At 47.4% G+C, this 285,756-nt stretch overlaps 4 protein-coding genes, 2 long non-coding RNA genes and 2 pseudogenes across 17 annotated transcripts in view; 5 read left to right on the top strand and 3 right to left on the bottom strand.

Moving 5' to 3' along the window:
• Positions 1-4,925: 4,925 nt before the first annotated feature.
• LOC103110556 (phosphomannomutase 1-like) lies at positions 4,926-6,277 on the bottom strand (annotated as a pseudogene).
• Positions 6,278-63,385: 57,108 nt separating this feature from the next.
• On the bottom strand, positions 63,386-92,838 carry SETD4 (SET domain containing 4). Of its 9 annotated transcripts, none has more exons than XM_060198670.1 (11): positions 92,713-92,838; positions 90,264-90,352; positions 84,528-84,623; positions 80,860-80,897; positions 77,548-77,636; positions 74,079-74,508; positions 71,597-71,771; positions 68,073-68,154; positions 66,849-66,929; positions 65,568-65,691; positions 63,386-64,146 (listed from the first exon to the last, which is right to left on the bottom strand). In XM_060198670.1, the coding sequence occupies exons 2-11, from the start codon at positions 90,334-90,336 to the stop codon at positions 64,012-64,014; spliced, it is 1,323 nt and encodes a 440-aa protein (XP_060054653.1). In that variant the 5' UTR covers positions 90,337-90,352; positions 92,713-92,838; the 3' UTR covers positions 63,386-64,011. The 9 variants fall into 9 exon arrangements, 7 of the variants coding, with proteins under 7 accessions (XP_060054653.1, XP_007519812.2, XP_060054654.1 ...); XM_007519750.3 differs by having other exon boundaries at positions 90,264-90,443; positions 92,713-92,805; XM_060198671.1 differs by having other exon boundaries at positions 68,073-68,124; positions 90,264-90,443; positions 92,713-92,805.
• A 3,804-nt stretch (positions 92,839-96,642) lies between these two features.
• LOC103110555 (carbonyl reductase [NADPH] 1) lies at positions 96,643-103,068 on the top strand. The gene is made up of 3 exons (XM_007519721.3): positions 96,643-96,967; positions 98,257-98,364; positions 102,501-103,068. The coding sequence occupies exons 1-3, from the start codon at positions 96,679-96,681 to the stop codon at positions 102,935-102,937; spliced, it is 834 nt and encodes a 277-aa protein (XP_007519783.2). The 5' UTR covers positions 96,643-96,678; the 3' UTR covers positions 102,938-103,068.
• Positions 103,069-104,422: 1,354 nt separating this feature from the next.
• On the top strand, positions 104,423-110,422 carry LOC103110583 (carbonyl reductase [NADPH] 1-like; annotated as a pseudogene).
• Positions 110,423-121,570: 11,148 nt separating this feature from the next.
• Positions 121,571-128,713, top strand: LOC132540267 (uncharacterized). Its single transcript, XR_009551473.1, has 2 exons — positions 121,571-122,941; positions 128,540-128,713. It is a non-coding gene; the product is annotated as an uncharacterized LOC132540267 (long non-coding RNA).
• Positions 128,714-136,716: 8,003 nt separating this feature from the next.
• On the top strand, positions 136,717-258,333 carry RCAN1 (regulator of calcineurin 1). Of its 4 annotated transcripts, none has more exons than XM_060198676.1 (4): positions 136,717-136,740; positions 248,414-248,587; positions 251,734-251,893; positions 256,316-258,333. In XM_060198676.1, exons 2-4 carry the CDS (start codon positions 248,567-248,569, stop codon positions 256,486-256,488), a joined length of 354 nt encoding a protein of 117 aa, XP_060054659.1. In that variant the 5' UTR covers positions 136,717-136,740; positions 248,414-248,566; the 3' UTR covers positions 256,489-258,333. The 4 variants fall into 4 exon arrangements, with proteins under 4 accessions (XP_060054659.1, XP_007519781.1, XP_016042171.1 ...); XM_007519719.3 differs by lacking the exon at positions 136,717-136,740 and adding an exon at positions 136,754-137,071; XM_016186685.2 differs by lacking the exon at positions 136,717-136,740 and adding an exon at positions 245,414-245,506.
• On the bottom strand, positions 229,766-231,079 carry LOC132540266 (uncharacterized). The gene is made up of 3 exons (XR_009551472.1): positions 230,775-231,079; positions 230,225-230,604; positions 229,766-229,879 (listed from the first exon to the last, which is right to left on the bottom strand). It is a non-coding gene; the product is annotated as an uncharacterized LOC132540266 (long non-coding RNA).
• Positions 258,334-280,590: 22,257 nt separating the features above from the next.
• KCNE1 (potassium voltage-gated channel subfamily E regulatory subunit 1) overlaps positions 280,591-285,756 on the top strand; it is a 6,236-nt gene continuing 1,070 nt past the window's right edge. Inside the window, exon 1 of the mRNA XM_007519747.3 lies at positions 280,591-280,805. The gene's annotated coding sequence lies outside the window, so the exon portion shown is untranslated. The remainder of the gene's footprint in view (positions 280,806-285,756) is intronic.

Here is a 285,756-nt window from a genome sequence, read left to right as displayed (position 1 = left end):
AGGGTTCCTTTGACCCCACAACCTCTCTAGCATTTGTTGCTGTTACTTTTCCTGATGTATGATATTCTCACAGGAGTGAAGTGGTATCTCATTGTTGTCTTTATTTGCATTTCTCTGACAATCAGTAAGTGAATATCTTAAATTCTATAAAATATATATATAATATATATGTAGATAGATAGATAAACAGATAGATAGATAGATATTTTCATGCCTGAGGCTCTGAGCTCCCAGTTTCAACACCCAGAACCACCATAAGCCAGAGCTGAGTACTGCTCTGGTCCCTAGCTATCTATCATCTACCTACTGATCGATCAATCGATCATCTATCTATCTACCTATCTATCTGTATCTCTGTCTCACTAAATATTTTTTTAAAAGATGAAATGTGTGCTGATTCACTGGGATCCTTGACTCCTCTGCTCCCCATGACGCTTAGCCTTTTGTCACTGGGCTCTGGTGTGCACAGCCACATTCTCAGGCCCCAAACCAGATGGAAAGGGGAAATTCTGGTCCCAGTCCACGACCTCCTGACGTCTGGTTCCTCTCTTATGCGTTACAGTGAATGTGGTGTGGTGAATGGTGTGAGGGAGAGAATGACTGCAGTTGCTAATGTTGTGGATGGAATTATACCCTTATTACCTTATAATTTTTTAAATCAATATTAAATCACTAACAAGAAGAAGAAGAGAAGAAGAAGAAGAAGAAGAAGAAGAAGAAGAAGAAGAAGAAGAAGAAGAAGAAGAAGAAGAAGAAGAAGAAGAAGAAGAAGAAGAAGAAGGAGAAGGCTGTCAGTAGGCCAGACACAGCTGCATCTATGTTACCGTCTTGAAGAAATACCGAGTGACATGAAAACATAAACAAGCCTAGTCAGTAGAGCTTGGCCTTCCTGCCGTGTCTTTCAAGGGGCATCAAGATGGTGGAACACTGGCTTCTAGAATAGAGTTGAAGCCCACTTTGGCCTCTGCATCCACCAAGTTCTCTGTCACTCCAGCAAAGCAGAAGAGTTGCCTGCATGAAATCAAAGAATCTCCTCGCCACACTCCCTCCCCCGCCCCCCCCCGCCCCAACCCATCCTACCCTTCCCAGTGGCCTCTCCAGAGCAAGTCAGAGACATGAAATCCATCTACAGAATGCACCTAGAAACCAGCAATATTATATCCACCCGGGGGAAAGTCTTTCTGGGGATTAGCATGGGCTCTGAAACTTGAAGCGTCTCAAGCTTTCGTAATCATGATCCCGATTCATGTAACTACAAATGCCCTTCACCGCCCCCACCCCCAGGCACAACCTGCTTGTCCCGGAGAAGCTTGCGAAGCCACCTGCTTCAACCCTTGCTGCCACCGCCGCCGTCACCAAGTCTCAAGGTGAATGATCTTCCAGATAGAACTACCACCTGCCCTTTTTCTTTCTTTGCATTTCACTCATGCCCTGACCTTGGAGAGTTCAATGTGAAGAGGGATTGCCTAATTAACCGTCCAGTTATAAACCAATTATTTTGCTATCCACACCTCCATTCTGCGACCACTGACATAAAATCTTTGGTGCAACAAAACGTGATAAATGAGCAATCGATGGGATTTCTTAAAAGTTGGCTTTGAAGTTGTCATTTATGAAAAGTATCCTTTTGAGAAGCAAGGTCTGTCTGTCTTTAGAAGTCAGTCTGCAACAGGTCCCAGCTGGGCTTCCTCAACAGCAGAAATGACATCTGCCCTAAGTGGAGAGACTCTTTCCTGGTTTGTTTGTTTTTTAAACTTTTCTGTTTGTTTTTCTTTTTAATTTTTATATTATTTTTATTTATTGGATAGAGACTGTCAGAAATCAAGAGTGAAGGGGTGATAGAGAGGGAGAGAGACACCTGTGGCATTGCTTCACCATTTGCAAAGCTTGCCCCCTGGAGGTGGTGACCAGGGGCTCGAACTTGGGTCCTTGTGTATTATAACATGTGTGTTCAAGCAGGTAGGCCATCAACCCGGCCCCTTTCCTGGTTTTCCTATTGCTCCATTTTCTATTTATTTGTATATTCCATATGTCATTGTGTTCCTCTAGTCAATTATCACATTCTTTTATATTAAATATTTACTTTTAATTATTTTGTTGCTTACCATATATTTAGCTATTCCTTTTCTTTATTGGGGGAATTAATGGTTTACAGTTGACAGTAAAACACAGTAGTTGGTTCAAGTGTCAAATTTCTCAGTTTTCCAAATAACACTCTAACCGCCACTAGGTCCTCCTCTACCATCATGTTCCAGGACCCCAAAGTCCCAGGTTCAATCTTCAGCACCACCATAAGTCCGAGCTGAGCACGGTTCTGGTTAAAAAGAAAATGAAATTGAAATGTAATAAAAAGGGATAAAGATGGAAAAGAAGAAGAAGAAGAAAGAAGATGAGAGGTTCTGATTGCACTTACATAAGCCAAACTGAATTTGAGGAACTTCAAATATAGTGACATGCACTATCTCGAGGTGTACTGGAGTCTGTTATTAAAATGGCATTAAAATAATTGGCTGCATCATAGACCTGCTTCATAAACCTACAAAGATTAAATCGTTACATACTTACAGAAGTAAAATTGTTCTTCAAAGATACTGCTTTGAAGATTTTTATTGCTAAGACATCACCTTGTCGTGTGGACAATTACTACCTGTTTCATCTGGGTGTGTGCATGTGTGTGCGTGTGTGCGGTTTGTTTATTGTTTTGTTTTGGTTGTGGTTCCATTGAGGAAATGCTGTTTGGAAAGTCCTTATGTCATGAGGTTGCACTTTTATATTTTGGCAGCATAGGTGGTATTTTAGAGGAAGCTTAAGGCCAGAGGGCCCTGAGCCCCAGTTACCAAGACCCTTTGTTTTGGACTCCATCATTGAACAAATGGAGAACACCATTTGTCAGGCCATTTGTTCCCCTTAACCTACAGAGAAGAAAAACGGCAGAGTCAAAAAGGAAGCATTGTGGCTTAAGAAAGAAAGAATGAGGGAGGGGCCTTAGAAAGTCTATGAAAGAACCCAGCTTAACCTAAAATAGACCTACTAGCCTTGGGTAGCCTGCTACCCAAATCTCATCTGCTATACTCTAAACTTTAGATTCCTGGTTACTAAACAATTTGTTCTGCTTTATATCTTAATGCTTTTCAGCCAAGTTGCAGATACTACCATGATGCCAACCTGACTTCCCTGGACAGACGACCTCACCAATGTGTCCTAGAAAACTTTCCTCCCAAGAGCCCTGCCCCACTAGGGAAAGATAGAGAGAGGTTGGGAGTACGGACCCACCTGCCAATGGCCATGTCCAGTGGAGAAGCAGTTACAGAAGCCAGACCTCCCACTTTTTGCACCCCATAATAATCCTGGGTCCATGCTCCCAGAGGGAAAAGAATAGGAAAGCTATCAAGGGAGGGGATGGGATACGGAACTCTGGTGGTGGGAATTATATGAAATTGTACCCCTCTTATCCCACAATCTTGTTAAATCATTATTAAATCAATTTAAAAAAGAAAAAATTTAAAAACAGCAATAATAAAATAAAAATAAATTTAGAAAAAGAACCCAGCTTAGTCAACTGCTAGTCATTTTGTCCAAATGTGTTTTCATTTTCCTAAATAAAATATCGAATGCCTATCCATGGCATCCCGATTCTCTGTGCAACTAAAGCATGTCAAACCAGACACGATGGGGAAGAGGCTTCAATTCCATCTCTCCACAGTGGTGTCAGCTACTATCTGGCCTGTTTTTTAAACATGTATATATTGATTGATGAGAGGGCGAGAAAGAGAACCAGGAGTCACATGTGAACGCATGCTTGAGAGTTCAAGATTTTAACCACTGCATCACCTCCCAGATCACTACTTGACATGTTTTATATGGTCAAATCATCCAAAAAAAAAAAAAAAAATCAGAAGGCAATCCATGTGCGTTGTCTATGTTGGACTCCGTATCTAAATCATGATTTACTTTCATGTTAAATAAATAACACAATGGAAGGGCCAGGTGGTGGCACACTCATGCAGTGTGCAAGGACCCAGGTTCAAGCCCCTGGTTCCCAACTACAGGAGGTAAGCTTCATGAGTGGTGAAGTAGACCTGCAGGTGTCTCTCTGTCCCTCTCCCTCTCTATGTCCCCTCTCAATTTCTCTGTCTCTATCCAATGATAAACTAATTAAATAAACTTTTTTAAATTTTATTTCTATTTATTTTTCATTACCTTTATTTATTTGATGGAGACTGTCAGAAATTGAGAGGAAGGGGATACAGAGAAGGAAACAGTGAACCACCTGCAGCCAGCTCTGTTTCACCGCTCACAAAGCTTTCCCCCCGCAAGTGGGGGACCAGGGGTTGAATCTGCATTGCGCTCAACCAGTTGCACCACTGCCTGACCCCATAAACTTTTAAAAGAATTGATAGATTAAAAAATGCAATGTAATACAGCTTCACATCAACAAAATCAAGAGTAACTACCCTCCCCCACAAAAAAAAAAAAAAAGCTTTTAAGGGCTCCTGTTACAACACACCCAAGAAGACGTGCAGTCACCATTGCATCCCAGTTTTTGCTTTCTGTAAGGCAGCATTCAGGCAGCATCTGACTGTTAAGACAGGGCACAGTTCAGACTGTGATCTTTCATTGTCATCTTTCATTCCAATGAACCTGTCATGGACTCAGTTCAGGCTCTTTGGAAAGCATGACCTGAGCCTGCTCACTTAACTCTATACTTAGCCAAAGGTGCACAGAGAACCAGGAGAGAGAGAGAGAGAGAGAGAGAGCTCTGAAGCAGGGACAGTCAACAGATTAACTCATAGTATTAACAGGGAGAGATTTGGGTTGAAATATATATAAATATATATTCTCTTTTTTTTTCCTGAAATGTTTATTGTTTGTCAGATGAAGTCCTCATAAGTATGTACCTCACCTGCTGCTCTGTACCCACACCTGTGGCAGGCAGCACAGATCCTGGGCCAGAGGAGGAAGGCTCTGACAGCCACCCAACACCAGGGCCTGTCTTCAGACCTGGATGTGGCTCTGAAAGTCCCAGAGGGTAAAGACAGGTTCCAGTCACGCCTCATGGGCTGTCTCTGGGAAGAAGATCTCCCGGCGTGGCTGTACTGTGTCCTGAGGAGAGAGCACACTGTGGCCCACAGTGCAGGGGGTCGGCGTAGATCTCAAAGTTGTTCCCACCAGGGCTGGTCTCATTCCTGAAGAAGTGGATGGTGTCAAAGGTGTCCTGGTCCAGGCTGTCAAGACAGTAGTGCTTGTCCCAGCCCTCTGGGAACACATCAAAGCTGATGATGCTTCCTCTAGAGAACCTCAGTCCTTTACCAGCAAACTCTGTTTTCAGGGCTTCCACAAACTTCTCATGGATTTCTTCCTTCTTGTCCAGTTCGGAGAACTTGATTCGTTCCTCTAGTGTGCATCTCCGGCCAATAGGTGAAATGTTCAGCATGCCATTCCGAAACTCAATGAAGGTCCCTCGCTTCTTGGGCAGCCTGAGCAGAGCCATGTAGCGGAGGCAGAAGTTGATGAGGTCCTGCAGCAGTTCCTCCCCAAGGTGGTTCTGTGTTGGGTAGTATGCCAGCTCCCCCTGGCTTCTGCTTAACCAAGCACCGGTATGCCTATATAGGGATTGGTTTGATCCCATTCAAAGCGGTCTATTTAAATCCCTTTTACATTTACATAAAGCACCACACTCCCTCCAGGGCATTGGTGGTTTACTGATAGAATTCTCGCCTGCTCCGACCCTCTCCTTGTCATACCCTAATTTTCACCTGTCACTTTTCTCTCCACCCTCTCTGCGTCGCATCCTGTTCCCACCCTACTGGGCTATTATATTTATAAGGACAAGATTGTTTGTAGATTTTAGTTTAGCTTAGCTTGGCTTAGATTGTGCTGCATCCTGCATGAATAAAGAGATACTGCGTACAACCCAGCCATGAGTCCCTGGTCGTCTGTTACCCACCCGTGAAGCCAGCCCGTCGAAAACAACAGTTCTGGATGGTCTGCTTGGAGAGCAGTCGTCCATGCTCGTACTGCACTGTCCCATTCTCTGCAAACACATAAGCAAACTTCTCAATGACTTCATCCCCTTCTCCCAGCTGCTCAGCAATCTTAGAGTAATGGGAGCCGCCCACACACCAATCTGCACCCGACTTCTCAGCTTCTGTAGGAAGGTGGCCACCTCGGGGTCAATTTTCTGGCGAGTGGGCGTGAGGGTCCCATCCACATCAGACAGGCAGAGAACGTCCTCCCTCCTACGGACGCCCTCGGTGGTGACCACCATCTCTGCAGCTGCGCCCAGGGCCGGGCCTCTCCATATATTCTCTTTTCAAAGTCCTCTCCTCCAACATGAATCTTTTAGACTACACCAGAAAGGAAATATAAAACAACTGACCAACATTGTGTGACAGCCACAAAGCCCACTGCCCAGTATATACCCAGTAGATAGACGGTCTGGACAAATGGACTAAGCTTTAGAATTACAACTACTTTCCAGCATCTCCATTCCTAAAGTAAAATGGGAGGGTGGGAGGAGAGTCACACAGGGCAGCTATTGAGGGGGAAAGACCTCACACAACACGTGTGTCCACTAAATGTTTCATGTGCAAGTGAATGAAAATATGAAGGAAGGCAGGATGATAGATAGGACAACATAACTAGCATTTTTCCGGTACTAACTAACCAGAATTTTGGTAAGATAAGAGAAGCAGAGTCTTCTTCCATCTCTTTCTCCTTCTTCTTCTTCTTCTCCTTCTTCTTCTTCTTCTTCTCCTCCTCCTCCTCCTCCTTCTCCTCCTTCTCCTTCTTTTTCTTCTTTTAAATAATTTAAGTAAGCATCACACATTTATTTCAAAGAGAATCCTGGGGCTGGGTGGTGGCACACCTGGTTGGGTGCATATGTTAACACTGTGTGAGGTCCCAGGATGGAACACCCAGTCCCCACCTGCAGGGGGAAAGCTTTGCAAGTGGTGAAGCAGGGCTGCAGGTGTCTCTCTGTCTCTCTCCCTCTCTATCACTCTCTTCCCTCTCAATTTCTGGCTGTCTATATTCAATTGATTAATTTTTTAAAAAAAGATAATGAAAAAAAAATGTTAAATGAGAATCCTTAAGAGGGAAGAGAGCTTCTTGGAGGTGGGGGGTACCAGGTTAAGCACATGTAGTACTAAGGACAAGAGTCCTAGTTTGAGCCCCCAGTACCCCACCTACAACAGAGACACTTCACAAGTGGTGAAGCAAGTCTGAGGGTGTCTCTATCTCTCTTTACCTCACCCTAGTCTCTCAATATCTCTCTGTCCTATCCAACAAAATGGAAAAACTGGCCATCAGGAGCAGTGGATTTGTAATGCCCTCACCAAGCTTGAGTGATAACCCCGGAGGCAAAAGAAAGAGAGAGAGAGAGAGAGAGAACCCACGAGGTAAAGCATCCCAGGTTTGAGTCATAACTGAATTGCTTTTCCCATAGCCTTATCTCATCTCTTCAACTGGATTATTAACTGCTTTCTGGGTACACACAGCCTTCTTTTATGACCTTTGAAAATTAAATACAGTGAATGTTTGTTCCAATTTGATGCTTTTGTTTTCTTAATTTGGGTTATATTGCTTTTAGCTCCAAGGAAAAGTTTCTGTCTCAGTTTTATCAAACATATTATTCTAATGACCATGACTTCTAGGCCATACTTCATTGTTTTTTAAATAATTCATTATATGTATTTTCTGAGAGAGAGATACCAGAACACTGCTCAGCTCTGGCTTATAGTGATGCTGGGAATTCAGCCTGGAGCCTCAGAGTCACAAGCACGAAAGTCTTTTGCAGAACCCACTGTTGTGCTGTCTCCCCAGCCCCATACTTTTTTTTTTATGTCCATTCCAGAAGTAGGAGAGTTAATTCAGTGGTTGAGTACAGGACTTATAAGTTCCAGGTTCAATGCCATATGCCTGACTTAAACAGTGCTCCCTGGACTGACTCCCTCTCTCTCCTCTCTCTCTCTCTCTCTCTCTCTCTCTCTCTCTCTCTCTTCCTTTTATCAAAATACATAAATTTTAAAAATAGTCTTCCCCTGTACCCATGGACACTTAGTTTTCGGCAAGGGAATCTAAAGCATTAAGTGGAGAAATGAAGTGTCTTTTCATAAAATAGTGCTAGGTAAATTGAGTTGAAACATTCATGAAAGTGAAACAAAACCATCACACAACACCATGAAAGTCAACTCCAAATAGATCAAAGATTTGCATGTTAGGCCAGAAGCCATCAACTATATAGAAGTAAGCATTGTTAGAACACTCCAGGATGTCTGCTTCAGAAGCATCTTGGAAGAAAACAGTTCAATATGGTGTGCACCATTAGAGGGGATGCGGCACAGAACTCTGGTGGTGGCAGTAGTGTGGAATGATATACACCTAGTATCTTATAACCTCATAAATCACTAATAAAAACATACACTAGGGAGTCGGGTGGTAGCACAGTGATTTAAGTACATGTGATGAAAAGCACAAGGACCAGCATAAGAATCTCAGTCGGGGAGTCGGGTGGTAGCGTAGCAGGTTAAGCACACGTGGCACAAAGCACAAGGACCAGCGTAAGGATCCCGGTTTGTTGGTATGTTTCATATTGGTTTGCCCCCTTCCCCCCAACTTTGAGAGAATTGGTTTGGCCCTTGCTAGTTTCGTGCCCCTCTTTCTCCCCGCCCCATATGCTAAGGACGTGCAGAGTTCCAGCAGCAGCGGGGGAGGAAGAATGATGGAGAAGCACATGGTGTGGTCATTTGCCCATTCATGAATAAAGATTAAACTGTAGCTTCTCAACCCAGCCATGTGTCTCTGGTCATCTCTGTTCACCACTGCAAAGCTAGCCCGGCCTGCTGGCGCCTCCGAACCCTAACAACATGGTACCCACGTGGACCTGACCTGCGCATCTCTCAGATCAGTGAAGACAATTTGGCTACCTACATACTATGGCCTTCTCTTCTGCTTGTGAAGAGATCTCCAAAGGCCTCCGCCCTTTCTTCACGAAACTGTTTCGCTGTTTCTGGAACATTTATCTCTGGACCACTCTGTGGTTTCCGCCCAACACCAGCCCGCAGGAGCCCAACACCAGCCCGCATGAGCCGGCTTTCTGCCGCGTGGCGCGGGACATTGGGCGTGGGCTCCCTCCACACTGCTCGGCTGCTGGGAGCAGGGCAGCAGACATGGCAGGGCCATGGGGCAGGGTTGCCCCACCCGCCCTCGTGCTATGAAGTCTGGACAGATCCCGGACCACCCGGAGACCACGGGCTCCCTGCCGAAACTGGGCCCCCTGGCCGAGATCTCCAGCTCGGGTCTGAAGGCAGATGAGCTAGAATATGCAGAGATTTATGCAGAGATCGCAACCTACAATTCCTAAAGTTGAAGTTGCTCAAGAGGCCACCGCTGGACAACGCACTCCCCGAAAGGCTAAGACAGATCTGAATTCGTGTTTGAAATGACATGTCTTCGTAACAAAGGTTTCTCTCCTTGTGTATTAATGACCATGTGTATGTGTGTGTTTAAAGTTTGGTAACATTAACTTTAAGGTTAAAAATGTAACTTTAAGGCTAAATTCCTACTAGGCAAAGTTAAATGAAAAAGGTTTTCAACGTAATTCTCATAAAGATAAAATTAACTTACATTTAAAGTCTGAGGTAAAAAATAGTTAATCAATATATTTTAACTAAGTTGGTCTAAAAAAAAAAAACCTGCGCACACCTAGGGTGCGTCTCCATCTTGAATGGGTGTAACAAAAGGTTAAAAAGACTTGTTGATATATAAAACTCTCAAATTCCTTCTCAATTAGAAACGTTAGATTGCGCTATGGTTATGCTAATAATTCTCATGCCTGAGGCCTTTCGCTTTCTATGGTTCATGTTTGCCTTTCCACATTTTATTGTTTGAACTTTAAATAGCCTTGGAATCCTGCTGGAAGAGACTTCCAATTGTAATAGAGTTATCAATTGTGGTGAACTTCTAACCTGCTACAAGTTTTGTTTCATAAGTAAGTGAATTGCAGCTGTCAAGTTCTCTACAGAAAAGCAGAATTCCGATGGCTGACATTCCCCATCGAGACAGATGTACAACAATTCACCCCTTGGCAATTCTTCGGTGGACATCTGCTATGGACTTCTATCGGACTCACTGGTACACCTCGGACACTTTGCACAAAACTAGCAGCTTCCCTTTATGCTGCTGGGTTTCTCAAAGACTGACTGCAGCCATGCCTTAGGAATCTAGGCCTCACCCTTCCCCCATGCTAGAAAATGCCCGTCGAGGCATGTACGCCCCCCAGAGGCAGGAAATGTTTTTTTTAAGCTGATAAAGTTTTGCCCACAGAGGCAAAAAATGGCCCCCTCAGGCCTTCCCTTGGCAGCACACTGGTTCTTGTTACTTGCTTACATGTTTCTCCATGTTTATTCCAGTTTCTTTTTTGAAAATTCCTCTATGATATAGGTTTCTGTTCACCCCACACCTCTGATACTATGGTCATTTAGTTAAAAACAGAAGGGGGAATTGTTGGTATGTTTCGTGTTGGTTTGCTCCCCTTCCCCCCAACTCTGAGATAATTGGTTTGGCCCTTGCTAGTTTCGTGCCCTTCTTTCTCCCCACCCCCTATGCTAAGGACGTCCAGAGTCCCAGCAGCAGCCGGGGAGAAAGAATGATGGAGAAGCACATGGTGTGGTGATTTGCCCGTTTGTGAATAAAGATAAAACTGCAGCTTCTCAACCCAGCCGTGTGTCTCTGGTCATCTCTGTTCACCACCACGAAGCTAGCCCAGCCAGCTGGAGGCTCCGAACCTTAACAACACCGGTTCGAGCACCCGGCTCCACACCTGCAGGGGAGTCACTTCACAGGCAGTGAAGTAGGTCTGCAGATGTCTATCTTTCTCTCCCCCTCTCTGTCTTCCCCTCCTCTCTCCATTTCTCTCTGTCCTATCTAACAATGATGACATCAATAACAACAACAATAATAACTACAACAATAATAAAAAATAAGGGCAACAAAAGGGAAAATAAGTGTTAATATATATATATTAAAAATTTTAATTGTTTTTTTAAAATCAAGTTCAACAGCAAGAAAAACAAAAATAAACCAGTGGAACTGCATCAGACTGAAAAGGTTCTGTAAACCATCACCAAAACACAAAGGAACCATCAACAAAATAGAAAGACAGTCTTCTGAATGGGAGATTTTTACATGCTAAACATCAGACAAATGAGCTAATAGACAAAATATATAAATAGATCACAAAATTCCAAAACAAACAAGCAAAAAATATTTGTTTTGTTTTAATAAATAAAAATAAATCAATCAAAAGAGAGACCAAGATGGCCAAGAAACATAAGAGAAAATGCTCAAAGTCACTGATTGTCAAAAAAATGCAAATAAAGATAATAATGAGATATTACTTTACACTAGTGAGAATGTCATACATTCAAAGGTCAGAAACAAGTGCTGGAGAGGATGTGTGGGGAAGCTGAGGGGGAAGGAACCCTTATACACTGCTGATGAGAATGGAAATTGACCCAGTCCCTAAGGACAGCCCTCTAGAAATTCCTCAGAACACTAGAAACAAACCCAGCAATTCCTCTCCTAGGGATTTGCTCAAAGAAAGTAAGGCACCATCCAAAGAGATTTCTGCACAACTATGTTTATAAGCAGCAATAGTCCAACCTTAGGAACAACCTATGTGCCCAACAACAGAAGAGTGGATAAGAAAAATGTGGTATTACATTTTTTTTCATTTATCATTACATTTTCCAGCAGAGAAGCAACATGTCCAGGAGAAGCAATCACAGAAGCCAGAGCGCCCACCTTCTGCACCCCATAAAGAATCAAAATGTTAAGGGAAGACGACTAAAGGGATTGAACTCCAATTCCATCAGGACCCAGAGACGGAAGTGGGGCAAAAAAAGGAAGGACAATCAGAAGTAGCAATGGGTATAGGTGTGACTTAGAAAGAACGAGAAGATGGGACTATGAAAAAAAAATGAGCAGATGGAACCCAACACACCCATCCAAAAAGATCTGTATCCACATATGTTCACAGCAGCACAATCTGTAATAGCCTAAACCTGGAAGCAACCCAGGTGTCCAACAACAGATGAGTGGCTGAGCAAGTTGTAGTCTATATACACAACAGAATACTACTCATTTATTAAAAATGGTGAATTCAGGGAGTCAGGTGGTAGCGCAGTGGGTTAAGCACAAAGCACAAGGATTAGAGTAAGGATCCTGGTTCCCACCTGCAGGGGAGTCGCTTCACAGGCGGTGAAGCAGGTCTGCAGGTGTCTATCTTTCTCTCCCCGTCTCTGTCTCCCCTCCTCTCTCCATTTCTCTCTGCTCTATCCAACAACAACAACATCAATAACATCAATAATAATAACTACAACAATGACAAAGAAAACAACAAGGGCAACAAAAAAAAAAAGGGAGGAAGGAAATAGCCAGTATCAAAAAAAAAAAAAAAAAAGGAATACCATTTCCTGGCCACTTTCAACTTTTTTAAAAACAAACCTTAGCATCAATAAGTAAAGGTACCTGTCACATGTATTAACTTTCTTGAAGAGTCTGCAGTGGGGAATTCTAATGCAGAGTTAGGTGGGACTGACAGAAGCAGACTTATTTCTTCTTTTTTTTCCCCCCTCCAGGGTTATCACTGAGACACTACTTCTGATGGACATTTTTTTTCTCCATGATACTGGATAGGACAGAGAGAAATGGAGAGAAGAGGGGGAGATAGAGAGGGGGAGAGAAAGAGAGACACCTGCAGACCTGCTTCACCACAAAGGGCTTGAACCCAGATCCTTGCATGGATGATTTTATTTTATTTTATTTTATTTTATTTTATTTTATTTTATTTTATTTTTGGAGAGCATTTTTTATTTTTATTTATAAAATGGAAATATTGATAAGACCATAGGATAAGAGGGGCACAACTCCCCTCAATTCCCACCACCAGACCTCCGTATCCCATCCCCTCCCCTGACAGCTTTCCTAGTCTTTATCCCTCTGGGAGTATGGACCCAGGGTCATTGTGGGATGCAGAAGGTGGAAGGTCTGGCTTCTGTAATTGCCTCCCTGCTGAACATGGGTGTTGTCAGGTCGATCCACACTCCCAGCCTGTCAGGAGAGCAATTTTATTAACATCAGCAGACCAGGATCTCAGCATCTTAGAAAACCTATTCTCCACTGAGAGGGGAGGGGCAGAGAGGTGAAGAGGAGTCAGAGAGAGACAAACAGAAATCGAGAGGGAAGGGGGTGAGAGAGAGAGAGAGGGAGAGACAGAGAGAGGAGAGACAGAGAGGGAGAGACAGAGAGGGAGAGGGAGAGACAGAGAGAGAGGAAGAGGGAGAGAGAGAGGAAGAGGGAGAGAGAGAGGGAGAGGGAGAGAGAGAGGGAGAGGAAAAGGGAGAGGGAGAGAGAGAGGGAGAGGGAGAGAGAGAGGGAGAGGGAGAGAGAGAGGAAGAGGGAGAGAGAGAGGGAGAGGGAGAGAGGGAGAGGAAAAGGGAGAGGGAGAGAGAGAGGGAGAGGAAAAGGGAGAGGGAGAGACAGAGAGAGAGGAAGAGGGAGAGAGAGAGGGAGAGGGAGAGAGAGAGGGAGAGGAAAAGGGAGAGGGAGAGAGAGAGGGAGAGAAAGAGAGAGGGAGAGGGAGAGGGAGAGGGAGAGGGAGAGGGAGAGGGAGAGGGAGAGGGAGAGGGAGAGGGAGAGGGAGAGGGAGAGGGAGAGGGAGAGGGAGAGAGACCTGCAGCCCTGCTTCATCACTCACAAAGCTTTCCCCCTGCAGGTGGAGTCTGGGGGATCAAGCCCGGGTCCTGGCACTTTGTAACATGTGCACTCAACCAGGTGAGCCACCACCCAGCCCCTAGAAACCAAAGTGGACTTTTTTGTTTGTTTGTTTTTTAAATTTTATTTTTAGATTTTATTTATTGGAAGATAGGAGGAGAGAGACAGAACCAGACATCTCTCTGGTACATGTGCTGCTGGGGATCGAACTCAGGACCTCATGTTTGAGAGTCCAAAGCTTTATCACTGCACCACCTCCTGGACCATGAAACCAAAGTGTTTTAAGTCATCTCCACAGGGTCCATCTGCCAACCAAGAAGGGAAGGTGTCAGCAGAAGTGGAGTTGGTGAAACATGGCATTTGGCTCCCTGGCATCCTAGGGGTGTCAACTGTCAGCGACATGTATTCTCTGTATTTCAGGGATAGTCTCGCTTGTTTAGAAAAGATGTTAATATTCAAATCTTTACAAGCTCATCTGATGATAAATCCTAAGGTCAACTTACAGTTCTACCAAAAAAAAAAGGCAGTCAAGACCATAGATAAAACACATGAAGCGGGAGTCAGGCGGTAGCGCAGCAGGTTAAGCACATGTGGCGCAAAGCGCAAGGATAGGCATAAGGATCCCAGTTCGAGCCCCCATCTCCCCACCTGCAGGGGAGTCGCTTCACAGGCGGTGAAGTCTGCAGGTGTCTATCTTTCTCTCCCCCTCTCTGTCTTCCCCTCCTCTTTCCATTTCTCTCTGTCCTAACAACAACAATGACATCAATAATAATGATGACTACAAAAAATAAAACAAGGGCAACAAAAGGGAATAAATAAATAAATATTAATTGAAAAAAAAACAAAAAATGATGAAGCACTATTTAAGGCAGGCCAGTTGATGGTCTCAGCAGTGTTCTGGGGCTGGTCAGCACTTTCCATGCCTTCTTCAGCAGTTAGCTCCAGGCCAGAGAGAGGTGCAAGTTACCTAATGAACACAGATGACCTCCTGTCTGTACCTGCTGGTCTTTCTCTGGCTTTCCAGGTCTCCCTTTTGGCAGCATCTTCAACGGAGCCCTAGCTCGATCCTTCCGACTGAATTCTGGTTTGTGCTGGTCAGCATCTTCCCGCACAAGCAACCTCAGGGCCCAGACCCCTAGCTGCTTCAGCCCTTGGTGTCTCTGTCTTCCTTTCTTCCCGTCATTTATAGGTTTTCATTCTTACATCAAGATAGGTGTTTCCACACAGAGATGAGTTTTCACATTGCTGGTGTTTTAAGTTGTATTTGTATCTTTGGTAAACCTTACGTACGTACTTCCTGTCGTATTATGGACTCAGTGCATCTAGAATTACCTAGTTAAAAGGATCTCCACAACCCCTAGTCTCACCTGCTCTACTCCTTCCTCTAGGTTCCTGTTTATTAAACAATGTGTCCTGCTTTATATCTTGCTGCCTTTCAGCCACCAAGTTGCAGATGCTGCCATGACACCATTCTGACTTCCCTGAGCAGACAACCTCACCCATGTGTCCTGGAACTTCCCCTCCCCAGAGCCCTGCCCCACTAGGGAAAGACAGAGACAGGCTGGGAGTGTGGATCCACCCACCAACACCCATGTCCAGTAGAGAAGCAGTGACAGAAGCCAGACCTCCCACCCTCTGCTCCCCATAAAGAATTTGGGTCCGTGCTCCCAGAGGGATAAAGAACAGGGAAGCTTCCAATGGAGGGGATGGGACACAGAACTCTGGTGGTGGTAACTGTGTGGAATTGGACCCTTCTTATCCTACAGTCTTGTCAACCATTACTAAGTCATTAATAAAAAATTTTTAAAAGGTTCTCTTTAGGTTCTGTCAAGTAGAGACCCTGGAGCTGAGCAGATGACCCAGCAGGTTAGGGGACACCACGCTGTGCTTATTGGGATGGTGGCTCTTAAAATTATGCCACAGGGTTTTTTTCTGGTTCGCCAATTACCTGGTTCACCAGAACTTGGTATATAATCTTGGCAATACTCTTAGGATGATATTAATGTTACTTATGGTGTTAAATTACATTGAATATTTTGTGAATAATAACATTTGGCTGCTTCTGATCATTAGCAGTATTCACTTGGAATTATAAAATTCAGTTTTTCATTCCTAAGATCCAGTTCACTGACCTGTGTACAAAAAGACCATCACGTTTCCTGTCCCCACAGGGTAAAATGTAAGCCTGTGTGATGAATAAAACCATTTCTCTCAGTACAAAAAAATATATAATAATACATGAAAGGATATTACTGATTGAGCTTCAAACACAGCTTGACTCTGCAGAAGTGGTGAGCCCAGAGGGAGAGAGGCTGTCTTGTTCCAGACCTGAGTGCTCTGAGGGGTCAGCAGGACACTGGCAATTCCAAACTGACATAGTTATGGCTGAGTCCCAACAGTTTCCTTTGTTTGTCTGCCTCCAGGGTTATTGCTGGGCTCAGTGCCTGCACCAAGAATTCACTGCTCTTGGAGGCCATTTTTCCCCTTTTGCTGCCCTTGTTGTGGTTGTTGTTGTTGTTGATGTCGTTCGTTGTTGGATAGGACAGAAAGAAATGGAGAGAGGAGGAGAAGACAGAGAGGGGGAGAGAAAGAGAGACACCTACAGACCTGCTTCACCGCCTATGAAGCGACTCCCCTGCAGGTAGAGAGCTGGGGCTCGAACCGGGATCTTTATGCCGGTCCTTGAGCTTTGCGCCATGTGCGCTTAACCCGTTGTGCTACCGCCAGATTCCGAGTTTCGTTTTTTATAATGTTTTTTTATTATTATTATCTTTCTTTACTTATTGGATAGAGACAGCCAGAAATTGAGAGGAGGAGGGGTGATAGAAAGGGAGAGGTCCTCAAAGTTGGGAGTAGGGCACCAAAGTAAAAAATCTCTGGGTGGAAGGTGAGGGTACATGGTCAGCTTCACTGGCAGGGGGAGGATGGGATGGGACACAGTCTTTTGGTGGTGGGCATAGTGCTTATGTACACTCCTATTAACTTGTAGTCATATAAATCACTATTTCATTAATATGAGAGGGGAGACATTGATTGAATGTTTCAAACTTTTCAGTACACAGACCATAGGCTGAGTCTTTGAAATGTTGACTCTCCTAAAAACTTAGACCAAGAGAGCAGTAGCAACCGGTGGTGTTACTTTATAAAATACAGATATATATAAATAACATCAAAGGACAAATTATGGTGAGGTCAGGTATGATACAGCAATTCCTAACAATGGGATTTTCAAAGTCAACCCAATTGCCAAATAATTTGATTATAGCAATGACGTTGTTCATAAAAGCATTGAAGTCTAAAAAATTTTCTTTTGAAAAAAAGAAAGGGAGAGAGTCAGAGAGACACCTGCAGCCCGGCTTCACCACTCCTGAAGCTTTCTCCCTGCATTGGGGACCAGGGGCTCGAACTTGGGTCCTTCTGCACTGTAATGTGTGTGCTCAACCAGGTACGCCACCACCAGGTCCCTGTCCCGCCAGCTTCAACCCTACACAGGGTCCAGCTGCTAAAGGAGGAGAGGCTGGGCTTGAGTTGCTGCTGAGAGCTCCCTGGCACATTCAGGGGGAACTTGGAGACAGAGAAGCGTGGATTTCCAAATGGACATTCTGGTTTACGCATTGTCTGCAGTGACCAGCCACGGTCTTATAAATGGCCTGAGGAGGAGTGTTAACCGTGGGCCACAGGAACCTCTCTGGAGAGAAATCCCTAACTCAAGGGCACAGCATCTTCTGGTTGGCAGGCAGGCCCTCCTCTGGACTGACCACGGTCCTGACAGAGCCAGGCTTCCCCAAGCAGGCCACACCAGATCAGAGTTCAACCACATACACAAGACATCCAGGTTGGCCCATCAGTGTTACTGTGGTAACCTGTGCCAGACCTTTTACATAACAACTGTGCCTCCTTTCTCAAGGGATTTTCTGGGGGCAGGATAAGATAGTGGTTTTCTCATTAAGAAGACAGAAAAAAGGAGTTGGGCAGTAGCACAGCAGGTTAAGCACACGTGGCACAAAGCGCAAGGACCGGCATAAGGATCCCGGTTCAAGCCCCCGGCTCCCCATCTGCAGGGGAGTCGCTTCACAGGCGGTGAAGCAGGTCTGCAGGTGTCTGTCTTTCTCTCTACCTCTCTGTCTTCCCCTCCTCTCTCTATTTCTCTGTCCTATCCAACAATGATGACATCAATAACAACAACAATAATAACTACAACAATAAAACAAGGGCAACAAAACGGAATAAATAAATATATTTTAAAATTTTTTTTAAAAAAGGAAAAAGTAAAGGATGTTATCTTGAAGAGGATAATTTGAACCAACTCCTACACCAGGCAGTGCCAACAAAGGAGGATAGTGGCCTCCAGAAATACTGCCATGGTCTCTTTTCCTTTACAGAGGACACTGGGCCTGGGCCTGGAGAAGCGAAAAGTAAACTGTACTCAACAAAGAGGGAGATTCAAGGGCGGGGGGAAGGGGAAAAGCAACCTAGTTTTTTTTCCTTTCCTTTTTATTTTTCTTTTTAAGAATTTATTATATATTCATGAGAAAGATAGGAGGAAAGAGAAAGAACCAGACATCACACTGGTCCATGTGCTGCTGGGGATTGAACTCAGGACCTCATGCTTGAGAGTCTAGTACTTTATCCACTGCACCACCTCCCAGACCACTTTTCTCTCCTTTTGTCTTTTTTTTTTTTTTTTAAGAACTAAATGTAAATTGAAGATTTTGGATGATTTTTACTTATTTATTTATTTATCTTGCCTTTATTTATTTATCTTGCCTCCAGGGTTATCACTGGGACTCAGTGTCATTTGTCCTAAAGGCCATTATTTTCCTTTTTCCTTTATTTTTTTATTGGATAGGACAGAGAGAACTAGAGAGAGGAGAATAACACAGAGAGGGAGAGAGAAAGACAGACACCTGCAGACCTGCTTTAACGCTTGTCAAGAACCCCTCCCATAGGTGTGGAGCTGGGGGTTCAAAGCGGGATGCTGGCGCTTCCTTATGTTTTCAGTAGAAAACATAAGGAAGCTTATGTGTGCTTAACCTATGTGCTTAAGCTATGTGTGCTTAACCTGGTGCACCAATGCCCGGTCCGAATTTTGGATACATTTGAAGAGAAAAGAAACACCGGTTTAAAAAAAAAAGAAAAGAAATAAATGGAAGCAGTGATTTTAAAAAGGAAAGCAGCACTAAAAGAGTTTAAATGTTTAATCCTTTCTTTAGGTTACCTAGACCACGTCTGATTAAGAAAACTGTAGGAAATTAGTAACTGCCATAGCAAATGCCAAGTGGTGGCACCTGTCAGTTTCCCAGAGTCCTGTTTGCCAGAGAGTCTGAACGCAGTGCTTGGGGTCTCGGCTCAAACCCGCTGGAATCAATTCTAGCAAGTTTTAGTCCACAGGCCGCTTTTCCCCAAATTTCTTTATAAACTCTTCAGCATTCCTTTTTTTTCGTTTTTTAAATTTTTTTTATATTTATTTTCCCTTTTTGTTGCCCTTGTTGTTATTTATTGTTGCTGTAGTTATTGTTGTTATTGAGGTAGTTGTTGGATAGGACAGAGAGAAATGGAGAGAAGAGGGGTAGACAGAGAGGGGGAGAGAAAGTCAGACACCTGCAGACCTGCTTCACCACCTGTGAAGCGGCTTCCCTGCAGGTGGGGAGCCGGGGGATGGAACCAGGATCCTTATACTGGTCCTTGCACTTGGCACCACGTGCACCTAACCCGCTGCACTACCACCCGACTCCCATTTTTTTTTAATTTTTTTTAAAACTCTTCAGCATTCTTATAGAATTTTTGTACAGCCGGCCCAAACAGGATGCTCAGGCTGGGAATCATTCACCAGTGCTGTGAGGGACTGGATTACCTGGTCTGTTTTTGTTTACTTGTTTATTTTTGTTTGTTTTGCTGGATTCCAGTTTTCAGCACTAGTTTCTGACAGACAGACCTGCCCCTTTCCATCAATGTTCAGATGATAGATCTCTGTTTTAAATGTGATCTTCGGTGGTCTGAATGGGTATTCTGGGAAGTTGATTTTGATCCTGAAGGGCCCCTTTATCATATGAAGGGTTGTCGGGAACAAGGAGCCATTGTCAAGTCAATGAATTAGCTTCAGCAACCTGGATGTTAGGGAAGTTTTTCACTCCATATTTGCAGATGTCTTCAAGCTCCTTCATCGGCCTCCTGCTGGCTGCCATCTTGGATCTGCTCTTACTACTTTTCATGTGGAGGATTCAATACAGAAGAACAAGATTGTGGGATAACAGGGGGACAATTCCACACAGTTCCCACCACTAGAGTTCCGTGTCCCATCCCCTCCATTGGAAGCTTCCCTATTCTTTATCCCTCTAGGAGTATGGACCAAACTTCTTTTTGGGGTGCCGAAGGTAGGAGGTCTGGCTTCTGTAATTGCTTCTCCACTGGACATGGGTGTTGGCAGGTGGATCCAGACCCCCAGTCTGTTTCTGTCTTTCCCTAGTGGGGCAGGGCTCTGGGGAGGTGGGGCTCTAGGACACATGGGTGAGGACCGCTAGGCAGATTTTTTTTTTTTTTTTTACTATGGCCGATCTCAGATTCCCTGCTGCCCACAAGCTGTCACTTATATGCAATCTTTTTTGCCTCCAGGGTTATTGCTGGTGCTCAGTGCCTGCACCATGAATCCACTGCTCCTGGAGGCCATTTTTTTCCCCTTTTGTTGCCTTTGTTGTTGTAGCCTTGTTGTGGTTATTACTGTTGTTGTTGATGTCATTCGTTATTGGATAGGACAGAGAGAAATGGAGAGAGGAGGGGAAGACAGAGAGGAGGAGAGAAAGACAGACCCCTGCAGACCTGCTTCACCGCCTGTGAAGCGACTCCCCTGAAGATGGGGAGCCGGGCACGAACCGGGATCCTTATGCCGGTCCTTGCACTTTGCGCCACGTGTGCTCATCCCGCTGCACTACTGCCCTGACCCCGTATGCAGTCTTATTTGATGGCCAGGGAAGCAGATCATGTTACCAGCAAAAACAGGAAGAAGTCAGGAAAAGACTGGGTTCTAGCAAAGTTAGGGGCACAGGTTTTGGTAAGCAGATTCTTTGCCGGTTAAATGTGAGGGCAAGACTTCTAAGGAGAGAGCAGCTTAAACTCCACACTGAAGGCAGGTAAGAAGTACAGGTTGGGGCCACACCCAGTAGAACGCAGATGTTACTATGTGCAAGGAGCTGGGTTCAAGCCCCCAGCCCCCACCTGCAGGGAGCAAGTGTCATCTGCACTTTGTAAAGCATCATTTCAAGCTTCTTTTTAAAAGCATTATTTCACGTGTATTTTTCTCTCTCCCTCTCTATGTCCCCATTTTCCTCTCAATTTCTCTATATCTCTATGCAAAAGAGAAAGGAAAAAAAAAAAGGCCTCCTGGAATGGTAGGTGGAGGCACTTCTTCTTCTTCTAGCGTTTGCCCTTCTTCCATAGCCAGTCAACAGAGTCAGGTTGAGCCTGATGTAAAGTTTCGAGACCTCCTTTGAATCTGGAGAGGTGGCAGTCGTTCCAGCAATAATATTAGTGGCAGTAAATAGATAAATTAATTAATTAAATACAGGGGAAAGTAGCTATATATTTCTTACATTTGATACTTTGAACAACTAAGAACTACATAAGTCTTTTTTTCCCTCCCATCCATACCTGTAATAATAGATGACAGATAGATAGATAGATAGATAGATAGATAGATAGATAGATAGATAGAGAGAGACATATATTTTTTTTTGCCTCCAGTATTATTGCTGGGGGGCTCGGTGCCTGCACTGCTAGTCTGTTGTATGCTTTACATTGGGTTGTTCTAGCTCTCCCCCTGCCAAGAAAATTGGTTCAGTCCTGCTAGTTTCACGGGCCCACTTTTCCCTGCCCCAAGGAACCCCGAGAGAGTTCCAGAGTTCCAGAGTTCGAGAGGGAGCTTGGCGCCGCCACGGGGGAAAGAGGCAGCAGAGTTCTGTTTGGTGATCAGTTTGGTTTAGTTTATGAATCGTTGTTCCTAAATAAAGAAATACAGCTTCCCTGCCCAGCCGTGTGTCCTTGAGTCTCTGTTACCCACCCGTGAAGCTAGCCCGGCCAGCTGAAGCTCCGAATTTTAACAACACTAGTCCACTGCTCCTGGTGGCCATTGTTAATGTTTATTGGCTAAGACAGAGAGAAATTTAGAGGGGAGGGGAGGACAGAGAGGAAGAGAGATGGAGAGAAACCTGCAGCACTATTTCACCACTTGTGAAGCTTTCCCCCTGCATGTGGGGAGTGGGACTTGAACCAGGATCCTTATGCAGGTCCTCGCTCTTTGTACTATGTGCACTTAACCCTAGTGCCCAAGACAGTTTTTAAGTTCCATCTTTCCTACTTACTTACTTAGGTATCACACAGTATTCACCAGTAATAATCCCTCTTCCAGTCTGCGCAGTCAAATGGTTCCTCATAAACCACGTCTTGGTTTTTTATAAGCCTTCATAATTGCAGTCAACCCATTTGGTTGGCAACAGTGGCCAATGATGGTTGATGTTTGTTTATCTCAACAAGTCGGAACAAGCAAAATGGCAGAGTCAGGGTAGCAAAGCACAATTTCATCAGCCCCGTGAGCAGGGCTTTGCTAAATCAGGGTCATCTCACGTTCTGGAAGGCGGTTTCCCCAATTTCTGTGCTACACAAAATAGGACAGCCACAGGCATAGCAGACTGAAAAGTTTAATCTATTCCTCATTGTTAACATTTCTATTGTCTGTTACATCCAGACAAGTCAACAAACAGCCAAGTCCTGATTTGTCAGTTTCTTTCATGTAAATACACCCATCCTGGACTATTTCAAGCTACGTACGTAACAATAACTATCCTAACAGTAACTATCCTAGCAATAACTGCACACCAGTTTATCTGGTTCCTTTCCATGATGGTATCATGGACAGACGGACAGATGGACACAGGTAGAAATAAGCTCAAAGACAAAGTTAAGAGCTCCAAGGGTGGTGGAATCATGTACTTGATTTTCTCTCTCCCCTACCCCATTAAAAGAAAGAAAAGAAGAGGCTAGGAAGCATAGTGGTTCTACAAAAGACTTTTATGCCTGAGGCCCTGAGGTCTCAGGTTCAATCCCCAGCACCACCATCACGGCTGAGCAGATGTATGGTCTCTGTCTCTCTCTGTATCTTTGTCTAACTCTCTCATTAAAAAAATAAGTAAAATATTAAAACAAAGAAAAGAGAAATTTAAAACAACTATTAAAAAGTCTGGATACTAGTAAGACTCAGATAATTAGAAGGTAACACATTTATAGTATTTATGATTATTGTCTTTATTTTATTGTGAATCGGTGTGAAATAATTTTTTAATAATGGGTAAATCTATACCCTATTATCTTATAATCTTCTAACCCACTATTAATCACAAATAAAAATAGGGGGGAAGACCATCATGACTGAGATCCCAGACCCTAGGTTCAATCCCCAGCATCACCATAAGTCAGAGTTGAGCAATATCATTCCTTCTTACTCTCTACAGATCTCTCTCACTCTCACTGAAATAAAATTAATTAACTTTTTTTTTGCCTCCAGGGTTATTGCCAGACTCAGTGCCTCCACTACGAATTTTTTCCCATTTTGTTCCCCTTGTTGTTGTTATTATTATTGTTATCATTGCTGTTGTTATTGTTGGATAGGACAGAGAGAAATCAAGAGAGGAGGAGAAGACAGAGAGGGAGAGAGAGAAGATAGACACCTGCAGACCTGCTTCACCGCCTGTGAAGTGATGCCCCTCCCCCCCGCAGGTAGGGAGTCAGGAGCTCGAACCGGTATCCCAATTCCAGTCCCTGAACTTTGTGCCACGTGCGCTTAACCCGCTGCACTACTGCCCGGCCCCCTAATTAACTATTTAAAATTAAAAATAGCATCAAGTAAATGAAGCTGTAGAGATAGCATAACAATTATGTGGAAAGACTTCTATACCTGAGGTTCTGAGATGTTCAGTTCAGTCTCTGGTACCAGCATAAGCCACAACTGACCAGTGCTCTGGTAAAATTAATATAAGTAAATAAATGTAGTCGATGTGCTCACAGGAAGCCACTGTTACCACACACACTCAGGAGTCAGTCAGCGTTTATCAGGACTTCTCTGGACTGTCCTCCCTGTCCCCCTAACACACATGCACACACACATACACACACATACACACACATACACACACACACACACACACACACACACACACACACAGCCTGAGCTGAACGTGTTCAGGAGAGAAGTCAACACATCTCTAAGAAGAAGCAAAGAGTATCTTCCCATGCACCCCTTCCGTGGGCAGGTGCCCAGCTTTCCCCTCCAGCCCCTCAGGAGGCAGAAATGTCTGCTCCAACAGCCGCTAACCCCCATGTTGATAAACTCAGGGCCTCGCCTGAATCCCCCACTCACCCCCCAGGAGTGAGGCAGGGAAGGTCTCCCCACAATGCACTGCACCTACAGTGACAGCAGTGGACTCCCCAGGCTCGGGGCTCCTCCTCAGTGGTGATTCCTGCTCATCCGAAATGTACCTGGGTCCCTCTGTTAGGTTCAGTAATCCAAGAAACTCACCAAGAGACCAGGGTGATGTAAAAACAAAGAGCTTTATTTACTAGCCCGGGATAGGGGCTAGGGCCGACACCCCACAGCTGTATTGGGTGTTTGACCCCCTATCTAAGTCTTACTAGGGTTTATACACAATTCAGAATACATGGCTTATGTGACAAAGCACATGACAAGGTTACATATGAGGGTCCTTTTTATAGCCCTGTGGTTATCTTCTTTTCCTGGTGTCTTTCTTTGTTATGATCCCTCACAGTTGGAGACTTTAATAGTCATCACCAAGACTGGGGATATTCCTCCACTCCTGCTGACAGCTCTATCTTAGCCGACTGGGCTTCAGCGAATGACCTCTCCCTATTATACGATCCCAAACAGCCAGGCTCTTTTCACAGTGCTAGATGGAATAAAGACTCGTCACCTGACCTGTGCTGGATTAGCACAGTCAATGGCCAAGCCTTTCCCGCTACAAGACAAGTTCTCAAGATCTTCCCTCACAGTCATCACAGCCCAGCTATCATCCACATTGGTCTCCAGCTCCCACTGATTCTGTGCTCAGAGAAACTAAGATGGAACTTTCAGAAAGCAAACTGGCGTCTGTTCAGTGATCTTACCAACAAATCTATTCCTGCAATTCCAATTAACTCTACCCCCTCTGAAGATTCCTACAGGCGCTTCCGCCAAGCCATCTTCAAAGCAGCTTCCCACGCCATTCCTCGTGGGAGACGTGCTAACTATACGCCTTGTCTTGATGCTGAATGCGAGCAACTACTAAAGCAGTATGATGAGTCGGGCGACCCAGATGTGGCCGACCATCTCATTGCCTCCCTGGATGCAGCACGCCAAGCCCGCTGGCAACAACTCACAGAAAGTCTGAACTTCACCCACTCAAGTAGGAAGGCCTGGAAGCTTCTTCACAGACTGGATGCCGGTAGCCAACCCCCTCCCGTCTCCCATCTTCCCGTATCTCCAAACTCAGTGGCCAGTCACCTAACTCAAGTTGGACGTGCTAAGATCGACCCAGTCTGGAAAAGAGAAATTTCCCACGAGTGGTCATCCCACTTCCGGTTATCTTGTCCATCTCCAAAACTCTCTCTCTCTACACTGTCTGAACTGGAAGACGCTTTGAAGAGGGTTAAACTGGGAACAGCTGCTGGCTATGATAACATCACCCCAGAACTCATTCTTAACCTGGGTCCCGCGGCAAAGAAGTGGCTCACTTCATTCCTGTCCCACATCTTGGAATCTGAGTCTATGCCCAAAGTTTGGCGTCATGCAAAGGTAACAGCGGTTTTGAAACCAAAGAAAGACCCAACACTGGCCGCCAGCTATAGACCAATTTCTCTCTTCTCTGTGTGTTACAAACTCCCTGAGAGGCTGCTTCTGTCACGTATTTCTCATCTTACAGAAAAATTCCTATCACCCGCCCAAGCTGGTTTCCGCCCAGGAAGATCTACCTGTGAACAAGCGCTGGCCCTCTCAACTTACATTGAAAATGGATTCCAGAAGAATTTAAAGACGGGTGCTGTCTTTGTTGATCTCACAGCAGCCTATGACACGGTCTGGCACCGTGGTCTCCTAGTCAAGATCTCAAGATGCCTGCCTCCAGGGGTGGCCAACACTATATCGTTTCTTCTCCAAAACAGAAGATTCTGGGTGCATCTGGGTGACAAGTCTAGCAGATGGAGACTTGTCTCAAGTGGCCTCCCCCAGGGCTCTGTTCTGGCTCCTATGCTATTTAATATTTACATCAATGACCTCCCAGAAACTTCTTCCTTGACTTCTTCAAGGAAGATGTCATCTACGCCGATGACATCTGCTGTGCAACTCAGGCATCCAAGTTCGACATCCTTGAGGAAACACTCACAAAAGACATGTCTCTGATATCTGATTACTGCAAAAAATGGCGACTAATCCCTAGCACTGCAAAAACGGTATCATCTGTTTTCCATCTACACCATGCCTCGGCCTCGTGTGAGCTTAATGTGCAGCTTGGCGATACAAGAATCTGGCATGAAGCCTGGCCAGTCTATCTTGGTGTTACTCTCGATCGCACTCTGTCATTTCACGAACATCTCATAAAAACTGCAGCAAAGGTGGGCGCGAGGAGTCACATCATTGCAAGACTGGCCAGCTCCTCATGGGGCGCGAGCGCTTCCACACTACGATCATCCTCTCTGGCATTATGCTATTCCACTGCAGAATAATACTGTGCCCCAGGATGGTTCCGTAGCCCCCATGTCCACTTGGTCGATTCCAAATTATATTCCTCCATGAGGATAATTTCTGGAACCATCCGTTCCACCCCGGTTCCATGGCTGCCAGTTCTCAGCAACATCGCCCCGCCAGATATTCGTCGGGATGCGGCATCATCTAAGTTCATTTCCCACGTCTACGCTCGACCGGACCTGCCAATATACGCAGAGATCTTTGCCCACCCTGTCCAACGCTTGACGTCTCGTCACCCAATCTGGTCCCCTACGCCTACACTGAACTTCTCTGTTCCAGTCTCTTGGAAACAGAGTTGGCAGTCAGCTGAGGTAAAGAACAAACACCTCATCACAGACCCCTGCGAGCGTCAACCCGGCTTTGACCTAGCACGTTATGATCGGGCCCTCCTCAATCGCCATCGAACAGGTCATGGCCGGTGCGCCGCTATGTTCCATCGCTGGGGAGCCAAACTGACGACCCGAACTGCCCCTGCGGCTCCAGACAGACTATGACCCACATAGTCAATGACTGCCACCTCTCCAGATTCAAAGGAGGTCTCGAAACTTTACATCAGGCTCAACCTGACGCTGTTGACTGGCTACGGAAGAAGGGCAAACGCTAGAAGAAGAAGAACAGTACCTCTGGCCGGGGAGATGTCTTCTTTTGTATGACCTCTCACCTCGCCTCAGGGGTCTGCATCTGCAGTTTGCCTTCAGGTTGCTGTAGTCCAGGCCTACCTATCTTTTAATTACCAATTTACATTTATTAACTCTAGCTCAATTTCCACACCTCCACGTGGCACTTGGGGGTCAAGAGGTGCCAAAGCCATCATGGCACTCACTGGGCTTGGTGTGCCAGGAATAGCCAAGTCTCTCCTTACCCCTGTTCTGTTCTGTTTGTTCATTTGTTTGTTTCTGACCTGAGCCCTGCTTATGGTGGTGCAGGGGGATTGAACCTGGGACCACAGAGCCTCAGGTTGAGTCTCTTTGCATAACCATTATGCTAACTCTCCCCCTCCTTTACCTGTTATAGGGCACTAGGCTTAACAGCCTAGTTAACACCTTTGCTTCATGATGCAAAAGGTGTGCCTCCAGAACCCTTCCCCACCAGAGAAAGATAGAAACTGGCTGGGGGGTAGGGGGTGATGAATCCACCTGCCAACATCCATGTTCAGAGGAGAAACAATGACAGAAGCCACAACTCCCACTTTCTGCACCCCAGAAACAATCTGGTCCATACCCCACCCCCCAACCCCACCCCCAGAGTGGTAAGTGATGGGAGAAGAACGACGGAGGACTTTGAATCATCATTCCACCAGGACCTGAAGCATTTGTCACCAGGAATCTTGTTGTTGGTGTTGTTTTTACCATCACTGAATGGAAAACAAATCTGGGCAACACCTGAGGCACCGTTTTTCTTATCAGAGAGAAGAGGGAAAAAGGAAGGACAGCTGGAAGTAGTGATAGGTATAGGTATGAAAGGAAGGAAAGGCAGGACCATAGGAAAAACGGGTAAATATTATTACTTTCAGGCCACCTGCATGTTAGCTGTCAGACTCATGCAAAAAATAGCTAAGACATGGGTCCCTTGCAATATACCTAAAATAGACTTCTTGGCTTCTTCCAACATGAAGACCCCAAATTTCATCTGTTATATTGTTACCTTTGAAGTTCCTGATTATTCAACAATTTGTTCTGCTTTATATCTGAATGCTTTTCAGCCACCAAGCTGTAGATGCTACCATGATGCCAACCTGACTTCCCTGGGTAGAGGACCTCACAAATGTGCCCTGGAACCTCACCTTTCCAGAGCCCGGCCCCACTAGGGAAAGACAGAGACAGGCTGGGGGTGTGGATCCACCTGCCAACACCCATGTCCAGCAGAGAAGCAGTTACAGAAGCCTCACCTTCCACCTTCTGCTCCCCATAATGCTGGGTCCATACTCCCAGAGGGATAAAGAATAGGGAAGCTTCCAATGGAGGGGATAGGATGCAGAACTCTGGTGGTGGGAATTGTACCCCTCTCATCCCACAGTCTTGTTAATCATTATTAAATCACCAATAAAAAAGAAAAAGAAAAAAACAGGCAAATATCTATAAATATAGACAGTTATAGAGACAATAGCCAACCCATATCTGACCTTGGGAGAACCACTGCAGTTTCCAATGGAGGGAGTAGAGGACACAGAATTCTGGGGGTGGGAATCATATAAAAATCATACAATTACAAGATTGTAAATCAATATTACATTGCTTTAAAAAATAATAATAATAAGCTGTTTGACTTGATATAGAAAGACTCCTTTTCCCAGAATTCTTGGGACTCAGCAACAAAGAGAGGGAAAGTGCCCCAGAAGAAGACAAGGCAAGGACAGGGCAGGAGAGGCCTCTGACAAGGAGCAGAGGAGGGAGGTGGGGGGAGAGGTGCAGGTGGAGCTGGGCTGGGCTGAGCTGAGGACTGCTGAGGGCTGGGCCCTTGACAGCAAGGCCAGGGGAGCAGCCGCTCTGCACAGTTCTGAGTGTTTCCACCATCTTTAATCAAGACAGTAAAATCCCACTTTCACACAGTTAACTAGTGAATATGTCTGTTGGTTTTATAAAAGGTAATATCCTCAGGGGGGCCCCCCCAGCGGTGATGCACCTGACTGAGCACATATGTTATAATGCCCAAGGACCCGGGTTCAAGCCTCTGCTCCCCACCTGCAGGGAGAAATCTTTGCGAGTGGTGAAGCAGGGCTGCAGGTGTCTCTTTGTCTCTCTCTATCTCCCCCTTCCCTCTCAATTTCTGGCTGTCTCTATCCAATAAATAATAAATAAAAGTTAAGAAATATTTTTTAAAAGGGAATATCCTGAAATCAGTGGTTCCTGGACTAGCACAGGTACCTCCTGTCCCTCAACAAACCCAGGTGGGGGGAGTCATAGCATAGCCCTCCCTGTAACACACCAGGATAAAGGACTCAGCTCACACCCCAGCCCTCAGCAAGCAGCTGACTTCAGAGTTGTAACCCTGTTACCTTGTAATTTTGTGAATCAATATTAAATCACTCATAACATTTAAAAAATAAAGCCATGGGACCTATATTCAATGGAGTGCTACTCTGAAATGGCTTTTAAAAAAATGATAGGGAGTCGGGCTGTAGCGAAGCGGGTTAAGTGCAGGTGGCGCAAAGCACAAGGACCGGCATAAGGATCCCGGTTTGAACCCCGGCTCCCCACCTGCAGGGGAGTCGCTTCACAAGTGGTAAAGCAGGTCTGCAGGTGTCTTTCTCTCCCCCTCTCTGTCTTCCCCTCCTCTCTCCGTTTCTCTCTGTCCTATCCAACAACGACGACAACAACAATAATAACTACAACAATAAAACAACAAGGGCAACAAAAGGGAATAAATAAATAAAATAAAATATTTTTAAAAAATGATGAGGGGGCTGGGCAGTAGCACAGCAGGTTAAATGCACATGGCACAAAGCGCAAGGACCCCGACGTAAGGATCCCGGTTCGAGCCCCCTGCTCCCCACCTGCTAGGGAGTCACTTCACGGGCAGTGAAGCAGGTCTGCAGGTATCTCTCTTTCTCTCCTCCTCTGTGTCTTCCCCTCCTCTCTCCATTTCTCTCTATCCTATCCGACCACAACAGCTATAACGACAGCAACAATAGCAACCACAACAATTACAATAAAATGGGAAAAGCAGCCTCCAGGAGCAGTGGATTCATAGTGCTGGCACTGAGCCCCAGTGATAACCCTGGAGGCAAAAAAAAAAAAAAAAAAAAAAAGATCCCTCGTCCTTTGGGACAAAATGGATGAATATGGAGGTGTTTGTGCTTAGTGAAGGCAGAAAGGAGGCGGCAGGCAGCTCCCGGGTCGTTTGTGAACTTGAGGGAATTGAGAACTTGCAGAGTGACTTGGGCAACCCTCCCTTTCCTAAGGCCTAGTGAAAGGATGGTAGTGATAGGGGGTGGAGAGAGGTTCCAGAGCTGGGGAGTGGGTGTAAGGTAGAACCAACACCATGTGGTCACAGAACCTGTCCTTAAGTGACCAGTAAAGAAACAACTTGGAAAAAAAAAAAAAAAACGGTCAAGCATATCCTTCAGGAGCCATTCCTGGGCTCCCACAGGTGCCGGCTCCTTCATAGGGGATTCACAAGGCCCTGAGGCAGACTTCTCCTCTTTAGCATAGCAATACCCCTCCGCCCCAAACCGGGTGGGTGGTGCGAGGCCTTCAGCACTTTGCATTCAGCCCTGGGGTGCCTTTGTGTTGACCCAACTGTGACACCCACTCTGAAATTAAAATAAAGCTCTCAGTTTCCCCTCAGGCAATGGTGGTAAATTGTATTTAAATTAGCAGTCACAGGAACGTTGGTAAAAAAAATAAACAAACAAGAAAAAAAAAATGAGCAAGTAACAGCAAAGTCCTCCAAAGCTCTCAAAGCTAGATAAGTGACAGGTGCCCCAGGGGAATAGAATGAACTTGAACCCAGGCCCAGTGGACCCCCCAACTCTTCAGATTCTTGGCTTTTAACCTCCCAGGAACCTCCCAGGAAGAAGGTAAGGGTGGCGTGGAAGTCAAGAAATGGGAAATCAGCATAATGGTTCTGCAAAAAGACTTTCTCGTGCCTAAGGCTTCAAGCCCCAGGTTCAGTCTCCCACTCCACCCTAAGCCAGAGTTGGGCAGTGCTCTGATTAATAATAATTTCAGAAAAATCAACATTTTCAGGGTTAAAAAATACAAAACGCTGGAGATATTAGAACTGGACAAGTAAATGCCAGAATGTGTAATCACACGTAATTTAATCCCTACATAAAAATATTAAAAACGTAAGACACTTAGTGCTGTTTTGTATCCAGAGGTTAAAAAGCTAACTGCCCAAACCTGTTTGAACAAAACCCAGCAAATAAGCCTCGTACTGAACTTCAGTGGAACACTCTCTCCACCTAGTGGTCATGTTGAGAATTGCCCCCCCCCCCGGGGCACTGGAAGTCTGGCTTCTTTGCACAGAGGGCTTGGAATCAGGGCTCCCTCCAGAAACACAGCCAGGTGTGGACAATCTGGAATGCAGGGATATTCGAGAATTACCTGTGGTTGACCACGCTGACTAACTCCTAAGGAACAGTGCCCTGTGAATCGGACTTCAAACTCTTCTTAAATGCTCACATTCTCATCATTATTATTATTACTATTATTTTGATATAATTATTGGATAGAGACAGTCAGAAATCGAGAGGGAAAGGGAAGATAGAGAAGGAGAGAGAAAGAGAGACACCTGCAACCCTGCTTCACCACTCACAAAGCTTTCGTCCTGCAGGTGGGGACTGGGGGCTCAAACCTGGGTCCTTGTGCACTGTAACATGTACGCTCAACCTGGTGTGCCACCACCGGGCCCCAAAGCTAGCATTCTCTACACCCGAAACCCTCAGAAGTGGTTCTTAAAGATTTAATTATGGAGGAGGGGGCAGGGGTAGATAGCATAATGGTTATGCAAACAGACTTTCATGCCTGAGGCTCCAAAATCCCAGGTTCAATCCCTTGTACCACCATCAGCCAGAGCTGAGCAGTGCTTTGGTAAAAAATAAATAAATAAAATAAAAGTGAAAAAAAAATTCAATCTGCTTTTTAAAAAAGATTTACTTAATAGGCATGAGGCAGAGAGAGAGAGAGAGAAGAGAGAGAGAGAGAGCTTGACCATCATTCCGGCAAATGCAATGCCAGGGAATAAACCTGGAACCTCATACTTGAGCGCCGAGCGCTTAATCCACTGCACCCCCTCCCAGGCCACTCCATATGGCCTTACTGTCCCTGTGTTACAGGGGAGGAAAGGGAGACTCAGAGAGGTCCAGTGGCTGGCCCTTGGGCTCAGAATAAATAAAAGCCCAGCTCCTGAACCCATGTCCTCCAGCTTCCCAGTGTAAGGCAGCTGGCACAGATGAACAGTTTATCTGTGTGGCTTGAGGCCAGACCCTGGGGACACAGAGGACACTTGATGTAGCCCTGAGAACCAAAAAGCTTCTGCCTGCAAGGATTAGCACAGGAAGCTCCAAGAGCTCAGCCTCCCATTCACCAACTGCAATTAGAAAGAAGCTGCAGTTGTCCCAGAGGGAAATATATAGATCATCTTTCAACAGTACGGGACAGGACAGAGATCAGCCAGGAGAGCAGACGTCTTGCTGTGCCCGGGCATCTGGGTACGAGCTTCAGCACTACTAGGAGCTCGGTGGATGGCGGGGCACTGCTGGGGTGGTGTCTCCGTTCTCGATCACTCCAGGAAATCAAAGAATTTTAAACCTGATCTGGGGAGGCTCCTTGGCTGTGGTGTAGCACATGTGTGAGGCCCTGGGTTCACTCCCCAGTGCTGCATTTGAAAAACCCTAACAGGGGGCGGGTGGTGGTGCACCTGGTTGAGCGCACATGTCGCAATGCACAAAGACCCAGGTTCAAGCCCCCAGACCCCCCTTCAGGAGGAAAGTTTTGTGAGTCGTGAAGCACTCATAGTGCTGCAGGTCTCTCTCTCTCTCTCTCTCTCTCTCTCTCTCTCTCTTCCTTTCTATCTCCCCCCTTCCCTCTTGATTTCTGGCCATCTCTATCCAAAAGATAAAAATATTTTTAAAAAAAATTAAAAAGAAAAATCCTGACAAAGGCTGGGAATTCTTTTTCTCTACCTCCCTCTGTCTCTCTTTTAATATTTCATTTATTTTGGATAGAGACGGGAGAGGGACGGAGATAGAGAAAGACACCTTCAGCCCTGTTCCACCACTCGTGAAGATCCCCCCGCCCCGCTGCAGGTGGGGACTAGGGGCTTGAAACTGGGTCCTTGTACATGGTCACGCGTGCGCTCCACGAAGTGTACCACCTCCTGGCACCAAGCACTGAATTCTCAAGAACAAAATTCCAAGTTCCATCTTCTAGTATCACATGTGCCAGACTGAGTTTCTGGTTCTCTCACCCTCTCTCTCATTAATAAACCTTTTTTTTTCACTTTTTATTTGTGATAAGTAATAGGTTAAAAGATCATTAGATTATAGGATATAGCTCCACACCGCCCCCATCATCCCACCTCCCAAAGAGAACCACCACCAGAGTTCTCACAAGTCTGAAAAGCAAGTTTTCTGGCTTCATTCACATTCAGGTATATTATAATGTTCCCTAGGTCTGACATATGAATGAAACCATCCTGTAGGTGTCTTTCCTCTCTAATTTTACTAAGTACAATCACCTCCAGTTCCATCCATTTTGTCCCAAAGAACACAGTGTTGTCATTTTGATTGCAGAGTAATATTCCATAGAAAAATAGACATATCCCATAACATTTTTAGCCAATCATCTGTCAGTGGGGATTTAGTCATGTTAGTAAAACATGGACAAACTTCTGTCGGCTTTTGTGGTGGGGTTTATCATAACACGGCAGTTTTAGTTAGGTACATAAAAACCATGGTAGCAAAATAAGACAGAAATATGGGCTAGCCATGGGGCATGGGCCACAGTCCTTAAGCGCTATAATAAATAAATCTTTAATTTTTAAAAGTCGCAGCAACTGGGCAGACGATCTCACCAATGTGTCCTGGGACCTCCCCTCCCCAGAGCTCTGCGCCACTAGGGAGAGGCAGAAACAGGCTGGGCGTGTGGATCCACCTGCCAACGCCCATGTCCAGCGGAAAAGCAATGACAGAAGCCAGACCTTCCACCTTCTACACCCCATAAAGAATTGGGATCCAGGCTCCCAGAGGGGGAAATATGTTAGAGGGAGATGACCAGAGGGCTCTGAACTCCAACTCCACTAGGACCCAGAGAGAGAAGAGGAAAATAAAAATAAAAATAAAAATAAAAAGGAAGGACACTGGCAAGTAGTAACAGGTGTAGATGTGACTTACAAAAGAAGGTAGGTCCATAAGGAAAAAGGGGGAGCAAATATATATAAATATAGACAGATAGTTACAGAAATCATAGTCAACCTTGAGCAGGGGTTGATAGGATCATGGTTTTTCAAAGAGACTCTCCTGCCTGAGGCTCCAAAGTCCCAGGTTCAATCCACAGCACCACCATAAGCCAGAGCTGAGCAGTGCTCCGGTTGAGAGAGAGAGACAGAGAGAGGAAAGAAAGAGGAGAAAAAGAAAGGAAGGAAGGAAGAGAGAGAAAGAAAGAAAGAAAGAAAGAAAGAAAGAAAGAAAGAAAGAAAGAAAGAAAGAAAGAAAGAAAGAGGGAGTGGGGCTGTAGCGCAGCGGGTTAAGCGCAGGTGGCGCAAAGCGCAAGGACCGGCGTAAGGATCCCGGCTCGAACCCCGGCTCCCCACCTGCAGGGGAGTCGCTTCACGGGCGGTGAAGCAGGTCTGCAGGTGTCTGTCTTTCTCTCCCCCTCTCTGTCTTCCCCTCCTCTCTCCATTTCTCTCCGTCCTATCCAACAACGACGACATCAACAACAACAATAATAACTACAACAATAAAACAACAAGGGCAACAAAAGGGAATAAATAAAATAAATATTTAAAAAAAAAAGAAAGAAAGAAAAAACGAAAGAAAAGAAAGGATAGCCAAGTCATATCTGCAACCTTGGAAGAATATTACAGTTTCCAATGAAGGGAATGGGGATACAGAATTCTGATGGTGGGAATGGCATGGAATTATACCCGTTATCCTATAATTTCATAAATCAATATTAAGTCACTAATAAAATTAAATAAGTAAATAAAAAGAAAGTCAGGGGGCAGGTGGTGGCGCACCCAGTTGAATGTATGTATTACAATGCACAAGGACCAGGGTTCAAGCCTCCAGTCCCCACCTGTAGGGGGAAAGCTTTGCAAGTGGTGAAGCAGGGCTGCAGGTGTCTCTCTGTCTCTCTATCACCCTTTTGATTTCTGACTGTCTCTATCTAATAAATAAAGATAATTAAAAAATTAACAACAAATGAAAGTCATGGCAAATATATAGAGAGTGAGATTTAACAGAAAGAAGAGCCCGGAGAGGTTCAGAAAAGTCAGGTTGGGGTGACGGGGGTGGTGGACTCCCCAGCTCCCTGTCGTTGAGAAGAACAGAGGAGATCAGTTCCTGGAACTCTCTGGTGGCCAAACACAGCCTTTAAAATGAGTCATTTGCAGGGCCAGGTGGCGGCACAGCTGGTTAAGCGCACACATTACAGCACACAAGGACCCGGGTTCAAGCCCCTGGTCCCCACCTGCAGGGGGAATGCTTCATGAGTGGTGAAGCAGGACTATAAGTGTCTGTCTCTATCTCCCCCTTCCCTCTCACTTTCTTTTAAAAAAGAATTTTACTTATTTAAAAATATTTTAATTTAAACAAAATGAGTCACTGAGGGTCGCGCAGTAGCGCAATGGGTTAAGCGCATGTGGTGCCAAGCACAAGGACTGGAGTAAGGATCCCAGTTCGAGCCCCTGGCTCCCCACCTGCAGGGGAGTCGCTTCACAGGTGGTGAAGCAGGTCTGCAGGTATCTGTCTTTCTCTCCCCCTCTGTCTTCCCCTCCTCTCTCCATTTCTCTCTGTCCTATCCAACAATGACGACATCAGTAACAGTGATAATAATAACTACAACAATGATAAAACAACCAGGGCAACAAAAGGAAAAAAATGACCTCCAGGAGCAGTGGATCCATGGTCAGACACTGAGAGCCCCAGATCCCCAGCAATAAGCCTGGAGGCAAAAAAAAAAAAAAAAAAAAAAAAAACGAGTCACTTGCACAAGCCAGCAGTTTGAAAGATTCAGGACCCTGGAATCCAGAAGGAAGGGATTAAATAATAATAATAATAATAATCACAGAAGACAACAAGTCAGAACTTGCAAATCCTGTGCTTCTCCTCAACTCTCCTCATGATTCAAGATGGTGACAAGCCTGAACTGACAGAAGACGCCTAACCCCCATGTGTAGACCACTGCTCCTCCCAGCCACTTCTGGTAAACCTTGGGTTCCCGCCTCTTTTCTGAATAAAACACTGTTTGCTTGGCCAGAGCCGACAGACGTGAGAACCTCCCACAGCAAATGTTGACCCACCAGGAATAAAAGGGCCTAAGTGACTGACGGTATTTACCCCGGTATTATTTCCGCCACCTGCGCTGAGTTTACCAAGTAGGCGGGAAGGGGCCCTGGCTTGGGCGCGTGCAGCTGGCGTTACCTGGTTACCAGTGAATGGGGCACAGAGACCAAATGTGTCCTTCTCCACATCGGAACCAGAGAAAGTCAGATTAGATCAAATATCTGAGCCACTCAAATGAGCCAGGTGTACCGGTACTGGGAATGTAGCAAATAAAACTATGTACGCAGAATATTCACTCACAGATGACGCAGGGAGAAGGAAAAAAAAACTGAACTTGAGATTGGTAAGCATCATGGACGTGGGAAAGGTAGCTTTCCAGGAAATCAAGGCTTTCCGCCTTCGGGCTATAATTTCATAGCACTTTTTCACAATCGTGATGAGTGACAGACGTATCCATGTGATCTCCTGTTTGTGAGTCCTCCCTGGTTACTCTGAAGGAGGACACCCAGCTGGGTTTAGCTCTCATTCCCAAGACACAACTTTGTTTCTACTGCATCACAGTCACTCACTAAGAAGAAGAGAAGGGGGCTAGATGGTGGTGCACCGGGTTGAGCACGTGTATAACAATGCACAAGGACCCGGGTTCAAGTCCCCAGTCCCCACCTGCAGGGGGAAAGATTTGTGAGTGGTGAAGCAGGGCTGCAGGTGTCTCTCTGTCTCTCTCTCTCTCCCCCTCTCTCTCTCACTCCCTTCCCTCTTGGTTTCTGGCTGTCTCTATTCAATAAATAAAGTTTTTTTTAAATTAAAAATGAAAGAGAGAAGAGAGGGGAGAGGAGGAGAGGGGAGGGGAGGGGAGGGAAGGAGGGGAGGGAAGGGAAGGGAAGGGAAGGGAGGGAAGGAAGGGAAGGGAAGGAAGGGGAGGGGAGGGGAGGGGAGGGGAGGGAAGGGAAGGGAAGGGAAGGGAAGGGAAGGGAAGGGAAGGGAAGGGAAGGGAAGGGAAGGGAAGGGAAGGGATTGGTGTATGGAACTAAAGTAAAGGACTCTGGGGTTAAGGGTTCTCCCAAGGTTGCAGATATGAGTTGACTATTATTTCTATAACTATTTGTCTATATTTATATATATTTGCCCCCTTTTTTTCCTATGATCCTGCCTTCTCTTCCTTAGGTACACCTACAGCTATTACTACTTCCAAATGTCTTTCCTTTTTTTTTCCTCTTCTCTCTCAGGGTCCTGATGGAATTGGGGTTCTGGTCATCTTCCTCTAACATGTCTCTCCCCTGGGAGTATGGACCAGAATTCTTTTTTGGGGGGGAGGTACAGAGGATAAGACCTTCCTCTGTATTTTATCTTCAGCTTCCTCTGGACCTACCATAATTTCCAAATACAGGCTAGGAAAACACTGTTGGCTTTTGCTTCCTGACACCCCCACTCCCCCAATATTGCTGGGGTTCAGTGCTTCTACAATGACTCCACTCTTCCTGGAAGCCATATATTTTTTCATTATTTTCCCTTTTCCTTTGCAGATGGGGGGGGAGAGACCTGTAGCACTGCTCCACCACTCATGAAGCTTCTCCCCTGCAGGTTGGGACCAGGGGCTTGAACCCAGATCACTGTCAATAACATGTGCTGGATAGGTCACTGTTATGTCCACTTTACAGATGAGAAGGCTGAGTGAGGTTCATGCTCTTGGTGTCAGTCAGAGAACCAGTGGGAAACGTCAGCCTCTGTCTGAGAGGGGCCAGGCACTGGCACACTTGGTTAGGTGCTCATGTTACACCAGCTGTTGAGAGAAGTCAAAGAAGCAGATATGACATTTTATGACATTTGAGAGGCTCAAGGGTGGATAAAACCGAGTTCCCAGGCTAGGTGGGAGCGAGGAGATCCACCTTTATTTCCACCTACTAGGGCTATGGAAATAGGACTTTAGAGAGTTCTGTGTATCCATGTTCTGGCAATTCAAAGGGAATAAGCTGATAAATTAGTATTTCAAAGATGACTCATGGGGCATTGTCTGGGAGAAGAAATCCACCCAGAAATGTGAGTTGAGAGAGTTACAGATAAAGGGCCCAGTTGCTCTGTGAATCAGCTGCTGGTGCCTGAGAGCAGGCCAGCAGCTTCAGTCAAAATATCAAAGAGCTAACATACAGGTAGACTAAAAGCATTGCCTGGGGAGATGGTGTCAGAGTTGTGCCCCTGGGAATAGACCTAAAATAGACCTACTAGCTTTTCCCAAAATGGAGACCCCAAATCTCATCTGCTATAGTCTGACCTTTAGATTCCTGATTATTAAACAAATTTTTCTGCTTTATAGCTTAATGCTTTTTCAGCCACCAAGTTGCAGATGCTACCATGACGCCAACCTGACTTCCCTGGGTAGACAACCTCACCAATGTACCCTGGAACCCTATCTCTCTGGAGCCATGCCCCACTAGGGAAAGATAGAAACAGACTGGAGGTATGGATTGACCTGCCAACATTCATGTCCACTGGAGAAGCAATTTCAGAAGCCTGACCTTCCACCTTCTGCACTCCATAATGATCTTGGGTGCATGCTCCCAGAAGGATAAAGAATAGGAAAGCTATCAGGGGAGGGGATGGGATGTGGAACTCTCGTGGTGGGAAATGTGTGGAATTATAGCTCTCTTGTCCTATAGTCTTGACGATCATTTTTAAATCAGTAAAATATATATATATATATGTCAAAGGGCTAATTCAGCACAAATTCAGCAGCTCACCTGGAGCTGACCCTGGAATCTGGTCCCCAACCCCAGCTGGAGAGGCCGCATCACAAAGGCCTGGTCCCCTGTGGCTGTGTGAGGTCAAGTCGCAACCTCAACTCCTGGCCACCTTCTGAGTTGCTCATACAGCCACCTGCAGGGGTAGGGAAACAGGGCGTCTAGGACCAGTGGGGAGTAGTACTGCAGAGGTCTCTCCTCTCTGTTTCATCCTCTGTTAGAAATTAAAAGGGGGGAGTCGGGCAGTAGTGCAGCGGGCTAAGCGCACGTGGCGCAAATTTCAAGGACCGGCATCAGGATCCTGGTTCGAGCTCCCGGCTCCCCACCTGCAGGGGAGTCGTTTCACAGGTGGTGAAGCAGGTCTGCAGGTGTCTGTCTTTCTCTCTCTTCTCTGTTTTCCCCTCCTCTCTCCATTTCTCTCTGTCCTATCCAACAACAACAACATCAATTACTATAACAATAAAACAACAAGGGCAACAAAAGGGAAAACAAATAAATAAAATATATTAAAAAAATTTTAAAAAAAGAAATAAAAAGGGGTATCAGAGAAAAGAGGAAAAAGGGAAAGACTCCCTGAAATAGTAGGTATAGGAGTGACTTAGAAAGGAAGTGAAGGCAGAAACGTAGAAAAAAATGGGTCAAGAAAAAAATATATATATATATATGTCAACCCTATCTGTGACCTTGGGAGAACTACTACAGTTTCCAGTGGAGGGAATGAGGACACAGAACTCTGGGGACTTTATGACATTATCCCTCTATTAGCTTAAAATTTTGTACATCAATAGGAAAACTCTAATAAAAAAAAGAAATGAAAAGGAGGAAACGTAGCCTCTGGGAAAGATGGAGCCGTGCAGGCACAGAGCCCCAGACTAACCCTGGTGGCACAGAGAAAAAGATAAGTCTTCTCCCATCAGACGGTCCAGACTTTTAAGACAAACTACAGGGATCTAGACTTATACAATGTACACAGACATGACCTTGAGGGGTCCTGCAGGGATAAGCGTGGAAATACTTCTGTTAGGGACAGTGTTCTGAGGGTCAAGAAGCCTGGAGTCTCCTTTAGGCAAGACATGGTCACTTTATTTTATGTTATCACATTTCCCCACACTAGGGGGAAGAATTTAAAGGTAGCACCCAGAAGTTGTAGAGCAGGTTTTTGGGGAGAACAAGGGAAGCATCTTTCCACTGCAGGAGGAGTTTCCCACACGTGGGAAACAGTAACCCAACAGGGGAGACAGGTGATCTCAGTGGGTGAATGGGAATCCAGCCCCAGGTGTGACAGGAATCATGGACCTCCAGGACTCTGTTCCCATGAGCTTTCTTTGTACCTTAAAATTACCTCTGCACCACTCCTATCTCACATGTTAGTAATAATAATAACAACCATAAGTTTGTACTTTTGCACACTTGATCACACTTACTGGTGACTCTCTCCAAGATGGGAGTAAACAGGTGAATCTGGGACTTTGCACAGACCTGCCCAGTTTCCCCAATGCCTCCACCCCTGACACACACACACACACACACACACACACACACACACACACCTTCCAGCACCAACAGGAATGGCTATTACCAGGGCTCCCCCTCAGAGCACACCCAGTCTTTCTTTGCCAGCTCCTTTGGGGCATTGCTTGTAATGGCAAAACTTGGGCCCGTCACGCTGGGGAGATATATGTTGTCGGACTCCATCCACACCTGCCTTTGGGGTTCCTCATGGAGAAAACCTCATCTGTGCAAGTTTCTTCACGCTAGTGTCCAGGTAGGTCACTTGAAACAGCCACCCAATAGCTGTTGGTTTGTCATCAGGGTTACCACTGAGCCTTGATGTGTGCCTGACTCCACCACTCCCAGCAGCCCTTTGTTATTAGACAGATGCTGATAAACAGAGAGGGTGGGGGAGAAAATGAAAGGGGGGCAGGTGTTACCATGAGCAAGGACCCAGGTTCAAGCTCCCGCTCCCCACCCGCAAGGGGAAGCTTCACAAGCAGTGAAGCAGGTCTGCAGGTGTCTCTTCCTCTCTCCCTCTCTGTCTCCCCCACCCCTCAATTTCTAGTTGACTTATCTAATAAAAAATAGAAAGGAGGGAGTCGGGCAGTAGTGCAGCAGGTTAAGCGCAGGTGGCGCAAAGCGCAAGGACTGGAGTAAGGATCCTGGTTCGAGCCCCCAGCTCCCCACCTGTAGGGGAGTCGCTTCACAGGTGGTGAAGCAGGTCTGCAGGTGTCTGTCTTTCTCTCCTCCTCTGTGTCCTCCCGTCCTCTCTCCATTTCTCTCTGTCCTATCCAACAACAATGACATCAATAACTACAACAATAAAACAACAAGGACAACAAAAAGGAATAAATAAGTAAATAAGTAAAAATTTAAAATAAAACTAGAAAGGAAAAAATGGCCTCCAGGAGTGGTGGATTCATGATGTAGGCACCAAGCCCCAGCAATAACTCCATGGTGGCAATAAGAAGAGAGAGAGAGAGAGAGAGAGAGAGAGAGAGAGAGAGACTACAGCACTGCTCTACTGTTCAGAAAGTTTTCCCTACAGGGGGGAGCACAGGCCTGAACCTGAGTCCTTGCTCACAGCAACACGTGCACTCCAGCAGGTGAGCCAGCACCCAGTCTGCAGTCTGCTCATTTTAAGTATTCCTGGCCCACTTTTCATTCCTCTGAGTGGGGCCACCTGACACATAAGTTCAAGCATGATGAGAACCTCAGGACAGTCAGACTTCCTGTGTCCTCATGACAGAGGGCAGGAAGTCTCCGCAATCTCTGTGCCTACTTGTTTCCCTGTTTCTAAGCACCAGGCTTCCCTAGAAGGTGGGTTCCTGATTCCCAACATCAGGAGATAATCCACCCTTCATCCTCAGGCAGGACTAGCAAGCAACAGTGTAAGGCAAAAGGCAGGATACTTCCAGAAAAGTTGGCCCTCTGTGGAACAACACATCCTAGTTGGTTTAAGCCCAGAATGAGGTCTTGGGTATTATATACAAAACAAAGTGGTCCAGCCTCCAGAGATCTGGTCTACCTCCCAACACAGAACTAGAAAAAGAGATTGAGTCATCTAGCAGGTCTTTGATGATGAAAGCTGCTGAGAAACCACAGGAAAGGCACCAGGCCCATCTCTGCTGGATGGACTTCGTGTACCCATAACAGAGAAGCAGCTTATGCCACTGAACCTGTGTTCTCCTTTCTTTTTTTTTTTTTTTTTTTTTTGCCTCCAGGGTTATCGCTAGGGCTCAGTGCCTGCACCACAAATCCACTGCTCCTGGAGGCCATCTTTCCCATTTTGTTGCCCTTGTTGTTGTCATTATTGTTGTTGTCATTGCTCTTGTTGTTGTTGGATAGGACAGAGAGAAATGGAGAGAGGAGAGGAGACAGAGAGGGGGAGAGAAAGACAGACACCTGCAGATCTGCTTCACCGCTTGTGAAGCGCGACTCCCCTGCAGGTAGGGAGCCGGGGGCTCGAGCTAACTGGGATCCTTACACCAGTCCTTGTGCTTCACACTACATGCGCTTAACCTGCTGCACTACCTCCCGACCCCCTGTGTTCTCCTTTCTATCACACAGGATCCCCACCCTCGCCCCTCCACCTGGTACAGAGCCCAGCATGCTTGACAAGAAGTCTGGAAGCCTCCCTCCCAGCAGAAAACATAAGGTGAAACTCGGATTGGGTGTGGCAGATTGCAGCAAAGCAAAGGACTCTGGGGAAAGAGGGAAAGGGACAGAAGGAGGGACATTGGGGTCTTGGTGTGTCTCTTAGACACCAATTAAGGGGAGGTGAGAGGCTGTGCCTGTGTGTTAAACATGATACTATAAACAACCCCCTGATAAAATAAATAAGAAAAAGAAGAGAAGAAAAAGGAGGAGGAGGAGGGAGTCGGGCACTAGCGCAGCGGGTTGTCTGCAGGTGTCTGTCTTTCTCTTCCCCTCGCTGTCTTCTCCTCCTCTCTCCATTTCTCTCTGTCCTATCCAACAACGATGACATCAATAACAACAACAGCAATAATACCTACAACTATAAAAACAAGGGCAGCAAAAGGGAAAATAAATAAATGTTTTTTTTAAAAAAGGAGGAGGATAGGAGGAAGAGAGGAGAAGAAGAGGAGAAGGGGGAAAAGGAACAGAAGAGAAGGAGGAGAAGAGGAGGAGGAGGAAGAGGAGGAGGAGGAAGAGGAGGAGGAGGAAGAGGAGGAGGAACGCAGGCAGAGGAGGAAGAAAAGGAAGAAAACCAGGAAGGTCATCTATCAACAGAAGAAATTGCGGCTGTCAGCTCACCTCGTCCAGGGAATGTTCTCTGCAGTGAAGCACCATGGCCAGCAGGAAGGATTCTGTGCAGTAAAGAGAATCCATTCCCCTTTGAGCAACCTCTTCACAGCAGCCCAGCCCCAGGAAGGCTGTCATTTAGTCCCCTGAGAAGAGAAAGGCATATCAACACTGAGGTTTTGTGGTGAGCGCAGAATGAGATCTCCCTGGGGCTTGCTGGTTCGACCTCGTGGGGCTATGTTATCCCAACATGGTTGTGGTTTGATCTTCAAACAAGTAGAAAGATAAGCTAAGAGCCTTTCTCCCAGGCCCCATTCTGACTACCCTCGGCACCCAGTGTGCCTCCTGAGTAAGAGAAAGCCGCAAGCCACCCACACTCAACCACAGAACCCCCTGTTGAAAAAGCCAGAAGTAGGACAGAGGGGCTCCTCCAGAGAACAAAATCCAATCGGATGAAAAGGTGATACTGTCTCTGGCAGCCACCAAGCTTTCTGAAGTGGGAAGACGGTGAGAGTTAGAGTATCAGGTGAGGAATTCACATGGGGAGAAAACACACAGCCAGCCTCCTCAAAGGTTGTCTTAACCATGCCAGAAGCAACACTCTAATGGATGAATGAGCCTTAATCAGTACAGTCCAATTCAGTAGTCATTTTCATTCATTAGCATAAAAGAAAATTTTAACTTAAATGTACTGACTAGCCAGACACATATTATCTTTTTAATTAATGATCTAATATTGATTTACAAAATGATGAGATAACAAGGGTGTAACTCCACACCATTCCCACCACCAGAGTTCTGTGTCCCCATTCCCTCTAGTGGAAACTGCAGTGGTTTTCCCAAGGTCACAGATATGGGGTGACTCTTGTTTCTAAAACTACCTGTCTATATTTATATATATATATTGCCCATTATTTCTATGGTTCTGCCTTCTCTTCCTAAGTCACATCTATGCCTATTGTTATTTCTGTTATTTTCAGTCATTTTCCCTTTTTCTTCCACTCTCTCTCTCTCTGGGTCCTGATAAAATTTGAATTCAGAGGTTTCTGATCACCTTTCCCTAATATTTCTCCCTGACTGGTGGTATGGATAAAAATTCTTTTGGGGGGTGCAGAAGGTGGGAGTTCTGCCTTCAACAACATCTGACTGTCTCAAATTGACAGATGACCTAGGCAGAAAGTTACTAAAGAAACAAGAGAATGAAATAAAGAGATAGGCTCAAACTACTGGACATTTTCAGAGTCCTTCACCCCAAGAAACCTGAATACACATTCTTTTCAAGTCCACATGGGATATCTTCATGTGTCAACACCTGGCCTTCCCTTCCCTCCCTTCTTCCCAGTGTCCTCTGGCCTAGCTAAGCTTGCTTAAATAAATACAGCTTCTGGGGCCACATGAATGAGTGATGCTGAGTCTTTCTCCTCAATAAGGAGGCATACGTGTTATGAATAAAAATCTCCTTAGTTCTTCTCTTGTCAGTTTACCCCTGGCCTGTCTGAGTATTTTCCCCACTCCTAAGGAACACAGAGGGATAGAGGGTAGTTTCTTCTGGGCCTTACCGCTTATTAAAAATACATGGGGGGTTGTAGATGGTGGTGCACCCAGTTGAGCCCATACAGCACCAAGCTCAAGGACTCAGGATGGAGCCCCCACTCCCCACCTGCAGGGAGGACACTTTACGAGCGGTGAAGCAGGCCTGCAGGTGTCTTTCTCTCACTCTCTCTATCTCCCCCTCCCCTCTCAATTTCTCTCTGTCCTGTCAAATAAAAATAGCAAGGAAAAATGGTCGCCAGGAATGGTAAAGTCATAGTGCAGGCACTGAGCCCCAGTGACAGAGGACCCTGGTGGCAATAATAATTATAAAACAATAAAAATAAACACGAAAAAGTATAAATAAAAATACATGGGGGAAGGCAGAGGAGCCAGCATAATGGCTATGCAAACAGATTCAGATTCAATGCTTCATACCACCATAAGTCAGAGTCATGCGATGGTCTGGTAAAATAATAGAAAATAAAACCAAAAATAAATAAACATAAATGGGGGAGGAGGCAACCGAACTCTGGTGGTGGGTCCTATGTAACTTTACCCCTGTAATTCTATACTCTTATAAACTGTTACTAAATTACTCACAATGATTACATTAAATTCAATCAAATGCAAGGCACAGGAAGTGGCATAGTGGATAAGGCCTTGCATCCCATATGGCAGAGTGATGCTCTTCCCCTCTCTCATTAACAAATAAACACAACTTTAAAAATAAGTAAATGAATCCGTAGTAACCAGACTGTGTCTTAACCTTCATAAGAACTGTAATAATCATGGGGGGAGTAGGACTTTGCTGGTGGGCGTGGTGAATTGCATGCATGCGGCACACACAAGCAGTATGAAAATATACTCCTGACATCTTGCCATTTTGAAAACCACTGTTAAATCACTGATAATAGGGGCTGGGATGTAGTGTACCTGTTTGTGTGCACCTGTCACCAGGCACAAGGACGCAGGTTCAAGACTCCGGTACCCAACCGCAGGTGGTAAAGCAGAGCTGCAGGTGTCTCTATCTATCTATCTTTCTTTCTATCTATCTATCTATCTATCTATCTATCTACCTACCTACCTACCTACCTCCCCACTCTCGATTTCTCTGCCTCTATTCAAATAAACAAAATAAAACACACACACACACAAATAAAATCACTACTAATAAAATATATACATTGTGTTTAAAAGTTGCAGCTTCTAGAGAGGACGGAAACTGAGGCCCCAGAATAGCAGCATTAGCCATTCAGGGTTTCTGAGAAGGGCTAGGAGGAGCACACTTCCCCAAAACAATGAGAGAACAAACAGTAGCGGTGTGATTTAAAAAAAAAATTGTGGAGAGATGTACATATCGTGAAAAGAAACAGAGAGGAAGAATGAACAAAACAGATCCTACGTAACCACTGAATCTGCTCCTCTGCTTTCCAGAGAAAGAGAGAATATTCTGGAAAAGCAGGGCAGTGGGGGGAGGGGTAGAGAGTCCACCCTTTGCATCACTAAGTGGCAAAGTCCCAAACCTAAGCTATGGATTAAAATAATTATGAATACTTGATCTGAGGTTATAAAAGAGTAAAGGAACGAAAATGAGAGGAAGGAATGTGGAAGGTCAACGTTATTGATTTACACTCTGAAAGAAATGCCAGAACTATTATTTAGATGTCAAAATAACTCCAAGAAGAGTCCAAGACGGTTTGGATCATCTGAAACCGAACACCTCCCTTCTTTGAGATGGGGCTTTCAGACAAAGAGCCTCCTTAACCGCCACCGCTGTGCTCTGGACAGATCACATTTCACCTTCAAAGGTTAGACCGTGTTAAATCAGATGCAGTTTCCAAAGGAACAAGTCCTTGTCCTACTTTGAATTCCCTTCTCTTAAGCATGTTTTGACTAAGGTTAATTCAGAGCCTTGGAAAAGCTGGGGAAAGGGGGAGTGAAGATAAAAAAAAAAAAAAAAAAAAAAGCCTTGAAATTGCAAGTAAAAATAACTTTAAAAAAAAAAACATTCTGGTTGCTTCTTAAATATCAAGTAACATTGATTTGGAGTTGGGAAGCAGACCTACACAGAGCTACAGGGAAAAGACCTACTGTGAGCTGCGCAGAGTCCCGCATATACCTGAGGGTGGAAGATGCCCACAAGGGGGCCAGGCAGCAGCACAATCCATCAAACTCACACAGTGCCATGCTCAGGAACCCAGGTTTGAGCTCCCCTTTCTCACCTGCAGTGGGGAAGCTTCAGAAGCAGTAAGGCAGGTCTGCAAATGTGTGTGTGTGTGTATCCCCCTCCTTCTCAATTTCTATCTGTGTTATCAATTAAAAGAAAAAGAAAGAGAAAGAGGGAGTTGGGAGGTAGCACAGTGGGTTAAACGCATGTGGCACAAAGTGCAAGGACCTGCATTAGGATCCTGGTTTGAGCCCCCAGCTCCCCACCTGCAGGGGAGTCGCTTCACAGGTGGTGAAGCAGGTCTGCAGATGGCTGTCTTTCTCTCCCCCTCTCTGTCTTCCCCTCCTCTCTCCATTTCTCTCTGTCCTATCCAACAATGACAACATCAATAATAACTACAACAAGAAAACAACAAGGGCCACAAAAGGGAATAAAATATATTTAAAAGAAAGAAAGAAAGGAAGGAAGGAAGGAAGGAAGAGAGAAACAGTTGCCAGGAGTGGTGGATTTATTGTATAGACATGAAGCCCCAGAGATAACCCTGGTGACAATTTAAGAAAATAATAATAACTGAACACATAAATAATAATAACTGAACACATAAATAAATGAACCATAATTTCAGCCACCGAGTTACAGACACTACCATGATTCTACCTTGACCTCCCTGGGCAGATGACCTCACTAATATGTCCCAAAACTTCACCTCTCCAGAGCCCTATGCCACTAGGGAAAGATAGAAATAGACTGGAGGTATGGACCCACCTGCCAATGTCCATGTCCAGTGAAGAAACAATTACAGAAGCCAGAACTCCCACCTTCTGCACCCCATAAAGACTCTGGTCCAGACTCCCAAAGGGATAAAGAATAGGAAAGTTTCCAACAGAGGGGATGGGACAGGGAACTAACTCTGTCAGTGGGAACTGTATGGAATTGTCCTCCTGTTATCTTACAATCTTGTTAAATATTATTAAATCACTAATGAAAATTTTAAGGAGTAAAAAATTTAAAAAGAATACCCGCGAGGCACCTGTGCTCCTGGACTTGGCAGCAGCCACCAGCACTGCACCAAAGCCTGTGCTCAGCCTCCAGCAACGGCAATGAACTAGGTGAGCAGGACGGAACGACTGCTTTGCTCAGCGGCTCAGGCTCCTCAGCAGATGCTCACGGAGGGCTTGAGAACGGATCAGCATCAGGGCTCCAGGCCTTCGGCTTTAGATTTTCTCAAACCAGGTTTATTTCCGGCTCCCACGGATGGATAAGTAACTGCAGCAACCACAGCAGACAGACGACTCATCTATTTCTTTTTCTCTTTTCTTTTCGCCACCGGGGTGATCTCTGGAGGTGCAGGGTGAATGATAATCCACTGCACCTGGGAGCCATTTTTGCCCCACCCTCCTTTCTTTTATTTGATAGGACAGGGAGAAATGGGGGTGGGGGGACAAGGTGAGATAGAGAGGGAGAAAGAGAAACACCTGCAGCCCTGCTTCACCACTTGTGAAGCTTCCCACTGCAGGTGGGGGCCAGGGGCTTGAACCTTGGTCCTTGTGAGCTGTAATGTGTGTGTTCAATCGAGTGTGCCACCCCCCAGCTCATTTTCCTTCCGTTTGTTTCTTGTTTTTACATCGAGGGAGAGAGGCAGAGAGGGGAGACACACCACCACTGCTTCATGAACTCTCCCCACACACAGGTGGCCAGGGGCTAAAACTCCAGTCCTCGTGCTCAATAAAATGTGATCTTGACTAGGCCAGCTGCCTCCTGGCCACCCAGCTTCATCTATTTCTATATTAAGAGAAAAACTTCTTTGCTTAATAAGATTTCTCCATTGTGTCATTAAACAAATTTTTTAAAAATGGAATTACCTTATGGTCCAGCAATACTGCTCTTAGATATATATATCCAAAGGCCATTCAAACACTAATTACAAGGGACACATACAGCCCTGTGTTCACAGCTTCATTGTTCACAGGAGCCAAAGAGTGGAAGCAGCCTAGACGCCCATCCACAGAAGTTATGAGATTGGGCGCGGGAGTAGAGAGCGTAAATGGTCAGCAGAATGGTTATGCAAAGAAATTATGGTATATAGACTCCATGGAATATTATGTTGCAATCAAAAGACATGATAGTGTGTCCTTTGGGACAAAAATGGATGGAACTGGAGGTTGATGATACTTAGTGAAATAAGTAAAGAGATGAAAGACAGCTACCAGATGGCTTCACTCATGTGGAATCTAGAGATCTGATTCACATGAACTTGGCAAAAAAAAAAAAAATAGAAGCAAACAAACTGTAAGACTTGTGAGGACTCTGGTGGTGATCTCTGGGAGGGTGGGGAATACAGAACTTCGTTGGTGGGTGTGGTAAATATACACAGAGGGTTAAAAGTGGTGCAAAGCGCAAGGACCGGCGTAAGGATACCGGTTCGAGCCCCCGGCTCCACACCTGCAGGGGAGTCGCTTCACAGGCGGTGAAGCAGGTCTGCAGGTTGTCTGTCTTTCTCTCCTCCTCTCTGTCTTCCCCTCCTCTCTCCATTTCTCTCTGTCCTATCCAACAACGACGACATCAAGAACAACAACAATAATAACTACAACAATAAAACAACAAGGACAACAAAAGGGAATAAATAAATAAATATTTTTAAATAAATTGTATAAATTTAAATATATATATATATACGCCCTCTTCTCACAATCTTGTAACAAATTTTTAATAGGAAATAAAAATTATTTCTTAAAAACTATTTCTCCACAATCATCATGCGTTTCCCTTTTTGAAACCACGCAGGGAAATAGTCACCATGTGCCTTCTGAAACTGTCTTTACACGCGTCAGGAATCTTTCTTGCACGTCGTCCGCAGGGAAATAGTCACCATGTGCCTTCTGAAACTGTCTTTACATGCGTCAGGAATCTCTCTTGCACGTCGTCCACTGAACAGTTGTTTCATCCAATCAAGGCTACTCGCTCTGAACTCAAGGAGCCAGGAAATGGAAACACTACCACCAGAGCTGAGATGCCTCCCCCGTGAAGAGAAACAGCCCTGTCCTGCACAGCTGTTGCCCAGCCCCACCTCGGCTATAAGGGCTCCAGCTATTTTTTTTTCTTTTTTGACTACTCAGATGCTAACACCTGAATGGAGTAGGATTCCATAGGGCACGAGATGAAGAACTTTCCACCGGGCTTTGATCTACCTGCTGGGGCACTTTGCTGTGTGTGTCTGGATTTTAAAACCTGACCCCAAAAATGATATCCTTAGGAAGAACATCAATTATTCTGTGAGGGCCACCCGAGCTAAGATCACAAAGGAAATCAGCCCCGCGGGGTTCAGACCTCACTGTATCCGTCAGGCTGCTCCCAGGATGACAGTGGAGCCGAGACAGCAGGGAAAAGCCCACCACGAGGGATATTGTCTTACAGAAGCCATGGGAGACCGGTGGCTCTTCAGACGGGGCTGAGGCCTGTGGGGGAGTATCTGGTTGAGCACACACCTTACCAGGCGTAAGGATCCGGGTTCAAGTAGGGACTCACTCCCCAGCTTCAGGAGTGACAAATGACGTCTACCAGTCTTTCTCTCTCCCTCTCTGTCTCCCCTCCTCCTCTCAATGTTCTTTTTCCCTTTTTTACACCCCTTCTCTTTCTTTCTTCTTTTCTTTTGTTGCCTACAGGGTTATCATTGGGGCTCAATCCTGGCACTACAAATTCACCACTACTGGTGGTCATTTTTTCCTCCCCCCCCCCCTTTCTTTCTAATTTGAGTAGATAGGACACATAGCAATCTCTCTCTCCTCCTATCTTTCTCATTAATGAATAAATAAAGTCTAGAAAAATTAAAAATAAAAGATTTATTAAAAAATAAAATAAGGAGGGTGGGGCGGTAGCACAGTGGGTTAAGTACACATGGCGCAAAGCGCAAGGACCGGCGTAAGGATCTTGGTTCGAGCCCCCGGCTCCCCACCTGCAGGGGAGTCGCTTCACAAGCGGTGAAGCAGGTCTGCAGGTGTCTATCATTCTGTCCCCCTCTCTGTCTTCCCCTCCTCTCTCCATTTCTCTCTGTCCTATCCAACAATGACGACAACCGTAATAACTACGACAATAAAAACAAGGGCAACGAAAGGGAATAAATAAATAAATATTTTTTTAAATAAAATAAAAGCATGGAACTAGGCCAGGGAGATAGTATCATGGTTGAGGCTCTAAAGTCCTAGGTTCAATGCCCAGCATCACCATAAACCCAGAGCTGAGTGGTATTCTGGCTGAAATAAAATTTAAAAAATAATTTCAAGGACTCAAGTTCAATTCTCTGGTCCCCACTGACAGCGGTGAAGCGGTGCATGTGTGCGTGTCTCTCTCTCTCTTTTTGTTTTTAATTTTTATAATCTTTATTTGTTTATTGGATAAAGCCAGCCAGAAATTGAGAGGGGAGGTGGAGACGGGGGGAGGGGGGAGACCTACTGCCCTGCTTCACCATTTGTGAAACTTTCCACTTGCAGGTGGGGGCCAAAGGTTTGAACCCGGGTCCTTGTTCACTGTAACGTGTACTCAACCAGGTGCTTCACCACCTGGCCCCTCTCTCTCCTTCCCTATGTCTCCCACCCCTCTCAATTTCTCTGTCTCTAGTCAATAATAAATAAAAATATTTAAAATAAAAAAATAAAATGCATGGGACTTGAAGGGGCCAAGCAGCTGTCACTTAGACAGAGCGCTGCTTTGCCAGGGGCTTGAACTGGCTTCAAGCCTGGTCCCCACCACACTGAAGTTTCTTTCCCTCTTTTCTCTCTCTCCTTTCTGTCTCTATTTGGAAACATCAGCCTGGAGCGGTAAAGCCTCAGAGGTGACCAAACAAATGAAAAAGAAATAAGTATGATGGGAAGATAAACAAAAATGTACTAATAGCCTAACGGGTGGACTCGGGGAAAAACAGATACTATAGCCAAAATGAAGGCCTGCCTGGTGCGTTGCTGCCTGGTGTGTGGGATGAACTGACATCCCCGGCAAAGCATCCGGGCTGGTTACACACCCAGGGCCATCCAGCCTAACCACAGAGCAGGGACAAGAGTCCTCTCTGCTTGTCCTCACTCACAGGTGACAAGTGGGAGGCAGAGAGGGGCACAAACATTCCCTGGTCCAAAAACTAATGAGTTGGGGGCCGGGTGGTGGCGCACCTGGTTAAATGCACATGTTACAGTGCACAAGGATCCAGGTTCGAGCCCCTGGTCCCCATCTGCAGGGGGAAAGTTTCACGAGTGGTGAAACAGGGCTGCAGGTGTCTCTCTGTCTCTCTCTGTCCCCCCCTTCCCACTTAATTTCTGGCTGTCTCTATCCAATAAATGAAGGGAATAAAAAAAATTTAAAAAAAAAACAATGAGTTGTGGACTGGGCAGGCAGCATCATGGTTCTGAAAAAGACTTTCCTGCCTGAGGCTCTCAAGTCCCAGGTTCAATCCCCAGCATTACCCCAGAGCTGAACAGGGCTCTCTCCGATCTTTTTCTCTGTATTTCTTTCTCATTAAAATAAATGTATTTTTTAAGTGTTTGACCAGTGTTCTGAGCCAGGTGAAAAAATGGGACCCTAAAGGCTAGGGAGACAGCATAATGGTTCTGCACAAAACTTCCATGCCCGAGTCTCCAAGCTCCCAGGTTTTATCACCAGCACCACCATCAGCCAGAGCTGGGCAGTACTTTGGTCTATTTTTCTCTCTCATTGTGTGTCTCTCCCATTAAAATAAAATAAATAAGGAGTCGGGCGGTGGCGCAGTGGGTTAAGCGCACGTGGCACAAAGCCCAGGGACCGGCGTAAGGATCCCGGTTCGAGCCCCTGGCTCCCAGCTGCAGGGGAGTCGCTTCACGGGCGGTGAAGCAGGTCTGCAGGTGTCTATCTTTCTCTCCCCCTCTTTGTCTTCCCCTCCTCTCTCCATTTCTCTCTGTCCTATCCAACAACAAAGCAACGTCAACAATGGCAATGATAACCGCAACGAGGCTACAACAACTAGGGCAACAAAAAGGGGAAAAAAATGGCCTCCAGGAGCGGTGGATTCATGGTGCAGGCACCGAGCCCAGCCATAACCCTGGAGGAAAAAAATAAAATAAAATAAATAAAATATTCTTTTTTAATTTTTTATATTTATTTATTCCCTTTTGTTGCCCTTGTTTTACTGTTGTAGTTATTATTGTTGATATCCTTATTGTTGGATAGGACAGAGAGAAATAGGGAGAGGAGGGGAAGACAGAAAGGAGAAGAGAAAGACAGACACCTGCAGACCTGCTTCACCGCTTGTGGGAGCCAGGGGTTCGAACCGGGACCCTTATGCCGATCCTTGTGCTTCGCGCCACCTGCGCTTAAGCTGCTGCGCTACCACCAGTCTCCCAAAATAATTCTTTTAAAAAAATGGGACAGGGGCAAGTGGTGGCGCACCTGGTTAAGCGCTCACATTACAGTGTGCAAGGACCCAGGTTCAAGCCTCCCAGTCCCCACCTGCAGGGTGTGAAGCAGGGCTACAAGTATCTCTCTTTCTCTCCCTCTCTATTTTCCCCTTCCCTCTCTCTGTCTCTATGCAATAGATAAATAAGTAAATAAAAATGAAAAACTGAGGACATGAAAGCAACAGCAATGACTAGGAGAAAAGGGAAGCGGGCACAAGTTTCCTGTGAGGCATCTTCTTAGTGAGAGGAAAATGGGGGGAAATGATTTTTTTTTTTTCCTCCGAATCAAATTCTGAAGCCTGATGAAAGGAATGACCTTGAACCACAGCAGAGAATAATAAAAGACCATTTCCAGTAAGTCTGCTAGCTCAAATTAATGATTTACCTTTTATTTTTAAACTGAATTCAGTGGAGATTTACATGCATTAGGTTATGGTGATTAACATTTGAAATTTGACCTTGAAATAATCCTTACATTGTGAATTCTTAATGATCACAACAATGTTCTCGGTGATTAAGACTAATATTAGTAATTAATTATTAAAGGAGAATAATTGCAAATACATATTCCTAAAATCTCCAGGCTTTTAAAGCTTTTGTACAAAATGACTGGACATTTTTCAAACTTGTAGAAAAAAAAATAAAAATCCTCTATCTGATTTTCACTGCCAATCCAACAACTAAAAAAAGAGAGAGAGAGAGAGAGAGGCATTTCTCAGCCTTTCTTTTTGTTTTGTCTTTAAGTTTGGGAAGGCATGCAAAATAAAGAAGGGAACATTGTTTTGCATAAATAGGTAACAAAAAAATAACCCCAGCCCTGCTGTCTCCAACAAAAAAATAACCCCACTGGGGGTTGGCAGTGGTACACCCAGTTAAGCACATTGTACAAAGCACAAGGACCACAGCAGGATCTGGGTTCAAGCCCCGGCTCCCCACCTGCAGGGGAGTTGCTTCACAAGCGGTGAAGCAGGTCTGCAGGTGTCTCTCTTTCTCTTTATCTCCCCCATCCTTTTTCAATTACTCTCTGTCCTACCCAGTAAAATGGTGGGGGGGGGGCGGGGATGTCTGACAGGAGCAGTGGATTTGTAGTGCCTGCACCGAGTGTGCCCTGTGAGGCAAAAATAAAATATAATAAAATAAATAACCCCATCAACTTCCAAAGAAAGGCTGATAAAAGGTCATCAGTGTTTATCTTTTTTAAATCACTTTGCAATAGTTTAATAACATTTTAGCAGGCCCTGGTCTTCTTGTTCTAAATACACACACACACACACACACACACACACACACACACACACACACACATATATTTATATACATGGTTGATGAAAAATTAGTCATAGGACAAAGTGGAGTGACTTAGCGAGTTAGGTTCCTCTCAGTAAGTGTTGCTGAATATTGAGAATTCAAACAGTAATTGTATCTTGTGCCACAGAGAAGAAAATTAGTCCACCAGACACTGTCCTTGGGTGTTTTAAGTAATAGTCTTCCAAGGTGGTGATTCTCCTTAAGTTGGGTTTTTGTTGTAGTTCCTGTTTCGTTCGCCATTATTACCAGGACTTCACTTCTCTGCGTTGACTCTTCAGAGAGAGGGGAAAGAGGAAAGAGGAGCTAGGAGAAAGAGAAAGGGGGAAGAAAAGAGAAGAGAGGGGAGAGAGGAGAGACAGAGGAGAGAGAGGAAGAAGAGGAGGAAAGAGATGAGAGAGGAAAAAGGGGGAGAGAGAGAGAGGAGAGAGGAAGGAGAGGGAGAGAGACACAGACATATATGAAGAAAGATCCACAGTGGTTAGCTCCCCCCAAGGTGGCATGGGTGAGGTGTGAACCCCTTGAGAACACCTGGCCCTGCTCTGGGCAAGTTTGGGGTTTGTTGTTGTTTTCCAGAACCCTGCTCAGCTCTGGCGGATGGTGCTGCTGGGGATTGAACCTGGGACCTCAGAGCCTCAGAGTCTGTTTGCAGAACCATTCTGCTGTCTCCCACCACTCTCTGGGGGAGATACGTAAGCACCCTTATTAGAGCACATGTGCAACCATGCAAGGAGGGTGTAGGTTCAAGCCCCTGGTCCCCACCAGCCATGAAGCAGGACTGCAGGTGCCTGTCATCTCACCCTCTCCACTCCTCCTCTTCTCCCTGCCCTCCTCTCATCTCATCTCTTCTCTTCCTCTCTCTATCTCTATCTATCTATCTATCTATCTATCTATCTTTTTTTCTCTCTCTCTGGCTTTCACCTCTATTTAGAAGGAATGCATACTGTGATCTGGGAGATGGTGCAGTGGATAAAGTATTGGACTCTCAAGTGTGAGGTTCTGTGTTCAATACCCAGCAGCACATGTAGCAGAATGATGTCTTATTCTCTCTCTCTCTCTCTCTTCCTGAATAAATAAAATTTTGGGGGGGTAAGGAAATATATTATTTATTATAAAAGGGTATATATATATATATATATATATATATATATATATATATATAGCCATTGAGAAGGGTGGAGTTTTTTGTGCAGGTCACTTGCTGGCACACACACAAAAAAAAATTCAAGAGCCTGGCCCTTGCTGGGGCATGTGACCTATTAAAGTCCTGAGCTGTAAAAACATCACTTTTCACAGCTCGCTATATGTCGCTCACCAAGCTGCTTCTCCAGTATAAAGGACCAGCATCTGAAACGGCACCTACACTGGCTTCCCATTGCTACGTGACACGTTGCTATAAGCTGAGTGGCCGGGCACCACAGCCATGGCGCATCGCATGAAAAAGAAGAGAAGGACTGCTGCTTTCTCCCTTTCTCTGTCCTCTGAGGACACGGCAGGAGACAGCTGTGTGCAAACCCCATGGCACAGACTGGGAGCTCGCCGATGTGCATGCCTCGGCTGGCTACGGACACCCACGTCAGGCAAGCTGGCGGCCCACAGACAAACACAGATGAGGCCAGCAGGGAGGGTGTCCCGCCGGCAGAGTGTGCACGCACAAGGACGTGGGTTCAGATCTGCAGGGGGAAGGCTCACACAAACAGTGGAGCAAGGCTGCCTTTCTCTCTGTCCCTCTCTCCTTTTTTCCCCTCACTCTCTCTAAACAACAACAAAATGGCTGACAAGGAATCTTGTTTTGGGGCCAGGCGGTGACACACCCAGTTGAGTGCACATGTTATAGTGCGCAAGGACACGGGTTCCAATCCCCGGTCCCCAGCTGCAGAGGGAAAGCTTGGCAAGTGGTGAAGCAGGGCTGCAGGTGTCTCTCTGTCCCTCTCTGTCTCTGTCTCCCACTTCTTCTTGATTTCTGGCTGTCTCTATCCAATAAATGAATAAAGATAATAATAATAAAAAGAAAACCTTAAAAAAAAAAAAAACTTGTTTTTATACCATCAGTGAAAGGGAAGTGAATCTGAAAACCACCAGAGGAAGCCAGGCGCTGTTTGTCTCATATGAGAGAGAAAAGAGGAAAAAAAGGAAAGACACTAAGAAGCAGTAATGTGTGTACAGATGACTCAGAAAGGAAGCGAAGCGGAGCCAGGTGGTGTCGCAAATGTTTGGGCTCACATTACATAATGCTCAAGGATCAGGGTTTGAGCCCCCCCATCCCCACCTGCAAGGGGAAAGATTTGTGAGTGGTGAAGCAGGGCTGCAAGAGTCTCTCTGCCTCTCGCTCTCTCAATCTTTCGATTTCTGGCTGCCTCAATTCAATAAAGATAATAAAAAATTAAAGAAAATGGTGGGAATCGTGTGGAATTATCCCCGTTACCTTACGATTTTGTACATCAGTATTAAATCACTCATTGTTTGTTTTTTTACCAGCACCACACAGGGTTTACACCACACGAATAATTTTTGTAAATCTTTGCTGGGAACAGTAAAGTCATACAGCCACAGCACCTCGGTGATCATGCTGGTGGCATAAACCTGCCGGGAACAGAGACACACACCGTGAGGAGCAAAGCCTGACATCAGACTCCCATTAGGAGCCACCCACAAGCCGGGGCAGGTCTATTAACTGGGTCGGAGCATCAGTCAGGGTCTGCAGTCCTTCTAAGGCAGCCCTGTGAGGGGCTGCTTCCTGCAGGGAGGCTTCTCCCTTGAGTAGGAAAGGGCTGGAAGGCTAAAGAATGCAGACACTCTTCACATCTGTAGACAGCATCAGAAAGACAGAGAAAGACAGAGAGAGAGAGATCAAATGTATTCTTTCCTTGCTGACAGGGAGAACTGCTTTGAGGTTTTCCATTCAGGCGACCTTGAACACAGCCCCAGGCATCTGTCAAGTACCCCTGACAAGAGCCATGTGGGCTCGAGTGCTGTTGGAAGGAAAGTCCCAAAAGCAGAGAAGGGAAAGAAGAGAGTGTGATAAACATCACCCCCCCCCCCCCCACACACACACACACACACACACCCACTGTTTTTCCTTTTGGTCTGCTGAGAAAGCAGGTAAGTTATACATTCGGGAGGGGAGGCCTCCTTCCTGTGTCTGACGGAGCCAGAGCCCAACTGATCTGGACTTCTGATGTGACTTTTGACAGTGGCAGGACGGGGAGACAAAACTCAGTCTTCATGTCCCTTGAAAGGGAGTCGGCTTCCTTCACAGAGAAACACGCAGATAAACAAAGAGCTGTTCCCAGCACAAGCTGTCTGCTCAGCCCTGCTCAGCCCTGCCCATCTGCCTTAAGTTCTCTCTGCTTCTCTGGCATTTCTGGATGGAAAACCAGGATGACAAAATATATCCATCACCTCCACCGCCACCTGCACCATCTGCAACACCACCGCCATCCCAGTACAAACTCCAAAACACCATCTATACCTCCACCGTCATCTCCACCTCAGTCCCAAAGACTCCGAAGAAAGGCCAGGAGACAGCTCAGCCGGTAGAGCACACGCCTTGCTGTGTGTAATGTGTACGTTTAACCAGATGCGCCTTGCTGTGTGTGACGCCCTGAGTTCAAGTCATGGAGCCACGTGAGAGCATCACGAACAGCACTCACAGAGCATCGTGGAGAGGTGCTGTGGTGCTGTGTACCCCTCCCCCAATTCTCTATCAAAAAAAGTATGTGGAGGGGGCTGGGCGGTAGCACAGAGGGTTAAGCACAGGTGGCACAAAGCACAAGGACCGGTGTAAGGATCCTGGTTCGAGCCCTCAGCTCCTCACCTGTAAGGGAGTCGCTTCACAGGCGGTGAAGCAGGTCTGCAGGTGTCTGTCTTTCTCTCCCCCTCTCTGTCTTCCCCTCCTCTCTCCATTTCTCTCTGTCCTATCCAACAATAGCGACATCAATAATAACTACAACAATAAAACAACAAGGGCAACAAAAAGGAAAAAACTGGCCTCCAGGAGCAGCGGATTCGTGGTGCAGCCCCATCAATAACCCTGGAGGCAAAAAAAAAAGTATGTGGAGACCAGACCAAGGAAGCTGCTTGCTTGACTGTATCACAGGCCAAGGCTCTGGGTTCTTGTTTGTGCACTCACAAAAAATAAAGGTGGGGCGGAGGGTAGATAGCATAACGGTTATGCAAACAGACTCTCATGCCTGAGGCTCCAAAGTCCCAGGTTCAATCCCCCGCACCACCATAAACCGGAGCTGAATGGTGCTCTGGTTAAAAAATAAAAAATGAAAATAAAATAAATAAATAAATTTTTTAAAGTTTAAACAAAATAAAATAATAGAGGTGTAGTGGCCCGCAGCTAGTGTTTTATTTCGACTGGTGTCTGAGACTGTCCTCTGAATAAAGAGACGAAATATCTATCTCCTCTCTCACTCTGTGTGAGGGGGGAAGAGAGAAAGACAGAGAATGGGGCCTTACACAAGACCTACTTCCCCGCTCCCAAGCCAAGAGGAAAGAGGAAGAGAGGAAAGGAGAGACACCAAAGGAGCTTCCCCTGGTGCCGCAGCACCTCCCGTGTGGTGCCAAGGTTCCAACCTGGGCCGTGTGCAGAGCTGGGCGCACACCCTCCCTAGAGCTTCCAGCCCCAAACAGCTGCCGTGCCCGCCACGCCGTGCCCCGTTCCTGCCGAGGCTGCGTCCAGTGACAGGGCTCCCGGCCCGGGTTTGTGTTTTGGCTGTGCACCTCCAGATCAAACCGGCTCCAGCCGCCCTGGCTTCAGAAGGCAACTCCACTTTTGTTTTTTCCCCTTGTGTTGCCCTTGTTGGTTTTTTTTTATTGTTGTAGTTATTATTGTTGTTATTGATGTCTTCGTTGTTGGATAGAACAGAGAGAAATGGAGAGAGGAGGGGAAGACAGAGAGAGGGAGAGAAAGACAGACACCTGCAGACCTGCTTCACCGCCTGTAAAGTGACTCCCCTGCAGGTGGGGAGCCGGGGCTCGACCAGGGATCCTTACACCAGTTTTTGCACTTTGCACCTTCTGCGCTTAACCCGCTGCACCCCCGCCCGCCCGACTTCCTGCAACCCCACTGCACTGTTGTCTAAGGCCTCTCTGTAGGGTCTCCCAGGGGGAGGGGGCTGCACCAGTTGGCCCTGGGTGGGTGCTGAATTGAACCCCTCTCTCTTTGGCAGCAGGTCCAGCCCTCCCTGGGGGTGGGGAATGGAGGCCTGCTATTGCTCTCAGCCAAGTGCTCCTCCATGTGGTTGTGTCGGGGCGGCTGGCAGCAGGGAGGGTCGTGCCCCTCATCACTCAGCCCTCCCCGGCCAGCCTTCACACTGGCTCCGTGTAAGGTGCCTACCGGGTCTGGACACTGCAGCAGCTTCTGCCTGTCTGCAGGGTCCGCGTCCTCCGCCCACGGTCCTCTGCCGCCACCAGGTGTACAGGCACGGAAGCGCAGACATTCCGCAGGGTGCAGCTTTTTCAGAGAAAAAGAAGGGAAAGGAAGGCCCCTGGGGTAGGCTGGCTGCTCCTGGCAAAAAGGAGTGGGAGCAGGAGAAAAAGTAAGAGAAGTAGTAGTCACTATCATCATGGGATATATTCTCAATTGGGTAGTACTCAGCAGTTAAGAAAAATAGAGACAGGGAGTCGGGCTTCTCTGTTCCAGTCTCTTGGAAACAGAGCTGGCAGTCAGCTGAGGTCAAGAACAAACACCTCATCACAGTCCCCTGCAAGCGTCAACGCGGCTTTGACCTAGCACGTTATGATTGGGCCCTCCTCAATCGCTATCGAACAGGCCATGGCCGGTGCGCCGCTATGTTCCATCGCTGGGGAGCCAGAGACGACCCGAACTGCCCCTGCGGCTCCAGACAGACTATGACCCACATAGTCAACGACTGCCACCTCTCCAGATTCAAAGGAGGTCTCGAAACTTTACATCAGGCTCAACCTGACGCTGCTGACTGGCTACGGAAGAAGGGCAAACGCTAGAAGAAGCAGCAGATTAAGTGCACGAGGCACAAAGCACAAGGACCGGCATAAGAATCCTGGTTCAAGCCCCCGGCTCCCCACCTGCAGGGGAGTCACTTCACAGGCAGTGAAGCAAGTCTGCAGGTGTCTGTCTTTCTCTCCCCCCCTCTCTGTCTGCCTCTCCTCTCTCCATTTCTCTCTGTCCTATCCAACAACAACAGCAGCAGCATCAATAACAACAACAATGAAAAACAAGGGTAACAAAAGGGAAAAGTAAATAAATATAAAAAAAGAAAAAAGAAAGAAATTTTTTTTAAAAAATAATAGAGGCTATAATGTGTCCTTTTGGACCAAATAGATAGATTATGCTCAGTGAAATTGGTAAGAAAGTGAAGTACAACTATGGGATGATTTCACACATTTGTGAGAGAGAATTGAGGCATATAAACTTGAAAATATATGTGTGTGTGTGTATATATATATATGTATATGTATATATATTATATATACATATATATATATATGTATATATATTCCATATATATTCAACCCTTGTCTGTGACCTTCAGGGAAGTATGGCAGTTACTGTTGGAGGGAAATGAGGGCACAGAACGTTAATGGAGCGGTGTAGAATTATACCCCTATTATCTTACAGTCTTGTAGACCACTAATAAAAAGAAACTGCCCATGTGACAACTGCAGTATCAACTGTTAACCCCCTCCACACTAAAAATGGGGAAAAAAGGAAAAAGGAGGAGAGGAAGAGGAAGAAGCAGCAGCAGCAGAAGAAGAAATAATTTAAAAATACGGTGTAGGTTGCTTTGACTTGCATAGTAGCAAGAACACAAGAGAGCCAAGCGAGATAGCTCAGTGGGTAGTGTTGGTACTGCGTGTACACGTGACCCCGATCCGAGCCCCAACACCACATGGGAGATGACATGGCAACAGGGGGAGTGTTAGCACTGCAGGGACTCCCTCTCTTGTTGAGTCAGCAGAAAAATACCCCCCAGAAGAGCCAGAAAAAGTGAAATCACGGCCTATAACTGTGAAACAAGACCAGTGAGAAGGCCTGAGGACTGGGGGAGGGATATTGAGGGGCGGAGTGTCTCTTGTTCTCTGTCTCTGGCTGAATAAAAGCTATGTCACAGCATAGAGAAATTGTACATGAGAGACTTCAGAGACTCTCTCTTTCTCCCTCCCTCTCTCTCACTGATTGCTATTCTCACAGAACACTGATCACCGAAGACCTTGGAGAGCCAGGAAGTTCCTTCTCCAGCAAGAAGTGGTTGCAAGTGGTTTTGAAAACTTTGAGGCTCAGACACCAGGAGCCCTAAACTCTGAGGGCCTGCTGAGGTCAGGGCGTGAGTGCCCAGGGAGACCCTGGGGGTACAGGCACCTGCTTACACACTGACAGCACCCACCACCCACCCGACATGGGGACCAAATAGGGCGCCAGCATGTGGAGAGCATGTGGAGAGAACTTGGGGACCTGAGCGCGTTGTGGGCGGGGCCTGGGGAGTGTCACCACACCTGGTGTTTCCAGCGGGCCAATAGCTGGCTGGCCCAGGTGTGGCAGTCCTGCATAAGGTTTAAGAGGAGATCTGGGAGTTGGGCAATAGCACAGGGGGTTAAGCGCACATGGTGCCAAGAGCAAGGACCAGAGTAAGGATCCCAGTTCGAGCCCTCAGCTCCCCACCTGCAGGAGAGTCGCTTCCCAGGCGGTGAAGCAGGTCTGCAGGTGTCTCTCTTTCTCTCCCCCTCTCTGTCTTCCCCTCCTCTCTCCATTTCTCTCTGTCCTATCCAACAACAATGACATCAACAACAATAACTACAACAACAATAAAAAAAAACAAGGGTAACAAAAGGGAAAATAAATATTTAAAAATATTTAAAAAAAAAAAAAAGGAGATCTGACCCGGAGGGGCCTTGTTCTTTCGGGGAATCTTCCCAGGCCCTTGGGAAGTCCATCTCCTCTCTCCTAACTACCTCGTAACTTAGCAAAAGCAGCTTGGGGACTGCGTGGGGATCACAAGGGCTACCTTACAGGGGAGGGAGCTGGGGAAGAGTCCTGGCTTGCCTTTCCCCCCTCAGCAGGCCCACCCCAGATGCGCTCTGGGAGGTGGCAGCACTGGGGGGGGGGGTATGTGGAGCCTACTGGTGTCACCAAATTCCACAAAGGCGAAGAGTGAGTGTGACGGGTAGAGGTTTTACAGGCCAAGTTTATGAGGGGTGGAGCTGCCCCTCGGGTCCTGGCATCTGTCAGGACCCACAGCCTCTGAGGGGTGCCACCCAGGACGGGTGGGGACCTCAGGAGAGCCCCGGGCCCAGCCGACAGGAAATGAGAACAGTGGGGAGATGGTGGCGGGGGTCAGAACTGGAGGAACGGGGGAGGGGGGAGGCCTGAGGGCAGTGGCTTCTCCTGGGGGCTCTGCACTGCTCGCCTACCCCCACCTCCACCCCTGAACCATGGGTCTCTCATGGATACACCAAGCACAGTCTATCATTAAGGTGACTTTTCTTTTTAAAAATAATTTATTTATGAGAAAGATAGGAGGAGAGAAAGAACGAGCCATCACTCTGATACAAGTGCTGCCGGGGATCGAACTCGGGACCTCATGCTTCAGAGTCTAGTGCCTTAGCCAGTGCGCCACCTCCCGGACCACTAAGGTGACCATTCAAAAAGAACGGAGCACAAAAGCTTTCCTCTTCCTGCTGGCAGCCCGGTGAACGCGCCGGGAGAGCAGCGGGCGAAAGGCTGAGCTTCTGTTGAGGGGGCCGCCCCCAGCTCCCTCCCCTGGGGTCCTGGACCGACTCCTACAGGAGAGCCCGGCCCCCACTGCACTCAAGGGAGGGCGCTTCGGTGCTTGGTCAACGCGTGCCTCTCTCTTCTGTCTCTGTCTCAAAATAATAATAATAATAGCGGATTGATTGATTTCAAAGATGTGTAAGGGCCAAGGCGATGGCGCCGTGGGGCTAGAGTAGAGGACGCACGGCCCCAGGCCACAGGAGTCTCGGGTCCAATCCCTGGCACCATCATAAGCCAGAGCTGGGCAGTGCTCAGTTCTCCCGCTCGCAGTCATAAGTCAATAAATGATGTCAGAGGCGCTCGGGGGAGGCGACCGGGTGCAGCGGAGTCACGGGAAGGCTGCTCGCGATCGGGCCAGGACCTCGGCGGACACCTGCAGAATCTTCAGCTCCTCCGTCCACAGGGCTTCCACCAGCGTCAGCTGGCCACTCCAAGCTGCGTCTTCGTCTTTCATCCGGGAAACCTGGAGGTCATTGATAAGTCACTTCTGGCTGTTGGGGAGCATCCACTGGCCATGACATTATCAGGTTTTCACCATTTTATGTTTATGATATTTTGATTTATTTCTTATTGGACAGAGACAGAGAGAAACTGAGAGGGGAGGAGGAGACAGAGAAGGACAGAGACAGAGAATCACCTGCAGCCCCTTGTGAAGCTTCCCCGCTGCAGGTAGGAACCAGGGGTTGGAACCTGGGTCCCGGCACACTGTAATATGTGCGCGTAACCCACTGCACCACCGCCTGGCCCCAGATCTCCACCATTTTTACATACGCCAGAGTACAGAGGGAGGGCACCAGACGTACAGCCCTGAGGCCCCAGAGGTCCTGAGTCCAGGCTCAAGCACCACCGTATACCAATGCAGAGTGACACTTCAATCTCCAATTCTCTCATAAAAATGAATGAAATATATAAACCTTAAAAAATAAATAAATAGGGAGTCGGGCGGTAGGGCAGCGGGTTAAGCACACATGGCGCAAAGCACAAGGACCGGCCTAAGGATCCCGGTTTGAGCCCCCAGGTCCCCACCTGCAGGGGAGTCGCTTCCCAGGCGGTGAAGCAGGACTGCAGGTGTCTGTCTTTCTCTCCCCCTCTCTGTCTTCCCCTCCTCTCTCCATTTCTCTCTGTCCTATCCAACAATGACAATGACAACAATAATAACTACAACAATTAAAAAAAAAAAAAGGAAAAGAAATGTCTTCCAGGTTCATTAAACTTTGAATCAAGGCAATGTTTTCACTCAAATGTGTTGATTTCTCATTTAATTAAAATACTTACTAAATCAAAATATATAAAGTAAAAAGTATCTTAAAAAATTATTACTGAGGCCAGGTGGTGGTGCACTTGGTTGAGTGCAAATGTTACAGTGTGCAAGGACCCCGGCTCAAACCCCCAGTCCCCACCTGCAGGAGGAAAGCTTTGTGAGTGGTAAAGCAGGGCTACAAGTGTCTCTCTGTCTCTCTTCCTATCACCCCTTTCTCTCTTGATTTCTGGCTGTCTCCATCCAATAGATAATTAAAAAATAATTCTTTTTAATTAGTTATTTACTTATTACTTATTTTAATTAATTAATTTAATGGATTCATTTAGTTCATTATTACCAAGGATTCAGGCAGTAATTTTACCTACAAAAAAGGATAGCCCCGATGTTAATCATCATGAAACAGAGAATACGTCAAGGTTGATTCATGTCACTGGTCACTAAATTTATTTATGAGAGAGTAGGAGGGAGAGCCAGAGCATCAGTCTGGCACATGCAATGCCAGGGGTCAAACTCAGGATCTCACGCTTGAGAGTCCAAGGCTTTAGCCACTGTGCCACCTCCCGGGCAGCTTGAACAACCCTTCATCCAAAACACTTCAAGGACGCGGCGTCCTAGAAACAGACCTTCTGAAGCGTAGCATTCGTCTCCTCTGTGAAACACAGGCATATCTGCTGAGCTATGTCCAGACTGATCTTCTCATTCAGATCCGAAATGGTTTCCCCAAGAAGCACTTTTTTCCAGCACAGACTAGAACCAAAACATCCAATAAGACCGAGTCAGGAGGCTCTCCAAAATGAAGACAGCTTTTCTAACCCAACAAGCACTTCTGTCTGTCCACACCCGTGCTGACACTCACTCCACGGCTGACTCCCGGGAGCCTCCCCCAGTGTGTGAAGAACAGAGGAATGCGGGGAATAAGACGTGAAGGGTAGGGGCCCAGGTGGCGGCTCACCGGGTTAGGTACATATACGACAGTGCACAAGGACCCAAGTTCCAACCCCCATCCCCACCTGCAGGGGGAAAGCTTCACATTATGTGATTAATATTACTATTGTGTATTATTACATTAGGACCACATAAATGTGACTATAGCTAACATTTCATTATATATAATGTATATTAATAGTGTAATATAGTATAATGATGTGAAACACAGAACCCTCTAAAAACTGATCGTATATTAATAGTGTAACAATATAGTATAATAACATGAAACACAGAACCCTCTAAAAACAGATCAGTTATAAACAAAAATGAAAATACAATTACATATAAAGTCATACATATATAAATATAAATTATTAATTGCTTGTTGTAATTAACTATGCAATACATGCTACATGTATTACACACCTAATTGTAATGAATAAAATTGCTACAAGAGTTTAAACAACAGTGATATAGCTGTCAATATAAGGAGCCTAATGAGGGGCGGGGGAGATGAGGGAGAGAGAGAGACACCTGCAGCCCTGCTTCACCGCCTGTGAAGCTTCTTCCCTGCGGGTGGGGGCCGAGCCCCTCTCCCTGCCTGCCCCCCACCCCAACACCTGGAGAAACAGGAAGTCTGTCCGGCAGCTGTTCTGGCTCTGGGACAACCCTCTTGACTGGGCAGGGCCAGTGCTCACACTGAAGTGTCTGCCCTCAACAACCACAGGGGGCACATCTGAGTGGAGAATGAAAAGTTCTCACGGCCCTTAAAACCTCTAGTACAAAGACAGGAACATGGATGCCACACCAGAGCAAGTCGCATAAAGAGCAGGCAACCCCCCCCACACACACACACAGACACACAGACACACAGACAGACACACACACACACACACAACATTCCCCTCTCAGCTGGGAGAAAGAACTCCAGGTCACACGCACGCTGTGACTGTGCGCACGGCACACACGGGGCTTACAATTCCTGGGCTCCGAGACATAACAACTTGAGGGCGGTGAGTAACCTCCAGGATGGCCCGTCCCAGCCAAACGTCAGATTCCTAAAGGGGAAAGCCAAGCCGAGACAGAGCCGTCATCTCAGGGCTTCCTGAGACCACAGCAAATGGCTCCAGATCAGACTTGTCTTTTTAAAGCACAGCTAGGCATGGCATGATCTTCAGTCCTGGCCCAAGAGACAAAAGAAAAGTAAGCGGGAACCCTGTGAGAAGGGTCACAGCTGGAGGCCAGTAAGGAAAAGTCTGGGTTGCGCCAGGACCCAAACAGCACTTCCCAGTCACTGAACTAAAAACGTAAAATAGGGGGCCGGGCGGTAGCTCACCAGGTGAAGCGCACAAGGACCGGTGTAAGGATCCCGGTTCGAGCCCCCGCCCTGGGCCCCCCCCCTGCAGGGGGGTTGCTTCACAGGTGGTGAAGCAGGTCTGCAGGTGTCTTTCTCTCCCCCTCTCTGTCTTCCCCTCCTCTCTCCATTTCTCTCTGTCCTATCCAACAACAGCAATAACAACAACAATAACAACAATAAGGGCAACAAAAATGGAAAAAAAAATGGCCTCCACAAGCAGTGGATTCATAGTGCAGGCACCGAGCCCCAGCAGTAACCCTGGAGGCAAATAAATAAATAAATATAAAATACACTGGACCAGGCCATGGTGCACGATAAGTATATATTACTGTGCCCAAGGACCTGGGTTCCAGACCCTCAGTCCCTCTACCTGCAGAGGGAGAGCTCTGTGAGTGGTGAAGTAGGGCTGCCGGTGTGTCTCCAATCCTAACCCTTTCTGTCACCACGTCCTTCTTGATTTCTAGCTGTCTCTGTCCAATAAATAAATAAATAAATAAAATAATTTTAAAAAAAAAAGAAAAATTTCTTACACTCCTAAGGGTCTTGCACCATGAGCACCACTAACCATTAAGTGTTCAAATGTTGCAATGTGCCAGGACCCAGGTTCAAGTCCCCAGTCCCCACCTGCAGGAAGAAAGCTTCACGAGTGCTGAAGCAGGGCTGCAGGCGTCTCTCTGTCTCTCTCCCTGTCTACCTCCTGCTTCCCTCTCGATTTCTGGTTGTCTCTATCTGGTCTCTGGAACCAGTCAGGAGACAGCCCACACCCACAGAAGCCCCCACTACTTAGTTTTCATCAGTTTCCTGAAGGAATAATTGAGAGAGGGGTAGGGGGAGAACCACTTACTCTATAAGGTCGTGATCCTTTAAAATGGAAATCTTTTTGTTCATCTGTTTATCTGCTGGTGGGAGATATTTAATGAGTATATCTACATGAAAAAAAAAAAATCAGGTTGAGATTTTTGGTGCCTTCGGACAAAAGCAGACACCTTTCCCTCCTTGACTAACTTCCCTTCTCTTAGCAGTCAAGACCTATACACCCTTTCGCTGCATTCACACACCCTCACATACCCCCCCCCCAAAAATCTATTTTTCAAGTCTAAATCGATGCCTTTGAAAAGCTTCAGAAGTCCAGGGCAGTGGACAAAGTACCCACAGCGTCAGCCCGCATCCCACTGAGCAAGTCAGTCAACAAGCCTGGGTAGCTGAGTCAGCAATGAGCAGGACTACAGGGGAGGCAGACACCAAGACGCATCGGCTATTTACGTTGACAAGATTGTGTTTTTAGCGGTCAGAATTCCAAAGCGCCTGGATATTAGCGACTGTCGTCATAAAACCATGGGAACTGGCAGGTGGCTCGCCTGGCCAAGCACCTATGTTACTGCGTACAAGGACCTGGGTTCAAGCCCTGGGCCAGCACTCTGATTCAGCTATGAGTGATGGGATGGTGGCCTGGGGCCTCTCCTTCACTCTGTATCTCTCTCCTATATTGCTCTCTCTGTCTCTCATCCTCTGTCTAGAAGAAAGGAAGAAAAACAAGGACTACTGGAGCTGTATAGCTACTGAGCGATGATCCTGGTAGCAAGGAAAAAGAAGGAAAATGCAAAATTAGTGGGCCGGGAGGTGGTGCAGTGGATAAAGCATTGGACTCTCAAGCATGAGGTTCTGAATTCGATCCCTGACAGCACAGATACCAGAAAGATGTCTGGCTCTTTCTCTTTTTCCTCCTTTCTCATTAATAAATAAATAAAAATTTTTTTTAAAAAATGCAAGATTAGCAAAACTGTTTGGTATAGCAAAATAGCAAGTGGTCTTTTTCCCCTTAGAAGTTCTATTTTTGGGAGTCGGGCGATGGCGCAGTGGGTTAAGCGCACGTGACGCAGAGCGCAGGGACCGGCGTAAGGATCCCGGTTCGAGCCCCCGGCTCCCCACCTGCAGGGGAGTCACTTCACAGGCGGTGAAGCAGGTCTGCAGGTGTCTGTCTTTCTCTCCCCTTCTCTGTCTTCCCCTCCTCTCTCCATTTCACTCTGTCCTATCCAACAACAAAGCAACGTCAACAATGGCAATAATAACCGCAACGAGGCTGCAACAACTAGGGCAACAAAAAAAGGGGGAAAAATGGCCTCCAGGAGCGGTGGATTCATGGTGCAGGCACTGAGCCCAGCAATAACCCTGGAGGAAAAAAAAAAAAGAAGTTCTATTTTTTGGGAGTCGGGCAGTAGCACAGTGGGTTAAGCGCAGGTGGCGCTAAGCACAAGGACTGGCTTAAGGATCCCGGTTTGAGTCCCTGGCTCCCCACCTGCAGGGGAGTCACTTCACAGGTGGTGAAGTAGGTCTGCAGGTGTCTGTCTTTCTCTCCCCTTCTCTGTCTTCCCCTCCTCTCTCCATTTCTCTCTGTCCTATTCAACGATGATGACATCAGTAACAACAATAACTATAACAATAATAAAAAACAAAGGCAACCAAAAAGGAAAATAAATAAATAAATATTTAAAAAAATTAGAAGTTCTATATTTTAGGGCAGAAAAATAGCCCCTCCAGACAGGGTATTTGCTTTGCCATGCATGTGACCCAGTGTTTGAGCCCAGCGCTCACCACAGTGGAAGCTTCAATACTGCGCTCTTTCCCTGTCTCACTGCCTCTGTCCCTCTCTAGCTGAAAAAAAAAAAAAAAAGGCAAAAAAAAAAAAATTAGTCTGGAGTGATAAAGACCCAGCAAAGGCAAAAAAAAGTTCATTTTACATTTCAAACGTAGGCGTGACTAAAATGCAGAGTGTATTAGCACCGTCAGACAAGTCAACCTTCCACAGTCATCAACATTAAAGCTGTTCTGAAAATATGAAGCTAATCTCACAGCCTTTCTAAGGGACCCAGTAGGGCCCAGCACTGAGCTATTTTTTTTCCTTGTTTTTGTTTTGTTCTGAAAAATGATATTCTAATTCTGTCCACTGAGTGGAACAGGATCGCCGCTTGTTTCACTTAAGCTTACATCAGAGCTGCAGTGGCGCCCAGTTGCGTGAATATGTCACTCCATGCAAGGGTCTGAGTTCACGCTCCCGGTCCCCACCTACAAGGGTGAAGCCTCTCTCTCCCCATCTATCTCCTCCCTCCACTCTCCATTTCTCTCTGTCCTATCATGAAAAAAAGAACAAGAAAATCTTAAAATAATGGCTGCCGGCAGAGTCAGGCAGTAGTGCGGCGGGTTAAGCGCACGTGGTGTGAAGAGCAAGACTGGCGTTAAGGATCCCAGTTTGAGCCCCCAGATTCCCACCTGCAGGGGAGTCGCTTCACAGGTAGTGAAGCAAGTCTGCAGGTATCTCTCCCCCCCCCCCGTTTTCCCCTCCTCCATTTCTCTCTGTCCTATCCAGCAACAATGACATCAATAACAACAATAATAATAACCACAACAATGATAAAACAACAAGGGCAACAAAGGGGAAAAAAAATGGGAGTCGGGCGGTAGTGCAGTGGGTTAAGCACACGTGTGTGGCGCAAAGCGTAAGGACTGACTAAGGATCCCGGTTCGAGCCCCCGGCTCCCCACCTGCAGGAGGGTCACTTCACACAACAGGCAGTGAAGCAGGCCTGTAGGTGTCTATCTTTCTCCCTCCCTCTCTGTCTTCCTCTCCTCTATTTCTCTCTGCTCTATCCAACAATGACAACATCAATAACAACAACTACAATAATAAAAATAAATACATAATTTTTTTTAAAAAATGGCTGCTGGGAATGGTGGGTTTGTTATGTAGGCTATGAGCCCCAGTGATAACGCAAAAAAAAAAAAGAGGGGGTGGTGGAATCTGTCTCCCTTTCTAATACTCTATTTGGAGTTTTTACAAAGCTAAATAAATATTCTAAAAAAAAAAATGGTAACGCCAGTGGTGACGGTGAGTGAGTGGGCCGCCAGTGGAACATAAATGTAGCTGACAGTATGTCATCGTGGCATTGACCCTGGAGGCAAGCACTGCGCACGTCTAGCACTCGGCGTCACACACACACAGTGGGCACGTTCTGCCCTCCAGACCTACTCTGCTTGAGTGACAGAAAGGAAAAAGATGTCCCAGCAGAAATCTCCCATTTCCCTCCACCGAATAGTATATTTATTTCCGTAGCAGCTGCCTGTCTCACCCATCCTGCTGTCTGACCTAATGGAATCAAACTCTTCTCGGTTCTCATCGTCAGTATCAATCACGGTGTATTTGTCTTATTTCAATAATCCTGAAAGTACAGAGGTAACAGCAATCCAGTCCGGCCTACCTAAGATGAAATAAGTGATATTAATTTTGTGGCCTTGCCATTTAATCACCACCTAGACTGGCAAGGGAGAGGGCGGACCCCAGCCTCTTGAGGACCAGAACAAAGAGGACTCCCACCTTTGGAGACATAAACACAAGCATGGGGGTTCCGGGCGGACACAAACCCATACTCCAGAAGCAGTCGGTGGTTGTCGTGGGGCCCGTAGCAGATGAACACCTCTTCATACTTCCTGCAACTCGAAGCCGCCCGGATTTCGTAACAGCGGGTTTCTTCATTAAATGCGGCTTTTACCTAGAAAGGGGGATTGTTAATGGTTTTTTGGGATTTTGTACAATAAAAGCATAAAAACAGACTCCCCACAGAACATAACTAAAACAGACTTCCCAGCTTCTGGCCACCCTAAGATGCCTAGTCTCATCTGCTCTACCGCTTCTTTCTGGCTTCTATCAAACATTTTGTCCTGCTTTATATCTTACCACCTTTCAGCCACCGTGTTGTGGATGCTACTATGATTTCATCCTGACTCCCCTGGGCAGACGACCTCACCCATGTGTCCTGGAGCCCCACCTCCCCGGAGCCCTGCCCCAGTAGGGAGAGACAGAGACAGGCTGGGGGTGTGGATCCACCCGCCAACACCCATGTCCAGTGGAGAAGCAACGACAGAAGCCAGACCTCCCACCTTCTGTACCCTAAAAAGAAGTCTGGCCCATACTCCCAGAGGGGGAGAAATATTAGAGGAAAGATGACTAGAGGGCTCTGAACCCCAATTCCATCAGGACTCAGACAGAGAAGAGGAAAAAAGGAGGGACACTCACAAGTAGTAACACGTGGCGGTGTGACTTCTTAGAAAGAGAAGGCAGGGCCGTAGAAACAATGGGCAAATCTATATAAATACAGTTATGGAAACAATAGCCGACTCAGATGTGGGACCTTGGGAGAACCACTGCAGTTTCCAATGGGCGGAATGGGGACACAGAGCTCTGGGGGTGGGTACGCTGTGGAGTTGTACCTCGGTAATTTTGTAAACCAATATTGTCACTAATAAAATTAATTTAAAAAAAAAAAAAGCCTGTGCTCTGGTTATAATTTCAGCCAGGAGCTGGACAGTGGCACACCCTGCGGATCATACATATTACCGCACACAAGGGCCTCAGTTCAAGGCCTCAGGCCACAGACGGGAAACTCCACAAGCGGTGAAGCGCTGATGGAGGGTCACTGTTGCCTCTCTCCATCCCTGTCTTCTTCCCCTCTCAATTTTTCTCTGTGCAATCAAATTATATAAAGACAAAAAAAAAAAAATCTCATTAAAGAAAGGAGGAGGAGAAGGAGGAGGAGGAGGGAAAAACTCTTCTCCTGGCATGCCACAGGGCAGAAGGAAGGGCTGGAGACATGTCTGTGACTGTCTCTCCACGCAGGATTCTCCAGTGATGTCCCAGACTCCTTTTCCCCACAGTTAGTGTGTTTTCAACAGCTGCTCTGTGCCAGGCTGGACCGAGGACTGGAGTTACAGAGAGGCCACGGCCCAGCCCTCCCAGGCTGCCAGGGAGAAGGAGCAAGGCAGTCAGTGATCACAGCAATGCTAAATGTGCCAGTGATGCCACCGAGTGAGAAGAGCAAGCTAGACTCTGGTCCTCATTCTACAAGGAGAAAGGGCTCGGAGGCCGTGGTGGGGGCTGGGGGGAGGCAAGGTGCTAGTTCAGACCATGGGGGAGGAGGAGAAAGGCAGACTCGACCTGACGCAGGTGGGCCAGCCTGCAGCCGGCTACACCTTTCTCTTCCCGTCATATTTACTGATGTAGATGAGAAGGATGCAGAGAGAAAGACGTACAGGGCCAGGTGGTGGTGCCCATGTTACCAGGTGCAGGGGGCTGGGCTTCCATTCCCCACCTGCAGGGGAGACTTCAGGAATGGTGAAGCAGGTCTGCAGGTCTCTCTTGCTCTCTCTCTGCCTACATCCCCCTCCCCTCTCAATTTCTCTCCATCCTATCCAATTTAAGAAAGAAAGAGAGAGAGAAAGAAAGAAAGAGAGAAAAAAATGACAAAAGACGGGGGCCAGGCCGTGGCACACCTGGCTAAACGCACACTGCAGTGCACAAGGACCCAGGTTCAATCCCTGCAGGGGGAAGCTTCATGAAGTGGTGAAACAGGGTTGCATATGTCTGTCTGTCTCTTTCCCTTTCTATCTCCCCACCTCAATTTCTGTCTCTATCCAATAATAAACAAATATAAAATTTTAAAAACCCTGTTGTCTTGTTGGTAGAAAGTCCCAGTGAAAACCCTGGTGAGGGAAAGAAAAGGAAAGAAAAGGTAAGGAAAGGGAGAGGAGGGGAGGGGAGGGGAGGGGAGGGGAGGGGAGGGGAGGGGAGGGGAGGGGAGGGGAGGGGAGGGGAGGGGAGGGGAGGGGAGGGGAGACAGACCGTGAGAGAACCAGAGCCCTGCTCAGCTCTGGCTGTTGGTGGTGCTGGAGACGGAACCTGGGACCTCAGAGGCTCAGCAGGAGAGCCTTTTGCAGAAGCATATGCCTCTCCCTGTGCTTCAGCTCACGGGCCCCACAGGTGCCTCTTGAGGCAGAGCACGCGCCCCTTGGCCATGTCTCACCTGGACGTCCGGGCTGTGATTGAGCAGGTCCAGGTAAGGGGCCAGCGCACAGGTGTCGGGTTCTGCCGCAAAGCACGGGCTCGGCGGGCGCTCCCAGTACACGGCCCTGGTGTTGACCGTGCACCATGCCCACAGAAGGGCGCCGCGGCTGAAGACGCTGTCCACAGCCTCGGCAAACAGAGGCTGCAGGGAAGACAGGAAGCCTCGAGAGGAAGCCCAGAGCTCCTGCACGCGGGCTTTTTGCTCCTCGGTCTTGGCTTGCAAAGGTTTGGGAAGAAGACCCAGCACTGCTGGCTCCAAGCAAACGGGGCAGGTGTAGGCCTTCGGTAAGGTGTCCAGGTAAGGCTTCCAGGGAGATCGCGACCCCGCATGCCTCTCGGAGACGAGAAAGGTGCACAGAGCCAGCAGGGGAGATGGGCGAGGCCGCCACCTTTGAGGAAAAGCCAGAGTGCAGGGATTACCTGCTCTGCAAAAACACAGACAGGGCAACAGCGACACAGCAGATGTCCCAGGGGTCTGTCCTGCTCACTGAGGCACCGCGGCCAGACGGTCGGCACACATGGCCCAGGGGGCGGCACGGCAAGGGGGCAAGCTGCCGGACCACCGAGCGTGAGGCTCTGAGTTTGGCCCTAGGATGATGCAGGGGCCGATTAACGTGGTGCGAGCCAACGGTCCTCCTTTCTCAAACACCCCCCTCGGGAGTACACGGAGGAACCTGCCCGAGCCGCAAGAACTGACTCACTGACACAGGTTCTGACTTCGTGGCCTGCTGGCAGAAGAACTGGTTCTCCAGTCTAAAGGTTTCTGCCGAGGGGGGCCAGGTGGTGGCACACCTGGTGAAGCGCCTGTAGCACCATGCACAAGGACCAGGGTTCGAGCCCCCGGCTCCCCACCTTCCCAGGCGGTGAAGCAGGTCTGCAGGTATCACTCTTTCTCTCCCCCTCTCTAGTCTCCCTCCCCTGTCAATTCCTCTCTGTCCTGTCACATAATAGTCTTTGCTGGATTTCTCTCTGGAGGGTCTACCCAAAGGAGACAAAAATGCCTGTCAGATGCACCTACGTACCTATGTTCACAGCAGCACCATTTGTAATAGTCAAGATGCAGAAGCAACCCACATGTCCAAGGATAAATGAGTGGCTAAAAAAAAAAACCTGTGGTAGGGAGTCAGGCGGTAGCACAGCAGGTTAAGTGCACATGGCATAAAGCACAAGGACCCGCGTAAGGATCCTGGTTCGAGCCCCTGGCTCCCCACCTGCAGGGAGGTCACTTCAGAGGTAGTGAAGCAGGTCTGCAGGTGTCTGTCTTTCTCTCCCCCTCTGTCTTCCCCTCCTCTCTCCATGTCTCTCTGTCCTATCCAACAACAACAATAGCAACAATAGTAACAACAGCAACAAAATGGAAAAAGTGGGCTCCAGGAGCAGTAGATTCATAGTACAGGCACCGAGCCCCAGTGAGAACCCTGGAGGCATAAAAAAAAGGTTTTGCTAGACATCTCCTTGTCCCCCTTGGATAAGGACACATGGCTTAAAAAGGGGGGGTGGGGGGGAAGAGATGGATGAAAAGAACCTTGACCTGCTCTGTGCCATAAAGTAACCACCGGGTACGTTATTTCCACTGTGATGACTTAAATGATAACTGAAAATTCAATTCCTCCGTTACACAGGACACACTTCAAGGGTTCATTGGTCGTGTGTGGTTCATAGCAGTTACCACATTGGTGTCCAGAGAGGGGACGTTTCCATCAGTCCAGAAAGTTCTATTACCAGACACTAACTTAGAAGACTGTGTTCACTATATACTTGGTACAGTCCCCAAACTTTTATTCTTTCTTCTTTTCTTATTTATTTATTTACTTACTTACTTAGCTGAGCACTGCTCAGCTCTGGCTTATGGTGGTGTGGGGGACTGAACCTGGGTCCTTGGAGTCTCAGGCAGTAGAGTCTGTTTGCATAAAGATTATGCTATTCCCCCTCCCTCTCTTTTATTCCTAACAACTCCACACTGTTGCAAATTATACATTTGTTTTTAATGTGCTAGCACTGAGAGGATCTTACCCTGCATGAATGTATCCTTCAAAGTTCACATGGGGGGGGGGGGTAGATAGCATAATGGTTATGCAAAGAGACGCTCATGCCTGAGGCACCCAAGTCCCACGTTCAATCCCCCCTCCATCATCATAAACTAGAGCTGCACAGTGGTTCTACTTACATCTTCAGAAGACTACATAAGATATTCTCCACAAAAGCGTATTTGCTTCTACTCAGGCCAGTGAGCTTCCTCCCTGCAGGTGGGGAGGGGCTTGGGCCTGGCTGCTTCTCATTTTTACCCTTGTACTTGCTTGAATTATTCTCCAACTCCTGAGAACTGTTAACATTTTGAAAGAATTTGTTCTGTTTGGTACGGAGCCTTCCATGGAGTTGAGGTTAATTTCTGGCTGATATTACAGTGTGTCACCCCCTCCCCGTCACGGGTTTGTTGTTGTTGTTGTTGTTGTTGTTTGCAAGAGGGCTGATATACGCGAAGTGGGTCTGCAGGTGTTGCTGTTTCTCCCTCTCTGTCTCCAGTTTTCCCTCTCGATGTCTCTGTCTGTATCCATTAAAAAAAGGGAGGGCGGGTGTAAGGCGGTAGCGCGGCGGGTTAAGCGCACATGGTGGAAGGCACAAGGACCGGCGTAAGGATCCCAGTTCGAGCCTCTGGCTGCCTACTTGCAGGGGAGTCGCTTCACAGGTGGTGAAGCAGGTCTGCAGGTGTCCGTCTTTCTCTCCTCTCTCCATTTCTCTGTCCTATCCAACAACGATGACATCAACAACAACAATAACTACAACAATAAAACAAGGGCAACAAAAGAGAATAAGTAAATAAATAAATAAATATTAAAATATTTTTTTAAAAAAGGGAGGGCAAATGTAGATAATTATAGATAATAATCATAGTCAACCGTATCTGTGACCTTGGGAGAACCACTGCAGTTTCCAATGGAGGGAATGGGGACACAGAGCTCTGGGGGTGGGAATGGTGTGGAATTATACCCCTTATCTTGTAATTCTGTAAATCAACATTAAGTCACTAATTAAATTTTTTAAAAGGAGAAGAAGGAGGAGGAGGAGGAGGAGAAGAAGAAGAAGAGACACACGCAGGTGAAAGAGCGATGTGAACAGTGTATGAGTTTTGTCCAGCATTATCAGCTGGTGTGACATTTTAAAACATCACCAGCTGTGGAGCTGTGGACTTGGCTGCCATCTCGCCCTGCTGACGCCCAGGTTCAGTTCCCACAGGTCAGGACTTAGAGCAACATGCCCATCAACCTGTTCAAAGCGCTGAAAATCCCGTTCACAGCAAACCTGAGAGAGCAGAGCAGACCTTTCGGATCATTAGGGTTGAGACCTGAGGCAGGAAACCACACACCCGCCAGCAGTCAAACTCTGACGAACTGGGGAAGCTGGAGGTCAGCACGGGTGTGGTCACTTACTTGGCAATGTACGGCCCTAAGTAGCTTCGCATCACTGTCTCCGTGGTGAGCAGGCAGCTCTCGGGCAGCGAGATAATCGTCTGTCCCTCCTTACCAAAGAGAAAACATAGTTTAGAACACCCATGCTTTGGGAAGGACCCATGAGTGTGGGCTCGACGGAGGCTCCAGAACTAGACAGACAGTTTTCTAGAGAAGAGACACGCTGGCCCACAGACACATGAAGAAACGCTCCACTTCCCATCTCATTAGAGAGATGCAAATTGAAAGTGCACTGAGAGTCCATCTCACGGCCGAGAGAATGACAGGTGTTGGGGAGGCTGTGGAGAAGAGGGAACTCTGCGCCATTGCTGGGGGGATGCAGCCCCTCTGGAAATGGTGTGGAGAGTCCTTGACCAGATAAAAATGAAAGTATCTTGTGACCCAGCTCACCCGCTCTAGGGCGTCTATCCAGCACACACTCAAACACTAATTCGAAGGGACACAGGCAGCCCCGTGTTCACAGCTGCGTTCTCCACAATCGCCAAAGATTGTGGCAGGGAGGGATAGAAAGCACAATGGTTATGCAAAGAGACTCTCATGCCAGAAGTAGCCTCAATGCCCAGCCACAGATGACTGGCTAAAGAAGTCACGGGATACAGACTCCATGGAATACTACTCTGCAGTCAAAAAACATGACGTTGTGTCCTTTGGGACAGAGTGGATGGAACTAGAGGTGATGATATTTACGATGAAAGACAACTGCCGGGTGGTTTTCACTCATACGTGGAATCTGGAGAACTGATTCGAACTTACCAAAACAAAACTCCAAACAAAGCAGAGGCAAGCAAACTGTAAGCCCTGTGACAATTACAGTGGTCATCTCTGGGAAGGTGGGGACACGGAGCTCTGGTGGTGGGGAGGTGTGGAACTACAAAGTCTCATCTTACAAGCTTCTAATAACAAAAAAAAATTTATGAAAACCACAACAAGCAGACCACAGACCACCGAGGACTGCACCAATGGACTGTTCTCAAGGCCAAGACTGCTCCAGGGCCAAGCATTAACAAGAGCTCTAGGGTGGTGGTGGCGGGGAGGGACAGAAAGCATAATGGTTATGCAAAGAGACTCTCATGCCTGATGCTCCAAAGTCCCAAGTTCAATCCCCCACACCACCATAAGCCAGAGTTGAGCAGTAAGAATAATAATAATAATTAAACAATAAAAAAAGAATTCTAGGGGGTGGGGTGTAGCTCAGTGGTAGAGGGCAAGCAATTCATGAATGTGGCCTTGGGTTTGAGCCCCAGCACCAATTGGATCAAATGAAGGAAGGAAAGGATAGAGGAAGAAGGTGGGGGAGGGATGAAGGAAAAAAAGGAAGGAAGGAAGGAAGGAAGGAAGGAAGGAAGGAAGGAAGGAAGGAAAAAAAAGAAATGAGAATGATCTGGCTAGCACTCACACCAGTCAATCTTTGCAACACGCTGACAACTCAATACTTTGCTCCTTCACTTTGTTAAGTCAGGGTACAATCCTTCCCACAGAAAATGGGCAGGAAGTACACCCCTTCCCCGCCCCAATTCTATTCAGTGAGAAAGTAAAAACATGCCCAATGACATCCATTCCAGGCAAGGCCTAATCTCCACAGGAGCCGAGCCAAGCAGCTCTGCGCTCACTCAGCAAGGGCCGATTTACCACCAGCACAGTCCAGCCCTCCAGTAACAGACACCAGAGGCACGGAGAGCGCCAAGAAGCCCAACATGAGAGGTCGCTCTCTTCACACTGGACGTCCAAGTTGATTTGAGTTTCAGACTAGAAGGGGCCAGGGGGCACGGCATGCTCGAGTGAGCACAAGTAATAACCATGTGCGAGGACCCAGGTTCAAGCCTTCGCCCCGACCTTCTGAGTTAACTCCTTTTCTTTTTTAAACTGAGGTAAAACCACGTCACAGCGCTGCACAGACTTCAGGCGTGCAGCTTCTCACGTTGACAACTGTGTATGTGGCACCGTGTCCCTCACTTCACGTCCAGTCACCAGATACCATGCCTATCTGGTCCACCCCTTCCTTCTTTGCCTGTAGAACCGCCTTTCTGTTCTCAGAAGCTAAAGCTCTGTTTTTCTTTTGATGGTTGGGATTAAGTTCTGATTTCCTCAGCTGTAACATGAGATGAAGCTAGAAAAATCACTCCAGTCCTTTCCTACTCCACCAACTATGGTGTTCTGGTTTTTAAAAAAGACGTTTAATAAAGTATTCGGTGTCTTGATTTGGATAATTCTCCCCATCATGAAAGCTTGTCAAACTGGACAGTGATGGGCTGAGCATTTCACTATGTGTAAAATGGTTCAATGTCCAGAAAGTTCAGTGAGAAAGTCACACTTAAAAAAGGACATGTATGGGAGTCGGGCGGTAGTGCAGAAGGTTAAGCGCATATGGCGCAAAGCGCAAGTGCTGGCGTAAGGATCCTGGTTCGAGCCCCCGGCTCCCCACCTGCAGGGGAGTCGCTTCACAGGCGGTGAAGCAGGTCTGCAGGTGTCTGTCTTTCTCTCCCCCTCTCTGTCTTCCCCTCCTCTCTCCATTTCTCTCTGTCCTGTCCAACAACAACAAAATAATAACTACAACCATAAAACAAAAGGGAATGAATAAATATCAAAACAAAATTTAAAATAAATAAATAAAAATAATATACAATAAAGTAAGTGTACTTAATATAAGTGAATTCAAAAAGCTAGAATGGTACATTTTATTATGTATACTTTATGATTTTTCTTTTATTTATAAGTTTTTTAAATTTATTATTGGGTAGCGACAGAAACTGAGAGGACAGGGAAAGACAGAGAAGGTGAGGGGGACAGAGACACCACTCATGGAGCTCTCTTCCTCCAGGTGGGGATCAGGAGCCTGAACCCGGGTCCCTGTGCACTATAATGTGAACACTTACCCAGATGCATCACCACCTGCCCCCCGGCTCCACCGTATGGTGTCCCAGCTCCAGGAATGACCCCTCTGGAGCTACAGGGGTCGGGCCTGCTCCCTCCAGCATGTGGCGAGAGGGCTGGAAGGAGGCTGGGCTCTCACAGCCACGGCACATCCACACCAGTCCAGGTACCCCATCCTGGCTCACTGACATGAGAGCAAAATAAAACGTGGCCCCCTCTCTAAGCACTGGTCATGACGGATTGTCTCTTAAAGGCAGCAAGCGGAATCCTAGCAGGACTGGATTCAAACCCACTGTTTAGGTAAATGAAAAATGCCTGAAGAAAAAAATTTTTAATCACTGGCTTGGAACCACAAAGGAGCAAGATCTCGACCAAGTTTCAAGGATGGAGAGATAGGCTCACCTGCAGGGGTGCTCTGCTCATAAGCCCTCTTCCTGTGCCTGCAAACACAAAGGCAGAAAAGGGGTCAATCCTGCTGTTTCTCCAAGGCCCCAGTTAAGAGGCTGTTTTGAACCCAAAGTGTGAACAAACAGCTAAGGTACAGTAAGCTGAGTAGCTTGGGATGGATGGATGGGGGGACACAAGGTCTAGAATCTGGTCTAGAAAATGTCCCAACCTCCACGGAATTTACAGTCCCTGAAGCAGCGGCAAGCAAGGGTTGATTTTTAAAGAGAAAAGCAAGAGTTAAAGGAAACTGCACTGAGACTTCCCTGGGCAGACGACCTCACCAGTGTGTCCTGAACCTCCCCACTAGGGAAAGACTGAAACAGGCTATGGGGATAGGACCCACCTGCCAACACCCACGTCCAGCAGAGAAGCAATTACAGAAGCCAGACCTTCCCACTTTCTGCTCCCCATAAAGAATTTTGGTCCAGACTCCTAGAGAAGTATTAGAAGATGCACAGAGGGCTCTGAGCACCACTTCCATCAGGAACCAGAGAGAGAAGAGGAAAAAGCGGAAAGACATTTGGAAATAGTTAATAGGTGCGGCTTAGAAAGGAAGAGAAGAAGACAGGACCATAGATAAAATGGGCAACTATATATAAATACAGACAGAAAGTTACAGAAGCCAGTCAGCCCCTATCTGTGTGACCTTGAGAGAAATACTACAATAGTTTCCAGTGGTAAGAATGGGACACAGAACTCTGGTGGTGGGAACGCAGTGAAATCACACCTCTGTTATCTCATAAGTTTGTAAATTAAGTCACTGATAAAATTTTAAAAAGAGAGAAACTCTGGGGAAAAAATAAAAAGGAAGAAAAACACAGTTGGCAGCAATATCCCCCTCCACCCCACACAAACAGGGCTTTCAGCTGCTGTCACCCAAGTGGCCTTGGCCGCTGGCCTTAGAATCTGCTCCTTCTGCCCAGGAGTCTGCTGACCACCCAGACAAGGTGTACTCTCTGTATGCACAACAGAAACAGTCCCGTGACGCTTGTTGCTGGGAATGACTGTGGGAAAACTGATAGCTGTATAAGAGGGCAGCGCCATGGTGCTGGGGGCCCAGTCTCCTGTGGACGTGAGCCCAGCTGGGTCTGCCGGCAGAATAAACACGGTTTCCTGCATCCCAGCCTTGGCGTGTCCCGTCTCCTTGCCTGAGAACCCAGATAACAGCGCAGATTCAGCTTCAGAGTCCAGCCCCAAGCTCACTGGCTTTATACACACCTGCTACTCTCACTGTTTATTTTTAGAGGTTTGTTTATTTATTTGTTTATGTATTCTGCCTCCGGGGTGACTGCTGGGGCTCCATGCCTGCATTACCAATCCACTGCTCCTGAAGGTCATTTTTTCCCATTGTTGTTGCCCTTGTTGTTATTGCCATTGCTGTCTTGCTGTTGGCTAGGACAGAGAGAAACCAAGCGGAGGGGAAGACAGAGAGTACAGAGAAAGGCAGACACACCTGCAGACCTGCTTTACTGCTTGTGAAGTGACCCCCCACACACACACACACACACATATAGGTGGGGAGCCGGGGGCGCAAACCGGGATCCTTACACCGCTCCTTGCAGTTTGTACCATGTGCTTAACCCGCTGCGCTGCGCTACGCCCAGCCCTGTCCTTGTGTGTCTATCATATAATACAGTGTTCCCTATCGGAAAACAGCCCAGGGGGCCAGGCCGGGTCACACCTGGTGAAGCGCACACAGTACTAAGTGCAAGGACCGGCACAGGGACTGGGATTCGAGCCTGTACTTCCCACCTGCGGCACTGTTGGTATGCATGAGACCCCTTCTGTTTCATTTGGTTTAAATCCCCCCTGCTTAACACTATTCTATTTACATAATCACTTCATTCTATTTACATAACCGCTGTTAACAAGCACCACCCTCCCTCCAGGGCATTGGTTCAATCCCCACTGTTTTATGATATGTCTTTGCTCCACCCCCTCTCCTTGTCACACCCTGATCCTCTCCTTGTCACACTCTGATTGTCACCAGTCACTTTTCTCTCCACCCTCTCTATGTCACATCCTGTTTCCACCCTACTTGGCAAGTATATATAAAGACAGCATTGTGAGTTTTACGGTACTTGAGTTTAGCTCGGCTCGTCTTAGATTGGGCTGCGTCCTGCATGAATAAAGAGATACTGCCTACAGCCCAGCCATGAGTCCCCGGTCATCTGTCTCCCGCCCGTGAAGCCAGCCCGGCGCAAACGACACGGCAGGGACGCTTCTCCACTGGTGGAGCAGGGCTGCAGGTGCTTCTCTCTCTTTCTCTCTTCCCCTCTCTATCTCCTTCCTCCTCCCGTCTCAACTTCTCTCTGTCCTGTCCAGTAACAAAGAGAATGGCTGCAGGGAGCCGTGGATTGGTAGTGCCGGCACCAAGGCCTGACACAACCCTGGTAGCAATAAAGAGAAAGGAGCCCACACTACCCTGCACGTCCTTTCGTCTCATTCCAGACACAACGGCAAGGTAGGAAGTAGCCTACTGAGGTTTGGTGAAAACTTATTACAGACCTCTCACTGCCAGAAACAACGTCCTGCTACTGAAGATCCTCCCGGAAGGCCCAGATGGCCTCACGTTAACCTGGCCTCTGTGACGAGTTCAACTCCCGGAAGAGAATTCTAACCCACTCTGCTCAGGTGACGGGTGAAGGCTCCTCTCCTCCTCAGACACCTGAGGGGAACAGCTGCAGCCCGGCTGACAAAGCGTCATTTGCTGAGGGCTCCATGGAGTCCTCTCCTCATTGTCACCTGCGGGCCAACAGGCACCGCCCCCCCCCCCCCCCCGGCTACCCCTCCCTTAGACAGTGACTGTGGGGGGGGCAGGCAGTGGCACAACCAGTTAAGTACACATAGCAGCTCACACAAGGACCCAGGTGCAAATCCCCTCTCCCCACCTGCAGGGAGGAAGCTTCGTGAGTGGTGAAGCAGGGCCGCAAGCATCTGTCTCTCTCCCTATCCCCCCACCCCTCTGAAAGTCTCTCTGTTATGTCCAGTATAATAGATAGAAAAAAAAAGTTGGCTGCTGGGAGTAGTGGATTCATAGTGCCGGCACCAAGCCACAGCAGTAACCCTGGGGGCAATTAAAGAAGGAAGGAAGGAAGGAAGGAAGGAAGGAAAGGAAAGGAAAGGAGGGAGGGAGGAACAGAGCTACTTTGACTCACTTGAGCACTGGACTAATGCCACCTGTCTGCAGGGTTTGAAAGTCCCGACAAACCACCCTACGGCCGCTCATGAGTATTAGGCGTCCTGCTTCCTGGGAGCCCGTCTCTCCTACGATCTCCTCATTACGAGCCCGTCTCTCCTACGATCTCCTCACTCCGCTCCGAGCAGTAACAGCCCCCCCTGCTTTCACCTTAGTTTTTTTCTTTTCATGTCCCAGACTTCACTTCATTTCACCATTTTGGAATCTTTCTGCACAAGTCACTTTGGCTGACTTTTGGAACAAAGGCGAAGTCTAAATAAATGTTAAAGCTTCAGGGGAGAGAAGAAGTCAGACGCGTAAGAGAAGGGGGCGCCCCCGGAGAGACCATAGGCCGCCTGCGTGAGCCACGCCGCCCCAGCCCCCACCCCTTGAGCCCGCATGGCTCGTGGGAGAAGAGTCCGGGGCGCTGACTCTCAGGCTTTACCTGGGAAGCGAGCAGGAGTTAAGTTTGTATCTTCAAACTGCCTGTCTTTCAGCCACTTCTTGAGCTCTATAAATTCAGGCTTGTGGCTCTCCGTCACTAATCAAAGGAGACAAAAAAAAACACAATGATTAAAATCACCATGTAATCAAATCCCCATTTGAAAAAGACATTAATCGGGAGTCGGGTGATAGCGCGGCGGGTTAAGCGCACGTGGCGCAAAGCGCAAGGACCCGCTTAAGGATCCCGGTTCAGGATCCCGGTTCGAGCCCCCGGTTCCCCACCTGCAGGGGAGTCGCTTCCCAGGCGGTGAAGCAGGTCTGCAGGTGTCTGTCTGTCTTTCTCTCCCCCTCTCTGTCTCCCCCTCCTCTCTCCATTTCTCTCTGTCCTAGCCAACGATGATGATATCAACAGCAACAATGATAACAACTACAGTAACAGTAAAAAAAAATGGCAACAAAAGGGAAAATAAATAAATATTTAAAAAGAAGACACATAAGTCTCTGGCAGGCTGTCACAGGCAGGTCACAGAATGGGCTACACCTGAAACAACCCTGGGCAGGTGAGAGACAGTTCAGCCTGCTAGGGCACAGAACTGCCACGCTGAAAGCCACAGAAGTTGCACGTTCAGTCCTTGCTCCCACCTTATGGCAGAGCTAAGACAAGTAAGCAGCACTCTCTAGGGTCAGTCTCTCTTTCCCCTCTTCCTCTCTCTCTCTCTCTCTCTCTCTCTCTCTGTCTCCATTTTCTCTCACCTGGGAGGGTGTCTGCTTTACTGTGTAAATGACGATAGGTCCAAGCCCGGCCCCCACTGCGCTAGGGGGCGCTCTCGTGCTGCAGCAGCTCTCCCTCCTTCCCTCTGTCTGCCTCTGTCTACCTAAAGGACAATCTGAAGTGGCTGAGTCCTTGTGACAACAACAGCAGCAGCAACAATAACAAAACAACAAAATAAAAAATAAATAAACATTAAGAGCTTAAAAGGGGCTGGACAGAGGTGCACCCGGCAGAGTGGCATACCGTATTGTGCAAAGACCCAAGTTCAGGTAGTGAAACAGGGATGCAGGACTCTCTCTGTCTCCACTCCTTCTCCATCTCCCCTTCCCTCTCAGTTTCTGTCACTATCAAACAGAAAGAGAAAAAAAAAAAGGGGGGGGGGAAGAAAAAAGGAAGAGAAGGAAAGGAGGGAGAGAGAGGGGGGAAGGGAGGGAAAGGGAAAGGTCGGGTAGGGGAAAGAAAGGAAGGGGAGGCGAGGGGAGGGAAAGGAAGGCAGAAAGGGGGCGTGGGAAGAAAGAAAGGGCCTTGAGAAGTGAAGTGGATTTGTTGTGCAGGCACTCGGCCACAGTGATAACCCTGGTGACAAACATAATAAAAATGTTTAAAGGACTTAAAACACACACACAGGGAACTGAGCAATGACACACCTAGGTGAGCACACACAGTATGAAGCGCAAGGACCCCAGTCTGAGTCCCCGGCTCCCCACCTGCAGGGGGTCACTTCACAAAGCAGGTCTGCAGGTGTCGATTTTTTTTCCTCTCCGTATCTCCTCCTCCTCTCTCAATTTCTGTTTTTTCCAATAAAATGAAACAAAAAGGCCACCAGGAGCAGTGGATTTGTAGTGCCAGCACCTAGCCCCAGAAATAACCCTGGAGATGACCAAAAAAAAAAAAAAAAACATACAAAAGCAATGCCAATACAGAAAGAAAAACCACACCTGGTTAAACATACACATTACAGTGCACAAGGACCCAGGTTCAAGCCCCCCGTCCCCACTTGCAGGGGGAAAGCTTCACGAATCTGTCTCTCTCCCTCTCTATCTCCCCCACCCCTCTCAATTTCTCTGTCTCTATCCAATAATAAATTAATTAAAAAAAAAGAAAAACCATATGACCTTCTCAAAGATGCTCATAAACACTCATTTTTCATAAATACTCCCCAAAAAACTGATTAACACATGTATGCACGCTCTATACTATTTACTACATTCTTACAAAAATAAGTTAGAGAAAAGATAATGTTATTCAGAGACTTATCAGGAACAGAAATGTACTGACCATTCTGCATGGACTGACAGCATATTGAGGTTTGGTGACAATGAATTTTAAGTGATGAATTTATATTCACACACATACACACACACACACACACACACACACACACACTCTCTACTGGCAGCTAGAGGTCAGGACCAGCAACAGAAATGCAGGAGTCATATGAGAAAAAAGCTCTGTGTTCACACAAGGGTTGAAAGGAATAAAACGGGCGCAGCTGGCCAAGCACACACACCACAGTGCTCAAGGACCCAGGTTCAAGCCCCCGGTCCCCACCTGCAGGGGGGATATGTTTCATAAGTGGTGAAGCAGATGTCTGTCTCTTTCCCTCACTTCCTCTCCCTCCCCTCTCAATTTCTCTCTGTCCCTATTTAACAATAAATAAAAATTTTAAAAACGGATTTCCAAAAAAGAGAAAATAAATTGGCACTACTAAAAAGAGTACTCTTATAATTGGTGGGCATTAAATGGGAAAAAGAAATATGGGAACAATGTCTGTGAAAAAGAGAAAAAGAAACTCCCTGTTTTGTGCTGTTGATTCGTTCACACCCCTTCTGGCACCGGCTGTGACAGGGACCTTCACAGACCACGTCATTCTGTGCCGACAGCTTCGTGCTGCTTTGACACTATCTACCTGGAGGTAGCATCATCATCCTCAAGCCAGAGGATCCAGTCCCAAGAGACAAGCTCCCATCCGCCTGAGCAGTCAGCTGCACTATGTGCTCACAACCGCTCTCAGATCTGCAGGTGTCCAGGCCCCCCTCTCCCTGAGATAGGATTATTTGCTGGAACAACTCACAGAAGTCAAGAGAAACAACTACTTACACTTAGCATCTTGGCGAAGGAGATGGTAAAAGAATGAATGAATACAAACAGCCAGACGAGAAATACTTAGTGTCAGAATTTGGACTGGAGTTTGTGCATTGCATCAAAGTAAAAGACTCTGGGGTGGGGTTGGGGAGGAAGGGTTCAGGTCCTGGAACAGGATGGCAGAGGACCTAGTGGGGGTTGTACTGCTGTGTGAGAAACTGAGAAATGTTGTGCATGTACAAACTATTATATTTACTGTCGACTGTAAAACATTAATCCCCCAGTAGAGAAATTAAAAATAAATAAATAAATGCTTACTATGAGGCCCGCAAAATAGCTCACTCTGAGAGTACAGGGCTTTGGCGTGTGTGTGCCCAGGCTTGGTTGAGCCTGACCCTCACTGCACTGGAGGAAACTTTAACACTGCAGTATCTTCTCTATCCTTCTCTCTCCATCTCTCTCTCTCTCTCCCTCCCTCCCTCCCTCCCTCTATCTGGAGACAGGAAATCCACAGCATGAGATCTGACAGGGTCTCTAGAATATGAGTTTCGAGCTGGGGTGGGGCGCCATTCATCAAGCTGGTGTTTGTGTGTTTACCAGCCTGTTGCCTCTCTCCTTGTGGAGGGTTCTTCACAGAGACATGATCAATTATTAAAATCAATGTATAGTTCCATTTCCTCTCTCTACTGAATGGGGCAGGCAGAGGTGGGGCTGTAAATTTAGAACATATAATTTGAGAAGACAGCACCGCTATAGCGTATCAGACATTCATGCCTGTCTGGTGCAGAGGATCCAGGTTCAATACCCAGCTCCACCATTTGCCAGACCTGAGAAGCAGACTGGTCCTTCTCTTTCATTAAAATAAAATAACGAAAAGAAGATGAAATCCAGAAATAAATTCCTTTTACAGTAGCAACAAAAACAATAAAATATCTGAGAATATACCTAACAAAAGAAATGAAAGACATGTATACTGAAAAATTTGAGTCACTACTCAAGGAAATAAAAAAAGACACAAGGAAGTGGAAAGACATTCCATGTTCATAGGTTGGAAGAATTAACATCATCAAAATGAATAAACTACCCAGAGCCATATGCAAATTTAATGCTACCCCCATCAAGATCCCAAGCACATTCTTTAGGAGAATAGAACAAATGCTACAAATGTTTATCTGGAACCAGGAAAGACCTAGAATTGCCAAACAATCTTGAGAAGAAAGAACAGAACCAGAGGAATCAGACTCCCAGATCTCAAATTGTATTATAGGGCCATTGTCATCAAAACTGCTTGGTACTGGAACATGAATAGACACACTGACCAGTGGAATAGAACTGAGAGCCCAGAAATGAGGCCCCACACCTATGGACATCTAATCTTTGACAAAGGGGCCCAGACTATTCAGTGGGGAAAGCAGAGTCTCTTCAACAAATGGTATAGGAAAAAAATGGGTTGAAACATCAGAAGAATAAAACTGAACCACTATACTTCACCAAATACAAAAGTAAATTCCAAGTGGATCAAGGACTTGGATGTTAAACCAGAAACTATCAGATACTTAAAGGAAAACATTGGCGGAACTCTTTTCCACATAAATTTTAAAGACATCTTCAATGAAACGAATCCAATTACAAAGAAGACTAAGGCAAGTATAAACCTACGGGACTACATCAAATTCAAAAGCTTCTACACAGCAAAAGAAACCACTACCCAAACCAAGAGACCCCTCACAGAATGGGAGAAGATCTTTACATGCCATACATCAGACAAGAGTTTAATAACCAAAATATATAAAACGTTTGCCAAACTCAACAAGAAAACAAATGACCCCATCCAAAAATAGGGAGAAGACATGGACAGAATATTCACCACAGAAGAGATCCAAAAGGCTGAGAAACACATGAAAAAAATGCTCCAAGTCTTTGATTGTCAGAGAAATGCAAATAAAGACAACAATGAGATATCACTTCACTCCTGTGAGAATGTCACACATCAGAAAAGGTAACAGCAGCAAATGCTGGAGAGGGTGTGGGGTCAAAGGAACCCTCCTGCACTGCTGGTGGGAATGTCAATTGGTCCAACCTCTGTGGAGAACAGTCTGGAGAACTCTCAGAAGGCTAGAAATGGACCTACCCTATGATCCTGCAATTCCCCTCCTGGGGATAGATCCTAAGGAACCCAACACACCCATCCAAAAAGATTTGTGTATACCCATGTTCATAGCAGCACAATTTGTAATAGCCAAAACCTGGAAGCAACCCAGGTGTCCAACAGCAGATAAGTGGCGAAGCAAGTTGTAGTCTAGATACACAATGGAATACTACTCAGCTATTAAAAATAGTGATTTCACTGTTTTCAGCCCATCTTTGATGGAGCTTGAAGGAATCCTGTGAAGTGAAATAAGTCAGAAACAGAAGGATGAATATGGGATGATCTCACTCTCAGGCAGAAGTTGAAAAACAAGATCAGAAGAGAAAACACAAGTAGAACCTGAACTGGAGCTGGTGTATTGCACCAAAGTAAAAGACTCTGGGGGTGGGGCTGGGGCTGGTGGGGGGGAAGATTTCAGGTCCTGGAAAAGGATGACAGAGGACCTAGTGGGGGTTGTATTGTTATGTGGAGAACTGAGAAATATTATGCATGTACAAAGTACTGTATTTACTGTCGACTGTAAAACATTGATTTCCCAATAAAGAAATTAAAATAAATAGATAAAAATAAAATAAATCAATTTTAAAAGAAAAAAAAAAGAGTATTCTTGAAGAGTTGTTCATTTTGTATCCTGCCCATGTGCCCTTGAATACAGCTATGTGTACCTGTGATTACTAATCAGCACAGGGTTCCTGTTTCTATCACTGGCTCCCAAAGAATCACAACTGTACCTCCTCTTGCTTCAGAACTTCTGAAGAGCTTCTGCCTTCTGATCCGACTTGTCCTTCCTCTTCCCTTCTTCATACTAAGGTAGCAGTTTCTGTTAAGATGTCCAGCATAAAATCAGGGGCGTTTTCTCTGCCCTTCTTTCCAGCTATATGATAATCACTGTTGTTGTTGTTGTTTTGTACCTGTAAGGATTGAAATATAGAAATGTATACTATTTGGTAAACATCTCCTTAAAGTTCTTTCACATCTGAGACATGTATATGATAATCAATAAAAACTCTGTGCAAACCCTGCCTTCTTTCTTCTTGCCAAAACTCTGATGTACTCTTTAGAATTAGGGAAGCAAAACAAACAAACAAACAAAAAAACATAAATTAGCCAAGGTTTCTAGCTTGTACCATATGACAGGGATTAGCCCATATATTCTGTTGGCTTGAACTGAACCAACTCAGAATCTTACAAATGCAACTGGGTGAAATATAATAGCCCACTTGGATAGGATACTGCTATGTCATGCACAAAACACAGATTAGCAACCTGGGTGGACAGCCTAATGGTTCTGCAAAAGACTCTCATGCCTGAGGCTCTGAGGCCCCAGGCTCACCCTCCTGCAGTACCAAAAGCCAGAGCTGAGCAGTGGGGGGAGGCAGGAGGCTGGTAGCATAGTGGTTTTATAAATAAATCTCTAAGGACAAATATCTCATGTCTAAGGCTCTGAGGTCCCAAGTTCAATCCCCTGCATCACCATAAGCCAGAGATATAGGGTGGGTTAGATAGCATATGGTTATACAAAAAGACTCCCCAGCCTGAGGCTCTGAGGTCCCAGGTTCAACTCCCCGCACAACCATTAGCCAGAGCTGAGCAGTGCACTGATTTAAAAAAAAAAAAAAAAAAAGTGTCAATAGGTAGCTGTTTCCAAAACGGAGACCCCCCCCCCAACTCTTCATCTGTACTACTCCAGCCTTTAGGTTCATGATTAGACAACAATTTGTTCTGCTTTGTATGTTAACTCTCTTTTTAGCCACCAGGTTCCAGATGCTACCATGATGGCAACCAGACTTCCCTGGACAGACGACCCACCAACGTGTCCTGGAGCTCCGCTTCCCCAGAGCTCTTCCCCACTAGGGAAAGAGAGAGACAGGCTGGGAGTATGGATCCACCTGTCAATGCCCATGTTCAGCGGGGAAGCAGTTACAGAAGCCAGACCTTCCACCTTCTGCATCCCACAATGACCCTGGGTCCGTGCTCCCCAGAGGGATAAAGAATAGGAAAGCTATCAGGGGAGGGGATGGGATACGGAGATCTGGTGGTGGGAACTGTGTGGAGTTGTGCCCCTCCTATCCTATCGTTTTTGTCAGTGTTTCCATTTTATAAATAAACAAATTAAAATTAAAAAGAAGGTGAAGAGGGGAAGGGGAGGGGAAGAAGGAGAAGAAAGAGAAGGTGAAGAAGGAGGAGGAGGAGGATGGAAAGAAGAGAATGAGGAAGAGGAGGAAGAAGAGGAAGAGGAAGAAAAGGAAGAGGAAGAAGAAGAATGGGAAGAGGAGGAAGAAGAAGAAGACGAAGAACAAGAAGAAGGAGAAGGAGAAGGAGGAGGAGAAGAAGAGGAAGAAGAAGAGGAAGAGGAAGAGGAGGAGGAGGAGGAAGAGGAAGAAGAGGAGGAAGGAGAAGGAGGAGGAGAAGGAGGAGAAGGAGAAGGAGAGAAGAAGAGGAAGAGGAGGAAGAGGAAGAAGAAGAAAAAAGAAGGAAGAAGAAGAAAAGAAGAAGAAAAGAAGAAGGAAGGAGGAGGGAGAAGGAGGGAGGAGGAGAAGAAGGGGAAGAAGAGGAAGAAAAAGGGGAAGAAGAAGGAGAAGAAGGAGGAGGAGGAGGAGGAAGAAGAAGAAGGGGAAGAAGGGGAAGAAGGAGAAGGAGGAGGAGGAGAAGGAGGAGAAGAAGGAGAAGGAGAAGGACAAGGAGAAGGAGAAAAAGGAGGAGAGCGGACTGGCGCCGCCCCTGGCCCACAATCCAGGGGCTCAGACTCAACCTCAACCCCAGCCCTGTGTCCCCATCACACACGACACTCCGGCCCCCTCCACCACACCCATGGCGGCCTCTTGGGTCAGTGTGTGATGACGACCCGCGCGCCGAGAGTGGGTGTTGGGTGGGGAGAGGGAAGGTGCGTTCTCAAGCCACATTTCCCTTTTGACACCAAAAACGTTTTGATCCCAGGGAGACGCCATTGCCGCGGCCCCGTTACCCGGGCAACAGGAAGCCCCGCCCCGGAAGTGCTTGGCTCCCCCCCCCCCACACACACACACACACACATGCTTCCAAGATGGCGGCGGCCGTGGCGACCCGATGCCGGGGGTCACCCCCCCAAGTGAACGCGGGATGGGTTCTAGAAGCCGACCGAGGCGGCAGAGGGAGATGCAGAGCGTTCGTCAGGTTTCCCTCCTGTCGCCACGAACCTACCTAGTCCGTTGTCAGGCGACCCAATGGCGTCTTTCCGGAGCCGGCGCGGTGTGCGCATGCGCAGTAGCTCCCGGAAGTTCCCCTGGGGTCGTGACCTCTGGGAATAGTCCAGCGGGCGCCAGGTATCTCCCTGGGGAGGGGGGAGATGGGAAGACGGAGGGGGCGGAACCTTGTTGGAGGCCAACCCCATCTGGCCTCGCCCACCTCGCCTCTGTCAGATCTGTCCTCCGGAACTGTGGCTCTGTTAAGAGGGAGAGGGTGCAGCTCACTGGGGCTGCGAAAGATGAGCAAATATTGGGAGAAAGTTCAATGTTGGAGGGCAGTTTAGGGAGAGCAGCTCCCCTCCCCCTGCACCCTGCACCCCTCCCCCTGCACCCTGCACCCTGCACCCTGCACCCTTCCCCCCCACCATGCACCACTCCCCCGCAACCTGCACCCCTCCCCCTACACCCTGCACTACCGCCCAACTCCCATGAGTTTTATTTTCTTGATGCAAGAGGATACAACAAATGTGCACATGACCCAGGTTTGAACTTCAACCCCACCGCACTAGAAAAAAAAAAAAAAAAAGCGCTTCAGTACTGTAATGTTTTTCTATCTATGTGGAAAAAGCAGACTAGAAGAAAGGAAGAGTGTTGGGGACATAGCACAATGGTTATGTAAAAAACATATACCTGAGGCTCTGAGGTCCCAGGTTCAATCTCCAGCACCACCGTAAGTCCGAGCTGACTGTGTATGTCATTAAAATAAAATCTCATTAAAAATAAATAAGTAAGGCAGGGGTAGATAGCATAATGGTTATGCAAACTCACTCTCATACCTGAGACTCCAAAGTTCCAGGTTCAATCCCCTGCACCACCATAAGTCAGAGCTGAGCAGTGCTCTGGTCATTAAAAAATAAATAATAAATAAATAAATAAGTAAAGGGGCTGAGTGGTGGAACACCATTAAACACAAATAGTACTATGTGCAAGGCCCCGGGTTCAAGTCCCGGCCCCACACCTGCAGCCTGCAGCCCGGACACTTCACAAGAGGTAAGCAGGTCTGCAGGTACCTATCTCTCTCTGTCTCTAACTACTCTTCTCAATCCCCCTCTGTCTTATCGAATAAAATAGAAGAAGGAAAAAAAGGAAGGGGGAATGGCCGCCAGGAGCAGTGGATTCGTAGTACAGACACCAAGTCCCAGCAATAACCCTGGAGCCAAAATAAATATAATTAATTAACTAATTAATTAAATATCCTTTGGAAAGGGGGGGAGTGACAAAGGAAAAGAGGGGGAAAGTAAAAGGAGGAAAGAAACAAAAGACAATGCTCAAAATGTAACTAAAGACAAAATGCTGAGTCACCATGACACAGTCACAGTTGAACCCAGCTATCACTTGACACACCTCCCTCCCTTTCACAGTAGTGCAGGAAGAGAACTTGCCTTCCCCACATAATAGGCAGCTTATCTTGGGCAAAATTAAGCAAATTGCTTGGAGTGCTTATCTTACCAAGAAGCTCAGTCACACTTGGATTACAGACCTCAAAGTCCATATCTGACCCTCCTTAGAAGGACTTACTGAACCTACTGAGAGAGCACGGAAGTGTAAATAGAACAAAATAAAATAGCCCGGGTGAAATGAGAGCTGTGCAAGGACAGCCATAAATAAGCCTGCCCTGCCAGAGCTCAACCATTTGTGACTTAGCAACGGTGCTTTCCAGAACCTTTGGCTGTTGTAATAGCGAGTGAGGAAGAGCACTCCTCTCCCATCTCTGAACGAATGCCATTTTTATTTTATATTTACTTACTTACTCTCCCTTTCGTTGCCCTTGTTGTTTTTTTATTGTTTTTGTAGCTATTGATGTTGTCTTTGTTATGCTGGTTCCTGCTCTTCACGCCACACCACGTGAGCTTAACCTGCTGCATTGCAGCCCAGCTCCGTCATTTTTTACATGAGTGATTTGAAGTTGATTACAAAATTACAAGATAACAGATACAATTCTACACCATTCCCACCAATAGACTTTCCCTCCCTTGGTAAATGCAGTGTTTCTCCCTAGGTCACAGATATGGGTTATTATTTCTATATCTACCTATATCTCTCTATCTATCTTATCTATCTATCTGTATTTCTGCCCATTTCCCCCCCCTATGGCCCTGCCTTCTCTTCCTTTATAAGTCACACCTACACCAACTTCTACTTGTGAATGTCCTTTCTTTGTTCCTCGTCTCTCTCAGGGTCCTGATGAAATCGGGTTTCAGAACCCCCTAAACATCCTTTCCCCAACGGTCCTCCTCCTCTGGGAGGAGGAGTTTGGACCAGAATTCTGTTTGATGTGCAGAAGGTGGGAGTTCTGGCTTCTATAATTGCTTCTCCACTGAACATGGGCACTGGCAGGTGGATCCAGATCCATCTAATGAAATTTAATCATACATATATACTTATAATTTAACCTGCTATAATCTGTATCATCTAATATATAACTGAAGTTAAATCTAGTGTAGAATCAATATAATTTATATTGGTATAATATAAATTCTATAGTATAAATAAATAGCATAGTTAAATTGTATATATAATTTATGTTGAACATCATGCATAGCATGTGTGTATATACATAGGTTTGTTTGTTTGTTTTAATATGGAGAAGGAAGGGGGATGGACAGCTGTCCCAGATTTCCAAGCCCAGCTGTGCTGTTAAGTTGGGAGATACAAAGAAAGAGTCTTGCAGGTGGATTGACCTGACAATTCCCTTGTCCAGCAGAGAAGCAATTATAGAAGCCAGAACTCCCATCTCCTGCACCTCATAAAGAATTCTAGTCCAGACTCCCAGAGGGGGAGAAATGACAGAGGGAAGATAAACAGAGGGCTCTGAACCCCAATTCCATCAGGACCCAGAGAGAGAAGAGGAAAAAAACAGGGAGGGGTATTTGGAAGTGGTGACAGGCATAAGTGTAACTTAGAAAGGAAGAGAAGGGCTGGGTAGTGGTGAGCAGGTTCAAGGCCCCAGTCTCCGCCTGTGGTGAAGAAGTAAGTCCTGCAGGCGGCTTTCTCTCTCCCTGTCTACCTCTTCCACGTTGGTATTTCTATCTCTAGCCAATAAACCAACCTATGAATGATTTAAAAAAAAAAAAAAAAAAAAAAAGGAAGGAAGGAAGAGAAGGTAGGACCATAGGGGAGGAAATGGTCAAAAATCTGGATGGATAGATAGATTGATAGAAAGATAAGTCATAGGGGCCAGGCAGTGGCGCACCTGGTTAAGCTCACAGGCTGCAGTGCACAAGGTTGCAGGTTCAAGCCCCTGGCCCCCACATGCTTCACGAGCGGTGGAGCTGGGCTGCAGATGTCTCTCTGTCTCTCTCCCTCTCTGTCTCCCCCTCCTCTCTCAACTGCCGTCTCCAATAATAATTTTAAAAAATCACTATAAAAAAAGAACTATAGTAATATAATAGTCAACCCAAATCTGTAACCTTGGGAGACCTACTGCAGTTTCCAATGGAGGGAATGGGGGAATGCAACTCTGTGGTGGGAACGGTCTGGAATTATACTCCTGTTATCATGTTATTTTGTAAACCAATTATCAAATCACTAATAAAAAAAAATTTTTTTTTAAGTCTCTTGCAGGCCCAGAGATAAAGGTTGAGTTTCAGCGTTGGCCCAGGCCCAATCCGGAGGCCCAGGGGTGCGGACACCTGCACTTAGTTGCTAGCCAGCAAACTTGCTGAGCCTCCAGGACTCTCAGGGCCGCAGCACTGGGTGGTCCCTGAAATAGACCAGCCCTGGGGCGGGGCCCGCGCCTGCGCTCACCGGCCTCTTCCGGGCGCTCGGGTCCGGGTCCCCCGGGAGCTCTGTGCACGCACCCTGCCAGCACCCTGCACCCTGCACCCTGCACCTCCCCGCACCTGCAGTCGCTCCGCCACCCCCAGGACGCGCACCCGCCCTCGCTGCCCGCGCGTGCAAGTGTCCCGAGCGCCCCCCGGCCATGTCGTCCTGCACCCGCGTGGCGCTGGTGACCGGGGCCAACAAGGGCATCGGCCTGGCCATCGCGCGCGCCCTGTGCCGCCGCTTCCCCGGGGACGTGGTGCTCACGGCGCGGGACGAGGCGCGGGGCCGGGCGGCCGTGCAGCAGCTGCAGGCCGAGGGTCTGAGCCCGCGCTTCCACCTGCTGGACATCGACGACCCGCACAGCATCCGCGCCCTGCGGGACTTCCTGCGCCGGGAGTACGGGGGGCTGGACGTGCTGGTCAACAACGCGGGCATCGCCTTCAAGGGTGAGGGGCGGAGATCCACTCCCCGCCTGGCTGGGCTGGAAGTGTCAGGGCGGCCAGGCAGTGTGGGGTCACTTCCAGCCTCTGGGGGTCTGCAAAGCTCCCCTGGGGTAGGGGCTGGGGGGTGTGTGTGTGCACACAGTACTATGCGCAAGGTCCCAGGTGCAAGGTCTCAGGTGCAAGGCCCGGTGAAGGGGGTTGGGGGGGGTGTGCACACAGTACCATGCGCAAGAACCCAGGTACAAGGCCCCAGGTGCAAGGCCCTGGTCCTCACCTGCAGGGGGAAGCTTCACAGGAGGTGAAGCGGGGCTGCAGGGATCACTCTGTCTCCCTCTCCATATCTCCCTTCCCCTCTCAATGCCTTTATGTCTTTTCCAAGAAAATAGAAACAAATGAGAGGCCAGGCCGTGGCACCTCTGGTTAAGTGTCTGTATTCACCATACACAGGGACCCGGGTTCAAATCCCAGCTCCCTACCTGCAAGGGGGCAAACTTTACAATCATTGTAGCAGTTCTGCAGGTGTCTCTCTGTGTCTCTTCCTTTTATCCCCCCCCCCCATGTCTGTCTGTCCTATCCAATAAAATAGAAAGAAAAATAGAGGTGGTACACCTGCTTAAGTGCATATATTACCATGCACAGGGACCCAGGTTCAAGCCCCACCTCCCACCTGCAAGGGGGGAAGCTTCACAAGTGGTGCAGTAGCTCCACAGGTGTCTGTCTGGCTTATCCAATAAATAACTTCCGTGGACATGCGTCCCGCTGGGTCTGCCGACATAATAAAACAACATTAAACTAAAGTCTTGGTGAATCCCGTCCCTCTGCCTGAGAATACTATAACAGTTTATCTGCACAGGTTTTTGTGTATTTGTTTGTTTCTTAAAAACATAGTCTGGGGGCCAGGCTGTAGTGCAGCGGGTTAAATGCACATGGTGCAAAGTGCAAGGAATGGCGTAAGGATCCAGATTCGAACCCCAGCTCCCCACTTGCAGGGAGGTCACTTCACAAGCGGTGAAGCAGGTCTGCAGGTGTCTATCTTTCTCTCCCCCTCTCTGTCTTCCACTCCTTTCTCATTATCTTTCTATCCTATCCAACAACGACAGCAATAACAATAATAACGTCAACAAGGGTGACAAAAGTGGAGAAAATGGCCTCTAAGAGCAGTGGGTTCGTAGTGCAGGTGCTGTGCGCCAGCAGTAACCCTGGAGGCAAAGAAAACAAAGCAAAACAACATAGTTCTAGGGGATTTCTTCACCCGGCTATCTTTTACTGACCTGCCTTTCTGTCCCCAACAGTGAATGATCCCACACCCTTCTCTGTCCAGGCAGAAGTGACCATGAAAACAAACTTCCATGGTACAAGAAACGTCTGCACAGAGATTCTGCCTCTAATGAAACCCCAAGGTGAGTGTGGTGAGGAAGGCCCGCCCTGAACGAGGCCGGCTAACCTGAGCCCCTTGTCACTCGGGCTGGCTCTGTGGGTTCAGCCACCTGCTCCCAGTGTCTCCTCTGTTCCAGTTGGCCTGCTGGTCATGCTTCCACTGACTCTTGCTCTTCAGATGTTTTCTCATGGCCTCCTCTGCAGGCAGTTCTCATGCCTCCCACAAAGTAGAGTTCCCTAAGGATCCCCTGTCAACCACCCCTCTCCCTCCCACTCTGTATCTTGGGATCTAATTCATGCTGCTATAACTGTGACTGATGCCAGCCCAGTAGCCCTGATGAAATACCCATGGGACATCACTAGCCTGATAAAGAATTGGATTTGGCTAACCAGCAGTGGATTAAATAACCTGTTAGGTAATCGGAAGCAAAGTCTGGAGATCAGATAGCCAGCCCAGCAATAGAGGAACTGCCTTGCACATGAATCTGCTTCCCGGTACCATGTAAAACCAAAGCCAAGGGCTGGGAACAGAGCTCTCCCTGTAGAACATACCATCCCATGTGCAAGGCCCTCAGTGTGAGCTCCTGACACCAGGAGCATCATGGGCAGCTGGGATGGCGGTGGGGTGTGGGTATTCTCCATGGATAATGGAGTGGTGTTATGGTGTCTTCTCTCTCTCTCTCTCTCTCTCTCTCTCTAACATGAAGAATGAAAACATGGTGCGTGCAAAGTCCTCTACCCAATTCAAATTTCTTTTTGTAAAACTTTTTTATATATATTTATTTTTTCTTTTGTTCAAGCCCTTGTTGTTTTTAGAAGCATACCAACAGTTTTTATTGTTGTTGTTAATTATTATTGTTGTGGTTGATGATGTCATCGTTGAGAAAAATGAGAGAGAAATGGAGAGAGGGGGAGAGAAAGACAGACACCTGCAGACCTGCTTCACCGCTTGTGAGGTGACTCCCCTGCAGGTGGGAAGCTGGGGGCTCGAACTGGGATCCTTGTGCTTCAAGCCATGTGCACTTAACTCGCTGTGCTACCACACAGCCCCCCAATTCAAGTTTCTGTCTCAAACCATGCTTCAAGCTAAAGCCAATTAATGATTGTCTCCCCCCCCCAATATTTAGTTTATTTTATTTTAATGAGAGAGAGAAAGGCCAGAGTATTACTTAGCTCTGCCTTATGGTGGTGCTAGGGACTGAACCCGTGACCTCAGAGCCTCGGGCATGAAAGTCTTCGCAGGGGCCAGGTGGTTGTGTACCTGGTTGAGTGCACGTGTCACTACGCATCAAGCCCCTGATTCCTCACCTGCAGGGGGAAAGCCTCTCAAGCAGTGAGGCAGGGCTGCAGGTGTCTCTCTGTCTCTCTCCCTCTCTAGCTCCTCCTCCCCTCTCGATTTCTCTCTGTCTCTGTCCAATAAGTAAGTAAATAAATATTTTTTTTAAAAAAAGAAATTCTGGGAGTTGGGCGGTAGGTCAGCGGGTTAAGCGCACGGGACGCAAAGCACAAGGACTGGCTTAAGGATCTGGGTTGGAGATCAGGGCTCCCCACCTGCAGGGGAGTCGCTTCACAGGCGGTGAAGCAGGTCTGCAGGTGTCTGTCTTTCTCTCCCCCTCTCTGTCTTCCCCTCCTCTCTCCATTTCTCTCTGTCCTATCCAACAGCGACAATATCATCAACAAGGGCAACAAAAAGGGAAAATAAATAAAAATTAAATTAAATTAAATTCAAATTCTTTTGCAGAACCGTTATGCTAGCTCTCCAGTCCATGATATCCTTATGTTTTGCTTCTTGTTCTATGCATAGTAGTTCTGTCGGGAATAGTCCCTAACTAGGTTTGCTGCTTCGCAATTCACATAGTGCTCTCTCTCCCTCTCCTTCTCCCTCTCTCCCTCTCTCCCTCTCCCTCTCTCCCTCTCTCCTTCTCTCCCTCTCTCCCTCTCCCTCTCTCCCTCTCCCTCCCCCTCTCTCCCTCTCTTCCTCTCTCCCTCTCCCTCTTTCCCTCTTTCCCTCTCCCTCTCCCCCTCTCCCTCTCTCCCTCTCCCTCTCTCCCTCTCCCTCTCTCCTTCTCACCCTCTTTTCCTCTCTCCCTCTCTCCCTCTCCCTCTCTCTCCCTTTCCCTCTTTCCCTCTCCCTCTCTCCTTCTCTCCCTCTCTTCCTCTCTCCCTCTCCCTCTTTCTCTCTCTCTGCTTTCAAAATAGGGCAGTTTGTCCTTTCACAGTGCTAGGTGTGCTTCACAGATATTTCTCTGATAAATGATGTTCACATAACAGTTGACAAAAAGAACAATCCAGTTAGCACAAAAACACAGGGCACCTTGCATGGTTTTTTTTTAAAGATTTTTTTTTATTATTAATGAGTGAGATAGGAGGAGAGGGAAAGAACCAGATATCACCCTGGTACATGTGCTGCTGGGGCTTGAACTCAGGACCTCATGCTTGAGAGTTCAGTGCTTTATCCACTGAGCCATCTCTCAGACCACACGTGTTCTTTTTATTACTGCTGCTGTTTTGTCGCCTACTGGGACCTTGCACCTGTGTGATGCCACTGTGTCCCCCCCCCTCCCCGCCCCCGTTTTGAGATTATAAAGAGACAGAGAAGGAGACTCCACTGTCCATGCCTTCTGGACACAGTGCTCTGCTGTGGTGCCTGAGGCTCAAATCCAGGTGACATGCGTTCCCCTGGGATGTGATTGAGCATGGAGGGTGCCATGAGCCCTAAAGACGCAGGGATGCTTGTTGCAGCTGTGACGGCTTGTTAATTCTTGAGAAACCAGTCAAGGGGGCTGGGCAGTGGTGCACCCGGTTAAGCGCTCATAGTTTGTTTTTTTAATATTTATTTTTCCTTTTCTTGCCCCTTTTTTTGTTGTAGTTGTTGTTGTTGTTGTTGTTATTGATGTCATCGTTGTTGGATAGGACAGAGAGAAATGGAGAGAGGAGGGAAAGAAATGGAAGAGAGAGGGGAGAGAAAGACAGATACCTGCAAACCTGCTTCACCGCCTGTGAAGCCACTCCCCTGCGGGTGGGGAGCCAGAAGGCTCAAACCGGGAACCTTATGCCAGTCCTTGAGCTTTGCACTACGTGCACTTAACCCACTGCGCTACCGCCGGACTCCCAACGCTCATAGTTCTATGCGAAAGGATACACGCAAGGTCCCAGGTTCGAGCTCCTGTTCCCCAGTTGCAGGGGGAAAGCTTCACAGGTGGTGAAGCAGTGCTAAAGGCGTCCATCTTTAGCCCTCTCTATCTCCCCCTCCCCTCTCAATTTCTTTCTGCCCTATCAAGTGAAAAAGGAGAGAAAAGAAAAAGAAAAAAAAAGACGGTGAATTTGTGGTGCTGGCACCAGCCCCAGTGACTGGAGGCAGAAAGAGAGAGGGAGAGAGAAACCAGTCAATGCAGTGTGCTCCACCTTAAAACAAATAGAGAGGGCTTGTAAAACTCAAGGCAGCCAGGGAGCCAGATGGTGGCGCACCTGGTTAAACACTCCCATGATAGTCAGCAAGGACCTGAGTTCAAGCCCTTGGTCCCCACCTGCAGTTGGAAAGCTTCATGAGTGCTCAAGCAGGGCTGCAGGTGTCTCTCTGTCTCTCTTATCTCCCCCTCCTCTCTTAATTTCTCTCTATCTCTATACAGTAATTAAATGAATAAAAGCTGATGGCAGAATCACTTGGCATTGCCTCATCTAGTCTAAGCTAAGTGGCATTGGAGGTGACATTTCCAGGGGGGGCAAAGGACAGATCCTCCCCAAGCATGGGATTCTCCCACAAAACCTTTATTTCAAAGCTAGTTTATATTTTGCCTTTGGTGGTACTTTCGAAGAAGTCAGTCCTTTATCCAGTGAGATATTTGGGAGGTGACAGATATTTGCTCCCCAGTAGACACGGTGAATGCATGAAGGCCTCTTGTTCCCTTTCACTTGTTACTGAGTAAAGTCTTGTCGCTTCCTGTGAAACTTGCAAGGACTGGAGAGTTTTTCTCTGAAGTCCCCCAAGACATTTTGGGGTGTGACAGAATTCAAGATGCTTTCACATCCTTGGCTTCCAGAGCAATCTCGGCTGATGCCGCCCGGTCTTTGTGCCTTCTACCTTCTCCATCCTGGTGGATTAGGCGTTTGTCCTGCCGTGCGTATCTTCCCCGATAACCATGGGTGTGTTACATTTCAGGCCGGGTGGTGAACGTGTCCAGTGTCGTGAGCGTCCGAGCTCTCGGAAAATGTAGCGCAGAACTGCAGCAGAAGTTTCGAAGCGAGACCATCACAGAGGAAGAGCTGGTGGGGCTCATGAACAAGTTCGTGGAAGACACGAAGAACGGGGTGCACGAGAAGGAAGGGTGGCCCAGTACCGCCTACGGGGTGTCTAAGATCGGTGTCACGGTCCTCTCCAGGATCCATGCCAGGCAGCTCAATGAGCAGAGGAAAGGGGACAAGATCCTCTTGAATGCCTGCTGCCCGGGGTGGGTGAGAACCGACATGGCGGGTCCCAAGGCCACCAAAAGCCCTGAGGAAGGAGCTGAGACCCCTGTGCACTTAGCCCTTCTTCCCCCCGACGCAGAAAGCCCTCATGGCGAGTTTGTCATGGAGAAAAAAGTTGAGCGGTGGTGAGCCTGACTCACAAGCTCACGGGATACCTGTCCGCCTGGGTCCAACTGGACTCAGAAAAAAAAAAAATCCCAACCCACCCCTACAAGTTAAACGTTTGCCTAGTGACTGAATACACTCTGGATTCCACTCGAGTCTTTAGTGATTTTCTTTTTAATATTTACTTATTCCCTTTTGTTGCCCTTATTGTTTTATTGTTGTAGTTATATTGTTGTCTGTTGGATAGGACAGAGAGAAATGGAGAGAGGAGGGGAAGACAGAGTGGGGAGAGAAAGACAGACCCCTGCAGACCTGCTTCAGCATACTCAGTGGCATTAAATCATGTGGATGTATCATCAGGTCACGTCGGGACCCCTTAGAGACCTCACTAAGGTGCAGTAGCAGGCTCTGGGGTCTAGAGAGAAGCACCAGTCTAACTTACCTGGTGTTGTTAGAGGTGTTTGTTAGTTTGTTTGTCTGTTTTCAGCAAAAGATCCACAGAAGAAGTTACAGTCTCTCATAATCTCCCTAAGGATCTCGCCCTTCCAGATGGGAATTGGGGGTTTGGGGGCCAGGTGGTGGCACACATGTTACAATGCGTAAGGACTTGGGTTCAAACCCCCAGTTCCCACCTGCAGGGGGAGGGGGAAAGCTTCATGCAGGGGTGAAGTAGGGTTGCAGGTGTCTCTCTGTCTCTCCCCCCCCCATCTTCCCCTTCCTCTCAATTTCTGGCTAATTGCAAACCAATAAATAAGTAGAGATGATTAAAAAGTTAAATAAAACTAGATGTGAAGCAGGTGGTTCATTCTTCTAAAAACAAGGCTCACTTGACAAAGGCCATACTTCAACCAGGTGTTCATGTCTCCCAGTTACACTTTGTGAGCTGACCCAGAAAAGGAGCACCAGGTTAAGAAAAAGATGTTCATGCCTGAGGCTCTGAGGTCCCAAACTCACGATCGGTGGAGCTGGGCTGCAGGGGTCTCTCTGTCTCCCCCCTCCTCTCTCAGTTCCCGTTTCTATCCAATAATAATATTAAAAAATCATTTGAAAAAAGAAAGATTAGTAATAGAAATAATAGTCAACCCATATCTGTGGCTTTTGGAGACCTACAGCGGTTTCCAGTGGAGGGAATGGGGAAATGCAACTCTGTGGTGGGAACGGTCTGGAATTATACTGCTGTTGTCTTGTTATCTTGTAATCCAATTATCAAATCACTAATAAAAATATTTGTTTTTAAGTCTCTTGCATGCCCAGAGATAAAGGTTGAGTTTCAGCGTTGGCCCAGGCCCAATCCGGATGCTGGCGGGTGTGGACACCTGCACTTAGTTGCTAGCCAGTGGGTTTTGCAAACTTGCTGAGTCTCCAGGGCTCTCAGGGCCTCAGCACTGGGTGGTCCCTGAAATAGACCTGCCCTGGGGCGGGGCCCGCGCCTGCCAGTGTCTGTCCAGGGGGCACCCTGCACCCTCCCTGCACCCTGCACCCTGCACCTCCCCGCACCCGCAGTCGCTCCGCCACCCCCAGGACGCGCACCCGCCCTCGCTGCCCGCGCGTGCAAGTGTCCCGAGCGCCCCCCGGCCATGTCGTCCTGCACCCGCGTGGCGCTGGTGACCGGGGCCAACAAGGGCATCGGCCTGGCCATCGCGCGCGCCCTGTGCCGCCGCTTCCCCGGGGACGTGGTGCTCACGGCGCGGGACGAGGCGCGGGGCCGGGCGGCCGTGCAGCAGCTGCAGGCCGAGGGTCTGAGCCCGCGCTTCCACCTGCTGGACATCGACGACCCGCACAGCATCCGCGCCCTGCGGGACTTCCTGCCGGGAGTACGGGGGGGGGGGGGGGGGGCTCGACCTGCTGGTCAACAACGCGGGCATCCTCTTCAAGTGTGAGTGGGAAAGAACCCCTGTCTCTCTGCGGGCGCCCACGCAGGGGTGGGGAAGGAGCCCCTCATACCCTCCCATGGGGTGTCTGAAAACTCTGGGGTGCAGTGGTGCGTTGCACCAAAGTAAAGGACTCTCAAGAGTCGGAGGTAGGGGTGGCTTCCAGGTCCTGGCAAATGATGGTGAAGGAGGACCTGGCCATAGGGACTGGGTGGGGGAGTGTTTTGCAGAAAACTGAGAAGTTTTACACAAACAACATCAACTATATTGACTGTAAGCGCCCCATAAATAAATCAAAAAAGAGGGGAGACCATTAGTAAATGTTAGAGATAATTTGAGGCTGGGACTTCTGTCTTCAAATACTATGTAGGGAAAAAAAAAAAGCCAACTTCTTAAAAACAACACACACAGAGAGGTCTGTAGGGTACAGGAAAGACTGGCTATTGGGGCTGGGTGGTGGCACAGCTGGTTAAGAACACATGTTACGGGAGTCCGGGGGTACCGCAGCGGGTTAAGCGCACATGGCTCAAAGCGCAAGGACCGGCCTAAGGATCCCTGTTCGAGCCCCGCTCCCCACCTGCGGGGGGGTGGGGGGGGGCGGGGAGTCGCTTCACAAGCGGTGAAGCAGGTCTGCAGGTATCTTTCTTTCTCTCCCCTTCTATCTTCCCCTCCTCTCTCCATTTCTCTCTGTCCTATCCAAAACAATAACATCAATAACAACAACAATAAAAACAACAAGGGCAACAAAATGAAATAAATAAATAAATAAATAAATAATTGTGTGTGTGTGTTTTTTAAAAAAGAACACATATTACAATGTGCAGGGACCCAGGTTCAAGCCCCCATCCCCACCTGCAGGGGGTAAGCTTCGTGAATGGTGAAGCAGGGCTGCAGGTATGTGTCTCTCCCTCTCTATCATACCCTTTCCTCTTGATTTCTGGCTGTCTCTATCCAATAAATAAATGAAGATAATTAAAAAAAATTTCAAAGAAAGAAAAGATTGGCTAGGCCCCTCTAGGAAGGAGGAGGTCCTGGAGATGTCAGGAAGAGCAGAACCTTCCAGATTAGTCAACGTTTTCAACCCAGGGGCTTTGTGTTATTAACTGGTGGTAACTGGAGGTGACCTTCAATTGTCAGCGGTCATTTCTGTCTTTTTGTGTGTTTGTTTTAGAAGTGAATGTTTAACTTCCTTTGACATCATCAAGATTTTTGAAGGCTAGGACACGACTGCATATGTGTTTTCTTAACCCTCTTCTCATGATGCTGTCTCTCAACACTGTACAGATTAACAAGGATGAGAATTGCTATTGACACAAGATCATCTAGTAATCCCTGGCATTGCTTAGACTTCACCAGAGGTATCAGTCTCTCTCTCTCTCTTCCCCTCCTCTTAGTTTCTCTGTTTCTATCAAAAGAGTAGTGAAGAAAGAGAAAGAGAACAGAAGGAAGAGGAAGAAAGGGGAAGTAAAGAAAGAAATAAGGAGAAAAAGGGAGAGAGAGAAAAGAAAGAAGGAAGAAGAAAGAAAAGAGAAAGAAAGAAAAGAAAAAAGAAAGAGAGGGAGGAAGAAGGAAGGGAAAAATGAATGAATGAATGAATGAATGAATAATGGGGTGGGGGGAATGGCTACCTGAAGCAGTGGATTTGTCCTGTAGGACCAAGTCTCAGTGATAATCCTGGCAGCAATTAAAAAAAAAAAGTGTGTGGGAGTCGGGCGGTAGCACAGCAGGTTAAGTGCACGTGGCACAAAGCACAAGGACCGGCCTAAGGATCCCAGTTCGAGCCCCCCCGGCTTCCCACCTGCAGGGGAGTCGCTTCACAAGAGGTGAAGCAGGTCTGTAGGTGTCTGTCTTTCTCTCCCCCTCTCTGCCTTCCCCTCCTCTCTCCATTTGTCTCTGTCCTATCCAACAACGAGGACATCAATAACAACAACAATAATAACTACAACAATAAAAACAAGGGCAACAAAAGGGAAAGTGAATAAATAAATATCAAAAAAATGTATGATCACTTCCCACATTGCAAATATCGGGCAACTCTCCTTTCCATCCCTCTCCGTAGGGAATGATCCCACACCGTTCGCTGTCCAGGCGGAGGTGACGATGAAAACGAATTTCTATGGTACGAGGAATGTATGCCAGGAGCTGCTGCCGCTGATGAGGCCTGGCGGTGAGTGTGGTGAGGAAGGCCTGGCCTGACAGAGTCCCAGCTGCCTCTCAGCCCTGCTGGCTCTCTGGGCTTGGCGACCTCTCAGCCCTGCTGGCTCTCTGGGCTTGGCGACCTGCCCTTGATGTACCTGTCTCCTGACCCAGCTCTCTGTTCCATCAGGACTGTATGCGCTAGTCCTCTGGCACTGGCGCGGGAGACCCCTCTTCTGTCAGTCGCTGTACAGCTAAGTCCTGGCATTCAGCTTCTTCTCTGGAGAAGTCCCTTCTGTGTTTCATGCCCCTCATATATGAAGCCCCCTGAGGATTCCATGCTGTCCCTCTCTCCTCCTTCCTCTCTCAAAATGGTCCTTTCTCCTCCTCCACCTCCTCCTCCTTCTCCTCCTTCTCCTTCTTCTTCTCCTCCTCCTCCTCCTTCTCCTCCTCCTCCTCCTTCTTCTCCTTCTCCTTCTTCTTCTCCTCCTCCTCCTTCTCCTCCACCTCCTCCTCCTTCTTTTCCACCTCCTCCTCCTCATCATCCTTATCCTCCTTCTCCTTCTCCTCCTCCTTCTCCTTCTCCTCCTCCTTCTCCTTCTCCTCCTTCTCCTCCTCCTCCTTCTTCTCCTCCTTCTCCTTCTCCTCCTTCTCCTTCTCCTCCTTCTCCTCCTCCTCCTTCTCCTTCTCCTCCTCCTTCTTCTCCTCCTTCTCCTTCCTCCTCCTCCTCCTCCTCCTTCTCCTCCTTCTTCTCCTCCTTCTCCTTCCTCCTCCTCCTCTTCCTTCTTCTTCCTCCTCCTCCTTTTAGTTCTGTGTGTTTTACTTATTTATTATTTATCATTGTATAGAAACAACAAGAAATTGAGAGGGGAGGAGGAGATAGAAAGGAAGAGAGATACCTATAGCCCTGTTTCATCACTCATGAAACTTTCACCCTGCAGATGGGGACAGGGACTTGAACCTGGGTCCTTGCACATTGTAATGTGTGTGTTTAACCACCTTTTAATTTCTCTCTCCTATCAAAATAAAATAGGGAGAGAGAGAGAGAGAGAGAGAGAGAGAGAGAGAGAGAGAGAGAGAAAGGGAAAACATGGCCACTGGTGTGGTGGATTTGTAGAGCTAGCACTAAGCCCCAGAGATAACCCTGCTGGCAATTAAAGAAAAAAAGGGGTCAGGTGAAAGTGCACCTGGTTGAGTGCGCATGCGACAATGCGCAAGGACAAAGGTTCAAGTCCCCAGTCCCTGCCTGCAGGGGAATAGCTTCATGAGTGGTGAAGCAAGTCTGCAGGTGTCTCTCTTTCTCTTAATCTTCCCCTTTCCCTCTCTGTATCCAGTTGTTCCTATCAACTAAATAAAGATAAGAAAATTGAAAAAAAGAAAAAAAAAACACCAGAAACAGACTCAGAATAGCTCATCAAATGGTATTCAACAATTGCTCAGATAATGGGGTGCAGGACTCTCACCACACCTGTGACTTATTGATTGATTCTAAGTGAAATAGTTCATTTCTGTAATTTCCTATAACTATATGTTTAATCCCTATGGCATCCTGACCAATTAAACTCTGGTCTCTTTTAATCAATGATTAGATATCATATATTGTTAGTGGTCCTTATAGACCCCACCTGTAACCAGCCCTCCTAAATATTTTCTATTCGCACACACACACACACACACACACACACCCTGCACCCCACTTGATGACTCCTATTAGCGGTCAGTACTTTCCCAAAGTTCATGTTCATCTTTGTACAAGTCTAGGTCAGTAAATCCTGCTGCATTTCAGGCAGAGTGGTGAACATGTCCAGTGCTGCAAGTCTCACTGCCATCGTTCACTGCAGCCCCGAACTGCAGCAGAAGTTTCTGAGCAAGACCATCACAGAGGAGGAGCTGGCGGGGCTCGCGGACAACTTCATAGAAGACGCCAAGAACGGAGTGAACCAGAAGGAAGGGTGGCCTAATGATGCCTACGGAGTGTCGAAGCTCAGCATCACCATCCTTTCCAGAATCCTTGCCAGGAATTTGAATGGCACGAAGAGAGGGGACCAGATCCTCCTGAACTCATGCTGCCCTGGGTTTGCGAGAACGGAAATGACGAATTGGAAAGGCTTTCTCAGTCCTGAAGAAGGAACCCAGGCCCCCCTGTATTTGGCCCTTCTGCCCGCAGATGCAGAGGGTCCTTGTGGGCAGTTTATCATGGGGAAGGTGTCAGAGCAGTGGTACATACGTTCCTGCCGTAGGTCCATCAATAGGTCCCACTCTGCACCTCCTCTGAGATTTAACCAACGGGCCCAGAGCTGGCTAGGATTCCAGTCAAGGATCCATGCTGAGTTTACTAGCAGTTTTAAGAAGTCGGGAGTAAGAAGTCTCTTCTCATTTACCATGCTTTGTTTTGTTTCTAGTGAATCCCTTGGGATATTTATAGGGGGCTGGGGGGGGGTATAGGTGTGGAATGCTACCTATAATTAACTCTGTTGATAAAGAACTGGTTTTTGCCATATCCCATCCCTTTCATTGGGAGGTTCCCTATTCTTTATCCCTCTGGGAGTATGGACCAGAGGTCTTTATGGGGTGCAGAAGGTGGGAGGTCTGGCTTCTGTAATTTCCTCTCCACTGAACATGGGCGTTGGCAGGTAGATCCACACCCCCAGCCTGTTTCTAACTTTCCCTAGTGGAACCCACAGTTTTCTTTACCTAAGTCACTTATTTGAGTCTCTTTAATCCAATAATAGGGTGAAGACATATTTAAAAAGTATGAAGGCTGACTTCAAATTAGAAGTTTCCTGGATCTGATGAACACTGCAAGTCTCAGGGAAAAAAAGCAGACACTTTGAACTGGTGAGTTAGGTTAGGAATAAGCGAGCCACTCTTTGGCAGCCAAATCTATTCCCAGTACTTTGCAGACATTTTTGCAGTCTTCCTCCTCTTGTTTCTGTCTGTTCTTCACCAAGCAGAGTTACAAAACACTAAACAAAGGCAAATGAAGAGCTGAAAATTAACGACTCTTGGCGTACTGTGTTTAAGTGAAGAATGACGAAAACTCATCAGGCAGATATGAATGGAAACCTCAAGACCTCAAGACCCTCATCCTGTTTAGAGTTAGAAAACTCCAAGGGCATCTCTTTACCAAGAAGAATGGGTTGAATTCATGAGATACCACCAACCACAAGTCTGTCCCATCTGCTCTTAGAAATATTTCTCATGAAGTGGGCCAAGTGGTGACGCAGCTGGTTAAGTGCTCACATGACAGACAGGGTGCAAGAACCCAGATTCCAGCTCCTGGTCTCCACCAGCAGGGGAAAACTTCCTGAGGGGTGAAGCAGGACTGCAAGTGTCTTTCTCTGTCTCTTTTCCTTTCTATCTCTCCCTCCCTTCTCAGTTTATCTCTATCTCTACCTAATGAAGAAAGAAAGAAATAGTGATCTGGGAGGTGGTGCAGTGGATAAAACATTGGATTCTCAAGCACGAAGTCCTGAGTTCAATCCCCGGAGCAGATGTACCAGAGTGATGTCTGGTTCATTCTCTATCTCCTTCTATCTTCGTGAATAAATAAATAAAATCTTTAAAAAGAGAGAGAGAGAAAGAATCAAATAAAAAGTTAAAAAAATATATTTCCTACAAGAAAGGAATGAGGAAACAGGTTTGATTTCCACCTGTCTCCTTGCTTGCTTGCCTAATAAAGCTTTTCTCTTTGCAAACAGTGTAACAGCTTTGGGAGTTTCGTGCATCAGACTGTGAAATCCACATCCAGCAAATGTGATGGTCTTTGGTGGGAGCGTTTTTGTTTGGTTGGTTGGCTTTTCTCTTTCTGAGACAGATCAACAATAGCAAAGTCACAGATGGATAAAAAGTCATTTGTGAATAGAGATATCACAGAGAAAGGACTGGTTATATATCTTTGTTATCTCACGTAGTGTGATCAGAATCGCACAGGGGGATTTTGACCGTGTGTTCTGTCTGTCCATGTTTGCCCAGCATTTGGCAAGGGCAAAGTCAGTGACTTCCTCCAGGGGCTGCTCTGAGGCTGGCGATGTCGTGTGCAGCCTGGGTGGTACATCCTGCACCTCGAGTCTGAAAGGACTGTGTCTGCTAAGACTGACCCACACCCAGAGGCACATGTCAGCCTCCTAAGAAGCATCTGAGATTTCAACTCAATTCTGACATCACCTGCCTGCATGTAGCTTCAGATTCCACAGTGTAAAGACTTGGTCCCCAGGGCCACCATCTACGTAACCGACTGGCTGCATGTCCCAAGACAGACACCCATTGTGACCAGACGTCCCCATGGCCCCCACCTCAGATGAAGGACTTCACAAGCTCAGGCTATGACCTGTACTTCTGATAATTTTTTCTTATGTATAGAGTTATATATGTATTTTTATTTTAAAAAACATTTATTTATTTATTTAATCCTTTTGTTGCCCTTGTTGTTGTTATTGATGTCCTCGTTGTTGGATAGGACAGAGAGAAATGGAGAGAGGAGAGGAAGACAGAGGGAGGAGAGAAAGACAGACACCTACAGACCTGCTTCACTACTTGTGAAGCGACTCCCCTGCAGGTGGGGAGCCGGGGGGCTCGAACTGGGATCCTTACGCTGGTCCTTGCACTTTCCACCAAGTGCTCGCTTAACCTGCTGCACTACCGCCCGACTCCTTTTTTTTTTTTTTTTTTTAATGCACAAACATTGCAATGACAGAATACAAGAGAAGCCACCCACCATCCCATCATCCTGGTTGTTTTCTGTATTTTTCCGACCTGGGCCAGTTCACCCCTCCTTGGGCAACCTGGTGGCCCCCGCTGCCAGGAGGTCACCATTTTGATGCCGAACTTAGTGCCGACACCCAGTTGGTGCACATCATGGTGATGTGTGTGCTGAAGCAGGTGTGCCATCCTGGCCTGCTTTGCACTTCTGGACTGGTGAACACAGTCAGATATCCTCAGCTTTCCCTCTTCGGGTTCCATTCACTTGCCATGGTGATGCTCAGAAAAACCATCTAGCTCCCCCATGGATTGACAAGGGAACAGATGGGAAAGATACACACAACAAGGTCTGGGGACAGTGTTCCAAGTCTGCCTGCCCTCTCTGTGCGCACAGGAAATCCTCTGCATTTCAGAGCCATTTGTCTTGGATATGATATAAACTTTCTGACACACATAAAACCTCTGAACTCACTCAATTTCCAGACTCTTCTCTCTTCCTCTGTCTGACGGGAACAGAGAGCTAGAGGAGGGGCACTGTATGCTTCATCTTTTATTCTCATTGGGTTTCTTGGCAACCAGCCCACCTCCTCAGATAGTTTCCAAGTTAACCTCCTTAAAAACAAGTATAACCTAGGGGCCCGGTGGTGACGCACCTGGTTGAGTGCACATGTTACAGTGCGCAAGGACCCAGGTTTGAATCCCCAGTCCCTACCTACAAGGAGAAAACTTCACAAGTGGTGAAGCAGGCCTGCATGTGTCTCTATTTCTCTCTCCTTCTCTATCACCCCTTCCCTCTAGGTCTCTGGCTGTCTCTATCCAACAAATAAATAAAAGTAATAAAAAATTTAATAAAAACAAGTATAACCTTTATCTTCACAATATGTAGGAAATTACATGACCTTTTAAAAAATATCTCATTTATTTATGAGAAAGATAGGAGGAGAGAGAGAGAAATAACCAGACATCACTCTGGTACATGTACTGCCGGGGACTGGACTCAGAACCTCATGCTTGAGAGTCCAGTGCTTTATCCACTATGCCGCCTCCCAGACCACTGCATGACTTTTTTTTTTTAACTTTTTATTTTTATTTTTTGCAAGTTGTGAACTAGCCACTATGGATGGAGACTAAATATGTATCAAAAATCTGTTTTTATCTGCGAGTGACCATCCATCTTCCTTGTCCTCAGAAACATAGGTCTGATACTAAGTCGGTCAGAGAGGTTGAAAGACACAGCCCCATTGTAACAGTCGGCCGCATTCATCTTCAACGGCCTACTGTGTCCTAGGAGAACCTGGCCCAGGACAAGGTCACCGGGACTTGGAAGCTTCTATTTGAATCCCATGAGTTTCCAGCATCGGGAGTCATCTCAGCAATGCACTTTGACTCTTTGGGGAACTTGGCCTATTGAAACAATATGATCCACGGGTTTTATTTAAGGTGTTATTGTGATAATAGATTGCCCTGGTTACATACCCCATTCATTCTTTCTTTACTTTTTTTTATTATTTGTTGTTGGAAAACGTTTCCACCCATGGGCAGCAAATCAGGTTTGGCCACTGATGGTCTAGATTCCAGGCAGCTATTCTAATAGGCTGGCCAGGTTTCTTTTTTTTATTTTCAGTCCCCTTCTTTTCAGGCCGGGAATTAGCAGTAAGTACAACTCTAAAGAGGCAGAGTGAGGACTAAGCAGTACAAAGGTCGTCACAGTTAACTCTGCCTGCAAGCCACACCTTAGGAATGCTGCTATAAAAGCGACAAACATGGCAAGGGCTGGGTGGTGGTACACCTAGCTAAGCAGACACATTACAGTACCCGAGGACCCAGGTTCAAGCCCCTGGCTCCCTACCTGCAGGGGGGAAGCTTCACAAGTGGTGAAGTAGCTGTCCAGGTGTCTCTCTATCTCCCTCTCCCCTCTCAGTTTCTCTCTCTCTCTGCAACAATAAATAAATATATATTCTTTTAAAAACATATTTAAAAAACTAAAATAAAATTAACAAATATAGGTACACTGTTTGTTTTTTTCCTTATTTTTTTATTTCCCCTTTTGTTGCCCTTGCTGTTTTTTATTGTTGTTGTAGTTATTATTGTTGTTATTACAGATGTCGTTGTAGGATGGGACAGAGAGAAATGGAGAGAGGAGGGGGGGGACAGAGAGGAGGAGAGAAAGACAGACACCTGCAGACCTGCTTCACCTCCTGTGAAGCGACTTCCCTGCAGGTGGGGAGCCGGGGGCTCGAACCAGGATCCTTAAGGCAATCCTTATGCTTGGTGCCACATGTGCTTAACCTGTTGCGTTACCACCCGACTCCTACACTGTTGATTTTTGTGAACCATCCTTAACTTCCAGAACCCTCAGTTTTATCCCTGGTCCTGTGAGTAATGCCTCAACAAAGGGAAGTTTTTTTTCTTTTATTCTAAGTTGACATGGTGATGAAAGCATTCAGACACCATGTTCATGCCCTCTTCATCCAGATTCACAGAAAAATACAGAAATCTACTCAACGAGGACACTCTTTTCCACTATTGATACTGAGTGTGAACACACATGGGTGAAGAACCCAGTGTTGGAGGGCAGCTTAGAGAGACTAGCACCCCTGCCCCTGCCCCTTGCACCCTGCCCCCTGCCCCCTGCAGAAATCCAGTAGAAGGGTCCAGAGGCAGTAGGTCTGCAGCTGTCTCTCTGTCTGTGTCCCTCTATATTTTTCCCATCCCTCTCCATTTCTGGTTGTCTCTATACAATAAATAAACAAAGGTAATTTTAAAAAGAGAGAGAATTGGGGGCCAGAGAACTAGCTTATCAATGTGAATTGCATTAACAAATCTGTATTTGAATAGGAAATTACATTTATCTCATTTCCCCCTTTTTTTTTTATTTCCCTCCAGGATTATCACTGGGGTTTGGTCCCTGCACTCTGAATCCACTGCTCCTGGTAGCCATTTTTCCATTTTATTGGACAGGACAGAGAGCGATTGAGAGGAAGGAGAGAAAGAGAGGGAGAGAGAAAGATAGACAACTGTAGCCCTGCTTCACTGCTCCTGACCATCCTGTGTCAAGTCACAAGTTGTCCGGAGCTATGGATGGCACTGACGTCACAGTGTCCTTTCAGTGTTCAAACGTGGGTAATCAAGAAAAAATTCAGACAACTGCGTGAAGAGAGAGAAGTCTGGAGCAGTCCAGCAGGTGGCACAGTGCTTGAAGCATTAGAACCACAAGCAGGAGGTCCTGTGTTCAAGCCCTGGCATCACAGAGGGGTCCTCTCTCTCCCTCTCTCTCTCTCTGTCTCTCTCTCCCTCTCTCTCTCTCCCTCTCTCTCTCTCTGTCTCTCTCTCCCTCTCTCTCTCTCTCTCTCCCTCTCTCTCCTCTCTCCTTTTCTCTCCTTCTCTCCTTCTCTCTCCCTCTCTCTCTCCCTCTCTCTCTCTCCTTCTCTCCTTCTCTCTCTCTCTCTCTCCTTCTCAAATATGTAAATATGGAGAGCCAGGTGGTGGCACACCTGCTGAGTGCACATGTTACAGTGCCCAAGGACCCAGGTTCAAGTCCCTATTCCTGCCTGCAGGGGAAAGCTTCATGAGTAGTGAAGCAGTTCTCTGTGTGAGTGTCTTTCTTTTCTTCCTTTTCCTCTAGATCTCTCTCTGTTTCTATCCAATAAATAAATAAATTTTAAAAGGAAAAAAGTAAATACATAATCTTTAAGAAAAGAAAGAAATGGGAGTCGGGCGGCAGCGCAGCAGGTTAAGCACAGGTGGTGCAAAGTGCAAGGACCAGTGTAAGGATCCCAGTTCGAGCCCGCCTGCAGGGGAGTCACTTCACAGGCGGTGAAGCAGGTCTGCAGGTGTCTGTCTTTCTCTCCCCCCCTCTGTCTTCCCCTCCTCTCTCCATTTCTCTCTGTCCTATCCAACAACAACGACATCAACAACAACAACAATAATACCTACAACAACAATAAAAAAAAGGGCAACAAAAGGGAATAAATAAATATTAAAAAAAGAAAAGAAAGGAAGGAAGACTGTCCCTAGCCCACTACAGAAAAATAGAAACAGGCTGGGGGATGGATCTACCTGCCAACGCCCATGTCCAGCAGGGAAGCAACTACAGAAGCCAGACCTCCCACCTTCTGCTCCCCACAATGATCCTGGGTCCATGCTCCCAGAGGGATAAAGAACAGGGAAGTTGGGGGAACTGGCAGTGGGAACTGTATGGAACTGTGCCCTGTGTTATCTCACAATCTTATTAGGTTACTAATGAAAACTTTGTAAAAAGAAAGAGAAGCATGGCGGGCCAGGCAGTGGCACACCTGGTTAAGCGCACACATTACAGTGCCCAAGGACCCAGGTTGAAGCCCTTGGTCCCCACTTGCAGGGGGAAAGCTTCACAAGTGGTGAAGCAGGTTTGTAGGTGTCTCTCTCCTCTGTCTCCTTCTCCCCTCTCAATTTCTCTTTGTCTCTGTCCAATAATAAACAAATCTTTAAGAAAGAAAGAAAGAAAAAAAAAAAAGAAAAGGGAAGCTGGAAGAACAGAGAGAGCACATCAAGTCTGTAAACCAAGAGAGAGCCTCCTGGCAGCATGAAGATAGACACAGGCAACATGAAATCTAGAAACTGAAGAACAGGGGGCCAGGCGGTGGCTCAGCGGGTAAAGCGCAGGTGGCGCAAAGTGCGAGGACCGGCATAAGGATCCTGGTTAGAGCCCTCGGCTCCCCTCCTGCATGGGCGGGGTGGGGGTGGGGGAGGGTAGTTCCACAGGCAGTGAAGCAGGTCTGCAGGTGTCTATTTTTCTCTCCCCCTCTCTATCTCCCCTCCTCTCTCCATTTCTCTCTCTGCCCTATCCAACAATGACGACATCAATAACAACAACAATAAGAAAACAACTACGATACAAAAGGGAAAAAAATAGTCTCCAGGAGCACTGAGCCCCAGAAATAGCCCTGGAGGCAAAAAAAAAAAAAAAAAAAGAAAAGGAAAGAAAGAAAGAAAAAAAGAAAGAAAGAAAAAGAAAGAAACTGAAGAAGACTCTAAGTCAGCCTGACAGATGCAGGGAAATGTCCCTTTGTTTCAAGGCAACCTTATCGAAGAGGAAGCACTGTGCTTACAAAAGGGGAGGAAGTTTGTCACCTATGCAGGGGGCCAATGGGCAGCAACTGTCTGACTCACACCTAGGGGACAGAGCTCTCCATCCACCAGCAGATGGCAGCTGGGGCCACGGAGAAAATGCTGGAGGAGCTAAGAACAGGTGGAAAAGAAACACCACAAGTGTCTACCAGCCAGCCTAGAAACCAGGACTCAGGCTTTCCTCAGGGCGTCTTTTGCTTCTGCTGCCCTGACCTCAGACCACAGAGAACTGAGGGTGAGGGGGGGATATTAAGGGGTCCTCTGGTTCCTCCTTCCATCCCCTGGGATGGAGGAGGGTCGTATCTTGGTGGCCCAGGGATCTGGATCGACTGATATATATCACTCCACTTCCAAGTTGATCAGCCCGGAACTGGCTGGCACGGCGCCTGTCAGCAGGTGTTGTCAGCAGCCTCGCCGTCTCAGTTCCTCTCTTTGGAGCTGAGCTCCTCTTGCTAGACCGATGCTCCCCTGCTTCTGCGGCTTCCGCATTGTTTGGGAATAGGAAATGATTTAGGGGCCCGGGTGGTGGTGGTGCACTTGGCTAGGTACACGTAGACTAAGCACAAGGACCAACGACCAGCACAAAGCTCTGGGTTTGAGCCCCCACTCCCCACCTGCAGAAGTTTCTGAGGAACTGCCGAGAGGTCCCAGGCAGGTCTTCTGTCCTAGAAGCTTCAGGTGACTTGCTCTCTCAAGACGTGCTACCTCCGTGTGGCCACCTTGCCAGCCTCCCTTTCTCTTTCTTCTCCTGTCGTCTCTGCCTCTTCCTCACAAGCTCTTCACTGACTTGGCGTTTTGGAAACTGGAGGTGACTGGAGAAAGAAGTTAGGGGACATTCACTTGGTGGAGTATTATTCAGCAGTAAAAAAAAATGATGGTGCTGTGTCCTTTGGGGTGAACTGGACGGAGATGGATAATGTTCAGTGAAGCAAGTAAGAAGGTGAAGGATGATGACAGAACATACAAATGTGAAAAAAAAAGTCAGCCTATATTTAAGATTGTGGGAGAACTATAGGGGTTTTATAGGGGGTGGGGTTGGGGACACAGACCTTTGGAGATAAGAGTGGTGGGGAAAAAAAGACTACACTATAAGCCGTTACTCAATAAAGCTTTTTTTTTTTTTTTTTTTTACCTCCAGGATTATTGCTGGGGCTTGGTGCTGCACCATGAATTCACTGCTCCTGGAGACCATTTTTCCCCTTTCGTTGTCCTTGTTGTTTTATCATTGTTGTGGCTATTATTATTGTTGTTGTTGTCACTGGATAGAACAGAGAGAAATCGAGAGAGGAGGGGAAGACAGAGAGGGGGAGAGAAAGATAGACACCTGCAGACCTGCTTCACTGCCTGTGAAGCGACGCCCCTGCAGGTGGGGAGCTGGGGGCTCGAACCGGGATCCTTATGCCGGTCCTTGCACTGTGCGCCACCTGCGCTTAACTCACTGTGCTACCGCCGACTCCCTCTCTCTCTCTCTTTTCAGCTCCAGGACATTGTGTATATATGTCATTCCAGCTCACAGGCTGACTTTTTTAAAAAAAAAGATATTTTCTTTAATTTTATTTCTTTCTTTCACAGTCATAGAGAGAAATTGAGAGGGGTGGGGGAGGTAGAAAGGGAGAGAGAGACTCCTGACACCTACAGCCCTGTTTCACAGCTCAAGAAGCTTCCTCCCTGACTGTAATTATTTTGGTGTATAGCTGAAAAATCACATTAAGAGAATCATTTTTACTTTTTTGCATCTGCTATTGTGATTAGACATATATATTTGCACACTATATATACATTATACTCACAGTGTTGTATGAGTTGGGTGGGAGTCAGTCATCCTGTACCCCTCTCTTAGACTGGGCAAACAAGCATGCAGCAGATTATCAGGAGAAAAATCTATTAGTAACATGCAAAACACATGGGAAAATCGTGGAAGATCTGAACAGTTCCCTGCATGGTCTTAGACACTGTCCCCAAAAAGTTTCTTTCCTTCCTTCCTCCTTCCTTCCTTCCTTCCTTCCTTCCTTCCTTCCTTCCTTCTTTCCTTCTTTCTTTCTTTCTTTCTTTCTTTCTTTCTTTCTTTCTCTCTTTCTTCCTTTCAATTTAATAATGATCAACAAGACTATAGGATAAGAAGGGTACAATTCCACACAATTCCCACCACCAGAGTTCCATATCCCATTCCCTACATTGGTGGTGTCCCTGGTCTTTATCCCTCTGGGAGCATGGACCCAGGATCATTATGCAGTGCAGAAGGTGGAAGGTCTGGCTTCTGTAATTGCTTCTCCACATGGATATGGGCGTTGGAAGGTCAATCCATACTCCCAGCCTGTTTCTATTTTTCCCTAGTGGGGCAGGGCTCTGGGGAGATGGGGGTCCCAGGGCACATTGGTGAGGTCCTCTGCCCAGGGATGTCTGCCCAATTTGGCATCATGGTAGCATCTGCAATTTGGTGGGTGAAAAAGCTTTAAGATATAAAGCAGGAAAATCTGTTTAGTAATTAGGAACCTAGAGGCAAGAATATAGCAGATGAGATTTGGGGGGGTCTCCATTTCAGAAAAAAATGAGGAAGTCTATTTAGGTATATTCCAAGGGGCCCATGACTTCACTAAATTTTGCCTGAGTCTGACTGCTAACATACTGGTGGGCTAAAGGCATTGTCTGGGGGAGATGGTGTCATAGTTGGAAAAAGGACCAGAAAGCTGGATCAGGGAAAAGAATAGCTCCTAAATATGGGGAAAGTATATAAATATTGTTAACTGTAAACCCCATCGATCTCATCTGGGGCCCATATTCAGCACAGGAGCCTGTGTGACCTCTGCGTCCATATAGGGGATGCGTTCACCTTCTGTGGTCATAACTACAAACGTTTGAGGCCCAAAGCTTTCTAAGGCAGAGGCTGTTGGGAGGAAGAAGAGGGACGTGGTGAAATAGCTCACTTGGATAGTGAGCTGCCCTGTCATGTGGTGACCAAGTTCAAGTCCAGTCCTCGCCACATTGAAGGCACCTTTGTTGCTGTGGTCTCTTTCACTCTATCTTTGTCTTTCTGTTTCTTTGTCTCTGTAAACAGAAGAAGGAGCAGGAAAAGAGGAGGAGGAGGAAGAAGAAGGGGGGAGACAGAGGGAAGAGAAAGAGGAGGCTGCACATTTTAGCTCATTATTCATAATAGTCAAAGAATGGAAGCAGCCTAAATGGCCATTGTCAGATGATTGGCTACAGACATTATGGGATATATATTCCATGGAATATTACTCTGCAGTCAGAAAAGATGATCTATCAAGCCACTGCTCCCCACATGCAGGGGGAATCTTTGTAAGTGGTGAAGCAGGTCTGCAGGTGTCTGTATTTCTTTCTCCCTCTCCAACTTTCCCTCCTCTCTCAATTTCTCTCTGTCCTATCCAATAAATGGGAAAAATGGCCACCAGGAGCAGTTCATTCTCGGTGCTGGCACTGAGCCTCAGTGATAACCCTGAAAGCAAAAAGAAAAAAGACTACACAGTGTCCTTTGGGACAAAATGGATGGAACTGGAGGTGATGATGCTGAGAGAAATAAGTAAAGCGATGAAAGACAGCTACTGGATGGCTTCACTCAGATGTAGAATCTGGAGAAATGATACTCATAAACTTGCAAACACCCACACACACACACCCCACCACCACCACCACCACCACCACCACCAACAACAACAACAACAAAGGAAACAAATTAATTCTAAGACTGTGAGAACTCTGTTAGTTATGTTTCGGAGGTAGGAGGTGGCGAGACAGAACTTTGGTGGTGGGTGTGGTGTGGGACTAGACCCTCTCATCTCCCAATCTGTAACCCCATTATTCATCACCAATAAATAAATGAAAAGAAAAACTCATGGACACCCTCCTTTGTTGAGGAAGAAGAGAAGGATCGCTTCGTTTACTGGGTAGAGCAGAGACAGCCAAACCTTACTCTACTGCACAGACCAGAGTCTCTGTGGGAAGAGTCTCCATTCTCACAGCCAATCACCACTCTGCCTTCAGTGCTCCTCCCAAGAAGTTACTCCTTTCCCCAAAGACCTATCTGGACATGTGACAAAAATTTCCCCCCTCTTTTAGGTCACCTTTATGTGTCTGCATAACGCATCCACACTTCTCTGACCTATCACTCTCCTGTTTTCTTGGAAGATGACTCCAGGTTTCTCATAAAAGCCATAGATGCTGGGACCAGGTGACGGTACATCTGGTTAAGCACACACATTATAGTGCTCAAGGATCCAGGTTCAAGCCCCCAGTCCCCACCTCCAGAGGGAAATCTTCAGGAGTGGTGAAACTGGACTGCAGGTGCCTTTTCCCTTCTCTGTCTCCTTCTCCCTTGTCAATTTCTCTCTGTCTCTATCCAAATATGTGTATATATATTTAAAAAGCCTTAGATGCCTTAAAAGCTCAATGCCACCCCCCTCTTCCCTCCCACCAGCTGGCAGTGCTGCTGCCGGTTCCTCGCCTCAGTCAGGACTTGCCATGCCATCACCCCACCCACCTGCATGAGTGCAGAGCGCACCATCCCACATGGAGGGCTTCTGTTCTCCCACCTGAGACACGTCTCTCCACACGCACACTGGGTGCTCTCCTCCCATCTGCACTGAGATGGTTCCAGAAATCCCCGACTTGCACCCAAGCAGACAAGCAGGGCTGTTTTCTCTGTCTGTTGAGTCACCCGCCTCAGCACACAAACACAGTGTCTCATCTCCCATCTGCAGACACATAAACCCCTTCTCTCTCTCTCTCCCTCTCCCTCTCTCTCTCTCTCTCCTTCTGCCAATGTTGGTCCTGCTTTTCTGTGTTCATTTAACACACAAGGTTTTTTTTTGTTTGTTTTTTGTTTTTGCCTCTAGGGTTATTGCTGGGGCTCAGTGCCTGCACCATGAATCCACTGCTCCTGGAGGCCATTTATCCCCCCTTTGTTGCCCCTGTTGTAGCCTTGTTGTGGTTATTATCATTATTGTTGATGTCGTTCGTTGTTGGATAGGACAGAGAGAAATGGAGAGAGAAGGGGAAGACAGAGAGGGGGAGAGAAAGACAGACACCTGCAGACCTGCTTCACTGCCTGTGAAGCGACTCCCCTGCAGGTGGGGAGTCAGGGCTCGAACTGGGATCCTTATGCCGGTCCTTGCACTTTGCACCACGTGTGCCTAACCCTCTGTGCCACTGACCAAGCCCCAACACACAAGGTTTTGAATGAGTGGTTTACACTCCAGTCCTCTCTCTCCCCTTGGGGTAAGGGCCTCCTACATGGTTCTCCAGAATCTTTCATAATTTCTCAAGAATAACTCCTAGGCAAGGGGTAGATAGCATAATGGTTATGCAAAGAGACTCTCATACCTGAGGCTCCAAGGAACCAGGTTCAATCCCCTGTACTGCCATAAGCCAGAGCTGAGCAGTGCTCTGGTAAAAAAATAAATAAAAATAAAAAATAAAAACCTGCCAACACCCATGTACAGTGGAGAAGTAATTAATTATAGAATCCAGACCTTCTACTTTCTGTACCTCATAATGATCCTGGGTCCATACTCCCAGAGGGTTAAAGAATAGGGAAGCTATCAAGGGAAGGGATGGAATACAGAGTTCTGGGGGTGAGAACTTGTGGGGAGCCACATGTGCCCTCCAGGTTGCTATTGGCATGACCAGAGTCTTTGTTCACAGATGGCCTTGCTTAAAAGTTAAGTTCCTGCTTCTTTACACCTTAGAGTCTTTGTTCACAGATAAGATAAGTTCCTGTCTCCCAATTCCACCTCCCCATGAATCACCCAGGACCCTCCAAATAAAAGCTGATTACCATGACAACACACCACTTCAATCAACAGCCCCCAGCTGCTAACTCCCCCCTTGCCCTGGCCTTAAAAACAGCATCTTTGGTGCTAATAAACAGACTTGATCAGAATCTTGACTTGTCTCATTTCTCTAGCGTGTCTTGTCCCCTTCCCTCTCCCTTCTTTCCTTGTCCTCACTCCCTCTCCTAGGTTAACCCACATTGAAGGTCCCGTGGGACGGGACAGATGGCACCGCAAAGTGCCCCAAGGAACGAGGGACCCCCCTGAAGGACTTCATTACAGAACCACTGCGGAAATTGCTAGCTAGCGAACTCAAGGAGACGGGCACTGAAGCAAGGTGCTCCAGGAACTCAAGGAGACGGGCATGAATTCAAGGTGCTCCAGGAACTCAAGGAGACGGCTGATTTCAGTCCAGGACTCAGGCAGTGAGTATTAAGACTAACAGACACTTTCTTTCTCTCTCCACTTTGGCAATTCGCGAAAAAATTGACCTTGTCAGTGCAACTGACGGATTCTGGTCAGAGCTACTCTCCGGTGATTCCTGAAGGCCTGACTTGTGACATTTTAGTAGTGGCGGCCGGACAGGCAATCGCCCCCTCTTGACTGAATGAATGCCTCATTATGAATGCTTGTATGCGTGTTGTGTGCCTCAGGGTCACTAGACTACGGGGCGTGATTGGGCTCCCAACCTGTGTGTCCGTGGAGTTGTCTCAGCTCAGTGGAGATTCTCAACCCTGTTGAGACCGAGGTCGGGATTTATATGGCTACTCCTAAGCTAAGACTCCTTAAGGTCCTGCGAGGGGCCCGGCCAGGCGAGTGCAGTTGATTGTCTGTCACCCTTTGGGGTACCAGTTCTTTTTCAATATCCTTTCTCGTCTATCTTTTCTTCCTTCCCCACTAACTCTAATATGGGACAAGATCTGACTCAACATGAAAAATTTGTTGACGGGCTTAAAGATGCTTTAAAGACGCGAGGGACAAAAGTTAAAAAGAAAGATTTAATTAAGTTTTTTAAGTTTCTCTCTGAAGTCTGCCCCTGGTTTCCCCAAGAGGGATCTATTGATGAAAAAAGGTGGAAAAGAGTAGGAGATGCAATAAAAGAGTACTATGACCTTTTGGGACCAGAAAAAGTCCCTGTTACTACCTTTTCTTATTGGAATCTTATAAATGAAGTAATTAGAGTCAGACTCCGACCCCGAGAGATTACAGAAATTATTAATAAGGGAGAAGTCCTTCTTTCTAAAGATCTGCCAGCTAAAGATATGGGCTTACCTCCTACTCCTTCACAGGGAGCCATAGAAAGTGTCCATAAACTTCCCAATGACCCCCCCCCCCAGATTTAATTTCCTTAGATAGTAAAGACCATTTGTCTGTTAAACCTAACACAAAACATATTTAAAAATCCCCTATTACTGAGGAGGCCTGGATTATTTCCAACCTCGATTCTGACATAAAAGCTAATCCTAAATATAAAAAACCCACCAAAGCCATTCCCCCTGCAACACCCACAAAAACTACCCGGCCCAGGACACATAAAATCTACCATGTTAAATCAGATAGCGAACTCTCTGACGAGGACTGGGCAACACTAGATGATCAGGCAGTAGGCTACCATAATCCTGGCTGGCCATCTCTTCTAGAAACAAAAATCGGACCACACCCTTATGTGCCGCCCCCTCCTTCAGCTCCCTCCCCTATTTCTCAACCCACCGATAACAACAAAGGTTTATTGGCAAAGATAAATTTATTAAAAGAGCAGATAAAATTAGAGACTGAACACCAGGAGTTAGTCACTCAGCTTAATAATCTTAAAACTAGCCAGCCAAAAAGATCCAGCTTTTTTCCTCTGCTCAGTGGCAACCTGAGCTCTTGGAGAGCGTTGAACCAGTTCTGAGTGAGATCTTATCTGGCTAGCAAGCTATTCTTTAAAGAAAGATATCAAACAAGACATTCTCTCTGACTTAAAAGCTATTAATCAGAGAACCAGCACACACTTTTGATAGAAATTTAATGATTTGTTTCTTTAAAAATCTAAAATGTACTTTAGCCCAGAAAAGAACTTGCAAAGATTTTTCTCCATGTGGCAGTAAACTAAGCCCGCCTGTTCTGTCCGTGCAGCCAATCACGGCATAGAGCTCCTGCTCCACACATCAGCAAAGACTTCAATCATTCCCCATAGCCACACCCACCCCTCCTGGGTGCGGGGCTGGGAAGAGCTGCTGTGAGCCAAAAATCTAAAAACCGCTTTTCAAAGGGAAAATTTTCCTTTTCACCAAGAATGTCTGTTTTAAGTCTGTGTGCTAACCTTGTTTTCATTAATGTGTGTTAACCCCTAAGTAACTAAAGTTTGTTTTCTTGGACTGGCTTTCTAATAACCCAGTCTGGGTAGAGCAGTGGCCTTGCCAGGGAAAAAGGGTTAAACGTGCTATTCCTGGCCTGATAAAAATTTTTTATTTGGCAGATGTGATTCAACAAAATTATTTAGTGTAAAATGATCATCTAAAAGAAATGTAATAGTAAAAATTTATTTTGAACATTTCAGCTATAAGGTTTATCTTAGCCTTTTAAGTTACCTATCCAAATCAAAGTGAAAGATTAAGTTGTGTACCCACCCTTGTTCATAGCTTCCCTAAGGGTGTGATAGCTTTGTGATAAGCAAAGATCCTAACAAACAAAGTTTAACATTTTACTTAAAATTGTTGAAGTGATTTCAAAAAAAAAAGAGAGAGTTTCCAACACAGTTCTTATGTGGTAATATAAAGGTAAAAATTCATTTGCTAAGGCAGCTAAAGATTTAAAGTAAAAGTCTTAAGTATTCTTCATCTCCAAATTTATATGCAAATTATCTATGTATTTAGCTGAAAAAGTTCCGGGACATTATGGAGGGCCCCCATAATGCCCTGTGAAACTATTTCTGTGGAAATTAGTCCACAACAAAATGTGTTGTTTGTTTGGCACTGTAAATCTTTTGAGAAACATTGTCACAAATGTGTTAACTCTTTAAGTAACTTAAGTTTGTTTAAAGTTTAAAGAAAAATTTAGTTAAACTAAATTTGGTTTAGAGATCCTGGTTATGGGAATTGCTACAGGAGGTTAAAAAGATAACTTTTAAATCTATGCTCTTTGAAGTTCAAACAGAGCCTCTATAAATTAGGTGTCACACACTGAAGATATGTCTTCTGTGTGGCAAATGGCAGAAAGGCTATTAATATGTAAAAGTTTTCAAATACTTTCTCAACTAGGGAGGCAGAACTGGCCTGGGTGAGTGAAAGATAACCCAATGGCTATGTTTATGCCTGAATATGTTGCTCTGATAAATGAGATGTGTAACTTTTTTTAAAATAAAACTTATCAAATATATATGGAGCTGTCTAGCTGTAGAGCTATATAGCCAACCTTTTATTACATTTTATTCAAAAAGTGTGCCCCTGGTTTCCCTGAGAAAGAACTCTAGATATTAAAACATAGGAGAGACTAGGTAAGAAGTTAAGAGAGTTTTATGTCTGATATAGACAAAAATGTTCCGGTTAAAACTTTTTACTTTGAAACTTGGTAAGAGATTTTTTTTTTTTATCTTACTCATGAGTTAGTTACCTTTGCTTTTACAGTAACTTACTCCTTCTGATAAAGTTGTTACTGAGATAACTCCCCTATTTAGAAAAACTACAAAAATTATTATCAAATAATTGGCTTTTGAGTGTACAGATTCTACATGTCAAACTTTAATTAGTTCTGGTTTGTTTTAAGACACTGTCAGAGGTTTATTCTTGATAAATTAAGTTAATACATGGTGTTTCTGGTCTGATAGATTTGTTTTGGCAAATCCTGATTTAACAAAATTATTATTTTGAACATTTAAGCTATGAGGTTTTATTTTAGCCTTTTAAGTTGCCATATTAGAGTTCTAAAGAGCAAAAATCTATTAAGAGTTTCATATCTACGCTTACTCATGATAGCTTTGTGATGAATAAAGATCTTAATAAATAAGTTATAATAGTGTGCTTAAACTGTCTAGCAGTTTAAAATAATGCTAAAAAATGGTAAACATTTTATCATGTCAACACATTAGGTATTGACTTTCTATAACATACTGGTATATTTTAATAAAGAGCCTTCTAAAATCATATGAAGGAACTCAAGCCAATTCTAACCATTAGATCATCAATTATAAATGCACATGAAGAACTGACTGCTCATATGGTAAGATTTAAAACTAAACATTTTTCTTTTTTATTTATGGGTGTGTGATGACTCCTAAAGTCACTCATATCCTAAAATTTTTCTCATTTTTTTACAAGCCTCTTAAATTTTAATGCTTGACTTGCCATAGTGAGAGCACTTTACTGGCTCTTACATTGTTTAATTAAGATCCTGCTATTCAGACTTTTAAGATTAATCCCGATCGATAAAAGCCAATGGTCTCTGGCAGATTGATGTAACTCACCTGCCCATGTTTATTAAACAAAAACATTTTTTTTTTCTCAATTGGTACTTTTTCTAAATTTATGTGGGCTACAGCTCAAACAAGGAAAAGCTCAAAAACATGAGCCATATGCTCACCTGTTTTGCTTCAATATATATATCCATTCCATATATTTTTGTTCCCTTTAAAACATAGAGTAATATTACAATATTCCCTATACTATAACCCTTAAGCTCAATTAACAAAAAAAAGAAGGGGAATGCACCCCCAATATTCAGTTGGCTAAAGTTTCAATGAAGTAACTATACTAAACCTTCTTAATATTTACAAAAATTTGAATTTTCCATTTATTATATCTCATTGGCAAAGCCACCCACTCTTCCAGTCAGAGACATATTCTTTTTCTTTTTTTCAACACTGGATGTTCATGTTTGTTTTCCTATCTATTATGGTGGGTGACATTATTGCTCTTGCAGAATCCACAGAGTCCCTGTTGACAAGTCCTTACCACAAAAGATGCCATGGCAGCATATACTCCAGCTAACCTCACCAGCCTATCCAAGTCTTCTCTTTCTGCTGACCTACCACTGCTGACTTCAATTCCTCTTTATGCAAAAGCCATTGGCTCTGACTTCATCCTTACACGTTTATTGACCTCTTCTTTTCTCTCAATATTCCTCATGTTCAAGGAACCTCACCTTGACTTCTAATGTGTATGCACCTCCTCTGTGTTTTGGTGCAACACCACCCTATATTTTCATGTCAATTCTTCTCTACCTGGTCCTTGCCTCCTAGTTTCGCTTGTTCCACAGCTGACCCTCTATGAAGAAGAAAAATTTCTTTAGTTGGCGCTGACGACCACCAGAGGACCAGACGTACTGTGTTTCTTCCCCTAGACATCACATCCACTGACTGCTTCCCTTAGACTTGAGATATGATCCTGCCTCTTCATACCAATGGATAAATTCCCCCTCCCTTACCTGGATACTCTCAGTTGTGGGACCCTTGCTTGTTTTACTTCTTCTGCTCACAGTAGGTCCTATAATTCTTAACAAGCTCATGGCCTTTTTGCGACAACAGATTGATGCCATAAAGATGCAACCTATACAAGTTCACTATCATAGGCTGGACATAGCAGAAAATGGAGTTGCTGCAGAGGATTTGCCCCCCTCCATCAGGACATCCACCATGTAGAGGGCTGGCTAGCCAATGATGGGTAAGGGGAAACTAGCGCTATCCAGTCAACCTAAGACAGGGCACCTGGTACTACTGGGCAAAAAATGATCAGGTGTTCCAATGACGGGTAAGACAGAAGGCTGATCCCCAACCTAAGACAGGCACTGTCCACCCTCGCACAAAATAAAGTCTGCCAAACATCAGAACATGCACATATATATGTGTGTGTGTGTGTGTGTGTGTGTGTGTGTGTATATATATATATATATATGTATGTATTTATATAAGGAAGGGGGACATGTGGAGAGCCACATGTGCCCTCAAGGTTGCTATTGGCATGACCAGAGTCTTTGTTCCCAGACAGCCTTACTTAAAAGTTAAGTTCCTGCTTCTTTACACCTTAGAGTCTTTGTTCACAGATAAGATAAGTTCCTGTCTCCCAATTCCACCTCCCCATGAATCACCCAGGACCCTCCAAATAAAAGCTGATTACCATGACAACACACCACTTCAATCAACAGCCCCCAGCTGCTAACTCCCCCCTTGCCCTGGCCTTAAAAACAGCATCTTTGGTGCTAATAAACAGACTTGATCAGAATCTTGACTTGTCTCATTTCTCTAGCATGTCTTGTCCCCTTCCCTCTCCCTTCTTTCCTTGTCCTCACTCCCTCTCCTAGGTTAACCCACGTTGAAGGTCCCACGGGACGGGACAAGAACTGGGTAGAATTGTACCCCTACCCCTCTTATCCTATAGTCTTGTCAATATTTCCATTTTATAAATACAAATTAAAAAAAAAAAAAAGAATGACTTCCAAGCAGTGACGTCCCAAAGGGAGTTCCTGGTCCTTTTCAAAAACCACTGTTTGGAGCTCCAAGGCACTGAGAATCTTCCCTCCTCTGTGAGCCCTTCTGGCATTCACTTCCAGGAAGCCCTGTTTGACAGGGGATGCCTTAGTGTCTCTGAACTCCTTCCCCTGGTGGCTGACATTGACTGAAGTCTGGACTCATGGTCCCCACGTGTTGCGAAGGTCTCTCTACAGCTTCTCGCTTCTGGGGTTCAGGTCAAGCCACATCTCCCACAAGCATGACCCCAACTTTGCCTGCATGGCTGACCCCTTGATAAGTCCACTTTCAGACCTCAGGTACCCTGACTGATACTTAGTGATCCTTGATCCTAAAGGTGGAATTGTCAGGTGCCCTGACACTGTAATGACCTCACCTGATGAGAAAGTGGGGAACCGTAGGATGGAGCAGCAAGGCTCTCACTGGGACAAAGATGGGGGCACCAGAGAGAATGAATGATGTTATCAGTAGAAGCAGACGTGTTTCCAGAAGAGGGTGCTCATTGGATGGAACCCCCACATCTATTTCTGATGGTCTCAACATGACACAAAATGACATCAGGGCTCTCAGACAGCCTGACTGGTTCCTCCCTTCCTTCCTTCCTTCCTCCCTTCCTTCCTTCCTTCCTTCCTTCCTTCCTTCTCTCCTCCAGGATTATCACTGGGGCTTGGCACTATGAATCCACTGTTCCTGGAGTCCATTTTCTCCCTTTTTGTTGCCCTCATTGTTAATTGTTGTTATTATTATTGTTGTTGTTGCTGTCATTGTTGTTGGATAGGCCAGAGAGAAATGGAGAGAGGAGGGGGAAGACAGAAGGAGGAGAGAAAGACAGACATCTGCAGACCTGCTTCACCACCTGTGAAGCAACCCCTCCCCCCGCAGGTGGGGAGCTGGGAGCTCGAACCAGGATCCTTATACCAATCCATGTGCTTTGTGTCATGTGTGCTTAACCTGCTGCACTACCTCCCAGCCCTCCCTTTCTTTTTTCTTTCCATTTTATTCAACAGGGCAGAGAGAAATTGAGACAGGACGGGGAGATAGAGACACAGAGAGAAAGAAAGACACCAGCAGACCTGCTTTACCTCTAGTGAAACTTTCCCCCATCTGCAGGTGGGGAACCGGGGGCTAGAACCTGGATCCTTGCACAGGACCTTGTGCTTAGTACTATGTGCACTTAACCAAGTCTGCCACCCCCTCACTCCCATGCTGACTGGCTTCTAGAACTTTGCTTGACATCTGAATGCCCTCCTGTCTTGGCTACTGAGATGCCTACATCCTTCCTTTAAATTCTCTCCAGGGCAGTGGCTGGGAGAACAGGAGTCATATTTGTAGGACCAAGGTTAGAATCCGGGCATCACCCAGGAGAACCACAGCACAGGAAAGCCTATACTGTGGCATTTCTCTTTCTCTCAGCTTCCTGAGTGGGGGGGGGGTGGGTGGAGGGTGAAATGATCATATTGAAAACAGTTGAAGAGTCCAGGCATGAGATCCTGGTGCCACACAGGTAAACAAACAAGTAAGCCCACAGGTAGGTAGATCGTCTCTTGTTCTAGCTGACTCCAAAAGTTTTAGCTTTCACCAGAAGCACACAGGCACCAACAAGCTTGGACGAGAACACTGAGTTATACAAGTCAGCAAACTCTCTTCCCCAAAGTGGAAAGTCAAGGTAATCAAATTTCACTACTCCCACTCGCCAACCTAAATTATAACTAACTTTAGGATGTAAAAAAAAAAAAAAATAACCCATGGTGTGTGGGGGGAGGTACTAGGATTTTTTTATATTTATTTGTTTTCCCTTTTGTTGCTTTTTTTATTGTTGTTGTAGTTATTATTGTTGTTGTTATTGATGTTGTTGTTGGATAGGACAGAGAGAAATGGAGAGAGGAGGGAAAGACAGAGAGGAGGAGAGAAAGACAGACACCTGCAGACCTGCTTCATCGCCTGTGAAGTGACTCCCCTGTGGTTGGGGAGCCGGGGGCTCGAACTGGGATCCTTACAACGGCCCTTGTGCTTTGCGCCATGTGTGCTTAACCCGCTGCACTACCGCCCGACTCCCGAACTTTTTTTAATTTCTTTTTTGGGGAATAAATGCTTTACATTTGTCAGTAAATACAATAGTTTGTACATGTACAACATTTCCCAGTTTTCCGTATAACAGTACAACCCCACTAGGTCCTCTGTCATCCTTTTTGAACCTGTATTCTCACCCAGAGTCTTTTACTTTGGTGCAATACGCCAATTCCAGTTCAGGTTCTACTTGTGTTTTCTTTTTTGATCTTGTTTTTCAACTTCTGCCTGAGAGTGAGATCATCCCATACTCATCCTTCTGTTTCTGACTTATTTCACTTAACATGATTTCTTCAAGGTCCATCCAAGATCTGCTGAAAACGGTAAAGCCACCATTTTTAATAGCTGAGTAGTATTCCATTGTGTATATAGACCACAACTTGCTCAGCCACTCATCTATTGTTGGACACCTGGGTTGCTTCCAGGTTTCGGCTATTACAATTTGTGCTGCCAAGATCTTTTTGGATGGGTGTGTTGGGTTCCTTAGGATATATCCCCAGGAGTGGAATTACAGGGTCATAGGGTAGGTCCATTTCTAGTCTCCTGAGAGTTCTCCAGACTGCTTTCCAGGGTACTAGGATTTTAAAAATGCATATTAGAGCACATGATTTGTATGCCCGAAGCCCCTGAGATCTCAGCTAAGATCCCTGGCAAAGTCAAAAGTAGAATTGAATGAATAGAGCTCTGGTCTGTCTCATAAAGATAAATGAATAGGCCTTTAAATAATAATGTTTGAGAGTTTGGAAGATACAGCTGCTGGTTTATTTGCTTATTGATTGCTGCCAGGGTTACCACTGCAGCTCAGTGCCTGCGCAACCTTCCATCACTCCCAGTGGTCATTTATTTGTCCTTTTTGATAGAGGCAGAGAGAATGGTGGGGAAAGGGAGGGATAGGGGGGGAAAGCAAGACACCTGAGGCAAGGCTTCATGGACTGTGGTGGAATAGATTCGTTAAGAGTGTGCCTCTCCCCTTTTTCAGACACTGAAAGCACCTCTTTGCTTGTGTCGGAACTGCTGCCTTCCAGCTGCGTCTGTAAATGGAGATCAGATCTGTTCCCCGGAGCTTAGAGGGTGTGGAGATGGTCCAGAGAGACAGGTGCTGGAGCAGGAGCCTGGGGGTGGTCTTAGTGCCTGTTGTCACCGCTGAAAAAAGAGTTACTGCTCTTGCTATATAGTTGCCAGAGACATAGGAATAATTTTATGTCTGTTACATGGTGAAATTGCCCTTCAGAGCCCCACCCCGCCAAACTCTAACAGACTTCACCCTTAGCAATGTTGTCTATAGGGACTGGATGGTGACGGGTCTGGTAGAATGCACACATTACCATGCGTAAGGACCTGGGTTCGAGTCCCTGATCCCCATTTGTGGAAGCAAGCTTCATGAGTGGGGAAGCAGGTCTTTCTCTCCATCTCTCTCTCCCCCTCTCTTTCTTGTTTAAAGTAAAAAATTTTAAAGTATTTTTTTATTTAAGAAAGGATAAATGAACAAATCCATAGGGTAGGAGAGGTACAACTCCACACAATTCCCACCACCCAATCTCCATATCCCACCCTCTCTCCTGATAGCTTTCCCATTCTCTGTCCCTCTGGGAGCATGGACCCAGGGTCGCCGTGGGTTGCAGTTATTATCTTTATTTATTGGATAGAGATAGCCAGAAATCAAGAGGGTAGGGACAGATAGAGAGGAAGAAAGACACCGGCAGCCCCGCTTCACCACTTGCAAAGCTTTCGCTCTGCAGGTGGGGTCCAGGGGCTGGAAACTGGGTCTTTGAGAGTTGTAACATGTGCTCTCAATCAGGTGTGCCACCACCCAGTCCCCTCTCCCCTTCTCTTTCAATTTCTCTCTGTCCTATCAAATAAGAAGGAAGGAAAAAGAAAGAAAGAAAGAAAGAAAGAAAGGAAGGAAGGAAAGGAAGGAAGAAAGAAAGGAAGGAAGGAAGGAAGGAAGGAAGGAAGGAAGGAAGGAAGGAAGGAAGGAAGGAAAGGAAGGAAGAAAGAAAGAAAGACGGAAGGAAAAAAGGGAGGGAGAGAGAGGAATGTCACCCAAGGGAGACTTCACGACTACACGACTACACGTACTGCCCAGACCACGGTGAGAGCTGCAGCCAGCAGGATGCAGCCGGGGTGTTGCTAGGCCCTATTTATGGGATTAGCCCTTTTGCACTGATACTACTTTTATCTACTCAATCTTTTATCTTTTATCTACTCAATCATATGCTTAATTTCTTGGCTTTGTGTCTGGGAAAGAGTGCCGAGATGTAGGTGGGAATCCAAAGCAGTTTATATCTTGGTCCAATTGCAGTTCATTGACTTATTTATTTATTTATTTATTTATTTATTTATTTATTTATTTTCTTTTGCCCTTGCTTTTTTATTGTTGATGTCATTCGTTGTTGGATAGGACAGAGAGAAATGGAGAGAGGAGAGGAAGACAGAGGGGAAGAGAGAAAGATAGACCCCTGCAGACCTGCTTCACCGCCTGTGAAGTGACTCCCCTGCAGGTGGGGAGCTGGGGGGCTTGAACCGGGATCCTTAGGCCAGTCCTTGCACTTTGCATCATGTGTGCTTAACCCACTGCACTACCGCCTGACTCCCCCAATTGCAGTTCTCAGTAGTCCTGTCTCTACCACCTGCTGGCCAGAGGCTGAATCTGCTAGTGTTTCTCTGAGCTCAAGAGTTGACCAGTTGTCTTTCCTGCTCTGCACACATTTACATGTCAGCTTTCTGTTTTGCCTGCTCGGTTTTCACCTACGCAGCCACTCTGCACGCTGTGAGAGGCTACTGGCAAGCCAGGATCGCTGGAGCATACTGTCCTGAAGGTGATGACAACAGACCCACCCAGCAACTGGCTGTCTGGGTGTTGTTTTTCCAAAACGGGCACCTCATCCCTTTGTTACCCTTCCCAGAATCTTGGCAGAGTCCTCAGAGCGTTCTCGACTCTGCTGCAGTGCCCTCCATGTCACCACAAGTGGTTTGACTTCTTCTGGCCTGAGTTGCATGGAGTAACAGCTTGACAGAGATGAAAGTTCACACTCTAACAACATTCACCCGTTAAGATACACATGACTAAATTTCCAGTGTGTTCATAGAATTGTACAAATATCACCACTGCCCAGTTTTAGAATATTTTCTCCCCCTCCCCTCCTCTCTGATCTCTTCTCCCACCCCAGACTTTGAAAACACTACTTTCTTTTTTTTTTTTAAAAAAAAAATTATTATTATTATTTTACCAGAGAACTGCTCAGCTCTGGTGTATGACAGTGTGGGGGAGTGAGCCTGGAACTTTGGAGCCGTAGGCATAAGAGACATTTTGCTTAACCATTACACTTAACCTACCCCCTCCCAAAACACTACTTTCTGTGGACATATTGACATAATCTGAACACATCATGTAAGTGGAAGAATATTATATCTATGGCCATTTTGTAACTGGATTTTTTGTTAACTTGTATGTTTTAGAGGTTCACTCATGCTGTCACATGTATTTCATACTGCACTCCTTTTTTAAAAAAAATTTTTATTTAAGAAAGGATAAATTAACAAAACCATAGGGCAGGAGGGGTACAACTCCACAAAATTCCCACCACCCAATCTCCATATCCCATCCCCTCCCCTGATAGCTTTCCCATTCTCTATCCCTTTGGGAGCATGGACCCAGGGTCGTTGTGGGTTGCAGAAGGTGGAAGGTCTGGCTTCTGAAATTGTTTCCCCGCTGAACATGGGCGTTAACTGGTCGGTCCATACTCCCAGCCTGCCTCTCTGTTTCCCTAGTAGGGTGGGTCTCTGGGGAAGTGGAGCTCCAGGACACATTGGTGGGGTCGTCAGTCCAGGGAAGCCTGGCCAGCATCCTGATGGCATCTGGAACCTGGTGGCTGAAAAGAGAGTTAACATACAAAGCCAAACAAATTGTTGAGCATGCACTCCTTTTTTTGGTTGAATAATATTCTACATATGATGAGACATCTGGTTTACTCATTTACCAGGTGAAGAACTCTGGGTAATTTCCATTTTTATGACCATTCTGAATAATGATGCCATAGCATTCCTATACAGATTTCCATGTGAACAGATCTTTTTTCCTCACTCTTGGGTCTGTACCTAAGAGAACAATTTCTGGGTCTATGTGTTTGAGGAGATGCTAAACTGTTTTTCTGAGGCAATAGCACTATTTTACACATCCACCAGCAATGCTAGATGATTTCAATTTCTCCTGATTCGCGTACATCACATTCTATCTTGTGAGCTATCTATGCATGCATTTTACTACTCCCTTTGGGCAACACTGTCATCATAACAACCACAACCCGGGGCACGTTGTGAATAAAGTTCAGCAGTTAGTTGGAGATACTTTTTGTTGTAACCATTTCCTATAATAGATCACTATTAACGGCTTGTTAAGCCTAGATGAAGAGAAAATGCATATCTAACCTGGCATTTTTCAAAGTACTCTGTCCCCAGAGCTACTAGTTCTTGGTCCCTTACTCAATGCCTCCCCCCATATATGATTTAATTTCTCACATGAAGACACTGAGATTCCAGTTATTTGTCCATGTAATTTGCGACAAAACTGTCTCTCAGATTCAAATTTTTACTATACTAGGTTATCTTTCAAGGTGAAGGGATTCTATTTTTTCAGGAAACTTGAGAGGGCAAAACATGCTTGAGAACCTTGTCCCCCCCCCCACCTCATATATACAATGGAATACTACTCAGCTATTAAAAATGATAGATTCACCTTCTTCACCCCATCTTGGATGGAGCTTGAAGGAACCCTGTGAAGTGAGGTCAGCCAGAAAGAGAAAGATGAATATGGGATGACTTCACTCACAGACACAAGTTGAGAAATAAGAACAGAAGGGGAAACACAGAGCAGAACCTGGACTGGGTTTGGTGTATTTATTGCAGCAAAGTAAGGGACCCTGGTGGTGGTGGTGGAGAAAGACCTAGGCTGGGTTTTGAGAGTGCTTTACAGAAAATGGAGAAACTTGACACATATATCAACAGGCTGTATAGACTACAGACCATTCACCTCCCCCATAAAAATATATTTAAACATTCCCACCAAAGACAATAATAAACATTGTATTTCTGCTAGCTCGCGTGGCAAACGTGTGTGTGTGTGTGTGTGTGTGTGTGTGTGTGTGTGTGTTGCTAGTTACAAAAATTCTGAACCATGAAAGAATGACTACGAAACTGAAATACTGATGTAAGGCAATTTTGATCACGGGTTACTTCAATCATTGCGGCTACATTTCATAATATACGGTAGGCATCTAACCTCTGGCTAATGGCCATGGGGCCACAGCCAGGACCAGCCACAGCCAGGACCAGCTCTCGTTGAATTTCTCCCAAATTGGCCTCCGTGCCTCCGATCGTCACCTTATGGGAACCACAGCAGCGTGAGCTCCCCACCCACCTTCCTTGCGTCCAATGCCAGGCGCCATTCAGCTGGCACCCAGCTGTTGCAGAAGCGGAACAGACCAAAGAGGCCTTTGCCCCTAACCAACATGGCCGCCACAAGGCTTCAGACTGTGGGCGGCAGAATGCGCTCCACGTGACCGCAATCCCGTTTGTTTATTGGTTATCTTTCCGAGAGAGGCGGGACACCACCGCTTAGCGGGGGCCGGCCTTAAAGGGACCGCGGCCTGAGCTGGGTCCCCCGAGCCAGGAAGGCGGCGTTCCCCGGGAACCCTGGTGACCGCGGGCTGCAGCAAGGTGCGCCCGAGGGGGTTAACGGCGCTGCGGGCTGCCGGGGGAGGGAGAGCGCGAGGGTGGGAGCCGGGTGCAGCCGGCCGGCGAGGGTGCAGCGGGCGCGGGGATGGAGGACGGCGTGGCCGGGTCCGGGCTCGGGGCGGCGGCCCCGGCGGCGGGGATGCGAGCGCGGCCCTTCGCGCCCTTCTGCGCCGGGGTGGCCGAGGCCGACGAGGGCGGCGGCGACTGGAGCTTCATCGACTGCGAGATGGAGGAGGTGGACCTGCAGGACCTGCCGAGCGCCACCATCGCCTGCCACCTGGACCCGCGCGTGTTCGTGGACGGGCTGTGCCGGGTGAGGACACCTGTCGCCGAAGGGGCCCCCGCCCACCACCCCCGGGACGGCCCTGGCTGCCGCCGTGCCTGCGTGCCCCTGGCCCCCGCGGATGGCGACGCGCCCCCCTGGAGCTCCCGGGACACCTGCTGAGGCCCCCTGGCCCCCATGGGTGGGGACGTGGCCCCCCATGACCTCCTCCCACCTGCCAAGGTCCCCTCTGGTCCCTGTGAATGGGGAACCACCCTCCAGGAGCCCAGATACCTGCTGAGGTCCTGTGGCCCCATGGGTGGGGACGTGACCCCCCATGACCCCCCCCCCCCACCTAAGGTCCCCTCTGGCCTCCATGGATGGCGATGAGCCACCCTGGAGCTCCCTGGACACCTGCTGAGGCCCCCTGGCCCCCATGGGTGGGGACATGGCCCCCCATGACACCCCACCTGCCAAGGTTCCCTCTGGTCCCTGTGAATGGGGAACCACCCTCAGGAGCCCAGGACACCTGCCAAGGCCTCCTGGTCCCCATGGGTGGGGACGTGGCCCCCAGACCTCCCTCCCACCTGCCAAGGTCCCCTCTGGCCTCCATAGATGGCGATGAGCCCCCCTGGAGCTCCCGGGACACCTGCCGAGGCCCCCTGGCCCCCATGGGTGGGGACGTGGCCCCCCATGACCTCCCTCCCACCTGCCAAGGTCCCCTCTGGTCCCTGTGAATGGGGAACCACCCTCAGGAGCCCAGGACACCTGCCAAGGCCTCCTGGTCCCCATGGGTGGGGACGTGGCCCCCCAGACCTCCTCCCACCTGCCAAGGTCCCCTCTGGTCCCTGTGAATGGGGAACCACCCTCAGGAGCCCAGGACACCTGCCAAGGCCTCCTGGTCCCCATGGGTGGGGACGTGACCCCCCATGACCTCCCTCCCACCTGCCAAGGTCCCCTCTGGCTTCCATAGATGGCGATGAGCCCCCCTGGAGCTCCCTAGACACCTGCTGAGGTCCCCTGGCCCCCATGGGTGGGGACATGGCCCCCCATGACCTCCCTCCCACCTGCCAAGGTCCCCTCTTGCCTCCATAGATGGTGATGAGCCCCCCTGGAGCTCCCTGGACACCTGCTGAGGTCCCCTGGCCCCCATGGGTGGGGACGTGGCCCGCCATACTCCCCCCACCTGTCAAGGTCCCCTCTAGTCCATGTGAATGGGGAACCACCCTTCCGGAGCCCAGATACCTGCTGAGGTCCTGTGGCCCCCATGGGTGGGGACGTGGCTCTCACGCCTCCCCCCCACCTAAGGTCCCCTCTGACCCCCATGGATGAAGACTCTCTCAGAAGCCCAGGCACATACTGAGACCCCCAGGCCCCCGTGGGTGGGGACGTGGCCCCCCAGGAACAGCCTCCTCTCCCTGCACCTGGTTAAAGTCCCCTCTAGCCCTCAGGCCTGGGGACTCACCCTCCAGGAGCCCAGGACACCTGTGCAGGCCCCTTCTGGCCCCCATGCATGGGGACACGCCTCCTCCATGGTTCTCCAGTACTTGAGGTCCCTCCTGGTTCCCGTGGATGAGGACATGCCCTCCCCTCCCCAGGAGTTCTGGGGAACTTGCTGAGGTCCCTTCTGGCCCCCATGGATGGGGATACAGGCCCCCACCCCCTTTAGGATCACCCTCCCCCTGCACCTGCTGAGTCCCCTCTGACAGCCATGGGTGCAGCCCCCAAAGCTGGGAGGTGGCTGTTCACCCCCCACCCCAGTGGGTGGGGTTGATGGTAGCTGACAACCGGTTTTTCTGCCCTGACCCCCCCCCCCCCCCAGGGCTGTTTACTTGGGCAGAGACTGGAGAGGGGGCTGGTAAAGTGGAGATGAATTAGCCGCCCCCCTCCACACACACACACCCAAAGTGACAAGCAACACCTCTGGGCACTCACTCATCTGGGGAGGGGGTCTGTCCCCTCATTCACTGGGCGCCAATCCCCATGAGTGAGTCACGGTGCATGTCCCTGCATTACCAATCTGCACGACTGGAAGCAAAGCCAATATTTGGGTGAGAAGCTGTGCTTGCTCATTAGATGACAGTTGGCCAGTTCTGGGCGCATGGTGTTGGAGGGGGGTATAGGGGGCTGGTGTTCCAGGCCTCTGGGTTTTCAGGGGAGAGGAGGGTGCCCCCTTCAGGACCCTGGGTGCACTGATCCTCGACCCCTTCCAGTTGGTTTCCATACTCTGGAGGATGAGGGGGCAGGCATGACTAAGGCCGGGTGGGTGATGTCTCTGGCGATGGCGGAGGAGAAGTGTATTTTTCAATCGGCAATCAGTGTGCGGAATAAAATGTGGACGTTGCAGTCGTTGTAGGACAGCACTGGGCTTTGAGAGACAGATTCTATTGAGGAGAGCAGCTGTCAAAAAAAAAATTGCAAGACTCTCGGGGCTTGGCACCTGGGCTATACTTGTCAATGGACTTGGCGTCTGCCCAGAGAATGGCAGCGCCAAGGTTCCATTCATTTGTCATGCAGATGCCCATCAGCTCGAGAGAAAAGCATCTGTCTGCAGGGCCCTGAGTGCTCGGGGAGGGAAGCCGGCTTGCACGCCTGCGCACTAAGGCAACACTTGTCTCTAAGAGCCAGTCTGACTGCCTCTCTGGGTTCTGTGGCCAGCATGCCAGGTCTCTTTCCGTTCCGACGTCTTGAGACCGGGTCACGCCAGGCCGTGCCAGTGTGCTTGAAAGTCTGCTAGGCCGTCAGCATTTTAGACTCTGCCAAGCAGGCTGCACAGGAACTATTCTGAAAGAGCCTGCGATGAAGTTTGGCCTCCTTCCCTGGCTGTGCCTGGACTTCACGGATGGATGGGAAGTTTGGGAGCTTCTGCGCAGGGTGGGGCTCTGTTCGAGGTCCGGAGGGCGCCTGCTTTTCAGGACTCATAGTTGGAAGGAGTGAGATCGACAATAAACAAATCAAAGCAACCGTGTGAGAAGGTGATGCAGTGGGGTTGGAGGGTGTACAGAAGCTGGTGGGGTTAACTATTAATCCTTCCATTAAAGAAAAAAAAAGCTGGTGGGGAAGTTTGCATTCTAGCATTTATTTGTTGCTGCTGCTTCTTCTTTTCTTTTTGTTTATTTTAAAATTTTTTTATTGGAGGTCTTAATGGTTTACAGTTGACAGTAAATACAGTTGTTGGTACATGAGTGACATTTCTAAGTTTGCCTGCAAAACAGTCTTAGTCCCCCACCTAAGCCCTCCTCCACCATCAGGCACCGGGACCTGACAGTCCCCCCTCCCAAGGTCCTTTACTTTGATGCAGTAACACCAAACCCAGCCCAAGTTCTGCTTCGTGTCTCCCCTTCTGTTCTTATTTCTCAACTTCTGTCCACGAGTGGGACCATACTCATTCGTCTCTTTCTGGCTTCTTCTTCTTCTAGCGTTTGCCCTTCTTCCGTAGCCAGTCAACAGCGTCAGGTTGAGCCTGATGTCAAGTTTCGAGACCTCCTTTGAATCTGGAGAGGTGGCAGTCGTTGACTATGTGGGTCATAGTCTGTCTGGAGCCGCAGGGGCAGTTCGGGTCGTCTCTGGCTCCCCAGCGATGGAACATAGCGGTGCACCGGCCATGGCCTGTTCGATAGCGATGGAGGAGGGCCCGATCATAACGTGCCAGGTCAAAGCCAGGTTGACGCTTGCAGGGGTCTGTGATGAGGTGTTTGTTCTTTACCTCAGCTGACTGCCAGCTCTGTTTCCAAGAGACTGGAACAGAGAAGTTCAGTGTAGGCGTAGGGGACCAGATTGGGTGACGAGACGTCAAGCGTTGAACAGGGTGGGCGAAGATATCCGCGTATATTGGCAGGTCCGGTCGAGCGTAGACGTGGGAAATGAACTTTCTGGCTGATCTCACTTCACAGGATTCCTTCAAGCTCCATCCAAGATGAGGTAAAGAAGGTGACGTTACCATTTTTAATAGCTGAGTAGTATTCCATTGTGTATACAGACCTCAACTTGCTCAGCTACTCATCTGTTGTTGGACACCTGGGTTGCTTCCAGGTTTTGGCTATTACAAATTGTGCTGCTATGAACATAGGTATCCACAGATTTTTTTTTTTTTCTTTTTTGGTGATTGTGTTGGGTTCCTTAGGATCTATCCCCAGGAGAGGAATTGCAAGATCATAAGGTAGGTCCGCTTCTAGCCTTCTGAGAGTTCTCCAGACTGTTCTCCACAGAGGTTGAACCCACTGACATTCCCACCAGCAGTGCAGGAGGGTTCCTTTGTCCCCACACCCTCTCCAGCATTTGTTGTTACTCTTCTTTCTGATGTGTGACATTCTCATAGGAGCGAAGTGGTATCTCATTGTCTTTATTTGCATTTCTCTGACAAAGACTTGGAGCCTTTTTTCATGTCTGCTGGCTTTTCTGGATCTCTTCTTTGGTGACTATTTTGCTCATATTCTCTCCCCCTTTTTGGATGGGGTCATTTGTTTCTTCTGTTCACCAAATGTGCCAGAGACGGTTTTAGGTCCAGAAGGATGGAGTGATGGACATGAACTAATTTAGGCTCCAGCGGTTGGAGAGGAGAGAGGGAATAGGAATAAAAAAATAAAGTCAGTGGACAAGGTCATTGAGGGGAGAAAGGAAGACAGGATATGTCACCAAGGAGAGGCTGCATGCTGGAGGGGTCAGCTCTTCTCAGAACATAGGTGGGTCGAGTGTTTTTTTTTTCTTTCCTTCCATTTCCTTCCTTCCTTCCTTCCTTCCTTCCTTCCTTCCTTCCTTCCTCTCTTCCTCTCTTTCTCTTTCTTTCTTTCTATTTTACTAGGACAGAGAGAAATTGAGAGAGGACAGGGAGATAATGAGAGGGAGAGAAATAAAGACACCTGCTTCACCACTCATGACGTGGGCTGCCTTCAGGTGGGGTGCCGGGGGCTCGAACTGCGGTCCTCGCGCTTGGTAATATGTGCACTTAACCAGGTGCACCACCACTGTCTCCCCAAGTCAAGTGGTATTCATGCTTTGTTTGGGGGGGTCCTGGGGTCACTGGCATACCTGCCAGGCACAAACTCCCCCCTGGCCTGTACGTGCTTAGAATGAAGGACTTGGTTCCGGGGGGACGGGGCTGAGGAAGTTGGCCAGGAGGTTCTGCATGCAGGTGTGGGAGTAGTGACCCCTCACAGGTGACCAGAGCTGCTGTCCTTGGCCTCTGAGCTCAAGGGTGGGGCCCCACTGGCAGCCGGGAGGCCAGACAAGAGAAGAAAAACAAGGGCAGGGAGTGACTGGGGACAGTGTGGGTGAAGGGCACATGCAGGGAGCACCCAGCAGTGGGCACATGACCCCCCCACACCCCCCAGAGCCAGCAAGTCACCCCCTTGAGGGCATCTACCTCGCTCAGACTTGGCTTCTGGGACACACTTAAAGCAGACCTCAGGGAGGAAGGTTCTGGTGCGGGGAAAGTGACTGTATTCTGGGCACACGGTGCTGTCCACAAGGATGGGGCACTGACGGACAGCTGGGGACTGGTGGTGTCCAAGCCAGAGGACAGTCCCGCGAGGCCTGGTAAGACTGAAGCTACAGGAGCCTAACACATGAACAGTGTGTAAGGACCCGGTTCAAGCCCCCCTTCTCACCTGCAGGGGAAGCTTCATGAGCACTGAAGCAGTGCTGCAGGTGTCTCTCTCTCTCCTTTTCTGGTTTCCTCTTCCCTCTTGATTTCTGTGCCTATCAAATAAATCAATACATGCGACACTATTCTGATCTGCAAATCTTTGGAGCAGGAAGGGGCATGGGTAAGAGAGGGAGGCCACTGAGGAGGCCCTTAATTGTCCTCATGGAGGGGGTGTCTGAGATGGAGTTGGGGTGAATCTGGCTGCATCAAGAGCAAGACCTGTCACAGAGCCTCTGTTTGAACCCTAGCTGTTTTTTTTTTAATTCATTTATTTTAATTTTATAGGATAGAGAGAAATCAAGAGGGAAGGGGGAGACAAGAAGGGAGACATGCACACAGAGACACCTGCTTCACCACTTGTGAAGCTTCCCCCCCCTGCAGGCGGGGGACAGGGGCTCGAACCTAGGTCCTTGAGCATTGCAACATGTGCGCTCAACCAGGTGCGCCACCACCTGGCCAGGAGCTCTTCTTTACAGGTTCAGGAGCCTTAGGGGGAAGTCAAGAAGTTTCACGTCTTTGATTGTAATTGGCGGAGACTCAAACCTCAGCGTGATCAGGGGTCAGAGTTCTGGAGAAGTGACTCTGGCAGCCCTGGACGTGAGCAGAACTTCAGAACGCAAGGTGTCCGCACAGCTGTGCTCTCTGCCTTTCCCTGGTGTTGGCAGAAACCCTTGGAGTTTCTTAGTCTGTGGGCCTATCAGTCTGATCTCTGTCCCCGCAGTCTTCTGCATTTCCTGTGTTTGTGTCTGACTTTATCAGGACAACAGTCATAAGAGATTTGCCTCTTCCCTGATGAGAGTGATCCCTTCTGCTTCCTCTTCCTCCTCCTTCCATTCTTCTTCTCCTTCTCCTCCTTCTTCTCTTTTTGTGTGTTATAGTGCCCTTTTATTTATTATTTACTTTTAATTCTAACTGTATTAGTGATTTAATATTGATTTACAAAATTACAAGATAACAGGCCTACAACTCTGCACCGTTCCCACCACCAAAGTTCTGGATCCCCAGTCCCTTCACTGGAAGCTACAGCAGTTCTCCAAAGGTTGCAGATATGGGCTGACTATTATTTCTCCAACCCTCTGTCTAGATTTGTCTATATTTGCCCTCCCCCTCCCCCATGGTCCCGTCTTCTCTTCCATTCCAAGTCACACTGGCACCTGTTACTACATCCAAATGTCTCTCCCTTTTCCCTCTCCTCTCTCTGCGTCTTGATGGAGTTCAGAGCCCTCTGGTCATCTTTCCTCCTATCATTTCTCCCCCTCTGGAAATATGGACCAAAATTCTTTATGGGCAGGAGGTGGAAGTTCTGGCTTCTGTAATTGCTTCTCTGCTGGGCATGGATGTTGGCAGGTGGATCCATCCCCCCCCCCACCGCCTGTTTCGATCTTTCCCCAGTGGTAATGATCTCTTCTCAACTTGATAACACATGTCCAGATCCTTTGGTACCAGGAGCTCAGGCTTTAGTCCATTTCACAGCCCCCAAGTCAGTCCCCAAGTTCAGAGTTGATCCAGATACTCGACCCCTGGGTTGGGAAGGTCACTCAGCATGAGAACAGGGAACGCTCATGTCTGAGCACCCAGAGCTGCTCTCCAGCTTTGGGTCTCCCTTCTAGGAAAACGTTAATTAGGACCAGCTGGCTAGGTGGGAAGACATGACTTCTATGGTTTCAGCCTCACTGTCTTCTCGTCTGAAAGGGTAGGGATTAGGGCTGGGGTGCCACCCGCCAGCTGGGACTCCGCTTCAGGCCTCTGCTTCCGCAGAAGGTGATGGGACTGTTAACTGCTTTGTGGACAGAGGCCACAAAGGTTCGAGCCCCCGGCCCCCACTTGCAGGGGGGAAACTTCAAGAGCAGGACTGCAGGTGTCCCTACTCTCCCTTTCTCTATTAACTCCTCCCATCACCATTTCTCTCTGTCCTTTCAAATGTAAGAAAAATAAAGTAATGCAAAAAAAGATTAAAGACCAAACAAAAACAAAGGTCTCTGCACCCTGGGTCTGGCCATCTTCGGTCTGTCAGAGGGACCCCCAAGTGGGTGCTATATCCCAGCCCTCTTCAGTGCCACAGGGAGACCCCACCTCCTTACAGTGTGCATCTCTTGGAAGTAGAGAGCAGGGTACTTGCTGGGTCCTGATGGGATGGAGGGCATGAGGGAACTTGGGGAGGATCTCTGTTATTTCATTTATTTCAGAGACGTATTCATTTTAATGAGAGAGATTCTTGCAGGGAAGAAAGAAGAGGGGCAGACAGAGAGGAGAGAGGGAGAGAGAGAGACCAGAGCACTACTCAGCTCTGGCTTATGGTGGTGTCAGAGTTTGAACTGGGGGCTTAATGAGGCTCAGACATGAGGTTCTTTGTGGTCAGACAAGTCGAGCTATCTTCCTGACCTGGCATTTCTTGTATAAAGGACACTTCATAAGAAAGGTCCCCTCTCATGACCCCCCCCCCCCATCTCCCAGAGACCCCAGCCTGTTAACACATGGGGAAAGGGTTCCGGATTGCTGCATATGGTGGCTGGGAGGATATCAGCATTCCGATACCCTGGCAGACATCCAGGGAAGACTCTGTCAGGTGGCTTTGCATATGTTCATAGTCTCTAACCTTATTCTAAAAGGAAAGAAAGGAATTGGGGCCTGCAGGAAGGCGTACCTGGTTGATCACACGCATTTGCTATGTACAAGGACTCAGGCTCAAGTCCCCGAGTGTCCGCTCCACACATGGAGGGGTAAGCTTCACAAGTGGTGAAGCAATGCTACAGGCCTCTCTCTCTCTCTTTCTCTTTCTTTTCCTCTTCCTCTCCTAGCTCTCTCCCTCTCACCCCCTCCAGCTCCATTCCCCTTCCAATTTCTCTCTGTCCCATCAAGAGAAAAAGAGAAATGGCTCACAGGAGCAGTGGAGCACTAAGCAAGCCCCAGCAATAACTATGGTGGAAAAAAAAAAAAAAGAAAAGTCTAGAATTACTTATTATTTTGGGAATTTGTGTCTGAAGCCACTGCTTTCTAACTAGAAGTTGGACCACATATGCACATATGTTGTCTTTGGTAGCTGGGTCATTACTCCATATTGTGAGTGAGTCAGATTTGACCTGGCTAAGCACACATGTTATTATGTGTAAGAACTCGGGTTTGAGTTCAAGCCCCCTGCTCCTTCCCTGCGGCGGGAGTGGGGGGGGGTGCTTCACAAGTGGTGAAGCTGTGCTATAAGTGTCTCTCTCTCCCTGTCCTCTCCCTATCCCTTTCCCACCCCTCACCCTCTCCTATCTTCCCTCCCTTTTCACTTTCTCTTTAGCCCATCAAAAGAAAAAGTCGATATTTATCTAGAAAGGAGCACACTGTTCTGTCACTAAAGTGATATTAATCAGAGAAAGTGGCTTCCTCATGAATGGATGCAAACACGATTTTCTGCTGTAAAAACACCTTCTAACAAGTCTTTCTTTTCATTCACTCAGCTCTTTGAACTGGTAATTAATTCCACGAGCCTATGTTGGCAGTAGTTAGTCGGGTCTCCTGAACATAAGTCTAATTCAGTCCTCACCGGGCTTACTAGAAATTTTAAGAGTTCTCAAATAATGTGCTGGTATTTTTCCAGACAGTAAAGAGGGTTCCCCACAGTCATGGAAATGCAGACAATTTAATTTTTTCTGTTACCTGAAACCTGACTGTCCAGCTGTTTGAAGGAGTCTTGCCTTGAAGGCAACTTTGGAAAATGGTGTTCATCAAAAACATAAAAAAAAAAAAATAGATTCTTTCCCAACAGCCCACGGAAGGTGTGATCTACTTCCACGACTGTCTGAGTGAGTGAGTGGCACAAAATGTCCTGGCAGGCTTAGGAACATTTTGAGTGGGGTCCTTAACATCTCCTTTCCTTCCTTCCTTCCTTCCTTCCTTTCTTTCTTTCTTTCTTTCTTTCTTTCTCTCTTTCTCTTTTTAAAATTTCTTTATTGGGGTATTAATGTTTTACATTCGACAGTAAATACAATAATTTGTACATGCATAACATTTCCCAGTTTTCCATATAACAATACAACCCCTACTAGGTCCTCTGTCATCCTTCTTGGATCTGTATTCTCCCTCTGCCCCACCCCAGAGTCTTTCACTTTGGTGCGATACGCCGACTTCAGTTTCTTTGTTTTTTTTTTTTTCCTCCAGGGTTATTGCTAGGATTCGGTGCTTGCACTACAAATCCATTGCTCCTGGAGGCTATTTTTTCCCCTTTTGTTCCCCTTGTTGTTTATCATTGTTGTTGTTATTGCTGTCATTGTTGTTGGATAGGACAGAGAGAAATGGAGAGAGGAGGGGAAGACAGAGAGGAGGAGAGAAAGACACCTGTAGACCTGCTTCACTACTTGTTAAGTGACCCCCTTGCAAATGGGGAGCTGGGGGCTTGAACTGGGATCCTTATGCTGGTCCTTATGCTTTGTGCCCTGTGTGCTTAACCCGCTGTGCTACCACTCAGCCTCCTGGCTTTTTGTTGTTGTTGTTGTTTTTTTTTAACAGTAACAAAAGAAAAGCTTTTGTTTGAGTTCTTTATCAGTGTCAGGGACTGTGCAAAGCCAGGTGGTGATTCAGCCTGTAGAGCGCAAATGTTACAATGTGAAAGGGGAGGGAGAGGATGAGGAAGAGGAAGAAGGAGAGGGGAGAGGGAGAGGGAGAAGAAGAGGGAGTGGAAAGAAGGCATCCTGGTCTCCTAGCTCTCTGTTCCCTTCTGGGGAAGGCAGGACCCTCAGGGATGAGCTTCAGCCTCTGTCTCCAGGGTCCCCTCTGCCTCCATGTGCCTGTTGTGGCCTTTGCCGTCAGGGAGGGAGGGAGCTGGGGCAGGACATGCAGACACACTGGGCTTCTGGGCCTGACCTGGGCCTGCTCCTGGCTGCCTGCAGGGTGCAGGGCGCAAGGTGTATGGAGAGGGTATAGTGTGCAGGGGGCAGGCTGCAGGGTGCAGGGGGCAGGCTGCAGGGTGCAGGGGGCAGGGTGCAGAGTGCAGGGGGTGGGTGCTGCTCTCCTTAAGTCCCTCTCCAGCACTACAGTCTAAACTGTTGCCCTCTCCTCTAACCCCAGGAGTTTCTAACTGGGAATCTCACCACTGTCCAAGCTAGAAGGGGGGGTTGCCTGACCAGTCACCACCGATGTAGCTGGAAAAAAGATCTTTGAACAATTCATCACTGGCTTCCACTTTGGGCCAGGCTTGTGCCTACATGTCTTCCCTCCACACTCACACCCGGAGCCCCTGGCGCCTCCCTCCTCCCGAGTGGTTTGACCTTGTCACCACAGAGCCCGGAAGCTTGGCCGTCAGCCCCAGAGAGCTGAGCTTCTGTGGGCAGTGACACAGGAGATAAGAGCGCTGAGTAGACCAGGGGCCTGTCTGCTGGGCCCCCAGCTCAGAACATCACGCCCCAGACCGGTAGCTCCCTAGCTCCTTAATCTTGTTTAGCCGGCAGATAAACCGCCATTCACTCCTCCTCTGGTGGTGGCTAATGTCTTCAAGATCCCTGCCATGTGGAGCCGGTCAGGATGCGTGCCTTCTGCCCCTGGCATCTGTGTGTCCTTCTTCACGTCTCTCCCCACTTGTGTGCTTGCTCAGTGTGTGCGGCCCCTGGCTCTGTAAACCCTGGCGTCCATCACCGCTCTAAGTCTGATGCTCCGAGGCCTCTTTCACAGGTTTCTGAGGCTTCAGTCAGGCATAATAAGCTTCCCTTAAAGCCCCGTGAAGTACAGGGAGAGATTAAGCCATTCCGGGATGGCTGTTAATCTCTCCAGGAATGTTCAGAATGCCGCATGTTAAAAAATAAAGTAAAATAAAATAAAATCTCCTACCCAATACCACCTGTTAGAGACATGCAAATTTAAGTTTAGCAGTAATTTGGTATTGCCCTTGTTTTAGAAGCTCTGATTCTTAAATACAAGGGAATGTTATATTCATTTGTTCTGTTTTCCCCCTTATGTCTTGTTGATTTTTAAAAATTATTTATTGTTATTTTACTGGATAGGGACTGACAGAAATCGAGAAGGAAAGGGGATTAAGTAAGGAGAGAGAGGGGGAGACATTGGGGGTGGGTGGCGGTGCACCTGGTTGAGCGCCCATGCTACAATGCGCAAGGACCCAGGTTCAGGACCCTGGTCTCCACCTGCAGGGAGAAACCTTTATGAGTGGTGAAGCAGGCTACAGGTGCCTCTCTGGTCTCTCTCCTTCTCTGTTACCTCCTTCCTCTTGATTTCTGGCTGTCTATCAAATAATAAAGAATATATATATATATATATATATATATATATATATATATATATTTCTGGCTGTTTACCAAATTATATATATATATGAGAGAGACATCTGCAGACCTGCCTCACCACATGTGAAGCTTCCTGCAGGTGGGGCCTGGGGGTTTGAACCTGTGTCCTTGTGCTTAGCAATATGTGTGCTTAACTAGGTGCACCACTGCCTGGCCCCCTATTTTATTAATTACTTAACGTATGGATAGAGACAGAGAATTCAAGATTGGAGGGGGAGATAGAGAGGAAGAAAGAGACACCCACAGCCCTGTTTCACTACTTGTGAAACTTTCTCCCTGCAGGTGTAGAGCAGGGCTTGAACCTGGGTCATTACACATGGTAACGTGTGCCTTCAAGTGGGTGTACAACCACCTGCCCCCCTTTTCCTGAAAATTAGCTAGCATGTCATATAGTTGTTTAATATATATATTTATGTGTGTTTTATTTTAGTTAGAGTGAAAGAGAGGGAGAGTGATCAGAGCACTGCTCGGCCTTTGTTTATGGTGGTGGTGTGGGGGGGGATTGAACTTGGGATGTTAGTGCCTTAGGCATGAAAATCTTTTTACGTAATCATATGCTATCTCCCACCCCCTCCACCTTTTAAAATTTTTTATTGGTGATTTAATAATGATTAGCAAGATTATAAGATACAGGGGTATAATTCCATACAATTCCGACCACCAGAGTTCTGTGTCCCATCCCCTCCATTGGGAGCTTCCCTATTCTTTATCCTTCTGGGAGTCTGGACCAGAATTCTTTATGGGGAGCAGAAGGTGGGAGGTCTGGCTTCTGTAACTGCTTCTCCGCTGGACATGGGCGTTGGCAGGTGGATCCACCCCCACCCCCCACCCCAGCCTGTTTCTATCTTTGCCTAGTAAGCAGGGCTCTGGGGAGGTGGGGCTCCAGGACACACTCGTGTAAGGTCACCTGCCTGGGGAAGGCAGGCTGGCGTCATGGTAGCATCTGCAACTTGGTGGCTTAAAGGCGGTAAGATATAAAGCAGAAAAAAAAAACTGTTTAATAACCAGAAACCCAAATGTAAGAATAGAACAGATGAAATTAGGGGTCTTTGTGTGGGAAGAAGCTAGGAGGTCCATTTTAGATCTGTTCCAAGGACACCATGACTTCAGTAATTTTGGCCTGAGCCCGACAGCTAACATGCTGTGTGTCCTCCTCTCCCGCCACTGCCTGCTTCCATTTGCAGCTCAGCCCGCAGCCACCAGGCCCCACCGTGCCATCGTCCAGAGCGTCTTTAGTACTGTGGTGACGGTGGCTCTCAACATGACCACCTGCGAGGACAGACCTTTCCAGTCCGCAGCCAGTTACGTCAGGGGACATGAGAGAGTGCCGGTGCAGACCCCGGAGAGCAGAGGCTGTGCGTGAGCCCACTGCCTGCGTTTCAGGGTGGTCTTTGTTCCTCGCTTTAAAACAGCAACGACAACATCTGCAGGCAAGGCTCTTGTCCTTGCACGTCACTGAGGGGCCAGCTTGTCCTTTTGTGTCACTGCTAGCAACCTTCACAAGTGGAGTGGGCTGGGGGGCAGGGAGACACACCTCCCCCTCTGCCTGCATGTCCCAGGCGCCACTATTAGGATGCCTGGTCTTTGACAGACAATTCACTTGTGAGAGAGAGAATTGTTTTTCCTGTGTAGATAGGAATTGCCGTCAAAGCACAGTGAAAAGTCACAAGACAGCAAATGACTCTGTCCTCTGAGCTCTGCCTCTCCCCCGGGTGAGGGAGGGGGAGTGTGGCTCTCCCACCCTCCCAGGGGAAGATCCAAATCACTTATGACCTCAGGCTTCACCGCCAGGGAGAGGGTCCGCAGATCTCATTAGATCTCCTTCACCTGAGAGGCCCTTCACTGGGTAGGAATCGGCTGGTGTGGGGGCGTTCACATTTTACTTTATTTGTGGGGTGTTCTTTTTTTAAAAAATTATCTTTATTTATTTATTGGCTAAGGACAGCCAGAAATCAAGAGGGAAGGGAGTGGTAGAGAAGGAGAGAGACAGACAGAGAGACACCTGCAGCCCTGGCTCACTGCTTGTAAAGCTTTCCCCCTGCAGTTGGTGACCAGTGGCTTGAACCCAGGGCCTTGAGCACTGTAATGTGTGCACTTAATCAGGAGTGCCACCACCTGGCCCCTTGGGTGTTCCTTTTAAAAAAGAAAACATTTTATTTATTTATTTGTTGGATAGAGAGGAAGAGAAATCGATAGGGAAGGGGAGACAGAGAGGCAGAGAGACAGAAAGACACCTGCCACACTGCTTCACCTCTTATGAAGTGTCCCCCTGTCCCCATGCAGGTGGCGACTGGGGGCTTGAACCTGGGACCTTGAGCATTGTGACATCATGCTCAACCAGCTGAACCATCACCCAGCCCCCCACCTTTTTCTCTGATTGGAGGGGGGTTAATAGCTAACAGTTGTTGACACAGGGCTACGGTTCCTCATCTCTGTGATAGATGTCTGCCAAATACTCACTCCTAAACCAGGTCCTTGCCACCACCATACACCAGACCCCAAAGTCCTCCCCACCCTCCACTCCTCTTCCTGTTCTCCTTCCCAGAGCCTTTTGCTTTGGTGCAATACACCAAACCAGTGTACTTTGTCTTTCTTCGTCTGTTCTTGTTTTTTAACTTCTGCCTACGGGCGAGACCATCCCATATCCATCCTTCTCTTTCTGTCTGATCTCACTTCACATGATTCCTTCAGGCTCCTTCAAGATGAGGTGAAGAAAGTGATTTCATCATTTTTAATAGCTGTGTAGTATTTCTTTTTACGTAATTTTTATTAGTGATTTAATAATGATTAACAAGATTGTAAGATAATGGGTGTGACTCCATACAATTCCCATCACCAGAGTTCCGTATCCTACCTTCTCCACTGGAAACTTACTTATTCTTTATCTCTCTGGGAGTATGAACCAACATTCCTTATGGGGTGCAGAAGGTGGAGGGTCTGGCTTCTGTAATTGCTTCTCTGCTGGACATAGGCGTTGACAGGTGGATCCATACCCCCCCCCCCCAGCCTGTTTCCGTGTTTCCCTATTGGGGCAGGGTTCTGGAGAGGTGGGGTTCCAGGACACATTGGTGAGGTCGTCTGCCCAGAGAAGTCAGGACAGCGTCATGGTATAAGAAGTCAGGATACCTGAACGGTGGTAAGATATAAAGCAGGACAAACTATTTAATAAACAGAAACCTCAAGGTAAGACTAGAGCAGGGGAGATCGTAGATTGACCTTGAAAAATTCATGTTAAGTAAAATAAGTCAGAAATAGAAGGATGAGTATGGGATGATCTCACTCTCAGGCAGAAGTTGAAAAACAAGATCAGAAGAGAAAACACAAGTAGAACCTGAACTGGAATTGGCGTATCGCACCAAAGTCAAAGACTCTGGGGTGGGGTGGGTGGGGGAGAGTACAGGTCCAAGAAGGATGACAGTGGACCTAGTGGGGGTTGTATTGTTTTATGGAAAACTGGGAAATGTTATGCATGTACAAACTATTGTATTTACTGTCAAATGTAAAACATTAATTCCCCAATAAAGAAATTTAAAAAAGAAAGAATAGAGCAGGCAAAACCAAGAGTTCTCATGTGGGAAGAAGCTAGGAAGTCTATTTTAGGGCTGTTTATAGACATGAAGTCTTCGGTGTGTAATACCTCCTCCCTCCCTCCCTCCCTCCCTCCCTCCCTTCTTTCCTTCCTTCCTTCCTCTCTTTCTTTGTTTCTCTTGTTATCTTTTTCTTTCTTTCTTCAGAGGAGAGAGGAAGAGAGAGAACATCACGAGGCTTTTTTTTAATTAGTGATTTAAGAATGATCATCAAGCTTCTGAGATAAGAGTGATACAATTGCATACAGTTCCCACCGCTAGAATTCCATATTCCCTCCTCTCCATTGGAAGCTTCCTTATTCTTTATTCCTCTGGGAGTCTGGACCCAAATTCTTTATGGGGTGCAGAAGGTGGGAGTTCTGGCTTCTGTCATTGTTTCTCTGCTGAACATGGGTGTTGGCAGGTGGATCCATCCCCCCAGCCTGTGTCTGTCTTTCCCTAGTGGGGCAGGGCTCTGCGGAGGGGAGGCTCCAGGACACACTGGTGAGGTCGTCTCCCCAGGGACATCAGGCTGGCGTATCATGAAGCTTCTTTCACTCCATCGGGGGCCAGGCTTGAACTTAGATCCCACACGTGGCAGACAAAGAAGTGCTCTGTCCAAGTGAGCCTTCCATCAATTCTGTGTGCAATGCCATTTTTTAAACATACCTATTTATTTGCTATTAGATAGAGGCAGAGAGAAATCAAGATGGAACAGGGAGACAGAGAGGTGAGAGACAGAGAGACACACACGTGCAGCCCTGGATTCACCACTGGTAAGGGACTGGAGAGTTTGAACGCGGCTCCTTGAACGCTTATTTAATATGTGCGCCTCCGCCAGGCTTCCGGATCAACGTCTTCATTCAGATAGAGAGGGTCAGAGAGAAGGATAGACCACACAGCAGAGCCTCTTCTGATGCTGTGGGGCCCCTGTGTGGTGCCAGGACTCAAACCTGGGCCACCTGCCGGACAGAGAACATACCCTTACCCAGTGAGCTAGCTGGCCTGTCTGAAGCTACCAGCCTGTGATTGCTCTTGGAAACAGGCTCAGGACCTGCCTGTGGGGGCTTAGAGGAATCTATCTGCTCTCTTGCCTTCTGGGGCGCAAAGTGTGAGGACACCCAGAAGGCCTGTTCCCCCCGGTGTCACTCTGAGGGGGGGTCGGGTCTCCCAATGGAGAGGACGTCCACATCCAAGGTCCCAGCTGTACAGTCAGCACCTGCCCCTGGCCACCAGGGGGAGTACTACCCAGAAGTTCCGCCAGGTTGTCCTGTAGCTTGCTTTGCACCAAAGACCCAAAGAGCCTTTTTCTGGAGGGGAGAAGTCTCCCCTTGTGTTGCAGTAGAAGCTTTTAGGAAGGTGGCAGGAACCTATAAATGGGGAGACACCTGTCCCCCCCAGCAGAAAAGCAAGGTCCTAAGAGAGCCCCCTCACTCCCTGTTTCCCTGCCACTGGGTGGTGCCATCCTCCCCTTTGCATGGCCAGATGCACAATGTCCAGTCCACCTCCCCTACCCCCCCAAACAAACAAACCAACCAACCACCCAGGTTCTCCCTCCATCTGTGCTGTCCCAGGTTTGTGGCCCTCTGTGTCCTGTGCTTGGAGGGGTTGCAGTGCATCTGGGCAAGGCCTCAGGCGATAGGCGGAAAAAAAAAAATATATGCAGTGCAGAGGACAGAGAGAGCTAACGCCCTAGTAGGCGAAGCTGTCTGCATCTAGCAGATGACGCGGAGATCACTCTGAAAAGACAGGGCTTCTGTGGGGGAGTGGGTTATGTGGGAGAGTGTTCCCTCTCCCGTGGGAGCCTCTGGCTTGCCGTCGGATGATTCCAGAAGCTTTCAGGCTCTGCAGAGACAGTATTCTTTCAGGCTGGGAGCCAGGGGAATTTATCTTGACATCAGCTATGCTCAGACACACACACACACACACACACACACACACACACACACACACACACACACCTGTGTGTCTTATACTGTGGAACTCAGGGAGAGGCTGGGGACCCCCCAGACGTGGGTCAGCAGGCTATAAACTGAGGCCCCTAAAGAGACCGTTTATCAGAGCAGCCCACTGGCTGGGGCTGGGCGGTGCTGCACTAGGTAGAGTGTGTACACCAAGCACAAAGATCCAGGTTCAAGTCCCTGGTCCTCATCTACAGGTGGGAAGCTTCACATGTGGTGAAGCAGGGCTTTAGGCGTCTCTCTGTCTCTCTCCTTCCATTCCTTCTGAATGTCTCTGTTTCTAGATTAAAAAAAAAAGGAAGGAAGGAAGGAAAAAATGATAAAAGGAAATGGAAAACTTCCAGGAGCACAGGAATCATTGTGTAGACACTGAGCCCCAACAGTGGTAGTTAACAAAGAAGAAAAAGAAAAGATAAGAAGAAAGAGAGAGAGTCCACTACCCTGCTGTTTATGAACTGGCCTCGTGACACAAATGTCTGAAAAGTGATGTGGGCTGGGTAAGATTCTGTGGCTGTTACCGTTATCATTACCATTATCGTTATCTTTCAGTCATCTCCAGGTTTATACTGCTCCAGGTTGACAGAAAAGAGAAAGAGAAAGAAAGGGAGTCGGGCGGTAATGCAGCGGGTTAAGTGCAGGTGGCGCAAAGCGCAAGGACCGGCAGAAGGATCCCAGTTTGAGCTCCCGGCTCCCCACCTGCAGGGGAGTCGCTTCACAGGCGGTGAAGCAGGTCTGCAGGTGTCTGTCTTTCTCTCCCCCTCTCTGTCTTCCCCTCCTCTCTCCATTTCTCTCTGTCCTATCCAACAATGATGACATCAATAACAACAGCAATAATAACAACAATAAAAAACAACAAGGGCAACAAAAGGGAAAAATAAATAAATATAAAAAAATAAAGAAAGATGGTTAGAGAGAGAAACCAAAGCTTCCTACAGTGCGGGGTCGCACTCCTAGCAGAGCAAAGCAGCGCAATAAGTGAGCTATTCCGCTGGCCCTGCGGCTTTTTCCAGAAGAGATGAACCCAGATCTTTAGAACCATTCAAAAAAAAACTCAAATGTGTCAGTGCAGTCTGGCAACTCTCTCTTTCTCCCTTTCTCTGTTACTTGTACTTCCAACAACAACAACAAAAGCCTCAGTCCCATCATCACACGCTGGGACTTAAAAGGAAGCCGCTTTGATGGGAAGTGAGCTTGGTGGCCAAATTGAACAAGTCTTCAGGGGGAACTCAGCACTTCTGAGTTCCCCTCCACCCACACACACGCACAAATGCTGAAGCAGGCAATTATTACCAAAGCCGATAAGATGGTCTCTGCTGGGGAGTCGGGCGGTAGCGCAGTGGGTTAAGTGCAGGTGGCGCAAAGCACAAGGACCAGCAGTTAAGGATCCTGGTTTGAGCCCCTGGCTCCCCACCTGCAGGGGAGTCGCTTCACACATGGTGAAGCAGGTCTGCAGGTGTCTGTCTTTCTCTCCCCCTCTCTGTCTTCCCCTCCTCTCTCCATTTCTCTCTGTCCTATCCAATGACAAATGACATCAACAACAGCAATAATAACCACAACAAGGCTACAACAACAAGGGCGACAAAAGGGGAAAAAATGGCCTCCAGGAGCAGTAGATTCATGGTGCAGGCACTGAGCCCCAGCAATAACCCTGGAGGCAAAAAAAAAAAAAGATGGTCTCTGCTTCTCAGGATCCTTCAAAAAGGTCTTGTGGGGGGGGGGGGATGACAACCATGCTTGCAAATGAGATTTCTCCTTCCCTCCTTCCCTCCTCCTTTCTCATGTTCCCTCTCTCCCTCCCTCCCATCTCAGAATGTCTTTTGTTTGGAAGGGGGGGGGGTGGAGCCCACAACTCTGCTCAGAAATTGCTTGTCATCTGCTAAATCCCAACCTACTCAGCAGCCAGACTTTATAGGGTGTGACCGTCATCCTCTGCCGGGTTGCCTCCACAGAGGCAGAAATCAGCTCGAGGCCTTCTTATCTCCGAACGCACCTGCTTTCCATGAGACTGGTGCCAGGACGGAGGGCCTTCCTGACATGAGACGCCCCGCGGCCTGCTTAGAAGGCAGTGGCCTGCCTGCCTGCTGCACTTTTTAATGAAACACACTCATCTTTAAAGAGTTCTTTCTAACCCTTGTGCCAATGCATCTCTCAACCGTCTGTCCCCAGCTCTCCAAATTCAAGATGAGCACGTCACATGGTGGCTCTGGGATGGGATCCCATATCAGGGGGTGGGAGAGGAAGGAGGGGTGACTTCACCTGGTGTGGTTCTGTGCCAGGAGCTTGAGCCCGGGGTGGGGCGGGGGTGGGGGGTGTTCCCTGTGCTGTGGGGCCAGGATAGCTCAGCCCATCTCCAGCCTCTTAGCCAGCAGAGAGGGGGCACACTGCTGTGTTAGACCCACGCCAGGGACTGAGGGGCAGGAGGCACCGACATTTGTTGCCAGCCAGTAGGGAGAGCTGTTGGAAGGCTAGGGTTCAGGAGAAGCTCCATTTGCTGAGAACAGCCGCGGGCTATTACTTCTGTCCAGAAGGCTGTGAAACCTGACAGGAGTTTCATTCTTAAAAGGATGGACACCCTGGCCATCAAAATAAATAAAGCACTGACTAAAACTTCTGCATCCGCTTCTCTCCACCTGACTTAGAACTCCCACCGCTGACTGTCATGCAACATTCTCTGTCATGTGTGTTCTGGATACAGAGATAAACATACATACATAGCCTATTGAAGGGATAGAAAAAGAACAGCTTCATTTATACCATGTCTATTCTTTTTTAAAAAATATTTATTCCATTTTGTTGCCCTTGTTTTTATTGTGATAGTTACTATTGTTGGTGTCATCGTTGTTGGACAGAGAGAAATGGAGAGAGGTGGGGAAGACAGAGAGGGGGAGAGAAAGACAACTGCAGACCTGCTTCACCGCCTGTGAAGCAACTCCCCTGCAGGTGGGGAGCCGGGGGCTCGAACCGGGATCCTTAACGCCAGTCCTTGCGCTTTGCGCCACATGAGCTTAACCCGCTGCACTACCACCTGACTCCCACCATATATAGTCTTTCTAGGTGTTTCTTTTTATCTATTTTTTAAAAAAAAACATTTTTATTTATTTTTTATTGGATAGAGACAGAGAAAAGTTGAGAGAAGAGGGGAGAGAGAGAGGGAAAGAGACAGAGAGAGTCCTGCAGATCTGCTTCACCACTCCTAAAGCTTTCCCTCTTGCAGGTGGGGTCCAGGGACTTAAACCTAGGTCCTTGCTCACTGTAATGTGAGCGCTTAACCAGGTGCGCCACCGCCTGGCCCCAGGATTTCCCCCCTTTTATAATATATATGTATATTTGCCCCACGGTTATTGCTGGGGCTCCATGCCTGCACTACAAATCCACCACTCCTGAACGCTATTTTTCCCCTTTTTATTGCGCTTGTTATTGGACAGGACAGAGAGAAATCCAGAGAGGGGGAGAGAAAGACAGACACCTGCAGACCTGCTTCACCGCTTGTGAAGTGACCCCCCTGCAGGTGGGGAGCTGGGGGCTCGAACCGGGATCTGTACGCCGGTCCTTGTGGTTTGCACCAATTGGGTAGAGACAGAGAAAGTGAGAGGGTAAGGGAAGATAGAGAGGGAGAGAGAATAAGACACACCTGCAGCCCTGCTCCACCACTGCTGAAATTTCTCCCCTGCAGGTGGGGACCAAGGAATCGAACCCAGGTCCTTGTTTGTTGGTCTGCTTCTAATTCTGCTTCTAAGACCCCTTCTGTTTCATTGGTTTAATCCCCCCTGCTTAACACTGTATTCTATTTACATAACCACTGTTAACTAAGCACCGCCCTGCCTGCAGGGCATTGGTTTAATCCCCACTGGTTCACGATGACTTTTTGCTCCGCCCCCTCTCGTAGTCACACCCTGATTTCCACCAGTCTCTTTTCGCTCCACCCTCTCTATGTCACATCCTGTTTCCACCCTACTTGGCGAGTCTATATAAGGACAAGATTGTGATTAGAGATGGCTTAAATTGCGCCATGTTCCACATGAATAAAGAGATACTGCTTCCCAGCTCAGCCATGAGTCCCTGGTCGTCTGTCTCCTGCCTGCGAAGCTAGTCTGGCAGTTGTTCACTGTATCACGTGGGCCCAAGCAGTGGACCACCACATGACCTCTATACCATATCTACCACGTGTTCTCTCTCCTCTTACCCCCCATATGTGTTCTTATGTAGTATCACGCGATAAGTACTCTGTCACCCTTGGCCTTCTTTTTAAAGAAAAGCTATTTATTTATCAGCCCAGGTGGCGGCACACCCAGTAAGTGCACATGCTCCTACCACACACAGGACCCAGGCTGGAGCTCTCACTCCTCCCCTACAGGGGGTACATTGCACAAGCTGTGAGCGGGGCTGCAGGTGTCTCTCTTTATCTCTCTAGCTCCCCTCCCCTCTCAGTTTCTCTCTGTTCCATCAAATAAAATAGAAAGAATGAAAGAGAGAGAGAAGAGGAAGAGGAAGAAGGAGAAGAAGAAGAGGAAGAAGAAGGGAGGGAGGGAGGAAAAGAAATGTTTGCTGGGAGCAGTGGATTCATAGTACCAGCACTGAGCCCCAGAGATGTGCCTGGTGGAAATCAAAACAGGAGAGAGAGAGAGAGAGAGAGAGAGAGAGAAAGGGAGAGAGAGAGAGAGGAAGGGAGAGAGAGAAAGAGGAAGGGAGAGAGAGAACACTAGTACATGACCAGGAATCTCATACTTGTAGGTTCCACTCCACTCTTTAATGATTTTATTTTTAAAATTTACTAATTGGAGAGAGACAGAGAAATTGAGAGGAGAGGGGGAGATAGAGAGACACCTGCAGCCCTGCTTCACCACTCCTGAAGCTTCCCCCCTGCAGGTGGGGACCAGGGGCTTGAACCTGGGTCCCTGCACACTGTCAGGTATGCGCTCCACCATGTGTGTCACCACCTTGCCCCAGGTTCCACTCTTAACCCTATGCTGCCTCCCAGCCACTGCTAATTGCCTTTTAAAATATCGCGGATGTATTTCCAGTGGCCTCAGTCCATTCCTTTTGATGACTGACTGCTTGGTGTTTCCTTGTAAGAAGGTGATAGAAACTTAAGCAATCCTTCCAACCCCTAAGGATTTAAATGGTTCTCAGGTGGGTAGCGTTGTTCTGACAGTGTTGCAGGTGACATCCTTGGGCTTCTGTTTGCCCATGTAAATGTTGTGTGAGCTCAGCTTCTAGACGATGTGGAATTTCTGAGTCACACGGCAGGGGATGTTTGGCATTGTGGTGCATTGTGGTGAACATCACTAACTCAACCTCCAGAGTGTTTGTACTGGCTGCTGGCACCCACCGGCATTACACAAGACTTCCTGTCTCTCCATGTCCTTGCCAGTTCTGGGGATTAAACACCAGCTTGGATCGTGGTTTGTATCTTTGACAGATAATAGACTTTTTTGGGGTGGTGGTGGTGGTGGTGGTTAGAGGGGGTGGGGGTGGGGGTGTTTCATGTCTTTAATTAAGATCAAAGTTAGCTCTCTAGTGCGTTTGTGTCACTTGCTGGTTTTTCTCTGTAAATTGATTGATGCTTTATGATATCTGCCACTTTTGCGGTAAATTTTTGCTCTGCACTTGTGAAGAGACCTTTGTCTCTATGTTAATAAGGCTGGAACTTCATCTTGTATACAATACATGCCCCTCCCGTTAGCTTCTCTCCTTTTTTTTTTTTTTAATTATCTTTCTTTGTTGGATAGAGACAGCCAGAAATGGAGAGGGTAGGGAGAGATAGAGGAGACAGACAGAGACACCTGCAGCCCTGCTTCACCACTCATGAAGCTTTTCCCCTGCAGGTGGGGACCAGGGCCTTGAACCTGGATCCTTGTGCATTGTAACATAATGTGCTCAGTCATTATACCACCTGGCCCCTCCTTCCTACATTTTCCCCCTTCCTTCCTTCCTTCCTTCCTTCCTTCCTTCCTTCCTTCCTTCTTTCCTTCCTTCCTTCCTCCCTTCTTTCCTCCCTTCCTTCCTTCCTTCCTTCCTCCCTCCCTCTCTCTTCCCTTCCTTATCTCTTTTTTAATATTTATTTATCTACTGGATAAAGACAAAGTGAAATCATGAGAGAGGAGGGAGATAGAGTGAGGAAGAGAGACAGCTGCGGACCTGCTTCACTGCTCGCGAAGCTTCCTCCCTGCAGGTGGGGATGCGGGAGGAAGCGATCTCTGAGGTACATTCCCAGCCTTCCTGAACGCTCCGTCAATCTGTCTATATTCCTATCAATCGTGACTCTGTCTGCCTTGTGTATTTATTCACCCATCACCTGTCTCGCTCCTCTCTCTTATCTGTATCTTCTGCCACTTATCAGCCTGTCCTGTTTATCTAATAATCTGTCAGCCTGTGTCAGTCTGTGTATCTGTCACACAGTCATGAGTCATCTCTGCGCAAGAAAACATAGAAAATACCTCATGGGGATGGCTGGTGGCGTCGTAACATGTGCGCTCAGCCAGGTGTACCATACCGTAGGCTGCTTCCCAGGCCGGCTGGAGGGGAGCGGTTTATTCAGTATCACTCAGCTCAGCTGGGCAGGAAAGGCCAGGATTTGAACCCAGGTCATCTCATTCAACTTTTTTTTTTTTTGCTTTTGCTTTTGCTTCCAGGGTTCTCACTAGGGCTTGTTGCCTATAGGACTGCACCATCCCAGGCTGCCAGGTCTAGTGGAGAATAAGAGGCATAGGGGCTGGGTGGTGGTGCACCTGGTTGAGCACACATGTTACAGTGCACAAGGATCCAAGTTCGAGCCCCCAGTCCCCACCTGCAGGGGGGAAAGCTTTGTGAATGGTGAAGCAGGGCTGCAGGTGCCTCCCTGTTTCTATCCCTCTCTATCTCCCCTACCCTTTCAATTTCTGACTCTCTCTATTCCAATAAATAGATAAAGATAATAAAATTAGGGGAGTCGGGCGGTAGCGCAGCGGGTTAAGCACAGGTGGCGCAAAGCACAAGGACCGGCATAAGGATCCCGGTTCGAACCCCGGCTCCCCACCTGCAGGGGAGTCGCTTCACAGGCGGTGAAGCAGGTCTGCAGGTGTCTGTCTTTCTCTCCTCCTCTCTGTCTTCCCCTCCTCTCTCCATTTCTCTCTGTCCTATCCAACAATGACAACAACAATAATAACTACAACAATAAAACAACAAGGGCAACAAAAGGGAATAAATAAAATAAATATTTTAAAAAAAGATAATAAAATTAAAAAAGAGTAGGAGGCATGGAGAGAGAGAGAGAGAGAGGAAACACCTGCAGTCCTGTTCCACCACACACAAAGCTCCAGTAGGCAGGGACTGGGGACTTGAACCCGGGTCCTTCAGCTTTGTCACCTGGGCCTGTCTCCATCTTCCAGATGCTTCCTGCAGCCTGCTCTCCCCATCCCCCCCGTCTGCAGTGCTCACACACCCTCTGCACAGCACTCGGCTCTGTCCACCTACAGCTTATTGGCGACTGGTTCACTCCACCTCTCTCTCAGTGGCTTCTCATCTCCCCGGAAAACTCAGAAGCTCGTGATTCAAGGGGGAGCCTCAGCCCCTGTCAATAGCCCCCAATTTTTTTTTTGCATTTTCAATTAGTGATTTAATATTAATTTACAAAATTATAAGATAATAGGGGTATAATTCCATACCATTCCCATCACCAGAGTTCTGTGTCCCCGTCCCCGTCCCTGGAAACTGCAGTCATTCTCCCAAGGTCACAGATATAGGATAATTTTATAACCATATGTCTATATCTATATTTGGGGGGCATTTTGTGTCCTGCCTTCAGTTCCTTTCTATGTCATCCCTACACCTATTACTATTTCTGGGTGTCCTTTTTTCTTCTCTCTCAAATAAGAGAAACAGGGCCTGGCTTCCTCTGGTCTTTTCCAGATTCAATTCCCTTTCAGTGTTGGTATAAAAACAAGATTCCTGGTGACAAATGCTTTGGGTCCTGGTGGCACCATCTTCCCCTCATTTACCCATCTGGGAGTCTGGACCAAAGTTCTCTATGGGCAGCAGAAGGTGGGAGGTCTGGCTTCTGTCATTGCTTCTCCGCTGGACCTGGGTGCTGGCAGGTGGATTCCCCCCCCAGCCTGTTTCCATCTTCCCTTAGTGGGGCAGGGCTCTGGGGAGGGGAGGTTCCAGGACACATGGGTGAAGTCGTCTGCCCAGGGAAGTCAAGATGGGACCATAGTCACATCTGGAACGTATTCAGATCTTGTTCATGGTGATTTCATTACAGATTAATCATGAACTAAAACAAGATCAAGGGCATCCCATGGAGCCCCAGCTCATGTGGGCCGGGGGGGGGGGGGGGAAGGTCAAGTTTGATATGAACCTGGAGAGGAAGTACTGAGTTTGTAGAGAGCAAGGGCTCAGGTCACTGAGTCTCGTGTGGGCTGAAGCCTGCACCATACCCCTGCCACCCTTTCTTCCACTCTGAGATCTTTCCCACACTCTACTCTCCCCTCCCGTTCCCCCTGCACCCTTATACTCCAGGAAGCCAGGCCCTGGCCTCTTTCCTGTGATTGTAAACCAACAGCAAATCAGTCTCCGGAGGTGCCTGGGAGCTTCCTAGAGGAATAGGAAAATCAGTTGAGGGAACAGGAGGAAGCCCTTGGCGGCCGAGCACTGTGCTATGCAGATGCCCCCTCAGGCTAGTGCCAGTTCCTGTAAGAGTTAATACGATATTCTCGATATTCTTGAAGTGCCCTTTCCCAACCAATCCTGTCCCGGCTCGTCACTCCTGGTTTTTGCCCTAAAAAGGCTTTCTTCTTCCATCCCTCGTTCTCTTGCCCGCTTTTCGCTTTGGTGATTAGACGCAGGGAAAGGTGCAGCGCTCCACGTGGCCCGAACTGCTGCGCTCTCACCCAGCTCTGAGGTGCCCGCGCAAATAAAGAATTATGTTCCCTCTCCTCTCTCTCTCCTCTGCAGCACAGCATGACGTCTGGCGCCTGAACAGGGACCGACAGCGCTGCTTCTTCTTGGAATCAGGAAGCCCAGCTCTGTTACCCAAGCTGGGGTCCTCAGTCACTTGGGAAGCCCCTTTCCCTCCCCCCCACACAGGAGGTCACATGGGTCCTCACTGATGATTCTCATAAGGTGTCAGGTCCTAGTGTTGAGCCGTCAGACACACCTAAATGGTCCTCAGAAAGGTGACCCCCCCAGTGGCATGGAAGGTCCGGGGAGACACAAGTGGGTGTGTGAGGGGAGAAGGGGAGAAGCTTGACCCCCCCACACACATAGCCCTCACCCCCCACCCCAGCAGCGTTTTATTCAAAAGAGCCCAGGGACTGAGCCTGGGAGTTAGCAGATCTTTATTTAGCCCGTTAGGGGACAGTGCCCAGCGGATGTGGGTGTGTGTGTGTGGGTGTCCTCATCCTGAGATAGGGGTGGCCCAGGGCCAGCGGGAGGCCCGAGTGTCATGGGGGATGGGGGGTGGAAGATTGTGGAGCTCCACCACCTCCCTGAGCAAGAATTCTCTCCAGAACTGAAGTTCAGATTGGGGGTGAACTGGGGTGCTTGGGTCAGGCTTTCTGATTGCTCATTCCTTTTGTTTTCATCCATAAAAATATATATATATACTGGCAGGTCTCATCTCTGTAAACTCAGACAGATCGAATAAAGGTGGTGGGATCTGGGGCTGGGCAGAGGTGCACCTAGTTGAGCACACATATTACAGTGCCCAAAGACCCAGGTTCAAGTCCCAGGTGGGGAAGCTTTGCAAGCTTTGCATGAAGCAGGGCTGCAGGTATCTCTCCTCCCCTTCTTGTCTGTCCCTTTCTCTCTCCATTTCTCTCTGCCTTTATCGTAAATAAATAAAATGAAATAATTAAGAACTAAAAGGTGGTGGTGAGTGTCAGGGGGTGGGCAGTAGCGCAGTGGGTTAAGCGTACATAGTGTAAAGCACAAGGATCGACGTAGGGATCTCGGTTTGAGCCCCCGGCTCCCCATCTGCAGGGGCGGTCACTTCACAAGTGGTGAAGCAGGTCTGCAGGTGTCTATCTTTCTCCCCCTCTCTCTGTCTTCCCCTCTCCATTTCTTTCTGTCCTTCCAACAACAATAATGGAAAAAAGATGGCCTCCGGGAGCAGTGGATTCATAGTGTAGGCACCGAGCCCCAGCGATAACCCTGGAGGCAAAAAACCAAAACAAACAAAAAGATGGTGGGATCTGAAATGCTGACAGGGAACAAGGGAGTGGGTGCACTTTTTTTTTTTTGATAGAAGCAGAGAGACAGAGAGAGAGAGAGAGAGAGAGAAAGAGGCAGTGGGAGAGACCACACTGTTGAAGCTTCCTTCAGTGCAATGGAGGCTAGGCATGAACTTGGGTTGAGAACATGGGAGAGCAGCGCACTATCCAAGTGAGCTATTTTATTATGTATTTGACAGGACAGAGAGGAACTGAGAGAGACGGGGCACAGAGCGAGAGAGACATCCCCAACACCGTGTCACTGCTCACAAGTGCTTTCCACAACTCCCCGTGCATCTCACCTCTTGTGGGCCTGGCGGGGACAGGGCTGTGTCCCCTTCTGTTCCCTGCTAGACCCCCAGCTTCCAGACCCTTCTGCCTGCTCTCCTTGTCAGCGGGTGTCCAAGTGACTGTCTGCCACAGGAAGGGACTCCCGCTGGCCTCCTGGGCTGTGTCCTAGAAGAAATGGAGACACGACCGACTGGCTTATTCTGGATTCCATGCTCTGCATAAAAAAAGAACTTTGTACAGGTTGATGTTTTTTTTTTTTGTTGTTGTTGTTTTTTTGGCTATATCAACAAATACTTCTCACCAGCTCCCACAAGGTGGATATATTTTTTTTAACTTTTTTTTTTTTTCCTCTTCCAGGGTTATTGCTGGGCTCGGTGCCTGCACCATGAATCCACCGCTCCTGGAGGCCATTTTTCCCCCCTTTTGTTGCCTTTGTTGTAGCTTCGTTGTGGTTATTATTATTGCCCTTGTTGACGCAATTCGTTGTTGGATAGGACAGAGAGAAATGGAGAGAGGAGGGGAAGACAGAGAAGGGGAGAGAAAGATAGACACCTGCAGACCTGCTTCACCGCCTGTGAAGCGACTCCCCTGCAGGTGGGGAGCCGGGGGCTCGAACCAGGATCCTTACGCCGGTTCCTGCGCTTTGCGCCACATGCGCTTAACCGACTGCGCCACCGCCCGACCCCCTTAACTTTTTTTTTTAGATTTTTTTCATTGACTTATTTATTGGAGGCAGAGAGAAATTAAGAAGGGAGGGGAGCTAGAAAAAGAGACACCTACAGCCTTGCTTCATGGCTCATGAAGCTTTTCCCCCTTACAGGTGGGAACTGGGGCTTGAACCCAGGTGCTTGTGCACTGTAATAATATGTGCCCCACTGCCCAGTCCCTGGAGAATATTTGCAGGCCCAGAAAGTAAGGGTTAGACCATTCAGATGGAATCATGCCTACAGCTGGAAGTAGCTAGCATCCCTTAGCCTCTGGAAGATGGGGCGTGTGTGAGTCTCTGGTCCTCTGGCCTGGACCTTGGGGACCTCGCGGAAGTGACAATTGAGCTCTTGGCCACGGTCGCCCCTGCCCCGTCCGTGGGAGGAGGGGGTGAAGGGACGCAGTCTGTTCTGGAGTGTGTGTGTGTGTGTGTGTGTGTGTGGTGTGTGTGTGTGTTTGTGAGTGTGTGTTTGTGTGTATGTGGTGTGTATATGTGTGTGTGGTGTGAGTGTGATCCCTGGAGGGGTTGGGAGAGGCACAGTGAGGTGAAAATGATGTGTCAGGAGAATGTGAGACAGTCTCCAGCCGGAGAGCTGATTCTGCAGCAAAAAGGGCTTTCCCCTGATGTTTCTCTTCTCATTCCCTTTCTAGACCACAAAGGTGAAGAAGGCACACAGGTCACACCCTCCCTCATCCTCCCATCAGTTCCTTTAACAAATATTTGTCCTCCAGTCTTTGCAAAATACCTGCACACAAATTAGTAGAAATAGCACTGTGTGTGTGTGTGTGTGTGTGTGTCTGCTGCTTATGTAACCAGTGTGTTATTCTGGGTATGTGTAGAAACTTCTCTCCCATTTTAAAAATATACTTTAGTTACTGGATAGAGACAGAGATAAATATCAAGAGAGGAGTGGGAGATAGAGATGGAGAGAGGAAAAAGAGACCCATGTAGCTTTGTTTCACCTCTCACTTCCCCCTGAAGGTCAGGACTAGGACCTTGAACCCGAGTCCTTGCACACTATAACAGGTGTGCCACCTCCTCCCCCCACTCTTTAAAAAAAAATTTTTATTTATTTATTGGATAGAGACAGCCAGAAATCTAGAAATAAAGGAATAAACAAAAAGGGAGAGCAAGAGAGACCCCTGCAGCACGGCTTCATCCCTCACAAAGCTTTCCTTCTGCAGATGGGGGCTGGGGCTTGAACCTGGGTCCTTGCGCACTGTAACATGTGCTCTCGGCCAGATGCACCACCACCCAGCCCACCCTGCTTGCCTTGCCTCTTATTATCAAGAGGAGCCCTGAAGACCTTTCAGAATTAATATTGTAATCACCAGAATTCATTCAGAGGGAAACACTGAAGCCTTCCCTAACCTTTACAGAGTTCTGATCTTCTTGGAAAGTCTCTTCCTAGTAGTGTTCCTAGGAGGAGAAGGAAGAGGAGGAGGAAGATGAGGAGGGAAGAGAGAAAGAAAACACCAGAGCATCACTCTGGCACATGCAATATCTGGGATTGAACAATGTCAGGACGTCATGCTTCACAGTCCAATGCTTTACCCACTGTTCCATTTCCCTTCCCAGTCCACACCAAATTTTTGACAATAGGGTTCCAAACACTTTCAGAATCCTCTGGTCAAAATCAGACTTAAAGATGCAGAAGGGGGCTGGGCAGACAGCATAATGTTTCTGCAGAAGACTCTCCTGCCTGAGGCTCTGAGGTCCCAGGTTCAGTCCCCAACACCACTGTCAGCTACAGCTGAATAGTACTTCTCTCTCGCTCGCTCTCATTAAAAATAAATATTTAAAAAAAAATACTTAAAGGCTGTTTTTTCCAGAAGGCTCTGTCCCCAGGCAAGCACACACAAGCAGGCTTCTGCAGCGGTTTGAGGAAGCCTGACCTCCCACCCCCCAGCCCTTGGGAGCGTGTGAGCACGTGATTCTAAGAGGAAAACAAGGGATGGTCTTTGGAGCCGCCCTTCCTCTAGTCTCATGTCCCCCGAGTCCTTTGTAATCTGCCCTCCCACCACCCACCCATAATTACAGCGGCTCACCTGGCAATTTGATGAAACCTTAATGGGCTCTCACACCGACAAGGATCATATTTCGCAGGGGAAAGCCATTTTCCACTGCAGTCAGCGATGGTGGTGAAAGGACCCCTTAGAGCAGCGAGCTGCTGTGTGAGGAGTCATTCACAAGAACACAGCTATAATTAGAGTCTTATTTTGACAACGCAAGAGCTTTTGTGACCTGGGGCAAAGCTTTTTTTTTTTTTTTAAACTGAGATTGAGATTGGATTGAAACATCCAGAAAGAGGTGAAGCCCTGGTGTGGGGAGGGGAGGGTCATTCTTTTTCCGGCAAGGTTTTTTGGGTTCATTCTGAATAAGACCTCTCGGCTTTTCCCTTTCTGATTCTGAGTCTCTTCCCAAAGCTGGGATAGGTTGTTTGTGGTGACTTGATGATTTGAGATAAGGGTGTTTTTTGTTTGTTTGTTTGTTTGTTTTCCTGCCTCTGGAATAGGGACAAAAGGTTTGAGTTAGTAGATTATTCCATGGACGGTCTTGCAAACTGATTTTCAGGAGCTCTGTCTTCTGAGATCGAGGCAGGAGCAGGACACATGTGTCCATAAGCAAGAGGGCAGGAGGGAGGAGGCCCTCAGACAGCTGGGCGGAAACTGGTCACTTTTTTCTTTTCTTTTCTTTTTAAAAAAATATTTTCTTGGGAGTTGGGCGGTAGGTAGCGCAGTGGGTTAAGCGCATGTGGCGCAGAGCGCAAGGACCAGCATAAGGATCCCGGTTTGAGAGCCCGGCTCCCCACCTGCAGGGGAGTCGCTTCACAGGCAGTGAAGCAGGTCTGCAGGTGTCTATCTTTCTCTCCCCTTCTCTGTCTTCCCCTCATCTCTCCATTTCTCTCTGCCCTATCCAACAACGATGACATCAACAACAATGACATCAGTAACAACGACAATAATAACTACAACAAGGGAAACAAAAGGGAATAAATAAAATAAATATTATAAAAAATAGTTTCTTCATTCATTTATTGGATAGAGACAGAGAGAAACTGAGATGGAATGGGGAGATGAAGAAGAGAAAAACAGACAGACAGAAGAGAGAGAGAGAGAACTTCAGCCCTTTTCTGCCACTCATGAAGCTTCCCCCTGCAGGTGGGGAGTGGGGGGCTCGAACCCAGGTCCTTGTGTGTGGTAACATGTTCAACTCAGCCCTTGGTAGTTTTTCTTAGACTGCATAACTGATACGGTGCATATATGTGTGTGTAGTTTGTCTTCTTATTTTCTAAATGTTTGCTTATTTCAGGAGAGGCAAAGAGAGAGAGTAGACAGAACATCCCTCTGGAACATGTGGAGCTGGGGTTTGAACTCAGGACCTTGGATACTTGCAGGTCCTGCCAAGCTGCCCCTAAGCTCCCAGCCCTGCCGCTGTGTGTGTCTTGCCTCCTTCCCTGTTCACCTTCAGGCTTCTGCAGTGACTCCCCGCCATGGTTTTGTTTGTTTGTTTATTTACTTACTTCTTCCTTTCCCCCCTTCTTATTAGTGACTTAATATTGATTTACAAAATTACAAGGTAACGGGTATAATTCCACACTGTCCCCACCAGCAGAGTTCTGTGTCCCCATTCCCTCCATTGGAGACAAAAATAGTTCTCCCAAGATCACAGATATGGTTGACTTATTATTTATATAATAGTCTCTCTCTTTCTCTTCCTCTTTTTGCCCATTTTTTTCTATAATCTTCTTTTCCTTTCTAATATTTATTTTTAAAAGGGAAAGAGAGAAGAGAGAAGGAGAAAGAGAGCAGACCACCATTGGGCTCTGGCTACTGGTGACACTGAGAATCAGAGGGACGTCTTGCTTGAAAGTCTAGTGCACTGTCTCCTCTGCCACCAGGCCCTTAGGTTCTGTTTGTTTATTTATTTGCCACCAGGGTTATTGCTGGGGCTCAGTGCCTACACAATACCACTACTCTTGGTGGTTTTTTTTTTGATGAGGTTGAAAGAGACAGAAAAAGAGAGGGACAGAGAGTAGGGGGAGAGGGGCCAGGTGGTGGCATACCTGGTTGAGTGCTCATGTTACAATGCACAAAGACCTGGGTTCAATGCCCCGTGTCCTCTCCTGCAGGGTGGGAGCTTTGCAAGTGGTGAAGCAGGTCTGCAGGTGTCTCTCTGTCTGTCTTCCTCTCTATCTCCTCCTTCCCTCTCAATTTCTGGCTCTCTCTATCCCAATAAATAAATTAAAATAAAGATATTTTTAAAAAGTTATTGAGAGGGAGAGAGACAGGGGAGAGACGGAGAGAGAGAAAGGGGGAGAGAGACATGGAGAGAGAGAAAGGGAGAGAGGGGGAAGAGAAAGGGAGAGTGAGACAGGGAGAGAGAGAAAGGGAGAGAAGGAGAGAGACAGGGAGAGAGAGAGAAAGGGAGAGGGAGAGAGAAGGGGGGAAAAGCAGAGAAACACCTGCTCTACCACTCTCAAGGTTTCCCCCCTGCAGGTGGGGACCGGGGGCTTAAACCCGGGCCCTTGAGCATGGTGACAGGTAAGATCTATCAGTTGAGCCACTCCCTACCCTCAGGTTGTACTTATTTATTTATTTATTTTAAAAGTCATTATTAGGGCAGGGCACATGCATACCTTCCTGTGCTTACAGCCCAGGTTCAAGTCCAGCACTTCACGGGAACATCACGGCACCAGAGGAAGCTCTCAGAGCTGTGGTGTCTCTGGCTCTCCACCTTTTTTTTTTTTTTTTTTTGCCTCCAGGGTTATTGCTGATGCTCAGTGCCTGCACCACGAATCCACTGCTCCTGGAGGCCATTTTCCCCCTTTTTGTTGCCCTTGTTGTTTTATTGTTATTGTGGTTATTATTGTAGTTGTTATTGATGTCATTGTTGTTGGATAGGACAGAGAGAAATGTAGAGAGGAGGGGAAGACTGAGAGGGGGAGAGAAAGACAGACACCTGCAGACCTGCTTCACCACCTGTGAAGCGACTCCCCTGCAGGTGGGGAGCCGGGGGCTCGAACCAGGATCCTTACGCCAGTCCTTGTGCTTCATGCCAGGTGCGCTTAACCCTCTGCGCCACCGCCCGACCCCCTGGTGTCTTTGTCTCTATTGGAATAAAAACAATGTGATGATGAGGAGGAGGTGTGCGATTCCTGAGCTCTTCCCCTCTGAGCCACCTCCCAGGCCACCAGGCCTCAGGCTTTAGACACAAAACCTGGGCTGTGTCACTTGGAAGCCTGCATACAAGGAGGTGGGGTGACCCGCAGGGAGAAGCTTCCAGAACCCTGGGTGCCACTGCCACACTCAGCCAAGCTCCCGGGACGGGCCCATCTCCGCAGTTGCTTCAAAGCGCAGGGCTCGATCCCCGCCCAGAGGCCTGAGCTGGTGAGCTGCCAGGTGGTGAGTGACCCTGAGGCAGAACCAAGCCCCCTCTGGTCCCGCGCCAGTCATTCAGCTCCCGCCAGCGCCCGATTCACACTTTCCACCTCAGCCGGCCAGTTTCTGTATCAGCCAGGGGCTCAGGGAGGGTACAAGGACACTGTCATTCTTTCCAAGTTGACCCTGCTCACATCCCGGCAGCTGCGGACCAGCACCTCCGGCTCCAGGAAACGCAAGTGCTGAGCCCGTGGCCTCTTCCCAGCCCCCAGGACAGGTGAGCCCCAGCCTGGCCTCCGTTGCTGGAGCCTGGACGCACCTGCCCTCTCTCTCCCTTCCCCCTTCCCCCTCCCTCCCTGCCCCTCTCCCCCTTCCTCTCCCTCTCCCCCTCTCCTCTCTTTCTCCCCCGTCCCTCTCCCTGTCCCTCTCTCCCTGTCCCTCTCTCTCTCTCCCCCTCCCCATCCCTATCTCTCTCCCCCTGTCCTTCTCCCTCTCCCTCTCCCCCTGTTCCTCTCTCCCTCTCCCCCTCTCCTCTCTTTCTCCCCCGTCCCTCTCCCTGTCCCTCTCTCCCTGTCCCTCTCTCTCTCTCCCCCTCCCCATCCCTATCTCTCTCCCCCTGTCCTTCTCCCTCTCCCTCTCCCCCTGTTCCTCTCTCCCTCTCCCCCTCTCCTCTCTTTCTCCCCCGTCCCTCTCCCTGTCCCTCTCTCCCTGTCCCTCTCTCTCTCCCCCTCCCCATCCCTATCTCTCTCCCCCTGTCCTCCCTCTCCCTCTCCCCCTGTTCCTCTCTCCCTCTCCCCTGTCCCTCTGTCTCTCCCCCTGTGCCTCTCACTCTCTCCCTCTCCCCCTCTCTCCCTCTCCCTCTCCCCCTCTCCTTTCCCCTCCCTCCCTCTCCCTCTCCCCCTCCCCTGACCCTCTCTTTCCCTCCCCCTCTCGCCCCTCTCTCTCCCCCTCCCCGTCCATCTCTCTTTCTCCCCCTCCCCTCCTCCTCCCCTTCCTCTCCCTCTCTCTCTTAAATCAGTCTTTAACTAATAAATATTTTTGTGTTTTAAAAATTGTTCTGGGGAGTCCGGGCTGTAGCGCAGCGAGTTAAGCGCAGGTGGCACAAAGCACAAGGACCAGCACAAGGATCCCGGTTCGAACCCCGACTCCCCACCTGCAGGGGAGTCGCTTCACAGGCGGTGAAGCAGGTCTGCAGGTGTCTGTCTTTCTCTCCTCCTCTCTGTCTTCCCCTCCTCTGTCCATTTCTCTCTGTCCTATCCAACAACGACAACAACAATAATAACTACAACAATAAAACAACAAGGGCAACAAAAGGGGATAAATAAATAAAATAAATATATAAAAAAATTTTTTTTAATTGTTCTATTAGTATGTCAATTATTAGCACCAATTACAATTCATAAAAGCATCTTGTGCTTATCCTTATCGTAGACATTTATTTTCCCTAAAATGTTTAGAAATCTAAACTCTTCTTATTTTAAAAATTAAATTAAATTAGGTTTTTTTAAAAACAAAACTATTATTGGGAGTTGAGTGGTGGCGCAGTGGGTCAAGCGCATGTGGCCAGCATAAGGATCCTGGTTCGAGCCCCGGGCTCTCCACCTGCAGGGGAGTCGCTTCACAGGCAGTGAAGTAGGTCTGCAGGTGTCTGTCTTTCTCTCCCCCTCTCTGTCTTCCCCTCCTCTCTCCATTCCTCTCTGTCCTATCCAACAACAACGACATCAATAACAACAACAATAACTACAACAACAAGAAAAAAAACAAGGGCAACAAAAAAGGGAAAATAAATAAAATATAAAATTAAAAAAAATTATTATTTTTTTTTCCAGAGCACTGTTTAGCTCTGGCTTATGGTGGTGCTGGGAATTGAACTGGGTAACTCAGAGCCCTAGGCATGAAAATTTTTGCATAACCATTATACTGTCTTCCCAGCCCATTAAATATGTATATGCATATATATATATATATTTTATATTACAAATTACATGTCGACAGGGGTTTGAATCCACACGATTCCCACCACCAGAGTTCTGAATCTTCACTCTCCCCACTGCTATCCACCACAGTTCCCCTAAGGTTGTAGACATGGGCCAACCATCTTCTCCACAACTATCTGTCCACATTTATACACAGTTGCCACTTCTTTTTCTGATTCAACCTTCTCTTTCCCTCTAAACCACTCATGACATCACAACTCCCTCCATATGTCCCTCTCAGCCACTCATAGCATTGTGGCTGCCTCCATATGTCCCTCTCAGCCACTCATAGCATTGTGGCTGCCTCCATATGTCCCTCTCAGCCACTCATAGCATTGTGGCTGCCTCCGTATGTCCCTCTCCTTTTCCTTCTCTCTCTCTGGGTGCTGATGGGGCTGGAGAGCAGAGTCCTCTTATCTTCAGCCTATCACTTCTCCCCCAATGGGAGTCTGGATCAAGGTTGTTTATGGGGAGCAGAAGGTAGGAGTTCTGGCTTCTGTAGCTGCTTCTCCACTGAGCATGGACATTGACAGATCGATCCACACCCCCAGCCTGTTTCTGTCTTTCCCTAGTGGACCAGAGCTCTGGAGATATGAGGGTCCAGGACACATTAGTGAGGTCGTCTGCCCAGAGAAGTCGGGATGCAGTCACGGTAACATCTGTAACTTGGTGTCTGGAAGGTGACATGACCTAAGTTGAGACAAGATGGTTAATGCACAGGAACCAGAAAGTAGGGTCAGAGCAGATATAAAGTTTCACTTTTCATCCTCTCTGCTTTATTTCTTAATCTTATTTTTTAAATCTGTGATCAATAGAAGGTCGCAAGATGACTGTCTAGTCCCACAGCACACCCACCACCAGCATTCTGTGTCTCCACCCTCCCGCCTCCCACAGAGCACCACCTCCAGAGTCCTCACAGAGTCTTACAAACCGTTTGCTTGCGTCTGTTTTTGTTGGTTTTCTTTTGCAAGTTCACGTGAATCCGATCTAGGTTCCACACAGCAGTGACACCGACTGGTCGTTGTCTTTCATCTCTTTACTTAACTTCACTAAGCACCAGCACCATCAGTACTGCCCATGTCATCCCAGAGGACCCAACATCATCTTTTGTGACGGCAGAGTAATATTCCGTGGATTATATATATATAAAAAAACACATCACTAGAGCTGAGGTAGATAGCATAATATTCATGCAGAGAGGCTTTCATACCTAAGGCTTCGAGATGTCAGGTTCAGTCCCCCCACCACCATCATCAGCCAGAGGCTGAGCAGGGTTCTGGTGAAAAAAACCAAAAAAACATTTAAAAATAAACAAATCGGTGGGGCCAGGTGGTGGCACACCTTGTTGAGCGCACATGTTACAATGCACAAGGACCTGGGTTCGAGTCCCCAGCCCCCACCTGCAGGGGAAAGCTTTGCAAGTGGTGAAGCAGGGCTGCAGGTGTCTCTCTGTCTCTCTCTCTATCTCTCCCTCTCCCCTCAATTTCTGGCTGTCTAATAAATAAAGATAATTAAAAAAAGCTTTATAAAAAAATTTAAAAAATAAACAAATCAGGAGTGGGGCAGTAGCGCAGCGGGTTAAGCGCACGTGGTGCAAAGCTCAAGGACGGGCATAAGGATCCCGGTTCGAGCCCCCAGCTCCCCACCTGCAGGGGAGTCACTTCACAGGCAGTGAAGCAGGTCTGCAGGTGTCTGTCTTTCTCTCACCCTCTCTGTCTTCCCCTCCTCTCTCCATTTCTCTCTGTCTTATCTAACAATGATGACATCAAAAACAACAGCGATAATAACTACAACAACAATAAAAAAAAAAGAGCAACAAAAGGGGAAATAAATAAATAAATAAATAAAACAAATCATGATTTTTCCAATAACCCAAGACTTAAACTGAATTTGTGGGAGAGCAAACAGCACAGCACTACTTTGAGTAAAACCAGAAACAACAGAGCCCGCTCCACTAGGGAAAGAGAGAGACAGGCCGGGAGTATGGATCCACCTGTCAACACCCATGTTCAGCAGGGAAGCAATTCCAGAAGCCAGACCTTCCACCTTCTGCATCCCACAATGACCCTGGGTCCATACTCCCAGAGGGATAAAGAATAGGAAAGTTGTCAGGGGAGGGGATGGGATACAGAGTTCTGGTGGTGGGAATTGTGTGGAGTTGTACCCCTCTTATCCTATGGTTTAGTCAATGTTTCCTTTTATAAATAAAAATTAAAAAAAAAAAAACCAAAAACAAGTGCAAGTTGGAGCTGTCTGATGTTGCAAGAAGCCTGTCTTCTTAGTCAGGACCAGTTGATCTGGTTTGGTGACACAGAGCCTTTAGAAGCTGTGAGCAGGAGTGGAGTGAGGTTTGCCACAAAGATCCTGGAAACAGCACACGGACAGAGGGACAGAGGAGGGATTCACTCAAAGCAGAGCCCTTTCACTGCGGAAGGTGAAATCCACTCCTTCATCTTCACGCTATCCCTAGCTCATGACACTGTTCTCTTTGGGACCTCTCTGTCGCCAGGCCTCACGCCAAGAGTCCATCCCAGCAAGAACCGAGGCACAAAAGGCGAGGAAGACAGATAAGGGGAGAGAAGATGGACACCTGCAGACCTGCTTTGCCTGTGAAGCGACTCCCCTGCAGGAGGGGAGCTGGAGGCTCCAGCTGGGATCTTTACGCCCGTCCTTGCCCTTAGAGCCATGCGCTTAACCCGTTGCGCCTGACTCCCCCCCCCCCTCTCTCTGTCTCTCTCTCCTCCAGGGTTATCTCTAGGGCTCAATGCCTGCTATTTCCCCCCTTTTTGTTACCCTTGTTGTTGGCTAGGACAGAGAGAAATGGAAAGAGGAGGGGAAGACAGAGAGGGGGAGAGAAAGACAGACACCTGCAGACCTGCTTCACCTCCTGTGAAGTGACTCCCCTGCAGGTGGGGAGCCAGGGGCTCAAACCCGAGTCCTTGAGTGGATCCTTGTGCTTCGTACTAACCGTGCCTCCTTATTTCTCTTTCAAAAATATTTTAGGCTAGGAGTCAGGCGGTAACGCAGCGGGTTAAGCATAGGTGGCGCAAAGCGCAAGGACCAGCATGAGGATCCCGGTTCAAGCCTCCGGCTCCCCACCTGCAGGGGAGTCGCTTCACAGGCAGTGAAGCAGGTCTGCAGGTGTCAATCTTTCTCTCCCCCTCCTCTCTCCATTTCTCTCTGTCCTATCTAACAATGACATCAATTACAACAACAATAATAACTACAACAATAAAACAACAAGGGCAACAGAAGGAAATAAATAAATAAATATTTTTTAAAAATGAAAAAAAAATCTTAAAAAAACCTTGCCCAAAAACAAAAAAGCAAGCACACTGAGTCTTGTAAGAACTCTGGGGGTTACCTTTGGGAGGTGGGATGGTGGGGGACACAGAACTTTGGTGGTGGGCGCGGCTATAATCTTGTAACTTATGATTAAGCACAAATAGAAAAAGTTAAAAATATTTACTTATTTAGTCTAAGAGAGAGAGAGAGAGAGAGACAAGAGGGAGACTGAGAGACATATCCAGAGCACAGTTTCGCCCTAGCATAAGGTGGTGTCTAGGATTGAACCTGCAGCCTTTTGGACCTCAGGCATACAAGTTGATAATACTCTACCCGCTGGGTTCTCTCTCTCTTCAGCCCATTCCATCTCATTTATTTTTTTCTTTTAGATAGAGACAGGGAGGCAGAGATAGTGAGTGAAAGAAACCACAGCACACTTCTCCTATTTCACTATTCACTACTCCCTCTGCCTTATTTCTCAGAGAGGAACCTGAGGCAAAGTCCTAGATACCCCAGCCTGTGACTAGATCCAGACCTCTGACATTTCAGTTCTGGGAGGAATGGGAGAAGCTAGCTCAGAAGGGTTTGACCTGGGCCTGGCTTTTGTGTGTTTGTTTTTAATCTCTAGGCTCTCCCGCAGGGAGTTAAGGGCTCACATGTGGCCCCATGGATCTGCCTGTAGCCTTTTGATGGAGAGCAGGCTAATTCTGGTGATTTCCTGACTCTTGTCCTCAGAATCAGTGGCGATAAAAGACAGTGCTCCTGGTGACAGGGTGATTCTCTCTCAGCCTTTCCTTGGTCCTCTCGCTGGCTGGTGGTAATTAAATTAGGTCTCTGATAGGCACAGAAGGCAAAGTCTCCCTCCCTGTTCCTTGTCATTTGATTTTGCCAAATTAAATCAATCATCTTCATGATCAATTATAAAGTCATGGATTTTTTTTTTTTTTTTTGGTTTGCTTGTTTGTTTTTTAATCTGCGTTCTCTGCATGAGTGTTCATTTTAAACAAATCTGTTGGCACTATTAGGGAGAATTTGATTTCTGGCATCAAAAAGGGCTTCCATGTTCCAACACGTTTGGTTTCTAAGACGCCAGTAAATGTGGGCCGTACGGGACATACACTCAGTGAACGTGCATCCTGGGAGGCGTCTTCATTTGGTTTTTGCAGGCAGCCAGCGTACATGTGGCCTCATGTTAGCGTGTCCCATTCACTGGAAAGACGACTCGCTTCTGAGAAATCACCCTAAACCAGTTCAATCCTGTGGGTCTCTGTGAGAGTTTGCGGCTCCATTGAGTCTGTGATCAAGAAAGTGTGAAAACACATGCACACACACTGTGAAGTCATGCAAGGCTCTAAACAAAGGCGTATTCTAGCATAATACTAATGGTCGTTCCCAACTCTTCAAACTGGACCCTCGGCAGCAGGTTCCCCGAGGAAGAGAGAAAGCTAGAGAGAAGTAGCAGGCTGCTAGTCGCATCCTTAGTTGGACCGTGGGATTCGTGGGCTGCACTTTGGTGTAAGAGGTTCAAAGAGAGGTCGATCCATACTCCCAGCCTGCCTCTCTCTTTCCCTAGTGGGGAAGGGCTCTGGGGAAGCGGAGCTCCAAGGCACATTGTCAACGCCTATGTTCAGCGGGGAAGCAATTACAGAATCCAGACCTTCCACCTTCTCATCCCACAATGACCTTGGGTCCATACTCCTAGAGGGTTAAAGAATAGGAAAGCTATCAGGAGGGGATGGGATCCGGAGTTCTGGTGGTAGGAACTGTGCAAAGTTGTAGCCCTCTTATCCTATGGTTTTGTCAGTGTTTCCTTTTTATAAATAAATAAATTTTAAAAAGAGGTTCAAAGAGGAAAGGAAACCAAATCCAAATCCTCATTTGCAAACAGAGATGTAGATCAGAAGCGTTATATTGTAAGGGGCCAGGTGGTGGTGTGCATGTGTACCGCGTGCAAGGCCCTGGGTTCAAATCCCTGGTCCCCACCTGTAGGGGGAGAGCTTCACAGACAGCAAAGCATGGATGCGGGTGTCTCTCTCCTTCTCTCCCTCCCCCTTCCGTCTCAATCTTTCTCCGTCTCTAACCAAGACATAAATAAGTACATAAAATATCAAATTTAAAAAAATGCATGAGGACATAATGGAGACTTCCAAAAGATTCTTTTTTTAAGGATACATTTGTCTGTTTTTGTGAGGTAGAGAGGAACCAGAGCACTCTTCAGCTCAGGCATATGCAGGGCCGGGGGGTTGAACCTGGAGTTTCGGGCGTGCGAGCCCTGTGCTCTACCACTGAGCTATCTCCTTACGCCTCCACCAGGACCTTGTCCCATTTTTATTTTTATTTATTTACTTATTATTGGCTAGAGACAGAGAGAAATTGAGAGTGGGAGTAGGAGATAGAGAGGGAGAGAGACAGAGAGACACCTGCAGCCCTGCTTCCCCATTCATGAAACGTTCCCCCTGCAGGTGGGGACCAGGGGCTTGAACTTGGATCCTTGTGCACTGTCATGTGAACACTTAACCAGATGCTCCACGGCCTGGCCCCAGAAAATGGTTCTTTAAAAAGAAGAAATGCATTTTCTTTTTTTTTTTTTGGGGGGGTGGAGATGGGGGCATGCCTAGCTCATGGAAATTATCCAATCATTGAAAAATGAGTAAAGCAGTATATATTTATATATTTTTTTTTGGGGGGAGGATGATGACATGTTGAATCTGATGTTCCAGGAGGCACTGAAAGTCCCCAGCTGATGTCACTGAGGGAACAAAGTCTTTATTGATGCTTCACCATAATTGTGGCCTTTCAAGATGGCCCCTCAGGGGTGGGGCAGGGCGGGGGTGGTTTTCCAGGGGGGGTCCCCCTGGAATTACCCCCTCCAGCACTTCTCTGCATGGCCTCACAGAAAATCTAAGGTCGTGCAGGAGGGCCCCTCTCAGTGAGCACCCTCCCTACCTCTGCAGAACACGGAGCCCGGTGGTCAAAGGCCGGAATGTCCTGGAACCAACTGGAAAAGATAGCATCACCGGGCTCTTGGCTGCCAAATCCCCAAGTCCCCACAGTGGGAAATGCAGAGGTGCAGGGGCTTGGCTCTTCAGAACTGTGCCAGCCTCAGAGGGAGCCCCCACCCCACCCCGACCTCTGACGGGCATGGTTCTAAGTTAAAACTCAGATTTCTTTTTTTTTTTCAAGTTTTTTTTCTTTAAATTTATTTACTTATGACTAGATAGAGACAGGGCGAAATTGAGGTGGAGGGGAAGCAGTGGTGCACCCAGTTAAATGCACTTAGTAATATGCACGAGGACCTGGGTTCGAGCCCCCGCTTCCCACCTACAGCAAGGACACTTCAGGAGTGGTGAAGCAGGTCTACAGGTGTCTGTCTTTCTCTCTCCTTTGCTATTTCCTCATCCACTCTCAGTTTCTCTCTGTCCTAGCCAAGAAAATTGGAGGGGTGAAGGAAAAAATGGCCACAAGGAGCTCCGGTGATAACCCGAGAGAAAGAGAGAGAGAGAGAGAGAGAGATTGAGAGAGATGGAAATTGAGAGGGGAGTGGGAAGAGACAGACACCTGCAGCCCTGCTTCACCACTCCTGAAGCTTACTCCCTGCAGGTGAGGACCAGGGGCTTGAACCTGGGTCCTTGCACACTGTAATATGTGCGCTTAACCAGGTGCGCCACCGCCTGGCTCCTCAAAATTCAGAAACCAATAATTGCTCAGGCGACTTGAGCTTCAGGTCAGCTAATGCAGAAGGAAGGTGAGCCCTTCCCTAAGAGTGTGAGTTCCCTCTGCTCTGCTGCTGCTTGTCCCAGTCCACCAAGTGGAGCTCACTCACCACAAGATCTTTGACTCTGGGAGGAAGGAGGACTGACTGTTGCAGTGTCTGCTAGCTTACACAGGGAGCCCAGGATTGGCGTTTAAAGCAAGTCAGTCCAACCACAGCTAACAGTTATACTGGGAGAGGGGTTATTTTTCTTTCTACTAAAATACAAGTTTTAAAGTCACCACTTGTTCTCAAAGGGTTTCCTGGAGCTGGTAAGAGCGGCACAGACAGGGAACTTTCATCCCTGGCTGTATTTACAGCAAGGAAGGCTTCCAAATAGTCTTCATTTTGAAGTTGAGTCCTTCCTGGATCTCTCTCTCTCTCTCTTTCTCCCTCTCTCTATCTTTTTCTCTCTCTCCTCCTCCCTCTCCCTCTCTCTCCCTCTTCCTGTCACTCTGCCTCCTTTCCCTCTGTCTCCCTTCTCCCTCCCCTCCCCTTCCCTCTCGCCTGCCTTCCTCCCCCCTTCTTCCCCTCCCTCCCCCTCCCTTTTCCTCCCTTTTCCCCTCTCCCTCCCTCTCCCCTCCCTCTCTTCCTCCCCCTCTCTCTCTGCCTCCTCTCTCTCTCTCTCTCTCTCTCTCTCTCTCCCTCCTCTCCCTCTCCCCTTCTCTCTCCATCTTTATTTCATCACTCATTTTTCACTTAGCTTCCCCCAGGCCCTCACTGTGCTCCCTGGGTAGACACATCCTCCTTCTGATGTCTTTGTGAAATCAAGTCGCTATTTCTGATCCTTTGAACACATTGTGCTTTTTTTTTTGTTGTTGTTGTCACTGCAATCCAATTTTCTTCTGGTACATTTCAAATTATGCCATTAAGTACTGAAACACTATTTTTTTTAATGTTGCAAAAGAGCTTCCCTTCTAAACCCAGTTTTTGTCGTTTAAAGCATGACTGATGGTCCTTCACCTGTCAAGCTGTTTTCTGGTACGTGGAGGCTCCTTCCAGAATCTACAGCTGAGAGGACAGTGCCAGTCAATTTGTATACGGACACCTAAAAATGTGTGTGATCATCAGCAGGGTTCTTCTTGGATATCTGTGTTTTTTTATTATTATTAGTGATTTAATAATGAACAAGATTGTAAGATAACAGAGGCACAATTCCATACAGTTCCCACCACCAGAATTCCATATACCCTCCCTTCCACCGGAAGGGTCCCTGGTCTTTGTCCCTCTGGGAGTATAGAGTGAAGATTTTTATGGGGAGCAAAAGGTTGGAGTTCTGACTTCTGTAACTACTTCTCCACTAGACATGGGCATTGGCAGGTGGATCCACACCCCTAGCCTGTTTCTCTCTTTCCATAGTGGGGCAGGGCTCTGGGGTTCCAGGACACATTGGTGAGGTCGTCTGCCCAGGGAAGTCAGGTTGGCATCATGGTAGCAACTGCAACTTGGTGGCTGAAAAACAGTAAGATAAAAAAGCAGAACAACTTGTTTAATAAGCAGGAACCTAAAGGTAAAAATATAGCAGATGAGGTTTGGGGACTTCATGTTGGAAGAAACTAGGAAGTCTATTTTAGGTATATTCTAAGGGGTCCAAGAATTTACTCTTTTTTGTCTGAGCCCCACAGCTGACATGCAAGGTATTGTCTGGGAAGATGGTGTCAAGAGTTGGGAATAGGACTAGAAAGCTGAATCAGGGCAGAGAGTAGCTCCCAAATATGGGAAAAGTAGATAGATACTGTTAACTATAAACCCTGTTGACTTGACATAGGGCCAATGTCTATGCATATTCAGCACAGGAGCCTGTGTAATGTCTGCATCCCAGTCTGAGCTCACATTCTGTGATCACAGCCAGAAACATTCTAGGCTTCTCTCATTTCAGGACCCATCTTCCTCAAGTGGCAGAGTATGTTGACTCAGTCTCCCTTTGGAGAGTGGGGCAGTTTCTACCATTGTTGTTCTACCTTGAGAGCAAGGTCCTGTAGAGGCCCACAAGGGGGTTTATGATGTTTTTCCTGATGGAGATGACCAGTGATGGTGGAGAGAGGGATCTGTGAGAGGTCCAGGCCCATCATGTCTGTGTGGGAATCCCAGGATTCCCTGAGTTTGGCCCCGCATGATGGAGTGGCCTGGTAGTGACCAAAAGGGCCATCATTAAAGCATGCCAGTCTCTTGCCCTTATCCAGCTTTTGCAGTCCTTACTTTATCTGACAGGGTTAGAATTAGAGTAATTGAGGGAAATGAAATAGGAAGGGTATCTAGGTCCATTAGAAAATATCTGATTGTGTTCTGGAAGATGGCGCAGTGGATAAAGCATTGGATTCCCAAGCATGAGGTCCCGAGTTCAATCCCCGGCAGCACATGTAGCAGAGTGATGTCTGGTTCTTTCTCTCTCCTCCTATCTTTCTCATTAATAAATAAATTCTTTTTTTTAAAAAAAAAAAAAGAAGAAAATATCTGATTAAGTACTTTATGGTGTCTTTTTTAGGTCTTTCTGTACTTTGCTTGCTTGCTGTATTTTTTTGAGTCACTGTAGACCACTGCACACTTTTACTTTAAGGTGTTTATTTTTCCCTAACTTATGGATACATGGGCACATATGCCCTATCTCATGGGCCCTGGTCTATATTTGGGTTCTGTGATTTTGTTAGGAAGTGTACCACCTGAAATGGAACTAAGGAGTCCTGTGAGCTAACATGTCCTTTAGGTCTTTGTTCCTTAATTTTTTTTTTAAAGATTTGATTTAATTATTAATGAGAAAGGTAGGAGGAGAGAGAAAGAACCAGACATCACTCTGCACATGTGCTGTTGGGGATTGAACTCAGGACTTCATGCTTGAGAGTCCAGAGCTTAATCACTGCACCACCTCCTGGCCACTATTCCTTGATATTTATTTATTTATTTATTTATTTATAAAAAGGAAACGGACAAAACCATAGGATGAGAGGGGTACAACTCCACATAATTCCCACCCCCCAGAACTTCGTATCCCATCCCCTCCCCTGATAGCTTTCCTATTCTTTATCCCTCTGGGAGCATGGACCCAAGGTCATTGTGGGTTGCAGAAGGTAGAAGGTCTGGCTTCTGTAATTGCTTCCCTGCTGAACATGGGCGTTGACTGGTCAAACCATACTCCCAGCCTGTCTCTCTCTCTCTTTCCCTAGTGGGGAAGGACTCTGGGGAAGCAGAGCTCCAGGACACATTGGTGGGGTCGTCTGTCCAGGGAAGTCTGGTCGACATCCTGCCAGCATCTTGTGCCTTGATTTTTATTCTCTGCTCTGTGCATGAAAGAATGAGAAAAGATCAAGGAAGTCCCCACTCTAAATTCCTTTTTTTAAAACTTTACTTATTTATTTATTCATGAAGAAGCTAGGCAGAGAGAGAGAGACAAAGAGAGAAAGCAAGAAAGAACCAGACATCACTCTGGCACGTGTGCTGCTGGAGATCAAACTCAGGACCTCACACTTGAGAGTCCAACACTTTATCCACTGCACCACCTCCTGGACCACAATTTTTTTCTTTAAGATATATTTATTTATTTTGGGTAGAGACAGAGAGAAACCAAGAGTTACAAGGGGAGCTGTAGAGGCAGAGAGACACCTGCAGCCCTGCTTCACAACTTGGGAAGCTTCCCCCTACAGGTGGGGACCAGGGGCTTGAACCCAGGTCCTTGTGCATTGTAGCATGTGTACTTAACCAGGTGCACCACCAGCTGGTTCCCTGCTCTAAATTCTTATGAAAGAAAAGAAACTACTTCATGCCCCTTTTCATTTCTTTGAGGCTGTGCAAATAAAGACATAAGTGAAGAAGGTTTTTTTTTAATTAATTAATTTATTTATTCCCTTTTGTTGCCCTTGTTGTTTATTGTTGTTGTTATTGATGTCATCGTTGTTGGATAGGACAGAGAGAAATGGAGAGAGGAGGGGAAGACAGAGAGGGGGAGAGAAAGACACCTGCAGACCTGCTTCACCGCCTGTGAAGCGACTTCCCTGCAGGTGGGGAGCCGGGGTTCGAACCGGGATCCTTCCGCCGGTCCTTGTGCTTTGCGCCAACTGCGCTTAACCCGCTGCGCTACCACCCGACTCCCGAAGAAGGGGTTGTTATTGTTTGTTTGTTTTAAGAAAACCATTCTCCAAATCTGGACGTGTTTTTTTTTTTAAATAGGTAAATTCTTTATTTTATTTATTGATGACAGAAAGAGAAGAGAACCAGAGAGAGCATCTCTCTAACACATGTGGTGCTGGAGATTTGCTAAGACTGGACCACCTGTCCCCATGTCCCCACGCAATACAGGAAGCTTCAGTAATGTGGTACCCCTCCCTCCTGTTGTCTCTGTCTCTTTTTTTTTTATTGTTGTAGTTCTTGATGTCATAGTTGTTGGATAGGACAGAGAGAAATGGAGAGAGGAGGGGAAGACAGAGAAGGGGAGAGAAAGACAGACACCTGCAGACCTGCTTCACCGCTTGTGAAGCGACCCCCCTGCAGGTGGGGAGCCGGGGGCTCAAACCGGGATCCTTACGCTGGTCCTTGCGCCTCGCGTACTTAACCCGCTGCGCTACCGCCCAACTCCCCATCAGTCTCTGTTTTTATATTTATGTATTTACTTAGGATAGAGATAGAAATTGAGAGGAGAGGGGAGATGGAAGGGGAGAGGGAGAGGGAGAAGGGAAAAGATAACTATAATACTTCTTCACTGCTTGCAAAGCTTCCTCCCTGCCGGTAGGGGACAGGGGCTTGAACCCAGGTCCTTGCACATTGTAGCATGCAGGCTTTAGTATAAACAAGCAACCCTGAAGCAGATTTTGTCGTTAGCGTTAGAGAGGGAGAGGCAGAGGGAGAGGAGGAACAAGAGCAGGGGGGAGTGTTCAGGCCTTTTTTAAAAAAAATATTTATTTATTTAACCTTTTGTTGCCCTTGTCTTTCTATTGTTATTATTGTTATTGATGTTGTCATTGTTGGATAGGACAGAGAGAAATGGAGAGAGGAGGGGAAGACAGAGAGGGGAAGAGAAAGACAGATACCTGCAGACCTGCTTCACCGCCTGTGAAGCGACTCCCCTGCAGGTGGGGAGCCGGGTTCCTTATGCCAGTCCTTGCGCTTTGCGCGATGTGCGCTTAACCTGCTCCGCTACCGCCTGGCTCCCTGTTCAGGCCTTCTATGGTTTTCTGAGTCTGAACAGCTTTCCCTAGCGTCTGCAGAAGCAGCTTCCCTAAAAAGAACGCAAGACTATTCCTTGCCAAACCCAGCCCATCCATGGCAGACGACCGGGTCTTTTTGGACTGAGCTCACCCAGCTTCCTTTCTGCGCAGGTGAGGATGTAGTAACTGCCCTGTGTCCTTCAGAAGCTTGGGCAGAGTTCCAGGGAGCAAGGGCACCGGAAGAGACCTTGTAGCCCACAGAGCACGCGAGGCTGAGTGAGGGTAGTCTGCAGTCATTCTAAGCCAGAGACCGTCTTTTGCGCCTGAAGACAGGAAGGAGCTCAATTCCCAGGGGCGTGTCAGGGTTTTGCGTGGGGGAGGCGGTCCTGGCTCTATTGACTGACTTGATCCTCCGGAAGAAGGGGCTGTCTGAGAGCAAGGCATGGAAAACACACCAGGCTGCCCAGAGCACGACCAGCAGCAGCGTGGGTGCAGTCTGCCCGTGGGGCTCTCCGTCTTCTCCCTCGTCCGCGAGACTGTTTCCAAATGAGGGTCTGAAACACCCTTCTTCTCCCTCAGCATTGGTGAAAGCGTTTCTGCCTTTGGAACCTGAGCCAGAGGGCTGAGTGATGCCCAGATCATCCCCAATCCATTTTCCAGGGGCGGGTATGTGTGTGTGTGTGTGGGCATATATACAGGTAGAAGTAAGGGACAAGGACTGGAAAGCCAGTAATTGGATCTGAGAGGGCAGGGTCGGAGTGTTGTAGGCCTTCAGATCTTGCCCTTTCTCCTGGAGCTGATGGACACCTCCTGGAACAAGAACCCTGTCAGAAGGCTTCATATTATTAACCTTTATTCATCTGAAGAAGGCAAAAGGCCAGAAACCAATGGTTCCTCTGAGCTGAGCACTGAGGGCCAGAGCTTTTGTCAGTCCCAACTAATTCTGTTCAGGTCAGCTCTGCCAGGGCCGTGTCGGCCACCCCATCCTTTTTGGCTGTCTGGACTCTCAGAAAAGCTCTCATGGGTTCCCCCCACCCTCCACCAAGTTCTATATTGCTCTGCTCTTGTCCAGATTCGTGTCTCAGCAGGTCTGATGAGAGTTCTTCCTGTGTGTGAGCCAAAAGACAGATTGTATTAATCTTCCTGACACTAATGTGTCAAGCAAGTTCTTTTTTTTTTTGTTTTTGTTTTTGTTTCTCAGTGTATTTTCCGCCCTCATACTGGCCTGGTTCTGAAATTCCCAGCGGTTCCTGGAATAAGTAGGCTGCCTTTGGATGCACACAATTTCCAGTAACTCCAGTGGGAATTTCAGGCCGTTAGATGACAGCAATTTCTAACCTTTTTCTTTTCTTCTGCTTCTATTATTATGATTACTCAGAAGCCTATTTTTAGTCTTCAGGTGAACCGGTTGGTTTTTATAGCGCTCCATTAGCATAGATATTAATACGCTTGCATGTTAATATCTCGGCCTGCCTTCCTGAACTTGGCTCCATTAGGTAAGCTGAGTAACCGTGTACAAGGAGCTCTTTCCCAGCCCCACTGTCACTCAGATTCCCCGGTCTGTCAGGTCAGAACTAAAGGAACCTTTCCCAACAGATGATATGAAATCTGGCATGGTAGGATGTCCTAGTTCCCTTGTTGTAGCACCGTGTGTGTGTGTGTGTGTGTGTGTGTGTGTGTGTGTGTAAAAGATTTAATTGAGTTTAATGAGAGATAGAAAGAATGACTGACCAGAGCCCTGATCAGCTCTAGCTGATGGTGCTGGGGATTGAACCTGGGACCTCAAGAATCTCAGGTATGAACGTCTTTTGCAGAACCATGATGTTGTCTTCCCCAGCCCTGCACCATTTGTTTCTGCCAAAGCCAGGGTTAGAGACCCAGGCTAGCGACCAGGGCTCAGGCCGTGGCCCTTGGGGAAGCCAGAGTGAAGTCTGCGGCAGCTCACCGTCCTCATATAACAGGCTCTGTGTGGAGAGCTGGAGGCCTGCGGACTTCTCAGTGGCTTGCCAGCCCAGCCTCGCTCATTGTTTAACCACCTGGGGCCCAGCGTTTAAAACGGACCCTCCAAGGGGGCCGGATGGTGGAGCTCCCAGTTAACGGCACGCTTGTTTCCACATGCAAGGACCCAGATTGAGCCCCTGCCCCCGCTACTTGCAGAGGGGACACTTTATGAGCAGTGAAGCAGGTGTGCAGCTGTCTTATCTTTCTCCCCTCTCCTTGTCTATCTGTCCTATCCAATAAAATAGAAAGAAAAAAAAAAGAGGAAAAGATATCCTCCAGGAGCCGTGGATTCATAGTGCCAGCGCTGAGCTCCAGTGATAACCTTGCAGGCAATAAAAATATATATGACTGGGAGTCGGGTGGTAGTGCAGCGGGTTAAGCACACATGGTGCCAAGCGCAAGGACCCGTGTAAGGATCCCTGTTGGTCTGCTTCTAATTCTGCTTCTAAAACCCCTTCTGTTTCATTGGTTTAATCCCCCCTGCTTAACACTGTGTTCTATTTACATAAACCACTGTTAACTAAGCACCGCCCTGCCTCCAGGGCATTGGTTTGATCCCCATTGGTCCATGTTGTCTTTTTGCTCCGCCCCCTCTCCTTGTCACACCCTGATTTTCACCAGTCTCTTTTCACTCCACCCTCTCTATGTCACATCCTGTCTCCACCCTACTTGGTGAGTATATATAAAGACAGAATGGTGGTTAGAGATAGTTTAGATGGCTTAGATTGTGCTGCATTCCACATGAATAAAGACTAAATTGCATACCACTCAGCCATGAGTCCCTGGCCGTCTGTCTCCCGCCCCTGAAGCTCAGCCGGCAGATCCCGGTTCGAGCCCCCAGCTCCCCACCTGCAGGGGAGTCGCTTCACAGCTGGTGAAGCAGGTCTGCAGGTGTCTTTCTCTCCCCTTCTCTGTCTTCCTCTCCTCTCTCCATTTCTCTCTGTCCTATCCAACAACAACGACATCAATAACTAACAATAATAACTACAACAATAAAACCACAAGGGCAACAATAGGCAATAAATAAATAAATATTTTTTTTAAAGTTGTTAAAAAATTTAAAAAACTACAACAACAATAAAAAACAACAAGGGCAACAAAAGGGAAAATAAATATATATATGATTTCCCCCAGAAAACTCCCAAGTAAGTATAGATAATTACATCACCCCAACTCTACTCATGATAAAACCAGACCTCCCCTGACTCCTCCTGTCCTTCTCTCCCTGGAGTTTGTTCTACAACCCTTGTTGTCTAGACAAGCTTCCCAACGCACACCCCCCCCCCTTTTCACCAGAATGTCTTTTCTTTTCTGTCCTCTTCCTGAGGACCACAGGGATTAAACATTTCCTTTTTTCTCTCTCCATAATCACCCTTTGTGATGGTTTATTTATTTGTATGTTTGCCCACTAGGAAATTTCACTGCTCTTGATGGGTCTTTTTTTTTTTTTTTTAATTTTTCCAAACGGAGAGAAAGGAGGAGAGACATCACAGCACCAACCCACCAATCATGGAGCTTCCTTCCCTGCTGTGCCCAGCACTCACAGCGCAAGGATCCGGGTTCAAGGCCCTGGCTTCCCACCTGCAGTGGGGATGCTTCAAGAGCGGTGGAGCAGGGCTGCAGCTGTCTATCTTTCTCCTCTATCTCCCCTGCTTTCTCAATTTCTCTCTGTCCTGTGCAATAAAATGGGAAAAATGGCTACCAGGAGCAGTGGATTTATAGCGCCAGCAATAACCCTGGAGGCAGAGAGAGAGAGAGAAGGAGAGAGAGAGAGAGGGAAAAGGAGAGAGAGAGAGGGAGAAGGGGAGAGATGGAGAGAGAGGGAGAGGGGGAGAGATGGAGAAGGGGAGGGGGGAAGGAGGGAAAAGGAGAGGGAGAGAGATAGGGAGGCCCATAGCTCCTCTTCACCTTGTGAAGCTTCCTCCCTGCAGGTAGGGACTAGATCAAGCCTAGGTAGGCTTGATCCTTGGTCCGTGAGGTAACATGTGAGCTCAACCAGGCATGTTCCCACCTGACCCTCAGACAGAAGATGATGCCTTTTCTAGAATATTCCAGCTCCTCAGTCACTTGGGCTGAGTAGCTGGTTTTGGCAGAGGCTCAAGTGGTTTAGTGTAGAAGGTTCTTTTTTTTTTTAACAGATAGTCTGAGACAAAAGTCTGTTTCCTTAAAGCAGGTCCTAGGTCAGGCTTACATTATTTTTATTTTACTTTATTTTTAATTGTATAAAAAGAGAATTTTATTGCCTTAAATTAGAAACAGTGAAAAGCACTCAGAAAGGAAATGTCTATCATAATTGCTCCTCCTCCTCCACTTATTATTTGCTTTGCGTTCTTCCTTTGGGGCATTTTTTTTTAGTAGTGATAAATAATGATTAACAAGATTGTAAGATAACAGGAGGACAGTTCAATACAGTTCCCATCACCAGATTTCCATGTCCCCTCCCCTCCATTGGAAGCTTCCCTATTCTTTATCCCTCTGGGAGGATGGACCAAAATTCTTTATGGGGTACAGAAGGTGGGAGGTCTGGCTTATGTAATTGCTTCTCCACTGGATGTGGATGTTAGCAGGTGGATCCATACCCCCAACCTGTCTCTCTCTTTCCCTAGTGGGGCAGGGCTCTGGGGAGGGGAGGTTCCAGGACACATGGGTGAGGTCATCTGCCCAAGGAGGTCAGGATGGCATCATGGTAGCATCTGCAACTTGGTGGCTGAAAAGCAATAAAGTATAAAGCTGATTGTTCAGTAAACAGGAATCAAAGGTAGAAATGGAGCAAGTGAAACTAGTGTTCTTCATGTGGGAAGCAGCTAGGAAATCTATTTTAGATATGTTCCAAGGAGCCATGACTTTAGTAATTTTTGCCTGAGTCCGACAGCTAACATGCAGGTGAACTAAAAGTTTTGTCTGGGAAGATGTAGTCAGAGTTGAGAACAGGACTAGAAAGCTGGATCAGGGCAGAGAGTAGCTCCCAAACTTGAAGAAAGTATATAAATACCATTAACTATTAGCCCCATCGATCTGACCCAGGGCCCATATTTATTCAGTAGTGATCAGCACAGGAGCCTGTGTGATCTCTGAGTCCCTGTCAGTCTGAGCTCACAGTCCATGGTCACAGCTGGGAACATTCTAGGCTGCTCTCATTTCAGGACCTGTCTTCCTCGAGTGGTAAAGCAGGCTGACCCAGCCTCCCTTTAGAGAGTGTGACAGTCCCTACCATTGCTGCTCTGCAGTGTGGGCAAGGTCCTGGAGAGGCCCATGAGAGGGATTGATGTTGTTCCATGATGTTGTTCCAGATGGAAGTGACCAGTGATGGCGGAAAGAAGGTTCTGTTAGAGGTCTAGGCCCGTCATATCTTTGTGGGAATCCCAGGATTCCCTGACTAGAGCCCCTTGGGGGCATTTTTCCTCCCTTTCTTTGTTCTTACTACCAAGTTACTCACTTTCATGGTTTAAGACCACAAAGCAAAGGTAACAGCCTAGTAGTGATGTGTAAAACTGGTGCTAGCTCAACCCAGGAAATCAGTGTGTGTATGTGCGGGGGGGCGGAGGGCACACTGTCATTTGAAGGGGAGGGGACATGCCCTCCCTGACCAACCTGTTAAACGTGGGGAAAATACATCCTGAATGAGGGAGGGCTCTTAGGTTGACTTAGATGAGCTCCTGGTGGTGTTTTTTGTTGTTGTTGTTTTACCCCTGGGTTATTGCTGGAGCTCAGTGATGGCACTAAGAATCCACTGCTCCTGGCAGCCTTTTTTTTTTTTTTTTTTTCATTTTATTGGATAGGACAGAGAGAATTTGAGAGGGGAGGGTGAGTTAGAGCAGGGAAGAGAAAGACAGACACCGGAAGACCTGCTTCACTGCTTGTGAAGCTTCCCCCCACGCAGGTGGGGAACCAGGAGGCTTGAGCCTGGATCCTTGCACCGGTCCTTGCGCTTCGTACTATGCATTTAACCCAGTGCGACCGCCCATCCCCTCAGCTCCTGATGTTCTAGATGGCCAGAGTGAGATCATTCCTAGGGAAATCTTAGCCTTGGCACTGGGCACTGGAACACGAAAGGTCCAAGTCCTCTTTTCAAGGTGTCAGGCTTACGTCCGATCCTTGTCTTTCTGATGCACGTTGCTGTGTGTGATGACGTGGAAGGAAAGCCTCTCCTACAGAGAGGCCATCTGGCTTGTGAAATGTCAGCGGCATTGAGAGGAAGGTGCTTTCCTTTCTCTTCTTTCCCCCATCAGGGGTATGGGGGACCGTGGACTCTTCCTGGCCAGCTAGGGCTTGTCAACACGGTGCTACGGGACTTGATGGATCCTTCTGCACTATTTGAAGAATGTGTGTTGGGCAGGGTGTGGATTCCTTGCCACTTTACTTCAAATTCTGATTCTGAGGCAGACAGCCAAGAGAACTGGGCAGAGCATGTGGCTTTATTTCTCACCTGCAAAAAAGGGGGAAAATATATCACTTATCTCATTATGAGGGTGAAAAGAGTGACTAGATAGTGAGTTACTTCCTTGGTCCCTGGTAGATAGGACATTGTCAATTTATACTTTCTTTCTTTCTTTCTTTCTTTCTTTCTTTCTTTTTTCCTTTCTTCTTTCTTTCTTCCTTCTTTCATTTCTTTTTTTTCTTTCTTTCATTCCTTCTTTTTCTCTTTCTTACTTTTATTGCCACCAGAGTTATTGTTGGGGCTTGGTGCTGGCACTAAATCCACCACTCCTGGTGTCCATTTTTTCCATTTCTTCCTTCCTTCCTTCCTTCCTTCCTTCCTTCCTTCCTTCCTTTCTCTCTTTTTTTCTACTTTATTTGACAGGACAGAGAGAAATTGAGAGGGGAGGGGAGATAGAAAGGGAGAGAGAAAAAGAGACACCTGCAGACCTGCTTCATCACTTGTGAAGCATGCTCCCCCTCCCGTACAGATAGGGAGCAGGGTCTCGAACCCAGGTCCATGAGCTTGGTGATATGTGTTCTTCTCCGGTTGTGCCACTGCCCAGCCCCTATAATTGGTTTTCTGTGATCTCCTCCATCACTGTCACTTTTAGTTGCTAAACTTAATAAACATCAACTTCTGTGAACAAGGGACACTGCTTTTCTTATGCTTTAAGAACATGAAATCGGAAAGTGGGAATTTTTTTTTGCACTTACTATCTGTTATTTTGTCATTTAAAAAATTAATTATTTATTTGATAAGGCAAAGAGAAATTGAGAGCAGAGAGGGAGATTGTGGAGAGAGGAAGAGAAACACTTGCAGACCTGCAAGTGGAGAGCAGGGGGCTTGAACCCAGGTTCTTGTGCCTGGTAATGTGTTCACTCAAGGTGTGCCATCCATCACCCCCTCATGCTTACTATGTTTAAAGACTATCGGGAAATGTAAAACCCGGCAGCAGCTCTTACCTAAATACCTCTCACTATGTCATTCACTGGGCATCTACCCCAGGCTTGGAAAAAATGACATTTGTTGAGAGGGTCGGGCTTGTGCCAAGATTTCAGAGTGTTGGGTTGGGTTCTATTCTTGGCCTTGTCCTTGAGTCATTCCCCAACCTGAGCCATCACGTGGTCCTACCCATCTTTTCACAGACGCCGTGAAAGCGTACAGTCTGTCACCTCCATTGGGCTGGTGTGGGAGTTAGGACTTGGCGTTTCTGTGGTATGGTTTTCCTGAACCAGGCGAGTGTGACGGGTCTAAATGCCAGATCCGGTGGATGTCACCTTCACACCTGGCTCCCGTGTGGTCCTCACAGCTTCGGTGTCTCTGGTGTTACGTGGTAGAGCCTGAATCTTACCATGTCAGACTAGCTGAGCTCAAAAGTTTCTGTTTCTACAAGGACTCTCTTATATTCAAAAAGAAGGAAAGAGGGAAGGAAGGAAGGAAGGAAGGAAGGAAGGAAGGGAGAGGGGAAGAAAGCTGGGTGGTGGTACACTTGGTAGAGTGTACACATACTGCAGGTATCTCTCTCCCTTTATCTCTCTCACATGTAAATCATTTCCCTAGATTCCACATATGAGTGAAACCACCTGGCAGCTGCCTTTCATCTCTTATTTCACTAAGCATCATCACCTCCAGGTCGATCTACCTTGTCCTAAAGGACACAATATCATTTTTGATTGCAGAGTAGTATTCCATGGACTATACATCCCATAACTTCTTTAGCCAGTCATCTGCAGATGGGCATCTAGGCTGCTTCCACTCTGGCTAGTGTGAATAAGGTAGCTATGAACACAGGGCTGCCTGTGTCCCTTTGAATTAGTGTCTGAGTGTCCACTGGATTAATGCCTAAGATGGTACTGCTGGATCCTAAAACAGCTCCATTTTTGTTTAGTTAAGGACTCTTTATACAGTTTTCCCAAGGGGCTGCTCCAGTTTGCAGTGGGCAGAGTTCCCTTTTCTCCACAGCCTCGCCAACATGTGTCATTTCCAGGCTTGTGGATGGAAGCTATTCGCTCAGGTGGGAGATGGATTCTCAGTGTGGTTTTCATTTGCCTTTATCTAATGATGACTGACGAGCATTTCATGTGCCTGTGGGCCATAGGAATCTGTTCTTTAGAAAACTGTCTGTTTAGGTTTTTCGGCCCACTTTTTAAAAAAAATTATTATTGTTATTTATTTATTGGATAGAGACAGTCAGAAATCAAGAGGGAAGGGGGTGATAGAGGGAGAAAGAGAGAGAGAGACACCTGCAGCCCTGCTTCACCACCTGTAAAGCTTTCCTTCCTGTAGGTGGGGTCTGGGGGCTCGAACCTGGGTCCTTGTACGCTGTAACATGTGCGCTCAACCAGGTGCACCACCACCCGGCCCCAGGCCAACTTTTTTTTAAAAGTTATTTTAGTTTTTAAAATTACTTATTTTTCCCTTTTGTTGCCCTTGTTGTTTTTTTATTGTTGTTGTAGTTATTACTGTTGTTGTCACTGATGTCATCGTTGTTGGATAGGACAGAGAGAAATGGAGAGAGGAGGGGAAGACAGAGAAGGGGAGAGAAAGACAGACACCTGCAGATCTGCTTCACCGCCTGTGAAGCGACTCCCCTGCAGGTGGGGAGCCGGGGGCTCGAACTGGGATCCTTACATTGGTCCTTGCGCTTGGTGTCATGTGTACTTAACCCGCTGTGCTGCCGCCCGGCTCCCAGGCCCACTTTTTCACTGCGTTATTTTTGCTGCTTCCGTAGAGATGTAGCATTTCTGTACAGATGTTTGTCACCAGTCACTTGTCTGATGTGTGGTGTGCAAGCGTCCTTTCTCATTTACTGGGCTGTCTGGTTATCTTCAGTGTGTGCTGCTCTTCAGTTTCATGTAATGCCATTTATTTACTCTTGTTTTTGTTCCCCCTGCCCAAGGCGGGGGTGAGGAGGGGGTGAGGCTCAATCTTTTTTTTTTTTTTTTGAGTTGGTTCTTCTTTACGTGAGATGTCGTGTTTTGACTGCGGCCGTACTTTGAGGACTCAGCATGTCTGTCTGTCTCTCCTTCTGGGCCTCTGCTTCATCCATTGTGGTCCACCCTGGCCCTGTGGTTGGTCTGAGCCAGCTGACATGGCTCTCCACCTGCTTCTCCCTCGATGGGGCAGCAGAAGCCATTGCTAGCCCCAGATCACTAGCGTGACTGCGCTCGGAGACCCTGCTTGCAGCACCCAGTGCGTCACTGGATTTGGAAGGAGAAAAAGAAGAGAGAGTTTTCCCGAAATATGACTGAGTGGGTATTAGGCTTGCTGAGTGATTCTAACAAAATGATGGAGACAGTGATGGCCAGATGGCATGACGCAAAGCAGTTTCACTCTTTTATATAGAAACACAAACTTCTCAGGAAGCCAGCCAGGAAGACAAGATCACGAGGGATTATCCATCTCAGGGAAAGAGGAGCAGCATGAGAAGTGACCGCCCAAGGGTTGGCTCCTTTAACCTGCTTTCGTGAGCTCCAGCTAAAAATGGGAAAGATACATGTTTCTTTTCCTTTCTTTAAAATTAGTGACTTAATACTGACTTACAAAGTTATCAGATAATAGGAGTTTAATTCTGTAACATTCCCACCATCAGAGCTCTGTGTCTCTGAAACTAGTTCTCCTCAGGTTACAGATATGGGTCGACTATATATCTGTAACTCTCGCTTTCTCTCTCTCTCTTCCCCCCCATATATATATTTCTTTTGTCTGTTTTTTCCTTCCCTTCAAAATCATATCCCTATTATTTACTTCCGAGTGTCCTTCCTTTCTTCCCCCTTCTCTTTCTGACAAGAGAGGCAGTGCTGGCCTTCCTTGGGTGTTGAGAAATAACTTTTTTTTTCCTAAGGGATTTTTGAAGAAAATAAGTGCTTTGAAAACATTATTTAAAAAAAGAAAACCTACACACATGAGCAAACCCAGACAGTTTAAGGTGCTCTGTAAGCCTTTGTGTAAAGTAAAAGTAACCAGTGATGAAATGTTGACATTGGAATGGGGCAGGAGGAGGTGCAGTGGGTATGGGTGCTGAACTCTCGGGTATGGGGTCTTGAGTTCAATTTCCAGCAGCACCTGTACTAGAGTGATGATCTGCCTCTTTTTCTCTTCTCTCCCTCTTATTCATGATTAAATAAAATATTACAATAAATAAGTTTGGGGCCAGAAGATAGCTTACCTGGTAAAGCACAGCCTTGACCATGCATGAGAGTACCTCCATGGATGTGGAGCAGTGCTGTGGTATTTCTCTCTCTCCCTCTCCCTCTCCCCCTTCCCCCCTCCCCTCCCTCTCCTCTTCCTGTCCTCCTCTCCCCTCCCTCTCCCCTTCCCCTCCCCACCCCCCTCCCTCTCCCCCTCCCCTTCACTCTCCCTCTCCTTCTCCCCCTCCTCTGTTTCTCTAAATAACAAAATGAAAATCCTGGGTCCAGGAGGTCATTCAGTGCTATTATTCATGCATAAGCATCTTGAGTTCATTCCTGATGCCACATAAATAAATGAATAAGTACTGAAATGCCCTTTTTAAATAAAGAATAGCTCTGTACCATCTTCAAGAGCAGATGTCTGTGACTTCTAATTCCTTTAGATCCTAATCATATGTCTTTTATTTATTTATTTTCAGATTTGTTTATTTTTATGAGAGAGAGAGAGAGAGGAGAGAGAGAGAGAGCACTGCTCAGCACTGGCTCTCAGTGATGCCAGGAATTGAACCTGGGGCCTCTAGAACCGCAGGCATCCAAGGCCTGTGCTCTAACCCGATCAGCAGTCTTCCCAGTCTGCCAGTCATGCTTCTTGATTTCTAACTTCTCTTTGGTCAAACACGATTTTTGTCTGTCTGTCTGTCTGTTTGTTTGTTTGTTTTAAAATGCCTTATTTGTCTTGTGGCAGTAACCATGATTCGTGCTGGGTTCAGTTGGCTCTGAGTATGAACTGTGCTTTAAATGAACGCAGCCACATGGAATTTGGAGCTCGCCCATCTTCAGATGTGTGCCCCAGTGGAGAGCTCACAGTGGTGCCCAGCTCACTGTTTGTTGCTGTTTTACAGTGGTTGTTTGTTTTACACAGACATCATTCCACTTTTTATGCAATAACTCTCATCAGAATCATTTCAGGAAATGAGAAAAGTAGGATATGGTTATGAGTCAACCTAGGAAATCAGCAGCATGGAATAAATTACTCAGAAGAAGGGTTTCAGTGGCCAGTGTGAGCTGTGCGCTCTCAGGAAATGGCATGTCTTTCCATGGTTTCATGTGCTGTAACTCATGTGACTCTCCAGACAACCAGGATAGCTCTTGTTCTATCTCTCCCTCCCTCTCTCTCTCTCTCCCTCTCCCTCTCTCCCTCTCCCTCTCCCTCTCCCTCTCCCTCTCCCTCTCTCCCTCTCCCTCTCCCTCTCTCCCTCTCCCTCTCCCTCTCTCCCTCTCCCTCTCCCTCTCCCCCTCTCCCTCTCTCCCTCTCCCTCTCCCTCTCCCTCTCCCTCTCCCTCTCCCTCTCCCTCTCCCTCTCCCTCTCCCTCTCTCCCTCTCCCTCTCTCCCTCTCCCTCTCCCTCCCCCTCTCCCTCTCCTCACAATCACAGCTTTTAAGATAACATTTGAAAAGCACCTTGGGACAAAAGCCTCACTGCTTTCAAGGGTTTCCTTCAGCTCCTGCAGAATTCTACTCTCTTTAACTGTCTTTTAAAAAATATTTATTTATTTCCTTTTGTTGCCCTTGTTGTTTTATTGTTGTAGTTATTGCTGTTGTCATTGGTGCTGGATAGGACAGAGAGAAATGGAGAGAGGAGGGGAAGACGGGGGCGGGGAGAGAAAGACAGACACCTGCAGACCTGCTTCACCAATTGTGAAGTGACTCCCCTGCAGATGGGGAGCCGGGGGGCTCAAACCGGGATCCTTAAGCTGGTCCTTGCACTTTGCGCCATGTGCACTTAACCTGCTACGCAACCACCCAACTCCCTTTCAATAGAATTTTTTATTGTCTTTATTTATTGGGTAGAGGCAGTCAGAAATCAAGAGGGAAGGGTTAGACAGAGAGGAAGAGAGACAGAGAGACACCCGCCGCCCTGCGTCACCACTTGCTAACCTTCCCCCTGGAGGTGGGGACTGGGGGCGTCTCTCTCTACCTCCCGCCAGTCTTACTTCATTTCAGGAGGGTCACCCTTCTGAAAACCCATAGGGCAAACCCACAAAGGAGTGGCACCTGTCTCTCTTACTCCTACTTTTCCCCCTCATACCCTGGGTCTTACTGTGTATAAAGCCATGCCATTTATGGTCTGCAAGGAGCTGCCTCTGCCTGCACTCTTGCATTCTGTTTAGGAAGGGACTCTGAATTCAGATAAGACGATGTGTTCTGGTCTTCCATTATCTTGCTAAAAAGAGAAGAGTAAAATGTTATAGGCACAGAGTGGATTAAAAATGTGAGTCATGTCAGGACCATAAAAGTGTATCCCTGGAGGAAAATGTAAAAGAAAAAAAAATCTAAAGACGTCAACTCCTAAAACTGCACATGGAAGCAAATGTGTTTTTTATTTCATTTTATTTTTTTATAGGTACCATAGTTAAGTGGAGTTGAACCAGCTTTTCTCTGCTTGTTCTTCTGCATATGTAATACATTATCCAGCCAGGGCAGCTTGGGAGATCAGCGGGTGGGTGAATATGACAGGAAAATGGATGGGTGGATGCATAGATGGGTGAATGGGTGGATGGTTGGATGGATGGATACATGGGTTGATACGATTGGTGAGTGGAAGGATATAGTAGATGAGGGTGGATGGATGGGTGGGTGGGCATCATGGATGAGTGGATGGATGGATGGGTGGGTGGGTATCACAGATGAGTGGATGGATGGATAGATGGGTGGGTGGGTATCATGGATGAGTGGATGGATGGGTGTCATGGATGAATGGATGGATGGATGGGTATCATGGATGAGTGGATGGATGGATGGGCAGGTGGGTATCATGGATGAGTGGATGGATGGATGAGTGGGTGGGTATGTATCGTGTATGAGTGGATGGATGGGTGGGTATGATGGATGGAGAAATGTATGGATAGATAGATGAATAGCTAAGTGGATGGATATGATCAATGAGTGGAAGTAAACAATAGATGAAGGGTGAATGGATGAATATGGTGGATGAGTGGAGGGATATGATGGATGAATGGGTGGATGGATGGAGAGATGAATGGATAGATGGATGGATATTATGAATAAAAGGATAATATGGATGAATGGAGGTTTATGATGGAAGGATGGATGGATAAATGTGATGAATAAAGAAGTTGATATGATGGATGGAGAGTGCCGGTCCCAGTTCGGGCGCCAGATGCTGGGCCGGGCTAGCTTTGCGGGCGGGAGAGAGATGACCAGGGACTCATGGCTGAGCTGGTATGCAATGCAATGCAGTCAATGCAGTGCCATGCTGGCTTTATTCATCTGCATTTATACTCTCCAGGAAGGAAGTGGTAGGGTGTAAAACAGGATGTGACGAAGAGAAGGTGGAGCAAAAAGAGAGTGCAAACCAATGGGGATTAACCGGTGGGAAACAGGGTGTGACTAGGAGAGGGGGTGGAGTGGAAAAAGAGCAGGAACCAGTGGGGATTAAAACAATTAAAACAGTGATTATGTAAATAGACCACAGTGTTAAGCAATATAAGCGAACCCAACATGATGATCAGAACAGAAGGTCTTATAAGCAGAATTAGAAGCAGACCAACAGGAGAGATGAGTGGATGGCTGGGAGCATGGGGTAGGTAGGTAGAAAGACAACATTTTGGAAGAGTGTATGTCATCCAGTAAGACAATTAAGAGTGACCCTCTGGTGTGAGTGGCAGCTGGGATGCCATTTGACTCTGTTGCCCTAGCAACCTGCTAAATGTTTGCTCAGGACCAATCCCTCCCTGCAAGCCAGGTTTGCCCTGTCTGCCTTTGGTGGCAAGCACTAGGGTTCTCATGGAGAATCACTGGCCCACAGATTAACCCAGGACACTTCAGTGCCCTTGTCCCACGGTGTCACCTAGCAATCAGTGTGGGTGACAGAATCCTCCTCCTCCATGACCCTAGGCCAGGGTCTTTCTCTCTCTTTCTTTCTGTCCCCAGGGTTATCACTGGGGCTCGTGCCTGCACTGCAAATCCACTGTTCCTGGAGGTCATTTTTCCCATTTTATTCAATCGGACAGAGAGAAATGGAGAGAGCAGAGGGAGACAGAGAGGGAGAGAGAAAGAGAGACACCTGCAGACCTGCTTCCCTGCTGTGAAGCGTCCCCCCCTGCAGGTGAGGAAGCCAGGGGGGGGGGCTCGAACCTGGGTCCTCACACACACATCCTTGCACTTAGCACTATGTGCGCTTAACCAGATGTGCCACTGCTGGGTGTGTAGGCCAGCACTTCTCAAACTTGGGTGCCAGACCCGGAATATTTGCATCTTCCTCCCTCAAGAAGATGGTAGCGAGTGCATAGAAGGTTTCTGTTCAGGCCTGGGGTTAGCAGGACCCCCAAGCAGGGATGACCCATTGCTTCTGACTGACTCCAGGTAAACTGAGGCCATGCAGGCATCTTGGAACTCAGGTCCAAAACAGGGAACTCTGGCTTATTTCGGTTTAGGAGGGGTGCTTTCAAATGGGTCCTCAAATAGGATTATACACTGACTTCCTTCTTACAGTGAAGCCTTGAGTTGAGCTTCAAGGGAAGCCTAGTGATTAGAGACTTCTCAGTTTTGATCCTCAGGGTCTGGGCAGTTAGAAACAGAGGGAGGCGGCTGATACCTGCTGCTGTTCTGTCTTGCCCTAAGGTGCACACAGTTTGAGTCTCACCCTGGGAAGGCCTGACAAGGCTTGGGACCACACACCTTGTTCAGAGGATCCTTTGATCACACACTCTGCCAGGGCCTTGTGCGGCTCTGCTCATGGCTGTCCTCTGGGCAGTGACTAGACTCTGTCCCTGTGGGAAGAGGGTTTCTAGAACTCTCCATTGCCAGGTGACCCATGATACAACCTCTGGTCATCAGCCTCTGTAGCCCTGGGGCAGTTCAGAAGGGACTGCAGCCTCAGCAACCAGAGGGACAGTGCTGAAAGTTCTGTGAAGGAACATTGAAGAGGTTTCAGACTCCTTGAATGCTGGTTACAAGATAAGACTCCAGAATCACTTCTTCCTCCAGACATCAGGGAGATAGTTCAGCTGGCAAAGTGCTGGGCCTGCAAGCCTGGGGCTTCCAAGTTCATTTCTGGTTTTATGTGGCCCACAGTGATGCTCTGTCTTCTCCCTCTCCCTCTCCCTCTCCTTCTCCTTCTCTCTTCTTCTCTCTCCTCTCTCTCTCCCCCTTCTCCTCTTCCTCTGTCTCCTCTCCTCTCCTTTCCTCTCCTCTCCTCTCCTCTCCTCTCCTCTCCTCTCCTCTCCTCTCCTCTCCTTCCCTCTCTCTCCTCTCCTCTGCTCTGCTCTGCTCTCCTCTCCTCTCCTCTGCTCTCCTCTCCTCTCCTTCCCTCTCTCTCCTCTCTCTCCTCTCCTCTCCTCTCCTCTCCTTCCCTCTCTCTCCTCTCCTCTGCTCTGCTCTGCTCTCCTCTCCTCTCCTCTCTCTCCTCTCCTCTCTCTCCTCTCCTCTCCTCTCCTCTCCTTCCCTCTCTCTCCTCTCCTCTCTCTCCTCTCCTCTCCTCTCCTCTCCTTCTCTCTCCTCTCCTCTCCTCTCCTCCCTCTCCTCTCCTCTCCTCTCCTCTCCTCTCCTCCCTCTCCTCTCCTCTCCTCTCCTCCCTCTCCTCTCCTCTCCTCTCCTTCTCTCTCTTCTCCCTCTCTCTCCCTCTCACATTCTCTCTCCTCTTTTCTTTCTCTCCCTCTCCTTCTCTTCCCCTCCCTCTCCCTCTCCCTGTCTCTCTCTTTTCTCAGGAAAAGATGAATGTTCCCCACCCAGACACTGAAAATTCCAAACATAATCTCCAGACAAATGGGCAATCAGCATCATTGTTTTTTTTTTTACCCCAGGAAACATGATTCAGGGTCTGCCATCCATTCTGATTTTTCCAGAGAAGAGACTCGTATTTTCTGCATAGTCAATTGCAGTGTCTTGTTTCCCAGTCAGAATCCAGCCAGCCAAACATTCACATAGCAAGTTTGAGAAGGGGCTGTGTTCAAAACAGAGGAGAAATAATTCTTACTGTTCTTACCATGGCCAACCCTTGGTGGCTTGTCTTTGGTGAAATAGGAGTCCTGTCTGAGGGTATGGATCGACCTGTCAATGCCATGTCCATTGGAGAGGCAATTACAGAAGCCAGACCTCCCACCTTCTGCACCCCATAAAGAATTTTGGTTCATCCTCCCAGAGGGATAAAGAATAGGAAAGCTTCCAATGGAGGGGATGGGACATGGAACTCTGGTGGTGGGACTTGTGTGGAATTGTATCCCCTGTTATCTTCCAATCTTGTTAATGAGTACTAAATCACTAATAAAAAGGTTTAAAAGAAAGAAGGGAAGAAATGGGAGCCCTGGAAGCCCTGGAAGCCACCCTCCCCTTCTCCTCTGGTTTCTGTTTAGAAGAAGAAGCACACTGAATCTCCCAGCCGTGCTCAGCCCTAGTTCTGCCGTAGTTAGAATAACTGATGGGAGACTGTGTCTATTCCACTGGGGTGATGGAGAGAAAGGAAAGGAGGGAGCAGGAGGTGGCTTAGTGCTTCAGCATGTACCATCCATGCATTCTGAGAACCGATGAGTCTGAAGTACAGTCGCTCAAGGGTCTGGGCTGGGAACACTCATCTTTCCTGAGGAAAAGAGAGAGGGGAGAGAGAGAGGGAGAGAGAGAGAAGGAGAGAGAGAAGCCAGAGTGTCACTGTGGTCCACATAAAGCATTAAGATAACCCATGTTTAGTGGAGAAGCAGTTACAGAAGTCAGAACTCCCACCTTCTTCACCCCAAAATGAACTTGGAAATCCCAGGCATGCGAGCCCTGCACTCTACAAGCTGAACTATCTCCCTGATGTCTGGGGAACAAGGTTTTCTGGAGTCTTTCTCTCTCTTTTTTTTTTTTTTTTTGGTTGTTGTTACCTGTGTAAACTTTCTCAAGTTTTCTACAGAACACTCTCCCCCCCAGCCTAGGTCCTCCTCCTCTACCCTCAGGCACCAGGACCTGAAAGCCTCCCACCCCCACCCCCAGAGTCCTTTGCTTTGGTGCAGTTCACCAAACCCAGTCCAAGTTCTGCTTTGTGCTTCCCCTTTCCGTTCTTCGTCTTTCATGCGGGCAGCATTCGAGAAGTCTGAAACCTCTGAAACTTTCCTTCGCAGACCTTGCCAGCATTGTCCATGTTCTTGCTGAAGTTGCAGTCCTTTCTTGTCTGTCTGGATTCCAGGGCTAGGCAGGGGGGTGGGGTGGGGGGAGGAGAAGCTGAGGACACTGTGTAGGGCCACAGAGTCCGAGCTGAGGAGGAACTGGTCCCCTGTGACAACTGAAACAGAGCACCACAGCCTGGGGCTGAGAAGTGAGTTTCCTCACCTGGCAAGCAACAAGAGGCCTCAGCTCCAGGTGGCAGCTGTTTGATTCCTTCAGGAACCCCAAGAGGGTGGTGATGGATGGAGCTGCCAACACCCACGTTTAGTGGAGAAGCAGTTACAGAAGTCAGAACTCCCACTTTCCTCACCCTAAAAAGAATTCTGCTCCAAACTCCCAGCGAGGGAGAGAAATGTTAGGGGAAGATGACCAGTGGGCTCTGAACCCCAGTTCCATCAAGATCCTGAGAGGGAAGAGGGAAAAGGGAAGGACAGCTGGAAGTAGTGATAGGTATAGGTATGAAAGGAAGGGAAGGCAGGACCATGGGAAAAATGGGTAAATATTATTACTTTCAGGCCACCTGCATGTTAGCTGTCAGACTCAGGCAAAAAATAGCTAAGACATGGGTCCTTTGCAATATACCTAAAATAGACTTCTTAGCTTCTTCCAACATGGAGACCCCAAATTTCACCTGTTATATTGTTACCTTTTTTAAAAAATTTTTTTTAATATTTATTTTATTTATTTCCTTTTGTTGCCCTTGTTGTTTTATTGTTGTAGTTATTATTGTTGTTGTTGTTGGATAGGACAGAGAGAAATGGAGAGAGGGAGGGGAAGACAGAGAGGAGGAGAGAAAGACAGACACCTGCAGACCTGCTTCACCGCCTGTGAAGCGACTCCCCTGCAGGTGGGGAGCCGGGGTTCGAACCGGGATCCTTATGCCGGTCCTTGTGCTTTGCGCCACCTGCGCTTAGCCCGCTGCACTACAGCCCGACTCCCTATATTGTTACCTTTTAAGTTCCTGATTATTCAACAATTTTTTCCGCTTTATATTTTAATGCTTTTCAGCCACCAAGCTGCAGATGCTATCATGACACCAACCTGATTTTCCTGGGCAGAGGACCTCACCAACGTGTCCTGGAACCTTCCCTCCCCAGAGCCCTGCCCCACTAGGGAAAGACAGAGACAGGCTGGGGGTGTGGATCCACCTGCTAACACCCACGTCCAGTAGAGAAGCAATTACAGAAGCCTCACCTTCCACCTTCTGCTCCCCATAATGCTGGGTCCATACTCCCAGAGGGATAAAGAATAGGGAAGCTTCCAATGGAGGGGATGGGATGCAGAACTCTGGTGGTGGGAACTGTACCCCTCTTATCCCACAATCTTGTTAATCGTTATTAAATCACCAATAAAAAAGAAAGAAACAGGCAGATATCTATAAATATAGACAATTATAGAAACAATAGCCAACCCATATCTGACCTTGGGAGAACCACTGCAGTTTCCAATGGAAGGAATGGGGACACAGAACTCTGGGGGTGGGAACATGTGGGATTATACCCCTGTTATCTCATGATTTTGTAAATCAATATTAAATCACTAATAGAAAAAAAAAAAAGAAGCCCTCATCTGAGAGCTGGCCACCTTTTGCTGCCTCCTTTTTCTGCATGCATGGGCTCCTGGTCTGCCTTCCTGTCCAAACATCCTCGTCTTGTAAGGACGCTTATGGAATTAAGTAAAGAGAGGACAGACAGCTACCAGATGGTTTCACTCATATGTGGACTCTAGATAAACAATACACATGAAATTGAAAAACAAACAAACGCAAGCAAAGCAGAAACAGGCAAACTATAAGACTTGTGAGATGTCTGGTGGTCTCTGTGGGAGCGGGGAGGGTAGGGACACAGAACTTTGGTGGTGGGTGTGTGTGGTGTGTGGAACCGGACACTGTAATCTTTCATCTTGTAACCTACTATTCACAACAAATACAAAATTATTTTTTTTAATTAATTAATTAATTAATTTTAAAAAGGAGACATTAACAAAACCGTAGGATAGGAGGGGTACAAATCCACACAATTCCCACCACCAGATCTCCATATCCCATCCCCTCCCCTGATAGCTTTCCCATTCTCTATCCCTCTGGGAGTATGGACCCAGGGTCATTGTGGGATGCAGAAGGTGGAAGGTCTGGCTTCTGTAATTGCTTCCCCGCTGAACATGGGTGTTGACAGGTTGATCCATACTCCCAGCTTGCCTCTCTCTTTCCCTAGTGGGGCAGGGCTCTGGGGAAGCGGAGCTCCAGGACGCACTGGACGGGGTCGTCTGTCCAGGGAAGTCTGGTCAGCATCCTGCTGGCATCTGGAACCTGGTGGCTGAAAAGAGAGTTAACATACAAAGCCAAACAAATTGTTGAACAACAAAATTATTTTAAAAAGAAATACAGTGTCTGCCAGAAATTGTGGTGCTGAGTAGGTGCAGGGCAAAAACAAAAAGAATAGATCCTTGCGTGGGTCTTAAGTTGCCTGTATGGCCTAAAGGCACAAGGTCAGAAAGACCTAGGGTGGCACGTGAATCCTCTGGCCGTCTGTCACTCAGGAGCCAGGGCTTCAGCATTCTCACAGGACCTGACAGCCTCACTGAGTCCCAGGACCTTCCTCTGCAAACTGCCTCCAAGCAGAGCCGCCTGAGGTAGTGGGGTGGCGGGTGGCACCGCCTCTACTTTCTGTGTACCTGTGGCTTCAGGCTCTCCTCCACTGAGCCGCAGCAAGTCAGCCGGCAGAGGTAGCGTGAGGTCGAAAGCCGCTGCAGACGCCACCAACACGTCTGCCAGCTCAGGCACGCAGAGTGGAGATGGTGTGACGTGAGAGGCTAATCCCTCCAAAGTGTCTGTGGCAGACTGTGCTCCTTATTATTATTTTTCCCTGTGATGTCAGACAGGAGACCCAGTTCTGAGGCACCTCCCTGGCCTGATTGCTACTTTTTTTCCTGAGTCAGATTCTGGTTATCACACACACACACACACACACACACACACACACACACACACACACACACACACATTCCCTTCAGGCTTATCTCTGGGGCTTGGTGCCTATACCATGAATCCACTGCTCCTAGAGGCCATTTTTCCCCATTTTGTTGCCCTTGTTGTTGTTGTTATTGTTATTGTTGTTATTGCTGGCATTGTTGTTGGATAGGACAGAGAGGAATTGAGAGAGAGGAGGGGATGATGGAGAGGGAGAGAGAAAGACAAGACACCTGCAGACCTGCTTCACCACCTGTGTAGCGACCCCCTTGCAGGTGTGGAGCCGGTGGCTCGAACCAGGATCCTTACGGCAGTCCGTGCGCTTCACGCCACATGCACTTAACCTGCTGCGCCACCACCCGGCTCTCTGTTTTTTATGTTTTTATGAGAGTGGATGGGGAAGGGAGAGGCATGAAAGCACAGCTCCACCATTCATAAACTCCACCGTTTTGATTCTGGTCCGTGCTGCTCCCACGTGGTGCCTGGGGCTAAACCTGGGGCCTTTAGCACGGAAAGCAAGCACTTTACATACTGAACCACCTCTATGGCCATTTCATTTTTTTCTTTAGTAATTATTTATTAGATAGAGACAGGATCTGAGAAGGAACGGGAATAGTCGAGAGGGAGAGAGAAAGAGAGACCCCTGCAGCACTGCTTCACCGCTCCTGAAGCTTCCCCCCCTGGCAGGTGGGGTTTGAACCTGGATCCTAGTACATTACGGTTTGTGTGCTCAACCCAGGGCTCCACCACCTGGCTCCTTGCATCATCATCATCATCATCATTATTATTATTATCTTTATTTATTGGATAGAGACAGCCAGAAATTGAGAGGATAGGGGAAGCTAGAGAGGGAGGGAGACAGAGACAGACCTGCAGCTCTGCTTCACCACTCACAAAGCTTTCCCCCTGCAGATGGGGACCAGGGGCTTGAACATGGGTCCTTGCGCATGAACCTTCTTCCCTCTCCCTCCCCCTCTCCCTCTTCCCTCTCCCTCCCCCTCTCCCTCTTCCCTCTCCCTCTCCCTCTCCCTCTTCCCTCTCCCTCTCCCTCTCCCTTCTCAACTTCTCTCCCTATCAAAGAAATAAATATTTTAAAAGGATGATTTCTTTCACATACGATAGTTTCACGAGAGAGAGAGAGAGAGAGAGAGAGAGAGAGAGAGAAGCCAGAGCTTCACCCCAGCACATGCAGCACCAGAATTAAACGAGGAGCCTCAGACATGCAAGCCCCTCACTCTACCAGTGGAACTATTTCCCTGGTCACCCACTCTCATTTTTTTTGAAGATTTATTTATTTACTTTAGATACAGAAGGAAATTGAGAGAGAAGGGGAAGGAGGGAGACAGAGAGACAGAGAGACAGAGAATGAGAAATTTGCAACACTGCTTCACTACTTGTGAAACTTTCCACTGTAGGTAGGGACCTGGGTCCTTGTGCATGGTAACCTGAGCTCTCAACCAGGCGCTCCAGCTCCTGGCCCCATGGTCATCATCTTGAGTGAGTGGCTGCCAGCCCTGTGACTCTCTGCTTTCCCCGACTGCATCCGAGGGCCCTGACCAGTGTGGATCAGAGCACACCAGGCCCCAAACAGTAAGCAGGGGGCCAGCTCCTAACTGGCGGCCAAAGGTACACAGGCTCCTTTCCTCCTGTGGGATGGAGACAGGAGGGAGGGACAGCAGCAGGGGAGGACCAGCCAGGGCCTGACCTTAGCTCCGTTCCAGCTCTGGCACAGGAAGTCTCCCGGCCCCTCTTCGGGCTGTGGGCCCACAGTGAGCTAGTTTCTTAGCTGTTTAGCGAAACCATGAGACCTACGCACGATCTGAAGAAAAGAGCACAGAGAGGAGCATTCTGTGAATAGACAGCATGGAAGTGTGTGTGCACTTCATATATTTCAGACTCAGAGACCTTTGTCTGACTATTCGGTCAACGTAGAAGACACCAGGTATTAGGTAGATGGCACAAAGTGTTTAACAAGCTTCTGCCAGTACATTGTGCCCTTGTTGTTAGGAGATTTGCTGACAGATGCAGAAAGGTAGGCCTGGGGAGATAGCACAGTGGTTATACAAAAGACTTTCATGCCTGAGACTCTGAGGTCCAAGGTTCAATCCCCAGCACCACCATCAGCTAGCGCTGAGCAGGACTCTGATGAGTCTCTGTCTGTCTGCCTGTCTGTCTATCTATCTATCACCTACCTCTTTTTCTCTTTAAAATAAGTTATATATAGGGCATTTCTTTTAAAAAAATGATTACCGATGTAATAATGATGAACAAGATTGTGGGGTAACAGGGGTACAATTTCACACAGTCCCCACCACCAGAGTTCTGTGCCCTGTCCCCTCCATTGGAAGCTTCCCGATTCTTTATCCCACTGGAATATGGACCAATATTCTTTATGGGGCGCAGAAGGTGGGAGGTCTGGCTTCTGTAATTGCTTCTCTGCTGGACATGGGTGTTGACAGATGGATCCAGACCCCCAGCCTGTGTCTGTTTTTTCCTCAGTGGCTCTGGAGAGGTGGCGTTTCAGCACATATTGGTGAGGTTGTCTGCCCAAGGAAGTCAGATTGGTGTCACGGTAGCATCTGAAAATTGGTGGCTAAATGGCAGAATTTCTTTTTTTTTTCCAAGATTTTATTTATTTTTATTTTGTTTGATAGAGCAGAGAGAAATTGAGAAGGGAGGGGAAGAAAGAGAGGGAGAGAGACACCCGCAGCCCTGCTTTACCATTTGTAAAGCTTCTCTCCTGCAGGTGGGGGCCAAGGGTTTGAACCTGGGTCCTTGTGCATCCTAACATATGTACTTAACCAAGTATACCACTGCTTAGCTTTTTATTTTATTTTATTTTATTTTATTTATTTTATTATTTTACCATATCACTGCTCAACTCTGGCTTATGATGATTCAGGGGATTGATCATGGGACATGAGAGTCTCTTTGCATACCCATTACACTCTCTACCCTCTGCCCATAAAATATTTTATAAAAATAAAAAATATATAGTTTAGACTCCACAGACTTGGGTACAAAGTTCCAGAGCTGAGTGCTAGCAGTTGCCTAATACATATTGCAGACTGCCATCACAAAATAGCACAGTTAAAAGACATTCTTCTCCCTCTCTTCTGGAGGTAGTAGAGTCTAGGATCAGTATCCGAAACTGGGATTCTGGGGAGAGCTCTCGACACCTCTCCGGTGAGGTGTCCATCTTGAATTGTCCTGACATGGCAGAGAAAGAGTGAGCTCTGGTTCCCTCCCTTCCGCTCTCACCCCACTATAAGGGTTCCATTGTTTTAAAAGTCCCCCCTTCCCAGGACAGTTACGTTGAAGGTCTGGGTGTTCACCTATGAATGAGGAGGTTTGACTCAATCCATGGGTGAGATGTCACCCCTCCAGCCTCTTCATATCAGGGTTTCACTCTTTCTGTTGTCTACGTTTTCCAGCTCCTAACAGTCACCTTTCCACGAGGCACGGCAGGTGAGAAGGAAGTGAGGCAGGTGGTGTGTACAGAGAGGGCAGTGGGCTGAAGTGATAACTGGTCACCCATGAACGGCCTTCCCCTGGCTCTCCTCTCTGGGGTCTGATGGGAGTGTCCTTGTGGGGGGAATCAGCCTTCTCTGGTAGTGAGCACACTGGTCAGTTCCCTAATGCCACTGCTCTTGGTTCTGGAGACAGTGTGAGCACAGTCTTCCTGTGACTCTATGGGTCTCAACAAAACAAAACAAAATAAAACAAACAGCTCCTCCCAGAATCTACAAATCTTACTGAGCAGAGCATCTCAAACACAGACCATAATACATAGCTTATCTGTCATGAACACTGGAGAAGGAAAATGTCCATTTATATAGATAGGTGTTATCCAACCAAGCAAGATAGTTTTTTTTTTTATTTCTTTTCTTTTTGCCACCAGGGTTATCACTGGAACTCGGTGCCTGCATGATTCCACTGCTCCCAGAGGCCTTCCCTCCCCCCGCCTTGTGATAGAGGGCAAGAGACAGAGAGAGTTAGAGAGAGATTGAGAGACAGAGAGGAGAGACACTGAAACATAGACTCACCACTGGTGGTGCTTCCCACAGGTGCTCTCACGCGGCAGACCAGAGCTTGAACCTGGGTGCTTATGCATGGTGATTGGTGCAGTCTGCTGAGTGAGTCACCTGCTGGCTCCCCAGAAAGTCATCCTTGTACCCCACGGTCATGTTTACACTCATTGTCACTGACTTGTCCCTGAGCCCATCTTCAAGTTGTATTAGTGATTTAATACTGATTTACAAAATTATAAGATAACGGGGGTACAATTCCACACCGTTCTCACCACCAGAGTTCTGTGTCCCCATTCCCTCCACTGGAAACTGGGGTCGTTCTCCCAAGGTCACAGATATGGGTTGACTTTTATTTCTATAATATCTATATTTATAATATATTTGCCCCCCTTTTTTTTTTTACTGATTTAATAATGATCAACAAGACTGTCGGATAAGAGGGGTACAATTCCACAGTTTCCACCACCAGAGTTCTGTATCCCATTCCCTCCATTGGGAGCTTTCCTATTCTTTATCTCTCTGGGAGCATGGGCCCAGGATCATTATGGGGAGCAGAAGGTGGGAGGTCTGGTTTCTGTCGTTGCTTCTCCGATGGACATGGACATTGGCAGGTGGATCCATACCTCCAGGCTGTTTTTCTCTAGTGGGGTAATTACTTGGCTAGAGACAGAGAGAAATTAATTACTTGGCTAGAGACAGAGAGAAATTGAGAGAGAAGGGAGGAGGAGGGAGAGAGAGAGGGCGGGAGAGAGAGAGGGGAAGGGAGAGAGAGAGAGAGAGAGAGAGAGAGAGAGAGAGAGAGAGAGAGCTGCAGCACTGCTTCCCTGTTGTGAAGCTTTCCCACCCCAAGGTTGTGACCAGGAGTTTGAACCTGGGTTTTTGTGCATGTAACATGTGTTACCAGGTGCTCCACTGCCCAGCCCCCCCCCCCAAGAGCATTTTTGTTTTTGTTTTTTAAAGAAGGCACAACCTTGCAGCCCAGGTGGGGACTCAGTGACAGAACACGAGGACCTGCAAGTGCCACTGTGGGTGTGCTGGAAGGACTCAGGCTTGATCCCTGTCTTTCTCTCATTGATTAATAAGTAAACAAGTTTTTGAAGTCATGCACTTATGACTTTACATGTCATCCCCCCCCATCATTTTTTTTCCAGTTTCCAGATAGGCCAGTGCAATAGGTCAGGCTACTTATAACTTTCTAGCTTCCCCTTTCAATAGGAAAAAAAAAAAAGCACACACAATGTCTTTCCACAGCTGATTGGAACGTTTCTTGTAAGCCAAACATCCCAGGGAAAACCCCATTGCTATTTAAACCTGTTTCCTGTTCCAGTCTTCTGTTCCAGGGGCCCTGGATGGACCTGGCTTGTGCTCTCAGACTTCCACTTTAATTACTTGGCTAGAGACAGAGAGAAATTGAGAGATAAGGGGGGAGAGAGCGAGGGGGAGGGATAGAGGAAGAGAGGGAGGGAGAGGAGGGAGAGGGAGAGAAAGAGAGAGAGACTGTGTCCCCTCAACCCGTGTCTGAAACAGGTCGGTCGTCAGTAGGTAGACTCCTGTGCTCATGTGTGAGTATCTACTTTGCATCAGCCCCCCAAAGGAATATAATGGGTTCTTTGAATAATAGAATGATCAACTCTGGCTGTAAATAGTGTTGAGTTAGGGGCCAGATGGTGGTGCAGCTGGTGAAGTGCACACATAACAGTGCTCTGCTCGGGGAACCCAGCTTCAAGCCTCTGGTCCCCACCTGCAGGGGGAAAGCTTCACGAGCAGTGAATCAGGGCCGGAGGTGTCTCTCTGTCTCCCTCCCTCTCTATCCCCCTTCCCTCTCAATTTCTCTCTGTCTCTATTCAGTAATAAATAAACATAAAAAAAGAGAGCGTTGAGTTAGAGAGCCTGTTTGAAACATGGGATATTGTGTATCCATTAAGAATAAACAATTGAATTGTGAGGTCCCGTGTTCAATCCCCGACATCTCCACATGGCCACCTTCCCTTTGGGGCCAGGTGGTGGTGCACCTGGTTGAGCACATGTATTACAATGCATAAGGACCTGGGTTTGAGTCCCCAGTCCCCACCTGTGGGGGGAAAGCTTTACGAGTGGTGAAGCAAGGCTGCAGGTGTCTCTCTGTCTCTCTCCCTCTCTGTCACCCCCTCCCTCTTGATTTCTGGCTGTCTCTATCCAATAAATAAAGATAATAATTAAAAAAAAAACCAATTGAGGGCCGGGTGGTGACGCACCTGGCTGAGTACACATTACAGTGAGGGTTCCCACCTGCAGAGGGAAAGCTTTGCGAGTGGTGAAGCAGGGCTGCAGGTGTCCCTCAATCTTTCTCCCTCTCGGTCTGCCCCTCCCCTCCCAATTTCTGGTTGTCTCTACCCAATAAATAAGTAATTAAAGATAACAATTTTAAAACGAGAGGAAAAAAAAAGAGTAAATAATTGGACCTGGGAGGTGGGTACATCTCCCATGACCAAGTCAAGGGCACATTTTACCATGCTTGGGGAGCTGAGTTCGAGCCCCCAGCACAGTATGGGAGCACCATGCATGGCCCCACCAGGAGAAGCTCTAAGGCTGGTGACATGATGCTGTGGTGTCTCCTCTCTCTCCCTTTATCTGGATTTAAAGGGGGGGAGTTTTCAGGGAGCAGTGAAAGTTTGCCTGATGTGAGGCCCAAATGAGCAAAATAATCGATGATAGTATTAGTAACAATATTAATAATAGTAGCCCAGATGACAAGGGGCAAACCATGAATGGGTCCACAAAGTCAATGTTCCGTAAGTCCTTTTCTCTTAGGACCGGACTTGGCTGGATTCACCACCCTTTGACAAGTGTTGGGGGGTGGAGGGTGGTCTCAGGCAAGTTCTTTTCCTCCCTTTTATTATTTTTTTTTTTTAAGTGAGGGTCTGGGGAGATCCCTAATGGTTAGGCAAAAAGACCTTTATTTCTGAGGCTCCAAAGTCCCAGGCTCAACCCTTCATACCACCATGTCAGAGCTGAGCAAGGCTCTGGTCTCGCTACAACACACACTCTCTCATTAAAATAAAATACATATATTTTTATTGATTCAATAGTGATTGACAAGACTGTAGGATAAGAGGGGTACAATTCCAATGCAATTCCCACCACCAAGAATTCTGAATCCCATCCCCTCCATTGGAAAGTTCCTTATTCTTTTTTAAAAAAATTTTTGGGAGTCGGGTGGTAGCGAAGCAGTTTAAGTGCCCGTGGCACAAAGCACAAGGACCGGTGTAAAGATCCTGGTTCGAGCCCCCAGCTCCCCTCCTGCAAGGGAGTCGCTTCACAAGTGGTGAAGCAGGCCTGCAGGTGTCTATCTTTCTCTCTCCCTCTCTGTCTTCCCCTCCTCTCTCCATTTCTCTCTGTCCTATCCAACAATAACAACAACAATAATTACTACAACAATAAAAAACAACAAGGGCAACAAAAGGGAATAAATAAATATTTTTTTAAAAATTTAAATTATCTTTACTTACATATTGGATAGAGACAGACAGAAACTGAGCGGAAAGGAAGACAGAAAAGGGAAGAGACAGAGAGACACCTGCAGCCCTGCTTCACCAGTTGCAAAGCTTTCCCCCTGTAGATGGGGACCAGGGGCTCAAACCCTGGTCCTTGGGCACTGTAACATGTGCTTTCAACCAGGTGCACCACCACCCTGCCTCCAGGTTCCCTATTCTTTATCCCACTCGGAGCATGGACCCAGGATCATTGTGGGGAGCAGAAGGTGGAAGGTCTGGCTTCTGTAATTGCTTCCCCGCTGAACATGGGTGTAGGCAGATGGATCCACACTCCCAGCCAGCTTCTATCTTTCTCTAGTGGGGCAGGGCTCTGGGGAGGTGAGTTTCCAGGACATATTGGTGAGGTCGTCTGCCCGGGGAGGTCAGGTTGGCATCATGGTAGCAACTGCAACTTGGTGGCTGAAAAGCATTAAGATATAAAGCAGGACAAATTGTTTAATAATCAAGAACCTAAAGGTAAGAGAATAGCAGATGAGATTTGGGGGGTCTCCATTTTGGAAGAAGCTAGGAGGTCTATTTTAGGTATATTCCAGGGGGCTCATGACTTTACTCATTTTTGCCTGAGTCTGACAGCTAACATGCAGGTGGGCTAAAGGTCTGGTGAGATGGGGTCACAGTTGGAAATAGGACCAGAAAGTGAGCTTTTGTCTGGTATGATTCCTAGCCACTTTCATAGTCACTGAGACGTTTGCCCGTAGCCACCTCACGTCTGAAAATCACTTCGTTGGAGCTTCCTGCCAGTGACCAAAGAGCAGGTGGTGCCTCTGAGGGGCTAGAACCTTTCATCCACTTCTCCAGGCGGCCTTTTCACCTTCATGGCTGGGACCCAGACACACCCTCCTCCAGACCCATTTGAAATGACACGTTTCAGAAGAGCTCTCTGTTAAAGAAGGTCACTCTCTGCCGTTTGAACAAGGAACGAAACCAGTGTGTGCGGCGTGCCAGGACTATTCTTAGGACAACAGAACAAAACCAGCTTAATTTTAGCACCCAGAGTTATTATTATTCTCCCTGGGGTGTCTGAGAATCTGTGTGTGTGTGGGGGGGTGTTTAGGGGTTACAGCAGTGTCTGGTCAAGGAAGGAAGGGATGTTAAAGGATGTATAGGCTGCAGAGGACAAACCCCTCCTGTGGGGACCCGCCCCCATTCCTCCGAAGACCAGCTGAATGCACACATGGGCTTTTATTTTTTCCTATTAGCAATTTAATAATGATAGACAAGATTATAGGACAATAAGAGTACTCCACACAGCTCCCACCACCAGAGTTCTGTGTCCCATCCCCTTCACTGCAAACTTCCTTATTCTTTTTTAAATTTTTTTGGTTTTTTTAATTTTTTATTTATAAAAAGGAAACATTGACAAAACCATAGGATAAAAGAGGTACAACTTTGCACAGTTCCCACTACCAGAACTCCGTATCCCATCCCCTCCCCTGACAGCTTTCCTATTCTTTATCCCTCTGGAGTATGGACCCAAGGTCATTGTGGGATGCAGAAGGTGGAAGGTCTGGCTTCTATAATTTCTTCCCTGCTGAACATGGGCGTTGACAGGTCAATCCATACTTCCAACCTGTCTCTCTGTTTCCCTAGTGAGGCAGGGCTCTGGGGAAGCTGAGCTCCAGGACACATTGGTGGGGTCTTCAGTCCAGGGAAGTCTGGTCAGCATCCTGCTAGCATCTGGAACCTGGTGGCTGAAAAGAGAGTTAACATACAAAGCCAAACAAATTGTTGAACACAAACTTCCTTATTCTTTATCCCCCTCTGGGAGTCTGGACCAAAATTCTGCACCTTTCTCTCTCTCTCTCTCTCTCTTTCCCTGCCTCTAAGGATGGAAAGATGCTCAGAAGTTGAGGACCTACCTGCTTATGGGACAAATAAGGAAACACATGCCAGGCAGCCAGGATACCCAAGTTAGGTTCCCCATCTGCTTATCAGCAAGAACTTGATTATGTGCTTGTTTATTTTTTAATGATGATTCCTTTAATTAATTAATTTATTTCTGAATAGAGACAGAGAGAAATTGAGAAGGGAGGAGGAGAGATACAGAGAGACACTTGCAGCCCTGCTTCACTGCTAGTGAAGCTTCACCCCTGCAGGTGCGGACTGGGGGCTTGAACCCGAATCCTTAAGCATGGTAATGTGGGCTTTACCAGGTGTACTTAGCTCTACGATGTGCACTCTCACTCTTCCTGCCTTCTCTATCTATATCTGAGAAGAGAAAGAGAAGGAGGAGGAGGAGAAAAAGGATTGTTTTTTTTAAAAAAAATTCTTTATTGGGGATTAATAGTTTATAGTTGATAGTAAAATACAATAGTATGAATAACATTTATTAGTTTTTCCACACAACAATTCAACCCCCACTAGGTTCTCCTTCACCATCATATTCCAGGATCTGAACTCTCCTCACCCCCCGCCCCAGAGTCTTTTCCTTGGGTGCAATACACCAACTCCAGTCCAAGTTCTGCTTAGTGTTTTCTTTTCAGAACTTGTTTTTCAACTTCTGTCTATGAGTGAGATCATCCCATATTCATCCTTCTGTTTCTGACTTATTTCACTTCACAGGATTCCTTCACACTCCATCCAAGATGGGCTAAAATGTTTTTAAGAGCTGAGTAGTATTCCATTGTGTCTATAGACCACAACTTGCTCAGCCACTCATCTGTTGTTGGACACCTGGGTTGCTTCTAGGTTTTGGCTATTACAAATTGTGCTGCTGTGAACATAGGTATGCACAGATCTTTTTGGATGGGTGCGTTGGGTTCCTTAGGATCTATCCCCAGGAGAGGAATTGCAGGGTCATAGGGTAGGTCCATTTCTAGCCTTCTGAGAGTTCTCCAGACTGTTCTCCACAGAGGTTGGACCAATTTACATTCCCGCCAGCAGTGCAGGAGGGTTCCTTTGCCCCCACAAGCATTTTTTGCTGCTACCTTTCCTGATGTCTGACATTGTCACAGGAAAATGCTTTTTTAAAAAGATGTATTTATTTTATTATTTTTAAAAGCTCTTATATTTTACTTTATTTTTTATAATTTATTTGTTTAATTTTGGATAAAGAGAGAAAAATCAAGAGGGAAAGGGAAGATAGAGAGGTAAAGAGAGAGACTGAGAGACGTCTACAACACTTGTTTCACTACTCATAGAGCTTCCCCCGTATAGGTAGGGACCAGATGTTTGAACCTGGGTCCTTGCAAACTGTAATGTGTACACTCAACCAGGTGAACTCCAAAATGTACTTATAAATATTTTTTAGTGAGAACCAGAGAGAGAGAGAGAGAAATAACCTCAGCATCACTCTAGCATAGGTAATGCCAGGGATCCAACTCAGTGCCTCACTCTTGCAAGGCCTGTACTCTGGTGCTGAGCTCTCGCTGCAAATGTCTTTCAGTGGAGGAGCTTGAAGACACCCCCACACACACACACACAGAAGATGCAGTGCTGGCATTCCGTGTGGCTTGCTTGAGCTAGACTCTGGCCTCAGGGGTAGGGGGCCTGGGGGCTTGCATCCTGTACCGCAGCTCATCTGGACCCAGTGGAGGACTTGTTAGAACACAGAGCCACTCAGAAGGCTAGAAATGGACCTGCCCTATGGTCTTGCAATTCCTCTCCTGGGGATATATCCTAAAGAACCCAACACATCCATCCAAAAAGATCTGTGTACACATATGTTCTTGGCAGCACAATTTGTAATAGCCAAAACCTGGAAGCAACCCAGGTGTCCAACAACAGATGAGTGGCTGAGCAAGTTGTGGTATATATACACAATGGAATACTACTCAGCTGTAAAAAATGGCGACTTCACCGTTTTCAGCCGATCTTGGATGGACCTTGAAAAATTCATGTTAAGTGAAAGAAGTCAGAAACAGAAGGATGAATATGGGATGATCTCACTCTCAGGCAGAAGTTGAAAAACAAGATCAGAAAAGAAAACACAAGTAGAACCTGAAATGGAATTGGCATATTGCACCAAAGTGAAAGACTCTGGGGTGGGTGGGTGGGTGGGGAGAATACAGGTCCAAGAAGGATGACAGAGGACCTAGTAGGGGTTGTATTGTTATATGGGAAACTGGGGAATGTTATGCATGTACAAACTATTGTATTTACTGTTGAATGTAAAACATTAATTCCCCAATAAAGAAATTTAAAAATTAAAAAAAAAAAAGAACACTGTTGTAGAGCCAGATGTTGTAGTGCGCGGGCCGCAGAGAAGAGAGAGAGAGGGTCCGGAGCGAAGAGGAAACACAAATCTTTATTCGCACTGGCACCTCAGAGTTGGATGTTAGAGAAGCAGGTTGGGCCACGTGGAGGTAGAGAAAATGGCTGCCTCACGCAGTAACCTTCCCTGCGTCTGAACACCGGAGTGGAGCGCCGGCAAGAGAGCAAGGTGCGGAAAACAAAGGGTTTTTATAGGAGTAGCTTTTGCAAGAATGGGAAGGGGGAGGAGTAACCATAGCACTCCAGGATAGGATGATAACTCTCGTGAGAATGGGAGGGGGAGGAGTAACCATAGCACTCCAGGATAGGATGATAACTCTCGTGAGAATGGGAGGGGGGAGGAGTAACCAGAGCACTCCAGATATCGCGGGGATATAGACAATGTCCTGAGGGCACAACATGGCTGAACAGGCACTCCGAGAATGTCCCAACTCTCCAGGGAACTAGCAGTAGCCTGAGGGGACAACATGGCAGATGTGACCGCATTGGCACAATTTCCCAGCAGAACACAGAGCCACAAACTCTCTCTGCCATCTGTACCTGCGTAAGGAGTCTACCACTGATTGGGTGGCTTGACACCACACCTAGCCAGTCACTCGCAGGTCTGCAAATGGGGCCTCAGACCAGGTTGGCTCTCTGCTCAAGGTCACAGAAGGTCAAAATCAAGTCTTCTTAAGGCTGGCTCCTGCCTGCAGGTCAGGGGAGGAATCTGCCTCCTTGCTGACGCAGAGGCTCCATTTTCCTTCCATGGGTGACACAGGGAGATGGGGAGTGGGGTGGACTGCCTTGTGACATCAAGGCCACTTGCTTTCACAGGCCACACCTGTTCCCTCTCCTAACTGGCCGTTGGGAGGGGGGGATTCTCTGACTTCAGAGAGAGCTCAGTCCCTGCAAAGGGTTGGGGTCACCCTACAGCTACAAGCCCTGCTGTGTAGCTTGTGCCCATTGGGGACTCCATCCTGGCCTCTCCCCAGGTACTGGGCAGGGCATGGCCACCAGAGAGTGGCATCTTGGGCCCTTAAAAAGGGCCCTTTTTCTTAAAAATAGACAGTTAGTGCAGGGCCAGGCAGTGGCGCACCTGGGTAAGCGCACACATTGCCGTGCATAAAGACCCAGGTTCAAGCCCCTGGTCCCCACCTGCAGGGGGAAAACTTCATAAAGTGAAGCAGGGCTGCAGGTGTTTCTCTGTCTCTCTCCCTCTCTGTCTACCCCTCCCTTCTCAATTTTCCTGTCTCTGTTCAATATAAATAAGTAAATATATTTTTTAAATGTTATAAAAATAGAATAGGCCTATATGGCTGGGGGACAGCTTCAAAGACTCTCTTGCCTGAGGCTCTGAGGCCCCAGGTTTAGTCCTTAGCACCACCAACAGCCAAAACTATATAGTGCAGGGCACTGAATTTAGGACCTCATGTTTGAGAGTCCAAAGCTTTATCTACTGAGCCACCTTTCAAATGTATATTCTTTAACAAAATCTTTTAAAATGTTTTTTTGATATTTATTTATTCCCTTTTGTTGCCCTTGTTGTTTTATTGTTGTAGTTATGATTGATGTTGTTGCTGTTGGATAGGACAGAGAGAAATGGAGAGAGGAGGGGAAGACAGAGAGGGGGAGAGAAAGATAGACACCTGCAGACCTGCTTCACCACTTGTGAAGCGACTCCCCTGCAGGTGGAGAGCTTGGGGCTCGAAACAGATCCTTATGCCGGTCCTTGTGCTTGGTGCCAGGTGTGCTTAACCCGCTGTGCTACCTCCCAGCTCCCCTAAAAATTTTTTTTAAATTAATGTTTAATGAGAGACAGAAAGGGGGAGAGGAGGAGAGAGAGAGCCACAGCCTTACTTCCACCATGCAGATAGGGAACAGGAGGCTTGAACCCAGGTCCTTTGTGCACTGTAATGTATGTGCTTAATAAAGTGTGCCAACTGACCCTCTGCACCAAGAGGTTATATTCAGAGTGTTGGAGCATCCAGGACCTTGTGGGCACCGACCAATCAGAACGTGTGTCAAGGCAGACAGGACAGATTCTGGCCGAGAGTAACTGTCCCTATGGCCTGACTGGCCAGCACCCACGGACCCTGGGCCCCCAGTTAATGAGTGATGGCCACCCCCCTCCCAGTCCACCCTTCCAGGCTAAAGGGAAGACAGAGACAGCAGCTTCCTGCTTCCAATCCTCCAGCTGCTCTCCCTAGTTCTGGAAGGTGGCCTCTCTCAAGGTCAGACTCTCCATCCATTTCCTGTAGCTGCTGTAACAGAATCACCACACGGCTAGCGGCTGAAGGCGACGCAGGTGTATTATCTTACTGTTCCCGAGGTCAGGATTCCATGTGCAAAGCCAAGTGTTTGCAGGACTTGGCCCTTCACAGGGAGAAATGGACTTCCTTGTCCTTTGTCTGGCTTCTAGAGGCTGTGAAAGGCTCCTTCATGGCCTCTACATAACTTCTTTTTTAAATTACCTTTTACTCTTTCTCTATCCCTTCCCCTTTTCTTCCTTCCCCTCCCCTCCCTTCCCTTCTCCTTTCCTTTCCTTTTTACTAGAGCTCTGCTCAGCTCTGGCTGATGGCAGTGCTAGGGACTGAACCTGGGACCTTGGAGCCTCAGGCATGAAAGTCTTTTGTAGAGCCATTATGTGATCACCCCAGCTGGATAACTTCTGCTTCCAGCTTCTTTGTGTCTCCACTTCTTTAGCTCTGCCGCTCCCCGCAACGATGAGGGAGGGCCCTGTGGCCACAGAGGACCCCTCCAGACAACCCCGGGCTCAGCTCAGCTCCCCGCTAAAGGCCCCTAACAGTCACTTCTGCAAAGTGCCTTCTGCCACACGAGATTCCCCAGCTTCAAGGATCTGGACAGGGGTGTCCTCGAGAGACACCTGTCTTCAACCATCTTGGGATCTGAGGACCCATACTGACTGTCATGGGTGCCCAGAACAGACACTTGAACAGAAGTAGCTTTGGGCCAGTTAGTGTCCCGAGCACAAGAGAGGGAGGCCGTCTTCTCCATTCGCAGAGAAGAAGCACGCGGGAGCAACTGGGACTTAGAACGTGGCCAAGCCCACACAGCTAAGAAACAGTGATGCTGGGCTGGTGGAATAGCTCACCTGGGCAGTGCACTACTTTGTGGTGTACACAAAGGTCTGGGTTCGAGCCTGGTCCCCGCTGCGTTGAAGGATGTTCTAGGGTTATGATCTCCTTTCTCTTTTTATTTACTTAGTTATTTATTTAGTTTGTCATGATCACCAGAGTCATCACGGGGGTGGGGGTTGGGGGTGCAGAGTCGGTGCCAGCACTTTAAATCCACTGCTCTTTCCTTTGCTTCTTTCTACTTTATTGGCCAGGACAGAGAGACAGTCAGAGGGGAGGGGGCTATAGAGAAGGAGAGAGAAGGACAGGCACCTGCAGACCTGCTTCTGCTCACGAAGCGTCCCCCCTGCAGGTGAGGCGCAGGGGCAGGGGTTCGAACCCAGGTCCTGGAACATGCTAATAGATGTGCTCTACTGGGTGAGCCTCATCCTGGCCCACCTCCCTCTCTCTCTCTCTCTCTCTCCCTCTCTTCCTCTCTCTCCCTCCCTCTCTCTCTCCCTGTCTCCCTCTCTCTCCCTCCATCTCTCTCTCTCCCTCTCTTCCTCTCCCTCTCTCTCCTTTCCTCTCTCTCTCTCCCTCTCTCTCCCTTCCTCTCTTCCTCTCTCTCTCCCTTCCTCTCTCTCTCCTTTCCTCTCTCTCTCTCCCTCTCTCTCCCTTCCTCCCTCTCTCTCTCCCTTCCTCTCTCTCTCCCTTCCTCTCTCCCTCTCTCTCCCTTCCTCCCTCTCTCTCTCTCCCTTCCTATCTCTCTCCCTTCCTCTCTCTCCCTCTCTCTCCCTTCCTCCCTCTCTCTCTCTCCCTTCCTCTCTCTCTCCTTTCCTCTCTCTCCCTCTCTCTCCCTTCCTCTCTCTCTTCCTTTCTCTCTCCCTTCCTCTCTCTCTCTCTCTCTCCCTTCCTCTCTCCCCCCCCCAACTTAAAGATATTGTCAGGTTTCAAACCCAGGTGGCTTAGTTCCAGCGCTCTCTCCCTCCCTCTCTCACTTCCCTCCTCTCTCTAACATATACAGAATAAAGGCCAGACTCACCATCCCCACCTCAGCCCCACATGTGTCCCTCCTCTGACTCCCACCATCCTTCTTGGAGTTCTGTCCATCTCACCTCTGGGGGCGGGGAGGACGTCCCGTCTCCGTGGTCTCTTCTCCTGTGCCGCCCACACCTCATTAGTACCAAAACTTCGTCCCTCTCCTCTATCCATCTCTGAAATTCAGCTCCAGTTACTGTCGCCAAGAAGCAGAGTCACCCAAAGGTTGGCGGCTAAAAGCAGGAGTTACATGCCCAGTTCTTAATCAGTGGAGATGGCAGGAACGAGCGGGTCTCTTGTAGTCTTGGAAGCTCATGCTTTTTAAAAATTTGCAATTGAAGTATGACTGCACTGGGATATTATATATGGCTGGGGTATACTAGAGAGGCCATGAGTCATCAGAGAAATTGTCCTGAATCTTCCACCTTTCAGGGGGCCAGGCAGTGGCACACCTAGTTAAGCGCACATAGTTGTAAGCACAAGGGCCTGCTCAAGACCTGGCTCCCCAAATGCAGGGAGATGCTTCACACGTGATGAAGCAAGTCTGCAGGTGTCTGTCTCTCTCCCTCTCTGTCCCCCCTCCTCTCTCAATCTCTCTCTATCCTATCCAATAAAAAGGGGGAAAAAATGGCCTCCAGGAACAGTGGATTCATAGTGCCAGCACCGAGCTCCAGAAATAACCCTGGAGGGAAAAAAAAAAATCTATCTTTCTTGGACATCTGTGCAGCTTAAAGGTCAGAGCTAGACAGGTCTGTTTCAATGAAAAGGCTGCACTCTCCCCCCCCCCCAAAACAAACAAACAAACAAACAAAAAACCTTCTGACTCTGTGATGGAGCAGGAAGGAGCACAGCAACCCAAAATAGGACCTTCATCAACTGTCGGGGAGACCCAGAGAGCAGCTAATCCCCGATCCCTGACCACCCCCCAGGCCCTAGGAGGGCAGGTTCACCAGACAGACAGAAAAACAAGATAAAAGCAACCTGCTTGCCTCGAGATGTAGTTAACGTCAGCACAGGAGACAGACCGTCTGACTCACTCCGCTCTGCGGAACTCCTAAACACGTTTACTGTAACCTCCCCTCACGTCGACAACAGCGTGTGCAGTCTCCCCACCAGGGTCCCAAGCCTTGGACCAGTTTCCCCAGAGCAAGCTGTCCCTGGGTTCGAGTCTCTCCTGGGCTCAGCAAGTCTTCAGTTTGAATGTGTAGTCCACACCCGCCTCCAGCCTCACTGTGCTGTTTTGTCCAGAAGCTCCTTTTTGTTTCCTCCAGTTCATCTGCTTGTCTGGTTTCTCTGTACACGACACATGAGTGACACGTGCATTTATCTCTAGTCTCTTTTTTTTATTTTTTGCCTCTGGGATTATTGCTGGGGCATGGTGCTAGACTAAAAGTCCACTGCTCCTGGTGGCCATTTTTTTCCATTTTATTGGAGAGAAATTGAGAGAGGAGGGGGAGACAGAGAGGGAGAAAGAAAGATGGACACCTGCAGACCTGCTTCACTGCTTGGGAAGTGACTCCCCTGCAGGTAGAGAGCTGGGGGCTCGAACCCAGATCTTTGCATGGGTCCTTGTGCTTAGCACTATATGTACTTAACCGAGTGTGCCACTGCCCAGCCCCCTGCTTATCTTTTCTCCACCTGGTTTATGTCACTAAGGGCCACATACCCTCCAGGCCCATCTACGTCGTTGCAAATAGCAGAACCATTTCTTCATAGCTGCGTAATATTCCATCGCTGTCATCAGCCACGCATGCTGTGTTTGGCAGTCGCCAACAATGCAGCCGTACACATGGGAGTGTCTCTCTCTGTTTGAATGGGTGTTTGGAAAGTCTGTTCTTAACCCTGTAAACAGTCAGCACAAGAATTATATCGATGCAGGGGCTTGGAAAATATGTTTTGCCTGCAGGTAGCCAGCTCCCTAGCCTCCAGCCACTGAAGGGTCCTCTTGTCTGGAGTTTTTTTTTTTCCCCACTGGAACTGACCAACTGCCTGGAGGCTTTAACCTACAAATGCTCCAGGAGGTCTTCTCGCTGTGGCTCTGCTGTGGTCTTCAGTACCAGCAGGGAGGGAGAGGTTCAGTCGGTGACATTCCAGCCTGGGGAGTTGCAGAGGGCAGGGCTATGCCCCGGATCAATAGGTGTGTAAGAAAGGAGGCAAGAAAGACTAGATGCAGGACAGGGCCATGATGGGAATATGACCCTTTGGCTTCAAGGAGGCATTGTACTGAGGTCCCTTGCAATGCCAGAGTGGGCGACTTCTCCAAAGAGCAAACATTAGCCTCTCTCTCCCTCTCTCTCCCTCTCTCTCTCTCTCTCTCTCTCTCACCTTTATTTTATTTTTTTTTAGATAGAAATAGCCAGAAATCGAGAGGGAAGGGGATGATAGAGGACAGCCACAGACACCTGCAGCCCTGCCTCACCACTCACAAAGCTTTCCCTCTTGCAGGTGGGGATCGGGGCTCAAACCTGGGTCCTTGAGCATTGGAATATGTGCATTCAACTAGGGGCGCCACTACTCAGCCCTCCTCTCTCATTGTCTCTGCACCCACCCTCTCTCCCTCCCTTCCTCCCTTTTTCTCTCCCCTCTCTCCATTGGATAGAAACAGAGAAATCGAGAGGGGAGAGACATCTGTAGATCTGCTTCACTGCTTATGAAGCTTCCTCCCTGCAGGCGGGGAGCAGGTCTGTGAGCACAGGAACATGTATGCTGTGCCAGGCGCACCACCACCAGGCCCCAGTGGCTGTTCTGTAGTGAGACCTGATCACATGGGTGTGGAACTTGGCACCCATGCTGGAGTGAGGGTGCAGGACAGAATCAGGTGCGTGTCTGTCTCCAGGGGTGGTCCAGCCCCTACTCTGGTGAGAATAACTCGGTCAACACAGCTGATTGCTTCGGCATTTCAGCCAATAAAGATGGTTGTCAGAGACTATTATTAAAGAGAAGAAAGGAATTGGGTTCAAGCCCCTGGCCCCCACCTACAAAAGGGAAGCTTCACAAGCAGTACTGCAGATCTCTCTCTCTCTATCTCTCTCTCTCTCCCTCTCCTCAATTTCTCTCTGTCCTACCAATAAAAAGAATTTTAATATGAAGAACAAACGAGATAAATATGAGCAGTGAGATCCCTGTTTTGAAAGATGTTTAGGTAAGAAATTGAATTATTATTATTATTTGCCTCCAGGGTTATTGCTGGGGCTCGGTGCCTGCACCATGAATCCACTGCTCCTGGAGGCCTTCCCCCCCCTTTTGTTGCCCTTGTTGTTGTATCCTTGTTGTAGTTATTATTGTTGTTGTTGATGTCGTTCGTTGTTGGATAGGACAGAGAGAAATGGAGAGAGGAGGGGAAGACAGAGAGGGGGAGAGAAAGATAGACACCTGCAGACCTGCTTCACCGCCTGTGAAGTGACTCCCCTTGCAGGTGGGGAGCTGGGGGCTCAAACGGGGATCCTTGCGCTGGTCCTTGTGCTTTGCACCACCTGTGCTCAACCCCTTGCGCTACTGCCCAATTCCCAGAAATTGAATTCTTTCAATGATTGGCGCTCCAGAACATTAGTGGATTTAAAACACCAGGCTTGGGAATCAGGTGGAGTGAATTCTGTGAAAAGAGATTCAGGGTCATGAGCTCAGACCATTCCGGAAAAACAAAAACAAAACAAAAAAAAACATGGGAGGATGGGAGTAATAGGCTTCTCTCCAACTCACTTTTAACCTTATGCTATGAATTTGTCAGCCAGGATTTTGTGAACCTTGTCATCTATATAATGACACATAATGGGCGGGAGGGGAAAGAGAAAAAATATTTTTATTATGATATAAGTCATAACTATTCATTGTGGAAATCCTAGGAATTCCAGAGAAAGAAGAAGGAAAAAGAAGGAAACATTGCAATATTTAAAAAAAAAATTAATATGTTTTTAAAAACTTTTTATTATCTTTATTTGTTGGCTAGAAACAGCCAGGAATCGAGAGGTTATGGGGAGGCAGAGAAAGATAGTGGGGACAGAGTGCTTGAACCCTGGTCCTTGTGAATGGTAACCTGTACTCAACCAGGTGTGCCACCATCTGTCTCCACCAGCAGTATTCTTTAGTACTACTACACAGAGGTTTTTCCTTTTCACCAGAATAGAGCACATAGTTTTTCACAGCAATAATCATGACCCTGTAACCTGCTTTTGTCCCTCTTAAGAACATGCTGTGATCTTTTTTTTTTTTTTTTTTTTGAGAGAGAGAGAGAGAGTAAAAGAGACCACAGCATGAAAGTCTCACCCAATGCCATAGAAACTGGGCTCAAACCTGGTTCAGGCACATGGCAAAGCAGCACACTACCCAAGCAAGCAAGCAAGCTATTTCACTACCCTGTGGGTCTTTTTAGGTTCTTAGTTTTCCCCACTTCAGTGCCAGCAGCTCTGTAGACTAGTGAATGGACTCAACAAATGTGCTAACTGGTCGTTGATCAAATGTTTATGTTGCTTCTTTCTTTCTCTCTCTTTTTCCTTCCTTCCATCCATCCTTCCTTCCTTCTTCTTTCTTTTCCTCTATTTATTTCTTTTTTTTGTCTTTCTCTCAGTCTTTTTATTTCCCTCCTTCCCTTCCTTCCTCTCCCTTTCCTTCCTTCCTTCCTTCCTTCTTCCTTCCTTCCTTCCTTCCTCTGAAACCTATAACTTAGGTTGTTTCTTGTATGCTATTTTCATAAACACTATCATAGAGGTGTCTTTGCATCTAAATGTTTGCCCCCTGGCATGAGAATTTCCTTAGAATAATTTTTCAGTAGCAAAATTGTCAAATCACTAGCTAGATTTTTTTTTCCTTGACCAGGTTTATAGTGAAATGTTTAAATTGCTCAGTTTAGTAATTACATTACCTATTCCTTTTGAAGTCCCTTCCATGGATAGGTGAGTTAATGATTTGCAGTGGGATCAACATTATTTTCATGGTGTTGAGTTGAAAGTCTGTCATAACTGTGAGGGATTTCAGATGATTAACTCAGGGTAAATCTTGGATCTTGAGTCTGGTTGGTTCCTTGACCTTAGGGGTGGTTGGCTGCTTGACCTTGGATCTTATTGGTTCTTTAACCTTGGATCTTATTGGTTCTTTAACCTTGGATCTTATTGGTTCTTTAACCTTGGATCTTATTGGTTCTTTAACCTTGGATCTTGTTGGTTTTTGACCTTGAATCTTGTTGGTACTTTGACCTTGGGATCTTATTGGTTCTTTGACCTCGGATTTTGTTGGATTTTTGACTTTGTATCTTATTGATTTCTTTACTTTAGATTTGGGTGAGTCAGGATGGCTGAGTGGTCTAAGGCACCAGACTCACTACTTTAAACCTGGTTGGATCTTACTGGTTTCTTGAGCTTGGCTATGGTTGTCATTTTAAGAGTGGGAGAGAACATTCTGTCAGTGACCAGGAAGTCACCCTTGAAAATGTGATGGACCAGTGAATGAATCCTCACCACCCCCCACCCCCACCCCACACAAAAAGGGGAAGCTTTGTGGGGGAGAGAAAGCCATGCTCTCTAAATTCATTTGTAGAACATGCTGAGCCATAGTTTTGGCTGGGAAAGCTGCTCTGCTCTTTCTATCCCTCCTGCTCACTGTGCCTGGCTCAGAGCAGGTGACTAAAACTATTTCTGATGACTTAGTAACTAAGACACAAGCCCCAGACTCCAATGCCTTTGGGGTTGAAAGTGATGAGACTACAGGTGTCGAGAAAACAATGACTTGGTCATATCCACAGGCTGTGAATTGCCAACATCTTCTCCTTCTCCCTCCTCCTCTCCCTCCCCTCCCCCTCTCCCTCCCCCCTACCCTCTTCCCAAAGAAGCCAGAAAAGCTTTTCCTATGTGAAGCCATCTGATTCCCCCCTTTTATTGCCCTTGTTTTATTATTATTATTATTGATGTCATCGTTGTTGAATAGGACAGAGAGAAATGGAGAGAGGAGGGGAAGACAGAGTGGGAGAGAAAGACAGACACCTGCAGACCTGCTTCACCACCTGTGAAGTGACTCCTCTGCAGGTGGGGAGCTGGGGGCTTGAACTGGGATCCTCCCACCGGTCCTTGTGCTTCGTGCCACCTGTGCTTAACCCGCTGCACTACCGCCCGACCCCTAAGCCATCTGATTTTTAAACTGTGCACACTTAACTTTCTTCTGAGCAGCTGTGGGAGTGGGCAGGGGTGGTACAGCCAGTTGACAGCCAGTAAACACCCCTTATCTGGGGGTCAGGTGGTGGTGCACCAGGCTAAGCGCAAATAGCACTAAGTGCAAGGACCCGAACAAGGATGCCTCTGTCTCCCTTCCTCTCTGCATTTCTCTCCGTCCTATCCAATAAAACGGAAAAAAAAAAAAAAAAAGGCCGCCAGGAGCAGTGGATTCGTAATGCAGGCACTGAGTCCCGGTGATAACCCTGGAGACGAGAGGGGTGGGGGTGGGTGGCTCCCCTGATCCTTCCAGACCAGATGGGAAGAGGAGCTCTCACTCATGTCAGGTTTGGGTCACAAAGGATGCACGCCCCACCTCTCAGGTGCTGAAGAGTGGTGCCCACATTTTTTGACTGAGGAGGGCTGGCACAACTGTTCCCTTTCTGATAACTTGTCAGCATCCAGGCATGTTATGGTGGACTCTTGAAGGATGTCTGGAAGCATCGCTTTACTCCAGTGACAAGGACAGGGTGAAAGACATGCTCATGTGACTTATTAGTAGGCTTATACTAAACCTTAGAGAAGGCGGTGGCCTGGCTGGCAGCTTCTCCACTGCAGGAATGGAAGCTGGGTCTCAGGCTGGGATGGAAAGAATGGCTCCTGAGTTCTCGAGCCAGATGAACACACAGACTCCAGGTCAGCAAAACTATTGAAGGCTGTGTGCCTTTAAAGAGTCTCGGATTGGTGGCCTGCTGGTAGCACACCTGGTTGAGCACACATACTACCATGCACAAGGCCCTGGGTTTAAGCCCCTGACACCCTGCCTGCAAGGAGAAGCTCCACAAACAGTGAAGGAGGTGTCTTTCTCCCTCTTTATCCTCTCTCTCTCTCTCTCTCTTTATTCTCAATTTCTCTCTCTCTATTCAGAATCACTTGTTTTTAAAAGAAGTTTTTAAAAATTCGCAGATTTAAAAATAGTGATTTAAGACTGATTAACAGGATTGTAAGATAACAAGGGTGTAATTCCACATAGTTTCCACCACCAGAGTTCCATATCCCACACCCTCCTTTGGAAACTTCCTTATTCTTTGTCCCCCTCTGGGAGTCTGGACCAGAATTCTTTATGGGGTGCAGAAGGTGGAAAGCCTAGCTTCTGTCATTGCTTCTCCACTGGACATGGGTATTGACAGGTCTATCCTTTTTAATAGAGGTTCCATGTGATCTAGCTCTGCTATGTTTGGCCATTTACCCAGGAAAACAAATTACAGTAACACTAGCTCAAACAGAGATCTGTTCTGTTCATTATTTACAATAGCCCAAGAACAAGGAACTACCCAGGGGCCTGTGCATCGAATGATGATTGAAAAACATGCTACAGTAATTTACATGATGGAATACTATGCAGCTATAAAGAGAGATGGAACGCTGTCTTTAGGGGGCTACGGCTACTGAAATAAGCCAGGCACAGAAAGACAAACGCCATGCGATTTTACCTGTATGCAGTGGATAGCACAGAGAAACCTAAACTAAATAAAGCAGAAATGACTTTTGGGAATGTGTGTACAGCCAGGCAGTGGTGCACGCTATGAAACACACATAGTACTACACGGGAGAACCTGTCTGCTGCATAGTGATCGGGTTCGAGCCCCAGCTCCCCACCTGCATGGGAAAGGCACACTTCATAAGCGGTGAAGCAGGTCTGCAGGTATCTTTCTCTGTCTCTCTGTCTTCCTTTCCACTCTCAATTTCTCTTTGTCTTATTGGGGAAAAAAATGGGGGAAAAGGAAGGAAGGAAGGAAGGAAGGAAGGAAGGAAGGAAGGAAGGAAGGAAGGAAGGGAGGGAGGGAGGACAAAAAGAAAGAGCTGCCAGGAGCAGAGAAATAAAGATGGGGGGAGAAGAAAGGAAGGGAGGGGAGAAGACAGCAAGCCACTAGGAGCAGTGGGTCGGCAGTGCAGGCACCAAGTTCCAGTGACGGCCTTCCCCATGCTCTTTTTCCTTTTCTCTCACATTTTCACTTTTGTTGTTAAAATTCGGAGGCTCTAGCTGGCCGGGCTAGCTTCACGGGCGGGTAACAGAGACGACCAGAGATATACGGCTGGGCAGGGAAGCTGTATTTCTTTATTCAGGAACAACGATTCATAAACTAACCCAAACTAATCACCAAACAGAACTCTGCTGCCTCTTTCCCCCCCGCGGTGGCGCCATGCACTCTCGAACTCTGCAACTCTCCAACTCTGGAACTCTGGAACTCTCTCGGGGTTCCTAGGGGCGGGGCCAAGCGGCCTGCGAAACTAGCAGGACTGATCCAATTCTCTTGGCGGGGGAGAGCTAGGACAACCCAATGTAAAGCATACAACACATTTTCATCTTCTTTTTTTATTTTTATTTATGAAAAGGAAACACTGACAAAAACCATAGATAAGAGGGGTACAACTCCACACAATTCCCACTACCACAACTCTGTATTGCCATCCCCTCCCCTGATAGCTTTCCTATTCTTTATCCCTCTGGGAGTATGGACCCAAGGTCATTGTGGGATGCAGAAGGTGGAAGGTCTGGCTTCTGTAATTGCTTCCCCACTGAACATGTGCATTGACAGGTGGATCCATACTGCCAGCCTGCCTCTCTCTTTCCCTAGTGGGGTAGGGATATGGGGAAATGGGGCTCCAGGACACATTGGTGGGGTTGTCTGCCCATAGGAATCTGGTTGGCATCATGGTAGCATCTGGAACCTGGTGGCTGAAAAAAAAAGTTAACATAAAGCCAAACAAGTTGCTGACTAATCATGAACCTAAAGACTGGAATATTGCAGATGAAGATTTGGGGGTTCCCGTTTTGAAGATAGCTAGTCAGCCTATTGTAGTTATATTCCAAAGGGCCCATTTCCATCTTCGATTGAAGTCACTCACCAGGGATCAGCAGGGCATCTGCACTGTCTCCAGCAATGCACCAGGTTCCCTGGGAGAAGGTTCTAGAGTGAAATCCCCCATGGCAGGCATCAGTCACACAGCCACCCCAACCAGGGTTCAGCTGTGGAAGTTCTTATCCAACACGGCAGTCCCACGAGGCTTTTCTTGTTGGCACTGACACCAAAAAGCCGTTCTTCAACTTTGATTGTTAAGCAAATTTACTTGCTTCAAGAAGAATCAGTCTCAGGTTAGAAAGACAACCAAGTCCCCAGGCCTGAGGAAGGCACTCAGCACCGCCCTCCCCTCCCCTGCCCTCCCCTGCCCTGCCCTGCCAGAGAATGACATCACAGCAGATGTTAGAATCAGTCAGTAGAGCCAGGTGGGTCTGCTAAGGGATTCAAGAAGAGAGCAAGGAACAAATGATTCATCTGGGTGGTTTTAGCCCTGTCACTGCCACAGGAGTGTTCCTGCCCTTAATCCCGGCCTGCTGGTCTGCAAGTCACCAAAGCCTAGTCGTGACTTGCCTGTGGTTATTTCATATCTACTTGGAGTCTCACAAAAGGAGATTCATTCAGGTGGTGGCACGCATCTGGTTAAGCACACATGATACAATGTGCAAGGACCAGGGTTCGAGCCCCACCCCCCGCCCGTTCCCACTTGCAAGGGGAAAGCTTCATGAGTAGTGAAGCAGGGCTGCAGGTATCTCTCTGTCTCTCTCCCTCTCTATCACCTCCTTTCTTCTCGATTTCTGGCTGTCTGTATCCAATTAATAAGTAGAGATAGTAATGATTTAAAAAATACTTGGTAAACAGTCAAGTACAACATATAAGGATATTTACAAAAAAGGGAAGGAGAGTTTGAGGGAAGGAGAGTTTGAGGTCCCAAGGAAGCAAGAATGAGCGGCCTACACTTGGGAGTGTAGCAGATGCCATGGAATCTACCCTGGATTGTGACCTATCCCTGGGTATAAATTTGTTTATTTATTATTGATTAAATAATGATCCATAAGACTGTAAGATAAGAGGGGTATAACCCCACATGATTCCCACCACTAGAGTTCCGTGTCCCATCCCCTCCATTAGAAGCTTCCCTAGTCTTTATCCCTCTGGGAGCATGGACCCAGGATCATTATGGGGAGCAGAAGGTGAGAGTTCTGACTTCTGTCATTGCTTCTCTGCTGGACATGGGTGTGGCAGGTGGATCCATACTCCCAGCCTATTTCTTTCTTTTGCAAATTTAATTAAATTTAATTATAAAATAAAAAATAGAAAATATCAACAAAACCATAGAATAAGAGGGGTAAAATTCCACACATTTCCCACCACCAGAGTTCTATATCCCATTCCCATCCATGATAGCTTTCCTATTCTTTATCTCTCTGGGAGTATGGACCCAGGGTCATTATGGGGTGCAGAAGGTGGAAGGTCTGGCTTCTATAATTGCTTCTCTTCTGGACATGGGTGTTGGTAGGTGGATCCATACTCCCAACCTGTTTCTCTTTTTCCCTAGGGACAGGGCTCTGGAGAGGTGGGGTTCCAGGACACATTGGTGAGCGTGTCTGCCCAGGGAAGTCAGGTTGGCATCATGGTAGTGTCTGAACTTGGTGGCTGAAAAAGCATTAAGATATAAAGCAGAACAAATTGTTTAATAACCAGGAACCTAAAGGTAAAAATATAGCAAATGAGATTGGGGTCTTCATGTTGGAAGCGTCTAGGAAGTCTATTCTAGATATATTCCAAGGGGCCCACGACTTTAGTAATTTTTGCCTGAGCCCCACAGCTAACATGCAGGTGGGCTAAAGGTGTTGTCTGGGGAGATGGTGTCAGAATTGGGAATAGGACTAGAAAGCTGGGTCAGGGCAGAGAGTAGCTCCCAAATATGGGAAAAGTAGATAAATATTGTTAACTGTTCAGTATAAATTTCAACAGGCTCTTCTTCCCTGTTTCCCCATTTGCTGGTTTTTTGATTTGACTTCATGGCTTTCTTTTCATATATATAATTTATTTACTGGAGAGAGACAGAGCGAAATCATGAGGGAAGGCAAAGAGAGAGAGAGAGGAGGGGGTACCTGCAGCCTTGCTTCACTGCCCATGCAACTTTCCAGGTGGAGACTGGGGACTTGAACCTGGGTCCTTACACATTGTAGCATGTGTGCTCAACTGGGTGTGCCACTGTTTAGCCCTAGATTTTTTTTCTTCCTCCCTCCATCCTTTCTTTCCTCTCCTCCTCCTTCCCTCTCGCCTGTCTTATCACAGTTTTTCTTTCTTTATCCCAGGATCTCTAACACTCTGCAAATCCATCATGATGTCCGTCACTGCCTTCCACAGGTCACTACACCCCCCCTCACCTTTTTTATTTATTTTTTCAAATTCATCATTTGAAAGTTCTGTGTCATCCCAAATACAAATGACTCATATCACCTACTGTCTTGTGTTTATGTGTGCAAGGTATCCAAGGATATCTCAGCTTTTTTGTGTTGTTTTTTTTTCTCCAAGCATCGGCATTGTGTGAGGCTGAAACGTAGTGGCCTTGCGGCTGTGCTCTGCAGAGTCAGAAAGTGAACTCTACTGAGCTGTGAAGGTGATTTTCACTTGGTTGAGTTCCTCGCTGCAGACTGAGAGTTCTCAGTCCTCACGCTCGGTGGCAGGCTTACCGGCACCTGCAGGTCTGTCTGTAGTGTCGCAATCCTCAGAGCCCATCAGAAAAAGAAAAGAAAAAAAAAGTGTACAATTTAAAAAGATGGAGCTTGCAAAATAGTTCAGCTGGATAGCTCCCCTGCTTAGTCATGCACACAGCCCAGGTTTGAGTCCAACCCTCACTGCAGTGGTGAAGTTTCAGCACTGTGGTTTCTCTGTCTCTGTCTTTCTCTTTCCTACTGCTACCAGGGTTATAGGTGCCAGCACTATGAATCCATTGCTCCTGACAGCCACCCCCTTTTTTTCTTTCTATTTTTTTATTAGATGGGACAGAGAGAAATTGAGAGAGAATGGGGAGATAGAGAGAGGGAGAGGGGAACTCGAATCTGAGTCCTTGAACTTGGTAATATGTGCACTTAGCTGGGTGCACGACTGCTCCCTCCCTGACTTTCCACCTGGAAAAAGTGACTTCTGGAGATGCAGGAAGGGTATTGACACTTTGGTAGAGGGTGAAGCATGGCATCATGTCTGTGAAGAGTTGTGAAATTGTACTCCCAACACATACTGTCCTGGACCGGCAAGGTAGCTCATCTAAGAGGGCCCTGCCTTGCATGCAAGCAACCCAGGTGCAAGCCCCACCAAGTCCCACAGGCCCTGAGGGAAGCTGTGATACTGTGGTGTTGGTCTGTCTGTCTGTCTATCTGTAAAAGTCAACCTAGAGTGGTAAGCTCTGGCAATGGCAAGAGAGAGAGAGAGAGAGAGAGAGAGAGAGAGAGAGAGAGAGAGAGACAGGCAAGAGAAGAAATAGTCTTATAAAAACCATCACAGGGTTCAGTGGGGAAGCAATTACAGAAGCCAGACTTTCCACCTTCTGCACCCCACAATGACCCTGGGTCCATACTTCCAGAGGGATAAAGAATAGGAAAACTATTGGGGGGGGGGATGGGATACGGAGGTCTGGTGGTGGGAATTGTGCCAAGTTGTACCCCTCTTATCATATGGTTTTGTCAATGTTTCCTTTTTATAAATAAAAAGAAAATTTTAAAAACCATCATGGGAGGGGGGGGAGGTGGCGTACCTGATGGAGTGCACATATCACAATGTGCAAGGATTCAGGTTTGAGCCCCCGACCGCTCTTGCAAGGAGAAAGCTTTGGAGTGGTGAAGCAGGGCTGCAGGTGTCTCTCTGTCTTTCTCCCTCTCTATCTCCCCCTTTCCCTCTTGATTTAGGAAAGATAATTAAAAAAAAAAAACATCACAGGGAATTGTCATGAAGTAAAGAAATGGTCTACATGTATGTCACTGCTTATTTTTAGGATCTGTTTCAACAGACAGATGGATGTGTTAATGAGTGGGTGATGGGTTGATAGATAGTGGGTAGAGCATGGACAGAGAGATGGTTGGATGGATGGGTGATAGATGTCAAATAGAGGAGGAATGCATGGCTAGATACAGGGTCTGTCTTCAACGCAAGGAGCAGTGAGGTGTCACATTTTTGAAGTAAGAAATAAACTCAATGAAGCTTAGCTCTGGGAAGTGTCCTGTTGTGGGCACTGTGTGATTCTGGAGCAAGAAATCTCTGGTCACAGTGAGGCCAGTCAGGAGGTGCAGACTTGAGGTGGGCTTTAGGGCCACAGCAGCGGTGGGGAGCTGGAGCAGAGAACCCGCAGAATCCTCACAGACCCGCAGGGCAGGAGGAAAGGGAGCATCCAGGCCTCCGTGGACCATCCAGACAGGGACCGAGAGAACAGAGGCAGGGGTGTGAGTCGCCATCCCAGAGGGCACTGCCAACAGGCAGGCCTGAGTTCCGAAGATGAGGGTAAGTCCAGGCCCTCCTCAGACTCAGCACGCCCCTCTGACCCTCAGCATCGTTCTCAGCAAGATGGAAAAGAACCAGCTAACTGACACCCACAAAGGCAGGTTGGATGTTGGGCACTATGCCCGGCACTCTGTGTACTCACTCCCTGAATGGTTTGCTCAGACCTCACCACCATGCTGAATTTGATACGAGCACAGCCCCCACGCAGAGGCCAAAGGCATGCCCTTGAGTCAGTCATCGAGATGAGTACGGGGAAGGGGCTGGGGGGGAGCCACACGTGAGAGATGCCAAGGCCACAGAGACCACGTAACAGCCAGGCTGTGCCGTCCGCTCAGAGGCTCAAAGCTCAGCTGAAGTGAAGTTTCATCCCCTGCCAGATAGATGCCTTCACACCTTCTGGCTCAACCCAGAGCGTCTCTTTCCTTGCCAGGAGATCTCCCACATGCACACCTTTGTCTTTCTTCTCTACTCTTTGATAGGACAACGAGAAATTAAAAGAGGAGGAGGAGAGCCACTGGTAGCACCGCTTTACTGCCTGTGGAGCTTCCCTCCTGCAAATGGGGACTGAGGGCTTGAACCTGGATCCTTGCACATGAAAACTGCTCAACAGAGTGTGTCACCATACCCAGTCCCTCCTCCCCACCTCCCGCCATGAGATTTTTTTTTTTTAAACCAGAGTCCTGCTCAGCTCTGGCTTATGGTGGTGCGGGAGAATTGAACCTGGGACCTCAGAGCCTCAGGCGTGAAAGTCTTTTGCAGAACCACTGTGCTATCTTCCCCATTCCCTGTCCCCCTCCCTTCCATCCCCAAGAGATCTTTTATTTTATTTATTATTATTATTATTATTATTATTATTATTATCATCATTACTATTATTTTGTCTCCAGGGTTATCACTGAGGCTTAGTGCCTGCACTATGAATCCACTGCTCCTGGAGGTCATTTCCCCCCCCCCCTTTTTTTGCCTCCCCATTTTATTTGATAGGACAGAGAGAAATTGAATTGTGGCCATCTTGCAGAAAGTGGTCCCCTGGTTCCCCCTTACCACAGCCAGACAGCCAGACCATGACTGTGGGATGCAGTGAGGTCACCCCAGCAAAGCGCTAGGAACGCTGTCATGGGGAGGAAGGAATTCAACAGAAGCCTCAGTTTTTCCTCACCGAAAATAGAAAACTTCTTAATGGAAACACGTGTCGCACTCAGCCTGCAGCCTGCAGAGGCAGGTTAAACAGTCACCGGGGATGTTTATGGCATGTGTCTTGGTGAAATGCAAACTACCTCAATCCTCTGAGCAGACTAAGGCACTTCCACTTCTTCCATTTACTTATTTTATGTGTTCTGTTTTATTATTTTTAAAATAATTTTCTATTATCTTGATTTTTTGGTTAGAGACAGCCAGAAATCAAGAGGGAAGGGGATGACAGGGAGGGAGAGAGACACCTGTAACCCTGCATCACCACTCATGAAGCTTTCCCCCTGCAGGTGGAGACTGGGGGCTCGAACCTGGGTCCTTGCGCATTGTAATACGTGCGCTCAACCAGGTGCGCCACCACCCGGCCCCCACTTCTTTCTTTTAAACATCTGGTTTCGGCTTTGCTCTTCTGAGTGCACAGTGGAGGCTGCAGCAGTGCTGACAAGACACAGCTGTGGGCTCTGCTTCTTCACAGTCCTCACGCCCCACTAGCAGAGCAGATCCAGGCCTGTACTTGTCAGGGCGTGGTGGTGGCGCAGCTGGTACCTGGTGGCTTCTGTTTCCACACCCAAGGACTTGGGTTCAAGCCCCTGGTCCCCACCTGCATGGAGGAAGCTTCACAAGTGGTGAAGCAGTGCTGCAGGAGTCTCTCTTTCATCTCTAAACCCCATTCCCTCTTTGTTTCTCTCTAGAAAGAAAGGAAGGGTGAGAGGGAGGAAAAGAAAGAGAACAAATGAAAGAGAGAAAAGAGTAGTAAGAAAGAGAGAAAGGAAGGAAGGAAAAAGAAAAAAGAAAGAGAAGAAGTAGGAAAGAAAGATAGATAAATAGAAAGAAAGAAAGAAAGAAAGAAAGAAAGAAAGAATGAAAGAAAGAAGGTGGAGTGTAGATTGCATAATGGTTAGGCAAAGAGACACTCATGCCTGGGGCTCCAAAGTCTTAGGTTCAATCCCCCAACCACTATAAGCCAAAACTAAACAGTGCTCTGGTAAAAAAAAAAAAAAAAAAAAAAAATATATATATATATATATATATATATATATATATATATAATAAAGAAAGAAAAGGGGAAAAGAAAGGAAGGAAGGGAGGGAGGGAGGGAGGAAATGAAAATGCCACCAGAAGCTTTGGATTCTTTGTATAGGCATTAAGTCCCAGGGATAACCCTGGTGGCGATAACAATAAAATGAAATAAAACAAAACAAATTTAAGACAACACAATCGACTAAAACGAAATAAAATAAGAATGCACTCATCTCCCAAACCACAGGAGAGGCACGCATAGGTAGAAGCATCAACGCTTCTAAATAATCGCTTTGGATTAAGGAGACATCACTACAGACAGGATATTTAGCAGTCCAAGGTCATAGGTCCTAGCCAAGAGTGGACCTTCTTGACCAAGCAGTGAGACCCACAGGGGAGGGGAAGGTAAGAGCTGGAAACTGTCCCCTCTGACTTAAGGGACAGATGTGGTGCCCTGGCCATGTGAGGGCGTCCCATGGAACTGTGTGCCTTCTCAGTCTGCTGCCGTTTGGACGCTTGAATTGGCTCCATGCCTCTCACATAACAGCCAAGAAAGCTGCAGTGGGTGGTCCCTGGTGCCCTCTGCCCTGGCCCCCAGGGTCTGCAAGACTTTAATGTCTGAGGCTCCAGAGGTCCCAGGTTCAGACCCCACCACCACCACCACTACCACCATAAACCAGAGCTAAGCAGTGCCGAGAGAGGGGAGAGAGAGAGAGGGAGAGGGAGAGAGAGAAGCTAAAAAAATAAAAATGGGTTGCTGGGGAGACAGCAAAGTGGATATGCAAAGAGACTCATGTCTGAGGCTAAAAGGTCCCAGGTTCAATCCCCAGCACTACCACAAACCATAGCTGGGCTGTGCTCTGGTATCTTTCTCTCTCTCTTTTTCTCTTCCTCTCTCTCTTTCTCTGTATCTCTCGTTGAAATAAAGAAATAAGTAATAAAAATGGAAGCACTCATGGTCACTGAGGTCAACTCAGGGAGTTGAGGCAGGTGATAAATCATATTTTGTGAGGTTGGGGATGGGGAGGGGAGTCTGGGGAAAGGACCACCATCATCTCACTCTTTTTTAATTTTTTAAAGTTTTTTTATATTTATTTATTTATTTTCCCTTTTGTTGCCCTTGTTGTTTAACACTGTTGTGGTTACTGATGTCGTTGTTGTTGGATAGGACAGAGAGAAATGGAGAGAGGAGGGAAAGACAGAGAGGAGGAGAGAAAGACAGACACCTACAGATTAGCTTCACCGCTTGTGAAGAGACGTCCCTGCAGGTGGGGAGCCGGGGGTTCGAACCGAATCCTTCCGCCGGTCCTTGCGCTTTGTGCCACCTGCGCTTAGCCCTCTGTGCCACCGCCCAACTCCCATCTCTCTTTTTTATTATTTTTTTTAATTGGGAGGATTAATGTTTTACAGGCATAAGTAAAACAAACAAACAAACAAGCAAAAAACAGTTGTTGGTACCTTTGTAAAATTTCTCAGTTTTCTGCAAGACATTCTAACCCCCTGTCTATGTCTGCCTCCACCATCGTGCACCAGGACCTGAGCCCCCCCACCTTCCCCTCCACTCCCAGAGTCCTTTACTTCGGTGCAATACACCAAACCCAGCCCAAGCTCTGCTTTGGGTTTCCCCTTCATTTTATGTTTGCAACAGTAGTGACGTAGTCTTTAGAGACCTCGAGTGTCTTTGTGACTTTGTTTTTAAACCTTTTGTTTTTAATTAATTAATATATTTATTATTGGGTAAAGACAGAGAGAAATTGAGAGGGGAGGGGGAGACAGAGAGGAAGAGAGACACCTACAGCCCTGCTTCACCACTCGTGAAGCTTCCCTCCTGTAGGTGGGGGATCAGGGGCTCAGACCAGGGTCCTTGAGCCCTGTGATGTAAGCGCTTCACCAGGTGTGCCACCGCTCGGCCCCCGGACTCTTAGTACCTGTATGGTGTAGCCATCTGTGTGACTCCGGGTGAGCTCAGGACTGTCCTCAGAGGAGGAGTAGGAATGTTCCAGATTTTCCAGCACAACTGAACTGGAGCTTCGGGTCATGATTTTACAAAAAGCAGAGGGGGAGGGAGAAGGGTCAGGAGGAGAGGAGCAAAGATAAGGAGGACAGACAGAGGAAACACCAACAGGGAAAGCAGCCTAATGTATTGCCTCCCTCATCATCATTTGCTTTTGTTGAGGAAACACTGATGTAACAAGATGGTTGTTGTCATTGGTGTCTGTTTGTCCATCTCTCTGTGACAGGTGTCAGCACAGGACACCATCCAGCAATCCTCTTCTTCCTCCATAGGACTTGGGCCACCACCCCCACCCCTCTCCCCTCTTCCTACTTCAGAGCTCCTGTGTACTCCCCACCTGAGGCGGGTCACTTCACAGGCGGTGAAGCAGGTCTGCGGGTGTCTTTCTCTCCCCCTCTCTGTCTTCCCCTCTCTTGATTTCTCTCTGTCCTATCCATCAACGAGGACATTAACAACAACAACAATAATAAATACAGCAATAAAGAAAAAGATATAAAGCAGAACAAACTGTTTAATAATCAGGAACCTAAAGGTAAGACTAGAGCAGATGGAACTAAGGGTCTTTGTGTGGGAAGAAGCTAGGAGGTCTATTTCAGAGGGAAACTCTTAAGACTGTCTGCAGATTTCTGGGTTTTGTTTGTTTGTACCTGTGAGTGAAATCTCCCAGTATTCTCCCTTCTGGCTTACCTCACTTGACAAGATAGAGACTTTCAAGTTCCCTCCAACGTGTCACCAAAGAGAAGGTCTCGTCAGTGAGTGCTATTCCATCCTGTACACAAAGCAGGATGTCCTCAGTCACTCCTCTTGTTTGTTTCCAATGTTGGGCTGTTATGGAGAGCCCTGCCACACACACAGATGAGCACAGATCTCTTCTGATTAGTGCTTTTTATGTCCTTTTGTTAGATACCTCGGAGATGAGTTGTCAGATCGTGTGGTGTGTAAGCCCTTTTGTGTGTGTTGAGGAATCTTCCGGCCATTTTCCATAAGGGATGTGCCAATTTATAGTCCTATGGACAGTGTAGAAGAATTCCTTCTTAAAAATTTCTGCTTGACTTCCCTGGACAGACAATGTGTCCCACCAATGTGTCCTGGAGCCCTGCTTCCCCAGAGCCCTTCCCCAGTAGGGAAAGCGAGAGGCAGGCTGGGAGTATGGATCCACCTATCAACACCCATGTTCAGCGGGGAAGCAATGACAGAAGCCAGACCTTCCACCTTCTGCATCCCACAATGACCCTGGGTCCATGCTCCCAGAGGGATAAAGAATAGGAAAGCTATCAGGGGAGGGGATGGGATACAGAGTTCTGGTGGTGGGAATTATGCAAAGCAGTACCCCTCTTATCCTATGGTTTTGTCAATGTTTCCTTTTTATAAATAAAAAATTTTTAAAAAAATTCTGGTTGAGGGCAGGCTGGTGGTGCACGTGGTTAAGTGCACACATCACAGTGCACAAGGACCCAGGTTCAATCCCCCAGTTCTCGCCTTCAGGGGGAAAGCTTCACAAGTGGTGAAGCAGGGCTGCAGGTGTCTGTCTCTGTCTCTCTCCCTCTCTATCTCCCCCTCTCCTCAATTTCTAGCTGTCTCTATCCAATAAATAAAGATAATGAAAAGTATTTTTTAAAAATTCTGGTTGGGTCCAAGTGGTAGTGAACATGTTACAAAGGGCAAAGTCCCAAGTCTGAGCCCCTGGTCCTCCCCCCCCCCCCCCCCCGCCAAGGAGGAAAGCTTTGCAAGTGGTGAAGCAGGGCTAAAAATGTCTCTCTTACTCTCTCCCTTTCTCTCTCCCCCTACCCTCTCGATTTCTCTCTGCCTCTATCCAATAAATAAAGATAATTTTAAAAATCAAAAAAGATAAACAACCCCCACTCACTAGAAGGGGGACAAGACCAATTAAAAATTGCTTTTTCTGTTTAAGTATACATATTACCATGAGCCAGGACCTGAGTTCAAGCCCCTACTCCCCACCTGCTGGTGTCTATCTTTCTCTCTCTCCATTCGCAACTTCTTTGTCCTAGAAAATGAAACTAGAAAGAAAAAAGGGATAAAAAAAGAAAATGGTCCCTGGGAGTGGGGGATTTGTAGTGCAGACACCAAGCCCCAGTGACAACCCTGGGAGCAATAAAAAAATTTTTTTTTAATTCTTTATTAGTGACTTGACACAGTTTTGCAATATTTTAAGATCATGGGGTTATAGTCCCATACCCAGAAGGGTTCCTTCCTCCCTCCCACCCCCCTTGTCACCCACACTCTAACAGCAAGAAAGCAGAAGCAAAAAATAAATCAGAGGGACTTAACGTCAAGCTGAAAAGGTGTCTGCACAGCAAAAATGAACCATCACCACCCTACTGGATGGGAGAAGGCTGCTTTATTTTATTTTATTTTATTTTATTTTATTTTATTTTATTATTAATTTTATTGCCACCAGGGTTATCACCAGGGTTCAGTGCTGGCACTACCAAGCCACTGCTCCCACAGGCCTTTCCCCACCCTTATTTCCTTTCTATTTTATTTTTCTTTGATGGGACAGAGAGAAATTGAGAGGGGAGGAGGGGGAGATAGGGAGAGAGAGACACTTGCAGACCTGCTTCACTACTTGTGAAGTGTCCTCCCTGCAGGTGGAGAGCGGGGGGCTCGAACCTGGATCCTTGAGCTTGGTCATATGTGCGCTTAACCGGGTGTGCCAGCACTGCCCACCCACCCCCAAAGGTGTTTTGCATGTCATGTGTGAACTCTCTTTGGTAAGGTAGACTCCAGTTAAGGGGAATGGAGCTCAGGGAGGCAGTGGAGTTCAGAGGACTCCTCAGCCTCTCTGAGGAGTGGCGGTCAAGTTCTGTGTCCAATCCCTGCCTCTTGCCTTCCCCTGGGCTTCTCAGCAGCAGCTCTGTGTACCTCCCTCCCTCACTGAAAACGCACAGCACATCCAAACCCCCTTCAGTGTGAGCCTTGCTCCTTGGTCTTTGTGCCTCTGGAATCTTTAATTAACCACACAGGTAGCCCCTGGGGCTTGGGAGCTTGGGGTCTTTTGGCAAAGTCAAACCCAGAGTGGGGTTCCTTCCAGGACTCTCCAGCTGGCTGCAAGGCACTGCTGTATTGAAAACATCGTCTCTCTCACCCAAGAAAGACAAAGCTTCTCCTCTTTGGAGGTGTCACTGTGCTGGGCTGAGTTTGTTCCCCTGCCAAGGATTCTCTTCGCTGTCAGCTCATGTAGGGAAAAAATAGATAAGAACCACAGAGGGTGGCGCAAAGCACAAAGACCGGTATAAGGATCCCGGTTTGAACCCCGGCTCCCCACCTGCAGGGGAGTCGCTTCACAGGCGGTGAAGCAGGTCTGCAGGTGTCTATCTTTCTCTCCTCCTCTCTGTCTTCCCCTCCCTCTCTCCATTTCTCTCTGTCCTATCCAACAACAACAACAATAACTACAACAATAAAACAACAAGGGCAACAAAAGGGAAAAAATAAATAAAATAAATATATTAAAAAAAAAGAACCACAGAGGGCTTTAGTTGGAGTTTATAAAAGCGGCAGGTTTATTAGGTACTTAAAAACCAAGATGAAAAATAGTCTGGAGGGGTCCGAGAGGTGGCGCAATGGATAAAGCATTGGATTCTCAAGCATAAGGTCCCGAGTTCAATCCCTGGTAGGTTCTTCCTCCCTCTGTCTCCCTCTCTCTCTCTCTTTCTCTCTCTCTCTCTCTCTCTTCCTATCTTTCTCATTAATAAATAAAATACTAAAAAAAAAAAAAGAAAGAAAATAGGAGAGTTGGTCCCTGTGGTACAGTGGATAAAGCATTGAATCAACTCTCAAGCATGAAGTTCTGAATTCAATTCCTGGCGGCACATGTACCAGAATGATGTCTGGTTCTCTCTCCTCCTAACTTTGTCATTAATATATAAATCTTAAAAGAGAGAGAAGAAAGAAAATAGTCAGGAGAGAAAAGGTTAACTAGACACATGGCAGGAGATAGGAGTCCTTTCACTTAGTTCACCTAATGGGACAGGGGCAGCCATAGTCAAAGACGGTGCAGAAATGAGAACATGCTTGTGCCAGTTGCCTGCTTATGTGACCTCTTATCCCACAATCCTCAGCAGCTTATGTCCTATGTTCTTGTTTATGATGTCACTGGTATGCTAATTAAGTACATGGCCCACAATTCCTCCTGTTTACCACCAGGAAAAACAGCGTTCTAGCATGTTGCACCAAAGTAAAGGACTCTGGGGGTGGGGATGGCGGAGGGATCAGATCTTGGAACACGGTAGCGGAGGAGGACCTAGGTGGGGAGTTATAGTGTTATGTGGAAAACTGAGAAATGTTATACATGTACCAACCACTGTATTTTACTGTTGGCTGTAAACCATTAATCCTCCCCAATAAAGAAAACATTTATATGCATGCAGAAAGAAATAAAGAAAACAAAACACACAGAAAGCCACAGTATTCCCAACAAAAACTGTTGGGAGCTCAAGTCTAAATGAGAGTGGTAGGATTTCCTTTGACTACTAGGGGCTGTGTTCCCCTTAGACTGGAGAATGCATTTCTGAAGCACTGGGATGGTTCTAGGTGGTCATGGATTAGGGAAAGAGAGCCAAAGACCCAAACTTAAGTAGAAACCACAGGCCTTGAGTGGTGAAGTGCTTAGAAGTATGACAGCCTCTTCAGGGCTGACAGGTAGAGCCCCTAGTGGAACACACATGCTACTATGTGCAAGGACCCAGGTTCAATCCCCCAGTCCCCACCTATGGGCTCTACTGGTATCTCTCTGTCTCTGTCATACATATATTTTAAAGCAATGGACTTGTTTGAGGAGCAGTGTGACCTGGCCGGTGGCTGGCGCTTCTCTCTCCAGCTCAGACATCTTGCTTGGAGAAAGTGAACTCTACTCACTTCTCAAGTCCATCACTCTCTCCTTTCATTGCTTCTCCCTTAGCGGTTTTTCTTTTTAACACTTTATTTAATTTGTTATAGAGACCCAGAGAAGTTGAGAAAGGAGACAGAGAGGGAAAGAGATATCCTTGCAGCACTGCTTCACTGCCTGTGAAGCTTCCGGTCCCCTGCAGGTGGGGACCGGGGGCCTTGAACCTGGGTCTTCAGGCACTGTAATGTGTGTGCTAACAACATGTGCCACTACCTGCCGTCCCCCCCCTCATTTTTCAAAGAGATTCCTATCTCCTAGCCTCAGAGTGGGGTCACTCCATAGGCTAAGTTCTCCAAAGTGCTTGGTGTCCTGTTCGGAGTCCAGAGATGGGTCACATATGATCAAATTGTGGCGTGCCCCCCCTCCTCAGATTCCAGATCACAGCTATCAAGGTTTTTACCAATGGAAAACCCTAAAGACTCTCCTTGAAGTCTAGTCCTACAACCCCACCCTGCCCTCTACTTCTGGGTCCCAGTGGGGATTGGGACATTCATTCCATTGGGGGAAAAAAGAAAGAAAGAAATCCATGTTTCAAAGTAAATCTCTCTCTCTCTCTCTCTCTCTCTCTCTCTCTCTCTCCCTCCCTCCCTCCCTCCCTCCCTCCCTCTCTTTCCTTCTTTTAAAAAGGGAAGTCATTGACAAAGAAGGAAATTTTAGAAATGGTTTCTCGCCTAGCCCACTGAGAGACTTTGATGGAGATTTTCAGGAAATTCCAGGGACCAAGCCATTTACCACAAGCCGGGCTTCCAAGCTTTCTCCCAGAGCCTTGAAACTACCTCCCCCCAACCTTCCACCTCCACCACCCCCACTCCCCGGTTTTTGACCATTGCCGTCACATTTTCCATCTCCAGGAGGGTCGTCCCATTTGGGCTGGGAAGCTTGGTGTCAGGGTGGCTGAGTAGAATGACGGCCAGTGGAAACTATGCCACAAACCCTACCCATGAAACAGCTGCAGAGCCAGCCCGGGGCTGACTGTTTTTTCCACTCTCTTCCCCAAGTAGAGTTAATTAGCATAGGGAAAATGACTAAGGCACAGACGTCACCCACCTCTCTTCCTAGTAGAAACTCACGGCTGTCCCTCTCCCTCCTCTGGCAGAAGCATGCAGAGACTGACTCAGGAATTTGCTGTACAAACAGGATGCCAGTAAGCAGAGCCTGTCCCTCCTCCCCTACCCCCAATCCCACCTCTGCCCAGGGGAGGGGAGGAGGAGGGGCTGGACCCAGGCGCTTTATAAGCCTGACTCCCGGGTTGGAGGGGCTCAGCCTTTCTGGAAAGGGACTTCACGTCTCAGGCCTTGGCTGCTGGGGTCCTCCAACCCAGGTGCTTTCACTGTAGAGAAGGCAAGATGCATTTCAGAAACTTTGACTTCAGCTTTAGCTCCCTGATTGCCTGCGTGGCAAACAGTGAGATCTTCAGCGAAAGTGAAACCAGGGTAAGGCTTCTCACACAGAAGGGGTGTGTGTGTGTGTGTGTGTGTGTGTGTGTGTGTGTGTGTGTGTGTGTTCAAAGCATCGTGACAACAGGGACTACTCTACTAATGGACATTCTGAAGAGACCGTGGGTCTCTTAGGGGCTGGAGTAGGAGGCTAAAGAGCTTAGAAATAAATCCCCAAACACTACGAACCTTAGAAACCAGAAGCTGTCCCCTGAGGATTTCACTCTGAAAAGAATTTTTTAAATTAATTTCATGTACTTATTTATATTCCAATTTATGTATTTATTTCTTGGATAGAAACAGAGAACTCAAGAGGGAAGGGGAAGATAGGGATGGAAACAGAGAGAAAGAAGCAGCCCTGCTTTGCCACTCAGAAGGTAAAGATTAGGGGCTTGAACCTGGGTCCCTCCGCACTGTTCCATGTGTGCTCAGCTAGAGGCGTCACCACCCGGCCCCAGATGTATTTATTTTTATGTGAGAAATACAAAGAGAGAGAGAGAGAGAGACCAGAGCACTACTCATCTCTGGCTTATGATGGTGTCAGGGGCTATTAATTGATGTATTAATACTGGGACCTTGGAGTCTCAGGCAGGAAAGACTGTGTATAACCATTATGCTATCTCCCCAGCCCTCTGAATTTTTTTTTTTTTAATTTATACTTTTTGAGAGAGACAGAGAGAAAAAAGCACTGCTCAGCTCTGGCTTATGGTGGTGCTGGGGATTGAACCTGGGACCGGGGATTGAAAGTCTTTTGCCATAACCATTATGCTGTCTCTTCTAAACATATGAACGAACATATCTAGGTCCCTGTGCAGCTAGTAAGCGTGGGTTTTGGTCTCCTGGAATCTGGCTAACAGCTTTAACCACTCGGTCTTTCGTAATGTGGTTTTGGTTATCTTTGTGGTTTCTATGCTGTGTGAATGACGAACCCACTCTTTCGGAGGGAAGCCTTTTCCACCATCCAGAGAACAGAATGATTTGACGTGATTTGCTCGTAGTTGGCATCTTTGGACATAATTAGCAGGGCTGTCCCATATCTGGTTTCCAGATTTCTCAAGCCAGAGAAGAGGCAGCTGTGACAAGTAGCAAAACCGGGTAAATCACCAAAGTGTGGGATGTGGTTCTCATCCACAGTAATTAAGATCATCAGCAATTTTAGTGACTGTGTCTTTTTTTCTTTATTTGATTCACGTGTAAGCTTTTCATCACTCTCGGCGTACTTAGTCTTAGTAATACAGTAGAGGAATGAATTCTGTATGTTGCTTGGGGTGGTATTTGTGGTATTTGTTAACCTGGCATTGGATAGCAATAGATATCCTTACACCCAATGCTACATTACATGTGGGGATTGCTTCTTCTTTTTTTCCAATCAAATTTAATCCTGCTTGTGATCCAAGACTATAGTTTTGGAACTTGTTCATAGAGGACTTTTATAGACAAGGGTACTCATAACTCTGCATATTTAATGCTAGCATCCCAAGAGTGAACTTACGTAATTTATTTCATCCAAGGGGTGGCATCCAATTCTAAATAACTTGATGCCTGTCAGGACAAATTAGGTTAGTTTACATAAGAGAACGGTGGGAAAGGAACATGGGCCTGACAGATGATGTGTGTTCCTTTGCGTTCTGGTCGTAAGCCCGGATTTGTAAGGCTACAAATATTCCTCAAAGTTATTTCTCCTTAAATTCTGAATCACGACTCCCAAGACAGAATGGTTTGGCCACGAAAGCAAGTGGTCAGGTCACGTAGCATTCCAGATCTACCCATCCCTCCCCACCCCCGTTTCTGACCCTTGAAGATGTTTCACTCTTTGGTTTGCAGTCCGTACTCCCCTCTGCGGAAGCACAGTGCTCCCCCTAGAATCCGGGCCACTTGGGGCTCCATCCGCTCTGTCCTCACTCCCCCACTCTGCCCCACAGTCCCAGCTGGACAATGAACTACCCTCCCTTTGAAGCTTTTTCCTGGGGTTCCCACAAACTGTCCACAAGTACTTGTCCTCTGAGTTTCAGCTGCCCATTGCCACTCTCCACCCTGCTTCTGGAATCCCAGGGGGGTTCAGTGCTCCGCCACCCAGGCCACCTCCAGCCCAGGGGGACTGTCCCCCCACCTACAGCAAGGGCTCTAAGGAGCTCCACCCTGCACAGCAGTGGGAAACCCCAGGAGTTTGGGGGCATTTCAGTTCTAACCACTGGTGTCACCAGCTCTGACTGCAGGCTAGATGGGGACATCTGTCCCAGCCCTCATTTTGCAAAGGCAGTGTTATTCCAGAGTTCTAAAGTGACTGAGTTGGGAAAACAGTAGTGGGAGGTTCTCCTTTAACTGTTTCCTTTACTGTAAGAGGGTGGACAAAACTTCATCCCTTCCCAGTCCAGTCCAAAATCTTTAGTTTGTTTTTAGTTATTCTAATTGGCGCCAGTGCCTTTAAGCCTTAAAGAGATATTTATGGGTCTGGGAAGACAGCATAATGGTTATGCAAAGGGACTTTCAAGCCTGAGGCTTGCTTAAAAGGGCTCATTCTGTTCCCCAGTGAGGTAGCACCATGCTGTCTCTCCAGAGATCATCACGCAGGTGGATTTCTCACCCCGTTCCTTCTTTACTCTGACTATTTGCAGGCCAAGTTCGAATCCCTCTTCAGGACCTACGACAAGGATATCACCTTTCAGTATTTTAAGAGCTTCAAACGCGTCAGAATAAACTTTAGCAACCCCCTGTCCGCCGCGGACGCCCGAGTCCAGCTGCATAAGACTGAATTCCTTGGCAAAGAAATGAAGTTATATTTTGCTCAGGTGAGTCAAGTTCACTGGTTTCTTTTCTGCCTTTTACCCTTCTGACTTTTCTCTGGTGGCTGGGCTTCACTGCTCCAAGCTGAACTTATTTTTTTTAAATAGCAAGAGAGAGAGAGAGAGAGAGAGAGGAGGTGGGGGAAGAAACCATAGCACAGAGGCTTCCCCCAGTGTGGTCCGAGGCCCGGTTTGAACCTGGGTCATTCTCATGACAAAGCCAGTGCACTATCCAGGTGAACTATCTTGCTGGTCCTGTAAAACCCCCCCCACACACACACACACACATACACACCACTCTCTTTTGGAAAAGGTCATAGATTGGGGTTTTTAAGTTGAGTTTCTTTTAAAATCCCAAGCCTCGCTCTTCTGAAAGTTCAACTTAAAGCTCAGAACTCTTATTGTTTTACATTTCAGAGATTAGAAATGGTTGGAACTTTTCTGAGGAAACTGGTTCTATAAAGTTTTTTATTATTCTAGTCCAACATTGCTGACTCTACCTATCCAGGGTTATCGCTGGGGCTCTGTGCCTGCACGATGAATCCACTGCTCCTGGAGGCCATTTTTTGTTGTTGCTGTTGCAGCTGTTCAACAGGACAGAGAGAAACGGACAGAGGAGGGGAAGAGAGAGGGGGAGAGATAAATAGACACCAGCAGACCTGCTTCACCACTTGTGAAGTGACTCCCCTGCAGGTGGGGAGCCCGGGGCTCAAACCGGGATCTTTACGCTGGCCCTTGCACCTCGTGCCATGTGTGCTTAACCCGCCGTGCCACTGCCCAGCCCCCCTACCTATCAGTATTTTAAGGAGTCATCCAGGGGGAGTTGGACTGTAGCACAGCGGGTTAAGTGCAGTGGGCACAAAGCCGGCGTAAGGATCTTGGTTCGAGCCCCCGGCTCCCCACCTGCAGGGGAGTCGCTTCACAGGCGGTGAAGCAGGTCTTCAGGTGTCTGTCTTTCTCTCCCCCTCTCTGTCTTCCCCTCCTCTCTCCATTTCTCTCTGTTTTATCCAACAATAAAACAACAAGGGCAACAAAAAAGGGAATAAATAAATTAAATAAATAATTTTTTAAAAAGAAGTCATCCAGGAAGGCCATAAAAATAGCTCATTTGGATAGTGCGCTGCTTTGCCATGTGCACAACCAGGTTTGAACCTGGCCCCCACATTGTTGAAGCAAGTTTTGGCGCCATGGTTCCTCTCTCCCTCTCTCTCCCTCTCTCTCCCTCTCTCTCCCTCTCTTTCTCTCTTTCCCTCCTTCTCTCTTGTCTGTTGCTATCTAATAATAATAATAATTAATTACAAAGTCCTGGGAGTCAGGTGGTGGTGCACCTGGTTGAGTGCTCACATTACAGTGAACAATGACCCAGGTTCAAGTCCCTGGTCCCCACCTGCAGGGGGAAAGCTTTACGAGTGGTGAAGCAGGGCTGCAGGCGTCCCTCTCGCTCTCTGTCTCCCCTTCCCTCTCCATTTCTCTCCGTCTCTACCCTAAATCAATCAATCAATCAATCAATCCATGAATAATTTTTTTTCAAAGTTGGGATGATTGAGAGAGACCCCAAAAGTCTCCGGTTGAGCAGTGACGAGAACTCAGAAAGATGGTGGGTACCCCAGCTTTTGAACACCAAGCTTCCTGCAGGAGACCTTTGGCAACTCGCTCCTGGTGTAATGCCTCCCAAGATGCTCCGAGCTCCCCAATGCAGAGGTGGGAGCAGCACCCCAGCCTCAGTGCAAAATGCCTCCAAGCCATTGAACACCCCCCCACCCCGCCCCACAGTGTGCACGAGAGCTGGGATGCAGCGCCCCCTGGTGGCTGGAAGCCTCCTAGCTCAGCCTCAGGCCTGCGGTGACTTTGATGATCAGAATAAGTCGTGTTTGTAGCCACAATTTGGGGGGTGGGGAGGACTGGATGGTAAATTTCTTTGACGCTCGGCATCTGCAGATTTTAACACTCTGGAAGGGGAGGGGAGGAAGGGGCCAGGTCTCAAAAGCCCTTAGGGTTTTCAAGGGGTTTTATGCAGTGCAGTGGTGTGTGTATGTGTGTGTGTGTGTGTGTGTGTGTGTGTGTGTGTGTGTGTATGTGTGTAAGGGGCTTTATGCAATGCAGTGGCGTGTGTGTGTGTGTGTGTGTGTGTGTGTGTAAGGGGCTTTATGCAATGCAGTGGCGTGTGTGTGTGTGTGTGTGTGTGTGTGTGTGTGTGTGTAAGGGGCTTTATGCAATGCAGTGGCGTGTGTGTGTGTATGTGTCTGTAAGGGGCTTTATGCAATGCAGTGGCATGTGTCTGTGTGTGTGTGTGTGTGTGTGTGTGTGTCTGTGTGTGTCTGTAAGGGGCTTTATGCAATGCAGTGGTGTGTGTGTGTGTGTGTGTGTGTGTGTGTGTGTGTAAATGCTATTCTTGACATTTCAGCTGCGAGGGTGTCCCTAACCCTTCCTCTTTGTCCAGGATCAATTCTGCAAAGAAAACCCAATAAGGTCTTTATGGATTCACCTCCAGACACTAGTGTGACTTCCCCCCTCCCCAAGGGTGGGGGGTGGAGGGGGAGTGACAAGAGACCACGTTCACCGAAGCTTCCTCCAATGTTGTGGGCTCAGACTTGGGCCTCACACCTGGCAAAGCAGCGCACTGTCCAAGTGAGCTATTTGATCAGCCCTGGTGTGGCTTTTAAGCCTGAATTCGGATCAGAAGCCATTGCTGTGTACTAGGGCATTGTGCCTGCATAGCACCACGACTCCTCTGGAGTCTCTCTTATTTCCTTTTAATTTCAGATAGACAGAGAGGGAGAAACAAGAAAGGAGGGAGAGAGAGAGGAGAAGGAGAAGGAGGAGGAGGAGGAGGAAGGAGAGACACCTGCAGCACTGCCCCACCACTTAAAGTTTCCCTGCTGGAGGTGGGGACTAGGGGGCTTGAACCTGCATCCTTATGCATGGCTAACATGTGTGCTCAGCCTGGTGCACCCAGCCCCTCTCCCTCACTTTTGGCATCTGACCAGAGCCTGGAGCTGGGAGCATGTCGATACTCAGAAGGAGTCATCCCTGAGCCACTGGGAGCCTGATCTGTGCTTTCACACCTGGGCCTTTCCTCAGTCAGTCGCTCTAGAAACATCCCCCCCCCCCACACACACACACACACAAACTGTGTTCCTTTCTCTCTTCAGACTTTGCATATAGGGAGCTCCCATCTGGCTCCCCCCAACCCGGACAAACAGTTTCTCATCTCCCCCCCTGCGTCTCCGCCCGTGGGCTGGAAGCAAGTGGAAGATGCCACCCCTGTGATCAATTACGACCTTTTATATGCTATCTCCAAGCTGGGGCCAGGTAAGCCATGCTGGGTGCAGGGAGCGGGGCAGGGAGGGGCTCTGGGTGCAGGGAGGGGTCATTTTCCTTCCCCACATTATTTTACGGGGGGGATTAATGGTTTAAAGTGGACAATATATATATATATATATATATATATATGTATATAACAGTTGTTGATATTTGATAAATGTGTAAAATTTCCCAGTTTCTGCAAAACACTTTCCCCCACCTCCACCTAGATCCTCCTCCACCATCATCCACCAAGACCCCAAACCCCTTCATCCCAACCCCTCCGAATTTTTTACTTTGGTGCAATTCACCAAACACAGTCCAAGTTCTGCTTTGTATTTCCCCTTTCTGTTCTTATTTCTCAACTTTTGTCCATTAATGAGATCAACCCATATACTTCCTTCTCTTTCTGGATGATCTCACTTCACATGATTCCTTCAAGCTCCATCTAAAAGGAGGTGAAGAAGGTGAATTCACCATTTTTAATAGCTGAGTAGTATTCCATTGTGTATATAGACCACAACTTGCTCAGCCACTCATCTGTTGTTGGACACCTGGGTTGCTTCTGGGTTTTGGCTATTATAAATTGTGCTGCCAAGAACCTATGTGTACACAGATCTTTTTGGATGGGTGTGTTGGGTTCCTTAGGATATATCCCTAGGAGAGGAATTGCAGGGCCATAGGGTAGGTCCATTTCTAGCCTTCTGAGAGTTCTCCAGACTGTTCTCCACAGAGGTTGGACCAATTTATACTCCCCCCAGCAGTGCAGGAGGGATCCTTTGACCCCATAGCCTCTCTAGCATTTGTTGCTGCTACCTTTTCTGATATGTGACATTCTCACAGGAGTGAAGTGGTATCTCATTGTTGTCTTGATTTGCATTTCTCTGACAGTCAGTGACTTGGAGCATTTTTTCATGTCAGTTGGCCTTTTGGGTCTCTTCTTTGGTGAATATTCTGAAAATATCCTCTCTCCATTTTTGGATGGGGCCATTTTTTTGTTGTTGCTGAGTTTGGTGACCTTGTTAGATATTTTGCCTGACGTATGGCATGTAAAGATTTCCTATTCTGTTTGGGTGGTGGTTTCTTTTGCCGCGCAGAAGTTTTTGTTTAATTTGATGCAGCTCCATGGGTTTATTTTCGTTTCCACTGCCAGACAGTTGTTGGCATATGAGCGCTGTTTCTCATCTCCTCGTGACAGGTGTCTCCATGCCACACCCACCACCACCCCAAGACCCTGTTCTCCATCACGTCTTGGGTGCCTGAGGCTTCTCTCCACAACCTTCCCCCACCATTCCCTCCCTCCCTCTAGTCCAGACTCCTTTGCTTTTCTGCAATACACCTCACCCAGCCCTGTTTTACCCTGTGTCTCCCTTTTGGGGCCTTAAATTATTTTTTTTTAGTTTCATTAGTGATCTAATAGTGATCAACAAGACTGTGGGGTACCACCACCAGAGTTCCACATCCCATCCCCTCCATTGGAAACTTCCCTATTCTTTATCCCTGTGGGAGTATGGACCCAAGGTCATTGTGGGATGCAGAAGGTGGAAGGTCTGGCTTCTGTAATTGCTTCTCCACTGAACATGGGTGTTGACAGGTGGATCCATACTCCCAGCCTGTCTCTCTCTTTCCCTGGGGGGTCAGGGATCTGGGGAGGTGGGATTCCAGGACACATGGGTGAAGTTGTCTTGCCTTATTTCTTAAGTATCACCTGTAAGTGAGATCATATAGTCCTCCTCCTCCTTCTGTGGCTTATCTCACTTAACACGACTCTTTCAAGTTCCATGCAAGGTATGAAAAGGGAGAATGTTTCATCATTTCCCACAGCTGAGTAGTATTCCATTCTTTGTATATGCCATGGCTTGCTTTCTTTTTTGAAGTATTTTTAACTTGATTACTTATTTGGTCAGCCAGAGAAAAATTGAGATGAGGAAGGGGAGACAGGGAGAGAGACAGAGAGACACCTACTTCACCTCTGGCAAAGCTTTCCCCCTGCAGGTGGGGACTGTGGGCTCAAACTTGGGTCCTTGTAACATGTGCGTTCAACATGGGCACATTGTAACATGTGTAACATTATAGCATATGCACCACCACCTGGCCCCAAGATGGGAAGTTTTATAAAGAGGAGGCTCCAGGCCCAGCCCCTGAATAATTCTCTCACCTTTGCCAAAACAATTTCGATAACTTCCTGGATCTCTGCACAAGGCGGTGTGCAATCTACCAGGGGCGCCATCTCCTGACCCCACATAGAATTATCTTCATGTGGGAACCGTATGATAGATCTGAGTAGCCCCTGGATCCCACAGATGTGTAAGATGAACTTAAATATGTAACCAAGGTACGTAACTGTATGCCTACTTAACATTTTATATAGGATACTTTTTTTAAATTTAATATTTATTTATTTATTTTCCCTTTTGTTGCCCTTGTCTTTTTTTTTATTGTGTTATAGTTATTATTGATGTTGTCATTATATAGGACAGAGAGAAATGGAGAGAGGAGGGGAAGACAGAGAAGGGGAGAAATAGACACCTGCAGACCTGCTTCACTGCCTGTGAAGCGACTCCCATGCAGGTGGGGAGCCGGGGGCTCAAACCGGGATCCTTACACCCGTCCTTGCGCTTTGCGCCACGTGCGCTTAACCCACTGCACTACCTCCTGATTCCCTATAGGGCAGATTTTACATATAGTTTTTTTTAATTAGTGGTTTGAAAATTATTTGCAAGATTACAGGGGTGTAGTTCCACACTGTTCCCACCAACCAAAGTCCCGTGTCCCAACAATAATTACTATAAATCTCGAGAAGTCCTACACACAGTTTGGTTACTTCTGTTTGTTTTTGTTTTTCTCATGACAAAAATGACCTTTTAATTCTCTTTCCCTTTTTTTAAAAAATATTTATTTACTTATTCCCTTTTGTTGCCCTTGTTGTTTTATTGTTGTAGTTATTATTGATGTCGTCATTGTTGGATAGGACAGAGAGACATGGAGAGAGGAGGGGAAGACAGAGAGGGGGAGAGAAAGACAGACATCTGCAGACCTGCTTCACCACCTGTGAAACGACTCCCCTGCAGGTGGGGAGCCAGGAGCTCGAACTGGGATCATTAAGCCGGGTCCTTAAGTTTTGCGCCATGTACACCTAACCCGCTGCGCTATCGTCCGACTCCCTATTCTCTTTCCTTTTGTCACTGTTCTTAAGCAGGTTGAGTACCCATTCCCATTACGGGAAAACTTACTATAATGATTTTTCTCTTAAAGATTTCTTATTTTCAGGGGCTGGGCAGGGGCATACCACTTAAGTACTGGTATGTACTAAGCTCAAGAACCCTCACAAAGATCAGGGTACCAGCTCCCCCCCACCTCCTCCCTGCTGGCTCCCCACCTGCAGGGGGGTCACTTCACAAGTGGTGAAGCAGGTCTGCAGGTGTCTCTCTTTCTCCCTGTCTTCTCTCTCAATTTCTCTCTGGTCTATCCAATAAAATGGAAAACCTGGCCTCCAGGAGCTGTGGACTCATAGTGCTGGCACCGAGCCCCAGGGATAACCCTGGGGGGAAGGGGAAGATTTTGTGCTTTTTTTTTTTTGTATTTATTAGATAGGACAGAGACAAATTGAGAGCAGAGAAGGCGATAGAGATTGAGAGAGAAACCTGCAGACCTGCTTCATGACTAGTGAATCTTCCCCCTTGCCGGTGGGAAGTAGGGGGTGCTTGAACCAGGGTTTTGCACATGCTAACCATGGCTGGGTCCCCCAGGCTTCATCTTCTTTTTTAATTGCAGTGTCTTTTTTCTCACTTTACTGGGGGCAGGTGAAGGTTAGTGGTTTACAATATGGTTGCTGACACATTTTAGTTCTGTTGTTCTTGTAAGTTCATGAGTTTGGACTTTGTAAATTCCATATGAGTGGAGACCATGGGGTGGCTGTCTCTCACCTCTTAACTTCTTTTTTTATGTTTATTTATTTATTCCCTTTTGTTGCCCTTGTTATTGTTGTTGTCGTTGTTGTTGGATAGGACAGAGAGAAATGGAGAGAGGAGGGGAAGACAGAGGAGGAGAGAAAGACAGACACCTGCAGACCTGCTTCACTGCTTGTAAAGCGACTCCCCTGAAGGTGGGGGAGCCAGGGGCTCGAACCGGGATCTCTACGCCGGTCCTTGCGCTTTGCGTCACATGCGCTTAACCCGCTGCGCTACCACCCAACTCCCACCTCTTAACTTCTTTCACTAAGCTTCATCGCCTCCAGTTCCAGAGGACAGATTTTCTCTGATGCTTATCTGTGTATTTACATCGACTGTCCAGCCGAGTGTGTCTGGCTGGTCCCTTCTGCCCACCACCTGTGCACACGCCTCCCCTACACCTGTCCCCTGCGTTGGCACTCTTGCAGGACATCCTTGGTCACCCCACATTCTCGTCTCCCCCCCACCCCACCCTGCGCAGGCGAAAAGTATGAACTACACGCAGCCACGGACACCACCCCCAGCGTGGTGGTCCACGTGTGTGAGAGCGACCAGGAGAACGAGGAGGAAGACGAGGAGGAGAGAATGAAGAGGCCCAAGCCCAGAATCACCCAGACCCGGCGGCCCGAGTACACACCCATCCACCTAAGCTGAATGCAGCCGCAGGAAGGATCCCAAACCACACTCACTCACCAGAGGCGTCTGGAACTGGCCAAGTGGCTGCTCAGAGCTGGGGAGGCGGCTGCCTCCCACCCCCCAAGATCCATCGATCACTGTGGCAGGAATTCCCTCGTAGCTCAGAAGAGAAGCCAGGCTTCCATCACCTGCTTCCATGTCCCAGGCTCCCTGGGAGGGGCAAGTCCAGGACCCATCACTGAGTTTGGGGTGATCTCTCACGGACTTCTCGAGAAAGACTCGAGAATGATAGTGTCTTGTCCTGGTTCATTGTATCTTGTCTTATTTTTATGTTTTTTTTTTTTTTTTTTTCTGGTAGGTTCTGTGTTTTCTCAAGGCAGGTGGATCAGTGGGGCTGGAGGGAATAGCATTCTGTTCTAACCAGACCACAAGGGTGGGGGAAAAAATAAATAAATAAATAAATAAATAAACAAACAAATAAATAAAAGCACCCTTGTCTGGTGCAGAAAGATAGTGAGAACAGCAACCACACAATGTGGGCATCCTCGTGTTACACACATACACACACACCCTGTCCTAAACTCTGTGCACTTATGGGACCCTTCCCCCCTACACACACACACACACACACACACACACACACACACACACACCCCTGCAGAAACTCAACTTTGTTTGTTTACACTTCTGCCTCGTTGTTTGACATCCTTGGGGAAGATAGGAGAAGCAGTTGGGACAGCTAGGACATGAATCTCCTGTCCAGATTTCCTGCTCTCCTGGCTGGAGCGCCCTACATGTGAGATGGTTCCTGGAATGCTTTCACTCTCAGTTTTCCATGGGAGAAATCGACTTGAAATTCCTGGGGGAAGGGGGGTCCCCCTTGCAGAAGCCAGAGAATAGCAGTTTCACTGCCGACTTTTAGGGGGACGGAAATGGTCTCGTCTCTGTGTCTGGGGTTAGGCATCAGTTTCCTTTGATTCCTTTGATGTGCTGGTTTCTGTTCATGAAAGGTTGGCAAAAAGAAAAAGAAACCAAATAAACAACAGCAAAAAAAAAAAAAAAAAACAGCAACACACACACACTTTTATTAGGAACCATTGGTGGAGATAATCTCTCCCATCTCTCTTTTTTTTGCTAACCCCACTAAAACGTCAAAATAAACTTGTAAATACAACTGGTAGCATAGATCCGTATCTGTTGTGAACCTGGGTGGAAAACATGGCAGTGGAGGAACAGTGTAATATGTATTAGCCTACCTGTGAATTGTATGTCGTAAAAAAGGGTAATATATATATATATATATATATTTTAACAGCATATATATGCTGTTAAAATGTTTGACGGGACTTGAATTCCAAGCATGTGGAGTGGGCGTAGATGTGTTTATGAGGAAGATGTAGTGCCTTCCCCCCATGAACTCCTGATGGAATTGTTATTCTAGGTTCACGTTTGTAATTCTCTCTCCCTCTCTTTTTTTTTTTTTTTTCCTTCCTAGTTGTACTATGTGTGTGTCCAGTAAATAGAGATTCCATTTTGGCCTTACAATGGTGATACCATTACACAGTGTTTCATTTGGAAATACCTAATGCCAAGTAATAATGCATGCTTTGGGAGTTTGGGAAAAAAAAAAAGGTTTTCCTTAAGAAGCAGAAGCTTTTCCCCACCATGTCACAGTACTGACCGAATGTTCTCAAAACCCTGTTTACAGTACTTGGTGGGGAGGTCCCAGTGGGGGAGAGACCATCACATTAGCTGTTCAAGTGTTTCCTAGTTAAGTGCTTTTCAACTGGAGAGGCTACCCTCAGAATATTTTTTTTAAACTGCATTCTGTAATAAATCTACATGAGATGCTATTTACGGAAACGCTCTTCTCTTGTCGTTTTTTGTGTTTGTTGTTTTCTGGCAAGCTGTCTCCGAATGCTTTGAGTCCCACCGTTTTAGAGAAACCTCTCCCTTCTTTTGAGTCTGGAGACTTTAATCTGTCATGGGGGAGGGTTCAGGGCTGGTCACCCACACCAAGACACATCACTATTTTTTTAAAATTTATTTCTTTATTGGGGAATTAGTGTTTTACATTCAACAGTAAATACAATAGTTTGTACATGCATAACATTCCCCAGTTTCCCATTTAACAATACAACCCCCACTATGTCATTTATCATCCTTCATGGACCTGTATTCTCCCCACCCACCCACCCACCCCAGAGTCTTTTACTTGGGTGCAATATGCCAATTCTTCTCTGATCTTGTTTTTCAACTTCTGCCTGAGAGTGAGATCATCCCATATTCATCCTTCTGTTTCTGACTTATTTCACTCAACATGATTTTTTCAAGCTCCATCCAAGATCGGCTGAAAACGGTGAAGTGTCTTTTAAGATACATCAGTTAGTAAAAGGGAAATGGGGGCCAGGTGGTGGTGCACCTGGTTGAGTGCATATTACAGTGCACAAGGACCGGGTTCAAGCCCCTGGTCCTCACCCACAGGGAGAAAGCTGCACAAATGGTGAAGCAGGACTGCAGGTGTCTCTCTGTCTCTCTCTCTCTCTCCCCCCCTTCCTCTCAATTTCTGGCTGTTGCTATCCGATAAATAAATAAAGATAATAAAAAAGTGTTTAAAGTAAAAGGGAAATGGATAAAATTGTAATCGCAAGCTTAAGGGCTTCCTTTACAAAAGGAGGCAGCTCCCATGAGAACACTGTTCACTACAATTCTACTAAACCAGGATGTTTTTGTTTGTCAGCTGAAGGGGTTTGCTTTTCTGTTTAGAAGAGATCACCAGGGAAGGCTCTGAGATCCAAGGCCAGTGGTGGAATCCCAGGCCGCCTTTACTCTGCAATGCTTCTTACAGATGAACTTCTTGTCTCTACCTCTGTTCCTCTGTCTCCCTGAATGACCTGGGACTTTGGAGCCTCAGGCCTGAGAGTCTCCAGTTAAACCCTTTTTACATAGCCTACAGTAGAGGTGGGACTTTGTTAAAAAAAACAAAAACACAGAGATAGGGATTTAGATTTTAAAAAATGATTTGAGTAAGGAGCTTCTGTCTCCCCTCCTCCATGGAGGGAAGCTCTGGTTTGGGCTAATGTTTTTCTCCTTTATTTCTTTTTTTTTTTTTAATTTTTTTATTTGATATTAATAGAATATCACAAGATTGTGAAATTATAGTTCACACCCCCTGGACCTCACCCTCCCACCTCCCAAAGAGAACCACTGTAGTTCTCACAAGTCTTAGCAGAAGCTTGCTTGTTTCTGTTTGTTTGTTTTTTTTCTTTCAAGTTCATGTATATCATTTCTCTGGATTCCAGATAGAAGTGAAACCGTCCGGTCGTTGTCTTTCATCTCTTTGCTTAGTTCACCAAGCACCATCACCTCCAGTTCCATCCATTTTGTCCCAAAGGACACAATACCATCTTTTTTGATTGCAGGGTAGTATTCCATGGAGTCTCTGTCCATGGCTTCTTTAGCCAGTCATCTATCAATGGGCATCCAGGTCCTTTTTTTTTTTTCTTTTTAAACAAAATGTTGTTTCCCTCTTCTTTACCAACGTGTGTGTGTCTGATTTTTATTTTATTTATTCTCCCTTTTGTTGCCCTTTTGCTTATTGTAGTTATTAATGCCATCATTGTTAGATAGAATAGAGAGAAATGGAGGGGGGGGGAAGACAGAGAGGGGGAGAGAAAGACAGGCACCAGCAGACCTGCTTCACCGCCTGTGAAGCGACTCCCCTGCAGGTGGGGAGCCGGGGGCTCCAACCAGGATCCTTACCCGGTGCTTGTGCTTGGCGCCACATGCGCTTAACCCTCTGCATTACCGCCCGACTCCCTTGTTACTGTTTTTTAATTTTAAAAACTTGTTATTTGCAGACTTAGTTTTACCAGTCTCTGTTCCCTGCCCCCACCTTAGCCCCACACTCCAGTCCAAACTGTCCTCGGGCTCCAGACCCACCCACTCTGCCCCCTTCCCCACCCTCAGGGCTGTCTGGGTGGCTGAACACAGCAGCCCAGGGAGCAGCAGGCCGCGGGTGGCACTCAGGACAGAGTGAGCGAGTCAGGCTCCGGAGGCGTGTCTTCTCTGCAGCAGCCAGATGTGTCTGCTGTGGGGTTCTTGAATAATTCCACGTGGGGCAGGGAGACAGCTGAGCTGGAAGAGGGCGTGTTTATCCTGCACGGAAGACCTGGGTTCGAGGCACCAGCAAAACAGGTGCACTACAAAAAGGAAGCAACATCAGCACAGACAGTGCTGTGGCCTGCCTCTCTCTCTCCCTCCCCTTCCTCTCTCCTCCTCTCCCCTCTCCTCTCCTCCCCTCCTCTCCTCCCTTCCGCTCCCCTTCCCTCCCCTCTCCTCCTTCCCTCTCCCCTCCTCTTCTCCCTTCACCTCTCCTCCTCTCCTCTTCTCTCCTCTCCTCCCCTCCCCTCTCCTCCTTTCCCCTCCCATTTCCTCCCCTCCTCTTCTCCCCTCTCCTCTCCTCCCCTTCCATCTCCTCCCCTCCCCTTCCCTCCCATCTCTCTTCCCCTGCCATTTGCTCCCCTCCCCTCTCCTCTCCTCCCCTTCCATCTCCTCCCCTCCCCTTCCCTCCCATCTCTCTTCCCCTGCCATTTGCTCCCCTCCCCTCTCCTCTCTTCCCCTTCCCTCCCCTCCTCTCCCCTGTCACCCACACCAAGACACATCCCTTAGGAAAAGGGAATTGGGGGCCGAGTGGTGGCACACCTGGTTGAGTGCATATCACACTGCATAGGGAGCATTAGCCAAGGACAAGCCAGTAGACAAATAAAGATAATAAAAAAAAAGTTTAAAGTAAAAGGAAATGGATACAATTGCAATCACAGGGGTAAGGGCTTCGTTTACAAAAGGAGGCAGCTGCCATGAGAACACTGTTCACTACAGTTCTACTAAACCAGGATGTTTTTGTTTGTCAGCTGAAGGGGTTTGCTTTTCTGTTTAGAAGAGATCACCAGGGAAGGCTCTGAGATCTCCCCCCCTCTCCCTTCCCCTCCCTCCCCTCCCAGCTCCATATTCTGTCTGGAAGTAAAAGAAAGGTCTGCTGGGGACAGTGGAATCCTGTAGATGCAAAGCCCCAGGGGTACCCTGGCAGAAACAAGAGAGGAGAAGGAGGGAAAGGAGGAGGAAGTGGAAGAGGAGGAAGAGGTGGAGGAGGAAGTGATGGAGGAGGAAAAGGAGAAGGAGGAAGTGGAGGAGGAAAAGGACGACGAGGAGGAGGAAGACCCCGTAAGACCACACTACTCGTGTCACCAAGTTTGACCCGTCTGATGACGGGAGAGCTGCTTGGCTGTGGGTCTTTATCCTCAAGCTGTGTGGGGAGGAGGTTGAGTCCTTTGCAATTTGCTTCCTGATTTCATTCGTCCGATACATATACTATACAATGGACAATGGCCAGATCGGGTCTAAAGAAAAGATAGAAGCAGACTGAGGAAGGGGAGTGGATCAACCTGCTGACAGCCATGTCCAGAGGAGAATCAGTCACAGAAGCAGAACTCCCACCTTCTGCACCCCAGATAGATCTTGGGTCCATACTCCCTGAAGGGGACAGATATTAGGGGGAGATGACCAGAGGGCTCCGAACCCTAAATCCAATTCCATCAGGACCCAGAGAGAGGACAGAAAAAAAAAAAGAAGGAAGGACATTCAGAAGTAGTAATAGGTATAAGTGAAACTTAGAAAGGCAGAGAAGAAAAAAAAAGAGGCAAATATAGGTAAGTATAGATAATAATAGTCAACCCTTATCTGTGACCTTGGGAGAACCACTGCAGTTTGCAATGGAGGGACTGGGGACACTGAACTCTGGTGGAGGGAATGCAGTGGAATTATATGCCAGTTACCTTATCACATTGTAAATCAATATTAAATCACTAATGAGACTTTAAAAAAAAAAAAAAAAAGCTAGAGCTCTGACACATGGCCCCAGCTACCGGGCCATGTGAGATGCTACCGGGCCACCAGAGCCTGAGGTCCCATCATCTCGAGTCTGCTGTACATTTTCCATCTCGTCACAGCCCTTTCTGTTGGCTGGAAGTGGTCGAGTCAGCGTTTGGACCCCGAGGACTCTGAATCCAGAACTACGGAGGCTCTAACCACTGCACCACCAGCCCCTCCGGCACTAAAGTTGTCTCAGCCAATGTGCTAAATGGACGCTAGGGGGCCCGCCTGCCTGTGCCCCACGTTCATGTCCTGGTGAAGTCTGTTCCCAGGCCGAGACTGGGTTGGTTCTAAACTTGATTCAACCTACAGAGCACACAGTAGCCATGGTGTATGTCCTGTTCTGGGTCTAAGTGCTGGACTTCCCTGCCAATCCTTAACCAGCCTGCCAGGTCTTTAAACTTATTTCTCTCTGATTTCCCAGCACCTAGCAATCCTAGGGCTGGGGATGAAAGTGTTGCTCCCTTGATAAATATTTGTTGCATGACTTCGTTGTTTAAAACTCAACCTGGTTCTTTTTCCCTCTGATTCTTTTTTGTTTGTTTTATCTCTGTCTACTGGATAGAGAGAGCCAGAAATCGAGAGGGAAGGGGTCACAGAGAAGGAGACAGACACCCGCAACACTGCTTTAGCACTACCAATGCTTCCCCTCTGCAGGTGGGGACCGGGGGCTCGAACCTGGCTCCTTGCACATCGCAACATGTGCGTTCAGCTTGTCGCACCTCACCGCCAGGCCCCATCTCTCTGATTTTTTTTTTTTTGCCTCCAGGGTTATCGCTAGGGGTCCATGCCAGCTCTATGAATCCGTTCCTCCTGGAAGACATTTTTTTTCCATTTTATTGGAAATTGGAAGAAATTGATGTAGGAAGGGGGAGGTAGAGAGGGAGAGAAAAAAAAGGCACCTAGACCTGCTTCACCATTTGTGAAGAGTCCCCCCTGCAGGTGGGGAGCCAGGGGCTTGAACCTGGATCCTTGTGAAGGTCCTTGTGCTTTGTACTATGTGGGCTTAATCAGGTGCACCACCGCTGGGTCCCCATCCCTCTGATCCTTTCTAGAGGCAAATATAATTGAGCTGAGCTCGGCTGTGTGTGTGGTGTGACGTGGTGGGCTGCAGGACAAAGGCATAAGCCCCATATCTATTTTCCAAGGGGGTTATTTTATCAGTGGAGATAATGTGTTCCAACACAGAAACTAGGACCTGGCTGGCCCAGGTGTTGGGGTGGGAGGCTGCTTCCCATCTCCCTCAAGTTGTGGCCCTCTTCTGATGTGCCTACTCTGTCCGCCCAGAGGTCAACAGACATGAGGAATCCTTGAATAGGCTGGGAATTCTGTCTTCCTTGTAGGGGGCAGTGCTGGCTGTTCTGTCATGTGAAAAACTTTTGATTTAACCCCCAACATGTCCTCAGCCTACCGAATATTTCAAAACCTTTGCCACAGTTGACTTTCCTTACCTCTTTCAATGGTCCTTCACAATCTCTTTCTCCGTTTCATTCTTCCCAGAGACAGAATATACAATGGACAATGGCCAAGTCAGATATCAAAATAGAACTCTGCTACAACTCCCTGTTCCAGAAATCCACTCCTTATCTAGGTAACCAGTCTGGGGAGCCAGCCAACTGTGAGAAAGGCTGCAATCTCTCGTGACAATCAAGAGAGCTGAATAGTAACTGCTGTGATAATGGGCCCCAAATGGCCAGAAGTTGATTAATAACTGACAGCTTCCTTGATGTTTGACCCCATTTCCAACTTAGGGCCAGCCAGAGAAAGCCAAACCCCCTACCCACAGGATATCCCACTGCTAGAAAGTTCTCTGCCTCTTCCTCAAGCCCGTTTCTCTGATAGATGAAGCCATGGTTCTCACTCCCTTGTGACAGCAAGTTCTAATAAATAGGCTGAGCTTTTTGCATTGGTTGGGTCCTCAGTTGTTTTCAAACACCTTTTTGGAGTTCAAAAGTGGGACACTTGGTTCAGGACTTGGCTCTCACACCTCTTCTCTCTAACTCCTCTTTCTCTCCAGGGGCTTCTGCAAGTCCTTTGACACCTGGTGCCATCACATGCCACTAGCATGCGGGTAACAACCAAGTGTACATCTCTAATTTGACTCTTCCCTGAGCTCCAAATTCAACGTTCAGCTGCCCTCTTCTGGACTCAGAAGTGGACATGTATACAGGGGGCCAGGTGGTTGGCACACACCTGATAGAGTGCACTTGTTCCAGTTTGCAAAGACCTGGGTTCAAACCCCCCAGTCCCCACCTGCAAGGGGAAAGCTTCACGAGTGGTGAAGCAGTGCTGCAGGTGTCTCTCTGTCTCTCCTGTCTTCTCTGTCCCCTTTTCCTCTCAGTTTCTCTGTCCTATCAAATTAAATAAATAACGTTAAAAAAAAAAAAAAACAACCCTAGGGAGTCGGGCGGTAGCGCAGTGGGTTAAGCGCACGTGGCACAAAGCACAAGGACCGGCTTAAGGATCCCGGTTGGAGCCCCCGGCTCCCCACCTGCAGGGGAGTCGCTTCCCAGGCGGTGAAGCAGGTCTGCAGGTGTCTGTCTTTCTCTTCCCCTCTCACTGTCTTCCCCTCCTCTCTCCATTTCTCTCTGTTCTCTCCAACAATGACAACAACAACAACAACTACAACAATAAAACAACAAGGGCAACAAAGGAGAATAAATAAATAAATATTTGGGGAAAAAAACCCCTAAACTTTACACATTGAAAAGTCAGACAGAAAAGAGAACCAGAGCATCACTCTGGTGCCTGTGGTGCTGAGGGTTGAACTCAGGTCCTCATGCTTGAGAGTCCACTCACGGGCTGCCCGTTTTGTCTCTTCTTCTTGTGTCTTGTGCACTGCCCCATTTTCCAGAAGCATCCAGTGACTTCTGGCTCACAAGTTTTCACAGATCTACTTGTATCTCTCCTCTGTGCAGAGTCAAGTTCAAGTACCATCTTTTACCATAAAGAACATGTGGAGGGGGGGGGGCGGTGACACACTAGGCTGAGCATACATATCACCACATACAAGGATCTGGGTTCAAGCCCCCGCTCCCCACCTGCAGTGGGAACTCTTCACAGTGAAGCAGTCAGTCAGTCTTCCTCTCTCTCTCTCTCTCTCTCTCTCTCTCTCGTTTCTTTGCATAACCATGATGCTATCTATAAATGGAAGAGCTGGCTCTCTCCCTCTCTAAGTAAAAATACAAACATAAGACTAAAAATGCATTTATAAAGTAGGTACTTCTGCAGAAGGAAGAAAGGAAGGAAAACAGAGTTCAGGAAAAGGGATTGAGAGTCTCACATCTATATAAAATGTCACAGATGACGTTTAGATAGTCAACAGATAGATAGATACGTAGGTGATAATAGACATCAGATAGATGAAAGATGGATAAATAGATCAAAATAGACATTGGATAGATAGATAGACAGACAGACAGACAGCTATCTGGAGCAAGCACTACAAACTATGAAGTTGGTTTCAGTGAACACTGGTCATCATGTAATCATTCTTTTGTCCTTTTTGTTAGTTTTTGTAAACACAGCATTCTATAAAAGCATTCGAATAATGATGCACTTGAGAGGAATTAACCAGCATTTTGTGATCCGTTCTTGATCTTGGTACTACTGAGAAAGCACAGATCCATAGAGCCTTTGCAATGGAAACTGTTGGCTTCTTTTGCTTATGAGAGTCCTCACTTAAAGAGCAATGACCTTTGCATTTCACCAGCCCCTCATTAAGAGTATGTCTGTCATGAAACGGAATCTCAAGGTCTCCTGAAAGATAAATGACAGCTGTTGACAACTTTCTTCAGAACCATTGGGGACAGTCTGATATTGACGGTCAAGGAGACACCCACACAGCCCCTCACCCATTCATTCACTCTCTCCACAACATAACCTTAATATCCACATCTTATTATTTTATTGCTACCAGGTTTATTTATTTATTTTTAAACATTTTAAATGTTGTAATCCAGTCATAATTATAAATTGAAGAACACGAAATGATTTTAACTTTTTTAACTTGAAGATATGCACTACAGATGCTAACTATATAACAGGATTAATTGCATGTCTTAAATAATTATCTATAAATTAGGTACTCAATTTAAAGTCCCTAGTAATTAGCGAAGTAAAACTTTTTTTTATTGCCACCTTTTTTTCATTTGATTTAATAACGATTGACAAGATTGTCAGGTTAACAGGTACAAGTTCCACCACCAAAGTTCCATATCTCATCCCCTCCATTGGAAGCTTCCTTATTCTTTATCCCTCTGAGAGTGTGGGCTAAAGATCTTTATGGGGAGCAGAAGGTGGAAGGTCTGACTTTTCTAACTGCTTCTCTGCTTGACATGGGCGTTAGCTTAACTACCAGGTTTACTGATGGGGTTCTTACTAGTGCTACAAATTCATAGCTCATGGTGGCCATTTTTCCCATTTTTTTTCTTTCTATTGTATTTTTGACACAACAGAGAGAAATTTAGAGGGAAGAGGAGAGATAGGGACAAGGAGACACCCGCAGCCTTGCTTCACCGTTCTCAAAAGCTTTCCCCCTGCAGGTGGAGACAGGGAGGTTGAACCTGTCTCCTTGCACTTTGTAACGTGTGTGCTCAACTTGTTGCACCACCACCCTGCCCCTATTTGATTTATTTTTGACCAGAGCACTGTTCAGCTCTGGTTGATGGTGGTGCTGGGGATTGAACCTGGGACCTCAGAGCCTCAGGCAGGAGAGTCTTTCTAAAAGCATGACCATGCTGTCTCCCCAGCCCTTGACGAGTTTCTTTCAACTTTACACTGAAGAGATTCATCTGTCTTGTATATGATTGCTTGCTCATTGAATTCTTTTCTTTTTAGTAAACTCTTTTAGTGCAGCTTAGATCTTTAAAAACAAACAAACAAACAAAAAACGGAGATGATGCCCCAGAGAATTCTCTGTCTCACAGCCAGTCTTCTCTAATTCGACACTTTCTATTCATGTGCAACATTACAACGAAGGAACCTATGCTGAGATCTCTTTTGTTGCTTGTTTGTTTTAATTCACCACATAGTTCAATTTTCTTGATTTTTTTCTGTTCTGGAATGCCCTGTGGTATTTATTTATTTTTAATTTTTATTTTTTTATTGCCTGCAGGATTATTGCTGGGACTCAGTGCCTTCAAGAGCAGAATCCAGGGCTCCTGGTGGTCATTTTTTTCTTTTCTTTATTCAATAGGACAGAGAGAAATTAAGAGGGGGTGGGGAGGTAGAGAGGGAGATAAACAGAGGCCATCTGCAATACTTGCTTCACCACTCATGAAGCTTTCCTCCTGCAGGCGGGGACTTAGGGGACCAAACCTGGGTCCTTGCACGTAACAGTGCTTGTGCTTAACTCTGAGTGCCACCACTTGACTGCCGGGCCCTGTTCAGGGCGCCATTTGCCAGGCTAGCTTCGCGGGCAGGAGACAGACAACCAGGGACTCATGGCTGAGCTGGGAAGCAGTATCTCCTTTATTAATCAGATACATTGCCTTTTATGCATCTCTTCACCGGAAGTGGCAAGGGAAAGGAAATGACTAGGAGAGGGGCCGGGGCAAAAAAAGAGCTCGAACAGAACATAGAAAGCTTCCATCTAACCAGTGGGGATTAAACCAATACCCTGCAGGCAGGGCGGGACCCAGGTAAAACCGTGATTCTGTAAATAGACCACATCGTAAGTAATACAAGCGAACCTGATGTGATGATCAAAACAGAAGGTCTTATAAGCAGAATTTAGAAGCAGACCAACACTTGACTCCCTATACATTTATTTATTTTATTCATTAACTTATTTTTTGATAGAAACAGAGAAATTGGAGGGAGAGGGGAGGGAGAGGTGGAGAAAAAGAGAAACACCTGCAGCCCTGCTTCACCGCTTGTGATGCTCCTCTCTTCCTCCTCCCCTGCAAGCGGGGACTGGGGGCTTGAACCCAGACCCTTATGCACGGTAATGGTTGTGCTCAACTGGCTGAGCTACCACCCAGCCCCACCCCTCTCTTTTTTAGTGTGTGTTTTCCACTTTTTTCTAATGCTTCACTAAACCGAATTAACACTTTGTAAAGACTCCAGATTTTTTAACAAAACCTTCCTCCCTCCCTTCCTCCCTCCCTTCCTCCTTTCCTCCCTTCCTTCCCTCTTTCTTTCCTTTCTCTCTCTCTCTCTCTCTCTCTCTCTTTCTTTCTTTCTTTCTTTCTTTCTTTCTTTCTTTCTTTCTCTTCTTTCCTTCTTTCTCCAGAGCATTGCTTAGGTCTGGCTTATGGTGATGCTAGGGGTGGAACCTGTGAACTTGGAGCCTCAGGCATGAACCATTTGCATAATCATTATGCTGTTTCACCTGCCTGAATAAAATGGCTTTTTTTTTTTAATATATATTTTATTTTATTTATTTTTTTTCTTTTTTTTTTAAATTTTTTATTTAAGAAAGGATTAGTGAACAAAAGCATAAGGTAGAAGGGGTACAACTCCACACAATTCTCAACACCCAATCCCCATAACCCACCCCCTCCCATGGTAGCTTTCCCATTCTCTATCCCTCTGGGAGCATGGACCCAGGGTCGTTGAGGGTTGCAGAAGGTAGAAGGTCTGGCTTCTGTAATTGCTTCCCCGCTGAACATGGGCGTTGACTGGTCAGTCCATACTCCCAGTCTGTCTCTCTCTTTCCCTAGTAGGGTGTGTCTCTGGGGAAGCTGAGTTCCAGGACACATTGGTGGGGTCTTCAATCCAGGGAAGCCTAGCCAGCATCCTGGTGGCATCTGGAACCTGGTGATTGAAAAGAGAGTTAACATATGAAGCCAAACAATTTGTTGAGCAATCATGGATCCCAAGCTTGGAATAGTGGAGAGGAAGTGTTAGGGAGGTACTCACTGCAAACTCTAGTGTAGTCCTGCTTTCAGGTATATATTTTGTAGTAGTTTATGGATACGTGTGCACATAAGCTCTCTCTCACAGAAACTGGTGTATATCTAGGTTATGGGACTTTGTTGGAAAGTGAACTACCTGAGATGAAATTAGAGTGTACTATTAAAGGAAAGGTCTCACCCGAGTAATGAAGCTGAAGGGTTGTCATTCCACACGTGAAGTCTCTGGATACATTCTGAGGTGAAGCATGTTGAGGTAGCAATCGTTGCTTTGGTAAGGTTGTGATCGGCAGATGCAATGTTATTTGGTTTGGATTGGGAGATGCATATGGGAAAGTGGGCCCTATCCAAGGGTTCCTGGACTGGGGGAAGTAGGGGCTCTATAGTGAAGATGTGAGGTTCCTGCTGTCTTAGGGTTCAAAAAGACAATCAATAGTTAATATTATCATGACATTATTTGTTAATTGGGTTAACTTTGAAAAGTCCCTTTGTTATGGTTTGCTGGACAGTACCCAGTATCTTGTATATAGCTGTGCTATTGGAAGCTTCTAATCTACTTGGTCTAGGCTTTTGAGAGAGTCCGCATATCAAATACACAGCCTATATATTAAAAAGATTCAGTTTGTCTTTTGAGAAACTTTGAGACATACAATTGATTTCCCCCTCTCATATTAATTAGCTACTGATTTATATATCTACATTTTGCTAGGAGTGTACATAAACACCATTCCCACCACCAAAGGACTGTGACCCATCCCTCCCGCCCACTCCCACCCCCCACTGGCCCAGAAAGCTACATGCCTACCCCTCTTATGGTGATGCCTACCCCTCTTATGGCTTATGGTGATGCTAGGGGTGGAACCTGTGAACTTGGAGCCTCAGGCATGAATCCATTTGCATAATCATTATGCTGTTTCACCTGCCTGAATAAAATGGCTTTTCTTTTTTTTTAAAAAAAAAAAAAATCCACTTACCAATGACCAGGGAAATAATTTATAGAGCACAGGATTTGAAGGCCTGAAGTTCTTGGTTCAATGCCTGGTGCTGCATGTGCTTAGGTGGTGTTCTGACTTTTAATGAGCCTGAGGACGGTGAAGCGCTGAACCACACCTGTCACCAGTTCCGTTTCTCCTCCATTGGTCCAAATCACCACCGTGTGGGCTCTGGGAGCTCCCCACGCCTGTCTCTTCCTCAGCACTTTCAGTCAGTTCTCAACTCAGTGGCCCATGAAAGAAAGTCAGCATCCAGCTTCCCACCAAGGACACCATCTTTGTCATGCAGACTCCGTCTTTGGAGGCCAATGTCCTTCCAAGTGGGGGAGTTTGGCTGCAAAGGTGCCTCTGTGTTCTCAGGAATTGGAAATGCACCAGAAAAATATCAGACGTGCATGGAACTGAAAAGATGCTAATCTCATTCCTGAGTCTCCCTGCTCTTTCCCTCATGAGAATACCCAGCCTGTTGTTACCTTTGTCATTTTAAGCCCATAGCGTTTAAGAGGATCAGACACATGTCTGTCTGGACTGGACTTGTTGGGTTCCTTTTGGAAGAAAGAAAGAAATATGGGAATGTTTGTATTCAAATGCCAGACATTGTATATGTGGCTTTCATGCTCTTTCTACCATACTAGGAATAACATTCCAGGAGATCATTAATTTATTCATGTTCTTATCAGCATAACTTTATTCTGGGACATAAAGGGGTGGTAGAGAGAGGGAGGAGGGTGGGGTGGATCTGGAGAAGAATGCTGTTGTTATTATTATTTTTTTGGGGGGGAGCTTCTTTCTTGCATTTGTTGTAGTTTTTCAGAGCAAGGACAACTGTGAGGTCCAAATGAGTGAATCCACGGCCAACTGTACCATCTTCCTTGGGTGACTTGCTGGTGCCAGAAATTAGTGCAGTCAATCCCCAGATCTGGCAAGAGGGAGTTTAAGTGACTATTTTATGTTTCAAAGGTTTTATTTGGGCCATAGAAATAGCTGATTTGGATAGTGCTCTGCTTTGCCGTGTACACAACCCAGGTTGAAGCCCAGCCCTCACTGCATTGAAGAACGCTTCAGTTCATGGCCGGCCTCTCCCTCTCCCTCTCCCTCTCCCTCCCGCTCCTGTCTCTGCCTTCTCAGAAGACAGAGGAGGAAGATCAGGAAGAGGGGAGAAGGAAAAGAAAAGGAAGAAGAGGAGGAGGGGAAGAAGGTGAGGAAGAAAAGTGAGAGGAAGAAGGAAAATGAGATTAAGAGGAGATGGATGGGGAGGAAGAGAAGGAGGAGGAGGAAAGGAAGAAAGAGGAGATTTCTAAGCACCAAGCTGGTACACTCAGCGCGGGAGATCAATCTCAAGACCTTCCGCCTGCAAGTCCTGTGCTTTCCCACTGTTCTACCTCCCTCCACTGCTGAAGAATTATTTTGTCCACCCCTGCCCCCCCGCCCCCCGCAGGCAACACACAGTGACATCTGTTGAGTTCAATACATAGCAGAGACCCCTGGGATCAACGCCAGGGAGCTGAACTTGTATGAACAAGAGAGTTCTTGCCTTAAACCAACAGGACCAAGAGTGGCAGCCGGCAATCAGCTGACACATCAGGGGTCCTCGGGCTTCCTGAACTGCAGGTGAAATGTGGCCCACCCGTGCACTCAGAGGGAATGGGGAGGAGAAGGAGAGCTTTTCTGCTTTCTGAGAAGAATCTGAAAAAGTTGTGACCAGGGAGACAGCTCAGCCGGTAGAATCCAGGACTTTCATGGGTGAAGCCCTAGATTCAGCCCCCAGCACTACATTTACTATAAAATGACACTGAACATTTACTATAAAAGAATAAAAGAGGGAGTCGGGCGGTAGCGCAGTGGGTTAAGCGCATGTGGTGTAAAGGCGTAAAGGACCGTCGGAAGGATCCCAGTTCGAGCCCCCCGGCTCCCCACCTGCAGGGGAGTTGCTTCACAGGCGGTGAAGCAGGTCTGCAGGTGTCTATCTTTCTCTCCCCCTCTCTGTCTTCCCCTCCTCTCTCCATTTCTCTCTGTCCTATCCAACAACGACGACATTAATAATAACTACAACAATAAAACAACAAGGGCAACAAAAGGGAATAAGTAAAGAAATATTAAAAAAAGAATTAAAAAAACACATATTCCTTCTCTTTTTTCTTTTATTTATTTTTACTTTTTATTAGTAGTTTACTATAGATTTACAAAATTATGAGATAACAGGGTATAATTCCACACTGTTCCCATCACCAGAGTTCTGTGTCCCCATTCCCTCCATTAGAAGCTACAGAAGTTCTCCCAAGATTACAGATACGGGTTGGCTTATTTCTGTAACTGTCTGTTTTCCTATCTACCTATCTATCTGTCTGTCTATCTATCTATCTTCCTATCTGTCTATCTCTCCATATACATCATCTATCTATTTATACTTTAAAAAAATTTTTTTTACATTTTTTAAAATATTTTATTTTATTTATTTATTCCCTTTTGTTGCCCTTGTTTTATTGTTGTAGTTATTATTGTTGTTGTCGTTGTTGTTGGATAGGACAGAGAGAAATGGAGAGAGGAGGGGAAGACAGAGAGGGGGAGAGAAAGATAGACACCTGCAGACCTGCTTCACCGCCTGTGAAGCGACTCCCCTGCAGGTGGGGAGCCGGGGTTCAAACCGGGATCCTTATGCCGGTCCTTGTGCTTTGCGCCACCTGCGCTTAACCCACTGTGCTACAGCCCGACTCCCATCTATTTATACTTTTATCCACTGTTTCGATGGCCTGCCTTCTCTTCCTAAGTCACACATACACCTGCTTCTACTTCTGAATGTCTTTCACTTTTCCCTCTTCTCTCTCTGGAATTGGGGTTCAGAGCCCACTAGTTGTCTCCCACTAACGTTTCTCCCCCTTTGGGAATATAGACCAAAAATCTTTTAGAGGTGCAGAAATTTGGGGGGTTCTGGCTTCTGTAATTGATTTTACTCTGGACATGGACATCGGCAGGTGGATCCATACCCCAGCCTGTTTCTGTCTTTCCCTAGTAGGGTAAGGCTCTGGGGAGTGGAAGTTCCAGGACACATTGGTGAGCTTGTCTGTCCAGGGAAGTCAGGATGGAATCATAGAAGCATCTGCAACTTGGTACCTCAAAGGCAGTAAGATATAAAGCAGGACAAAATGTTTAGTAAACAGAAACCAGAAAGTAAGAATGGAGCAGATGAGAATAGGGATCTTAGGGTGGAAAGAAGCTAGCAGGTCTATTTTAGGCATGTTCGTAGGGGTCCAGGACTTGAGTAATTTTTGCTTGAGCTAGATAGCTAACATGCTGGTGGACTGAAAACATTATCAAGGAAGATAATGTCAGAGTTGATAATTGGGCTAGAAAGCTGGATCAGGATACACATCTTGACTTAGCCCAAAAGGACAGAGAATGTCCCCAGGCTAAAACACCAGACATCTGGACACCAGCCGAATGACTGTCGGAGGGAACGGCAAAGAACCACTGACCTGTTCCTGTCCCTTCCCTTCAAGCATCCTGGGTGGTGAGTCACCTGGGTCTCAGTCCCTTCTTGGCGACAGCCTGTCCTCCTCCAGCAGCACGGCAGCATGATCAGATTATCTGCAACAATAATAATAATAATTATTGTTGTTGTTGTTTTACTAGATTATTCTTCACTTTCTTTATGGTTTATTTTTTAAATTATTATTCATTTTACCAGAACACTGCTCAGTTCTGGCTAATGATAGTTCTGCAGAGTCTCAGGCATAAAAGTTTTATTTGTGTGGCCAGGCGGTGGGTTCAAGCTCTCAGTCCCCACCTGCAGAGGGGAAGCTGTATGAGGCATGAAACAGTGCTGCAGGCATCTCTCCGTCTCTTTTCCTCTCTCCCTCTTTCTCCCCCCCCATCATAGAAAAAGAAAGAAAGAAAGAAAGAGAAAAAGATAGGAGGAAAGAAAAAAGATAGGAAGAAAGATAAAGAAAGAAAGAAAGAAAGAAAGAAAGAAAGAAAGAAAGAAAGAAAGAAAAGAGAAAGAAATAAGGAAGGAAGCAAGGAGGCCACTGGGAACAGTGGAGTCATTGTGTGCAGGCACCAAGCCCCAGTGAGATAATTGAGATAATCCTGGCGGAAAAAAGAAAGAAAGAAAGAAAGAAAGAAAGAAAGAAAGAAAGAAAGAAAGCCTTTAAAATATATATATGTATATATTTTAAATATTTATTTATTCCCTTTTGTTGCCCTTGTTGTTTTATTGTACTTATTGTTGTTGTTGTTGTTATTGATGTTGTCGTTGTTGGATAAGACAGAGAGAAATGGAGAGAGGAGGGGAAGACAGAGAGGGGGAGAGAAAGACAGACACCTGCAGACCTGCTTCACCCCCTGTGACGCGACTCCCCTGCAGGTGGGGAGCCAGGGGCTCCAACCGGGATCCTTACGCCGGTCCTTGTGCTTGGTGCCATGTGCACTTAACCCGCTGAGCTACCGTCTGACTCCCAGAAAGCCTTTTAGTATAACAAGTATACTATCAATCTATTCCATGTATGAATTATCTTAATGACTGCAAATAATATTACAGCATATAGAATAATATCATCATCTAACCACTGTTCTATTACAAGACATGTAGACTTGAGTTACTGTTATTTTTTAAAGTGACTCTGCATATTTTTTTCTTTTATCACTTTATTGAAAGGTTTATGTCTACAGGACAGTTGTTAACACATGGGGACAATTCCTCATCTCCCCTGTCATAGGTGCCTGTACCACAGATCTCACCTCCAGCTTAGGTCCAATTCCACTATCTCGCACCAGGACCCCAAGCCCCCCACCCCCCACCCTTCCATCCCCTGCCCCCAGCCCTCACCCTGCCCTCCTTCCCCAGAGTCCTGTGCTTTGGTCCAATATACCACATGCAGTCCAGTTTCAAGTATTGTGTTTTCCCTTTCCATTCTTGTTGTTAAAGTTGACTTTAGTTATTGTTAAGTACAACAATCAGAACTTTCTTAGGCACTGAGAAAAAGCTGGTCTCTCCTTTGAATAGATTTCACATAGTTCAAGGACAGAAACAAGGCTATGGACATTTTAAGTTTCCAGGGTCTGAAGTGTGGAATTTTTTTTTTTGCTTTATATTTTATTTTTCTTATATTTGATAGGACAGAGAGAAATGGAGAAAGAAGGGGGGGATAGAGAGGGAGAGAGACAGAGAGACACCTGCAGCACTGCTTCCCCACTGGTGAAGCTTCCTCCCTGCAGTTGGGGACTGGGGGCTTGGACCCGAGTCCTTGTGCACTGTAATAAGTGCACTCAATCAAGCCCTGCCCTTGAAGTGTGGATTTAAATACCTTTTCCATTTAGACTAAGACTCCTGAAATGTCGTGGTGAGGGGGTGACAGCTTAGGAATACTGGGGTCCCAGTCCCAAGGAGAAAAAACTGGCTGAGGAAGAAGGGGGCAGGGACGCCAGAGAGTGTCTTTTAGCTCTGTACCAGATGCCCCTCTCACTCTGCTCTCTCCTTGCAGACTTGGACCTTAAACTTGAATCTCTCTCTCTCTCTCTCTCATCACTTGGGACCCTTTGCCATGTCTTGTGTTGATGGAAAGCTGCTGGGAACAGGCTGCCAAGCCTCCTGGGCTATTTTCACCACCTGGAGGACTTTGGGACCGGATGGTGGTGTACCTGGTTGAGCTTACATGTTACAGTGCACAAGGACCCGGGTTCAAGCCCCCACTCCCCACCTGCAAGGGGGGAGATTTATGAGTGGTGAAGCAGGGTTGCAGGTGTCTGTCTATCTGTCTCTCTCCCTCACTAACTCCCCCTTCGTTTAATTTCTGGCTGTCTCTATCCAATAAATAAATAAATAATAAAGAGTATTAAAAATACTGTTGGGAGCAGTGGATTCATAGTGTGGGCACTGAGCTCCAGCAATAACCCTAGAGGATGGATGGATATATATATGTTTTTTAATGAAAAATTTACTGCTCAGCTTTGGCTTATGGTGCTGCTGGAGATTGAACCTGGGATCTTTTTTTTTAAATATCTTTATTTATTTATTGGATAGAGACAGAAATTGAGAGGTAATGGAGTGGTAGAGATGGGAGAGAGACAGAGAGACACCTGCTTTACCATTTGCAAAGCTTTCCCCCTGCAGGTGGGGACTGGGGGCTTGAACCCATATTCTTGCACATTGCAAAATGTGCGCTCAACCAGGTGCACCACCACCCAGGCCTTGAACCTGGGATCTTTGATGCCTCAGGCATGAGTGGCTTTTTGCATAACCATCTCCTCAGACCCCCTTTTGAAAATATTTTATTTATTTATTTTAATGAGAGAGGCCAGAGTACTGCTCAGGTCTGGCTAATGGTGGTACTAAGTTGTGAACTTGGAACCTTAGAGCCTCAGGCATAGAAGTCTTTTTTTTTTATTTTAATTTTATATTTATTTATTTATTCCCTTTTGTTGCCTTTGTTGTTTTACTGTTGTAGTTATTATTGTTGTCGGATAGGACAGAGAGAAATGGAGAGAGGAGGAGAAGACAGAGAGGGGGAGAGAAAGACACCTGCAGACCTGCTTCACTGCTTGTGAAGCGACGGCCCTGCAGGTGGGGAGCCGGGGGCTCGAACGGGGATCCTTACAGTGGTCCTTGCGTTTTGCGCCACATGCGCCTAACCCGCTGTGCTACCGCCCGACTCCTGCATGGAAGTCTTTTATGAAAGGAAGGAAGGGAGGGAGGGAGGGAGGGAGGAAGGAAAGAAAGAAAGAAAGAAAGAAAGAAAGAAAGAAAGAAAGAAAGAAAGAAAGAAAGAAAGAAAGAAAGAAAGGGAGACGGAGGGAGGAAGGAAAGAGAGAAAGAAAGGAAGGAAGGAAGGGAGAAAGGAAGAAAGAAACAGGGAGGGAGGAAGGAAAGAAAGAGAAAGAAAGGAAGGAAGGAAGGAAGGGAGAAAGGAAGAAAGAAAAAAGAAAGAAAGAAATGCAAGAAGAAAGACAGAAAGAATTTTATATAACCACTATCCTATCTCTCCAGCAGTATTTCATTTTTAATGAGTGATACATAGAGAGAGAGAGAGAGAGAGAAAGAGAGAGAGACCACAGCCCTGCTTAGCGGTAGCTCATGGCGGTGCTGGGTACTGAACCTGGGCCCTCAGAGCCTCAGGCGGGGAAGTCTTTGCACAGCCATCATGCTGTCTTCAGGCTCATCGTTTTATCCGTGACCCCTGCAGCTTCTTGCTTGTAGCCAAGTTGCCTGCAGGAAAGTAGGTGGTCCTGGCAGTCTCAACTGGCATATCTAAGAGAGGCAGAGCTGCGCCAACCTGGTACCCCATCCCGCCAAATCGCTCGCCATGGGCGTAGGGCTAGTCAGTCCTGGCAGGGCTAGGCCTGGGGTCCCCCATCCCCTCCCCGCCCTGGGCAGCACGGGGGGCGGGGCGCCCGCAGCCACCTGCCCGCAAGCCCCGCCCAGCAGGTCTCAGCCTGTGGCCTGCTGCCTCCGCCCTACCTGCTCCACCTGCAGCCTGGGCCGCCCGCTGCACCCCTGCCCCCGCGTCCAACACCTGGTAAGTCAGACACTGCTTTGTCCCTGCCCTCTCCCCTGGACGACTCTGAAGGGATGGGGTCCCAGGACACAGGTCTCTTTCCTGGGACGTGGGGGGTGGGGGATGATGGTGGCCCCCTGGCAGAAGGTGCCTTGCTTCCCACAGCCTGAGATCCAGAGATGGGGAGGGGGCTGCATGAAGCTTCCATCTCCTCTGTCCTTTCCCTTCCTTATGGGATGAACTTACAGACAATCATCTCCGTCCCCCTAAAGGAGAATGATGACACTGTGGTACTGAGATACTGAGGAAATGTGGGAAATGTCTCCAACGCAGCCAGAGAGCATGAGAACCAGCATAAGCCCCGCTCCACAGCCTGTGGAGGCAACGCCAACATTCACATCTGGCCTCCAAGGGAAAACCTGTGTGTGTGTGTGTGTGTGTGTGTGTGTGTGTGTGTGTGTGTGTCTGTGTGTGTGTCTGTGTGTGTCTGTGTGTCTGTGTGTTTATCTGTGTGTGTGTCTGTGTGTGTCTTTGTGTGTCTGTGTGTGTGTCTGTGTGTCTGTGTGTGTCTCTGTGTGTGTGTGTTTGTGTGTGTCTGTGTGTGTCTGTGTGTGTGTCTGTGTGTGTGTGTATCTGTGTGTGTGTCTCTGTGTGCGTGTGTGTCTGTGTGTCTGTGTGTGTGTGTCTGTGTGTGTCTGTGTATGTATCTGTGTGTCTCTGTGTGTGTGTCTGTGTGTGTCTGTATGTCTGTGTGTCTGTGTGTGTGTCTGTGTGTCTGTGTCTGTGTGTCTGTGTGTGTGTCTGTGTGTGTGTGTCTGTGTCTCTGTGTGTGTGTGTGTCTGTGTGTGTGTCTGTGTGTGTATCTGTGTGTGTCTATGTGTGTGTCTGTGTGTGTGTGTCTATGTTTGTGTGTGTCTGTGTGTGTGTCTGTGTGTGTCTGTGTGTGTGTATGTCTGTGTGTGTGTCTGTGTGTGTGTGTTTGTGTGTGTCTGTGTGTGTGTGTTTGTGTGTGTCTGTGTCTGTGTGTGGGGAGGTGAGTGGGATGGAATTCTTAGAGGTTAGCCTCTCTCCAAGTTGTCATGATAGGTAGCATCTCTCAAATCTCTTTGTCTCTCTCTTTTCTCTCTCTCTCTTTCTCTGCCTTTTTTGCCTTTTCTGCCTCTGACACACACACACACACACACAGATACTGGGTGGTCGTTCACCTGGTAGAGCGCACACATTACAATGTTTAAGGACCTGGGTTCAAGCCCCCCCCAGCCCCACCTGCAGGTGAAGTAGGGCTGCAGGTGTCTCTTTTTCACTGTTCCCCTCTGTGTCCCTCTTTCTCTCTGTCTTATCCAATAAACAATTTGTAAAACAAAAAAAGAAAGAAAGAATGGAAAAGAGAGAGCAAGAGAAAGAGAGGACATGCTACAGTCCAGTTCACAAAACCCAGGTTCAAACCCTTCATCCCCACCTGCAGGGAGGGGGAAGCTTATGAGTTGTGAAGCAGGTCTGCAGGTCTATCTATCTATCTCCTCCTTCCCTCTCAATTCCTTTCTGTCTCTATCCAAAAAAAAAGAAAAAAAAGATAATTAAAAATATATATATATCTTAAAGAGAAAGGAAAGAAGCAGGGGTTGATGGGGAATTTTCCCAAGCAGTTTAGGCAGACATCCCTCCCCCAAGCCTGGGAATTTTCAGAGCTGCTGTATGTGGGCCAGTCGCTGGAACGCACACTGAAGTGACAAGTCATTCTGCACCACTACGGAAGGGGCCTGTCAGGAACCACAAGTGCCAGCCACAGCCTCGGCCGTGCTGGGAGCTTTGCTCACCCACCTGGAGGCTTCAAGTAGTTCAGAGGTGGTGGGTGAGCTCCTCACGGTGTCTTGGCTCTCCCACCCATGTTTGTCTAAGGAGGGGCCCCCTGCTCCCTCTGTTTGTTCATCCCAGGTGAGCTGAGGATGGCTCTGAGGAGGGCCTTCCTGATTTCCAGAATCTTCTGACTTGCCTTGCTTTGACAGGTTATCAGAGAGGGGGACGAATCAGCCACACTCAGAAGATATCCAGGAGCTGGGAGTCTCTGCAGGTGGACCTGATGAGGCAGTTTCTGCGTGGTCCAGGGCTTTTGTGGCGGCTGAATGGGACATTTATTCAGGAGTGCACGTATTCCTGTGCCCAATGACTGTTTATTGCGCTCCAGCTATAAGCCATACACTGTTCTGCACCTGAGGTGAATGGAGAACAGCACCCACCAAGATCCTTGCCCTCAGAGGCACACATCTTGGTGGGGGAGAGGAACAATGGACAATGAACATAAGAAATAACGAAGCTCTGTTATGAGCAGGCAGGGAGCCCTATTAAGGAGAGTTAGCCGAGGGTCACTGGAAGGTGGGAACGAGAGGTGAAAGCATGGTCCTCTTAGGAAGAGTGGCCGGTGGGGGCAGACGGTGGTGCACCCTGTTAAGTGCACATAGTATGAAGCACAAGGACCTGGGTTTGAAACCCTGGCTCCCACCTGCAGGGAGAGCTTCACAAGCATTGAAGCAGGTCTGCAGGTGTCTCTTTCTCACTCCCCCTATCTATCCCTCCCTCCTCTCTCAATTTCTCTCTGTCCTAACCCATAAAATGGAAAAATGGCAGCCAGGAGCAGTGAATTCATAGGCCTGGCACTGAGCCCCAGCAATACCATGGAGGCAAAGACAAAAGAAAGAAAGAAAGAAAGAAAGAAAGAAAGAAAGAAAGAAAGAAAGAAAGAAAGAGAGGTGGATTACAGAGACGCATAAGCTCGTAACCATAATAAAACTGGCAAGATAAATAATAGGAACAAAAGTAACGAGTTCTCATTGGCTGGCTGGGATAGAAGTTTTCTGATTCCTTTTCAGACTGTGCTGTGTTTTCTCAGCGATCCGCTCTCCTGGCATTACATCAGAAACTTTTACATTTTCATTGAATTCAGTAAGACCTTATTGAATCTTTTTTTTTTTTTTTTTAACCTTATTGAATTTTCTAGGTGCTGGGCTGGGGAGAAAGGGAACAAGATAATCTTTAACCTTGCTGAGCTCTTGGAAGCAACTTCCCAGGTAAGGATCTGAGAGATTTGTTCAACAGGTAGAGAGAGCTGTACATCCCTCCCCAAGAGTAAGGCTCTGGGTTTAATCCCAGCACCACACCACACGGAAGCATGGACAGTGCCAGGGAAGTTTCACTGGATGATGGTGGAGTGGTGTTTTGGTTTCTCTCTCTCTCTCCCTCAAAACATAGGACGAGGGAGGCTGGGTGGTGGTGTACTTAGTTGAGTGTACATGTTATAATGCATAAGGACCCTGGTTCAAGCCCCAGCTCCTACCTACAGAACTGCAGGTGTCTTTCTCTCCTTCTCTATCTCCCCCTTTCCTTCTTGCTTTTTTCTCTGTTGTTATCCAACAAATAAATAAAAGTAAATAAAGTGAAAATATATAGAATGAGAATTGAGCTGAGGAGGCAACACAGTGGCAACAGATATGCACAAGACCCCTGGGTTCATTTGTTGGCGTTGCATTAAAGAAAGAGAAGGGAAGAGGAGGAGGAGATGGTGGGGGAAGGGAGGCGAGGGGAGGGGAGGGGAGGGGAGGAGAGCCCGATGGTGGTGCATCCAGTTGAGTGCACAGGTTACCACCATGTGTGGGACTTGGGTTCAAGCCCCGGTGCCCTGCCCCTAGAAGGCAGGGGGTGGAAGGAAGCAGGCAGTGGGTGAAGGCTATACAGATGCTGAGGCAGGGCTGCAGGTGTCTCTCTCTCTGTCCTCTCCCTCTTTTCTCAGTTTGTATCCGACCTATGAGTTTTTTTTTTAGGTGGCTGGAATATTATTTCCACACTACCCAGACAAAGCCAGCTGAGGTCCAGAAGTGTCTTGTGGATGAATTAGGACCACGGCATGGCTGGAGCCCAGAGCCCTGAATTCTGGACCTGACACTCCCCTCTTGCCTTCCCCCTGCTCCTTGCCAGTTTCCATCCCTCTCAGAGGAAAGTCTGGAGTCAGCCACCTGTTCTGTTCTGTGTCAGTGCTTAACACGGAGCAGAAGGCTGCGGATTAGCTGATCTGCCGCACACATTCCCAGGCTGTTATCAGTGGTGACAGGGGACAGAGCTGCAGACAGAGGCGCAGACAGAGGGGTGGTGTGTGCCAAGTCAGTGTGACACCACCCAGAACACACCCCCTCCCCATTTTCTGGCTGCAACTGGGGGGGGGGGGAAGAGCTCACACTCACAGCATTCTGACAGCTCTATGCTGTCACCCAGTGATGAGTGATTTCCTGCAGACCAGCAGCTCAGAGTTAAGCTGTGCAAACTAAACGTTTCACTGACCTTATAAGGGGCAGTAATTGTGGCTCAAGAGGTGTGGAAAAAGTACATGGAATAGGGGGGCCAGGCCGAGGCACGACTGTTAGATGCACAGTTACAGTTCTCAAGGACCCAGATTCAAGCTTCTGGTTCCCACGCACAGGGGGGAAAGCTTAATGAGTGGCGAAGCAGGGCTGCAGATGTCTCCCTTTAAGTTTGTTTTTATTATCCTTATTTATTTACTGGATACAGACAGCCAGAAATCAAGGGAAGGGGGTGATAGAGAAGGAGAGAGATAGAGAGACACCCGCAGCCCTGCTTCACCACTTGCAAAGCTTTCCCCTTGCAGGTTCGAACCTGAGTCCTTGCACACTGTAATATGTGCACTTAACCAGGTGTGCCACCACCTGGCCTCTCTCTCTCTCTCTCTCTCTCCTCCTTTCCTCTCAATTTTTCTGTCTTGATCCAATAATAAATAAATATATTTTTACAATTATAAGAAAAAGCAGGCAGAATGGAGAGAGAAAGAGGGGGAAAATGAAGGACACTTAGAAGTAGTAGGTGTGACTTATAAAGGAAGAGAAGGCAGGACCACAGGAAAAAAAAAAGAGCAAATGTGTATATATATAGTTACAGAAATAATAGTCAACCCCTATTTGTGACCTTGGGAGAACTACTGTAGCTTCCAGTAGAGGGAATGGGGACACAGAACTCTGGTGGTGGGAACAGTGTGAAATTATATGCCTGTTATATCCTAATTTTGTAAATAAATATTAAATTCCTAATAAAGATATATATTTTTAATTTCTTTATTGGGGGATTAATATTATACATTCGAAAGTAAATACAATAGTTGGTACATGCATAACATTTTTCAGCTTTCCACATAACAGTACAACCCCCACTAGGTCCTCTGTCATCCTTTTTGGACCTGTGCACTCCCTCCACCCACCCCAGAGTCTTTTACTTTGGTGCAATACACCAACTCCAGTTTAGGTTCTACTTGTGTTTTCTCTTCTGATCTTGTTTTTCAACTTCTGCCTGAGAGTGAGATCATCTCATATTCATCCTTCTGTTTCTGATTTATTTCGCTTAACATGACTTCTTCAAGCTCCATCCAAGATGGGCTGAAAACAGTGAAGTCACCATTTTTTATAGCTGAGTAGTATTCCATTGTGTATATAGACCACAACTTGCTCAGCACTCATCTGTTGTTGGACACCTGGGTTGCTTCCAGGTTTTGGCTATTACAAATTGTGCTGCCAAGAACATATGTGTACACAGATCTTTTTGGATGGGTATGTTGGGTTCCTTAGGATATATCCCCAGGAGAGGAATTGCAGGATCATAGGGTAGGTCCATTTCTAGCCTTCTGAGAGTTCTCCAGACTGTTCTCCACAGAGGCTGGACCAATTGACATTCCCACCAGCAGTGCAGGAGGGTTCCTTTGACCCCACACCCTCTCCAGCATTTGCTGCTGCTACCTTTTCTGATGTATGACATTCTCACAGGAGTGAAGTGATATCCCATTGTTGTCTTTATTTGCATTTCTCTGACAATTAGAGACTTGGAGCATTTTTTCATGTGCTTCTCATCCTTTTGGATCTCTTCTGTGGTGAATATTCTGTCTTTCCCCCATTTTTGGATGGGATCACTGCTTTCCTGTTGTTGAGTTTGGCAAGCTCTTTATATATTCTGGTTATTAGCCTCTTGTCTGATGTATGGCATGTAAAGATCTTCTCCCATTCTGTGAGAGGTCTCTTGCTTTGGGTAGTGGTTTATTTTGCTGTGCAGAAGCTTTTAAATTTGATGTAGTCCCATAGCTTTATACTTGCCTTAGTCTTCTTTGTAATTGGATTCATTTCATTGAAGATGTCTTTGAAATGTATGCGGAAGAGAGTTCATGTTTGAGGGAGTGACACTGTAGGGCCTGCCTGCATGTGGCCCCTGAGTTCTGTTCGCAGCACTGCCTATAAGCAAGTGAAGAACTCGTTCTCTCTCCTCCTCCTCCTTCTGTTCTTCCTCCTCTTCTTCCTCCTCCTCCTTTTCCTTCTTCTCCTCCTCCTCCTGCTGAGAGAGAGAGAGAGGGAGAGAGGGAGAGAGAGAGAGGGGTGTCAGAGCACTGCTGAGTTCTGGCTGATGTTGGTGCTGGAAATTAAACTTGGGGCCTCAGAGCCTCAGGCAGGAGAGTCTTTTGCAGAACCCAGTAATAAATATGTATTTTCTGTAGTGCCAGCAAATGAACTCAGGACCTTGAGTGTGCCTACTACATCGGAGTCACCTCCAGGCTCAACTTGGTCTTTTTAAATTTTATTCCCCCTCCCTCCCCAGAGCACTGCTCAGCTCCGGCTGGTGGTTAAGTGCTGGGTGTTGAACCGTAGACCTCAGAGTCTCAGGCCTGAGTCTCTTGCAGAACCATGGTGCTGTGTCCCCAGTCCCTACCATTCTTTTTGTTCAGAGAGAGGGGCAGGAGGACAGAGGAGAGCCACTGTGCTGCCATTTCACCGTGCCTGAAGCAGGGAGCTTGCCCCAGTGGCATGCACAGTGGGGCCTGGGTTCGAATCCACCGCAAGGTCTCATAGATGCTCGGGGAATCCCACGTGGCCTCCCAGATGAGCTATCTCCCTGCCCCACCACCTGAAATTGAGTTCTGCGCACCCCCATCCGAGTTCTCACAAGTATTACAGTTTGCTTGCTTCCATCTTATTTGGAATTTTTTTGGGGGGGACAAGTTCATCTGTGTCATTTCTCTAGATTCCACGAGTGAAACCATCTCGTAGCCATCTTTCATCTCTTTGTTTCCCTAAACATCATCACTCCCCAGTTCCATCCACTCTGTCCCAAAGGACACAATATCATCTTTTTTGATGGCAGAGTAGTATTCCACAGAGTCTCTATCCCATGACTTGTTTAACCCAGTCATCTGAGGATGGACATTGAGGTTGCTTCCACTCTCTGGCTATTGTGAAGAATGCAGCTATGAACATAGGGCAGCATGTATCCCTTCTAATTATATTTAATGCTATATTTAATTATATTCTAATTAGTGTTTGAGTGGCCACTGAATAAACGCCCAAGAGTGGCATTGCTGGGTCATAAGGAGATTCCATTTGTATTTGTTTAAGGACAGTTGATACAGTCTTCCAAAGGGGCTGCACCAGTTTGCAGTAACCTCACCAACATCTGTCATTTTCTGGTTTGTGGATGAAAGCCATTCTCTCAGCCATAATTTATTTTGCCTCAAGGCTTTTTGCTGGGGCTCGCTGCTTGCACTACGAATCCACTGCTCCTGGAGGCCATTTTCCCCTTTTGTTGTTCTTGTTGTCGTTATTGAAGTTGTCATTGTTAGATAGGACAGAGAGAAATAGAAAGGAGGGGAAGACAGAGAGGGGGAGTCTGTGAACTGGCTGTGAAGCGACTCCCTGCAGGTGGAGAGCTGGGGGCTCGAACCAGGGTCCCCACGCCGGTCCTCGCACTTTGTGCCACGTGCGCTTAACCTGCTGTGCTACTGCCCAGTCCTTGCCATTACCCTTAAAAAAAAACATGACATATGTATTTTTTCCTTTTTTATGTTTATTATTACTATTATTATTTTACCAGAGCACTGCTGAGCTCTGGCTTATGGCGGTGTGGAGGATTGAACCTGGGACTTGAGAGCCTCAGGCATGAAAGTCTCTTTGCATAACCATTATGCTATACCCCCACCCAATA

The sequence above is a fragment of the Erinaceus europaeus genome, chromosome 9 (assembly GCF_950295315.1).
Source record: "Erinaceus europaeus chromosome 9, mEriEur2.1, whole genome shotgun sequence".
Taxonomy (NCBI): Eukaryota; Metazoa; Chordata; class Mammalia; order Eulipotyphla; family Erinaceidae; genus Erinaceus; species Erinaceus europaeus.
The sequence above is the reverse complement of the archived record's forward strand: the minus strand, read 5'-3'. Positions and strand labels throughout refer to the sequence as shown.

Bases quoted from the DNA above. Each gene is read 5' to 3' on its own strand.
- SETD4 (XM_060198670.1), bottom strand. From the start codon at position 90,336: ATGAAGAAGGGAAGAGGAAGGACAAGTCGGATCAGAAGGCAGAAGCTC. The intron at 84,624-90,263 runs GTACAGTTGTGA...TCCTTTGATTAG, and splicing joins AAGTTCTGAAGCAAGAGGAG to TGACGGAGAGCCACAAGCCT. The intron at 66,930-68,072 runs GTAAGTGGTTCT...TTTCCCCTTTAG, and splicing joins AAGGATCACGACCTTATAGA to GAATCTGACGTTTGGCTGGG.
- LOC103110555 (XM_007519721.3), top strand. From the start codon at position 96,679: ATGTCGTCCTGCACCCGCGTGGCGCTGGTGACCGGGGCCAACAAGGGC. The intron at 96,968-98,256 runs GTGAGGGGCGGA...TGTCCCCAACAG, and splicing joins CGCGGGCATCGCCTTCAAGG to TGAATGATCCCACACCCTTC. The intron at 98,365-102,500 runs GTGAGTGTGGTG...GTTACATTTCAG, and splicing joins GCCTCTAATGAAACCCCAAG to GCCGGGTGGTGAACGTGTCC.
- RCAN1 (XM_007519719.3), top strand. From the start codon at position 136,844: ATGGAGGACGGCGTGGCCGGGTCCGGGCTCGGGGCGGCGGCCCCGGCG. The intron at 137,072-248,413 runs GTGAGGACACCT...GACTATTTGCAG, and splicing joins TCGTGGACGGGCTGTGCCGG to GCCAAGTTCGAATCCCTCTT. The intron at 248,588-251,733 runs GTGAGTCAAGTT...TTCTCTCTTCAG, and splicing joins TGAAGTTATATTTTGCTCAG to ACTTTGCATATAGGGAGCTC.